The 280599-nt window shown below is 48.1% G+C and overlaps 11 protein-coding genes, 2 long non-coding RNA genes and 2 other non-coding genes across 25 annotated transcripts in view; 6 read left to right on the plus strand and 9 right to left on the minus strand.

The window, feature by feature from the left end:
- Window positions 1-7818: 7818 nt before the first annotated feature.
- Window positions 7819-7891, minus strand: TRNAF-GAA (transfer RNA phenylalanine (anticodon GAA)). The gene has a single exon. It is a non-coding gene; the product is annotated as a tRNA-Phe (tRNA).
- A 315-nt stretch (window positions 7892-8206) lies between these two features.
- On the minus strand, window positions 8207-8280 carry TRNAF-GAA (transfer RNA phenylalanine (anticodon GAA)). The gene has a single exon. It is a non-coding gene; the product is annotated as a tRNA-Phe (tRNA).
- Window positions 8281-10254: 1974 nt separating this feature from the next.
- On the minus strand, window positions 10255-53382 carry ESPNL (espin like). The gene is made up of 9 exons (XM_056808476.1): window positions 53089-53382; window positions 47842-48032; window positions 36001-36187; window positions 31891-32073; window positions 31299-31430; window positions 30939-31017; window positions 30496-30614; window positions 13660-13896; window positions 10255-11760 (listed from the first exon to the last, which is right to left on the minus strand). The coding sequence occupies exons 1-9, from the start codon at window positions 53380-53382 to the stop codon at window positions 10255-10257; spliced, it is 2928 nt and encodes a 975-aa protein (XP_056664454.1).
- A 3818-nt stretch (window positions 53383-57200) lies between these two features.
- Window positions 57201-74612, minus strand: SCLY (selenocysteine lyase). Of its 5 annotated transcripts, none has more exons than XM_007502373.3 (12): window positions 74346-74612; window positions 73543-73651; window positions 68987-69087; window positions 68279-68465; window positions 67670-67797; window positions 66279-66443; window positions 64114-64220; window positions 60540-60576; window positions 60045-60128; window positions 59801-59900; window positions 59196-59271; window positions 57201-58756 (listed from the first exon to the last, which is right to left on the minus strand). In XM_007502373.3, the coding sequence occupies exons 1-12, from the start codon at window positions 74595-74597 to the stop codon at window positions 58597-58599; spliced, it is 1506 nt and encodes a 501-aa protein (XP_007502435.2). In that variant the 5' UTR covers window positions 74598-74612; the 3' UTR covers window positions 57201-58596. The 5 variants fall into 5 exon arrangements, with proteins under 5 accessions (XP_007502435.2, XP_001373605.2, XP_056664000.1 ...); XM_001373568.3 differs by having other exon boundaries at window positions 73543-73655; window positions 74346-74548; XM_056808022.1 differs by lacking the exon at window positions 74346-74612 and adding an exon at window positions 74077-74263 and having other exon boundaries at window positions 73543-73655.
- A 7927-nt stretch (window positions 74613-82539) lies between these two features.
- LOC130455923 (uncharacterized) lies at window positions 82540-98146 on the minus strand. Its single transcript, XR_008914198.1, has 5 exons — window positions 98108-98146; window positions 90353-90531; window positions 87054-87122; window positions 86166-86252; window positions 82540-82819 (listed from the first exon to the last, which is right to left on the minus strand). It is a non-coding gene; the product is annotated as an uncharacterized LOC130455923 (long non-coding RNA).
- On the plus strand, window positions 90873-112530 carry PIGZ (phosphatidylinositol glycan anchor biosynthesis class Z). Of its 4 annotated transcripts, none has more exons than XM_056808259.1 (4): window positions 90873-92213; window positions 105339-105395; window positions 109244-109426; window positions 110290-112530. In XM_056808259.1, the coding sequence occupies exons 3-4, from the start codon at window positions 109306-109308 to the stop codon at window positions 111831-111833; spliced, it is 1665 nt and encodes a 554-aa protein (XP_056664237.1). In that variant the 5' UTR covers window positions 90873-92213; window positions 105339-105395; window positions 109244-109305; the 3' UTR covers window positions 111834-112530. The 4 variants fall into 4 exon arrangements, with proteins under 4 accessions (XP_056664237.1, XP_056664239.1, XP_056664238.1 ...); XM_056808260.1 differs by lacking the exon at window positions 90873-92213 and adding an exon at window positions 97844-98461; XM_016424695.2 differs by lacking the exon at window positions 90873-92213 and adding an exon at window positions 103938-104278.
- Window positions 112531-117101: 4571 nt separating this feature from the next.
- On the minus strand, window positions 117102-119419 carry NCBP2AS2 (NCBP2 antisense 2 (head to head)). The gene has a single exon (XM_056808143.1). The coding sequence runs from the start codon at window positions 119417-119419 to the stop codon at window positions 119147-119149; it is 273 nt and encodes a 90-aa protein (XP_056664121.1). The 3' UTR covers window positions 117102-119146.
- A 52-nt stretch (window positions 119420-119471) lies between these two features.
- On the plus strand, window positions 119472-122949 carry NCBP2 (nuclear cap binding protein subunit 2). Its single transcript, XM_001373408.4, has 4 exons — window positions 119472-119699; window positions 121208-121389; window positions 121945-122083; window positions 122499-122949. Exons 1-4 carry the CDS (start codon window positions 119622-119624, stop codon window positions 122571-122573), a joined length of 474 nt encoding a protein of 157 aa, XP_001373445.1. The 5' UTR covers window positions 119472-119621; the 3' UTR covers window positions 122574-122949.
- Window positions 122950-123643: 694 nt separating this feature from the next.
- Window positions 123644-131815, plus strand: LOC130455877 (uncharacterized). The gene is made up of 2 exons (XM_056807818.1): window positions 123644-127366; window positions 127494-131815. Exon 1 carries the CDS (start codon window positions 124820-124822, stop codon window positions 125801-125803), a length of 984 nt encoding a protein of 327 aa, XP_056663796.1. The 5' UTR covers window positions 123644-124819; the 3' UTR covers window positions 125804-127366; window positions 127494-131815.
- SENP5 (SUMO specific peptidase 5) lies at window positions 125922-143461 on the minus strand. Of its 4 annotated transcripts, none has more exons than XM_056807814.1 (10): window positions 143311-143461; window positions 132974-134525; window positions 130719-130824; window positions 130434-130581; window positions 129879-129926; window positions 129249-129326; window positions 127520-127657; window positions 127016-127099; window positions 126542-126592; window positions 125922-126304 (listed from the first exon to the last, which is right to left on the minus strand). In XM_056807814.1, the coding sequence occupies exons 2-10, from the start codon at window positions 134490-134492 to the stop codon at window positions 126194-126196; spliced, it is 2283 nt and encodes a 760-aa protein (XP_056663792.1). In that variant the 5' UTR covers window positions 134493-134525; window positions 143311-143461; the 3' UTR covers window positions 125922-126193. The 4 variants fall into 4 exon arrangements, with proteins under 4 accessions (XP_056663792.1, XP_056663793.1, XP_056663794.1 ...); XM_056807815.1 differs by lacking the exon at window positions 143311-143461 and adding an exon at window positions 143172-143300; XM_056807816.1 differs by lacking the exon at window positions 143311-143461 and adding an exon at window positions 138671-142516.
- A 3243-nt stretch (window positions 143462-146704) lies between these two features.
- On the minus strand, window positions 146705-216585 carry LOC103093240 (anosmin-1-like). Its single transcript, XM_056808477.1, has 15 exons — window positions 216421-216585; window positions 215731-215866; window positions 211004-211126; window positions 210822-210856; window positions 208415-208531; window positions 183499-183546; window positions 166880-166942; window positions 163527-163734; window positions 162406-162590; window positions 160027-160156; window positions 157482-157684; window positions 156072-156207; window positions 152550-152660; window positions 151294-151388; window positions 146705-147044 (listed from the first exon to the last, which is right to left on the minus strand). The coding sequence occupies exons 1-15, from the start codon at window positions 216583-216585 to the stop codon at window positions 146790-146792; spliced, it is 2010 nt and encodes a 669-aa protein (XP_056664455.1). The 3' UTR covers window positions 146705-146789.
- Window positions 216586-216788: 203 nt separating this feature from the next.
- Window positions 216789-231552, plus strand: AHSG (alpha 2-HS glycoprotein). Its single transcript, XM_001373299.4, has 7 exons — window positions 216789-217072; window positions 218561-218671; window positions 220097-220181; window positions 222618-222781; window positions 225000-225101; window positions 227895-227969; window positions 230742-231552. Exons 1-7 carry the CDS (start codon window positions 216860-216862, stop codon window positions 231084-231086), a joined length of 1095 nt encoding a protein of 364 aa, XP_001373336.1. The 5' UTR covers window positions 216789-216859; the 3' UTR covers window positions 231087-231552.
- Window positions 231553-234455: 2903 nt separating this feature from the next.
- On the minus strand, window positions 234456-241488 carry LOC103092669 (uncharacterized). Its single transcript, XR_472121.2, has 3 exons — window positions 241287-241488; window positions 238039-238275; window positions 234456-235567 (listed from the first exon to the last, which is right to left on the minus strand). It is a non-coding gene; the product is annotated as an uncharacterized LOC103092669 (long non-coding RNA).
- A 189-nt stretch (window positions 241489-241677) lies between these two features.
- On the plus strand, window positions 241678-247808 carry FETUB (fetuin B). The gene is made up of 7 exons (XM_001373280.5): window positions 241678-242028; window positions 242962-243072; window positions 243211-243298; window positions 244117-244289; window positions 245393-245488; window positions 246172-246261; window positions 247404-247808. The coding sequence occupies exons 1-7, from the start codon at window positions 241801-241803 to the stop codon at window positions 247740-247742; spliced, it is 1125 nt and encodes a 374-aa protein (XP_001373317.3). The 5' UTR covers window positions 241678-241800; the 3' UTR covers window positions 247743-247808.
- Window positions 247809-269650: 21842 nt separating this feature from the next.
- Window positions 269651-280599, plus strand: part of HRG (histidine rich glycoprotein) — a 14632-nt gene continuing 3683 nt past the window's right edge. The window contains exons 1-5 of the mRNA XM_007502368.3: window positions 269651-269944; window positions 273370-273486; window positions 275185-275284; window positions 278865-279031; window positions 280179-280271. Coding sequence (XP_007502430.2) covers window positions 269753-269944; window positions 273370-273486; window positions 275185-275284; window positions 278865-279031; window positions 280179-280271 — 669 coding nt within the window. The 5' untranslated portion in view covers window positions 269651-269752. The remainder of the gene's footprint in view (window positions 269945-273369; window positions 273487-275184; window positions 275285-278864; window positions 279032-280178; window positions 280272-280599) is intronic.

Genomic DNA, 280599 nt, shown 5'->3' on the forward strand with positions numbered 1-280599 from the left:
GAAAGGCTCGAACCAGGAAGTCTTAGAGGTTCCTCCTAATGCTAGGATGCACATCCCTAGGAGCCTAAGCCACTTAACAACCCGTGCCTCAGTTTCCTTATTTTTAAAATGGGGGAGGGTGGCTGGGTGGACTGTGAGCTCCCTTGTAGTTCCAGATTTAGGATTCTTGAAGTCCCAACACTTGAACAATAGAAACAGAATGACAGGGAGGATTCTCAAAGGAGCCAATCGTGGGGAGTGGGAACCAGGAAAGAGAGAGACAGACAGAGAGACAGAGAGAGGGAAAGACAGAGAAAGAGACAGAGAGAGGGAGAGACAGAGAGACAGAAAAAGACAGAGAGACAGACAGACAGAGGGAGAGAGAGAGAGAGAGGAAGAGAGAGGGAGACAGAGAGAGGGAGAGACAGAGAAAGAGACAGAGAGAAAGAGAGACAGACAGACAGACAGACAGACAGAGGGAGAGAGACAGAGACAGGGAGAGAGAGACAGAGAGAGAGACAGAAAGAAACAGAAACAGACAGAGAGAGACAGAGGGAGAGAGAGACAGATAGACAGACAGAGGGAGAGAGGGAGACAGAGAGAGAGAGAGAGAGACAGGGAGAGAGAGAAGAGAGAGAGGGAGACAGATAGAGACAGAGACAGAGACAGGGAGAGAGAAGGCTTCCAAAGGAACCTTGGAGAAGAAGATGGATTTTGACAAATTGAGGTGGGGGATCGGCATGTAGGGGGAGAGTATGAACAAAGGCGTGGAGGTGGGAGAAAGACAGAAGGAGGTAGGGAAGGCCAGTGAGTCCAGCCGAGATGGACGTAGAGCTTATGGAATGGCAGATAGGAAGGTTCTAAAGGAATACGAGATTTCTGTGATGTGATGCAATAGAGCAGACTCACACTGACCACACACATACATCCACACCAAATACCAAGCGATGAACTGTCAGAGGCAGATGTAGGCGTCATATTGGGGAATGGTCCCATCTGGTGCTATCCCAGAGGGAAACGGACTGGAAGTCCCCTCCGCCCCGAGGGCCCCTGGCTCGTGTTGGACCTTCACCCAGGCCAGCCCTCCTTTATTCCTCTCCAGTCCAGGTGCTGCTCTGGATTCTCTGGACTCTCCCTCCAGAGCAGCCTCGCCTGCACTCCCTCTTTGCAGTCATTTCCTTTTGGGAACTGAATCGCTTTGGATGGATTTGAAATCAACAGAATGGAATCAAATAGAATCAAATTGCATGAAATCAAAGGGAAACAGAACTGGATTGGGTTGGGCAGGGTTAGGCGAAAGGGGAGAAGCCCCTGAGAGGACCAAAGATGGGAGTCCAGCCCTTTGTTTGGTTGTCTTCCAGCCTGCGCCCCCCCAGCCCCTTCCTCTTTGTTTGACCCAACCTCCAGCAGACTCTCCACCAGGACGAAGCCAGGTTGAAATCTATCTGCCCCTTCTGCCCTGTGGGCTGCAGAGTTAGAAAACATTATATAAATAACCCGCTTATCCCGTGATTCCTCCGCCCCAGCCACCGCCCCAAGCAGGACCCTGCGGATTTCAGGCTTTAAATGGAAACAGAGTCAGCGTCTCCGTAGATGTCCAGCCCATGGGAGGAGCTGCTTCTTCGGATGCCCTGGGCGAATCCTCTGGGAAGAGCTCATCTGTACATGCTGGGAACATCTGGCCATCTTGCTGCTGCTTACAGAAGCTTGGATGGCACCCATCCGAGCAGGAATCCTTCTGGAGCCATTGAGCCTCCAGGTAGTGGCTACACGGCCAGCCCAGAAAGAACACTTTGCGTGTGTTAGAATGTCGCTCCCTCCAGGGGCAGCCCATCCCACTTGGGGCCGGATCTCATCGTGAGAAAGGTCTCCATAGGGCCCCTGGCCTGAGATTGGCCCTTTCACAAGAACGTTGAGGAAAGGCTGCGCACAGCCAGGAAGCTACTCAGGATGACCTGTGCCCTCCCGTCCCAACGCAGCCAGGCCAAAGCCTCTAAGAGGTCCCAAGAGAGCCAGCAGTACCACGAGAGTGTCAGAGCAAAGGAGCCCGAGCAGGGAGTTCCTCTGCTGGTCCCTATGAAAGACAAGCTCCTCTTTTCTTTCCTCTTGCAATTTTCAGCCATGGAGAGAGAGACGGGAGTGGGAGTTCCCTCCGTAGAGATAGATGTGTGACTTACAGTGTTTGAGATGTTATGGAGGGAGCACTGAGGGGTGACCATCCCTAAGAATGGAAGCTGGCTCTTTGTGACCCCAAGGCCAACCAGATCCATCATGCCAGGCTAAACGAACATTATGGGTCATACAGAGATCCCATTGCTAGGCACGTGTGCCCCAAGAAGGCCACCAGGGCATAGACCTAGAAGGGACCTCCAAGACCATCTTGCCCAACCTTCTTATTCTACAGATGGTGGAGCTGTCAAAGAGAGAAGGAAAGGGGGGGGCAGCTGGGTGGCTCAGTAGATTGAGAACCAAGCCCAGAGACAGGAGGTCCTGGGTTCAAATCTGGCCTCAGACACTTCCTAGCTGGGTGACCCTGGTAAGTCACTTCACCCTCATTGCCTAGCCCTTACCACTCTTCTGCCTTAGAACCAATACCCATTATTGATTCTTTTTTTTTTTAATGGTTGTATTACTTTTATTTCAGTCACAAACTCAAGTGGTTTCCCCAAAACAAATACTGGGAGAACGGGAAAACAACTCTAATAATTATTCTCTGAAACAAGTTCCAACCCCTATTTTTAGTTTAAAAAAAAAGACAACAACGACAAAAGAAGAAGCAGCAGCAAGGCTGGAACGTACTAAAGGAAACACATCCCTGACAGTTTCAGGGCTTGTAACTTTGAAGGAAAAAACCTGCCATGTGTCAGGAATGCCCAAATCCTAAAGCAAACATCACAAGACAGACGGCAGTATGATAAAACCCCTCTGGAAATGCCTGAAATATTCTAAAAACAGGAACAAGGCGCACTACATTCAGCTGCACTTAAAAAAAAGTGTTCAGAATCTTTAAGATGAAATAGCGCTGACTTTTCTTAGGAATCAAGTTCCTTGGAACCAAGAATATAAAAAAAATGAATAGTATCGGCACATTTCTAACTCTAGAAGGGCAGCTAAAACATGTGAGGAAAGAATACCCTAACTTTACCTAAAGAAGACAATTTGAAAGAATTACAAAAGATGTGATTGATGGGAATTCCCCCCAACACCTGCCCAGCCCCCCCAACTTTCCTTTTTTAAAAAGATTCATTAACTGAAAATTAGAAACGCAACTCCAAATCACAAGGGCAAGTACAGGGCAGCAGCAAAGGGTCTTCCCATCAGTCTCACTGCTTTCCAGCCTGCCGGCCTGGCTTCTTCTCCCGCTGCCCGGAATGCCTCCTCGGCCAGCTCCACCTGCTCCACGCCCCTTCTGCTGCTTCTGCTGTTGTACCCCACCTCGGCCTCTACTCTTGGACACCACCTCTTCTTTTACCATGTCAATAATCTCATCAGGAATCCGTAAGTATTTAATGGTGCTGCCGCGGATATAACATTCAGAACACCATCCCTGGATGTACAGATGACCTCTCGCAAACTGATGTTCATCCAGTTATCACAGCTCACAAGGTGCCCATTGTAGGTTTCACCATTTTTTAGTTCTACCAACATGGGGTGATTCTGGGCTGTCTTCAATAAGGATAAGGGCAGCATGGTGCCGGCCGAGCCGCCGGGGTGGGACTCATCTGGTCACTTCCGCCGCCGCCCACCGTAGCTCAGGGACTCAGCACCCATTCTTGATTCTAACACGGAAGGTAACAAGACAGAAGGTAAGGGTTTAAAAAAAGAGAGAGAGAAGGAAGGGTCCCAAAGGCAGCCAAATATTCCTGCAGCCACTCTCTTTCTCTGTGTCCTGTCTCTGTCTCCCCCATCTCTCTCTCTCTGTCTCTCTTCTCCCCATCTCTCTGTCTCTCTGTGTGTGTCTCTCTCCCCCATTTCTCTCTGTCTCTCCTCCCCATTTCTCTGTCTCTCTCTCCATTTCTCTGTCTCTCCCCCATCTCTCTCTCTGTCTCTCTCCTCCCCATCTCTCTGTCTCTCTGTGTGTGTCTCTCCCCCATTTCTCTCTGTCTCTCCTCCCCATTTCTCTGTCTCTCTCTCCATTTCTCGCTCTCTCCCCCATCTCTCTCTCTGTCTCTCTTCTCCCCATCTCTCTGTCTCTGTGTGTGTGTCTCTTCCCCATTTCTCTCTCTGTCTCTCCTCCCCATTTCTCTGTCTCTCTCTCCATTTCTCTCTCTCTGTCTCTCCCCTCCCTATTTCTCTGTGTCTCTCTCCCCCATTTCTCTCTGTCTCTCTCTGTCTCTCTCCTCCCCATTTCTCTGTCTCTCTCTCCATTTCTCTGTCTCTCCCCCATTTCTCTGTCTCTCTCTCCATTTCTCTGTCTCTCCCCCATTTCTCTCTCTCTGTCTCTCTCCTCCCCATTTCTCTGTGTCTCTCCCCCATCTCTCTCTCTGTCTCTCTTTTTGTAGCAGCAAACAAGAGGAAACAAAGGTGATGTTTGTTGACTAGGAAACAGCTAAGTGTAGAATGGAATATTGTTGTGCCATAAGAAATGGCATATTTGAGGAAGTTAGAGAAAGAAAAGGCAACCAGGTGGCTCAGTGCCTAAGAGTGCTGGGCCAGGAATCAGGAAGACCTGAGTTCAAATGCATCCTCAGACACTTCCTAGCTGTATGACCTTGAGCAAGTCATTTAACCTCCATCTGGTGGCCTCAATTTCTTCATTTGTAAAATGAGTATAGTAATAGCACTTCCCTCCCAGGATTGTTGTGGGAACTGAATGAAATACTGTGTAAAGTGCTTTGCAAGATGGAAGTGAGAGCTTTTTCAGCATCAATTATTGCTGCTGTTATTGGAGAGAGTTGTAGGTAAAAACACCAGCCTCGTCTTTCTGTGCTTGATGTGGCTTGCTGTTGGGGAAGAGCTGCCAGAGCTAAGTTTTAGCTGCCACGGGAGGGTCGTCTGCATACCCCAGAGATGTCTAGCGGAGGACTTTAGGAGTCGTCCATCCAGGTTAGCATGAACTCCACACTCCAGTTTGGGTGAGGAAATCATTCCAGCCTCTCCTCTCCCAGCAGAATGAAGTGTAACTGTCAGCCACAGCCAATGAACTGGGCTCCCCGCCCCCACTCCCGACTACCTAGACTTCTTGATTACGATCAAGAAGAGAGGGGTAGCTGGGTGGCTCAGTGGATAGAGAGCCAGGCCCAGAGATAGGCTGTCCTGGGTTCAAATTTGACCTCACCTTTCCTAGCTGTGTGACCCTGGGCAAGTCACTTGACCCCAATTGCCTAGCCCTTACTGCTCTACATCTTAGCATCAACACTTAATATCAATTCTAAGACAAAAGGTAGGAGCTGTTTTGTGTTTTTACAGTCTGTGGTCAATGGGAAAGGATAAGAATGCAAAGAAAAATAAGAATCATTAAAATGGGTTCAAGTCACTGAAAAAGGAGGACTGAAGCCAGAGAATCAGCGAGGTGGGGTAGAGGTGGCTGAGCCATGGCTGGATTGGATGGGGGGGGGGGGGCAAAGCTAAATGTCAACAGAGGAGGGCTTTGGCCTGCCACTGTCTCTGCCGCCTCCCTAAGCGCCCAACCAAAAGCCCCCAAAGTGGGGTGGGAGGAGCCATCTCCCAGGGACATAGAATGCCTTTGGTCAAGCCCAGAGAGTCTGAGGGGAGCAGATGCCATCTCCACCCCCAGGGGGGCCCACAAAAGGCAAGCGGGGTCCTAGGAGCAGGAAAGGAAGGGTGTCATGGGGCTCTTCATCCCCCTGGCTGGGGGAGGATCTGAAGGGTCTTTGGGTCCTTGAGGCAGGGTGGTGCACCGGAGAGCATTCTGGGGTTTGAGTTAGATGAATATCCAACAACTCCAAGTATTCTACTTGACAAGATTTATTGGTAATCCCTTGAAGTAGAGGAACCAAAAGGACAAAAGGAAAAACCCGAATAAAGAGGAGAGCGAGAGAGGGCCGCCTTACAGGAACTTTGTCTCCAAAACGTAAGGACGTGACCTGAGGACCAAAGCGGGATTCTGGGAGACGGAGTCCTGGGGTACAGAATTCTAATTATACCTCTGAGGCAGGAAAATCCGAGTTCGAATCCTTCTGTAGACTTCCTAGCTGTGCAGCCCTGGGCAAGTGTCTGTGCCACTCTCCGGGAAAGCCTCCGGCTCCTCATCTTTAACTTGGGGTGACAAGAGGGTCTTTGGGAGGTTGCTGATGACCTCACCAGTGTCGGCCCAAAGAAAAGTCCATGATAGTCATCGGAAGAGAACCCAATGGACTGTAGGGACTCGCCCTCTAGTGGCTCAGAGAAAGTAGCGCAGCTGTCTGGGGGACACTTGAAAACCAAAGGGTTCCCCTCCAAGCAAGCAGCCTGGGAAGTCTTTATTTCCTGTTTCCCCTCTTGTTCAGTTTCCATTTTATTTCTAGGGATCATGATCGGCCATGTTGGGTGTTGGGTGTACCACGGGACAGGGTCCCGGAGTCCCACAGAGTCCAAATTCAGCCTCCTTGTATGACCATGGGCAAATCATTTCCTTCTGTCTGCCTCAGTTTTCTCATCTGTGAAATGGAAGCAATAATCGTGCAAAAGGGAATATTGGCGAAGTGCGTTGCCAACCTTGGAGCCCTTTGTAAATGTGATGGCTTTGGCTGCCTGGTCATTTCCGTGGTGTCCGGCTCTTCTTGGCAAAGGTCCTGGAGTGGTTTGCCATTCCCTTCTCCAGCTAATTTTACGGATGGGGAAACTGAGGCAAACCGGGTTAAGGGACTCACACAGCAACCAGATGTGAACTCAGGAAGATGACTCCTGGCCCAGCACTCTACACGGTTGCAGCCGGCCAGCATTTCCTTAGCCTTAAGGTTTGCAGTGCTTTACAAACATCCCTCCACATCCAAGCCGTCTCTTTTGATGTTGTTAACCTAGAAATTGTTCTCTGGATTCGGCTTGCTCCCAGCCCAAGCCTGGGTTACTTCAGACAGTCTAATGCCCTTATTTTGCGGAGAAGGAAACTGAGGCTCAGTGAGGCTAAGGGATTTGCCCAAGGTCACAGAGCTAGCAACTCTCTGAGGAGTGATTTGAACCCAGGTCCCCTGACTCCAAAAGCCAGGGCTCCTTCCATTGGACCCTGCCACATTGCAAAGGATCTCCCCCCACCCCAGGCCTCCCTCAGCCACGTGAAAGCCTTATTCATTCACATTTTTATTCATTCACTCTTTTATATAGAGCTAGAAGCAGCCTCTGAGGCCATCAAGTCCAAACCTCTCATTTCAGACAGGTCAAATGACTTGCCCAGGGTCACACAGCTATCAAAGGGCAAAAGGGGGTTTGGAACTCAGAACGTGTCCCTCTCTAGTACAGCATGAGCTGCTGGCAAAATGCCAATGAAACAGATGGTCTGCCAGGAGCTGGCGGACCATGAGCCTCCCACTCTCAGGTTGCAGTCAGGTCGGAAAGAACCCAGATTGTCTTCTCACCATTAGGCATCATGTTCCCCCGCCTCCCCTCCTGCAGCTTGGCCCGGGGACCCCTATCAGCTGCACACATCTGAGGTGGGGCTACGGGCACCTCCAGACCGGAGGCTGTGAGGAAAAGCCAGAGAGATGCCCGGCGTGGGGGGTAGAAAGATGAAGCACGGAAGGCGGAGGTGGGAGAGCCATCGCACCACCCATAGAATAAAAGCATTTGGGGAATCTGCTCCTCATGGTCCTCCCCCCTCATCAAGGCCACAAGAGGTCGGATTTGAACCCAGGTCCCAGGATCAACCCACTGCACTCTGACATGCCTAAAATGTTCCCCAGCTGCCAAAACCCGGGATTGAACCAGGGACCTTTAGATCTTCAGTCTAACGCTCTCCCAACAGAGCCATTTTGGCTCCTAGTTGGTGCACCAGATGTTCCTAGAGGCGTCTGGGAAATGAAAGGGCTCACCACCAGTCTTTGGCCCGCCGGTGCCACAGCCTGGCCAGCTGCACCATCCCTTTGCCCTTCTGCTGCATCCTTGGAGCCTTCCCCCTACTCAGGAGCCCAAGCCTCCCACATTCCTTGTGGGTGCTCTGCTGAGGGTCCTAGAGCGCCTCATTCAGAAGGTGCTAGAATGCGCCCTCATCTTACATGCAAGAAAACGGAGGCTGGAAATGATTCCAGGAGCTCCCAGATAGAGTGCCGGCCTGCTTAAAATGTTCCCCACATGCCGAAACCCGGAATCGAACCAGGGACCTTCAAGATCTTCAATCTAACGCTCTTCCAACTGAGCTATTTCGGCTTCTTGGGGCTGCTGGGAGACGAGGCTCACTACTGCCATTTGTGCCTCTCGGACTCAGTCCGAGATGGGAAGCTCCATGGAGGCTGCTTAGTCCAAAGCGTCGAGCCTCTGCCGAGGGGACGTCCAGCTGCTGCTTGGAGGGTTGCCCCATCAGCCCCTCTCGGGCTGCGCCTCTCTCTTGGCCCTGCAGAACGAGGCTCTTCCCTCTTCCACACGACAGGCTCTGCCTCGACCTCCCTCCCATCAGAAGGGAACAGCCCGGCCCCAGGCTGCTCCCCACCGGGCGGTCTGTCCCTGCTGGAATGTACGGCCCCGTCTGGGTCAAGGCTGCCTCCCTCCTAGTGCCGCCCAAGAGTCCATCGATGGGCTCCAATCAATAGACCCCTCCAATAAGAAATCCCCAGAGGCCGAGGGAGGGCCGGGGCTCTGCCCACTCTGCGGCACCGTCTAAAATATTTCCCAGAGCCAAACCCAGCACCGAACCGGGGACCTTCGGGATCTCTGCTCTGCTGCTCTCCCAGCGGAGCTATTTCAGCGGCTGCTGGCAGCCTGGCAGCCTTCTGGCTCAGGGAGCCTCGTTCCACCGCGGTCTGTCCTCTGTCTCCGGATCCTGGGACGTCGCTGCTGTTTCTGCCTCTGGCCAGCCTCACCAACAGCTCCCGCCATCTTGATGTCCTCCGCTCCTTTGGTTTCCTTACCAGAGAGTGTGTGTGTGTGCACGCATGTGCAGTGTGTGGTGTGTGTGTGAGTGTGCATGTGTGGTGTGTGGTGTGTATGTGCCTGTGTGTGTGTGCATTGTGTGTGTGGTGTGTGTGTATGTGTGTGAGCGTGTGTGGTATGTGTGTGTGTGAGTGAGTGTGTTGTGTGTATGGTGTGTGTGCGCTTGTGTGTGTGAGTGTGTGTGTGCATGTGTGGTGTGTGTGTGTGCATGTGCAGTGTGTGGTGTGTATGTGCCTGTGTGTGTGCGTTGTGTGTGTGTGGTGTGTGTGCATGTGTGGTATGTGTGTGTGAGCACGTGTACAGTGTGTGGTATGTGTGTGAATGTGTGTGCACGCTCATGTGTATGTGCACACACGTGTGTGTTGTGTGTGCATGTGTTGTATGTGTGTGCACATGTGTGTGCATTTGTGTGTGGTGTGCGTGCGTGTGTGTGTGTGTGTGGTTAACGCCTTTACCTCTCATCTTAGAATCCATCCTGTGTCTTGGTTTAGTGTCTGAGGCCACATTTGAACCCAGGACCTCCTGTCCCTCACCTTGGCTCTTAGCTACTCCCGTGAGGGTAAGGTGGCCCCTTGCCCCTCCCTTATCCTTAATAAATGCTTGCCTGGCCTCGGTGGGGGTGCTGGGTGAGCCCTGGGGGTGCTCTGTGGCCAGCCCAAAGCCCCTTCCTTACACAGGCTGCACCCAAGTACAAGCTTTCCCATCTTCCTGATGGGGCACTGAGGGAGGAGGAGACTGTCTGTGGTGGGAGGCCACTCGCCTCTGGCCTGACCAGTGGGGGGGCCCTGGAGGCTCTGAGCACCCGGCACTTGGGGAAAAGGGAGAGAGTCTCTGGGGCCCTCTTTAACGCTGAGGACCACAGAGAGGGGGCTGCTTCTGGGTCCGCCTCCTGAGAGGGCGTCTCTCCAGTCACATGACTGGCTCCCTCTGCCCCTTATGACTCAGAGGACAGAGCTTCCACACCGGGACCCCTGGGGACCAGAGGGGCAGAGAGGAGGCCACGCGGGCACTCCTAGCTTCCCAGCTGGGCAAATAGATCTGGGGGCCCAGCAGGCGCCTGTCCAGTCTCGGCTTCCATCCTGAATTGGAAAAACATCCACCTGGACAAGTGGGGCCGCCGGACCCCCTGCTGTGGCTTGTCCCTCCAGTGGTTTTTAAGCCCCCCCCATCTACACCCACACAAGACAGGCACACCCAGGCCCCGCCCCTCGCGCCCCGCCCCCCAGGCCCCGCCCCCACACCGGCCTGCGGGCCTCAGTCTCCGAAATGGAACATCTCGGCCTCCTTCTCCTTCCAGAAGGCAAAGCTCCGGCCGATGTAGCCACAGATGTCTTCACCCTGGAAGCTTCCGAGCTCGGGGCGGCCGCAGGGCCTCCTGGGCTCCGGGGGGCCGGGCCGGCCCGAGGCCCGGGGCAGAGGCGGCTCGATGGAGGTCAGCCCCGACTTGCGGACAGGCTCGGCGTCCAGCGCAGGCTTCTCCCCGCCGCAGCCGCCGAAGAAGCGGGCTTTGATGTCCTCGAAGCCGTCCTTCCAGGCGCGGCGGCCGGCCTCCACCTCGTCGGTGACGGCCTTGTGGAAGCTGCGCACCGTCTCCCAGCCGTGGCCGCCCAGGTGGTCGAAGACCTCGAAGCAGAGCAGGTGGCGCATCTTGCGCTCGTCGGGCGGCAGCTCCAGCTCCAGCAGCTGGAAGTAGCCCAGCATGAAGAGGTCCAGCGTGAGGCTGTGGTAGTCCACGGGCGCCCCGTCCACGTGGGGCAGGAACATCTCGGGGGAGTAGGTGGCGCGCTGGCGGCTCAGGCGCCGGAGCTGCCGGGCGGGCACGTGACCGATGACGTCCTTCCAGTGGCCCAGCAGGTGGGAGATGACGTTTCTCTGCTGGAGCAGGTGACCAAACCTGCCGGGGGCCCCGAGGGGAGGCTGCTCGGTGGCATGGCCGGCCCCGGCCGACTCCAGGTCCTTCCTGGCCGCCGTCTTCAGGGCCGGCGTGTAGGCCGACTTCTTCCAGTGGCTCAGGAAGAGCATAACGATCCGCTCCTTCCTCAGGCTGGAGGAATCCGGCACCGGGCAGGTACCCGCCTCGGAGGACGCCTCCTCGCAGCTGATGCCCGAGTCGCTGGCCTCTTCGGGATCCCCAGAAGCTTGCCTCTCGCTGGCCCCAGTGGCGCTCTGTACCCCGGGGAAGGGGAGGGGGGCGCCGGCTTCCCAGGAGGCCCCCGGGCCCTTCTGGGAGGGCACCCTGCCCCTCTTCTCGAAGCCATCCCGGAGGCTTCTCACCGACACACCACACTCCAGGATCTCCCTCTCCGCCAGGCTCCCCGAGGGGCCCCCGACAGCCCCCCTTACCTGGATGGGGGTCCCCAGCTGGGGGGCCTCCTTGGGCCCTGCTGGGCCATTCATGTCCTTCAGCAGCAGCGACAGGCTCCTCACCATCCCCGAGATGTGGCTGCACCAGTAGGGCAGCGCCTGGCCTTCCTCCACGGCTGCCCGAGGGCAGGAGGCCGCCTTCTCCGGGCCCAGGAAGTGGCTGTTGACCGTGATGTTGACCATGGGAGCGGGCAGCAGGGTCTGCAGCTCCTCTGCCAGCCTCCCCAGCTCACTCTCGTACTCCTGGCAGCGCCTCCTCATCTGCAGGTGCTCAATCTGCTTCTCCAGGTACACCAGGTCGTCCTCCGTCAGCAGCTCTCCGTAGGGGCCCAGGATGGCCTGGTGGCTCTGGGAGTACCTCCAGGCCCCCGGCTCGGCAGAGCTCTGGCCCCCATGCTGCCAGGGAGAGAGGGAGAGACAGTGGTGATGGGTCCCTGCTGCCTGTCCGGGAAGGACCAAAGATAACCACTCCCCACCCCCAAAGAGAATACTCTTGGGGAACAGGCCGCAGTGGCCCTTGGGTTAAATGATTTTTTAGGGCAGGGAAGGGGGAGATGGGGCTTCCTGGAGCCCACGCTGGACAGATCTTCCTCCAGACTACTTCTCAGTGGATCTGCCTCCTCAGAGTTACAGGGACTCCCATAAGGCAGTCTTCCCCTTCCCACTTTCTCCCTCTGCCCCATTTCCCCTCCACATCACAGGAGCCAAGGCTGTCTCCTGGGGGACAAGAGACCAGCAGACTCCTCTCCCGCCCAGGCTTCAGAACAGAATGCCACCTTCCGAGGGCCTCACCACTCCTGTTTTGCAGTGGCCTTGGGTCAACTTCTAGGGTCATTGTTGAAGAGCAACAAGAATTCAGTTGTCTTGGGTTCTTGTTAGCTGCTTTGGTCATCGTCAGCAGTGGCCACCAAACAAGGGATCAGACTATGGTACCCGCATCAGACAGAATCAAGAAGATGATGGCAAAGCATCCGTGCCAGACTCTGCTGACCCCTGGGATGGGGACCACCTAAATCTCAAGCACTCTACCCTCATTGCGGACACCTCCAGTGGGGCCACTGAGTGTTTACCAGCAATCCAGAAAGTCTCTTCAAAGGTGAAATGCCTCCAGTAATGCTCTTGTGAACTGAATAACAATAACAGCAGCAGATATTTTGATAGTGCTTACGATATGCCAGGCACTTCGCCAAGCATTTTACAGTGATAATCTCATTGGGTCCTCATGACAATCCTGGGGAGTAAGGGCTGGTGTTATCTCCTTTTCACAGATGAGGAAATTGAGGCAAACAGGTCACACTGCTGGTAAACTTCTGTCTCTGAATTTCAACTTCAGTCTTCCTGATTCCCGGGCACTCTAATTACGGTGCCACCTGTCACGGCACTCTACTTAGCAAAATACATACTCCGGGGGTGTACCCCTCTGTTTATTAGGGGTATTTCCCTCATCAGTAGCGTTACTTTGCTATTTAACACCACTTTCTGCATTGAAAGTGTGCCCTGTGGTTGGTCTGGTGAAGGAAACGTTGGTGGGGGCTCACAGCTGCGATTGAGGGACGCTGATCTTCCTCTGAACAGGAGCTATCTAACGTAAGGGGCTCTCCGGAATGAGAGCACAGCACACCATCGCCAGGGGTGGGGGGAGGGTAGGAGGGGTCTCCTCTGCCTTTTCAGAACAAGGTGAGAGACTTGCAGAGAGCAGTGTTGGGCTGTTCCCCATGACCAAAGACTTGGTTTGACGATCGGCCAATAAGATTTCTCATCCATCAGGTACTGATGTATTTCCACCCATCCGAGAGTCTGGAACTGGTGCTTGACTCTATTTATCCAGTCCCTAATGCCTTGTCCCTTCTATAGTCCGACCCTACAGGACTTCCCTTCTAGTCTGCAGGTGCCCACTGGAGGATGGAAGAGGCTGCCTGGGTGCTGCTTCAGGGTTAAGGTCCCTTTGTGGCTGGCTTCCTGTGTGCCTCCTCCCCATCTCCCAAGCCCTTCCCTGTGCTCTGACCACAACCCTGTCTCCATTCTGACCACTAGTTTCTGGGCTCTCTTGGGTTCTGCCCTTCTCTCCCTATTCCTGCCATCATGGCCCCCTTCTGCCTTTTCCCGTGGGTCAGTTTGTCCAGGGAGCTCTACTTTGGTGAGGGAGACCAGCCATTCAGCCTTCGTGACCCCCTGGCTGTGCTTCTGGTCACTCCCATGGCCTTTTGACTTCTCCCTTGGGAGTGTAAGGTCCCTGAGGGCAGGGATGATGGGAGCCTGCAAGCTTCTTGCCTCCCCTCTCCCAGAACACCATACCTTCCGTTCCATTATCTCCTCGGACCAGAGGCGGGCCTGTAGCTTGCGCACCATGACCTGCCGCTTCCATTCTGGGATGGGGTGGCCGTTCTCATCCTCCGTGGGCACCAGAGCATCGATATCTGATGGGTTCAGTTCATCCAGTGGAAGTGAGGCAAAGCCGTCCTTGGTGGCATCCTCTGATTCCATCTTGTTCCCCTGCCCGGGGCCTTTATCCTCGGTGTATTTCATGGTAACCTTGAGGGGAAGGAACCAGACTGTCATCAGTAAGGAGCCAGGAAAGGTGGAAGCTCGGGACCCTGGCAATGATCCCACTTTGAGTCAGGCCCGTGTAGATGCCTCCAAGCAGCTCCAGGATCCAGGGGCTGGGGTGGCAGCAGTGATGCTTTTAGGACGGTGCTTTCAGCCTCAGGAAGATGGGGAAACAGCCTCAAAAAAATCGTCTTTTAATGCTACTGATTTCATTCCCTCTTTTGGTCTACACCTAGCCTAGCTGGGTACTGCAAATGAAAGCATAATAGCTCTGGCCCTTCATCTAGACACAGTATTAAGAGCATAGGCTTTGAGCTTGGAAAGGGCATTGATTTCTTAGACCCCCCCCCCCATTTTATGGATGAAGAAAATGAACCTGAGAAATTTGAGGGATTTGCCCAGGATGACACATGTAGGAAGTATCGAAGCAGAATTTGAACCCAGGTCTTCCTGCCTTGCAGTACAGCATCACTAACTTACAAAAGGAGATGGGGGCAGTGGGGAATACTGGAGGGGAGGCAGATAATGGCCCTTGTCCAGGTTCTGGAGGATGCTGGCCTCTTTAGCAGCCTCAGAAGGACTCCAAGGACCCTGGACGAGGGGGGCCATGGCCACATTTCCAGCCTCAGATGCTTTCCAGTTCATCACCAGTGATGATGGTTTCTAGTGATCCTCCCAGGAGAACCTGATGGCACTTAATGAAATAAAAGAGAGTAAATTTAGAAGCCATTTAAAGACTATCTTTTTACATCAGGCACAGTCGGCCTGTGTCCTTCGATGCTCCTGGGAGCTTGTCGTGAAGCCAAGTACTCTGGCTGGACATCCACTACCCTTACAAGAGAAGTCAAGAAGCACCAACTAGGCACCGAATGTCTGCCGGCCACCAGGCAGAGCTCTGGGGACACAGGGACAGAGATGGATGTCCCAGAGCATGCATGGCTTTTGCCAGGGAATCCAGAACTGAATTCAACAAGCATTTATGACGCATCCTCCTTGTGCAGGGCTCTGTGATGCCCTCGGTGTTGTTGATGTCTAGAACCACAGTTTCCGGTGTAGATGCCATATTCGGCCACGACACTTTCCCCTGTGTTCAGCCCTTCAGATGAGCAGAGAGAGAAAGATCCTTGAGAGCAGGCCCATTGCATAAGGTCACCTTAAATGAGGAAACTGAGGAAGCTAATTGGGAAGTTAACTGACTTGTCCTGGATTACCTAACCAGAAAGTAACAGGCAGGAGTTTAACTGAACTAAGTTGAATTGAATTGCAGTGAAGTAAGATATTCTACAAGAAAAACAACACAGATACAGATGAGTAAGTGAAAAGCATTTCATCAGTCTAGAGACATCCTTCTACCAATGCAGATTGATGCCCATCTGATAGTCTTGTAGGCAAGTATGCTAATACATTGTTGGTGGAGCTGTGAATTGGTCCAACCATTTATGCAATTAGTTGGAAATTATGCAAGAAAATGGACTAAAATTGGTCCCACTGCTAGTGGTCCATGTACTCCAAGGAAGTCACTGACAAAAGCAAAAGCTTTCTAGATACCAAAATAATTTTTACACACCAACATAATCTCTACATAATCCAAATATTCTCAGTTACACGCTTCATGGTGCCAAAGAACTGGAAACAAAGTAGATCCTCATTGACTGGGCAGTGGCTAAACCAACTGTGATACTTGAATGTAATGGAATCTTTCTATGCCATAAAGATTGAGGAACGTGAGGCTCACGGACAAGCGCAGACACACTTACAGAACCTGATTCAGAGTAGAGTAAACAGAGCTCGAAATCGGTCTACACAGTGACCACAACATTGTAGAAGGCCAGAAACAACTGTGTGAGATAACACAAGCTCACTGTTCCCAGATCCTAAAGAAGGAATGGGAGGGATGACACCTCCACATCCGTGCACTGCAGAGGTCAGAGTTCACAGGCAGGAAGGGAGGGTAAAAGACTGTCTGTTTTTGTAATGATTGATCTGACCCATTTTTTTCTGTTTTTTTTAAGACCTTTAAATCATGGCCTCTCTGTCTCTCTCTGTCTCTCTCTGTCTCTCTCTGTCTCTGTCTGTCTCTCTGCTCCCCATAAAGCTATAATACCTGAGTCTAAAGAGAGATACAAGAAAAAGCTTATGAGACGTCCAAATGGAAATGATTGATTAGAACAACTGGGAAGTGTCTGAGGTCAGATTTGAACCCAGGACCTCCCCTCTCTAGCCTGACTCTCCACCCACTGCGCTACCCAGCTGCCCCCTGGTTCTTGAAATCTTACCCTTGAATTGAGGTCAGATCCCCCACTAAAGCCTTGAGCAAGAATGATCTCCTGGGCTTCTGCTCCCTTTCTTCCTGGCCACACTGGCCCCTGGGAACTCCTCTGAGCTGCTCTTGCTGCTCTTGGGGGGGTCTCAGCCAGTGACTTGTACCAAGACCCACTAGCTCCCAGACCTCTGGGGGGCCCAGAGTGCCCCGTTTCCCAAGGCTGAAAGGCCCTTCCAGGCCCTTCCTCACCCAGGAGGCTCCTCTGTCCAAGGACTGCTGCCTTCCAGAAGCCACCCAGAGGGCCCCTTCTCTGAGGGCAGACCTGGGGGACCTTCCCAGACTCCTCTGGGGCCACACCAACAGCACAGGACAAGGGGCAGGAATAGGTCCTTAGGGCTGATCCACTTCCCTCCCCCATAAGCAACCCCTCTGGGGAGTCTCCAACCACACTCGGACTCAGCCGATCGCCCCATCCTAGTTCCAGCTTCCTTTGAACCCAGATGCCCGCCTGTCCCAGCACCAGGGACAAACTGGAGAGCAGTGAGCATGCGCAGGACGGGCGTGAAGCCCAGCACCCGGCTGTCTTTGGGGAGCTGGCCACGAGCCCCCCCCCAGACCCCTTCCCCCTTCCCTGGGGGCTCTCCCTGCCTTCTCTGGCTGCAAGTCCTCCCCTGTTCACTCTGCCTTTGCCATCAAATGTGCCCTGAGGAACCCAAAGCAGTGCCAGCCCTGGTCCTCCACCCTCCTCCACCGCCCTCTTCCTCCTCCTCTTCCTTCTCCTCCTCCTCCTCCTCCTCCTCCTTCTCCTCCTCCTCCTCCTCCTCCTCCTCCTTCTCCTCCTTCTCTTCCTCCTCCTCCTCCTCCCCCATGAAGCAGAGGAGGGCAGAGTAAGGGAAGGTCTTTGCCCCCTGCAGCCCTCCCCCAGGTGTTCCTCTGGTTCAGGACCAGGGCTGGGCTCAGAGCTGGAAGGAACCACCGAGGCCCCCTTGTCTGGTGCCATCATGTTACAAAGAAGGAAACTGAACCCCAGAGAAGGAAATGACTCATCCAGAGTCACACAGATAGTCAGTGGCAAAGCCCATGGCTGAGCCCTGGTCCCCTGACCCAACACACGAGCCCCTTCCTAGCAGGCTTTGCTGCTGCCTGTTTTACAGATGAGGAAGTTGAGGAGGAGAGAGGTTAGATGACTTACCCAGGGTCACACAGCTAGGAACTGTCAGAGCCGGGCTTTGCCCCTGTCTGTCCTGCCTGTGGGCCCAGCGGTCCTCCCACGGGACCAGACAGGTTTTCAGTGCCTTCTGTGAATGGAAAAGGGCCACCTCTGGAGATCCACTTCATCCCAGCCTTCCAGGAGGGATAGATTTGCGGGTGAAACCTAACCCTCAGCACTCAGGGCTCAGGAGGGACCCAAGGGAGCCGGATCCTTCCCAAGGCAGAGAAGGCTCTGCGGCCCCTGCCAGACCACTCAGGAGAAGGCTGTGGGGGCCATTGGCAGTGCCAGTTGATGGGCTCGGGGTCCAGGGGAGGAGGGCCCAGCACCCCGGGGCTCCCAGGCAGAGGTCAGACCCCGGCTGCCACCCCCAGGGCACTCACCGGGAGGAGGAGAGGCTGGGACTCCCAGCCCACCAGCCTGGACACGCTTGGACAGCCCATGGGGCCGGACACCGGCCTCCTGCCGAGAGGTCAGGGAGTCGAGGATGGCCGAGCGCCATCAATATTTGAAGGCCTGCGTTCTCCGTATCAGGTGGCCGGCTCACCGAGGCGGGTGCTGGATCTCTTACCTGAAGCTGTCAGGAGGAAGTGGGGGCCTCCCCTGGGACCAGCCCCTTCTTTCTGCCCAGGACAAAACCGTCAATCCTGGAAGCACCCAAAGTCGGACCTTCTGGGACGGCCAAGAGAGCCTCACAGAGAAGCGGGTGGGACCCCAGAAGCCACCCGGGACCCAAGACCTGCGCGGTGCTGCCTGAGAGCTTCACTAGCATTATGAGTGGAGCCTGAGAGCTCAGCGGGACCCTGGACACGAGTCCTTCATTCTCCACATTCTCCAAATGAGAAAGCCGGGGAAGGGGGGCAGGGGGCCGGGAATGGGGGAGGCACACTGTCCCCAAGTGCAGAGAATGAGGGCGCACCGACTGTGAAGAGCCCTTTGCTCCTGGGCCAATGAGATGCGATGACCTGGGAGAAGAGACTGGCCATGGCTGAGCCCTGGAAATTCTGCCAGTCAGAAAGAAGGAAGAAGGGAGGGAGGAAGGGAAGGAAAGAGGGAGGAAGGAAGGAGGGAGGGAGGAAGGAACAAAGGAATGAAGGAATCAAGAAGGGAAGAAAGGAGGGAGGGAGGGAGGAAGGAACGAAGGAAGGAACAAAGGAATGGAGGAAGGAAGGAATGAACAAAGGAATGAATGAAGGAAGGAAGGAGGGAGAGAAGGAGGGAGGGAGGAAGATACGAATGAAGGAATGAACAAAGGAATGAAGAAGGGAGGAAGGGAAGGAGGGAGGGAGGAAGGAACGAAGGAATGAAGGAATCAAAAAGGGAAGAAAGGAGGGAGGGAGGGAGGAAGGAACGAAGGAAGGAACAAAGGAATGGAGGAAGGAAGGAATGAACAAAGGAATGAAGGAAGGAAGGAGGGAGAGAAGGAGGGAGGAAGATACGAATGAAGGAATGAAGAAGGGAGGAAGGGAAGGGAAGGAGGGAGGAAGGAAGGAAGAAAGGAATGAAGGAATGAAGAAGGGAAGGAGGAAGGGAAGAAGCAAAGGAAAGAGGGAGGGAGGGAAGGGGAGGAAGGAGAGGGAAAGTTTACATATTGTCCCCCACCCCACTTGAACATAAGTAATCAGAGAAGGGACCATGGTTTTGCTCTTCCAGTGAATGGCACAGAATAAGAGCCTAATGAATTCTTGTTGACTTGGCTCGAATAAGTATTTGTGGGGTGCTGCCTCCATACTGAGCACTCTGCTAAGCCCTGAGGAGACAAAGAGGGAAAGGGAGGGAAAGGTCCCCTTTCGGGGAGCCCCTCTCACTGGTCTGTCCAATTACTCTTTAATCTGGTTGCTCCCCACAGGAGTGTTGAAGGCTGCATAGTTGCACCAAAGGATCTCCAAGGTCCAACCCTACAGTTCAGGGGTGGTTGGGAATGGAGCCACTGGTGGCTGAGGGCGCATGAATAAGTGTGTATCAGAAGATCTAGACCCGATGTAGTCCTACCCAGTCACTTTACAGAGAAGGAAATGGAGCCTCAGAGAAATGAATTAACAATAGTGCCAGGGTCACATGTGCACACTATAGGCAAGATTCAAACCCAGGTCTTCTTAATTTCACGTTCAGCCCCCTGGGCAGAATGGTCAGGGAATGGGGCTGTTCTAAGGGCACATTCTCCTTGGCAGAGTGTCAGGAATAGCAATCCATGGATCAATCAAATCTGCCTTGTGGGAAAAGTAGCTATTCTGTTGTTACTTGCCCTTGGCTGGAGCAGCAGATATCAGATGAATAAATTCCCAGCAGCGTCCCTCACTGGAGCTGTCCATTTCTTTTTAAAGGTGTTTTTAATGGCCACAGTTTGATAATTCGCTTCCAGGGGAATCCGATGCACTTTCTTTTAAGCATTTAAAGTCATGAGTGTGAGGAGGGAAGCCTTTGGCTTAGGGAGGTGCCCAAAGCAATGGAAGGTCCAGGGTCGCAGAGGATGCATCAGGTGCTCTTGACTCCAAGAAGCACTTTCTCTGTCTCACAGGCATGCTTGTGAGCATTATCTATCACTCTGCAGCTTCCGGGTAGGAAACTAGTTATCTGGGCATTAAGATTGGATTCTGGGTAAATGGCAACTTATGTTGCTGGATGGCCGAGCCATGGGCAATCTGGTGTCCTGTGACCCACCAAAGGTTCTTGGAGAGCCAGCCAAAAGTTTGGCCCTTCCCCCCCCCTTTTTGGTTTTTTTCTCTTCTTTCCAGGGACATTGGCACCTCGACTAGGCCCTGGCATACATTATGCAGGGGCTACCTCTGCTGTAACATAAGCCGATGGCCAAAGAAAATCCTGCCCCACACGACGAGAACCCTGAAATCAAGCCTGGCAGGCTGAGATTCCATTACAAGCCCCGAGTGACCCGACTCTTCTAGCCCTGTCCTGAGCGGGATTCCGAGGGAGGAGAACAGAGAGGCAGAAGACCTGGGGCTGTCACATACCAGTCTGTCTTCCTTCTGAGCTGGGCCACAGCTTCCTCCAGGGTCAAATGAGGGGGCCAGCCTGGAGGAAGGCCAAGTTCTCTTTGAGCTAGAATAATCCCTTGATTCTTTGATGTTAAGTCTCTGCCCCAAGAAAGGGACATAGGACTCCCCGGAAAGACTAAGCCCTTGGTAGCTCTGCCATGCTCACTCAGGAAGTTTTAAAGGGGAGTAATATAAAAGTATGCCCAAAATGTAGGTAGGAGCCAGGCTGAAGGTACTTGATCCTAGAGCCAATGGGAAGCCATCAAAGATTCTCAAGCAAGTGAGTGACATAGTCAGATCTCTGTGTTATTTTTTGTCATTTGGGGGGAGGATAGACTAGAATGGGGTGGGGAGAGAACTATTGGGGGGCTATTGTGATAGCTCAGGCCAGAAATTTGAATTATTATCATTATTATCCTTCTGGAATGATTTCTTTCCTCCTTCTCAGGCACTCTGTTCCTGCCAAGCTGGCCAATTTGTCATAGCCTAATCACAACATTCCATCTCCCCTTTTGAACAGAATTTCCCCCTGCCAGCATCCTGTGGCTTCTCATCCCAGCTTCTGAGAAGTATTAATACCCTTCATAGCTCAGCTTTGAAGAGGCCTTTCTTTCCTTATTCCCTATTACTCTTGCTCTTCTTCTCTTAACAAAAAGAGAGAAGAAATCACTTTATTCCTACTTACTCTGTATTAATTTATCTGTGTATTTGTTGTTTTCTCCTCTCCTCAGTAGTCTCTGATCCTGAAAAACAGGGACTCTCATTTCTGCTTTTGTATTTATAAGGCCAGGCACATAATAAGTGCTCAATTAGAATTGAGTAATTATCGAAGACACATCCATTTATAACAGACTGTTCTGGGAGGCCTTTTCTGAGCTCACTTTTAGAGCACTGAAGGCCCCTCAAACTTACTTCCTTTCATTCCAAAAGTGCCAACACTGGTACCTAAAACTGGAAGCAAAATCTATTTATCATGGCCATGCACTGAGAAGACTGTCCTAGTCACACAAGTCAAAGAGAATACAGGTCACAGAAGCAAACTGAGAAGACACTGGACCCTCTTTGGAAGAGATATAGTAGCATCAAGTTTAGAAAAATATTTCACAAATGTGTTGGGGTTGGGGCTTAGAAGATTGACATGCTGGGCAAAGGATGCCCCCATGGGAGGAGATGCTGCCCTAAGAGGGCTTTTATTTATTTATTTAATTTTATTTAATAAACTCTTACCTTCCATATTGGAGTCACTACTGTGTATTGGTTCCAAGGCAGAAGAGCAGTAAGGGCTAGGCAATGGGGGTTAAGTGACTTGCTCAGGGTCACACAGCTGGGAAGTGTCTGAGGCCAGATTTGAACCTAGGACCTCCCATCTCTGGGCCTGACTCTCAATCCATTGAATCACCCAGCTCCCCCCCCCAAAGGGCTTTTAAAAGAGACTGAGAACAAAAAATGGCACCCTGTTGGGAAACCTGGCATTCATCCTTTCCAACTGCCTGGGCAGAGCATTACATGCCTGAGGGGGAACATCTAAGCAGCACCCCTCCCTGCCTCCTACCTGATGTGAAAGGGACACCTTAATCAGCTGGATGCTGAGCTGTGTCCATTGGGAGGGACTCACACAGCTCTGAGTTCCTGAGTCACCTCAGTAGACTAGACATTGCCTTCTGTGGAGGGTTAGCAGTAGGGAGAAATTTATCTTTGCCAGATTTTCACTGGGGAAATGGGGGAGATAACACATTATCTGAGTAGGGTCATGGGGTTGGGTGCCCCATTGGCCTCCATTTTCTCAGTGGTAAAATGGGGATAATAGCAGAACCTGCCTTTTGGGACTGTGAAAATCAGAGAAGATAATAATTATAATAAAATAATAATAAAGCACATAGCCGTGCACACAATAGGTGCTATATAAATGTTAGCCAAGATGATGATGAGGAGGAGGCAGAGGAGGTAGAAGAGGGGAATGATGACTTGTTTTAAACTATTTCTAAAGTTCTATGACCATTAATGGAAAAGTTTTCCTGATAGGATGGGGGTTGTGAAATGAGATCTTACAGGATATTCCACACCAAATTCCAGAGGAATATAAGAATCTGGGGTACCCGGTAAGAAGGGGTGAAGTCAGGAGGAGAGAAGCAAGAAGTTCCTGGAGAGCTAGTGAGAGAGCGACTCACGGAGCTCAGTGGACACCTAAGAACCCTCTGGTGTTGGAAGGGGTGCAGAAAAGGAGGGCTGAGCTCTTGTTCTGGGATCCATTCTTGAAAATGAATGGGATCAAATTCTGGTCACTACCCCCCCCTCCACTGACCTGTAGAAAAAAGGGGCCTAGTCATCAGGACAAGGACACCAGGAAATCAGGACTGGAAGAGTGCACAACAGAGAACTAGGGGTTAGGAGAGGCAGGTGCCCAAGAGGGAAGGAAGAGACAGCTCAAAAGAAGACAACAAGGGCTTATGAAATTCATTCAACAGCATTCAATGGACATTTATTAAGCACCTGGCATGGTCACAACAGTGCAGTTAAGTGGCACAGTGGATATCTTCCTAGGTTCAAATCTGGCCTCAAACACTTCCTAGCTATGTGACCCTGTGCAAGTCACTTAACCCCATTTGCCTAGCCCTTGCCCTTCTGCCTTAGAGTTGATATTAAGACAGAAAGTAAGGTTCTTAAGAAAATGCTTTTTGGTTGATTGATACAAATCTATCTTGTATCTGATGTCTCCTTCAATGGAATGCAAGCTCCTTGAGGACAAGGTCTGTTCATGTATGTCTTTGTATCGCCAGCAACCTAGCATACAGCAGGCACTCAATAAATGTTTGCTGGTCCTACTAGCAACCACATGAAAGCACTCACAGATAAAAACAATCTAAGGTTTTATCTCACACCCAGGAAATTGGCAAAGATAATGAAAAATGGGAATAGTCCGTTCTGGGAGGGTCATGAAAATAAGGGCACACAAATACATTGTTGGTGGAGCTGTGACTCTGTTCCAGTTCTGGAAAGTTATGTGGAACAATGTGAAGAGGACTACTAACATTTCCTCTGACCCAGAAATACCACCCAAAAAGGCTCACAGCCATCCGGGGCAATAGCAGAAAGTCCCCAGATGTCCTCAGTGATGGCAGTGCTTTAGGGATAGGAAAAAACTGAAGACAAAGTGGATGCCCATCCATTGGAGAACCGCCAGACAATGATGGCGCATGAAAGCAAGGATCTTTAGTCTCCTATGAGAAAGGGACCTGTGAGAAGGCAGATGTAGGGACTGCTTCAACGAGCCTAGAAAACCATCGACCTGGAGGCTGCGGCGATGCCAAAGAGCCTCAACCAAAGCACTGAAACGCCATCCTGTAAAGCATCCATGACTGGCCCAAAGGGGAGGCGGAAGCCCATGCTCCCCGCTTCCGTGCCGAGGTGGGGGGCCACAGCTGCGGAGCAGGGCAGGAAACATCCAGGCTTTTTGGACTAGTCGGTTTGTTTTGTGGAACCTTTCTTCTTCCTCTTTCTTACTTTTCATGATACGGGCTGCCTCTCTGGGAGGAATAGAGGGGGAAATGGAGGCGATGAATAGGAAGGATGTCAGTAATCTGTTTTAAATACTTCTTGTATTTGCAATGGAACGTGTGGAGGGAAGTAAGCTGAGAAGAGACTGAAAGGGCTGGTAGAGGGCTTTGAATGCCAGGCAAAGGGGGGTGAGATTTACTTGGGGGGCACTAGAGAGCTAGAGATGGGCTCTGAAGGAATGGGGCATGAAAGGAGGAATGGGGTATCCATGAGGGACAAAGGAGGGAAGCCCTGGAGGGGGCAGCTGGCTTTGAGGGTCTTTGCCTTGAGGGCTCCAGGGTGGGCTCACGACGGGCAGCCACCTGGGAACAGGGAAAGTGGGGCAGTTGAGGAGACACGAGAAGGGGACAAGACTCAGAGACTGACAAGATGTAAGTGGGGAGCCGTAATCATGGGCAACACCCCTCAGAGTCTGCAATGGGAGGAAGGGAATAAGCATGTAAGGACCCATGGTGTGCCTGGCATTGTGCTCCCGGACCTTAAAATAGGATCTCATCTCATACAATGGGCTTTGTGTACAGGAGGCTTAAAACCATATTAGCCCCATTTTACAGGTGACAAAAGTGAGGTATAGAAAAGGTTCAAAGGTTTGTCCTGGTTCAAACAGCCAGAAGGTATCAGAGGCAGGATTTGGGCAAGATGGTGCCACAGAGCACCTAGTGCTGGAGGATCCTGAGTTCAAATCCAGCCTCAGACACTTCCTAACTGGGTGACCCTGGATGAGTCACTTCCTCCTTGCCTCAGTTTCCCCATGTGTAAGATAAGGATAGCACTTTCCTCTCAGGGTTGTGAGAAGCAAATTACACAAAGTCAATGAAGCACGTTGCAGTCGCACAATACAAATATCAGCTATTATTAATAGAATAGAATATATCCAGAGAGAAGCCTTCACCCCTCTGAGATGCTTGTTGGATGGATGGATGGATGGATGGATGGATGGATGGATGGAATGAATAAATGGACAAACGAGTGAGCCAGTGAGTCCTTGGCCTGGAGCCCCGGCATTTCCTGCCCTAACCCCGATCTGGCCCCTCCAGACCCAGCCAGGTGAGTCTTGGGCCAGCGGGACAGACAGCCGGCCAGGGATCTCCCTCCGGGTCAGCAGTCACAGCCTGGAAGGCGGTGGCCACCTCTGAACCACAATGTGGCAGGCAGGGAGGCGGCTGCACGAGGGATGGAGCGGGCCAGGAAGACCATCTTCGAATTCTGTCTCGGCCCTGGGCATCCCCGGGGACACTAATCACTAGCCCGGCGGGGCGGACCTGCACTGGGAGAGGAAAACGTGGGCCTGAGCCCTCCACAGGAGAGAAAGAAAATCGGCCTTCCAGGGTCCGGCGCCCACCAGACCGCGGCAGACGGACAGAGGCCGAAATGGAGCAGCCGCGCCTGCTGGACAGCGCTGTGGCCGACCGGTCTGGATGCCGCGGCTCCCTCCAGCCCCCTCCCTCGCGGCCTCCGTGGGCCCCTCTGCCAAACGAGGGGAGGCCCAGGGGCTCTCGCTCCGGGAGCCCCTGCGTGGGGCCCCCGCGCCCCTCGGAGCCCAGGCCCGCGGGATGAAATCACAGACACAACTGCGGGTCATCTGTCCCGCGGAAGCGATCGCTTTCAACACCTTCTGCGGAGGCGGATGGAGACATCCAAGCCCCGCCGGAGGAAGCGCCACGCAGACACCCGATCTCCCATCAATATTGCAGCAGGAGGATCAGCCCCGGGGTGGGGGCGCGCATGGGGGAGGGACCGCGGCTGAGGAGGGGGGTTGGGCGGGGGAAGCCCCAGGGGACGCCGGGGGCCCCCTAGCGTTTGATACACCCATAGTCGCCGCCGCTGGCATTTGGTCCAATAGATTAGACCAGAAGTTGAAAAGATGAAGGCGGGAGGGGAGGAAGGAGGAACAGGAAGGGGCGATGCGATCGCGCTAGCAGCCTCTTTTCCTCAGCCTGAGAAGGACTGCGTCACGCCCAGGTTACAGATGAGGAGACAAAAGCCAAGAAAGGGATGAGGTAGGATTTGAACTCAGGGCCTGTGTAGGTAAAGCGGTGAGCTTCCAAGTGGGAAGAAAGAGGAAAGGGAGAGTGCCAGCCCTGGCTGGTCCTCCTGGGCAAGGGCTGCTGAGACAGATGCCAGGATTGGGTGCTGAGACAGATGCTGCTGCTCCTCGGGTGGATGTTGAGGCCTCATCCAAAGAGTCGAGAAAGGGCCTCTGGGAAGGATCTGGGGGCACCAGTGACCCGTGGAGGCAGCCTCAGAAGCCAGGTGTGGGGGCGCCCCACCTGGGCAGGAAGACTCATCCTTGGGGCCCTCAAGGGTCCGGCCTCACATCCTCGCTAGCAAGGCAGCCTGGGCGGGTTACTGAGCCAGTTTGCTTCTGTTTCCTCTTTTGTCCACCGGAAAAGGAAATGGTGAACCACTAGAGTGTCTTTACCAAGAAAGCCCCAAAAGGGCTCAAAAAGAACCAGACAGGCCAGAAGCCCCAAAACGATTTCCCCTCCAGGCCAGAGGCTGTTCCAAGCCTTCTCTCCCTGGACACCCAGCACAGCCTTCCCTGCGAAGGTCTCCTTCCTCTCTGGTGGCCCTTCGCAGCTCTCCTGCCTTCTCTAAAGCTTCCTCAAACAAGCAAACACACAGCTCTTCCCTTCTGCCTTAGACTCCATCACAAGTGTCCGCACTAAGGGCTGGGCAGTGGGCATGAGAGACTCGCCCAGGGTCACCCAGTGAGGAAGTGTCCGAGGCCACCTTTGAACCCAGGACCTCCCGTCTCCAAGCCTGGCTGTATCCGCTGAACCGCCTCAACACCTCTTTAAAGCGTCCTGGTCTCATCCGCTCTCCTTTCTCCATCAGACCCCCTTCCTCATCCTCCCTCCGTCCCATCCAACGGTCCCTTCCACACTGCCCAGAAACTGGCTCTTTCTCCCCTTCTGAGGGCAAACAAGAGGCTCTGACCAGCCCCTGCTCTCCGTCCAGGACATCGCCAGAGATTCTTCCTTCCTTCCTTCCCGGCCAACTCTTAGAAAAAGCTGCCTCCCCTCCCCCTCTTGCCCTCTTCTAAACGCTTTCGGGGCTCCTCACACAACCGAAAGGGCCCTCCCCAAATGCTGAAGGGCCTCTGATGGCCCATCGCTGCGCCTTTTCTGGTCAGGGAGGCAGGAAGTGCCCCAAGTGGGAGCGGAGCCCCTCCTAGTCCTCTCTGTCCCCGATAGCTGTTTGAGTGACGACTCTATTAAGTCTAAATGGGGTTCATTCTAAGTCATGTTTCTGCAGCCCTTGAAGGGTCTTGGGTTCGAGGCTGGGAAGGAGCGGCTTTATGCTTGTCTGGGCACTTCTGAGCCTCCTGGAGCCTGGAACAAGGCCCGGCCCCCAGGAGGCATTTGGCCAATGCTTGCCCATGGACCGACCCTGACTGGAGGCCCACAAATGGATTGTGACCTTTTGTGGCCTGCGATAATCTCTTCAGTTCAGCTCGACACATGTTTTTCAAGCACTTGCTGTATTCTAGGCCCTGCTGGGGGCTGCAAACAGAGAAAAAACGAGCCGTCCTTGCCCTTGAGAAGCTTCCGCTGTGATGGGGACAGACGTCGTGGGGAGACTCTTCTGGACCCAACTGTACAGAGCGACGTGGCTGGGGACGGAAAGACATGGATGACCGAAGGGCTCCCCAAAGCCCTGGCGGGGGGAGGGCAGAGCGAAGCTGCACGTTAAGTCAGGGATTCCACCAGGGAGGGACGAAGAGGGCGACCCAGGAGATGCAAGTAACCAAGATGGCGCCTGGGCTCAGTGGCCCCTTGGCTTCTCCAGGGCTTGCAGCAGAATGGCAGGAAAGACACCCTTAGACCTTGAACCATGCCCAAACATTCATGGATAAGACCAAGAGAGGGCAACTCAGGCCCCCACCAGCCCAGGGAAGGGCCACACACCCACCCAAGGAAGTCTTGTCCCAATCCAAAATGAACTACGAACCAGACAGTGCCAATGGCTCTCGCTCAATGAAACCAAATCAAGTATCAGGGTTTTTTCCTCCCTGACAGATAAACCAAATCAAAGATGGAGAATGGGGTGGGAAGAGAACTACTGTATAAGGGCAATTAAGTGGTACACTGAAGAGAGTGCCAGGCCTAAAATTGGGAGGTCCTGGATTCAAATCTAGATTCAGGTGCTTTCTAGCTGGGTGACCTTGGGCAAGGCATATAACTCTGGTTGCTACTCTTTTGTCTTAGAGCTGTTACTAAGACAGCTAAGAAAAAGGAAAGAAGGAGGAGGAGAAGGAGAAGAAGAAGGAAGAGGAGGAGAAGAAGAAGGAGAAGGAGGAGGAGGAGGAGGAGGAGGAGAATTCGATGATGACCACTATAACAATTCAGACTAGAACCAAATATGCAGCTTTTCTAACATCTTTGAAGCAGGATATAACTGCAAGGGCACCTAGGTGATGCCATCATGGACAGAATGATGGGCCTACAGTCAGAAAGGCTGATTCTTCTTCCTCAGTTCCAATCCAGTGCCAGACAATTATGAGCTCTGTGACCCTGGACAAGTCATTTCACCTTATTTGCCTCCGTTTCCTCCTCTAGGAAATGGGAAACCACTTCCATCATTCTGCCAAGAAAACTCCAAATGGGGTCACAAAGTGCAGGAATACAACTGAACAACAGTAACTAGCACATCCCAATGTCCAACAAACCAAAGCCAGATTTCATTTATTCAGATGCCGAAAGAGTTACTCCAGAAAGCCCTGTGACTTCTTTTGGGCAGCAGGGTTCAGGGCCCTGGCCTTGGAGTCAGGAAGAGCCAGGTTCCGATCTCTCTATAAGCATGGACTAGCTGAGTTTTTGACTTTGCAGCCTCCATTTCCTCATCTTTAAAACAAGAATGTTGGGCCAGATGACCTCTCAGCTCCAAGTCCATGTTCCTGTCCCCTCCCAGTCTCTCTAGCCCCAGAAGTCCGTGCTTCTGGGGATCCCTGCCAAAACTGTATCATGGATGGGGGTGGGTGGAAGGGATGGAGCTTGTGTAGAAACACAGACACCTCCAGAGCTTGTCCCTTGAGGCCACCGTCCCTCCAGCCAGTGTTTCCTGGCATTCTGTAACCCCTGCCAGGACGCTGCTGGCCAGCAGCTCAGCATTGCCACCCTCCAGGTTATCCCAGAAAAAGGTGTCTACAGAACCATGCAGGGTACCAGCCTGGCTCCGAAGCCAGCCTTCCCTTCACCCATCAGCTGCACGGACGGAGCCACCCAGAACCAAACGGAGCTATTTCCACCTCGGTCTTGGGGGAGGCTCTGTCTCTGGGTGGCCCAGGAAGGTGGGATCTGGCAAGGCTTTTCTTGGGTGGGTGCCACTCCCAGCCTCTCCTGAGGCTTCCCCAGGTGGATCGGATCCAGCCCGGACACACCTTGTCTCCCCCAGAGGGCAGGGGCTGTCCTTGGACCCTCTCTGCTCCCCCAGCTCTCAGCACAGGCCATGAGGCAGGCCTTGAGCTCCCTGAATGCTGGGAGCCATCAGGCCACAACACCTTGACAGAGTCACATGTGGTAGCTAAGGAGGCCACAGAGTGGCCCTTGGCAAGATGTGATTGTCCACTCAGTCCCGCTTACATGACCTCTCTCATCAATACCCCTTACCTATGAATTGACATGATTATTATTCCCCCTAGTCTCAAAAGGAATAATGCAAGATCAAAATACCTGTACCCTAATTCTCCAAAACATCACCAAAAGATCAGACCCTCAAACCCAACCCCAAAAGACTACTATGGGTTAACTTTTATTTAGGTACATAATTCCCAGCAAAACTACAGCTACAGGCCAAGCCCAAAACATTCCTACTCACAGAAACTTATTCTCATGAAGCTAACACACAAATCAATCATAAAGGCCCATACAATAAGTACAAGTACATCAAGCTTCAGTATGCCTCAGTGACTCGATTATACAAATCAGTAACTCAGAAACTCCCTAGTAAAAACCCTGAGAAATGACCAGTCTAAACTTGAATTGTGTTCCCAGTACCCCTCAACCTCAATGGTATGATTGTTGAATTATCTTTTAAGAACTGCTGATTAATTATTCCATTTTATTAAAAGCAATAAGTAATTTTCCTTGATTGTTTGTAATCTCAAAACTTCTCATAGGGTAATGAGAAAATTAAGCCACCTGTGATGAAATCATTTATCTTGTACGCTGTCTGTAATCACAATATAAGAATAAAGAATGTTAATCACGTGATTTGTTAAAAGTTAATGTATCACTTTTCCAATTATCTTTCTTTGGACATGTGTGTCAGGTAAAGTATCTGTGTGCCAATAAAATGGGTATAAAAATAAAAGCCAAGCATGGGGATGGTGGAGCAGCTATCAGATGCAAAGCAGTCCCATGGCCGTAAGGATTAAGCTGTCTTCTGTTTGACTGATCGTTTGCCACCTGTCGGGAAACCCTGGAGTCACCAGCAAGGGTGGACTTTGCTCGTGGCACCTGAGGGCACCTAAGGAGGAGCGACGCTTGATAACTGTGTCATCCCTCCTGTGTCCTGCGGAAGGTAAGAAGGTCCGCCTGGGCTACGGAGGGGGATGGTACCTGCCAGACCTTCTCCCCTGTGTAGGGAATGGGGGAGAGCAGGCCTGCGATCTCAGCCATGAGGAACTTCTGGTGTGGAAATGCCCTCCGTGACCACAGACTAGCACCTGCCCTGCAGCCTGAGGTGTAAGAAGTAAGAGGGTGACTTACGGAGGGTCCCCCCGCTGGGGCCCGTTGTTGGAGGCAACATTTGAACCACAGATGTTCTGGCTGGAAGGCCCAAGGTCTGTTCCGCCATGTTGGCTCCCTTCCTTCCCCTTTAGAGAGGTGGTCAGGCCCAGGCCAAGTTCTTGGGGTCACCCCAAGTGACAGCTTCACAGGCCGGTGAGGCTGGACTATGGTGCCCGCTCTGGGCACGGACGCTGGGGGGTGAGGCTTAGCCATAGTACATGCTGAGCCTGGCCTGGACATCAGTCCTCGGCTTAGATCGGCTGACCCCACACCGACGATCTCGGGCTTAAAGGCGGCCCCCTGCCAAAGCCATGGCTGGGTCCTTGCTTCATCTGACTCGGGGCCCCTCTCCTGGGGTGCCGGCCAGCTCTCTGGGGGAGGGCTCCCCGCTCTGTGACCCAGTCCCTCGTGCCCCCTCTGCGGCCTCTGGTCGCTCTGCTGGCCCGTTCCGAAGCATCAGGGCTCCTCTGACTTTTCCTTGTAGAAGCTGCTCGGCTTCCCCCTTCCCCTCCGAGATGTCCCCCCCTTGGGACGCCCCGGGAAGAGGCACATCCCTGGGGAGTCTCCCACAGCCTGGATGCCCCTCCTGGGCCCTTCTCGGCCCCCCTCCCCATCGCCCCCGACGACATTACCAGCTTCTGTGCCTCCAGCAGGTACCGAAAGCAATCGTGGTGCCCGTTGTAGACGGCCAGATCCAGCGCCGTGTAGCCGTCCCCGTCCTGGAGGCTGGGGTCCGCGCGGTGGGAAATCAGGGTCTGGCAGCACTGGAAAGGGGAGCGGGGGAGCGTGAGGGGGGCCGCCCCTATCGGCCAGGAGCCCCCCGTTATCTGGAAGTCAAGCCGGGTCTCCTGATGGCCAGCAGAAGGGCGGTGAGGGCTGGGCCACGGGGGGAGGGCCCGGCCCAGGCTCACCCGGCTGGGGAGGGTCCGAGGCCAGACCCAGGACCTCCTGGCTCCACACCTGCTCTCTATTGGCGGAGACCCCGCCTGCCCCCTGCAGAACGTTGGAGAGGTTGGAAGGGAGCCCAATTGGGAGGTTCCTACAATCGTCCCGAGAGAGCCCCGAGTTAAGATGGTGGCTGTAGGAGGGAACATGCTGGAGAAACAGTGAGAAAACGTCCTGCTCAGCTGGGCCCCTGGGAAGGCGGATGAGGGAAAGGAGGGGCGGAGGGTAACGCTGGGGGATGGGGGAGCTTTGGGGGGTCCCCGGCCCTCTGGCTCTTACCTCCAGCTGTCCATTCTCTGCCGCGTCGTGGAGGGGGGTCCCTCCCCAGTGGTCTCGGATGATCTGAGCCCCCATCAGAAGAAGGCGGTCCAGAATGGGCGTGTGACCCCCTCTGGCTGCAAAGTGGAGCACGGTAGCCCCCTCCTCATCTCGGGCCGTCAGGCCGATGTCCGTGAACGTGACCTAAGGGGAAGGAGGGGGGGCGTGAGCCGACGGGATCCCCCATCTTCTCAGCCCACCTTGAACCCTCGGCGTCCGGGGGCCACCCAGACAATCTGGTCACCGCCGCCAAGCAAAGCCTCTTGCGCGGCCCATCGGACTCCACTCCCAGCTCATCAGTGAGGGAGGCAGTGAGCGGCTGGGCAGCCCCCGTGGGCAGAAGCCCGAGGCCCTGCCGGGCTCCCAGAGCAGAGCCCGGTCTCGCGGGAGCTCCTTCCCACGGGCCCACGTGACGTGACTGCAGGGGGTGCCCGGCCTAATAACAATGCAACGCCGTCCATCCCCTCCGGCCCTGCAGCCCTGGGCAAAGGAGGGGGGCAGCCTCAGGAAGATGGGGGCTCCCTGACACGCCCTGACGCTGCGACTCGGCGGCCCAAGCATCGGCCGAAGGCGGGGGCGGATGATCTGCCCCGGCAGACGGTCCCCTCCCCAGCGAGCACCACCGAATCGTGGTAGCTTCGAAGAAATGCGACATGAGCAAAGGGAGAGACGCCTCCATCCCAGCCGTTCCCGTGGCTACGTGGGCCTGGCCGTGGTGGCTCTTGTGGTGGCTCTTGGTGGATCTTCTGAGCTCTTGCGCTGGGATCGCCCGGCTGAACTCGCCGGACGCTGCTCCTGCCCGTGACGTTGCAAGAGAAGAGGAGACAGATCTGACCCCGGAGAGTCTCTGGGAGACGAACGGAAGAGCGTGGAGGAGGGCGGGACGAAAATCCTGGGCATCCTAAAGAAGAACCAGAAGCTTGAAGACCCAACGGGCAGCTCCAGCTTGGGGAAGGCGGAGGCGACAGGTGGAGACCCTGAAGCGGAGAAGCCCGTTTCCTGGACGATCTTCGATCCCTCCTGAAAGCCCGACCATGTCCATGAAGCCTGTCTCTCCCCGGACGTGTCCTGGACTCATACGCTTAAGGTCTGGCTGGCTGGGAGTCGGGACAGGCAAGCAGTTGGCAAAAGGGGGACATCGAGGCTGAAAGCCTGTGACCGCCAGACTCTGGGGTTATTCTAGTATTAGGGAATCCCCAAACCCTCTTTCCCTCCATCTTCCTATCTTTCCCGTCTCCCAAATAAACCCCTTACTTAACCTAGAGAAGAGAAGAGAGCGACTCATGTGCTACACCGCAATGCTCACTCCGAGTTGATTTAGAGAGGCGGACAGAAGAGTCGACTGAAGGGGAGGAAGGAAGGGAGGAGGGACAGGGAGGGGGGTAGCCGGGGGGCCGAGGGGTGGAGATGGGCACATCTGATCCTGAATGATCATTTCTACTTAACGGGCCAACCCGCTGGCGGGGACAATCTGCAGGGCATCCCTTTTACCCACTTTCCTGCCCGTCCCCTGCCGTCCCCTTCCTGCCTGAACCTCAATAAGTTATTGGACACCAAAGATTTAGGTTGGGGCTTCTCTCTACACGACGTAGTTAAAGGGATTGAAGGCTTGGGAAGGTCGCTGCTCTCCCCAGGAGAGGGTAGGTTCCGGAGCCAGAGATTCAAGGCTGCCTGACCAAAGGAACTGACATTTCCCTTGACAGGTGGTTCCCCCCAAGACCCTGAAGGGGGCTGACAGTTAATGTCCCTGGGGGGAAGCAGAGGCACTAGAAAATCAACGTGCCTCTCCAGGACAGATTTGAATTCAGGAGCTCTGGGCTCCTCTGAGGGAGGCATCCTGCCCATTCACTGAGGCATCCCCACTCCATCTCCCAGAAGCATCTCCACGGAGACACACTCCCTCTTTCAAGGGGACAAGACCTGGCTCATCTCCCCCCATAAGGAAAAGAGGAAGAACCCCCGCCTTCATTTCTCTCTCTCAACCCCTTCCCCTCCTTTTCCTTCCTAACCTCCCCTGTGATGACGCTCTTCCAGGACGCGTGGCCATTCTAGACAAAAAGCAGAATAGAGCCGATCGGCTCCCGCTTGTGCGATTCATTGTTATAGAAGGGAGGCAGGAGGCAGCGAATGGCTTGAAGGATGCGGGAGATTTTTTTAAAGCCTTGGTGCAGGCTTTATCCTGAATGGGGGCTCGAGCTACATGGATTAGAATAGCCATGATTTTTAGCTTATTCATATGTAATGCATTGCTTAGAGCAGAGTGAAACGGCATCTAGTCGTCTTCCCCGTCCTGTCCCCCTTGTCATGAGTGACCATGTGGAAGGGGTGGCCGTGGAAGGCGGCCTCAGTGCCCAGGGAAGGTGACTCCATTGTTCTGTCTGAAAGTTGGTCCCCTCCTGACTGAGGAGGAGGAATGGAGGTTTGGACTAAGGAAAAGTGAACCCTGAGGAAAGACCTGGGAAAGAGTGGCTCTGATCACGTCCAGAGGAAGGCGCTGGGGAACGAGGGAGAAGCCAGTTGGCTTACCAACTGCCTCCAATCCACTAATAATGATAAGGGAGACATAAACAACTAAAGGCTTAGTGATCAATTGGCTGATTTCTTTTCATTCTGGGACTCAGATACCCCGATGTAAGGATCATCCATAGACAGTAAGATATCCAGGAAATCACTCCTGGGTTCTCTCTCCACCAGTGCAAACCACAATTTATCCATCCCGGGTGACTCTGATCCTCATCCTCAGGCATCCTCCAGACTCAACCTAAGGGCTGAGTTCTTCCTCTGGCTTCTCTCATCTGACCCGGGAACCAGCAGGCTGCAGGCTGCCCTCTGGCCACCATCCATCACCTCTCCTTCATCATCCTTGTCGTCTTTGACCAACCACATCTTTAATAAGTACATCCTTGGGCTATGCTGGAGCCACTGGGACCCAATATTCAGAGCTAGACATCCTCAGTCCATGTGACTCAGCTTCCCAGCTGAGGTCAGCATATGGCCTTGCTTGTTTCAAGATTATACCTCGTAAAAGTACTTATAAGGAGATTCTGTCACACACAGTGAAGGAATATATCCTTGTTAGAAAGAATTCCGGACACTATTTCCCACCAATGAGCTGTGATCATCTTCTCAAGACTTGTACAGGACAGAAATCACCGACACCAATTCTTAAAGCTGCAACTTCCAAATATGTACTCTTAGAGCTGCCCTCATGGAAAGGGCTCCCAAAAGAGGTGCCCTCCATCTTTGGGGGCCTTCAAGCAGAGGCTAGGTGACCATGTGCTTAGTATGTCATATGAGGATTCCTTTATATCTGTGTTGGACTAGATGACCAACAAGGTACTTTCCAACTTCGATTTGGAAATTGGTTGTTGGAGGTTCTATTGTCATTGTCATCATTGGCATCATCTTCTTCCTTTCCTTTCCCCATTCCTTTCCCCTTTCCTTTCCTTTCCTTTCCTTTCCTTTCCTTTCCTTTCCTTTCCTTTCCTTTCCTTTCCTTTCCTTTCCTTTCCTTTCCTTTCCTTTCCTTTCCTTTCCTTTCCTTTCCTTTCCTTTCCTTTCCTTTCCTTTCCTTTCCTTTCCTTTCCTTTCCTTTCCTTTCCTTTCCTTTCCTTTTTCCTTCCTCTCTCTGTCTTTCTTTCTCGTCTCTTCTTTCTTTCCTTCCTTCCTTCCTTCCTTCCTTCCTTCCTTCCTTCCTTCCTTCCTTCCTTCCTTCCTTCCTTCCTTCCTTTCTTCTTTCCTTCCTTCCTTCCTTCCTTCCTTCCTTCCTTCCTTCCTTCCTTCCTTCCTTCCTTCCTTCCTTCCTTCCTTCCTTCCTTCCTTCCTTCCTTCCTTCCTTCCTTCCTTCCTTCCTTCCTTCCTTTCTTCTTTCCTTCCTTCCTTCCTTCCTTCCTTCCTTCCTTCCTTCCTTCCTTCCTTCCTTCCTTCCTTCCTTCCTTCCTTCCTTCCTTCCTTCCTTCCTCCCTCCCTTCCTCTCTCTGTCTCTGTCTGTCTGTCTCTCACAGGGATCCAGTGTTTCCCTGCCACCCTCTCCCTCCTTTCCTCATTCTCCCAAGTTGACGATTTCCTTACCAACCAGACCACCAGGGAGTAGTGGCCACTGCGGGCAGCTGCATGCAGCACCGTCATGCCGTCATGAGCCCGTAAGTGTACATCAGCCCCACAGTCCTTCACCAGGAACTGGACGATGTGTAAGTGGCCTTCCTGGCAGGCCAGGTAGAGAGGGGAGGCGCCGCTCTGGGTCTGCCTGTTCACACACCTGCATAGAGAGATGGGAGGGAGAAGGGAGAATCGTCAGAAGCCAGAGGCCCTTCCACGAGGGTTTTAGCACTCGGGGAAAAGAAAAAAATGCCTAATGGAAGCGTCGGCTAAAGCCAGGAATCGGCTCATGGAGGCCAAAGCTTTTCCCCACGATTCGGAAGCCCAGCCAGTCTTCCTATCTGATGGCTTAGAAAGGCTTTGCTGACCTGAACCCAGGCTGGTGTGTGAATGTCCTGGAGCCTGACTGCATTGCAGGAAACAGAAAGAGGAGACCTCGAGGAAGCCTGGGAAGATTTCTATGAACAGATGCAGGCAAAGGAGGCAGAACCAGGGCACAAGCACAAGGCGCGTGGCAGGAACGAGGCACCCAAACTGAAGCTCGCATTGTTATAATGACTCCGCTGAGCCCTGAAGGAGAGAAAAACCTCCATCCTCTGTCTGGGAGCTCTGAGTGCCGGCCGTCCTACTGGCAAACCGAGATGAGGGCTGTGCTGCTTAGTGTTGCTAAACTGTTTGTTTTCCCCTTTTTAAAAAATTCTTGTTGTTTTAAATGTTTACTTTCTATCTTAGAATCAATACTGTCATTGGCTCCAAGGCAGAAGAATGATAAAGGCTGGGCAATGGGGGTTGAGTGACTTACCCAGGGCCACACAGCTAGGACATATCTGAACCAGATTTGAACCCAGGACCTCCTCTCTCCAGGTCTGTCTCTCTATCTCCTAAGCCACCTAGCTATCTCTTTCTTTTGTCCTTTTTTTTTCAACGTATAAACAAACAATTTTAATTTAATTTCTTTCAAGAAACAAGTATTTTTTAAATTGACTATTCCTCCCATTACTTCCCCGTCCCCAAACTGAGCAATTAAAAAAAATCTGTCAATATATATCTACATAGTCCAGCAAAACACATTCCCACATTAGCCATGTCCAAAAACTTAGGTCCTCCTCTGCATTTGCCTCTATGGCACGAGGTGAGAGGCACATATCATGTTCATTCTTCTGGACTAGAGATCATTTGTTCTTTCAAGATAGCATCTTGTTCTAGTTCTGCACATTTGGCATTTCTTTGGAGAGGGATTCTGTTTTGTTCTGAAATTGTCTCTTTTTTAATGGCACAATAATACAACATCCACACGTCACGATGTGTTTAGCCACTCCGCAAACAGAGGCTCCCCAACAATTTCCAATTTGGGGCTTTAAATAACTACCGTGTTTTTGAACATATGGATCTTTTCCCTCTTTATTTCTTTTGATTATAAACCTGGTTGTGGCATGGCTGGTCAATGGGGAAGGAGTCCCACAATTCTCTGGGACCAACCACTGTTTTCCTACAGTATCATCAGCGTCCTCTTTTCTCACTTTGCCAGTCTCAGTAGAATCTCAGAGTTTATTTCATTTGTATTTCTTTAATTTAACTGACAGCCTATTTTTCATGATTATTTTCATTGAAAAAAATATCTGTTCATACCCTTTGACCACTTATCTACTGAGGAATGATTCCAATCTTAGAAATTTGCACCAGTTGCTCATATGTCTTAGAAAGGAGTCTATGATCAAAAATACTTGATGTAAAGATTTTTGTCATGCATTTTCCTCCTAACGTGTTACATTAATGTGTGCAAACTTTCATTTCATTTCATCAAAATTGTCCATTTTATCCTGTTATTTTATCCCTTGTCAAAGACTCGTTTCTTATCCACAGATGCAAAAGTTAATCTGCTGAGGTGACCTTTTCCATTTTTTCATCTAGGTTATGCATTCATTAGGAGCAGAGAACAAAGAACCTACGTTACAGATCTGTCCAGTTTTGTCAAAGACTTTGGTCAACTAGTGAGTCTATCCTAGTATCTGGGGACTCTCAGTTTAACAAATACCAAGAAAAGCATTGTGGGTCTAAGGGATCGCCAATGCGAAGGCACAGAGATGACAGATGGTATATGCATGTTTTAGACTTAAAGCATCACATGTAAAATATTTATGCAAAAAAAGCTTTTTTTTCCCCATAAAGGGTCTTTGGTGCAGGGAGAGAAGGGGGTGGGTGTCGGGGAATGAAATCAGCTTTCAATTTCCTAAAGCAGTGTTCCAGCCAGCTCCATTCAATTCTGGGCTCATTTGTATTGCTGTCCCAGATATAGATGCTGATGGACTAGCTCTTTCAGTTGTCCATTTAACTGCTGAGAATGAAAACGATATTCCAGAAACATTTGATAAACCATTCAATTTTGAAAGCAATTGGCCCTTTTATTTGGCATGTTTAATTTAATTGAAGGCCACATGGCTCAACTAAATACCCAAGGCAACAAGGCAAATACAAAAGGTTCTCCAAGGAGCCCAATGAACCCATCACAACGGGCCAAGAAAATGGACTCTTTTCACCTAGGGTAACCGACCAACTGCCCTCCCACTGGATTTAGGACTAATACCATCTAAGTGAGGCAGGGTACAGGCAGTGGAAGGCTCCCCAAGGAGCTTCAGACATCATGATCTGTAGGCCACAGCAGAAGGAAATCCATGAGTTTCTATGGTATTTTTTTTTTGCAGAGAGGGAATAGTTCCCATGCAGGCAAATCTGCTTGGGTTCTCACCCTGGACAGAGGGACCTATCCATCAAGTAGGAAACAGGAAATTCTCTGCCTGAAATGTTCCAAGCATAGACGTTTCCAGAAAGAAGGGCTTTCAAAGAAAAAGCAGACAAGGATCATAACTAGGAAACGGATAGCTTCCTTGGTTGTTTCCAGTTAACCACACAGTTTTCCCTATATAAACAGATAAAGGAGGCCATAACTCAGCAATAGAGACTCTTCGAAATATGAAAATAATTCCAAGCAAAAATTCACCTCCTTTTCTAATATTTTTTCCACTCAAGAGTTCTTATGGCTTATTAGTACTTTGCATATAAAACCGAAAGTGAAATCATCTAAATTTGTTTGGAAGGATTGTATTTACGAGGATTCCCTCAAATATATTCTCAATCAAGGATTAAATGGCATTTAGGATAGTTTTTATGTTAAGCATCAATTATTACAATTCTCTGAAAATCACTAATGTATAAATGATTAAACCAAGTACCATGTTGCCCCAGCTAGCCAATAAAGCTACCTACATCTGGCGACCAGGACTTCTTCCCACTCTTCTTTCTCTGAACCCCTCATGCACTTGATAGTCAGTGCCAAATCTTACATTAAATCAAGTCAGCAAGCCTGTCCTAAGCATGGACTCTTATGCCAGGAACTGTGCTAAGCACTGAGGATACAAACAGAAGGCAAATAACAGTTCCTGCTCTTAAGGAGCTTACAATCTAATTAAAGTGATGGTGTGCAACCAAGTACGTACAAACAAGACTTACACAGAGGAGACGATGTCAGAGGAAAGGTACTGGCATTATCGGAAGGTTGGGAAGGGGTTTTGATTGATATTTGAATTTAACTGTTCCCCAATTGCTTTATATAGATTGTTTCTTTACGGGCACCAGTGGGTTAATGACTGGATCAATGTAACTAATCGCATCATTCCCCAAACCTTCTAAAGGAGATTTTATTGTGCTTAGGCAGCACGGTTTTAAGGTAAGCTTAGCCCTTGACAATGCTGCCAGTGACACTTTTATGACATGCAAAATTTGGAGGCCACCCAAAGGGCTAGAGAGAGGCTCATGGTACAAATGAATAGACTAAGGTATGCTATCAACAAAGAATTGTGCACCCAGAATTGCATGAAAGATCTGAGATATACAGTTGAAAGAGAAGGCAATAATTAAGGATGGCAGCTCACATGCTCCATTTCATACCCACATAATGGTGGGAGATCTAGAGTTGGGCGCCCAGCATTTTGGGTGGACTCCCTAGAAAGATGCACAGGAAGACACAGACAAATCCCAAGTGAAATGGGCTGTATTTATACCACTGGAAAGGGGAAATGCCCCAAATAAAACCAGAGGTCCATTGTACTGAAGCCACTGTCTCCAATTATAACTGAGGACTTGGAATACTTCACGAGATACAAATGATATGAGGAAAGACATATTTTTAAAACATTCTCAGTGAGCAGAGAAAAAGGGGGGAATGAAAGGGGGTGACTATGTTTAAGGCTGGACACTTGGGAATTTATAGAATATCAAACAGTAAAACGTCTCCAAAACTACCTCTACATTTTCCACTAAGCACTTAGGATGATTTGGCCCCTCATTCTAGTACTTTATTAACTTGTAATGGTGATTATAACCATTAACCGGAAAGTATTTGGCCAAATGGAGTTTTGCACATTGAAACTATTCCCTAACTTCCCAGGAAATACTCTTTATGTAGCCTTTGGGCACTGTCAGAGGCAAGGCTGAGGTTGGGGAGTTGAAAACCAAGCCTGCATCTTCAGCATCTAAGTCCAGGCCACCTCTGACACATAGTGGCTAGGAGGCCCTGGGCAAGTCTTGAAGACTTTGAATCGCAAAGCATTTGTTGACTTGCGTTGCCAGAATTTTCTTGCTAGGAGTTTCTTAAATTAAAGAAGTCCGAGGTCTTATTTTTTAAAAATTTCAGGAGTGCAAAGCGGATAATAAAATACTTTTAATTAGAGATTAGTCACAAACATTTAAAAAACTGTTTCAAATAACTTACAATCAAGCCAGATTTGTTGATTTTAAAAAATATCACATCCACTTGTCTACTGGAAATGCACCGTGAAAGAACACACTCAAAGTTTTGTCAAATGTAGGATTTGACTTCAAGAGAAACTGTTGGGATTTTTGCATCTGATAAATTCTAAGAATGAAATCAGTTTGTCCTTTGATTCACCCCAAATCTAACAGAAATGTCAGAACTGGTTAGTCGTCCACAGTGACAAAGGATCATAAACAAACTTTCGTGGCACCTGATTATGAAGTCCTGACATTTTCGGGTTTTTCTTTTGAAAAGTCTTCTTGCACAAGATCATTAAGCAAAATACACGAGAAAAGAAATGATTCCTCAATGAGGAAAGATGTTCTAGGAGAAAGGTTAATTTTAAAGCAAACATGGCTCAGTTTCATTTTGACAAGGAAAAAATGAAGGTTTGCACAGAAGGAAATACAATGAGCTTTTCTGAGCAGGAGCTTGTAAATAATCAAAGGCATTTTACAATTTCTATTCGTGCTCTTCTTTTAATTTGGGCTCTGCTGCCCTTTTTGGAGGCTGGTCAAGGTAAAACGACCTCCTTTTTCTCGGATAAAAGATAAAAGGACAGACATGAACATGAGCATAAATCATGCTCTATGATATACACGAACTAACATTCTGAGAGCGTTATCGAAAGCTAAATCAAACTGAGGTTCATTAAAATTGATCAAAACCTTTCAGTCCATATCAGGAGCCAAGTACCGTGCCAGCGGCGGACGCTCTGCCTCTGCCTCTGGCCACCTGGAGCCAAGCCGCTTCCATCCCCGCAGCCCAGGCCACCCCAGGGGAGGAGCCAGCTGCCCACCTCTTTGGATCTCCCTTTGTTCTTTGTTACAAGATCTGACTCTGTGGGTAGAGGAAGGGATTTACTTGGAAGTAAAAATGGCCTAAAAAGAAAATCTAGTATTAAACACCCTTAAAAATAAATAAAAAGAGAAATGGATGATCTGCTGCCCCCAGCCCTGCCCATCAGATTGGTAAAATGGGGAAATCCCCTCTTGGAGAGCCTGTGGGAGCCCAGGTGCCCTAACGTACTGCTAGACACCTTGTGAATTGGGATAAACATTCTGGGAAACAATTGGGAATGATCCAGGCCAGGCAAGTCCGTATTGAACGTCCACAATAGATCAAACAAGAGGCAGTGTGGGGTGGTGGATGAAAAGCCAGCCAGCGGTCAGGATGATCTGGGTTCGAGTCCTTGACATCCCATTTAAGGCCCCAGTGACTGGGGTGATTCTCTGCTTGCAGAAGAGAATGGATCGGCACCAAGTAGGGAATCTGCACAAGTGTCCCCTCCCTTCAGGGGCTTACCGCGTCCTGGGGGTGCCACGGAGCTCATGGTTAGTACAAGAAAGTGGCCTGGAGACCCCGTTTCTGGGACTAAACCCCAAGACTGCTGGTGGCAGGAAGCCCTTTACGGACACAAATATGTACAGCAACAACGTGCAGGACCAAAGCAAGAAACTGAGGCCTGAGACGGAGACTCTGAGCCAAGCGCGGCACACAGGTGTTTGGAGGAAGCAATCGCGAGGAAGAGGCGTCACAGGAGGGAGTGTAGAGACCACGAGGGGGTGAGAGGAGGGGGAGACCACGGAGTGCAAAATGCCCCCAAATAAATATTAAACGCTGAATTGTGATCTGGGAAAAAATGGAAGATGAAGACGGGCGGGTGGGGAAGACCTGGAGCTCCAGTCCCTCCCTTCTCTGCACCTCAGCTCCCTCCGCTGTAAAATGGGACGACTCCGTCTACCTCCCTCCAAGACTCTCCAATGATCAGGTAAGAGAGGGGCCACCGAGTGCTTCAGGAGCCTCCAGGAGCCATGGAGACCTTGGCCAAAGGCAGGCCTGGGGCGGCACTCGTTCATTAAAGACAGTGTGGTGTAGGGGGTAGCGAGCCAGACCTCTGACACTTGCCCGCTAGCCGGCCCTGGCAATGCCCGTCTCCCCCAGAGCCCGGCCACCTCTCTAAGCCAGAATTGTCCAGTCTAGGGGAGTTCCCCCACAGTGCAGTCAAGACTCTGATTTCAGGTTCTTAATCGAAGTATTTCTTCCAAAAAAATATAACCTGGGTAGGCTTAGCCGATGGTCTGCCAGAATAGTGGTGGCCAAAACATCCACCTCCTGCAGCCAGCCTGGCGGTACAGCTCAACATGCTTAGCTAGGCTGGTCTTTAAGACACCCAGAGGCAGCCAGCTGGCACAGGGGACAGAAAGCTGGCCCTGCGGCCAAAGAGGTCCAAGTTCAAATCCAGTTTCAGGAACTTCTTAGCCTTCCAAATACTGCCTTTTCCATTGCCCTTTAGTGTGTTTGTGTATTGGCTGGGGCTGAGGCCCTAGGAAGGGGAGAGCTAAGGGTAGAAGGCATGGAAGGGGTCACTTCTAGGGACCATTGTGGTATCAAAGAAACATCACCAGTGCAGGTTTCAGGAGACCAGGGTTCAAATGATCTGTGTGACCTTGAGCAAGTCAGTTCCTGTGCCTCTGTTTCCTCAGCTAGACTCAACAGCCCCTAAGCTCCCTCCAAGGCTTCGACTTCAGATCCTGTGCCCAATGTGCCCCAAAGGCTAGGACTGAGCAGGTAGAAGTTTGCCAATTGGCTAAGAAAAAGATTTTTTAAGAAGTTTATTCTCATGATTTGAACTCAGGAAGATTTTCATTTGGTCCTTGTTGTTGTTTTTGTTTAATCGTATATTACCTTTTTTTTTTTACCCCATTTGGGATTTTTTGGAAAAAGATACTGGGGGTGGTTTGTCCAGTATGAATAAGGGAATGACCAAGAGCAAGAGAAATCTGAAGTTTGAAGGGATGCCTCAGAAAAGGAGCAAATGGAACCTTCGGGACCTGCGGGGATGAAGATTCAAAAAAGCTGTTGGAGGCAGAAAGAATTCTTCTTCTTATTTGGGACTCTGGGGGGAGCTCAGTGGAAGAAAGTACTCATCTCCAAATCCTTTCTGCTTGGACTGAATGAAGACCTCCAGGCCCAACTGAAGCCAACATTTGGAATAGAGACTCTATTTTTTTCCCTTAGGGGAAACTCAGAGCATATTCCCTGGAGAGATTTCTTTGGTCAAACCCTCAAAAGTTGTAGTAGGAAAGAAATAGTAGGGACCTTCCTTTTTCCCTCTGTCCCGTCTTTCATTTCCTTTCCCTTCCTTTCATTTCCTCATTCCTTCTATAATTTCATATCAAAATACATTAGATACTTTTGAGTCACAACAGAAATTGATTCAGAGTCTATGTAGTAGAGAGTTTCAATCTGGGGAGTAGACTCACCCTCTAGCCTGAACTGCCTGACTCCATTGATAACAGCTTAACTCAGGAAGAAAGAGGAAATGCCACACAGAACTCAGTCCTCAAACAGCTGTTCACTGGTCCCTTCCTTTCTTAAGTCCCCCTCACGATTACAATTTGTCACCCCAGGAAAAAGCTAGAATCCATCCCAGGCAATTGAAAGGAGGATTGTCGGTTGGAACCCCAAAACAAGGGTAGCCATATTTTGAAGGGCTAGGACAGAGGGGTTTGGAAGAGAAAGCATGGTGCTGCAATTGATTTTCTGGGCATCTGTGCTCATGGCATTAGTGATTTATTGGGCGTATTATATAATATGTAATACTGTAACTAGTGTCATGATGGACACAGTAGAACTAATAGTTAACACCTCATTATTCATCACCATGATTCTATTCTCCAATGCCATAGTTTGGCAGGTGATGACCCAAGTCTACATGATCCTCATGGTCATACAGACCCTCTCTTACTTAAGATCTGTTCTAAGGATGCTCATACCTAGGAAGGCTGCATAGATACTTGTATTAGACAATAAATTAGATGACTTGGTCCAGAAAATATGCAATGAATATTTGGCAAGAAGGGAAAAGGACAATGCTAGGGAAGGGGCTGAAACACCTAAAGATGTGATTGGTGACACAGTTGCTTCAGGGAAAGATACAAACAAGACAAATGACACCACAGCTAAGGACAAGGTTTCTGACAAGGGAGAGGACAATACCAGACAGGAAAACACATCAAATGAGGCTACAGGGGCTCATAAAATCCTGTCTCTTCATGATGTGACAAAATTACTGATTGAACTGGTGTGTTACATTCTAAAATGCACAAGTCTTTCACAACCCAAGACTTGGATTCCCTGAAAAAATGATTCCCAAAATTCATAAATGAACCCTATAAATGTCTCAAAGCTGAAACATGCCTTCAAAATCTTTGAGCCTGATTTTGATGATATTGATTTGATTATTGGAGAGGTATTTAGCCCTCATGAAGAGTGGCAGTTTGTAGAAAAGACCAGGCAGGATGAGAGCTTGATAGACTGGCTTAAGGCACACAAACGAGAGGACTTCGATTTTGCTAGACTGGCGAACTTCACATACTTAAAAGATGCAGAGAAGACCTCTTGCAAGCCATAAAGTCATTTTGTTCTAAACCAAATGCTTGGAGCAAATTTGACAAGATGGTGCAGGAAAAGAATGAGCACCCTGCCACTTACATTGATAGATTGCCAGAAAACATAGAGTCAATTATTGGAATTCGCCAGGACTCACAGGAATCAGTGGCCCATATCAGAAGGCAATTTTTGAAGGGATGCAACATGCAATTAAGAAAGTTTTTCAGAAATTTCTTTCCTAAATAAGATACCCTATTTCAGAATTAAGGAACACAGCAACTTACCTTTATGAAAATCAGAAAGAGCAGGAGAGGGAGAAAGATGAGCTCGAATAAAAATTGCAGAGTACCAAAGACTCATTGAGACAAAAGGAAATTGAGGGAGTGAAAAGCTTAAACATGATCAAGACATACTCTAGACCATCTTACCAAAAGCAAAGGGGTCAGAGAGAAACAAGAAAATGCTTTTAATGCAACAGGGTCAGTCACTTAGTCAGAGATTGCTATCTAAAGAAAAAATATGAACAGGGAAATAACAGAAGCACAAGAAACCAGGCAAATAACCAGGGCAAGACTTATTATAGGAACACTAACACTTGTTCCTCACACTGCATGCTAAAAAATTCAGAAATGCTGGATTTAAAATCAATGCAGGAAGCTATACAAAAAAGAACAAAACCACGTTACTCGATGTTGTCAAAGGGAGATATACAGTATGAAGCCAGGACCCTAAATTGTTAAAGCAAGAGATTGTATATGGGAGAAAGGACTGGAATAGTGTCAACAAGAAGAAACAAAAGGGATTGAAATTAAAATATAAAAAGGGAGATGATGTTATAAGGGTGGTACCTGTAAATGAATTTATGGGTTCTGTGAGAGTTTCCCTTGAAGGATCAAAACAAAACATTAGTAAAAATCAGAGAGAAGTTATGGAGATGGAAACAAATCAGAAATATAATAGCAGAGATGAAAAAAGATATAGAAAGTTCAGAAACAGGTAGCATAGTAACTGGACAAGAGAAAACCAGAGAACAAATTAAAATATATCTGGAGAATTTCTTTGGGTGCAGATTTGGTTTAGGGATTGATCAGAGAAGAAAATGTTATAAAAACTTGCATCAACAACACCATAGGTTGACATCAGCAGAAAGGAAACAAAATTTCAATTCTCTAAACCAAGTCAGTAATGTGAAAGCAGAAATAACTGTTACTAAGACACCTATAACTGTAAAACCTGAATGCAAAGTAAATACTCTCACAGAAATGAACAAATCCCCTTTGGACTAATTGAAAGGACAAAAAGCTGCTTAGTGCATACTCCTGTAGGAAAAAGAACTAATTTGAACCCTGAAGCTGAGATTTTTCATCCCTTACAGCATAACAAAGAAAATTCAAATTTAAATGATTATACATCTAGAAATTGGGCTGATATTACAAACAAATTCAAAATATTGATAGGTTGACATCATTACCAGAATATGCAACTGTAAAATTTGGAAATATGGATGAAATGCAGGAAACAGCAACTGCCAAGGTGGCTCCGTGTTCAAACAGCCAGCATGAAGCCAAAGTTCTAGATGAAGGGGGACTGTCTGACCTTCAGAGTGAGAAACAGCAGGCAGCTATCCATGGTTTTGATTCTTACTTTACAGAACTGAGTCTTAATGAAGATCAGTCAGGAAATGAATTAAACCAAGAAGCTTTCATTAGTCCAACCACACAGACAACAGCTAATGTAGGGGCAGTACGAATCAACAACATGACAACTGGTTCATTGACAACTAATACACCTGAACCACATGTATGGATTAAAGTGGGGGAAAAACAATACAAGGCTCTCATTGACACTGGTGCTTTCAAGCCTGTCCTAAAGACGTTCCCAGGAGATACCACCATAGGGGGTATGGTTTCAGTGGCAGGAGATACTGGGGAAATACAGCAGGTCCTAGAGCTCAAAAGCCCAATGGTTAAACTAGGTCCTCTCACCATTGACCATACTTTCCTCCTAATTCCTGAGTGTCCAGATAACCTTCTAGGACGTGATTTTTTATGTAAAATCAGGGCAACCCTGCAGTGTGAACAGTCTGGAAACATATATTTACATCTACCCAAACACTCACTCAAACATTATCCATTGTTATACCTGAAGCAATTAGAGGAAAACCCTAAACAACTACATGCCTAGCCTTTAGGGCTCTTCTGTCTTGGAGCCAACACTTGGTACTGATTTTAAGATGGAAGGGAAGGGTTTAAAATAAATAAATTAAAATTAAATTAAATGATCTGAAGAAGAAAATGGCCACGCACTCCAGTTTTCTGCCAAGAAATCGCCAAAAGGGGTCATGAAGAGTTGGACCCAACTGAACCGCAACAAAGTGAGAGGAGGTGCTCAGCCTTAAAGGCCACGAAGGTCCCTTCCAGGTCTATATCTGCAATTTGACAAACCTGGTTTACGTGGTTCTCCCTAAACCCTGGGCCATTTGGCGCCTTCCAGCTCTCTACCAACCCCTTCGATTCTTGTTGATCCTATTATCTAGCAGGCTCTCTCTCTAGCTACATCTTCTAGCGCAGCTGTGGCTCTCCTTCCCATGGTACTTCGGGCTTCCTCACCTGTTGTCTGCTGCCACCAGCAGCTTCAGGCAGGTCAGGTTCCCCTTGACGGCAGCGTAGTGTATGGGAAGTGCTCCCTCCAGGGTCTCCAGGGAGACATCACAGCCCTCCTGGAGCAGCCACTCCACCAGCATGGGGTGCCCAAAGCGAGCGGCCAGGTGCAGAGGGGAAACCCCTGATGTGTCTTGCTCCTGGAGAGAAAGAGAGAGAAGGATGGAGGTGCTGCATCAAAGCCCACTAGCTGGGGTTCTGGCTCTCCCCTTCTTGCCAAGTCTGGCCTTTGTTTTAGCTAGATGGGCACCTACACGACATGGAGATGGGCAGGGTCCTGCACTCCCCAATGAGTTGCTCTCAGTCTGTCTGGCCTGAATTCCCGCCTTTAGAGATTCATTTCTTTTGCTCGATTCCCCTATCAATGTGCAAATATGGGTATTCCTTCTATACTGTGACTTTCCCCATTGGGGTTTGGTGCCTTGTGAGTCAGCATAACGTTAAACAAGAATTTGGGGGGATTTTGTGAAAGTTGCAGGCAACACAGAAAAAGTTTAGAACGTTAGAAATGCGTAAAATCTATGTAAAGTATTGTATAATGGCCACAGAGCTTATCTTTCAATATGGCAAATAGGCACAATCTCTATCAACACTTCCTCAAAGAATCAGACTTCCTCTCTGGTTCAAAGGGAGGGCCAAAAAATGGACGCCTGTTTTCTAGATCATGCCCTGGATGGTGAAGGGATGCCTGTCCTTTGGGAGGAATGAACAATGTTAAGCTTTGACATCAACGAGCTCTCAAGGGGGGATTTCAACTTTGGCTGAGGTTGGAATCCTGTGTGAGTAGGGAAAGGAATTGTATTTGGGAAGAAGCAAGAATATCCAGAGAAGATTAGCAGCCATGCAATGATCCAAAACATTTCTGAGGGATTTCTGAGGAAGATGCTGTCCACACCCAAAGGAAGAACTGTGGGAGCAGAAACAAGAAAAACAACTGCCTGATCACATGGGTCAATGGGGATAGGATTGGGGATGAAGACTCACCCCCAACGATCACCCTAGTGCAAATATCAAGAATAGAGAAATAGGTCTTGATCAACGATGCATGTAAAACCCAGTGCAATTGTTCGTTGGCTACGGGAGGGGATGGGGAAGGGAAAAGACATGAATCATGGAACCATGGAAAAAATTGTCTTAATTAATCAATAAAATTAAATAATAAAAAAAAGACTATCCAGAGAAGGAAAAGGGAGCAGAGAGGGAAGGAAAGGAAGGAAAGAAACCAAACTCCACGTACTTTGCTGTTTTGTGGAGTCTGCCTGCCAGGATTTTAGGTGATTCATGCGTGGTTCTCTTGGGCCGAAGGGATACAGAAGAGGAACTGTATGGAGAACTCAAAAGCACAGAGAAAAAGCCCAGCCTTAGCCCACAAGGGGAATGGAACTCCCTGTGACGCCATCTTGCTTCCTGTCTTCCAGGCTCCTTATTGGAATTTCATGTGTGCAGAGCCAACCGACTGCCAATGGCAGAGTCGTGTGACCTCTGTGTAGGAAGAGAGCTCAAGGTCTTCCTTGGTTTTCCCCAATGGGATCCCCAAAGGTCATTTTCCAACTTTTATTTTGGTGATGGGAAACCCACCCTGCTGTGCATGAGGCATCACCCGCAATTAGTGAGACATCTTTCTGGAAACGAAGCAGAATCTGCCTCTTCCCCCCAATCCTGATGTGGCTCCCACTTCTGTCCTCATGGGCCCAGCAGAAAAAGGCTGATTCTTCTTCCAAGGCTGACCATTCCAGAGCTGGAGGGCAGCCCTCCTCTTCATTATCCTTCGTGCTGAACTCAGTATCACAACTCCTTCAGACTGATTAAAAAACCCAACTCATACCTTCTGTCTTAATACCAGTTTTAAGACAGAAGAGCAGCAAGGGCTAGGCAAAGGGTGAAGTGACTTGTCCAGGGTCACTGAGCTAGGCAATATCTAAGGTCAAATTTGAACCCGGATCTTCCTGACTCCAGACCTGGCGCTCTATCTACTGTGCTAGGTGAACGTAGGCTAAAGAAACTCTCTAGGTCCCTCCTCTGGGGGATTAAATGGGCCCTTCACCACTGAACACGCCACTCTGGACATGCCTGGAGAAAGACCTGGAAAGGCAGGGAAGCAGCAAAGTCCCTCCTGATCCTGCCCGCCTAAGGTGTTTTCTCTCTCCTGAATTGTGTGGTGATCATTTATCTGTTTTGTTGCTCCATCATTTTCCAGGCATGTCTGACTCCTCCTGACCCCATATGGGGATACTGGAGGGGTTGCCACGTCCTTCTCCAGCTCATTTGACAAACTGAGGCACACGGGGACAAGTCTAGGGTGACAAGCCAGGAAGGGACTGAGATGTGACTTGAACTCCAGAGGATGCCTTCATTAGTTCCTTCCCGGGTCTGTCTTTGTCCTCCCAGTATCCCAACAGCAGGCTGCCCATTCTGGGCTGTGAGGGTTGTTTTCATGAGAAGAGGCTGAATTTGCTCTGAAATGCCGATTTTGCTGATCTAATTAACTCGTTAGTATTTAATAATTGCCTACTTTGTGCCAGGAATACCAAGAAATTAAGACACGATCCCTGGCCTCGAGGAGTTGCCATTTCTAACCAGAGACGAGATGAAATCTGAGAGGAGAAAGGATGAGCAGGAGAGAAGGGAAGGGGCACAGGAAAGGCCCCCGAAGAAGGCGAGATGTGCACTGAATCTTGAAGGAGGGCACGGAAGAGGGGAGGGCAGGGACAGGGAGAATCCTCCTTCAGACACGGCCAAGGGATGTCCAGGTCACGACAGTGGCCGAGAAGCGATGGGCGAGGACGCTGGCTACTTCCCAGATGAGGGACTAAAGTTGGCCACGCAGACCAGTAGGGCATCTGCACAGAAATGACCGCTGAGGAGATCACGAAGTTCTGAGATCAGCAAGTCAGGCAACAAGCAAAGTTCATGAAGCACCTACTATGTGCTTGGCATCAAGCCAAGCCCCAGAGACACAAGGATCATCCAAAAGCAGTTCCTGCTCTCAGGAAACTCAGAGTCTAAGGAGGGACATGATGGAGAACAAAAAGACAAGCGGCCCCTGGCCAGGATCTTAGGGGGACACCCAGAGGGCCCCCCATTCTGGTGCTCTGGAAGCCCTTCTCTAGGACATTCTCCCTCCTCCAGAGCTTTAGGGATGTGCCCAGGGCACCGAGGGGTTCACAAGACAGGCAGCCACTGTCCTGGGTGACGGGTGTCCCCCATCCACTGCACAATTGTGGGGTTTGCCAGCGTGTGGCAGGACTAGCGATCTCGTCTGTCCAGTTGTCCTCAGACCCCTCTGACTGCGCCAAGCTCCTTCTCCTTTCTGGGGCTCTGACTGCGATGCCCCCCCCTCCTCTGGAAGCAGCTGCTTCCTCTGTGAAGGAGGGTCAGCGTAGTTCCCCAGCCAAGAACCCTGTCCTTCCCTTTCCGCCATCCGAAGGGCCTCCTCCCACCTTGCACCGTCCAGGGAACCAGATCTGGTCTAGCCAGTATCTTGGCTTTGGTTGCTGGCATGCTCCTCTGCCCGAGGCTGGAGCCCATCCAGAAAAGCAGGGGTGTCCTGCGGCCATCGGTAAGTGCCCCTCTGCAGTCGTGCCAGGACAGGGCAGGGCAGGGCGCTGCGGGCACCCGGGGCATCCACAACAGTGGCTTAATGATGGGACTCGTGGAAGCAAATGCCAAAGTCCCTTCAAGGAACCAAGGAATGTTCCGAATGAGCAACGCCAGCTCGGAGCCCAGGAAAGAAAACCAGAAAGATTTCATTGTAAGGCAGAGTGCGAATCCCTCCCCTCCAAACTGCTTTGGCGAGCGGGTCATGCAGAGGGGCGCAAGCTCAGCTCCCCTAAAAGAAGGACAAAGACTGTCTACGCCCAGCACCAATCACTTCTCTGCGCTTCTCTTCTCCTCTTCTTCCACTCACAACCAACTGTATCTTCATCTATTTCCCCAGGATTCCGTGAAGAATTAAAAATGATTAGAGGGGACTGTTAGGTAGCTCCATGGATAGAGAGTCAGGCCTAAAGGTGGGAGGTCCTGGGTTCAAATCCGACCTCAGACATTCCCTAACTGTGTGATCCTGTCCAAGTCACTTAGCTCTCTTCCCTAGCCCTTACTGCTCTTCTGCCTTAAAATCGACCCGTAATATTGATTCTAAGAAGAAAGGTAAGGGTTAAAAAAAGAAATTAGTGTCTGCCTAGCATTTCTTGTAACCTGCATGACATACTGAGGGAAATGGATGCACCCTAAGGAAACTATTAGAGGCTCGGCCAACCTCGATGCCGAGGAGACCGAAGTCTTCCCAGGTGGTTCTGCACAAACGCTTCCCGTCATCGTCATTTCTTACGCTGAAAGAGAATCCCGCTACATGGCCAGCCCGGCTGGGAGCACCCCCTCCTGTCCAGTCTTTGCCTCTATCAAAAATAAAAAGCCAGCGCTGTGTGGGCTAAAGCCGTGCACTTCTGGATGTGGCCAAAGGGGATTGGCTTTGTTGGGCCCCACGTGTTTGCTACGAGGATTTTGGTTTTTTCTCCCACTAAAACAAATGCTTGTTAAAATGAAATTCGATTTCTGAATGCTCTAGGCCACACAGACACCAAAACACGAGGGATGGAGGACGGTCTAGACTTCCGCCTTTGTCCCCAAATCTGGCGTAGGATCATGAGAATTCGATCCAGAGAGGAGCTTAGAACCTAACCCTCCCATCTTCCAGAGGAGGAGACTGAGGCCACAGACTTGACTCGCCCAAGGTCACACACAGCCTGGGTCCTCTAGATCCCACGGCTACCTCCCACCTACTCCATTCCAGATGGCCAAAGCTTCCCAGAGATGTTTCCTATTTACTCAGATTTGTTTTTAACTGAAATTTCAGGTGATGAATATTGTAAATCCTTCCCTTCTGTCTTAGACTCAATCCTAAGTATTCCAGAGCAGAAGAGAAATAAAGGCTAGGCAATAAGGGTTCAGTGACTTGCTCAGGGTCATCCAGAAAGGAAATGTCTGAGGCCGAATTTGAATCCAGTTCCTCCCATCTCCAGGCCTGGCTCTCTACCCACTGAGCCACCCAGCGGCCCCGGGAATACATTTTTAAGAGGGAAATTTCCAGGTTTACAACAGGCAACATCTGCCCCCTCAACATGTCCCAAAGAGCCCTTCCTGTGCCCTCGCTTGCTCCCTCCCTCTTCCCTCTCATGCCCTTCTCCCCTTGGGTACCTGTGCCCTGTAGCCCCCTTCTCTGACCAGCCAGTGCAGCTCGGCCAGGTTGCCCATGGCAGCCGCATCATGCACCGGGGTGGCCCCGTTCTTAGCCCGCTGATTCCCGGGAAGCTTCACTCGCTCCACCAGAAACTTGAGGCACTCCAGCTGGCCGGCTCTGGAGGCGTGATGCACCAGGCCAGCCCCCAGGGCGTCGGTGACACCCTGGTCCAAGCTGCCATCCTCCAGGAGCTGCCGTAAAGTGGTCACGTCCCCATACTTGGCTGCCAAAAGGGCCCTGTGGTCGCCCATCCTGAGCCGCTTCCCCTCTCTCTGCGCAGACACCACTGCTCCTCCAGGGAACTACTCCTGCTCCCAGGCAGAGGCTCCTGTTTCCGGCGCGGCCAGGAGCTGCCAGCTCTGGTTACCTGATAAGGCTCCGTAGCGGGCAGGCAGATGGGAGGCAGCGGGCACAGATAGGAAGGGTGCTGCTGCAGGGACAGCCGGAGGAGGGCTCATTTGCAGGACAGAGACTCCAAGCAACCCTCAGAAGGGAGAGGGATGCTGGGAAGGGAACTGCCACTGAGGACGTCCCAGAGCCACCAACCATGGTGGCTTCATGGCTTCAATCTCGGGCTGTGGGTAGCCAGTCCTCTAGCAAGCAGGGAAGAGCCAACTGGTCACTCAGCACTTATGAAGCCCCTACTGTGTGCCAGGCACTATGCTAAGTCATGCTCAGGGCTTACCTCAGCATGCCATGTCCCCAATCTGGTGTCCCTCTGCTTGGCCCAGGCAGAAAATCAAGGGAAACAAAGAGATAATAAGGAAAGAGATGTACAAGAATATTCATAGCTGGGCTCTTTGTGGTGGCAAAAAACTGGAAAATGAGGGATGCCCTTCCATTGGGGAATGGCTGAACAAATTGTAGTATGTGTTGGTGATGGAATACTATTGTGCTCAAAGGAATAATGAATGAACTGGAGGGATTCCACATGAACTGGAACAACCTACAGGAACTGATGCAGAGTGAAAGGAGCAGAACCAAGAGAGCATTGTACACAGAGATGGATACATTGTAGCACAACCAAATGTAACTGACTTCTCTACTAGCAGCAATGCAATGACCCAGGACAATTTGGAGGGATCTACAAGAAAGAACACTATCCAGAGGAAGAACTGTGGGAGTAGAAACACAGAAGAAAAACAACTGCTTGATCACATGGGATGAGGGGGATATGGCGGGGGATGTAGACTCTAAATGAACATCCTAACGCAAACACCAACAACATGGAAATAGGTCTTGATCAATGATACATGTAAAACCCAGTGGAATTGCGTGTTGGCTATGGGAAGGAGTGGAGGGAGGGGAGGGAGGGATAGAATATGATTCTTGTAACCAAGGAATAATGTTCTAAATTGACTAAATAAAATTTCCAAAGAAAAAAAGAAAATCAAAGGAAACAGATTATGCCTCACTTGTGGGAAGACACTGTGGTGCTGTCATTGCCCAGAGGACTGGGCTTGAAATTGGGAAAATGTGGACTCCAGCCCTTCTTGCTCTGGATCTGAGATCCCGGGAGGCAGCTCTCTGACTTGGGGCATTTTACCCAGGATGACTCTTGAGCATCTCTTCCCATCCTCTGCCTCCCTCTCTCAACAAGGTGTGGCCATGTAGGGCATCACCGTCGAGGGGTTCCGTGAGAGAAGCACCACAAAGAAGGGTATCATGGAGGGCCTGGGACAGCCAACAGACTTGGTACCCCCTATGGAATGTCAAGAGATCCATCTAGAGGAAAGTTCCAGTGGGGTGCGTGGCAGGACCCAGAGAAGACCAGGGTGAGGAGGAGGCAAAGACGGGCTCAACCTGAGACTCTGAAAGAAAGGGGACCCTCTTCAGGAGATCCCAGTCATTCCCTGAGGTGTGGACATCGGGTCTGCTGGCACCCAAAGGGGAGGGCAAAGCGGCTCAGATGTTCTGGGTTCTTAATCCTTGGCCTGACATGGGGTCACAGGTGTACCTCTGGCCAGCCTGCTTAGCCTCTCTGTGCCTTGGTTTCCTCCTCTGTAAATTAGGAGTAGGGGCTCTTTTCTCAAAGGAAATCCTGTCCGTAACATGCTTTGTAGAGCAGAAGGTGCTGCTAACCCTCCGAGCACAGCCCAGATGTGGCCAACGTTCATCCTTAAGATTTAGGAGCCCGTTAAGGGATCGGGGAGTGCTCATTGGTTCAGGCATTGTCCTGTTCCTACTGATGAGCACCAAGACAGCCTGGCATGTGCGTGCTCTGTCCCCTGTACAATGGTGCTGTAGTGAGACTGCCAGACTTGGAATCAGAACCAATAGGTCTGAGTTCAAATCCTGCCCTTTGGATCTCACCTCTGGCACTTATGGTCTGGCTCACAACTTCATTCATACTCAGTTTCCCTTTCTGAACATTGCGGAATAAACCGTAGCCTCCACCTCTGGGGAAAAGTTCTGTCAAATGTGGCAACGTCCATGGAGTGCTTTGCAAACAACAGGGGTGTAAATAAATGCCACTGCTTGGCGGCCAGGCTGAGGAGCGCTCAGGGCTCTATCACAGGGGAAGACAAGGGGGAATCAGGATGAGCGTGAACCTTTTTAAGGCCCTCACCATGAATTTCCTCCCTTGGGCCTCCTCACAACCTGGAGAGGCCGGTGTTCCAGCCATCATAGCTGCCTCACTGCTGAGTGCTTCGCAGACATCACCTCCTCGGACCCTCACAGGTGCTATTATTATCATCCCCATTTTACAGATGAAACAACAGAGGCAGGGAGCAGTTGTGTGGCTTGGCCAGGGTGACACCACCAGTGTGAGAAGCAGGTTTGAACTCCTGATTTCCGGACTCTAGACCCAGGGTTCTGTACGCTGTGGTGCCCCCAGGGACGTCTAGAAAGGGAGCCCGACTCCAAAGTTCTGCAAGACGACGTCTCCACCTCTGGGCGATCCGCAGCCTGTCGAGGTAGACAGCCTCAGTTTACAGCTGTAGCCCTGACTTTTGGGGGTGTGCAATGGCACCCTCAGGGACAGGCCCATGTGGTCCTTGTACCATTGGTGGCAGCATCCCATGGTGGTCCTTGAACTAGCAGTGACAGGATCACGTGACCATTGGGCTTCTTTGGAGGGGTCAAGTACATTGTGAAAACACCAGCCCGTCACTTTTGCTTCAGAACCTTCCGGTCCAGAACACAAAGGCCTAATTCCTGGCCTCGTAACACTAGCTCTACTGACAAGGGGAACAGCAGCCTGTCCAGAATCTTCACAATTAACCAGTAAGCCTAAATCTTGGGTATTTTTTAGAGCCCTTCCCTTCTGCCTTAGAAGCAATACTGTGTATTGGTTCCAAGGCAGAAGACGGTAAGGGCTGGGCAACAAGGGTCAAGTGACTTGCCCAGGGTCACCCAGCTAGGAAGTGTCTGAGACCACATTTGAACCCAGGACCTCCCATCTCTAGGTTTGGCTCTCAACCACTGAGCCACCCTGCTGCCCCCAATCTTGGGTGTTTTCCCCCAAAACGTATCTCTGTGTATGGGCATTGGCTGTGCCCCATGCTTGGAATTCTCTCCCTCTTCATCTCTGCCTCCTTGTGGCCTAGCCTTCCTCCAAATCTTAGCCCAGAGTCCACCTTCTACAAGGAGTTTTCTCCATCCTTCTTGAGATGAGATGACCTCCAGCAGCCCTGTCCACCTTGGAGGCACCCCAGTGTTTCCACGTTCTCCTTCCCTCTAGGCTGAGCCCCGTAAGGGCAGGGACCCTGCTTTTGCCTTTCTTGTGTCCCCAGGGCTTAGTCCAGAGCCTGGCACATGTGGGGTACTTGGTAAAGGCTGGTTAACTTGGAATCCCGTACACAGATGCCAAATTACCGGCAAACTCTCCCCAACCCAGGTCAGAGCCCGGCAACATTCAATACTTCCTATGGGGGACCTAAAGTGGATCGAGCACTGGAACCCAGAAACCTGGATTCGACTCTCCCAGCGGACCTTAGTGGGAACCCACTTTGCCTTCTGGCTCTCATCTCACGGGGCTGGAGGAGCACAGGCTCGAGAACAGAGACCAGCTCTGGCACGGGTCCTCCCTCAGCCAACGCCAGGGGCAGCCCACTGCTCTAGAACATCAGCATAAAAATAAGTTTATTAATAGAGACATCGCCAAGCAACATTTCCAGCAGTACTGGGCCAAGATGGCACAAGATCTGTTAGAGACGGTTCCTCACCCAGAACAAGTCAAACGGGCATCCCCAGACCTTTAGATCGGCCCTTCCTACGGTGTGCCATCTGAAGGAAGATCCTATGGAAGAGACCAGGCCAAAGGCATTCAAGCATGGGCAAGGATGCCAGGCCCGGCCATGAGGCCCCTGGAAACAGCGAGGAGAGTCTGGCAACTTCCTCGGGCAATCTTCATGGCCCTTGGCTGCCATTAGTGTGCTGGGGAGTGATTCCGTGAGCCATGTGGCAGTAACAGGGCTTACCCAGGACAAGTGGCAAATGAGGGGAAGCTGGCACTCCCGGAGTGCCCGCCAAATGGCTGGTTTTCTTTTTCTGGGCTCAAGAAGAACCTTCCTAGAGTTCACTTGGATCAAGAACTGCCTAGAGACTGGGGACACTGGCTCAGAGCCCAGCGGGGCCCAAAGCTCCCCTTCCCGGGAATCCTTGGGCTCATCGCCTGGGGCCCCTCCCTCCACATCCTCCTACGGATACTGGGGTCAGGGAGGCCCCCACCCCCACCCCCACCGGTTGTGAGGAGCTGCGTGATGCGGGCAGGAGGATCCAGGGCAGGGTTTTCCTATATCGGATGGGATGGAGGCCGCCGAAGAGCCCCTCCAGCGGTAACAAATGGGGACGGGACTTGGGGCAGGTCTGGCAGACGGTTGGTGCTGGGCAGGCACCAGGCCATGGAGCCTGGAGGAGGCGGATGAAGATGCCTCCAGAGCCCAGCGGCCCTTCCTCTGGGTCCCCAGCACCAAGCTTTGCTCACACCCGGGTGGGGTCCACAAGGATCCCCGGAAGAGAACAAATGGAAGGGGGAAGGGCGTTCTTTGGCGCTTCTGCAGACGCTGCTTTTCCTCGTTGAGGCCAAAGGCTTCAACTCTGATTCCTGAGCCCGAAGGCTTCCTATGAAAAATGGCCTTCCTGGCCCCGAAGGCACAGAACTAAGGCGGCTCCCTTTGGGCGAACCAGAGCTGACCGGGGCAAATCTCCTCCCCGGGCATCCTCGAATCCATCGCCCAACAGGAGGCTACAAAAGCTTCTCTGGCTGCGGCCTCGCTGGGGGGAGGGGGGGTGGCTCGGCTCTCTGAAGGGGGAACGCCCTCTTCAGGCGCATCCATCCCGCCCCCTCCTCCCCCCAGGCAGCCACAGACCCCGCAGCTTCACAGCCGGCCGCAGCGATCCTAGTCTTCCTTGGGGTTAAATGGAATATTTCGGAGGCTTCCTTGCTGAGTAGGGCAGGCGCGGCCCTTCCTCCTCCTATGAAAGGGGGGGGGGGGGAGGAGGGGAGGCAGCTCGGAGCTCTAGGAGGCCGAGCCCTTCTCCAGCTGGGTGACCGCCTGCCTCAAGTCCTCCACCGCCAGCTCCACGTCTTCCCGGGTGGTGGTCCGGCCCACGCTCAGCCGGATGGCATTGCGGGCCACATCCAGGGGGATGCCGCAGCTCAGCAGGATGGGCGACGGCCTGGAAGGCAAAGGGGCGATGGACCACTGCCCTCCCCCTCCTCCACCGAGGGCGCCCGGCCCCGCTGCCCGCCCATCTCGAGGCTGGATCCGGGCTTCCTTTAGAGGATCAGCACCCCCCCTCCTCCCATGAGGCCCCGCGCTTCCCTCTCTGAGCCCCAAAGGGCTGGACTCTGGTCCCACCAAGCTTCCCAGCCCTCGGGCCTCGCCAGGCTCCGGGCAGGGGACGGAGAGGAGCGGGGGAAGCACCGATGGCGAGTTCTCAGGACTATCCGGGCCTTAGTAGAGACCCCGAGGTCGGGAAGGCCTGGATTCGAGTGAGGCCACTGCCTTCCCTGCTGCGGGCCCCCAAGTCCTCTTCCAGGTGGGAAGGAGCTGTCCTGTCCCCCCTTCCTCTCCCGCCCCCAGGGAGAAAACGCCTCCCCCCAAAGAATACTCACAGGTCGCCCTGGTCTGAGTGACAAGCAGCGCCCACGCTGGCCAGGAGCGTCCCACAGCGAGCCAGCACCAGCCGGCCTGCATGAGACGGCCCACGCAGACACACGGACACACAGACAGACACACAGTCACACGCTGAGGCAAGGTGCTGATTGAAAGGACAAGTGCCCCCCATCCCCGCCCCGCCCCCAAGGCCGGGAAGCCCCGCCCTATTTCCCGGTGGGGGGCCAGGTGGACCCCTCCCCCTCCAGCCCTAGCCCAGGCGCCCCACTAGGAAGTCTGGAGGGCTCTGACTGCAGCCAGAAACAGGCTTCTTGCGGAGCCCTCTAAGACCTGCGTGGGCAGCTAGGGAGGTGGGAGAAGCAGGGGAGAAGGGAGGAAAAGGGAAGGGGGGGCAGCTTTCTTTCTCCGAGCCCGGGAGGGGTCCGTTTCAACTGCCGGGGCCGGTGGCTGGTAAAAGGAGGGCAAACCCGGGAGAAATGTGGATCTCTCCAGCGTAACTAATGGGCGACGGACCCTGGGGCCGTCGGGGCCACTCTAGGGCCTTTCCCAGCATCCCCAGCGGCCAGGGCTGAGCGCTAGGAGGCGGGGCGGGGCTGGCAGGCACCTTGCAGGTGTGGACCGGCGATGGAGAAGTTACACGTGTTGGAGAGCCGGTCGGAGCCCGCGAAGTGACTGTTCAGGTGGATTCTCTTCTCAAACACGGCCTGGACAGACAGATCGGCTCAGGAAGAGCGCCGGAGAAGCGGCCTCCCGCCGCGCTGCCCGGAGCCCCTGAAGTCAGACGGGAAGGGAGTCCGCCGCCCCTCCGCCCGCCCCGGCAGGAGCCCTCCAAAACCGTCCGCGCTCACCTCGAGCCTCTCCTCCAGGTAGTCTCTCATCTTCTTCATGTGGGCCTCATACACGGCCCAGTTCTGATTCACCAGCTCGGCTGCCTGCACACCCCCCAAACAAGGCGGACACCGTGTCACTGCCGCCCCTCCCCCCCCCCCCGGGGGCAAAGTGGAGACCCCGCGGCAAAGGGCCGACCTAGAGAGGGAGGAGGGAGGGGAAGGGCCGGCTGGCCTCTTCCATTTCCCCTGGATGGCTGGCTGGGCTCCAGGGAAGCCTAAGCCCCTTCTTTTCACTAAAGGCCCGGAGCGCCCTGCACAGGTTTCCCAGAAGCTGGAAGACGGGCGGGAGCGGGAAATGGGAGAATCACGTGCTCAGGGGTCGGGGCCAGGAAGTCAGCAATTCAAGCGGGCCCTACAGCATTTCCGGATCGCCGGGGCTGCGGCTGAATCCACCGGCCATCCCCTGGACCCCCCTCGCTGCTGGGGCACCCCCGCCCGGCCTGCCCTTCTCACCTTTCCAAGGCCCGCAATCATGGCAGTATTCTCCGTCCTGCAAGAAACGGGCACCGTATTAACCCTCCCATCCCTGCCGCAGAAGCAAAGAGCCCGAACTGGCCTTCACTGGGCTCCCTTCGCACACATGCCTGGCATCCGGCCAAGTGCCATTTGTTGGGCTTCCAGGATTCTTGAAATGAGAAGAGCGGCCCTCACACCCGGCTGGAGGCCCAGACCTCGGATTTCCCTGCCCGGCCCAGCCCAGGCCCCGTCTGGCCTCCTCGGAAGACCGCAAATGGAGGCTCCAGAAAGCGGCCGATTTTAATATCCCCCCCTCCCCGCCCCCCCAAGTAGTTTCTCTGGTTAAAGGAAATCTGGTGGGAAAAGATGAAAACACTACTGGGAGGGGGGGGGGTCCAGGAGGTTGGAAACCCTCCCCAGCCTTGAAGCAACATCTGCTGGAGAGGGTGTGTATGAATGAGCTGGGCCCACAGCTGAGTAGGGAAAAGAGGTGGGGAGGGATCAAATCTGGGAAGCTGAACAGGCCTTTTAATTAAAATGTTTTAAACCCTTCCCTTCTGTCTTAGAATCACTAGTGTATACTGGTTCTAAGGCAGAAGAGCAGTGAGGGCTGGGTAATGGGCGGGAAGTGACTTGTCCAGGGTCACCCAGTTAGAGTCTGAGGTCAAATTTGAACCCAGAACCTCCAGTCACTTCACCCCCATTGCCTAGCCATCAGGGCTCTTCTGCCTTGGAGTCAATATATAGTATTGAGTCTAAGACAGAAAGGAAGGGTTTAAAAATGAACAGGCAAAAACATGCCTCTCTTCCTCTCCCCTTCCCCTACCCTCACTGAAAAAAAGAGAAACAAGACCCTTTAAAACCAGTTCATACTGTCAAGAAAAACCTATTCCCTCCTTCCCCTCCTCCCCCACTGTGTCCAAACAAGCATCCTCCTCCTGAGCCCTCTGGGTCGGGTCAGGAGGTGGGAACAGCCCGGCCTGTTCTGGCCAGTCTCTGCTGCTGGGCACGATCCCAGTGTGGAGGAGAGGTCTTTGGTCTATGCAAGTTTCCCGTTTTGACGTGCTCACTGATTGAGAGCTTCCCATGAGCCCCAACATGCTTTTCCTCAGAAGATTCTACATCAGAACTACCTGGGGTGACGTGACAGGGGATCTCAGAACCCAACAACCCTGAACAAAGTTAAATCTCTAGCCCTAGCCACAGTCTGTATGAGAGGAGATGTCAAGAATGTGTATGGGCAGGGTGGCTTAATGAATTTAGAGCCAGAGATCCTGGATTCGAATTTGACCTCAGATACTTCCCAGCTGTGTGACCCTGGACAAGTCACTTAACCCCCATTGCCTAGCCCTTACCACTCTTCTGCTTTGGAATAATACTTAGTATTGATTCCAAGATGGAGTTTTTATTTTAAAATTAATTCATTTTTAAGATGTATATGGGCAGAAAGTTCAATGTTCCAGTTGTGGACAAAGGGGGGAAAGCCCCAAGGCCCTGAGGAGACCTTCCAGGAGAAAGGCCAGCAGCCCTGGGAAAGCTGAGGGCACAAACCAAACCAGAAACCCAGCCTCAGAGGTGTGGTGGTGCAGGGATTGTCCTGGCCAGAGGGTGGAAGGAGACCCACCCAGGGCCAGAGCACAGCAACCAGGGAGGCGTGACAGCCACCCCTCCTCTGCCCAGGGCCCTGGCAAAGTCTCTCTGAGAGAAGTAGCACAGAGAAGGGAGAGTCAGTGCCAAGCCCCAGTCTTCCTCCCCCAAAGTTGGGAAATGAAATTCCACCAGGACTTCACCACGGACTTGTCAAACTGAACTGGCATCCGTGCAATGTGGGGCTCAATTAGGGTCTGGCCCAACTGGATGGGGCCTGTGACAACTCAACGTCAGGAGGAATATTAGTCAGACAAGGGATGGGGTGAGAGGCATCACCTTCTGGGCCCCTGTACATTTATATGGGGACCAGGTTTAGCAATGAAAGCACTTGTAGGCTGGCTCTTTTCATTCTCTGGTATAGTTCCCTGTGGAAACCAAGATGGCGGGCTTTGGGCAAGCCTTGAAGGGAGCCAAGCAGTGGAGGTGCGGATGGAGAGCATCATGGGTGTGGGGGTCAGATGGCCAGAGAAAAGTGAACAGAGTGTGTGTGAGGGAGTTCTAGTTGGGGGAGCAGCAAGGAGGCCAGAGTCACTGGACAGAAGAGTGCATGGGAGGAGGGGCTGAGTTAGGAAGGATGTCAGCTTTTCTGGGTGATCCTGGAGGAGACGGGGGCCACGGGAGAGGACTGAGCCCAGCTATACAGAGATTGGAATATGGCAGGAAAAAGGAGGAGCAAGAACAAGCAGGAAAATTCTTGTCCTCTGGACAAGCAAAACTGGGGTGTGGGAACAGAGACTGCAAGGCTACATGGGAATCAGCGGCAAAGCTACGAAGGGCCAGCAAGACAAGCCTAGGTTAAAGCCAGCCTGGGCAGCGCAGAGCTGCCGTGGGCCCCAGGCCTAGCCCAAGGCTTGTCCTGTCCGAGGAGTGCCCTTTGGGTCAATCAGTTCCTGGCACAACCTCCAGGCTCTTGTCTAGCCCTAACCTTCAGTCTGAGACCCAACCTCAAGAGCTGCTGCAACAGAAAAGGCTTGGGTTCTTGGACTTGCTGGCCTGCCAGCAGGTCCCTCCTAGCCTGAGCACCTAAGGCCACTTCTGGCCCCCTTCCCCTCCAGGCACCCGTTCTCAGGACATGAACGTCTCCGGCACCGTCCCCTCTCGCTATCCTGAGGCCTCCTCTGGGGTTGGCTCTCGGCCAACAGTGGGCCTTGGTGCCAATGTCCCCAGGCCCCCACTACCTACCCAGGCTGTTCTCGGCTTCCTGGTTATAAGACACACGCCAGGGAGCAACCAATGGGAAATCCATTCCGTCATTGCAAGAGAGCCAGGGCAGGGAGAGCTTGAGGATGACTGGCTGGCCCCGAGGCTCGCCACCTCGGCCCTCTGCAGCCAGTGGCCATCCTGTCAGTGGGTCAAGGATTATTCAGGTCAAACGGCTAGGAACAAACCGCTGACCGCTGGGAGGGACCCATGTCCATCCTGATGTGGCGGCCACAGCGGAGTGGAAGAAGGAGCAGGGAAGCCTCTGGAGCTGCACTAAGGCTATGGGCAACCTCTCCTCCGAGGCGGCACTGCAGGACGCAGCCCAGGCTGCGAGTTGCTTTGATGCTAACTTGTGACAGGGCAGGGTCTTCCCTGCAGGGAGCACGGAAGGAGAGCATTGATAGTTCTGAAATATAACAGGGAGCCTCTCAAGGCCTCAGACATTAACCCGGGAGAGCCAGGGAGCCCTGAGCCCCGCAGTCAATTTTCCATCTCAGCCATGCTGGGCAGACTCATTCAGGGCTCCCCATGGAGGCCGAGTTCAGGAGGATAAAAAGGGCTCCCACCCATTTACTCTGGCACTTCCCACAGACGACGCCTTCCCCAAACAGAAACCATCGTCCCCCTGGGAAGCAGAGACAGCAAGGTAAGGCTATCAGGGCCCCGGCACTTGGGGGGGGGACCCAGAAGGACAGCCCACCCTGCCTTCCCACCTCACCCTGGTCTGAAGCTCCACTCCTGCCCGCCTCCAAACAGCATGGGGCGCAGAGGGGTGACGACTCCCAGGCCTCGCACATAAAGCGCTCCAATCCGGGGACCGTAGAACTAGGAGGAAACCATTCCATAGGGTTACTGTGGTGCCTGCTCTTGGCACATCTCTGACACGACCCACACTGGCTGGGGAAACTGATACGTGTATGGGACACCCCATAGATCCTCATGTGGGACAGCCCTAAAGGACAGCCTGGCCCTGTCTCCTACTCCCTCTGTGGTCCTGGCCTCAGTTTCCCCATCTGTTAAATGAGGTTGGACTATCATCAGGTGAGTTAGAGCCCACCTAGGCAGAAGGAGGGAAGGGAAGGAGCTGGGGAAACAGATGCTAAGCCTGACAAGCTTGATGTCACAGGGAGGGAGGGAGGGCTTCAATGTGGGTGATCTTTGTTGAGTGCTCTCTCTCTTCCTCTTTCCCTCTTTCTCTCCTCTCTGTCTCTCTTATCTTTCTCTCTCTCCCCCTGCCACCCCTGTCTCTCCTTCCTTCTCTCTGGGCCAAAAGCAGATTATCAACAACTTCCTGGCTCGCCTTGACGACATTTCATCCTTGCAAAGGTGGACGTATCCACAGTGTGGAGTTCTCTTGTGGATCTGAGTCTCCCTACTTGGGGTGGGCCATTGGGACCCAGGGCAGGTGGGAGAGGATGAACACTCCCTCTTAAGTTTTTGAGAGAGGACAGAGAGCTGGAGTTATTCCTGCCTGCAGGGAGCAGATGCCAAGGGCCTCAGAATGGCTCCAGGGAGAATCCCATGGACTAGAGTCACACGGGGAAAGTCATCCCAAGAGGGTGCAGGGAGCAAAATTCTGCCCATCCAAGGGGAAACCATTCCCATTTCCACTGGGCAAAGAGGACGGCGATTCTGTCTCAGTTTTCTCTGCCAAAGAGAACGATCTTTGGCCTGTAAAGGAGAGAGTCAGCATGGCCAGTGAGGAATCCATGCCCGAGATCAATCCAGTCAACAAACCAGCCCGGCTTCCCCGGATGAATTCCGGCCAAGAGAGCTCAGGGGCTCAGAGCTGGTGATTGGGCAAGCTCCTGCAGAATGGGAGGGGGCCCACGGGGCTGGAGAAAGGCAAGGGGGCTCCCAATTAAAAACAGCCAGTTATGGGGTGCTTAGTGAGCATCTGGGAAGAAGGGGGGGTTCTACCTCAAGGATGAGGTGCCGTCCAGGCACCCCCTTCTAGGAAAGACATAGAGAAGCTGGAATTTCTCCAGAGGAGGGTGTCTTTTGGTCTCTCCAATGGGTACTATAGGGCACTGGGAATATTCCTCTCACCTCCAGATTCAGTGAGTAACATGGAATAGCTTAAAATGATTTTATAAATTGTGCCCAAACAGAGGGAATCGTTTCTGAGAGCTCACCTTGGATTCAGTAAGAACTGGGTTCGAATTCTTCCTGATCCCAGTAGTTATGTGGCCAATGACAAAACACTTGGCCTCTTGGTCTCAGTTTCCTCCTCTGTAAAATGGGGAGAGTCCTAACTGTTGTACCCACCACCAAGGGCTACTGTGAGACTCAGATGAGAAAACAGACAAACTGTTTCACAAATCTTTGTTTTGTTTGTTAAGCGGCGGGTGCTATTTTCATTCCTATATTCATGTCCTGCCTTGTCTGTAAATGCAGGGGGAGGGGAGGCTGAACAAGTCCCTTCCAGCCCTAAGGATTCTCTCTCCTTTTTGGTATGACCTTGGGGTAATGCCATGAAACCTGCTGAGGAAGCATTCCAGGTCGGATCAGCTAATAAACCAATCAGCCGGAGGTGATCAAAGAAGCAGAAGCAGGGGCAGCTTAGTGGAGAGGGAGCCAGGCCTGGGAACAGGAGGTTCTGGGTTCAAATCTGGCCTCGACACTTCCCCACGGTGTGACCCCAATGGTGAAGCCTTTAACCCTCTTCTGCCTTGGAAACAATACTCGGTACTGAGTCTAGACAGAAGAGAAGGCTATAAAAAAAAGACCGTGAAAGCTGGACAAACAGATGGACAGGGTTGGCTTTCCTGGCCTAATCAGCCCATTAAAAAGGCATTAGGAGATCGGAGTGTTCCCTGGGCGGTAATTATCCTTAAATAGGGGGCAGACTCAGAGGCGACGGAGCATGAGCCAGAGCTTCACCTTGTGGCCCACGATGGTGAGGTAATCCACCCCCAGCTCCTGCACGTCCACCCGCCTCTTGCCCAAAGCCTGGGCCGCGTCGGTGTGCACACGGATGACCGGCAGCCCCGAGGCCGCCCGACTCTGGTTCAGGGTTTTGATTCGCCGGCAGATGTCCGAGACAGGCTAGAAAGGAGACAGAAGAGGCCTGAACCTCCCGGGGCTGCGGGCTCCAAGCCAAAAGCAGCTGGAAGGGGCGGCTCGAGGAAGGGCCATCCCGGGGCCCAGAGTGCCAAGAAACAAGGAGGGGTCAGGCCAGCCTCGCCCACCGCCGAGGAGACATGAGCATCAGGAAGCATCGTGGGGAAGAGAGAGGTGGAGAGCCTGCAAGCTGGGGTTACAGATGAAGGACAATCGTGGGAAATGTGGCAGCGCCAGTGGCAAACCAACATGGCGGAAATGAGAAGAGACGGAGGATGCGCTTGCAGCAAATTTCTGACAGAGGAACCCTTTCTGAGATGGGGCAGAGGGCTGGGGAGACCTGAATTCGGTTCACCTCAGTTCCCTTATCTGTAAATGGGGGTAACCTGGCGCCCCCTCGGTAGGGTTGTCCGGAGGGGAGATAATGATTGTACAGCACTTAGCACAGCACTCGGACCAGTGTAAGCACTCCTGAGCCCTCCATTACCTAATCAATAGCAGGTCAAAGGGCAGGACCTGCACAGATCCCTCATGATGGGAGAAATGCCCATGAAAGCACCCTAAGGCAGGGTCCCCAAACTGCCGCCCCGAGGCCACTTCTCCGGCCCCCACCGCACTTCCGCAAGGGGCACCTTTCATTGGTGGTCAGTGGGGCCGTTGCTCCCATACAGTACTACTTCCGGTGACATAATCCTTTGTGTGGCCCGAGAGTAGCTGAACGAGAAGGAGGCAGGCACAAAGGATTATGGGGCTGCACGATGGCAGACGTGGTCATCTGGGGCAGGGGATTCCACACGGCGGATACGGCTGCCCTGCATAGTGGTGGCAGTGATGGGCTGTGCAAGGTGGGGTAGGCCCATCCCAGCCAGCGCTGCAGCCTCCTATCCCAGACAGCGCCATACAGGCTTGTTCATGGCTTTTGTAGTCTGGTCTGAGGGACGGTGAACTGGCCCCTGTGTAAAAAGTCTGGGGACCCCCGCCCCAAGGTTCCCCTCACACTGGCCAAGCTGGCCCAAAAAAGGGAAATGGCCCTCGTTGGGGAAGCCGCCAACCCATCTGGTCGGTCAATCAGTCAGTCAGCAAACGTGCACTGCGTGACCACCAGGCGCCAGACATTCCCCAAGAGACACAGGCAAGAAGGGGAGGCCCTGACGAGGGGAGGCCTGGCCGACCAGGCCGAATGAGCCCTGCGCTCTCCGGCCCTGTCTTACCATGATGACGCCCGTCTCGTTATTGGCCAGCATGATGGTCACGAGGCAGGTGGAGGGCCGGATGGCGGCCAGGACGTCATCCGCTTCCGCTTGACCGTTCAGCTTCGAGACAGGCACAAAGGTGACTTCTGCGGGGAGCGGCCGAAGATGCCCCTGTCAGGCGGCCCCTCTCCAGGCTCACTGCAGGTCCCCGGGCTCTGTGGGTGCCGTCCTCCATGGCTCCCTCCCTTCCGGACCCCATTTCCCACATCTTTCCAAGCCCCGCCTGGGGGAGCCTCCCTGCCCTCCGCTCTTGGGAAGGGCCTAGCCTCTGGGTGGGTAATTCTTCTCTACAGACGGTACCGCCCTGCTCAGGGCTTCCTCAGTTTCCCCACTTGTAAGGGAGGGGGCGGGAGCCAGGGACCTTCGCCCCCTCTGGAGAATGAGCCCAGGAAGCACCGAGGAGCGGCCAGGCTCCCACTAGAGGAAGGGCTGGGGGGGGGACACACTTCCCCAGGACTGTCCTGCGCTCTGCGCATGCTCGGTGAAAGGCTCCCAGAAGGAATGGGCGCCTGCCCGTGCCCCAGGGCGCTTCTCCGCCCCTGTCCGGGCCTTGTCCCGGGCACTCACCTGCCACGTGCTCCCTCGCCAGGTGCTCCAGGGGCAGGCGAATGGAGTCGTGCTCCACCGAGCACGTGACGATGTGGGGCTTGGCCCCGTGGCCCAGGCCCGGTGGCTGCTCGGCCGGCCCGTCCTGGCGGCCCTGCTGGCTCTCCTGGAACAGCTTCACCGAGGAGTGGATCACCAGGTTGTTCGCCTGGGGTGGGAGCGGAGGAGAGACCCCGATAGCCAGGGGCTTTGGGCTGGGGCGGGCTCTCACGTCCAGAGGGGAAACCCGGGCCCGGGACACAGCGGGGCTGCCGGGAGCAGAATCCCAGCCCGAGACCCCCAAGGCCGTCCCATCCACCCCCTTGGACAGAATGGGAGGGCTGTGGCGGCCCCGACCTCCTCTCCGGGGCCTCAGTTTACTCAATGCCCCCTCCCCGCCCCCCACTCAGGTCTCCAACTCTGTCTCGGCCATCCTGGGAGGCCGCAGCTTTCCCATAATGCCTCGGGGGACACTTCCTTTCTGGACCCTGAACCCCTTCTCAGGTGTGAAGCCGGGGGTCGGGACTTTCCAACCTGATCCGTAGCTGCTGCAGCACCTAGCCCACTGCGGAGTATACACTCGGGGCTTACTAAATGCCAGGGGGCTGGGGGGGCGAGCTATGCCCTGGGACTCTTCCCATTCCCCCTAGGATTTCTCAGCGAAAGCGAGGCTGTGCTGGAAGCCCTCACCTCTGTGCCCCCCGAAGTGAAGATCAGATCCTGGGGCTTTCCGCCTACCATCTTGGCCAAGTTCTCTCGGGCCGCGTTGATGATCTCTTTGGCCTTTCTACCTTCAAAAGAAACCATTTTAAAAGTCAGTTGCAAAGGGAAAGATTTAAAAACAAGCAAGACTTAGAAAGAGTTACAAAATGTAAAATAAATAATTTCAACTACATCAAATTAAAAAGGTTTTGTACAAACAAACAAAAGCAATGTAACCAAAATTAGAAGGGAAGCAACAAATTGGGAAACAATCTTCATTACAAAAACCTCTGACAAAGGTTTAATTACTCAAATTTACAAAGAGCTACATCAATTGTACAAAAAAATCAAGCCATTCTCCAACTGATAAATGGGCAAGGGACATGAACAGGCAGTTCTCAGCCAAAGAAATCAAAACTATTAATAAGCACATGAAAAAGTGTTCTACATCTCTTATAATCAGAGAGATGCAAATTAAAACAACTCTGAGGTATCACCTCACACCTAGCAGATGGGCTAACATGACAGCTATGGAAAGTAGTGAATGCTGGAGGGGATGTGGCAAAGTAGGGACATTAATTCATTGCTGGTGGAGTTGTGAATTGATCCAACCATTCTGGAGGGCAATTTGGAACTATGCCCAAAGGGTGCTAAAAGACTGTCTGTCCTTTGATCCAGCCATAGCACTGCTGGGTCTGTACCCCAAAGAGATAATAAGGAAAAAGACTTGTACAAGAATATTCATAGCTGCACTCTTTGTGGTGGCCAAAAATTGGAAAACGAGGGGATGCCCTTCAATTGTGGAATGGCTGAACAAATTGTGGTATATGTTGGTGATGGAATACTATTGTGCTAAAAGGAATAATAAAGTGGAGGAATTCCATGGAGACTGGAACAACCTCCAGGAAGTGATGCAGAGCGAGAGGAGCAGAACCAGGAGGACATTGTACACAGAGACTCATACACTGTGGTACAATCGAAGGTGATGGACTTCTCCATTAGGGTCAATGCAATGTCCCTGAACAATCTGCAGGGATCTAAAAAACACTATCCACAAGCAGAGGATAAACTGTAGGAGTAAAAACACCGAGGAAAAGCAACTGCTTGACTACAGCGGTTGAGGGGACATGACTGAGGAGAGACTCTAAAGGAAACTCTGATGCAAATACCAACAACACGGAAATGGGTTCGAATCAAGAACACGTGAAACCCAGTGTAATCGTGCCTCGGCTATGGGAGAGGTGGTGGGAGGGAGGGGAGGGAAGAAAAGAAAATGATCTTTGTTTCCAATGAATAATGTTTGGAAATGACCAAATAAAAATTTAAAGAGAAAAAAATTAAATAAAAATAAAAATCAGTCACGATAGTCCTTGGGAGCCAGTGGAGTGCCCGGACTCTGGGGATGGGCTCCCCGGGGTGCATGCCCAGAGGGGGCCAGAGATGGGCCCAGAGACCATCAAGCCTCCCTCCCATCTCCCCACCCAGTGAGATTCATGAGCCACTTCGGGCTGGGAGAGCCTCTCCAGATAAGATCAGGGCCAGCCCCGCCTCCCAGGCTGGGCACCAAAAGGATCCAGGAAATGACACGGAACATGGCATCCAGGAAGGAGTAAAGAAAGTGGATGGACCCAAGTTCAGGCCCGGGTCCACCAAGGGGTCACCATGCCCCTATGCTCAAGGGGAATGTCGGCTTGGTCCGGGTGAATCGTTAAAGAGGCCATTTCATTTAGTCATGAGTGAGCCATCATCCCAGGAGAAGAGGCTGTGGCCCCTCTCACACCCTGGCTGGGTCAGCCAGTCACTCTCTCCTTCCCCTCCTGCTGCTCTCTCTGCCCCCCCCCCCCTTCTCTCTCTCTCCGCTCCCTCTTTCTCTCCCTCTTTCACTCTGTCTCTCCCTCTCTCTCCCTCTTTCTCTCTCCCTCCCTCTCTCCCTCTCTCTCCCTCTTTCTCTCTCCCTCCCTCTCTCCCTCTCTCTCCCTCTCCCTCTCTCCCTCTCCCTCTCTCTCTCTCTCTCTGTCTCTGTCTCTCTCTGTCTCTCTCTCTCTCTCCCTCTCTTTCTCTCTCTCTCTCTCTCTCTGTCTCTCTCTCTCTCTCCCTCTCTTTCTCTCTCTCTCTCTGTCTCTCTCCCTTTTTCTCTCTGTGTCTCTCCCTCTCTCTCTGTCTTTCTTTCTGCCTCAGGCTCTCTCCCTTCTTCCTTCTCTGCCTCTCCCCCTCTTTCCTCCCTGTTTCCCTCTCTCTTTCCCTCTCTTCTCTGTCTCTGTCTCTATTTCTGCCTGTCTATCTGTTTCACTGTCTCTCTCTCTCATACTCATGTCCATTCATTGTCTACATGGTTCCCACTTTATCTCTTGGGGAGACATTAGATTCTAAGGGCTCCTCCGGCCTCCTGAAGGCCTAGGAATGGGACCCCCAGCCAAGATCAGGGCCGGCCTTTGGGGCACTTCCAGGGCTGCCAGCAGAGGCCACAAGGACACTTTCCAAAGGGCACCAGGGGCCACACCCTTCCTGGTGACGCCCACTTAATGGCTTTCTAAGAGCAGGGTGAAATAACCAGTAATTAATATAGGAATCAGAATGCATTAAGTGGTAAAAAATACATCTTCTCTACTGATGTAGGTGACAACTTGGCAGTACAGTGGGTAGACCCTGCCTCCTTCAAATCCTACCTCCGACACTTGCTAGCAGTGTGTCCCTGGATTTAACCTCTAGGCCTCAGTTTCTTTTACTCCCCACCCCTAAGGAACAAAGGGGAAAACCTGTGCGTCACTTTGAGTGCTTCCTCTTATTATTTTCAGAGTGAATCTGGAGTTGCATAAAACATAAGAGCCAGCTAAGGCTGAATTCCAAAGGGAAGATCACCAGACTGAGAAGTCGCTGGACTCCAGAACCAGCACCATCGGTTACCATTAGCCATTCCCTTGACCTCCCTGAGCACCCTTTGCACTGCCTCCCCCCTGAGGCTGCTCTGGGGACCACCCTGGCACTCATCGGGGACCCCAGAAATGGCAGCTCTGGCCATAGTCCTCCCACAGATGAGTCAGTCCTGCCTTCCCAATTTCACAGTGAAAATCCCTTTCAGCAGGATTTGATTCCTCAGCTATTAATCTGAATACACTGGGTTGAATCCTGAGCATCTCTTTTCACAGACTGAACTAATTCCCATTGATTAGGGAGAATTTCTGTGCATTCCTGTGCCGGCTGTGCCTTTGTTCTTGGTCCCTTTGTTCTTGGTCCGGAGGAATCTGGAGGAATAATGGATGAAGGGAGGTGGGAAGGGGTTTCCCTTTGTCTTAGGATGGCCCAGAGAATCATTTGACTACAGTTGGGATGTCTGACTGGCCAATTAAATCATTTTCAAATTATTTCAAATTTCAAATTGAAATAAAATTTCAAATCATTTTAATCGCTACAGAACAGAATGGCCGGCTATGCCTGGTAGCACTGAGACAGACCTCAGAAGCAAGATTCTGGGCAAGGTCTGCGCTAGACCCACTAAGAAGGCCATAATGAATGAAGGGACACTTGAAAGGCCTTTGGCACTGAAAGCCAGGGAGCCTCAGTGTCCCTGAAATACTTTCGATGTTCCAGGAATAGCTGACTTTGGAAAACTTATCTTAGGGGGCAGCTGGGTGGCTCAGTGGATAGAGCGTCAAGACTGGAAATGGGGGGTCCTGGGTTTAAATCTGGCCTCAGACACTTGCTAGCTGTGTGACCCTGGGCAAGTCACTTCACTCCCATGGCCTAGCCCTTATCATTCTTCTGCCTTGGAACCAATACACAGTATTGACTCCAAGACGGATGGTGAGGGTTATTAAGAAAAAGAAAACTTTAGCAAACATTTAAATAAAGGAGATCAATCTCCCCAAATGGCATCCAAAGGCCCTTGGAGCCTGATTTATGTCACAACTCCCAAGCCTGTTCCATTTTACTTGTTTCCATAACAACCAGATGTCTTACAGCTAAGGTAAAAATTCAACATACAACCACTGAGGTGATGCGGTGGATAAACTGTTCCCAAATGCGTCTCAATAATGTTTCTCCTAGCTGTAATGATCACCTGTGCCTGGGAAGTGCAAAGCAGCCTCCTGCCGGACCTATGGGGGCTCAGCTGGGTCAGCTGACCCCTACGTGGCCTACGTGGGCCTCCTGTTCCTTAGCTGTAACCTGAAGGCACTGAACTGGATGCCTCTGAGGTCCAGGATCCTAGGCTTTCCAGGCTACAGAAACTTAAAAAAGGAGTTGGCCAGCAATGAAAGAGAAACCAAAGGATGATGGGGTGAGACCAGCATCTGCAGGGGGAGTGGGGCCATCAGGGACCCCCCTAGATGGTCATCCCACCAAAGCAGCCCCGCAGTTCGAGGCTGCAGGACAGGGGCTCAAAGGGGCCGTGCCTAGGACTTGGGAGACCCCTGGCTGCCCTCAGAGGCAGAGAGAGAGGCTGCAGACCCCGGAACGAGCCATTCTAAAGCACAAGGTGACAGGGGAGGAGCAATGAGGCAGGACCGCCTAGAGAACAGAGATTCCCCCCTGCTTTTGTCTCTCACCTGGCAGGTAAGGGCTACTGGGATTCCCCCAGGCTTCCCGCAAGGCCTCTGTTATGGCCTGGATGACGTCTGGCTCCAGAGGCGTCGTGGCGTTATAATCCATGTAAACCTTTCTGGAAAACAAGAGCGCGGTTTAGATGGCATGAAGAACTCAGCGTCCGCCCGCGGGGCATCAGCGATGCCGGGAGTCTGGGGGCAGAGGAGACGGGATTTCCCCTGCGAGCGCTGCGGAAAGGGATTAGGGGTGCTCACAGACGCCATCGAGGCGCACTGTAACCCGGGAGGAGCCCAGGGCTTGGCTTTGTTTGCACCAAACAATTTCTACCTAAATGACTGGCAGCCGGGTAGTGGGTGGACAGACCCCACGTACTGTCCGTGGCCTTGGCCTAGGGAGTGGCCAAAGTGAGAGGCGCCAGACGGGCACCAGCAGGGCACAGCGAGTGCCCCACGGACCTCCAGCAGCCCCGGGGATCACCTGATCTCTCCACAGGAACGTTCTCTGTTCTCTCCGGTCCGTGATCATCGGGTCAATACCTGCTTGAAGCCCTCCGCTCAAGGGGAAAGAAGCCCCCCAAGCTTCTGCGCCCCCGGGGCCCGGAGGGGGCCCATCGCCGGGGGGGGGGGACCCAATCCCGGCCTTTGCTTCCCGGCGTTCAGGCTCCTGCTCTAAGTCTGGGAACGCCTCTTCCCGGGCCTCTCCGGCTCAGCCCCAACTCGGAAGGGCGCCGCGGGGGGCCAGGATCTGACCGGCTCCGGGGTGATCCCTCCTCTCCCCTCCCTCTTTCCCCCCCCCCCCCCCGTACCTTTCTTGGGGCCGGGTCTTGTCGCCACCGCTCTCCCCGGGGACAGGAGGGCTCCCCGCGCTCTTTCTTACAGCCGTGGCCGCCGCTGCCTCCTCCATGCCTGGTAGGAACACGCGCCCCTGGGGAAGAAGCCCCTCCACGCGCTCCCACCCGCTCTATCCAGAGCCTGGACTGACAGTTGCAGAAGAGGGTGCGCTGATTGGCGGAGGGCCACTGCTCCAGCCAATCACCGTTCGGTTCTCCTCCCTCCATTCTCCTCTTTGGAACCCCGCCCCTGGCAGGCCCCTCAGGAAAGGAGGTGGGGCCGGGCGAACTCGGTACGAGAGATGATTGGCTGGGTATGGCCCATCTTAGTTTTAGCTCCGCTATTGACTTTTCTTCCCGGCTCCTGTACGGGCCTTACCTAGTCAGATGTGCAAGCCACGGTCGGAGCTTGGATTGGCTGGGGATCGCCAGGCTAACCAATCACCGTTATGCTCCTCTTGCATCAAAACAGTTAGACTGAAACTAACACGGGAAGAGGAAGAGCCGGGAAAATCCTCGATCCGAGAATTGATTGGCTAGCCTCACCACCACACTAGCTAATCGTCACGACACTTTCTAGTTCTCCTCCCTCCCCGCTCCACCATTTCGCGGAGAGAGCAGCACGACGATTGGATGGATTGCTGAGTTTAGCCAATCAAAGCTCGCACCGAGATTCTCAAGCCCCACCCTTCTACGCTCGCTCTAGAGCCCTGGACATTCCTCCAGAGGTACCAAGAAGCATCTCGGGCTGCTCCCAGTCGCTTTAGGAGCATGTTCTGGGTAGCACTAAGAAGTGCGCAGAACTCCCAAGTCACATCTCATTAAGTCCTCGCAGCTCCCGAGGGCCTTCGTTTTACAGATGGGGGAACTAAGGCAGAAAGCAATGACTGACCCAGGATCACACAGCTAACCAATACTGAACTTGAACCCAAGTTTGCACCCAGGACCACAGACCTCGATCTGGAAGGGGTTTCAGAGAACACCGAATCGGATCGCCTCCTAAACCTAGTCCCCTCCAACTGTCCAAATGGCCTCATTCCCTTCCCCATCTCCTCCACTAGATTGCCCCACCCATCTCTTGACTCATCTCTCGCTCTCTACTGGCCGCTTCCTTTCTGCCCTCAAAAATGCCCGTGTCTCCCTCTTCACTTGATTCATCCATCTCTTCCTTCTATCATCTCTTCTCTCCCCTGCCCCTGGCAGCTAAGATCCTTAAGAGTCCAGTGACAATAGATGCCTCTGCTGAAACTGCTCTCTCCGAAGTGGCTATTGATCCATTTGTGGTCAGATCCATTGGCTTTCCCTCAATCCTTATTCTCCTGGACCTCTCCACAGCCTCTAACCCTGTTGGTCACCCTCTTTTCCTGGACACTCTCTTCTCTCAAGGTTGTCCAGACAGCGTTCTCGGTTGATTCTTCTACCTCTCAGAGGGCTCCTCGTCCAGGGTTGTCCCATAGGGTTCTGGCCAGGATCCTCTTCTCCTGGCGATCTTATCAGCTCCTGTGGATTTAACGATGATCTCTGGGCTAATGATCCTTCACCCATCTCTTCCCGGCTCTCCATCTCACATCTCAAACTGCCTTTCAGACACCCCAAACTGGATGTCCAGTGGATAGCTTCGACATGATTGAAACTGAACTCATTCTTTCCATCTCTGTCCTCCCTCCATTCTCCAAAATCCTTATTGGACTGGTTCGCTTGTTGTCTGTTTTACTCGGAGAGGACCCAAATGACACTGAGTTATTAAGGTCAGTGGATGGTGTGTCTGACTGTGACTGATCAAAGCACTATGTGCTTGGAGGGACCAGAGGCCAGGCACAAGCAGCCCATATGAACTTTGAGGATGAGAACGTCTCTAAATTGTGCACCTCACATTTCTCTTGCACGACTGCAACTCTACTTGGCTCACAGAGCACAGCAACTTCTTTGATTCAGGTGTGTGTGCCGTACCATAGAGTCCTGGGTCAGGATCCCACAATCAATGCAGAGTTCTTCAGAGGGTGTCTTCCAATCACTTCTGATCTCCCTGGAAGCTCTGAGCCCAACAGGAGTGACCCACAAAATAGTCTTTTAAGCAAACATACCCTTAGCATTCGGACAATGTGACCAGCACCTCCAAGTTGTGTTCTGTTCAGTACAGTCGGAATACTTGGCAGTCAGGCTCAAGGAAGGGCCTCAGGGTCCACCATGTTATCTTGCTCGGTGATCATCAGAATCTTCCTAAGACAATTCAAATGGAAGTGATTCCATTTCCTGGCATGGCTCTGGCAGACTGTCCAGGTTTTACAATGAGATCAGCACAACAGCTCTATAGACCTTCAGTTTGGCAGCTAGTCTAATGCTTGTCAACTCCAGAAGGGGGCAGAGAAGAGGGGAAGGAGACAACATGAATCGAGGAACCATGGAAAAATATAAAAAAAATATTTTTAAAAATGGGTACATGATTTAGATATAAAGGGTGATACCATAAGTCATGTAGGGGAATGTACAATAGTTTACCTGGCAGATCTATGGAGAAGGAAGAAATTTATGACCAAACAAGAGATAATAATTGTATAATTCATTCTCTTGCATTGAAAAATGTAAAATGAATAATTTTGATTGTATTAAATGAAAAAGCTTTTGTACAAACAAAATCAATGTAACCAAGATTAGAAAGGAAACAACAAACTTTGGGGGGGAAATTATAACAATTTTCTCTGATATAGGTCTCCTTTCTCAAATTTGTAGGGAATTAAGTCAAATTTATAAGAATACAAGTCATTCCTCAGTTGATGAATGGTCATGAACAAGCAATTTTCAGATTAAGAAATCACAGCCAACAACAATCATTGAAAAAATGTTCTAAATCCCTCTTGATTAAAGAAATTCAAATTAAAACAACTCTGAGGTACCATTTCATACCTATGAGATTGACTAATATGACAGTATAGGGAAGTGAGGAATGTTGGAGGGGATGTGGCAAAATTGGGACTCTAATGCATTGTTGGTGGAGTTGTGGGAACTGATCCAACCATTCTGGAAGGCAATTTGGAACTATGCCCAAAGGGTTATGAAACTGCATACCCTTTGATCCTATAATACCACTGCTAGGTCTGTATCCCAAAGAGTTCATAAAAAAGAGGGAGAGGGGGGCAGTTGGGTAGCTCAGTGGATTGAGTGTCAGGCCTAGAGACAAGAGGTCCTAGGTTCAAATCTGGCCTCAGACACGTCCCAGTTGGGTGACCCTGGGCAAGTCACTTAACTCCCATTGCCTAGCCCTTACCACTGTTCTGCCTTGGAACCAATACATAGTATTGGGGAGGAACAATTGTACAAAATTATGTATAGCTTCTCTTTTTTGTGGTGGTAAAGAATTCGAAATTGAGAGGATGTCCGTCAATTGGGGAATGGTTGAACAAACTGTGGTACCTGTTGTGATGGAATTCTATTGTGCTATAAGAACTGATGAGCAGCTCTTTGTGGTGGCAAAAAATTGGAAAATGAGAAGATGTCCCTCACTGGGGAATGGTTGAACAAATTGTGGTATCTGATGGTGATTGAATACTATTGTGCTGTAAGGAAAGACAAACAGGAGGAATTCCACATGAACTGAAAAGAACTCCATGAACTGATGTGGAGTGAAATGAGCAGAACCAGGAGAACATTGTACAGGAGAACACTAAGTGATAATCCATATGTAACCCAGTGGAACTGCTTGTTGGCTGTGGAGGGGGTAAGGAAAAGGGAGGGGGGAAATCCATGAATCATGTAACCATGGAAAAATATTTTTAAATAAATTAAAAAAAAAAAGAAATGATGAGCAGGATGATTTCAGAAAAAGCTCAAATAACCTCCATGAACTGATGCAGAGCAAAATAAGCATAACCAGGAGAACATTGTACACAGTAACAACAATATTATATGATGATCAACTGTGAAAGACTTGTCTACTCTCAGCAATGCAATGATTTGTGACAATTCTGAAGGACTTATGAAAAAGAGTGCTATCCACCTCCAAAGAAAGAACTGGTGGAGTTGGAATACAGATCAAAGCATGTGATTTTTCACTTTAGTTTATTTGGGTTTTTATTTTGTTGTTTTGGTTCTATGTGAGTATTCTTTTTCAGCAATGACCAATATGAAAGTATGTTTTGCATGATAATGCATGTATAATTGAGATCAAATTGCTTACCACCTCTGATACCAGGGAGGGAAAAGGGAGAGGGAGACAATTTAGATCTTAAAATTTTGGAAAGCATATGTTAAAAGTCGTTATTACATGTAATTGAAAAAATAAAACATCTTTTAAAAAATAGTAAGTGATCACTGCTGTTGCTGGTGCTGTTTTCAACTTCATTCCTCCCAAGGACTCTCTGCCACATCTGGCAGTCTGTGCCTACTCTGGCATTAAAGTCATTCAGAATTGCAAGCTTGTCCCCTTTTGGCACCCTGTGGATGAGGGTCTCCAGATCTTCATAAGGTTTTTCTTTAACCTCATCAGGGTTTGTCATGGTGGGAGCATATGCACTGAGGATGGCAGCACAGCACCTTCCTGCAAGTGGCAATCCCAGTGTCATGGAATATGTTGCAAAAGTTTTTGTCTTTTTTTTGCGTGTGTTTCAACTGTAAAGTAGGATTCCCAGCTGCCAAGGCAAGCAGGCTGGGGTTGGGGGAAGCAGACAGTTTTTAGGCTACCTTTTGCCAGCTCCTTCCTCGCACCAGGAAGTGGACGGTGTGATCCTTTAAAAGGCAGCCATGGAGCTGCGGAATTCCGCCATAGCTTCCAGTGAGAAGATGACCCAGTGCCCTGAGCCACCCATGTGCAGGGTTGTGACTGCAGCTCCCCAGTGTGGCTTTGGCATTTGCCCATCATCTCAGGACTTCGAGGTTGGTAAAGATAGTAATCAGAGAAAGACAATAATAAGATACAGAATAATAAAAGAGTGGGATAGCAAAAGAATGAAATTGTACGATGCATTTAAGGGAGGCAGAGCTGGGGGAAGTCACTGGCTTCACTTTTTCTTCCAGTCATCGGAGACCAGTGGCTCGGCAAGATGACGGGGCGATGGCCTGGGATGAGGTGGATGGCCCTGGCTTTTTCCATGTCTGACTGTCATGGTGAGAGCTGTTCTGATTGGTGAGGGTTTCCCACCTAAGGAATCACAAGGGCACCCGAGAAGGTTAACTAGGTTTATTAGGGAGTTCGATGGCCAGGAGTCAGCTTCCCCATGGGAGGTTTTATTGTTTTCTGGGGTGAGCTGAACACTGACAAACAAGGGGGCAGGGAGATGTGTGGCTCTAAGGAGAGGACAGGAGACAGCAACTTCAGTGGGATGGGAAAGGCTTGAGATGGACAGATGTCCTCAAGGATGGGGAACGTTGGGGAGGCAGAGGGTGGGGGGTGACTAGAGGGAAGGCCTGGGGTTGAAGAAGTTGTTTATCAGATCTCAGAAGGTGGGACATGCCTGCCACCATCTTTCCCTGTTTATTGGTGGTTGTCTATTTGTTTATTGATGGTCTTCTCTGGCCAGATGGGTTTAGAGGAAACTTCTGGGTTTTCTGTGTCCTGCTCCATTTGGTGCTTTCTTTATTTCTGGGTTCCACTACAAGATCAAGGTCTAAGTGCTCCACAGGAACTGCTGTAGCCACTTTCATGGCACATGAACAAATTGCTCAAATCCACTTATTCTGCAAAGGAAGGCTTCAATGCTTGGTGTAGACATTTCCCTAACTCACCAACAGGCCTCTCAGTTACCCTCCCACTGGTTTAGTCCATCTGTCAAGGAGAGTTTTGCTTGAGTGTGACCACTGTGCATGCTACAAGCTTCTTGGAGCCACAGGTGAGAGCTGGGTGGCAGGCAGTCACTAAAGATGGCTGATAAACCCTGAAAAGGACTCAGCAAGCTCTCGTACCAAAGCTTCCAGTCCTGGAACACCCCCTGAGCCCCAAACCCTCCCTCCACTCCGCAAAATCCCAATTCCTATGGAGTTGCCACCAGACTTCCAATCTCTCCAGCTCAAAACCGAGGTGTCATCTTTGACTGGATTCCAGATCCTCTGCCTGCAAAGCGCTTGCTATTTCCATCGTTCTACACTGCCTTCCTAACTCTTGTTTAAAAAAGAATATTTTTTCCAGACTAAAACCTTTCGGTCAGACTTTTTTCTTCAGGAACATGGGCAGAATCAAAGCTGAGGACTTAGAGAAATAAATGGATTCATGGTGCTCTCTCTAGTTTAGATCGTTGCTTTTCCACTCTCTCACCTTCTGAAAAAGCAATTGGCTTATTGACCTATCTAAGGACAGACTCCGCTTCTTTATTCTTAAAGAATGAGGTTTGGCCTACCCTCTCCACTGAGGAAGGATCACTGTATCAGAGATCCCTTTGTTTAATCTCTCACACACTTGACCAGGATGGACAGAGGCAGAACCTGGCAGTGATTGTTGTTTTGGAAGGCTAACTCCCACCTAGCTTTGAACATTTTGCCATCTTTCCGTGGCTCAAAGTTTGTTCCCTCAAATTTTCGTGGACTAGACAGTCGTAACCAGAGTAACTGGGGAATTATGTCAGTTTGGACTTCTCTGTCTCCAGAACATAAATATTGGCTTGGATTAATGTTAGTGGCTTCCAGAAGGTTTGTTCTTTGAGAAAGAGCAGGCTAATTTTTCCTGAAAAAGAACCCAGCTATAAGATGTAATTAGTTCAGGGTACTAAAGGTCCTGGCTGTTGACAGAGCTTCCTGGTTGCCCTTAATACAAACACCAAGATCTGGTTCCTCCTTCAGATTGCTGATCAGCATCACCAGAATCCAGGCTGAGGAGCTACTGAAACTGGGTGAGAGCAGCCCCGACCAGGGTGAAGACCTTAAATGCCCAACGCTGTGGGACTTTCCCCGTGGTGGGCCCCAGGCAGAAGTGACAAGGGTGGGAAGGCAGAAGGGAGAATAAATGGCCCAGTGGGCCTGGGAGGCCCCTCCAAGACCCCTTGATAAGTGGCAGAATCGTTCACAAGATTCCAGGGACAGGAAAATGTCAGTTCTACCTCACACTGGGTGAATGTTACTCTCCATGGAGCAGGTAATCATTAACCTCCTAATCGCTTATCTTCTGCCCCCGAGATCCAAAGTCCCAAGGTACCAAGTCCAACAAGAATACTTCAGGGCGCACACAGGATAGACATGCAGGTACTCTGCCAAAACAGAGAACCAGCTGGCCACCTGAAATTGGGCTCCAGCTCTTAGGAGGGGTAAGGAGTCTTTTCGGTTTGCCCAGAGCTATCCGAGGTGCTGCTCTTGAGGGATGTGTAGTCTAGTGGAGGGAGGTGATGTAGACACACCCAAAACCTTGACAATGAGATGAAGAGCCATTAAAGTAGATGGATTGTTGATGGACTTGATCTCGAGACACTGAAATGTTGAAGAACTTGACCATGAGACCTAGAACCAGTGAAATGTTGAAGAACTTGACCATGAGACCTAGAACCAGTGAAATGTTGAAGAACTTGACCATGAGACCTAGAACCATTGAAGTGTATGTAATGTTGGTTTTAAAAGCCACGGGGATTCAGAGAAAGGTCAGCTGGGACCAGAGGGCTGGGGTCCTAAAGGAAGAGGGGATGGTAAGTGATGGGAGATATTAGAGAGGAAGGGAGAAGTCACTCTCTGGCTAAGAGGTGCTCATCATCTTCAGAAAGCAGACAGCCACCAACTCTGCATCAGAAAGGTTGTACACTGGAAAAAGCCAAACAGTAATCACACTCAGAGTCGTTGCCGTCAAATAATAAGCCGACATTTTTAAAAGATTTCACAGTTCAATGCATTTTACTATATTCTCTTATTTTATGCTTGTTGCCCTCCCTGAAGAGGGAAATGCTTTAAGTTCAAGGAGTCCCAAAGATATAGGTTGCAGTTTAAATAAAAACAACCAACCAACCCTTACCTTCCATCTTAGAATTGATACTAAATAATCACTTCCAAGGCTGAAGAGCAGTAAGGGCTAGACAATTGAGGTTAAGTGACTTAATCAGAGTCACACAGATAGGAAGTATTTGAGGCTAGATTTGAACCCAGGACCTCTCTTCGGGTGTGGCCCTCTATCCACTGAGCCCCACCTAGCTGCCCCAAGACCACAGTTTCAGACATGTAACTTCTACAAACTTACCAAAACAACATGTGAAAACTTAAATGTTGAAATTGTTCATATTTATTAACTCCTGTAGATTTAAAATGATGTACTTCTCATTTTAACAGGAGAGGGCACCCTGTCTTCATGAATCACATATACTATTACTTCTGGACACTTTCTCCAACTGTAGATGGCTGGAGGAGGTCTTCTTTCTTGGTCATCTTTACCGTCTGATCTACCTTTCTTTGGCTTCTTGTGTGGTCATGTCCAATTTGTTCTGAATGCATCCAGATCTCCATCTTCCAAGTTTCTCAGGCCAGGATTACCAAAACAATCCCCTCAGTATCTGAGCAGCACCCCAGAAAAACATTTACAAAAGTCAGATTCTACTAGAATGATATACAATGCAAGACAGTGATTATAAGAAACATGAATACTTTAAAACTTAAATAACTAACATTCCAAATGTTGAATTTTCAGAGATTGTAGTTTTAAACTTCTGAAGTTACTAAAACGTAAAACTGCACTAAGACTTTGGGAGCACCCTGTATTTTTGTTCCCATTTTTTTGACAAGTAAGTTGAGGTTCAGAGAATTTAGGTTAATCAACCAATAAACTTTTAATTAAGCATCTTGTATATGCCAGGCATTGTGTTAAATACTGAGGATAAAAAAACACAAAGTTTACAGTCTAATGGAGGAGGCAATAAATAAAACAAATATATACAAACAGGTAATATACAGGAAAAATAGGAAGAAATTAACAGAGGAAAGGACTTGGAATTAAGAGGGATTGGGGATGGCTTCCTGCAGAAGGTGGAATTTTAGATGGAACTTAAAGGAAGCCAGGGGGGTCAATGGTGGGAACAGAGGAGGGATAATGCTTCAGGCATGGGAGGAAAGCCAGAGAAAATGCTGGAGCTAAAAATAGAGTGTCTGGTTCACAGAACAGCTGGGATGCCAGTAAGACATAAGAAGACTGAAAAGGTGGAAGAGTGTTGCGATATGAAGGGCTTTGAATGCCAAGGTGAGGATTTTGCATTTGCTACTAGAGACCACAGGAAACCACTAGAGTTTATGGGACAGATGATGAAACCTGTACTGAAGACCTGGCAGGATGGTGATGGAAATTGGGAAGGGATAGAGGGAAGGGAATGGTTTAAGGGGAAAGATAATGAGTCCCATTTTGACATGTTGAATTTAAGATGTCTACTGAACATAGTTAGAGATAGCTCAAAGGGAATTGGAGATGTAGGATTGGAAATCAACAGAGCGTTTGGGGCATGATGGTTAGATTTGAGAAGTCAGCATAGAGATGGTAATAAAATCCATGAAAGGTAATGAAGCCACTAAGATAAGTAGTGTAGATGGAGAAGAGAAGGGGACAGAATTTGAGACAGCTCTGAGGGATGCCTATAGTAAGGAGGATCCAGCAAAGAAAAGAGATGAGGAGAGGTCAGATAGGTAGAAGGAAAACCAGGAGACAAGAGCACCCTAAAAACCTAGAGGGAAGAGAGGGTCAAGGAGGAGTGATCCATCCACAATGTAAAGGCTAAAGACAAGCTGAAAAAAAAAAGAGAATTGAGGAAAGACCATTGGATTTGGCAAATGAGAGGTCAGTGGTCCAGATTAGATGTGTGTTGAAACTGTATTTTATTATGGCCCCTACCAATTAGTGTAGTAAGTAGTTATGGTAAAGTAACAATAAAAAGGATACAGGAATGAAAGTGAAAGAGGAAACAGACACCACTTGCCAAAACGGGCTTTTTGTCAACCTAGTAATTATTGGTTTTGTTCTCTTTTCCTTTTATCCACAAATTATTGCAATTTTAAAGTTGATTATGTTTCCATGATCCTTTTGGGGAAACTGATTTCCCAATAAGATCACAGGGGGGCATTGTATAAATGGAGATTTTGAACTTTTGGACTTCATCCCCAGAATTCCCTGAGTATTTCCCAAAATTCCATTGTCCTGTGTCCCCATGTTTTGCGAGATTGTATTTAAGTGGCTATAACTCCTCCCTCTCACTCTCTTGGACCTGCGACCTAGCTGAATTCAGTAAGGCAGTTCTTTTGTTTTAGTTATTATTATTAAAATATAATATTTAGTTATTGATTATTAATTTAAAAACCCACAATCCAAAATTAATTAAAGCCCCATCTGGAGACTATTGCTAAATTAAGAAGCCAGCTAAACCCCATTCAGTTTGCAAACTGCCGATAAACACCAGCAATAAGTAGGAAAACTAGAGAAGCATTAGGCTAATGAGACATCCTTATAATGAGATTGATGGGGCAACGAGGTGGCTCAGTAGATTGAGAGATGGACCCAGAGATGGGATGTCCTGGGTTCAAATCTGACCTCAGACACTTTATAACCATGTGTTATAAAGTCACAACCCCCATTGCCCAGCCCATATGGCTCTTCTGTACACCGTATTGATTCTAAGAAGGAAGGTAAGGGTTTAAAAAGAAGATGGGATTGATCACTTTGAGATGACATTGGTATGCTAATAAGTGAGCTCTAAAGTAGTATGGACAAGCCTTAGATTATCCTCCCCTACTAGAACCCTAGAATAATGGAATTCCCAAATCCTGCTCTTTGAATACTCTTCCAACTGTTTTTAGTTTATGTTGCCTTCAAATGCTCTCAACTTCAATCCAAATGACATGAGTGACTCTGTGTGCCCTTCTCTTTCTCCCAGATCTTTCCTAAGGTGTCTACCTCCCTTCTCCACCCCAATCTCCAAGCTGGACCATCTGCCTTTGTATACTCTATACCTTATTAAAAAAATGACTGATGCATCATTCCCCACTTGCTGCCAGGGAGATCTTTCCAAGAGCATCCAAAGAACCAGGCTAGTTTGTCCTGATCCTGCTGAGACTCCCTTGTGATCCTTTCCCTTAAGGTATAAACCAAATAGCTGGACTAGACCTTCATTTGTTGGTGGCTATGCCTGAACCCAGAGAGGAAGGGAGGATAGGGAGATTAACGCTCTGGGAGAAAGTAAGGGCTGACTAAAGAATCACCGATTCTCCAGATAGGGACCTCTCCTTGGGGTTGCGTTTAATAGAACAAAAGGGATTAAGAGGTAAGTAGAGGATAGTGTAGACAACCTTAGTCACAAACACTAGAGGAAAAACAGGACGATCATTAGCCAGGATGGCAGGATCAACTAAGGGCATTTTTGAGGGTCAGAGAGACAGGGGTGTGTTTGCAGGCAGAAGAGAAGGAATCAGTAAAGAGGGAGAGTTGGAAGATAAATGAAAGGGTGGGAAAATAGAGGGAGTAATCTGTTGAATGATATGTACTGTAATAGACTATCTAGGACAAGTAGCCTTGGTAAGTAGGAAGGTCTTTTCATCATGTGAGACAGAGGGGAAGAAGGAGAAGGGGAGGGGGTGGTGGTGAAGACCCCTCAGTGATAGGACACGAAGAAGAGGGAGAAGAGGGGATCCATAGTGGACAGCCTCAATTTTTTTCTGTAAAATATGAGATAAGCTTCTCAGCTGAGAGGATGGAGGGAGGGAGAGCCAAGAGAGGTATGAGGAAAGATGAAAAGATGTGGGAGAGCTTTGGCAGAGTGGGTTAGTGAGTTGATAAGGGAGGTCTGGTAGGATTGCCTAACAGCAGTGAGGGCCCATTTGAGATTATATAACATGAATTTGTAGCAGTCACATGATTTTCTCTACCTTTATTTAGCAGAATGTATGTGAGCAGAGGTGGTGAATGGTGGTAGTAATCCAGGCTGAAACTTCATCAGTTATGTGATAAGGAGGCTAGAGACTCAAGAGAGGAGAACAATGTGGAATTAAATTGCTTGACCAAGCAGTGAAAATGGGGAAAAGAGGAGAGAGTGGCCTGGGAGAGAACTGAGGGGTTAAGGGATTAGAGGTCATGAAGTCCAAAGACCTGGGTTAAAATTCTGCCTTTGTGGGAGTAGAAACATAGAAGAAAAACAACTGCTTGATCACATGATTTGATGGGGATATGTTTGGGGACTTAGACTCTAAACAATCACCCCAGTGCAAATACTAATAATATGGGAAGAGGTCTTGATCAACGACACATGTAAAACCCTGTAGAATTGCTCATTGGCTACAGGAGGGGAGGGAAAGAATATAATTCATGTAATCATGGGAAAATATTCTAAATTAATAAACTTAAAATTCTGCCTTTGATAATTACTATGAGTGACCTTGGACAAGCCCCCCTCTGGACCTGGAGGGTTTTGTTTTTAATCTCTAAAATGAAGAGGCTCAACACATACAATTTTATCCAATGAAATAAAACTAAGGATAGATTCCCAGGTGCTTTGCCCTACCCTAGGGACCTCCATGGTCCTTCAGCTGACTTTCAGCACATTATGTGTGTTATCTGCCCCTTTACAATATAAGTATCTTAAGGACAGGTTCTCTTTACTTTTCTATTTATATCCCTAGCACTTGGCACTTAATAAAATCTTAATAAAATGTCTTTCTATCCATTCCTTCTTTCCTTCATTTTATCATTCACCCATTCATTTAAAGGACCAGCGACTTTGGCTATGCCTTTGGACATTTGTGACAATAATTTAGTACCTGAGACAGTGTTTCCTTTTCCTTAGGGTTCCAGGAAAACTGCATCCACTTCAAAATACTGTTCTGAATCTGCTTAAAATAATAATAATAATTTTTAGGGGACAACTGGGTGACTCAGTGGATTGAGAGCTAGGCTCACATCTGGCCTCAGACACTTCCTAGCTGTGTGACCCTGGGCAAGTCACTTCACCCCCATTGACTAGCCCTTACCAGTCTTCTGCCTTAGAACCAATACACAGTATGGATTCTATGATGGAAGGTGAAGGTTTGAAATGAACAAACAAATAAATAAATAATTTTTAAAGTTCAGGATCTCCCACCAATGTGTCTACAGCTGTTAGTGACCATCTGTTTAAAGCAGAGGCAGAATAGTAAGAAAGAGGGCAAAAGAATATTTCCTCTCTAAACCTGGCACCATCTCCCCCAATTATACACCCCCTTCCTAGATAAACTAAGCTCCCCTCAAGAATATGTAGACAGCACAAATGTCAGGATGATGAGCTGTCGAGACACAGTCATGGAGAAACAATTCATGTCTCTGATGCCGTAAGCCGTTGATTATCTCCAGGAGTGTCGCTCTCCCACTAGGACTGGGTGATGTACAGCCTGTGGTCACCGACAGGCACACACCTGCAGGCTTCAGTTTGTGGCCAGGCTCTGGCTTGGCTGGAGGTGGGACAGAAAGAAAACTGTTCATTTTAGAAGAGGGATAAGACTTCAGATCTTGGCTCTGCACCTTCTACCTGTGTGGTCTTGGACATGTCACTTAACATTCCTGGGCCTCAGTTTCCTCATCCATAAAAAGAGATTAGAATTGATAACTTTTCCAGTTGTAGCTTTCTATGACTGTAACTCCAAGAGCACAGTGGGGTGTGAGTACAGGCAAGCACAGAGCATGGAGCAGTTGTATGCAGGTGTGCTGACACAGCCAAGAAGGATCATTCCCTTTGTGTGCACCCAGTCCAAGCGAGGTGCATGTCAGTGGATGTGAGTTAATGGCTATAGGGGAGCTGGGTCAGTTTTGTTTTGTTTTTTACCCAGGAAAGGAATCTCCAAAGCTCTGCTTAAGTATTTCCTCCTTTAAGATTCCCTTAGTTCTTAGAGTCACTCCTCAAGCCAAAATCAATTATATTTAATTCTGTGTATATTCTGTATTTGCCCATCTGGAAAGATTTCCCCTACCCCATCCCCATCTGCAGTAGAATGGGGAGCAGGGCCATTTGTATCTTCCTTTCCTAGGTGGCTATAAAAAAATTCAAGTGCCTGCCTATGTGGAGGAGAGTGAGACTGGAAGTTTCTTAAGGGGGCAATTGGCTGTTTTCAGACTTGGCATATACACACTTTCTGGGACTTGAAAATTCCCTGGTGACACTAATGCATGGTTGGTGGAGTGATGAACCGATTCAACCATTCAGGAGGGCAATTTGGAACTATGCCCCAAAGGCATAAACCTGTGCGTACTCTTTGATCTGGTAATGTCACCGATGGGCCTGTATCCCAAAGAGATCATAAGAAAAGCGAGAGGACCTACTTGTACAAAAATATTCATAGCTGCTCTTTTTGTGATGGCAAAAAATTGGACATTGAAGGGATGCCCATCCATTGGGGAATGGTTGAACAAACTGTGGTTCATGTTGGTGATGGAATACTATTGAGCTATAAGAAGTGATAAGCAGGATGATTTCAGAAAAAGCTGGAAAGATCTGCAGGAACTGATGCAGAATGAAATAAGCAGAACTGGAAGAACATTGTACAGAATAACAGCAATATTGCACGATGATCATCTGTGAAAACTTGGCTGCTCTCAGCAGTGCACTGATCTGGGACAATCCTGAGGGATTCTTGCCAGGTCATGCTACCCACCTCCAGAGAAAGAACTGGGGGAGCCAGCTGTCGTGTATCTTTGGTTTTATTTTGGGTTGGTCATGGATGACTTTGCTCTTACAACAGTGACCAATATGGAAGTGGGTTTTGCTTGACCACATAATAAAATTTAAAAAAAGAAAAGAAAAAAGAAAATTCCCTGGTGGGAAAGGGATCAAAAGAAAGACTTTTCCCTATGCCAAGGGACCAGTGTGATGGGAAAAGAATGAGAAAAGGTCCTGTGTGCGAGGTGCTGCTGCCACCTACAGGAAGCACACCTGAACAAACTCTTGCCATGGTCCAAAGACCTGGCCATTCATTCCCGATGAGGCAGGGATAGACGGCACAGAAATTGATGCAACAGATGCTAGGGCTCCCTCTGCTTTCACATGATTTGTTTAACGTTAAATCTGCCTCCTGGAATTCCTACTGTCATAAGAATCAAAGGATCAATGGCTCTCTTTGCTTTCTGCCTCCAGATTTTTAGCTGCCATAGTTCCATTTTGGTTCTTATGCAGAGAGTCTATTTACAAATGCACTCCAGAGGGCAGTTCTAATTGGATCCAGACCTGGAGTTCCCTACCCCAGGGTCTGTGAACTCACTGTTCCTTATTTCAGTATTTTAGTCACTGAATTTCAATATAACTGGCTTCTCTAATCCTCCAAATGTCATAGTATGCACTTAAAAATGCGATTCTGATGAGTCCCAGCTATCTTGTTGGGGCTGTCATTATTTCACATTTGACTAAATCTTTCTGCAAGCATTAGAGGTCACCTGCATTTCTGTAAACATGGAACTTCTATCCCTGCAAACTTGTGGGATTTACTTTTGAAGAAGTTTAGGCTTCCCCTTAGAAATCTTTTCCCTTAAGTATAGCCCGGGATACTCCAAATGTGCCTGAATTCTGACTTCTCTTTTCCCCTAGACTGCTTTGTCAGTCCCAGAGAAGGGACTGACCCTGGGGCCAAGGTTTCTCCCCATACAGAGAACATCCAGCAGGCCCATCAGATGAGACCCTTTCTCCCTTCCTACAGAAATATTAGTCTTTGCTTTGCATAAAGCTAAGGGAAGTCACGGCTGGTCTCAGCTGGATTCTTGGTCTCAAGGACTGGAAGGAACCCCAAGGGTTCACAAGCACTGGGAAAGTTCTGGGGGGGCAAAGTCCAACCTGTGACTCCCTTAAGGCTTCCTACATTTTGGATTCACGTTCTCGGATCTTCTGTGTGATTTCTTTCACAAGTCAGGGGACCTCATTGGAGATACAGACACAAGCAAAAAGAGCTGCCCGTGAAAGCTCTAAGGGGAGAGACAACATGGAAAAGGGTGGAGAAATAAAGGCATTCTTGAAGGGGGCCTGTAGAAAAGCAGTGCTGGGAAGGGAACCTTGGAAACGGATGCCCTGAAGTTTGAAGAGTCTTACACATGCTTTGCTTACAGGGATCTCCTTTCTCCACTTGTCCTTGGATCCTGAACCATCCTGGTCCTGTGTTAGCTCCCTAGCTCTTCCCAGAATCCTCTTTCTACCTCCTGCAGGCTGCCAGGTTCAAAGATTCTCTAGGCTGGGGAAGCAGGGATGAAGCCTTAGGGATGCTGAGTGGTCATACTTGGAGATCTCTAACAAGTGAAAAGACAATGTCAGGGTGTCCCAAAAGTCTCCGTGCAGATTTAAGATATTAAGAAAAGGAAATAAGCATTTATTCATTGTCTACTACCTGCGTAAAAAACTTTACAAATACCATTTCATTGACTCTTCCGAAAACTCTGGGGAGTCAGTTCTATCATTGTCCCCATTTTACAGCTGAGGAAACTGGGGCAGCTGGAGGTTAACTGACTTGCCCCGAGCCTGTGTCAAAGGGCCCTGAGCTCCTCTGCAAGCACTCAGGCTAAGGAAAGCATTAAACACAGAATGAGTTTCCTGAGAGCACTGAAAGAACACTCCGGAGCCTTTGGGAAACAACAACAAGTTGTATTTTTTTTCCTGTAGACGTTTCCTCATAAACTCCCAATAACCACGGCAAGAAGTCCGTGGGTCCGTGGGCACATCGGCCCACAGTCCTCTCTGGCCTTCTGTCCTTCTACACATACCACAGGGGCACCCGTGGGGCATCCACCCGTGGCTTCTTCCTCCGTCGGGGACATTCTCTCATGACAGTCCTCCTCTGCTGCTTGGATGGCCTTCCTTCCCACCCGGCGGCCCGCTGACCTCTCCTGGCATGGCCATTGACCTGGAGCCTCTCCTGACCCTAGTTCCTGTGGATGGAGGCCACGCCACTCCGACGTTCCAAGAGGCGGATGGGGAAAAGTGCACCAGGAGGACAAATAGAGGCTGGCCCGGCCACGGCAACCAGGGGGAGGCCCTTCTGAAGGGAGGAGGGGAAGGGGCGAAATCGGGCGAACTGGAGAAGAGAGCCATTTGGAAGCGCCCAGATGGACCGCCAGGAGCTGCTAGAGGAGAACTTCGGCGGGCAGCGAGTGTTTGAAGCCCATGGATCTAAAGGACAGAGAAGGAGAGGCGGGCGCCGCGGGCCGGTTTCCCCGGCTGGAGAAAGGGGAGCCCATGATCCGGATCCCCTGGGGCCTCCGGGAGCCCAAGACGTGCTTCCCAGAAATGCTCGCTTCGGACCCGGCCTCGTTACAGGTTTCGGGGAAGAGGACAGCACCGGGTCCCTCCCTCCCCTCCTCTGTGATAAGATGGAGGCGACGGCTTCTCCTCTCCCCTGGCACGGCGTCTGTCAGGAGGCGCTCCTCTCCGGCAGCCAGCCACGCTTCCCGGGCTCGCCGTGGGCTGCACTGTGCCATCGAGGCCCCTTCCCCCCTCATTGGGCTCTGGCTGGTGTTTCTTTAAATAGCCCCCTCCTCCCCTGCCTGGCGGCGGGGCTCTGCCAGGTTCCCTCCGCGCTAGGTAACATCCATCAGGACTCCGCATTGCGCGTTGGCTGCCCTGCCCTCTCCCGCGGCTCGGCCAGCCCGCTGCAGAGGCACCTCCGAGCCTGGGGCTGAGCCCCAGCATCTCGCCATCCCTCCCATCGCTTTCTCTGGTCCGAGGGCTCGCATTCTCGCGTTCTCGCGTACCGGGCTGGGGGAAGGGCCGAAGGGAGGGAGGCGCTGAGGGCAAACTAGTTTTTCCCATTCGATTTTGTCGGCGGGGATCCTCCCGGGGAGCCAATGGGGTGACGCGGCTCTCGCTGCAGATTCCGGCTGCGGGGCTTCAGCCTGACGGTCCAGGGCCAAACTGCGGGTGCTGAGGACAGCTCCGGTTTGCCCAGAGACAAAGAGCCGGCTTGGCGCTGAAGGAGGTAAGTTGTGCCATTTTCACTGAGGGAATCTGTTAGGGATGAAAACAGGCGACCGGCCTTTCCGAGAAGGCTTTCGGAACTGGCTTTCTCAGGAACTGTGAATAAGTTTACCAGTTCTCATCGACCACCCGTGTGACCTTGGCCAAGTCACTGAAGCCCTTTGGGCCTCAGTTTCCACATCTGTAAAATAAGGGACCAAGGTCTCTCCTGACTCAAAATTCTGTGGTCCTGGGAGGGTTGTGATGATCTTAGCTGTTCTTCAATCCAGAAATGCAAAAGAATTTTAGAAGTTATTAAAAGGGGTGGGGGAAGAGGCTCAGGAGATTGAGAGCCAGGTCCAGAGAGGAGGTCCCAGGTTCAAATCTGGGGATGGCAAGGGCCAGTGTACCCCCAAATTACAGAAGTGTTTCAGGTCAACTGTAAGCAGGGACATTCGTTTGCTCCCTTACATCCTTGTGACTCCTCACGCCAAACATCTGATAACTCCTACAAGACCCAGAGAGGATTCTCCTCCTTGGATCCTCCTTTAGATTTGAGATGGACAGAGAGATGCATCTCCAGGCAGTGCCTTGATACCATCAGCTTGTATCCAAGACATCTGCCTGTCCTGTCCCCTAATCTATGTCTTCAGGAAGACCCCGGTCAGATGACCAGCCTCCCCCCTGCTCCCCACCCCCTCACTCTAGAGTCCCATCTTCACTGTTGTAAAGAATAGAAAGACCCCAGAGCTGATGTCCTCTGGGAACAGCTTTCCACCGATGCTGTCCTCCTGGCCATTCTCAACATTCCCTTCTAAATTCAGGCAGTTCTCTTTTTTGGTTGTTAAGCTAAGTTTCAGTCTTGCATTCTTGCAAAAGGTACCCTTCCCGAACACTGGGGGCTCACTTAAACCCCCCACCACAAATTCAGACACTTCTTAGCTGGGTGACCCTGGACAAGTCACTTGACCCCCATGGCCTAGCCCTGACCACTCTTCTGCCTTGGATCCAATGCACAGTTATTAAGTCTTCCTTTTTTAAAAAAACCCTCATTCTGTCTTAGAATCGATACTCAGTATTGGTTCTAGTGTAGGAGACAATAACCGGCTTCTCCCATCATGGCAGCCTTCTAGGGTTTCTCTGAATTTGACCGTGAAAGGGAGGACTTTGGGAAGGGGCTCCGAAGCCCAGAGACAGGTCCCTTCGCCTCCCCTTGAGGAAATGTGCCTCCATGTACCCAATTGTCCAGAACGTCTCTTCATTCCCTCGCTTTCAAAATCCAACTCGAATGAAGTCTTTTCCAGGTCCAGGTTCTGTGCTGATGCTCCTTCGCTCTGGGCAATAAATGGGTCAGTGCTCTGGGAAGACAGACCGAGCATTCCCGGAGCTTGGGAGGCCTCGAATGCCCCGATCAATGCCGCACGCGAAGCCACGGAGGCAACGGAATTGACACGGAGGATGCGAACTTCTCCCCTCCCTGCAGATCGGGAGACGTCCTCAGGGGCTCATGGAGCGCCTTGTTTTCATCGCTATCATCAGCTGACTCGGACGGCACGTTTGGGCCAAACCGACACGGGAATGAAGGGCAGTCCGGGCTGCCTCCCTGAGACAGGAGAACAGGCTTTGCTTTCCCTTTGAATGGCAACAGCACAGTCTGTCGACGGATACTTGGAGCACTGCATGTACGACAACATCCTGCGATTGCCCCATAGAATCCATCACTAGGGTGTACACACTCCTTCAAATAGAAAGAATTCTGCAGATGACGTCATCCATCCGGCACTAAAAGCACATTAAAGAGCAAAGAAAGGAAGGCACAAGAAGCCCTCCTAATAAAAGGCATTCGCAGAGACTAAAGAATAGCAAGTCTGCTTCAAAGGAAGCTTCTCCGTCCATGAGCTCCTGTGCTTCTTGCCTCCTGGAAGCAGGACTTCAGAAGGCCCCTCCTGGACAGGGAAGCTGGCCAGGCGCCATGTTTTCTCTGGGTGAACCGATGGGAGGCTTGGTGGCCCTCGAGGCTGGTCTACGGCTGAGAAGAGGAAGGGACGGAGCCATGCCCGGGCTGGCCCCCACCAAGGCAGCCAAGGAGGCAGCCAAGGGGAGCTTCCTTTCTCCTTCCTCTTGCCACAGTCCAACGGCGCAGCCAGGGGATGGCGCCCCTCCCTTGGGCCGCTCTTCCTGGACTGTGGCACAGAGGCAGCAGGTTCTAGATGATGAGAACTCACCCTGCCGGCACGCTTCCTCGCAACCACCCTCCGAGGCAGACGGCCGGCCGAAGAATTCTTCCCATTTAGAGAAGAGGAAGATCCGCCCCGTTGGTGGGGAGAGACTTCTTGAGGATCCCAGCTAGAAGGACGCGCCAAAGAATCCGCCAACAAGGATTCGGTGGGTACCTGCCATGGGCTAGGACGCCCGGAGGATGGAAGTCCCTGCGCTCAGAGGATGTCACTGGAATGGGGAGCCAATGGGGGCAAGTCTACAAGGATAAAGTAAAGAAATACAAATCCTTACAGAGAAGTGAAAAACTATCACTTGGAGAGGGGGCTCCACCATTGGAGGGGCATCTCCCAAATGGTGGAGCCTGAGCTGCACCCTGAAGGAAGAGGGGGCTCCACCACTGGAGGGGCGTCTCCCAAATGGTGGAGCCTGAGCTGCACCCTGAAGGAAGAGGGGGCTCCACCATTGGAGGGGCATCTCCCAAATGGTGGAGCCTGAGCTGCACCCTGAAGGAAGAGGGGGCTCCACCATTGGAGGGGCGTCTCCCAAATGGTGGAGCCTGAGCTGCACCCAGAACGAAGAGGGGGCTCCACCATTGGAGGGGCGTCTCCCAAATGGTGGAGCCTGAGCTGCACCCTGAAGGAAGAGGGGGCTCCACCATTGGAGGGGCGTCTCCCAAATGGTGGAGCCTGAGCTGCACCCAGAACGAAGAGGGGGCTCCACCATTGGAGGGGCGTCTCCCAAATGGTGGAGCCTGAGCTGCACCCAGAACGAAGAGGGGGCTCCACCATTGGAGGGGCGTCTCCCAAATGGTGGAGCCTGAGCTGCACCCTGAAGGAAGAGGGGGCTCCACCATTGGAGGGGCGTCTCCCAAATGGTGGAGCCTGAGCTGCACCCAGAACGAAGAGGGGGCTCCACCATTGGAGGGGCGTCTCCCAAATGGTGGAGCCTGAGCTGCACCCAGAACGAAGAGGGGGCTCCACCATTGGAGGGGCGTCTCCCAAATGGTGGAGCCTGAGCTGCACCCTGAAGGAAGAGGGGGCTCCACCATTGGAGGGGCGTCTCCCAAATGGTGGAGCCTGAGCTGCACCCAGAACGAAGAGGGGGCTTGTTTCTGGCAGAGTTAAGGAGGGAGGAACATTTCGGCTGTGGGGAATGGTTGGGGCAAAGGCCAGGAGCTGGGAGACGGTCTGGGAAGAACAGAGAGGAGGTCAGCTTGGCTGAACAAGAGGATGCAGAAGGGAGAACAATGTCTATGAAGGCTTGAAAGATAGGTTGGACCAGGGAGGTGAAAGACTTTTAAAAGCCCAATGGAGGGGGCAGACATGTGGCTCAGTGGATTGAGAGCCTGGCCTGGAGATGGGAGGTCCTGGGTTCAAATCTGATCTCTTAGCGGTGTGACCCTGGGCAAGTCACTTTACCCCCATGGCCCAGTCCTTACCCTCTTCTGCCTTGGAACCAATACACAGTATTTGTTTTATTTTATTTTTAAACCCTCACCTTCTGTCTTAGAATCAACACTGTGTATGGGCTCCAAGTCAGAAGAGTGGTCAGGGCTAGGCCATGGGGGTTAAGTGACTTGCCCAGGGTCACACAGCTGGGAAGTGTCTGAGGCCAGATTGGAACACAGTATTGATTTTAAGATAGAAGGTAAAGGTTTAAAAAAAAGTTCAGGGGGTGAAGTTTCTCCTGGATCTTAGAGGTAATACTCGGGTGAGTGGGGGGCTACGTGACCATTTTGTGCTTGAGGGACATTATTTTTAGGAATGAGTAAAGAGTGGGGACAGGAAGACCAACGAGAAGGTTGTTGCAGTGATGGGAGCAAGAGGTGAGGACGGCCCGAAGGAAGGCGTTAGTTGGGTGAGTGGAGAAAAGGCTGGTGGTGTCTGCAGTAAAGACAGGAATAATAGGATTTGGTGGGGTGAGGACGGAGCAGGAATCTGGAACGCTGCCCAGCTTACGGGCCTCACAGTGCTGCCGGGTGCAGACGGACCTTTGGAAGAGGGAAGCCGAGTTTGGTTTAAGAAGTGACTTTAGATGTCCAGCAGGCTGCTGGGGTTCGGGGGAGAGCCGAGGCGGGGGCTTTGGATGTGCACAGAGACGTCCCGAAACCCCTGCAAGCCGATGAGGTCAGCAAAGTGTGCAGGAGAGAAGAGGGTCTGGGAGAGGACCTTTGGGGGAAGCCCAATTAGGAGCTGTGATGAGGCTGATAAACCAGCAAAGGAGAGTGGGAAGAAACGGTCAGACAGGGCAGGAGGGACCAGAGGGCCGTGCAAAGCCAGCGAGAAGAGAAACTCCTGGTGGGGCGGTCAGTGGGGTCCGGCTCGGCCCTCCCGGTGGGGCGGTCAGTGGGGTCCGGCTCGGCCCTCCTGGTGGGGCGGTCAGTGGGGCCCGGCTCGGCCCTCCTGGTGGGGCGGTCAGTGGGGTCCGGCTCGGCCCTCCCGGTGGGGCGGTCAGTGGGGTCCGTCTCGGCCCTCCCGGTGGGGCGGTCAGTGGGGTCCGGCTCGGCCCTCCCGGTGGGGCGGTCAGTGGGGTCCGGCTCGGCCCTCCCGGTGGGGCGGTCAGTGGGGTCCGGCTCGGCCCTCCCGGTGGGGCGGTCAGTGGGGTCCGGCTCGGCCCTCCTGGTGGGGCGGTCAGTGGGGGAGACACCAGGTCTAGTGGCCGTTTTCTAAGGCCAGAGATGTAGCCGTGCAGGCAGGAGGGGACCAATAGGCTGGGTGAAGGCTGAGGAAGTGGGGCCTGGAGCCAGGCTAGTCTGCCGGGGGCCCTGGAAGGCGCAGCCTCATTCGGGTCTGTCTGGGAGACACACGGACGGGGCTGCCTCTGCCAGACGGGAGGGGGAAGGAGGAAGGAGTAGGAGATGGGGGGTGACAAGAAGGGGGGATCCCATGGGCTGGCCTCCCTTTTCTAAGTAGAGGCCACGTCCTCGGGGAGCTTCTAGCCTCCAGGTTCATTTTACAGAGGAGGATCCTGCACGATTTGTCCACCATCACGTCCAGCGGGCCTGCCGCGGGGGCTGCCTGACTCCAAAATGCATTGCAGCACTCAGGGTGCCCCGATGGTGTCGTGTCCAAGCTTTGCTGGTGACCCCAAGTCCACCCATAGCCCTGCCTCCTGCTGCCTCCAAATGTGTCCAAGGACCCAGAACTTGGGGCAGCAAAGCGGGGCTCCCCTCTCCTGAGCATCTATTAGTGTCCCAGATTTCAGCCAGAAAATGGGGGGTGGGGATCATCTAGCTCCCCATTTTATGAGGAAAGCTTGAAGGGGGGCTTCGTCAGTCCTTTCTGGATAGCCCCCCCCCCCAGCCCGCTGCAGCCTGAGCATCACCAGGGAAACTAGTTCGGTGACATCGACCCACGCTGGGACCCAGCATTTGGCACCCAAAGCCCCCCACTGAGGAAGACACCCCCAGGTTACAGAGCAGGAAACTGAGGCTTAGAGGCACTGAGTGGAAGGCAGAGCCTGGATCCCTGGACTCCGAAGTCCTTAAGCTTTCTAGTGGACCACGATGCCTGCCCAAGTGTTTCCACCTGTAAAACGAGAGGGTCTGGCCCAGCGGACCCCTAAAGCCCATTTCAGCTCTAAGCAGATACTCCTCAGTAGGGGAGGGGGTGTCGGGGTTCTGCCGTTACAAAGCTCTGGGAAAAATGAGCCCCGGATGCTCGAGCTCCACCGCTGGGAGAATGTTTGGGAACTTACTGCGGATTCCAGACTCTCCCTTTGGCTCCCCAGCCCACCCTCACGCATGCGTACTCCCCTCGGTTTCTATGGTTACTTGCCTTCTCTCTTCCATGCTCCACGCTCCATCTTGGGCGGTCCAGGAGAACTGACACATTTTCTTCCGAGTCTCTCCCGGGGAGGAGGAGGCTGGGCCTTGGGCGCTCAGCTTCAGATGCTCATTTGCAAGAGAGGGGCGGGGCATCACCACAGAAGAGAGCTGATTGGAGAATGAGCTTGGTGGGAGGGACACCAAGCAAGGACCTTCTTGTCCATCCACTCTCCCTTCCTTTTGCAAACGGGGAAACTGAGTCCCAGAGAGGGGGCAAGCTATCAGTAAGTGCCTCAAGTCCTATGCTCCTTTTCCTGGGTAGGCTCCCTGCCCCCGCGACATCTGGGACTGAACACAGACTCCTTTGTTGGGCATTTCAAAGCTTCTCCACTCAGCCCCAACCTGCTGTTGGGGGACATCCCCTCTAGAACTGGAGGCTCCAGGAGGCAGGGGCAGATCCCCAGGACGGGGTAGGGGTGGGGGTGCCTGACCTGACCCTGAATAAGCTTTTGCTGTTTAATTAATACAGTGGAAATGGCAAGGCTGAGTAATACAGAGAGAGGTCAAGTACCATCCTTGGTTATCAAGACTCCTTAATCCATACCAACATGATTCTCATTGGGGGGTTCATCCAGCTGGCTCTAGATTTTGAACTGGAAAGGACCTCAGAGACCAACTCCCCCATTTCACAGAGGAGGAAACTGAGGTCCAGAGGGGGAAGTGATTTGCCCAGATTCCCAGAGCCAATTAGTAACAGGAGTAGGATTTTAATCCAGTGCCTTTGCTTCGAAATCTCAGAATTAGGTTTAACCTGCTGAATGCTTTAAGGTCACCCACTGTAAATCATTAGCTGGGGCAGGATTTGAACCAAGCTCTACCCACTACCCTCCCCCATGCCCCACTTTGGCTCCCGCTTTGCCTCAGTTCTGAACAGTTACTATCCTTTTATTTTTTTCTGGAATGCTCCAGGCGGGGTGCAGGATGAGGGGGGGCTGCTGAGCTCTTTTCAGGGCTGATGTTCGGCAGCCACCACGCTCTGACCTGTGGCTCCAGGAAGCTGGAGCACACACAGCACCACACTCCAGGCACCCTCTTCAAACCCATCGATGGGGCACACAGGGAGAGGACGGCTTCCGGAGGCTGGCGGCCCGTCACCATGGACGCATCTGGACCGGATGGACCAGAGGACCATCTCCTCCCAGACACGCCTCAACTGTTGGCATGAAATGATGGAGGAATTCAGACGCTACTAAATGAACAACGAGAACGCTGCCCAGTTGGCCAGCAGGAAGTCATCCTGTGCGAACCATCCATCAGAAGTAAAGGACAAGAGGCAGCTGGGAAGCTCAGGGGATGGAGAGCCGGGCCTAGAGCTGGGAGGGAAGTTCTGGGTTCCAATCTGGCCTCAGACACGTCCCAGCCGGGGGACCCTGGGCAAGTCACGTCTCCCCCATGGCCTAGCCCTGACCGCTCTTCTGCCTTGGCACCAACACAGTACTGATTCCGAGGTGGAAGGGGTAAAAGTGAAGTACACGAGACGCGTAGAGAGATGGAGGTGCCTTGGCTCAGCGCGGAGGCCGATGAGATTCCGTTTCATGCCGAGCACCAAGCCCAGGAGCTTCTAGGAGGCCCTGAAGGCTCTGGTCAGTGCTAAGAACGGGATCCTGGACGGAGCTCTGAGCCAATAAGGAGCCAGCCAGCCTCCTTCCGTAATAGCATCACAGGCCTTCCTGGTCTGAGGACCCGCCTCCCTCCTCCTTCCAAGGCTGTGAAGGACCCACTCTGTCTGTTTGCTCTCGGCAATCGGGCTCCCCCGTAACGTGCACCTCCTCCTTCTGCTTCCTGCTGCCCTCCAAGAGGAAACATGACGCCAGATGCGTCTGTTCTGGACTTTGGGTGGAGGAAGGAGGTGCTGAGAGAACCGTCCAGCCACGAGCAGGCCCGAGAAGAGGAAGGACGGCTGACCTCCCGGCGTGGCCGCCGGCCCATCGGGTCGCTGTGCTGGGCCATCCCAGCGTCTCCTTTGGCTCCTGATCTCATTAGCGGGCCGGAGTCCCTAGTCCAGAACCCTAAGGAAAGGCCAGAGTAAATGACCACCTACCACGTCGCCTCAAAATTCCATTTGTCACTCCCGGCTCTAGGGGGAGTTTCCCTTATCCCAAGCTCTGCTCAAGCCAGTGCTAGAACTACATGGCAACAACCTGCGAACAGAGGACCGTCTTACAACGCTATAGAACAAGCTCAGCAAACAGTAAGAAGTCAAGTAGAAGAGCCGGTCAAAAAAGAAATTCCCCAGTTACCCAAATAAGGTCTATGCTCCCCCCACCTCTCTCTCTCTGTCTCTCCCCCCTCCCTCTGTCTCTCTCTCTGTCTCTGTCTCTGTCTCTCTCCCCCTCTCTCCTATCTATCCACCCATCTTTCTTTCTTTCTTTCTTTCTTTCTTTCTTTCTTTCTTTCTTTCTTTCTTTCTTTCTTTCTTTCTTCCTTCCTTCCTTCCTTCCTTCCTTCCTTCCTTCCTTTCTTTCTTTCTTTCTTTCTTTCTTTCTTTCTTTCTTTCTTTCTTTCTTTCTTTCTTTCTTTCTTTCTTTCTTTCTTTCTTTCTTTCTTTCTTTCTTTCTTTCTTTCTTTCTTTCTTTCTTTCTTTCTTTCCTTTCTTTCCTTTCTTTCTTTCTTTCTTCTCTATCTATCCTTCCATCCATCCACTATCTCTCTCTATCTTTCCTTATATCCATCCATTTACCATCTTACTATCCTTCCATCCATCATCTATCTATCTACCTATCTTCTTCTATCTCTATTTCAAAAACACCCTTATCTTCCATCTTAGTGTCAATACTAAGTATCAGTTCCAAGGCAGAAGAGCAGTAAGGGCTAGGCAATTGGGGTTAAGTGAGTTGCCCAAGGTCACACAGATAGGAAATATGTGAGGCCAGATTTGAACCCAGAACCTCCTGTTCCAAGGCTTGGCTCTCCAGCCGTCCCTAAGTCTCTCTCCTCTTGAGGAGGGTTTCTCATTCATTCTTGTTTTAACTGGGGTCTGTCCTAGGGCCCGACTGGTGGGGATTATGAGCTCAGGCCTTGTTCTCCCTTGGGCATCCCCTACCCGGGAATGGAGCTCTCAGAGGCACCCCTTCTTTAAGGCAGGGTTTCTTACCTGGGCTCCAGGGTCCTTCATGGACACTTTCCTTTGCTATGGCTGCATCTAATGAGGATTTCTGTTGGAGGTTGTCCGTGCAGGATCTCAGCCTTTTATTCTATTCTATTCTATTTACTTATTTGTTTTTAAAAAGTCCTTCCATCTTAGAATCCACACTGTGGATTGGTGCCAGAGAAGGAGCGTGGTAAGGGCTAGGCAAGGGGGTCAAGTGACTTGGCCAGGGTCTCGTGGCCAGCTTTAAATCCAGGACTTCCCTAGGCCTGGCTCTCAGTCCACCGAGGCACCTCGCTGCCCCCAAGTCCTAACCTTTGAAGCCAAATCCACCTCCATGAAGAGACCAAACTTTTCTAATGGACAAAAAGAGGGAGTAAGAGCCGGCCGGAGGCTTTTCTGCCCTGGCCAGAGTGAAGGTGAAAAGGAAGAAAAGTGACTTTTACAAGGAAGCGTTTAAACCATCACCCTGGATAACTTGCGTGAAATTCGAACACGTGTTCTGGGGTCTGGAAAGTGCCAGCCCCGATCACGGGCCACCCCCAGGGGAGCCACACTGTGGAGCAAGGACTCCCCCCGAGGGCGTTTCCAGTGCCATTCGGCTCCTTCCATTCCTCAGAGACTGCCAGGGCCGGGGCTCGTCCGCACTGAACCCCTGGGGCCTGGCGAGGCTGATCCTCGGGAGGTTAAGGAGGAGGCCAGGCCTGCCTCTGGGAGGAGGGGACCGGGCCGTCCTGGGAGCCGGGCTTGGCTCGCCGGCGCTGCTGATGGCTCTCCGGGCCGGCGTCCGAAGGGCCCGAGGAGCGGTCAAGAAGGAGTCTGCAGCGCTTGCTCCCAGGCTGCTGAGCGTGATGTGTGCGGATGCTTTCCGCGAGGATGAAAACCACAGCAAGGCCAGCTACCACCGCCATGGGAAATGATCTCACTGGAGATGGCTACGCGGCTGGGCGCTCTGTGCAGCCTCAGAGCAGGGCTGGAGTCTCTGCCTCCTGGGCTGTTCAAGCCAAGCCTGACAAGAAACCCCGAGAAAACCGAGAGTCCACCAGGCAGCACCCCGAGAAAACCGAGACTCCGCCAGGCAGCACCCTGAGAAAACCGAGACTCCGCCAGGCAGCACCCCGAGAAAACCAAGACTCCGCCAGGCAGCACCCCGAGAAAACCGAGACTCTCCGCCAGGCAGCACCCCGAGAAAACCGAGACTCTCCGCCAGGCAGCACCCCGAGAAAACCGAGACTCCTCCAGGCAGCACCCCGAGAAAACCGAGACTCCGCCAGGCAGCACCCCGAGAAAACCGAGACTCCGCCAGGCAGCACCCCGAGAAAGCCGAGACTCCGCCAGGCAGCACCCCGAGAAAGCCGAGACTCCGCCAGGCAGCACCCCGAGAAAACCGAGACTCTCCGCCAGGCAGCACCGTACCATTCATCCGTTCAGCTCCCAGTAAGGCAAATGGAGGACTTCTGTGCGCCGTGGATCAGTTCTCTTAGCGGTGCTGGAGCGCCGCCTGCCACCCTGCCGCACAAACACTTTTCCTTATGATCTCTTTGGGGGACGAACCCGGCTGGGTCAAAGGGCAGCCGTCTCTTAGCGCCCCTGGTGAGACGCCCTTGTGTCGGGGCCCCTCCGACCCAAAGGTCCATTTGGGCTCCTTGTCGGTGCCCAGCCCAAGATGGAGCCTTGGGCGCTCGTCCTGGCGTGATGAGCCCGTCGGGCTCACTGGGGACGTGTGGAAGGCGCCGGAGGCCTCCCCGGGCTGGCCACGCGGTGCGTGGCGAGGGTTTCACGGGGATCCGTGCCAGTTGCATGGCGTTAGGACTGAGAAACACAAAGAGTGTTGCTGTGGCTCAGTCACGGCTGACTCTTCAGGGTTTTCTTGGCCAAAATGCTGGCGTGGATTCGCCTCCTGTGAATCAGCGCCAATATTTGTGTATGGGTAGGTACGGCGCCGGCGGCTGGTCACGAGAGAGAATCACACCGTTGTGTGGGTTGGGTCTGTCATGGAGAATCCGAGAGCCTCGGCGGCACACCAGTGCCTTCACGCTGGGAATCCTCGCCATTTTGAAGGACTTTTGGCCCTTCCAAGCCCCACTTCCAAAGGGTCCCATCACGGTTCTCTTGAATCCCAGAATGTTATGGAGCAAGCTAAGGCAGAGAGGGATGAAGACCTGGCAGAAGGCCCAAGACCTTGCCAACAGCGTCGCGGCTCTGCTGAGGTGGCCGGTGGAATGACCCTACTGCGGTCATCTGCGGGCAAACAGCCTACTGACAGAATGGTCAGGATGGATGTGCGCGCCCCTCAGCCGATCATCGGGTCTTCCCCACTTCTGGAGATGACTCATCCTAGAACTGACGCAGCCTGTTCTATTTTCGGTAACATCTGGGACCCTGAGGAGTCCTTGGCCCTGAGGAAAGTCTTGGAGCCAGATGACTAGGGACCACCGGGATCCCTAATAAACTGACTGATTGTGCTCAGAGTTTTGTCTCGGTGACTTTTCTTACAGATTGGATATTTCCAGCCCAACCCACAATGATGTCATTTTTTTCTAACAAGCACCCTTGGAATGATGTCTCCACCCTTTCCACTGTCCTTCCTCCCTCCCCTCCCCCTTCCAGACAAGCAGGATTAACTGGGGAGAAGCAGATGATTTCCCAATCCTAGGAGAGAGGAACAGGAAGCAACTAGGACCAGGAAGCACTAGAACTCGGCTCAGAAACAAACCAGGCTCATCTTGTCAAGGGAAATGGGGAGCCTAGCATAGGGCAGAGAGCAGTGAAGGGCCTTGATGCTGTGTAACTTTAGATAAGTCTCTTAACCTCTCTGAGTATTAGGCACTTCAGCAATAGATAGATTTTAAGCCCCAGTGGCGGTTTTGGTGGTGAGACGGTTCAAGTCCTGGTTCTGGTGACCTTGGCCAGTTACTTCCTTCCTCTGGGCCTCAGCTTCCTCAGCTCCAAAGTAAGTGACAGGCTCTTCTAGCCCTAAGTCCCTGTTCCTAAATCCCACATCCTAGACTGCTTTTCAGAGCCTCCATGTTGCCAGTCCTTAGAGCAGGGCCTTCTTGGAACCCTAAGAACCCACAGGATCTAATCATCCCATCCCCCAAAGGGACTTCTTACTAGCATTTAAGGACCTCTAGAACCAGCTCCAGCTTCCTCTCATAATTTTGGCAGCGTTTCACCTCTCTCCACCATATCATCCCCCATAACTGACATGGCATCTCCTCCTCCCCTCCTTACCATAGAAGCTTTGTTTTCCTTCAAGGTTCAGCTCGATCACCACCTTCTTCATAAAAACCCTCCTTCCCCTTTTTAGGAATGCTCTCCTTTGGTCTGGCCTCTCTTTCCCATCTGGTCTCCTTCCCTCCTTCCCTAAGATCCTCTGGAGCCCCATCACCCAGTTCTGGGTCTCACAGGCCTCTTCCTGATCATTGTTGGTGGAATTGAATTCAGTTGGACTGTATCTAGATTGCTGTCATACATGGGACACATTGAATCACTCAGAGCCTTCAGGTTTAAACAAATCGATCCATTTTATAGATGAGAAACTGAGGTTCAGAGGAATCCAGAGTCTTATGTGGAGTAGGGGCCAGAGGAGAACATGAGCCTGGCCCTCTCCAAACTTCGAATCTAGACCATTGTGAAGCCTTTCTTGAGCATTAGAAGTACTTTGTATCTGCTTTTAAGAAGGGAGACTACATTACAGTTTTAGAGATGAGAAGAATTCGTCTTTGCTTTGACAAAATAAAAATGGTTTTCATAAATATTCTTTATTTGAAGGGATGACTCTCTGGGAGAGGAGGGGTAGGATACAGGGGAGGTCTCGGTGATGATGCAGAACCAGAAATATTGGTCCCAGACAAGAGAGTACAAGGTTAAAATCTCAGCAGAGGCCTCTCCTGCAGACATTCTGTGTGGGTCTGTCTATTCATAGATCTGAACAGAGGCTGAGACCTACCTGCAGGAATTCCTGAGCAGAAAGGGATCCCAGAGTCTAACCCAACTCCTCTTTTTTGCAGGAGAGAAATTGAGCCCAGAGAAATGAAATGACCTTTCCCAGACTCCCAAGGAGTTGGGTAAGTAGGGATGGAGGTGTGGGCACACTCCTGTCCGCGGCCCTCTCCATCTTTCCCCTTGGGTGTCCCTTCAAGATGGAGGGATGGCCAAAGGGTCCTTGGGAAGAAGGGAGATCAGTCTGCTTTCATCTGGCCTTGCTACAATGCAGTCATTCTCTTGGGTTGAGAAAACTGGCCATCCCGTATGATGACTGGCCCAGCCAAGCCTCCCCAGACCAGCCTCCTCAGATGGTCCTCCATCCCATCCTCAAGTCCTTCCACTGCCTTTCATGGCTGCTTCCAACCTCTGCTTGCTCCAAATGTAGTCAATGATCCTGAACCTTTTAAGGGAAAACATTAATCCAGTTTCCTGTTGTGTTTTGTTTCTTGGCACTTCTATTTCTCACCATAAAATCCTCTCAAATAACAGGAAAAGCCAAGAAGATGGCATCCCCAGGGGAGAGTTTATGCCACATTCTGTAGTTGTAGCTCCCACCTCCTTGGCAAGAGGGACTCATCCTCTGCCCATCACGACTGGCTCCTGTATGTACCTTGAATTCTAGACACTGTTCTTACCATACCCATTTTTTATATTCACCTGTCTTGGCTTCCTTTTGAATGGAGGGAAAGATGAATGAATGCTTGGAAAGATGGATGAATGGATGGATGAAAAATCATGATTCAGCATTTGCTCTGAACAAAGCACTTGGCTGAGTTTCCACCAGGATCCCACATTCTAATAGAGGAGGAGACAGCTGATGAGGGGGAGGTTTCATGTGTTCATCAGATGGAAAGTGCAGATAGCCCTCAGGACAACACCCCGGTGGGTGCTCAGGCTTCTTCTTTGGTGTTGTTTCCACTGATAAAAACCATTTCACTATCCATGGCTTAAAAAATAAATCCAACTTGGTCCATATTCCCTGTGCATCCTCCTATCAGTGGGTCAATAGCTTCTTCATTTTCACTGGCATTGCAATTGGCTTTTATCTCTAAAATTCTCAAGAAGTTCTCAGCCCTCTTGTACTGTCTTTCCCTTGAGAATTTTTCCTATAGAATTTATCTTCTGCTGATAGATGTCTATTTGTAATAGAGAGGTCACTCACTTGGATGCTCATCTTAGTACAGGAGGTGATCTGTGGATTCTTTCAATCTCCACTTTTCCTTCTTGTTCTAGAATGTTGGGGAAGTTTTCTTGGATAATTTCCTGTAGGATGATGTCCAGGCTTTTTCTTTTGTCATGGTCTTCCGGTAGACCAATTATTCTTAAGTTGTCTCTCCTGGACCTGTTTTCTGGATCTTCCATTTTATGCATGAGGTGTTTCATATTTTCCTCAAATTTTAAAATTCTTTTTATTTTGTTTTATATGCTGTCTTGTGAAGTCGCTTGGTTCTAATTGTTGTATTCTAGTTTTTAAAGACTGAATTTCATCCCTGACTTTTTGATCATCTTTCTCCTTCTGGTCTGATTTTCTTTGGAGGTCATCTTTCATTTTCTTTGCCTCATCTTTCATCTCCTTTGTCTCATTTTTAAGCTGGTTAATTTTGGTGTTCAAGACACTATTTTCCCGTTTTAGTTCAAGTGCCTCTATTTCCAGATGACTTATCTTGCTTTTTAAGTTCTTTTGCCAGTTGTCTTCAGCCTCTCTTAATTGTGTTTTGAATTGTATTTTGAGTTCTTCCTCCAAAGCCTGTGTCCAATTCGTGGAATTTCTGTGTTTTTTCTTGGTGTTCCTTGATCCTCCTCTGTTTCATTTGCTCTTTGTTCATTGCCTGGATAGAAGCTGTTGATTGTATTTTTTTTTTCTTTTTCTGTTGTTTGCTCATATTTGCCCCTTCTTCCCCCCCTGGGGTTGCCTATAGTCTTGCTCCTCTCATTATGTGCTGGATCTGTGGGTTTGGGCTTTTCTCTCAGCCTTTTACCCTTGGAGTTTAGTCAGCAAAGCTCTCAGAGCAGTCTGTGGGGGAGGGGCATTGGAACTTGAGCTTCCCTGCCCTTTAAAGATTGACAAGATTAAGCCCAGGGGAGTTGATCATGCAGAGCAGGATGTGCTCTGAGGCCAAAATGGAGTGTCTCAGCCGCGACTAGGCTGCCTGCTCTGAGCTTCTTCTCCAACTGCTTCCCCACCACCTGTGTTCAAAGCCCTGAGCCTGGAACAGCTTTGCCCACAAGGTACTCCCTCCAGACTAGTGCCCTTGCTCGCCAAGAGATTCCAGCCACTGCTGGAGGCTCAGTTCTGTAAGGTGGGGGAGGGGTCCTGGGACCTTCCTTCTTCCTTCCTCTTAAGCCCGAGTGTTCTTGAATTCTAGCTTTTGGGGGTTGTCCCTGTTAAGTTGAGTCCAGCAGGAGGGTTCCTTGACTCTATCCTGTTGATAGATTTGGTTTTCAGTCCCCTGGGAGCATTTGGTTGTTAATTGGTGAGGAAGGATTTTCAGAGGTCTGAACTTTCACTGCCATCTTGACTCCGCCTCCCTTGGATGCTCATCTTAGAAAACTGAACTGTCTGACTTTTCTCTTTGCATCCCTAGCACATAGTTGGTGCTTTCTAAATGCTTCTGTCATCCATCTGCCCATCTATCCATCTATCCATCCATCCATCCATCCATCCATCCATCCATCCATCTGCCCATCTATCCATCCATCCTCCCATCTATCCATCCATCTGCCCATCCATCCATCCATCCATCCATCCATCCATCCATCCATCCGCCCATCCATCCATCCATCCGTCCATCCATCCATCCATCCGTCCATCCATCCATCCATCCATCCATCCATCCATCCATCCATCCATCCATTCATCTCTTACAGGTCCTTAGCAATAACTCCAGCTTTAGTTGATTAGGAAGTGGTGACAAAGATCTCTTCCTTTGTGGGGGAGCCATTTTAGTCATACCCACCACAGCTACCTGTTTAAAGCCAGGGTGTGTGCACCTGGGTCTTTCCTTCTTTTTTTTTTTAGCCCTTACTTCCTGTCCTAGGAACAGCTCTAAGACAGAGGGGAAAGAGCTAGGCAAATGGGGTGAAGTGACTTGCCCAGGATCACAGAGTTAGCAAGTGTCTGAGGCCAGATTTGACCTCAGGTCCTCCCAACTCCAGGCTTGCCCCTCTATGCGCTGTGCCTAAGTTATTCCTTTTCATCCTTAATTCCCACAGGCAATCAAAAGCCTTTGTTATAGATAAGGGGTGGGGCAGTGGATAGTGTTGGGAACTGGAGTCAGGTGGATCAGAGTTCAAATTCAGCCCCAATTTCCTCATGTAGGAAATTGGGATCCTGGAAGCACTGACCTCCCAAGGGAGATAATGTGGAAAATGCCGTTTCCATAATTGGGGGGGCACCCTCTCCCTTTCCTCCTCTTGGGGGGCAGCTGTGAGGGCCTTGAAGAGGAGAGTCAGGCCCATGGCGCGAGTGGGTACAATCTGAGGGTCCCAGAGGGAGAGTCTCTGCCATGAGGCAGTCTCAGTGGAGAGAGCCCAAGGAACAGCCCTGAAAGGGGCCCAGGAAAGCCTGGCTGGCCCTCCTGCAGCCAGGGGAGCCTTCTCCCCCATGACACCCGGTGGGGGCAGAGCCTGAGGGACAAGGGACGGCAGGGCTAGGGGACCACAGACCTGAGTTTACCTTCATCCAGTCATTCAAAACAAAACAACAAAACAGCTTCACCTTCTTTCTTCAAATCAGTCCTGTGTATGGTTCCAAGGCAGAAGAGTTGTCAGGGCTGGCCAATGTGGGCTGTGACTTACCCAAAGTCACCAGGCTAAATTTGAACCCAGGACCTCCCCTCTCAGTCCCTGGAGCCGCCCAGCAGCCCCCTTATCCACTCCCTTCTAATGTCATGAATACAGATGGGATTCCTCTTCTTCCTCATTTCAGATTCTCTAGGCCAGGAAGAGGTTCCGGCTCTGCTGGTTCTTCCTGCTCCCGAGGGGCCGGCCATGTGGGCCTCCCGGGTGCTTTGGGGAAGCCTGGGCTTCCTGCGCATCGCCTGGTGTCTCCTCCCGCAGACGGGCTACCTGCATCCCGATGAATTCTTCCAGTCGCCCGAGGTCATGGCAGGTAGAGTCCTTTGGGCTGGCGGCTGGCCCACGGCTTTTCTCTGGCTTCTTCTAAAACACTTCAAGCCCCCACAGGCCAGGAGCATGGAGGGGCTGCCGAACCCCGGCCTGTGGAGGCTGGGGGGAGTCTAGAGCGGGGCTGGCCCTCCCCACGCGGCCCCTTTCCTGGCCAGCCCCAAGGGCGGCGCCAGAGAGCCGCTTGGGGTCCTGCCTTCATCTCAGGCTCCCAAACCTCCCTCAGAGCCTGCATGGGGGAGGGGGGGGGCAGCCAGGGGGCCCGGCGCCCCCCCAGTCCTGGGACCCGGCCAGGTTAGAACTGGGGGGGCAGGAAGCCTCCTCCATGGTTTGGGCCTTCACTTGAACACGGTCGGTGAAGTCGGTGCTGCGGCCTCCGTCTTTCTGGACTCCACAGCCTGGAGTCGGCGTCCGTCGTCCTTTGTGTTGGCCCTGAATCGGGTGTTCAGGAAACACCCCAAGAATGCTTTGTGGGGTTCGGCCCCTCCTGCCCAGGCTGCTGACCCTTTCACGGCAGCTCAGCGGTGGAGGCCGCCGTCCTCCCCTGGAGGACCCCGTGATGATGGCGGGTCGGGGCCCTGGTCTGTGGGCCCAAGGGGAACAAGGCTTTGGTCCCCCGTGAGCAGGCAGCTGGGGGCTACAGGCAGGCCCCCCTGGGCTGGGGAGGAGACCCCCCAAAGGTCCAGGAGCAGAGAGGAAGAGGGGCCTCGGGGAGGGGGCTTGGGACGGGCTGCGTCCCCCTCGGGTCTCCTCCCTGTAGAGAGCTGGGCGTCATCCTGCAGAGGCGGGTCGCCCCGGGGCCTCCTGATGCTCCCTCCGGGCTCACTTGGCCTCTCTTTCCTTTGCCAGAAGACGTCCTGGGCCTCGAGGTCTATCGTCCCTGGGAATTCCTCCCCAGCTCACCCTGCCGGACGGTCGTGTTCCCTCTGCTGACCAGCGGCTCCGTGTTCTGGCTGCTGGAGCTGCTGGACCAGCTGGACCTCTGGCCAGGCTCAGTCAGCAGCTACACCCTGCTGGTCGGCCCCCGCCTGGTCTTCACAGCCCTCTCCTTTGCTCTGGACTGGGCCGTGTACCGGGCGGCGCCGCTCTGGGGGGCCGACCCTTGGCACGCCTTGGTCCTGCTGGCCGGCTCCTACGTCACCCTGGTCTTCTACACGAGGACCTTGGCCAACGCCATGGAGGGCCTGCTGTTCATGTGGCTGCTGGTGCTGGTCTCCCCGGGCCTGGGTAGTGACGGGGCCGATGGGAAACCGAGTCCCAGGGGTGGGAGGCACAGCTGGCTCCTGGGTGCCTTGGTGGCTGCAGGGTTCTTCAACAGGCCCACGTTCTTGGGCTTTGCCCTTCTGCCCCTGCTCTTCTGGTCCAATGGCTGCACCACAGTGCTGGCTCTTAGTATGAAGCCCCTGGTCCAGAGCATGCTGGAGCTGCTCCCCGGGGCCATGCTGGTGGCCACCATGTTTGTGGCTGTAGATACGTGGTACTACTGCTCCCGGCTAGGGCTGGGCCCCCACCTTGTCCTGACTCCCGCCCACTTCCTCAGCTATAACCTGGACCCCCAGAACCTGGCCCAACATGGCACCCACCTCCGCCTCACTCACCTGGCCGTCAATGGCGTCCTGCTCTTTGGGATTCTGCACCTCGAGGCAGTGATGGCTGCATGGAGAGCCCTGAAGGAAAGCTTCAGCCTCTTGGCTCAGCGTCAGACTCCTTGGGCCCATGCCTGGACCATCCTGAACAGGCAGAACGTCCTCCTCCTCTTCTACTTTGTCCCCCTGGCCCTGCTCTCCCTCTTCAGCCACCAAGAGCCCCGGTTCTTGGTCCCCCTCCTGGGGCCCTTGACTCTATTCAGCAGTCAGAAGGGCCGTGGGGCTGCCTGGTGGAGAGCCCCAGCAGTCACTGTCTTCAACGTTCTTGGGGCCTTGTTCTTTGGCTGCCTTCACCAGGGTGGCCTAGTTCCTTGCCTATCCCATTTGGAGCACAGTATTCACTCTGCAGCTCCCAAAGGCCAGCTCTCCCACTTCACCCTCCTCTTCACTCACACCTACATGCCACCCCGTTACCTCCTCTATCTGCGAGGGCAGGAGCCCCCCGTGGAGGTCATTGACCTCGGAGGGGCAGACAGTGGGGCCCTTTGCCAGACCCTTGACCAGCTCACCAGCCAGTCAATCTGCAACATTGCTGGGGGAGATCGGCTCTGCCGAATCTTTGTGGTGACCCCTGGGACAGTCAGGGAAGCCGTGGCCACCTGTCCCTTCCACCTGAGGAATGAGACCCGGGTGTTTCCCCACCTGACTCTGGAGGACCCGCCTGTGCTCTCTGACCTGCTGGGCAGTGACTGGAGGAACTCTCTTGAGCTCTACATCCTTGAAGTGGGAGAACGGAGGGAGCAATGACCTTTGGAGAAGAGGGTGAAGCCCTCTTCTCATCTTGGTGACCCTGGAAGCTCCTTTGTCTAGTAAGACTTGTTCAGTCCCTGCTCCCTCTGCGGTGTCCCCAGCAGGACCCCCAGGCAGATCGACTTGGCACCAAAGCGTGTTTCCATCCCAGTCATAGGTCACAACTCTCTAGAACCCAAGCCAAAGACAACTCTTTGTTGGCCAAACTCTGACCCCTGGCTACTGGCTGCACTCCTAAATGCTGTCAGTATGGTGTTCCATTCTGGGCATCACATGTCCAGAGATAAAGACAACCCGAAGCTTGCCTAAAGAGATGGTGAAGGAACTTGGAAGATGAATTGAAGAAACTTAGAATATTGAGTCTGAACAAAGGTCTTGGGGGGAGGTAGAGTATAGGGGGGAGACTGACTAAGAGGACATGATCACCTTCTGGGTATATGTGAAGGGCTTTCTCCATTTGGGAAGGGGAGGGCCAGCAGGAAGAACAATGACAGAAGAAGGCAAATTTCAAGAAGGTAGATTTTCATCCTAACAGAATCTCTGCTTGGGAGAGGAGAAGGGTGGAAGAAAGGAAGAAAAGAAGGGAGGGAGGAAGGAAGGAAAGAAGGAAGGAAGGAAGGAAGGAAGGAAGGAAGGAAGGAAGGAAGAAAGGAAGAAAAGAAGGGAGGGAGGAAGGAAGGAAGGAAGGAAGGAAGGAAGGAAGGAAGGAAGGAAGGAAGGAAAGGAAGGAAGGAAGGAAAGAAGGAAGGAAGGAAGGAAGGAAGGAAGGAAGGAAGGAAGGAAGGAAGGAAGGAAGGAAGGAAGGAAGGAAGAAAGGAAGAAAAGAAGGGAGGGAGGAAGGAAGGAAGGAAGGAAGGAAGGAAAGAAGGGAGGGAGGAAGGAAGGAAGGAAAGAAAGAAGGAAGGAAGGAAGGAAAGAAAGAAGGAAGGAAGGAAGGAAGGAAAGAAGGAAGGAAAGAAGGAAGGAAGGAAGGAAGGAAGGAAGGAAGGAAGGAAGGAAGGAAGGAAGAAAGGAAGAAAAGAAGGGAGGGAGGAAGGAAGGAAGGAAGGAAGGAAGGAAGGAAAGAAAGAAGGAAGGAAGGAAAGAAAGAAGGAAGGAAGGAAGAAAGGAAGGAAGGAAGGAAAGAAGGAAGGAAGGAAGGAAAGAAGGAAGGAAGGAAGGAAGGAAAGAAGGAAGGAAAGAAGGAAGGAAGGAAGGAAGGAAGGAAGGAAGGAAGGAAGAAAGGAAGAAAAGAAGGGAGGGAGGAAGGAAGGAAGGAAGGAAGGAAGGAAAGAAAGAAGGAAGGAAGGAAGGAAAGAAGGGAGGGAGGAAGGAAGGAAGGAAAGAAAGAAGGAAGGAAGGAAGGAAGGAAGGAAGGAAAGAAAGAAGGAAGGAAGGAAGGAAAGAAGGAAAGAATGTCCTCAGTCCAACTGGTCCTTGCAGATGAGAAATCAGGTGCTCAAAGGGATTTAGTGGATTAGCCAGTAAGACCTTTCCCCTAATTAAAGGGTAGTGCCTAGTACACAGTAAGTGTTTAATAAATGCTCTTCCTGCTTGCTTGTTCTCTGTCTCTTCTCTCTCTCTGTCTATCTCTACCTAATGCCAATCTATTCATCTGTATCTGTCTATGTATGTTTTCCTGCTTCTTTATCTCTCTACCTACCCATCTGCTCGTCTGTCTATATGTGCAAAAAAGGAATGTCTTGGAATCCAAATATTTTAAGAATGATGGATCTCTCCTATCAATCTTCCATTCTTCAGGCCAGTTATGTCCAGTTCCTTCAAACCCTCCTCATACAACATGGCTTCTAGAATCCTCCCCCTCTGTGGGATGTTCTGTGGTGTTTAAATTTTCTTCTGAGAGAAATAGGGAACCCCAAATAGCTTCCACATGAGACCCAACCAGAGCAGAGTATGGAGAAAGGCGTCACCTACCAGGCAGAGGCTGAGTATCCTCTTGTGGGTGATGTTGTAGGGGGGAGTCATGCTAAATGATCCCTAAAGTCCTGTCCTGTTTGCAGAGTGAGTGCAATGTTGCTTAGATGATGCCTTCATTGTTCTTGCTAGGCCTGTCCTTGGTGTTCCCTGGTTGGGTTGGGTTTGGCCTCTCAAAGTCCATGGTCTCTTATCTAAGATCAGTGGCTTTTCCATGCCTCAGCTCCACTTCCTTCTAAGAGTCCCATGGCCAGCTCTCTCTGGTCCATATTCTAATGCCTCTGCAAAGGCTGCCTAACTCACAGAGGCTGATGATGTGCCATTAGAGCCATTCAAATGCCAAACTCATTCGTAGACCAAAGATACAGCAAGTTATTGTTGGCAATGATCTCAGAGAAGAAAAGAATGAATTGTCTTCCTCCATTTCCCTGCTGCAAACTGGCTTTTGGAGGCACTGCTTGTGCCTCCCCAGAACTGTTTTGAGGATGTCCCTCAAAGGGGCCACGCTGGGCTTTCCATTTCCTAAGCATCTCCAAACCACGTGGCTGCAGTCTGTGCATGAGCTGGCCTGAGTTGGTGGCCAGTCTGAGCAGGGTGACCAGGTTCTTCCTGCTTATCTGTTTGAAAGAACTCTTCCCTTGTGACCATGGGCATCCATGGCCGTTTATGTCATGCATGCATGCTTGAATAAGTTTAACTGTCTGGTGTGAGAACATGTGGAGGTCCTGCTGTTCTATGTACTGTCCTTAATGGGCCAGAAAGGACCTTCTTTGTCTCTGCTCTTTTGGTCTTGCCCCTGAGGATAGAGGCAGTCAACTCTCCTCTTAACTTTCCAGAAACTGTCTATTTATGCCAAATTATCAATTTGTATTTATCTGCCTGCCTATCTATCATCCATCCATCCATTATCTATCTATCCATCTATCTATCTATCTATCTATCCATCTATCTACTTATCTACACATTTCCCTCCTTCAGGATCCTTCTCTTTCTTCTCTAGGGCCACCTCTGGTGCCCTTCTCTTCCACTATGTGTTCCCTGCTCCACCCTTCCTCCCAGGCAAAAGTGGTGTTCTCTCCTTCCTTGAATTCTCCTCCAGTTTTGTTCCACATGTAATCTCATTATCCTCCCACCCTTTCCTCTGAATTCCTCTCAGCTTTCCAGAAAAGAAATTTTACTTCCTCCTTACAGACATTGAGAGTCAACACTCAGCTCAGATTCCTCCCGTCTGCTATGAGCCATCAGATATTACTCTGCCCTACAGGAAATCAAAAGTGGTCAGTTATCCCATGTTCTTGATGGTCCACCACTTCCTCCAAATTTAGGTGGCACCATTGATGTTAGCTTTGGGTCTCCTACTTTTACCTCCTTCAGTTAATCTAGGACCAATGTTTGTCGTTTGTTCCCAAGAGTCCTAGAGTTAAGATGCTGGCAATGGTACCCTACACAGATCCAGCCAGACCAATCGTGGCCACTTTACATGTAGCAAGTGACAGCCTATATCTGTGGCTATAGGAAATGTACACGTGGGAGTAATCCTTGTCACACAGCACAGGTGGGTCGTTCAGTCTGTCACAAAGATGCCACAATTGCTCTTACCATAGCCCTTCTCTGCTCAAACAACTCCCATGGCTCCCTATTGTCCCTAGGATCAAATGCAAATTCCTGAGACTGACTCCCAGGGATTCACTGCTCCAGCCTACCTTTGGAGATGTCATTTGGCTCTCCTTCATGCTCTTCCCATTGCCTAGTCCCCCAGTCTTGACAAGCCACCTCCTGCCTCTCTGAATATGTGCAAGTGGTCATGCCCTCCCTCCCTCCACATCTCCTTCTTTCAGGACCCTACCCTTTCTTCTCTGGGGCCCCTCTGGTGCTCTCCTCTTCTTTTAAGCCTTCTCTGCTCCACCCCCCCTTCCAGGCAAAAATGGGGTTCTCTCCTGCCTTGAATTATCCTCCTGATTTGTTTCCTGGCACAAGTCTCCTTATTGTCACCCCCTTCCCGTTTGGTGCTTCCCAGTATACCCGTTTTCCCTCCCCGTCCTCACTCCCTCGGTAAGACTGGAAGCTCTTTGAGGGCCGTTCCTTCCATGTACCCGCACATGGTTTGCATTCATTAAAGGGAATTAAACTGCACCGGATTCTAATGAAGTTGCGTCACTGAGGCCGTAGAAGTCTTCTGGGATTTCTCTCTAATCCAATCGAGCAGCCGGAAAACCAGATCAAAACCCCCAGGTTCAGCTCCGCCCGGCTGGGCTGGAAGCTTTCACTGAAGCCAGCGAGTCAAGGTGGCCAGAGCCAGCAGGCAGTGAATGAGCCCTTGTGTTTGGCTCGGGAGGAACACGGCACCCTTGGGTGCCGCCGCCAAGCTGGGGCCACTCTTTCCTGGAGAGGACCTAGAGATGACCCAGTGGGCTGGGAGGAGGCAATTGCTCTCGCCCATCTGATCTCCCCCATCCCACCCTCTGCCCTGGGACCTCTCCCACATTTCTTCAGGCTTTCTCAAACTTCTGACTCAAGCAGATCCCTTGGGTAGCCTTGCTAAGGCAAAGATCGTCACCATCCAAAGCACAGAGCTGGAAGGGGCTTAGCGTTCCCCTTCCTCGTCGATCTTCCAGATGAGGAAACTGAGGCCTAAAGAATGCCATTCTTACCCAAGGCCATTAGATCAGCGATGAGCCTGAATTAGTCTGGCGGCCCAGAATCCCCCAACGTGCCAAGAGTGGAGGCACGTGGGCTGGCGACCAGCGGTATCGCCCCTGAGCTGAGCTGCGTGGAGTGGCCAGATGGGTGATCCCATTGGAGAGGGCAGGAGTCAGTCCCCCCTCCCCCCCATTCAGAGCCAGGCCGGACAGCGCGTTGGGCAGGCGCTGCCCCCCCCCCCCCCCCCCCGAAGCCTGTGACTTCAGTCAGAGGCCCGAGCTTCCTCCTGGGCCCCCCCCCCCCCGTCCTGCCTCCAGCAGCATCATGGGAAAGTCCCAGCCCAGGCCTACTGCCGCAGAGGGAAGAGCTGCCTCCCGGCGCCCGAGGTGAAGCCCTGGTGGCCGGCCACTCCTCCTGCGGCGTCCCTGCTCCCCTCCCAAACTGCAGCACTAGCTCTGGTGGTGAGCCGAGAGGAGTCCACAGGCAGGCGCAGGCCTCCCCCCGGCGCGGCAGCAAGGAGGGGGGTCAGTGCGGGGGGCAGCGGGGCCGTGCAGGGAACGCTGGGCTTGGGAGTCAGCAAGGAAGCCTCGAGTTCAGGTCCCGGCTGGGCCTGAGCTTCCCGCTTGTGAAGGGAGACGGGAGAAGCCGCCTCCCAGAGTTGTGCTGAGGGTCATCCGATTGGCCGCCCCACAAGTTCTGGACAGCTATTGATTCACTCTATTAACATTTATTGGGGGTTCAGGGGAAGCAGACGCCGAGGCGTCCCGAGAATGGGTGCACGGGCGGATCGGGTGCACACGTGTACTTTCCCGTGTGTGGGATCTAATGCGTGGGGACGGCCAGTTCCCTGCTCAAACGGTGAAAGGCAAAGTCCACTGTTTGGCCTTGAAGGCCTTCCCCATCCCCCTTCCTCAACACCCTGCATTTGAGCCACCCTCCCGCCTCCAAGCCTTTGCCCATGCTTGCCGGTTCCCGTGTCTGCCTCCTGGGATCCCGAGCTCCCTTCTTGTGCCACAGTCCGGATTCTCCTCCGCCCCCTCCACTCTGCGGGGAGGGACAGACACCCACCGTGGTGGCGAGGAGAGGCCGGGTGGCGGAGGCTGGGCAGGAGGCCAGCGCCCAAAGGGCACACAGGGCTGTTGTGGCAGCGGTTCAGCCTGGGCTTGTGGACATCAAAGCAGACGTTAGAAGATGGTGCCCGCACGGGCCCCGGAAATGCCACGGAGGGGGAACAAGGTGGCCCTGCTCTTGCCGAGGCCCACCAGCCAGTCCGGCCGAGCTAGAACAGGGAAAGCACGGTGGAGACCGTCTCCAAGGCCCGTTGGGAGATCCTGTAGCAAGGCTGTGAAGCGCTTCCAATGCCAACGGCCTCGGGTTTTCCACCCTAAAGGCCAGGGAAGCCCCAGAAGACTCGGGAGCGACCTGAGGTCTGGGTAGCTGCCGAGGACGGACGAGAGGGGACAAGCACGTGGCTCAGTGGATGGAGAGTCAAGCGGAGACCCGGGGGTCCCGGGTTCAAATCTGGCCTAGATGCGTCCCAGCGGTGCTCAGAGAGACTCCTTTTCTTCTTTTTTAAAGACGAGGAAACTGAGGCCCAGAGCTAGACGGACGCCCAAACTTGTGCTTTCTACAATCAGTCTGTTGGCTGCCAGGAGGCGTGACAGAGGCTTCGGAGCTCTGGGAGTCTGGAGGTCTTACCAGGCCTTTTCCCGGCAGGCCCCTTAGTACCCCCCCCCCCCCACACATAGTAGGGCAGCAGGAGGCTGCTGCCCAACACAGGGCCCGCCTCCCCAGAGAACCAGGTGGATGCTAAAGGCGGTTCAGCCTGGTTAGCCATTGGAAGCCCAGGCAAGGGAGAGGGAGGGATCCGCCGGTTCCTGGGTGCCTCTGGGGCTGTTCATGTGATGCTCTAGCAGCGCCCTGAGGAGAGCTTCCCAGCAGCCCGCAGCCTGGGCTGAGAAAGCAGGCCAAGGAAGGGCTTTGGGTCAATCAGAGCATGATCCCAGCCAGTCCCCTACCCCCGCCCTGGGAGCCAAGGGCGCCTCCAACCTTCCCAGAAGGCCCTGGAGAGGGCCAGGTTCAGCGGCCTTTCAGGCCGCTCTGAGCTCCTTCTTCCAGCCCCTGGTTCCTCCACCCTGAGCCCAGGGGCTCCTTTATTGGAAGCTGGGCGGCTGCGGAAGGATCCTCTGGCCGGCACAGGCACAGGGTGCGAGGACGGCTTCCGGCTCTTACAGATAAGGAGGTAGAGCCTCGCCCGGGTCTCCCCCTGGCTAGGAACCCTGGGCGCAAGACTGAGAGCTCTGCTGCCTCCTTTATTGGCTCACAATGCAGAAGTCCTGTTGGCAGGGCGAGGACCCGGGGCCAGACTCGGGGAACTCCCGCGATGCCCGCTAGGGACCATCCAGCTGGCAGGCGGAGAAAAGAGGCTCTTGTTCCAAGGGGAGCGCCGCCACGGCTGCAGGTTCCCAGAAAGACTCCCGTTCCGGAAGGTCCTCCAGGTCTTCGGGCCCCCGAGGGCACTTTGTCCAGCTGAAGAAACAGTCTTCTCAAGGGCGACAGGGGAGGACGCCAGCCTGGCGTCCGTCCCAGTCCCTCCCTTCAGACCAGGCGGCGGGGCTGAAGGTCACAGGCGTCCCAGAGAAGCCCGGACGCAAGACCCGAGGGGAAGGAGAAGCCCTCCTGGCTCAGTCAGGGGGCAAAGAACCCCCTCCTCGGCGGAAGATGAACCCGGAGGGGGGCGCCCCTTCCCGCAGGCCTCAGTCTCCCAGTCCCCGGCCTGGGCCGTCCTTGCCCCCGGAAGGCCGGTCCTGGAGGCCGCGGCGGAGCTCCCGGAAGAAGGTGGCCCCGAAGCGCGCGGCGCGTCTCACGGGCCCCCGCAGGTCCCGCGTCGCGTCTCGGATCCCGAGCTGTGCCCGCAGCACGGCAAAAGCCGTGAGCTGCGCCGCCCGGCGGATGGGCCTCGACTCGGCCAGGCGCTCCACGAGCTGCTGCGAGTTGATGAGAGCCAGGAGGAACCGCCGCAGCACCATGGTCCTGGTCCTAGCCCCGCGGCGCGAGAGCTAGAGCGTGAGTGCGCGTGCGCAGGCCGTGATGATGCCGGCTAGGTGGCGCGCCCAGGTGACGTAGGGGGCCGCGCGCCCCTGGATTGGCTCCCGGTCGTCTCCGGAAGACCCGCCCCCGCTCACCTCCCGGAGATCCCGGCAGCCACAGGCCCGCGCCCCCACCCCCGCCATGTCTGGAGGGCTTCTGTGCGCTCTGGACAGCGACTCCTATGTACAACTCGGCCAGTACCGCGACCAGCACTTCCGGGTAGGCCGAGGCTGGGGGAGGGCCGGAACGCCAAGGGAAACTGAGGCACCAGCATCTCTAGGCCGCAGGAGGGATAGGAGTTCAGGGCCTCGGTCCTCCTCCTAGGGGATGTGGGGGAGGGAGAGTTTGCCTGGGGTTGGGCACAGCTTCTGCAAAGTCTGGGAGTTGGGAGCTGGCAGATGGCGCTGGCCCCTTGCTCGAGCCACATTGTGTTTAAAGAGATGAAAAAGGCTGTTAGGAGGTCCCTCCACCCCCAGCCATTGGACTCCGAGGTCAGCTAAGAGTCGAGGGTCTTGGGGTTTAGCCCTGACTGCCTCCAACTAGTGGTAAGATGGTCAAAGAACGACCACTTTCTCCACCTCCTGGACACTTTCTCTTCTGGTTCTCCTTCTGTCCCTTCAGATTATGCTATGTAATTCTGGGAGTCCCTCAGGGCCCTCTTCTGGTCTGCCTCTGCTACTTTTCTCGGTGGCCTCATCATCTGCTGTAGATTTCATTACCGTCTTTATGGGGAAGATTCTCAATTCTCCCTATCCTGCCCCAGTTTTTGTGGTCAACCTCTCGTCTCACACCTCCAGCTGCCTTTCAGACATCACCGGGGGGATATCCAGTGGCCAGTTTACACCTACAGTCCAGAATCGAACTCATGATCTTTCCCCCTAAACCTTTCCTTCCTTTCTCCCATATAACTGTAAGGGGCAGCACTGATCTCTCTGTCCCCAGGCCCAAAACTCTGCTCAAACCCTCACTCTCTTCCATCTCCCAAATCCAAACTGTTTCCAAGGCTTGTCAGTTCCACCCCTGCAGCACCTCCTGTCCATTTCAGTTCTATAGCATCTTCTGTCAATTCCACCTCTGCAAGATTTCACTTCTTCAACATCCAGAATCAGTTTCAGCTCTAACATCTGTTGATTTCACCTCTGCAACAATCTCATGCCAATTCCACCCTTGCAATACCTCTCATCCATTGGAGACAGCTTTGGGTCCTCCTCTTCTCCTCGGAGCCCTTGCCCATTCCCTCATCACCTCAGTCCTAGATGATGATGCAGTAGCTACGGGTGGGTCTGACCTCTAACCCTCCAGTCCATCCTCCATTCAGCCACCAGAGCGATTCCTAAATGGTCCCCTCCCCCCAAGCTCTAGTGGCTCCCCAGTGCCTCAGGAGCAAACACAAAAGGCTCTGTTTGCATTCAAGGCCTTGATCATGCAGCTCCTCCCCTTTCCATTTTCTGTTCTCTTCAGTCTAGTGACCCCAGCCTGGAACAAACCTCCATCTCAGGCCTCTGGGCCTTCTCTCTGGCTGATCCCGCTTTTCCTCCTGGCTCCCTTCCAGGCTCCTCTTCAATCCCCTCTTAGGTGAGAAGCCTTCCTCAGCTCTTTCCTCCTGGCACTGGGGCTGGGCTGTGTGCAGCCTCCTTTGCTCTCCCGGGGCCCAGCTCGGACACTGGCTCCTGTGGGTGCCGTGGCTGTGGCTGGAGAAGAGGGGCCCCATTTCTGTGGCTTCGCAGGGTGACAAGAAGGACCAGGAGAAGCTGCTGCAGAAGAGCTGCACCCTGTACGTGGGGAACCTGTCCTTCTACACCACCGAGGAGCAGATCTACGAGCTCTTTGGCAAGAGCGGGGACATCAAGAAGATCGTCATGGGGCTGGACAAGGTGAAGAAGACGGCCTGTGGCTTCTGCTTCGTCGAGTATCCTTTGGGAAGGGCCCTGATGGGGGCAGCCCTCGTGGAAGCCCAGTGTGGGGGCCCCAGAGCGTGGCCACCCAGGGCCAAGGCTCAGGCTCTCCTCGGGACACCCTGGTGGTGCGAGACGGGGGCTGCTGGGCTCGGAGCCAGAAGGGTCTGGGGAAGGGGGAAAGGGGCCTTGAGAGGCAGGCTCGGCCCATGGGCAGCAGGGAGGGAGGGGGGACATGACCGGATGGCTGCCAGAGGAAGATTCCGGCCCAGGCCTGCCCGGCAATGAATGCTGGGGTGGGTTCTCGAGGCCCGGGCAGGACTGACCCAGAGAAGGCTTTCTCTGGGGCTGGGGGGTTCCGCCTTCCTTCTAGAATACTGGACGTTCCTCGTCCCTGGGGGGCCATCTGTGGGGACCTCTTGAAGCCTCTGCGGGGGCCTGGTGCGAGCAGAGGGGAGGATCTGGCCGCCGGCCCTTCCTGGGGCCCCGTGGGCGTCTGGCTTCCGCCTGGCTTCCCTCCTACCTCCCGGGTGTCTTTCTGGCCTCGCGGTCCTTAACGCTTGTCACAGGTACTACTGCCGAGCGGACGCCGAAAACGCCATGCGCTACATCAACGGCACGCGCCTGGACGACCGCATCATCCGCACGGACTGGGACGCCGGCTTCAAGGAGGGCCGGCAGTACGGCCGGGGAAGGTCGGGGGGCCAGGTGAGACCCCCCAGCCTCGGCTTCCATCGGGGCTTCAGAGGATGAGGGGCAGCGGGGTGGCCCTGGGCAGGGCACGTAACCCCCGGCCTCGCCCGCTCCCTGTCCTGGAGCCGATACTTTGTGGCGATTCTGAGCCAGAGGAGGCTTCTGAAATGAACACCAAGCAGGAGATACAGTTTCCTTCGGTATCTGGGGGGCCGCCGGGAGGTCTTCGAGGAGGCCTTTGGGGGCGCTGGGCGGGGGCGGGGAAGACCTCCAAACAAAAGGGCCACTTTTCAGACACCAGAGACGAGCACGTGCGCCAGGGTCCCGCCGCAGCCCCTTCAGCAGGGTTGGGACCGGCCGGCGGGGGATGGGCCCGTCCTCGGCCCCGCCGGCCCCTCACCACCGCTCTCCCCCTTCTTTCCCCCCCGAGGTGCGAGACGAGTACCGCAAGGACTACGACGCCGGCAGAGGCGGCTACGGGAAGATGTGCAAAGTCGGCGAGTGACGCCGCCTGCCCGGCTCTCCTCGGCTTCTCCGTGACCGGCCCGTCCCGCGCCCCTCTGTGCATGGCTCCAGGGCTCCGGGCGCCCCTCCCGGAGGGCGGCCGTCCCGGCTCCGGCCGTGGCGCTCCACCAGAGTCCGCCTTCCGGGGGCCTTCTCAGTCCTGGAGACGGAGGCGGCCTCGGCCCTCCCACGCTCGGGCCGAGGCTCTGGAAGGGGCCCGCGAGGCGCCTGCTCGCCTCTCCCGGAGGCCGGAGCCTGGGCTTGGGTGGGCGGGCAGGAGAGCATCAGCGGGAGGGCGGCGCTGCGGGGCGCCCCGGGGGACTCTCTGTTCCTGACCGGCGCTCGGGGCTCCCCGCCAATAAATCATGCTAACCGTCCGGCTGCGGCCGCTCCCTCCCGTCTACATCTCGGCGGAGGGGCCGGGGAGGGGCCGAGGAGGGGCCGAGGCGGCTGAGCAGCCTGCCGGGAAGACGGAGCCGGGCCGGGCGCCAACGGCTCTTCCGGCGCGTCCTCGGGAACTGGGGCCGGGAGGGGGCTCTGCAGGCAGCCCGGCGGACCCCGGGAGAGGCGGCAGGAAAGCTGGGCGGGATTCTGGGCTGGAGGAGGTCAGGAGCCGGCGGGGCCCGGCGCTAGGACGGAGGCTGGCAGGAAAGGCAGGCAAGCCGGGCCGGCCGAGAAGCGACAGGCGCAGCCTTTGGGGGGGCCTCCACGGCACCCCCCGCTGCCTCGTCCCCCCTCCCTGTCCCTTCCACCAGGGCCGCCTCTGGGGACTTCCTAAGCAGCAGATGCTGGCTGAAGCGCGCAGAGCCCCGGGGACAGCGAGCCTCCCCAGGCCCACTCCTGGTGGCAGCTTCGACCGCCACCTCTCCGGGCTCTCCCGATGAAGTGATGAAGCCACTGCGGGGGTTGTGACCGGCAGGAGGGCTGGGAGAGGGGCTGGGAGGAGGGGGAGGAGGGAGGCTGGGGGGAAGCTGGGAGGAGGGTGAGGAGGGAGGCTGGGGGGGGGAGGGAGGCTGGGGGGAAGCTGGGAGGAGGGGGAGGAGGGAGGCTGGGGGGGAGCCGCCTTTCTCAGCTGCTTTTTCCACGGGGCGGCACAGTCTCTACCTCATTCTCCTTCCTAAGCCCTCGCTGCCTATCAGCTCCGAGGCAAGGAGGCACAATGGCTGCCGGGGCCCCGGGAAGTGTCGAGGCCAGACTGGCACCCCGGAGCTCCCTGCTCTAGGCCGGCTCTCTCGTCTGCAGCCTTCCTAGCGCGGGCAGGAACGGGCCGTCCCTCTGGGCAGCGCATGGCTGGTTTTCTGAACTGGACTCGGGTTCTCCCCATCGGTCATGACTGGCCCGGCTGAGCCGGTTTTCTCGACTTCTCCCGGCAGGGCCCAGCACGCGCTGGGGGCGGTGGGGAGGCCCTCCTGGGTCCTGCGTCCAGCCCGAAGTGCCAAGAGGCCCCCCAGGCTTTGGGGGAAGCCGGGGAGGCCCCAAGGCGGTGGCCCGAGTTCCCTCATTTCAGGATCCTCCCAAGGGGTCCAAACAAAAGGCAGGGCTCAAGCGCGGGGGGCAGCGGTGTGAGCGCAGAGGGGGGGCCGGACGCAGGCCGGGGTTTGCCTCCACCTGGGCCTCGGGGCACGCATCCACTGAACGGGTGGCACGCAAGGCCCCGCTTAGTCTGCGCGGCCTTGGCAAAGGTCTAACCCGGGCAGCCTTGGGGGCGGCGCAGAGGGAGGGTCCAGGCGACGCTTTGACCCTTTTGGGCACCACCTCGAGGCTGTCATGAGCCAAACTGCCGGGAAAAGCAGTCGGACCCCCGAGTCGGCGCTGCTCAACACCAGACAGTGTTTATAAAGTCTGAGTTTATTTCTCAAAAATATCTCACCAAGTTCCCCCCCACGTGTCCCTTTTCCTGCCTCGTCTGCAGCCCGGCCGGCAGAAGCTCCTCCCTTTGAGGGCCTTTTATGGCCGTCCCTCTCCTCCGGCCCCCACCAGCTGCCCAGCAAGATCTTTGCTCCCCTCCCCGGAGGCACCCTGAAGGCCTTTCTGCAAACACGTGCCGGCCCAGAGGGAGTGTCGGGCAGGCCCCGCTCTCTTCCCTGGAGTTCTGTTAGCGGGCAAACTGGGGGAAATCCTGGGGCCGGAGGGCAGCCTCCTGGGCCCCAGGGAAGCCGGCAGGAGCCAGAGAAGACGCCCCCGGACAGCTTTGGGGAGGGGCCCGCGGGTGGCTTCCCCAGACACGCACCTTGTGAACGGCGACGAATGGGGAGAAGGCAGACCGCCGTGAACGAGACACAGCCTGCTACGCACCGGCCCGCCCCGTGCCAGCGGCCGAGCCTGGCTCCCTCCCGGAGGCTCCAGCCCCCTCGGGCCTGTCCATCCAAAGCCAACACGCCTGCGTATGAATTCAAGTGCAATCTGGGGTCGACTTCGCTCTTCCCTCTGAGATCTACGGGCAGACGGCCGACTCGGCAGGCCCCACCATCCCCCTTTCTGTGGAAAGGCCCGCGAAGGAGGCCAGAGGAAGGAGCGAGGCCCGTGTTCTTCCGGCCCCAAAGGCGGGCCGTGACTTTCCTGGGCCACCGAGGGAGGGGGACGAGGGGCTCCCTAACCCACGGGGGGAGGCATGAGCTGGAGGAAGCCCACCGCCAAGCTCCACACGCTCCCCTCGGGGGCAGATCCTGGCCGGCCATCGGAGCGTCCGTCCGTAGGAAACCCTCCAATCCCGTCCTTCCGTCTTCCGAAACGCCCACGAATGGGCTGCTGTTTAGCAGAAGCCACCATCGCGGGGCTCCTCGGCGGCGCTCCATCTTCGCGCATGCCGGGCAACATAAGGCAAAAGGCAAAAGAGGCCTTGAATCGGCACAGAATTCCCCACGGACCGAAGGGGCCGACGGTCCTGGTGTCCAAGTGTCAAAGCAGCGCCCGGGAAGCTCCTGCCCAGCACACGCCGCCACGGAAGCCCCAAGGAGTCTCCGGCGCAGTCTTCTCGCCCCCGTGTCCTGGGGCAGCGGCTGGCCGCGACGCCCCCCGTCAGAGCAGCATTGGACACCCAGAGCTTTTCGGCAGCCTCTCTGGCCATCGGGGTGTCGCGCCGTCTCATGTGTCCATGGGGATGGGCACGTCCCCCCCGGAACACACTGTCCAGCCACGGACGCTCCCCCGTTGGGCTCTCCAGCCCGGAGAGGAAGGCTCTGGGCGGAGGCGTTCCCAGCTCTCCGCCCTCTCTGCCCTCTCGGGGTCTGAGGACAGGCCCCGCCCCGGAAGGCTCAAACGGGTCTCCTCGAGGACCCCCGGCTGCCTGGCTCGCTCGGTCCAGTTCGTTCTAGCTACGGTGAAAAGGTCGGTGCACCCAGTCTACGAGTTTGTTGCTTTTTCATTTTTAATATTCGCTCTGCATGCTTGGTCTATGTGCATGCGCTCATATAATAAATATTAAATACAGGAAAGAAATCCACAAAATTAGAAAGGAACAAAACCGGACATTAAGAAATATTACATGGCAGGTAGCTGAAGAAACAAGTCAGGGGAGAAAAACCAAGCTGAGGTAACGCCAGCGGCTGGCGGCCGCCGGTCTGAGCCATCTGGGGGTCCGGAGCACAGCGACGCCCTCCGGCGGCCCGGCGGCCGCGGGGCTCAGTCCAGGAGCCGGCGCTCGCACAGCTCCTTGTAAATCCTTCTTCGAACGCGAGGCATGTCCTCTTGGGAGAACTGGAAGGGTCGCTCAAAGGCCAGGCACTTGCAGTACTGAAAAAGCCCCCGAAGGCCGAGTGAGGCTCCCGCGGCAGCCAGCGGAGCCCCGGCACGGCCCCGGCGCTGGCCATCCCCCAGCCGTGTCCCCCGGGGACGGGCGCATCGCCCATTGGGAGCGGCACCAGGGGGCAGGCGAGGATGGGCTCCTCATCGAGGGTGAAAGTGGGGAGACTCCCAGACGGACCCCCCCAACCCGAGGCCAACCCTGGTCCCCGAGAGGCCTCTGCTCACCTGGAGCACAAAGACTCCACAGTCGCTGTCGTTTTTCTGTTGTGGAATGCACTGAGGGGGAGAAGAGAGGCATGAAGGTCCCCGGCCAGGCTCCCCCCTGGCTCCCCCCCTTCCCTCTGAGCACCGTTGGCATCCGCCACCTTAGCAGGCGCTTCCTGTCCCGGGGACTTTTGTCAAGGCCCAGAACGAAGCAGAGGCAAGAAGCAGGGCCGGGGAGCCTCCTAACGCCCCCCAGACCGAGGAGGAGACCAGGGCGTCGGCGCCTACTCCAACTCCTGTCAACTGACCGCAATCCCCCACTGGCCGCCCCCAGACTAAAGGCTTCTTTTGGGGAGATAAAGCTGGTTACCAGCAGCAAAAATGGAAGATGAACCCCCTCCCCCGTTGTGCTCGGGGGTCCGGCATCCGCTACCTGTGGGGGGAGGGGGCTGCTCCCGAGGCTCTCTAGAGTGCCCTCCCCTGCCCGACACTCACCTTCGTAACAACCGTCTGCCAACCCTGAAGGAACTCGGGGCGATTTTTTTCTCTTGCTTCGGTCAACAAATACTTTCTTATATTCTGGTGAAGAAGAAACCACAATGCACCGTGCGGTAGCCAGAGGGCGGGGGCGCAAGGCCCCCCCATGGCTGGCCCGGACTAAGAAGTGTTCAGAGGTGGAGCTCAGGCTATGGCTGGGGAGGGAGAATGGCAGAGAGAAGCCGAAAAGGCTCCATCCAACACTCGGGGTCCCCGCCTCGCTGCTGACACCCCACGGCGATGTCTGGATCCAAGGGCCCCCCTCGGGGCTCCTTTCTGTGGCCCATCGGAGAGTCGGGGCGGGGGCAGGTTTGTGTCCGAGGCTCCAAACGTCCCAGAGTGGGGGGGGGGGGCATCGCAAGCACAGCCCAAGAGGCTCGGGGTGACACCTTTACTAAGTGGGGACAGACCCCCCCCCCCCATATTCTCCCAGCAGAGATCAGAGACGCGGCCCCGACTCACCTCTACACAAAACTTGAAATGAATGCCTTGGGAGTCGTAGAAGGAGATAATTCGATTGGAAAGAGTCACAGTAATGAGAGACCAGTGGACCTCCAGGTGGATGGGGATCAAGAGAAGGCTCTTCTTGAACAGATCCACCTGGCCGGAGAGAGCACGCGGTCTGTCTCTCCCATCTCCCCTCCCCCTTGTCTGTCTGTCTGTCTGTCTGTCCTGTCCCCCCCCCCCCCCCCCCCCAAGGCTGTGGCCTCTCACCTCCATGCAGTGTTCCAGAGGACAGAACAAATACAATGCCGCAGTCACCAACAGTCCCCCACTGTGGCAGAGGGGGGACCCCAGCCTGACAGTGGCTGAGCTCCAGGCTCAGAGCCTCCTCCCCAGGAGCGGACCGTTGGAAGAGGAGTCTTCAGACAACAGCACCCCAGGCAGCCTGGCCGCGGCCGTCTCCTCGGAGGGAGTGGGGGGGTCTGTCTGCTTGTGGAGGGGCCCCAGGGATGACATCCTGGGTCTTAGGAAGTCCCCTGGCCCCGTGGAGCCCCTCAGGGGTTAAGGAAGCTTTGTGGGGGACGGGGACAGGGAATGGAGAGGCGCTCTAATGCAGACCCAACAGGCCAGTAAAAAGATGCCCCCTCTGAGGGCCGGATGGAGAGGATGCCGTTATGTCTGGCCACCACAGCCTCCCGAGTCACCCAAGAAGTCCCTCCGGGCTGTCTTCCCCCCTACGGGACCCCTGCTCAGTCTCCTTGGCCGGGGGCTCCCCCAGGCAGTAGCCGCCAGGAGTGGGCGCCGTCCTGGATCCTCGTCTTCCTGCCGCTAGACCTCACCGTCTCTACGCTCACCCAGCCCCGACTCCTGAAGAGAGCGCGTCCCTGCCCATCTGGCCGTCCCGATCCCCTCCGGCAGGGGCCTCCCGCTCTAGCTGCTGGGCTCTGGCCGCCTCCAGCCCTTCCCCCATTGGGCCGGGGTGATCGTCTCCCGAAAGCCCAGGAGGGGCCGTCCCCCCTACTTAATAAACCGGGGGCCTTCTCTGTGGCCTCTGCAGGCAGGCTAGCACACTTGATTCCCTTCCGCCGTCCCCAGGATCCGGCGACCCTGGCTTCTTGGCTGTGGCTCAAAGGAGAGCCCCCTCTGCTCTGGGCCTTTCCCCCGGCCGCCCCCCAGGCCCGGGATGCTCTCCGTCCCCACCTCTGCCTCCTGGCTGCCTTCAAGGCTCAGCTAAAATACTGCCTTTTACAAGAAGCCGTTCCTGGCTCCGCTTACTGCGGTCACCAGTCTATCCACAGCGATCTTGTCTGCCCACGGATACCAGCACGTGGGCTCCCATCAGAAGGGGGCGCCCTCACAGCAGAGACGCCTCCTGGCTTTTCCCCATGTCCAGCCCTCAGCATAGAACGCGGCACACAGTAGGTGATTAATCAATGCCTGACTGAGTTCTCCCATCCTCTTCCCCTTCCTGCAACCTGCCCTGAAAATGATCTCAAAGCCCTTGAAGCCCCCATTCAGACAGCATCTTCCTCCATACAGCGTTGGCGTAGGAACCGTTCTGACACGTCGGTCAAACACCATCAAGGAAAGAGTTGAGGTGGATGTTCTTTAGGGGGTCTCCAGCCTGGTCGCCCCCCTGGGGGGCTGCGTCCCCACTTGTCCCCCCCCCCCCCCATGACCTGAGAAGTCAGAGGCTGCCCATGAGCTGAACTGAGGCACTGGGAGCAAACAGGAAGCCAAAGCCTACCTTTTTGGTCCATCTTTTTACTCCATTATATCCTTTGGTTACCAGCTGTCTATGAAAAAAGCTGTTGAAGAAGTGAACCTAGGAAAGACCAAATGCACACCAACAAGTTAAACCGAGAAATGGCAAGAGCCAAGCTTTCGGGACGAGGCTTCTGCTCCCGGGAGGAGACAAGGACAAACGTTCCCAGGCTTCCTCCCCGACCTGACGCTCTCCAGAAGCATTCCTGGCCGTCCCGAGCACACCAAGGCTCGGTAACTTCATTCCTGGCCAGTGCCTCGGCTGCCGCCTCGGCCAGAGGCCCCTGTAATCTGTGGTCCGCCTCAGACCCCCTTTCTGAATGGTTTCCCAGACCACCTCTCGGCACTCGTCCCTTCCCTCACCAATTCTGCCCTCCCTATATGCTGCCGACCGCAGCACCTCCAGGCGCCCGTGCTGTCTCTTCCCAAGCCTTGGGGTCCTGCCTCCACCTCTCTTCCTCCCGCCATTTGGGCCCTGCTTGGACTGTTCGTGGAGCCCGTCGGAAACGGGCCTGCAAGCAGCTCCGGCTCACCCCCACCAACCTCTCCTTCGTTCACACGTGTGCCAGACCGAGGCACGTACCCTCCTCCTCTCCAGAGAGGCTCCACTTACCTTGTCTGGAACAGCATCCATTATCAGCTCACCATACATATTGATTACCTGAAAAAACCCAACACGTTTTAAAGGGCACCAAACCCCGTAAATCCAGGACTGCAGGTCCCCATTTAACTCGGACCAGAACTGAAAACAGTGTCACTAGGGCAGCGAGGACCTCTACAGAGCCCTCTCCTCGGGCACCACACGAAGGCTACCCATTTTACAAAGGAAACACAGGCAGAGAAATGAGGCAACGGGCCCAGGGTCACGGGGCCGCCAGTGTCAGGGCCAGGGAAAGAGTGCCCAGGCCGTTTGGAGCCCAAGCCCAGGGGCGCAGGCCCTTACAGGCCTAGGAAGCACCTTCGGCCCACTGGGTGCACATAAAAGGGTCTTAGAGTTAAAGAACAGGCTGGAATAAAGAGTGGACCGCAGGGCCTCCACCTGTGGTAGACGCTTAATAAAGGGTTCTGGACTGACTGGCTGGGCTACGGCAAAGAACAAACTGACTTCTAGAAGGAAGGGGCTGGACTAGCCAGTGTCCGAGGTCCCTTCCAGCCACCCTCTTCTCACCTGGTCATTCAGCCAGTTCTGACCGTCCAGCGTTGCCAGGTCGTCCATGTCCAGCATGTGCCTGTTGTAGAACACCCGGAAGTTGCAGGTGGAGGATTTTGGATGCCTGGCCCGGTAGTTAGTAATTTCCCGATTGATAAACGGCTTTCTGAAACAGGTCGATTTAGGAGGAGTGAGTGAGCCTGGAGAGCCAGTTACTCCTTTTCTTACTCAATGTGATGAGGGCTTTATAGAGCCAGGAGTCGGGCAGGGCACACAAACAGGGCCTCCAACGGATCTACCAACCTATTGGAAAAGTCTTCATTAAAAACCTCTTTCAGTCTTCCGAGAACATCTTTTTCACAGAGGGGGACCAAGCTGCCATATTTCTTCATCACCTCATCCAGGAATCCTAGAAACACATGAAAAAGACTTAAAACCAAGAGAAAGGGACACATTCATTTAAGCTGACCAATCCTGGACAGGGATCTCTGAAAAGGTTTTTAAAGAGTTAAAAAGATAGGATCGTATGCTTGCTAGAAAAGAAAATCCAGCAGCAAGCGCCCAAGCCCAATGGGAGGGGGCCCTTCCTCAGGGGACATCTCTGCTTTTGGCTTTTTAAGCTACAGACCCATCAGTGGATGGGAAAGGAAGGCTGCATTCCCCACGGTCAAGATCTGAACTTCTCCACAGCTTTCACACCAGAGAGGATTCTTGCACCGAAGTCAAGTCACAGGTGACCAGTGCCATCTAAATGGTCACTGAAGACCTAAACCAAAGCAAAGCACTAGTGAGCTGGATGCCACACTGCCCATGAAGGTGGAAGACAAAGGATACCGGATACTAGAATCTCCTGTGCAAATGCTATAGGACCGGAGGCCCGAGACGAAAGGGAGACAGACAGTAGCCATCTGCTCATCCAACCCTTTCCCTCTTCAGAAGAGACAAAGGCCCGCACTGACTGGGCTTGCTACTGGCCCAAGATCAAATGGGGAGCAATCACCCAAGCCAGGGTTCACGCTAAGGTTTCCTGAGGCCTCTTGTTGTTTATTTCATGGCAAAGACTGAGCTGCAGAGGCAGAAGCCCTGCATCCAAGCCCTTCCTTGGAGGTTTCCTCCTTGGTGATCTTGGACAAAACAGTCCGCTTCCCTGGCCCTCCACTTCCTCCTCTTAAGGACCAAAGGCCTGCATCTCAGAGCCCTGATCTTATGTCTCTAAACACTTTGTTCGTCTGGCTACACTATGTTGCCTCAATTGTACAAATAGCTGAGCATTATAATGTTAAAGACAAAAACAAACCCAAAACCCAGCCCATCTGGTTTCATTTTCAAACTACGGGGATGGTTTGCCCATTTTGAAAAAGATAGTCCTGTTTCTTAAAAAATAAAGACAAAAACAAAAAGCCCTGCCCAGGCACCGGCCGCCCATGTCGAACTATGAATTTATGTTAAGGTTCTGGGGACAGGATATACAAATCTGAAAAGCAACTGGCCAAAGGAAGATGTTTCAGGTGTGATCTTTGAGATGGAAGCCGCCTAACCAGAAACACTCAACAAGAGAACACAGGCACGCCTAGAGCACACCCTCATTTTTCTGATCTCTGCCTGCTTTGCTGTAGGACACGGCTAGCAACTGTGCCGTTGAGTATGTCCAAGGGCTCCAGCAACATCAACTCAATCCAAAGAAAGACTGGCCCTTTAAAGAATGAAATGCCCTGGTCCTTCCTTTCACCATCTGGGCACACCATCTTCCCAACTAGGGAGCCCAGGGCTCTTGGGAATGACCACACTGGCCTCATCAACCATCAGGGGAATCATGTTGTAAGACACCCTCCACCCATCAAGGCATGGGAGTCAGAAGGAAACAAGAGAGGCTGCAAACAAACAGAAGAGGAGGCGGCTGTGAAGGGAAGGGATTCGAATACTCTGGCAGTAAACAGGCTGGTCAAGTTTGGGGACAGGATGTGGAGGCTGAGAGACCCTTGGGTGGGATGACCATTGGGGGGGAGGTCAAGCGAGCTCTTAGGCTCCCATCCCAGGCCCCCCCTGAGCCTCAGCTCGGCTGTTTCCTTCTGGGTGGCCTACTTGCCCCTGTATGATGGGGGCAATTCTAGCAGTCAGTCTCTACCACACTGAGCTGCTGTGAGGAAAGCACTTGGCAAATATTCAAGGACTCCAAAGGCTCCCTAGTAACTGCACAGTGTGCTCACCCAGCAACCTGTCAGCAAGTCATTCCTTATATTAACCCCCAACCTCCCCACTCTGGCTTCTACCCATTTCTCCCAGGCTGGAACTTACTACGCACGTGTGATTTCAGGACTGAGGCCTGCTGGGTACAGAGAAAAAACTAGGATGTCCAAGTCCGAAAATTCTACAACTAAATCTGGCAAAGTCAGGAAAGCCAGTCATAAAAAGGAACTGGCCAGGCCTGCACTGGAGACAAGCACAGAGTGGGAGAGGCGAGCTGTGGACAGTCCCTTCAGGAACTGGTTGATGGATTACCCTGAGGGCCCCAGGACCCCGGTGTGGAGGGTGGACAAGAGGGCGGGCAGGGTACATACCACAGAGACAGGAGGAAAGATCTTCATCCTTCACCGTAGACTTTTTCTGACCACTCTTTCCGCCTCCCACTTGACGTCCCCCTTTGAGTCCAGTTTGTTGGGAGGGAGCGTCCAGGGGACTTTTACAGTAGGGATGATCCAGTAACTTGGCACTATGGATGTTCCGGTGTCGGGGAGCCACGGCCTCCATCTGGCATGGGCTCCCCAGGACCTGCACGGTCTTGGTGGACACAGTCACCGGCCCCTGGCCCTCGCTACCACTGACTGCCTTCTCCGCTGGGCCAGGCAGGGGCAGCTTGACCTTGTCTTCCCCAGTGTCTCTCACCTGGTCCTCCTGCCCCACAGTGACAGTCTCTGGTTCAGTTTCTGAGATGAAAAGGTCCCTGGAGTGTTGCTCCGAGGAGAGGCTCTCACTGGTCAGTGCTGTGAAGGCTGATGGGTCCCAACCATGTGCCCCATTGCTGTTCTGCTGGCTGGGGAGCGTCTCCCCTCCACAAGACTCTGGGCCGGACCCAGGGTTTCCTTTCGGTGGGCCAGCAGATGGGTTCAAGTTCTTCCCCTTTGCTGTGGGTCCTGAGGCAGGGCAGTCCATATCTGGGAAGGGAGGCTGCTGGAGGCGAGAGGGGCTGCCAGGTCCTGAGTAAGGGAATGAGCTCCAGGGGGGCCCCTGGCAGCCTTCCTGCCGGTTCTCTCGCTGGTCCCAGGTGCCTCCCTGGCAGCCTTCCTGCTGGTTCTCTTGCTGGTCCCTGATGACCTTCTGTACCCAGCTCCGCTGCTGGGCTTTTCGGAGCTTACAGGCCTTGCTCCTCGTTTTCAGCTTCGGGGATCGCAGTATCCTATACCGAAACCTAATCATAGACAGTTTCTTGTACAGCCGAAGCAGCGATATCCTCTTCCCCCGGGGCTGACCGAGCTGGGGCCTTCTCACAATTAGGGACGGCTGCTCGGGCTCCATTCTGCTTGGCTCCAGCCCTGGATACCGGCTGCAGAAACGACCATTTCCCTGACGGCTGCTCAAGGTGACTAAGGTGGGGCTGCTCTCAAGCTGGCCCTCTCCACTGGCTATCCTACGCACACCCAGATTCTGGTGTTCAGGCCTCTGCCTGCAACCATTGGCCTGACCTAACACACTGCCCACTGGCAAGCCAGCTGCTGCCTTGTGGAGCTCTTCCTCTGGTTGGCATTCCCGAGCAGAGTTCTCCACAGCTGCTGGCAGGCTTCCGGCGAGGTGCCCCCGGATGTGGGGACTCACAGTGCCAGGGCCCGGGTGACTATGGGGAGAAGCCAGGGTGGCCCAGCCCTTACTCGCCAGGGCTGTTTTCTGGGCCCGCTTCCTCTGGAGCCGAAGAGCCTTCCTCCGACGCTGAAGGGACCGGTAGAGCCTGTGCCAGGTGCTCCGGGTCTCCTGCTTGGAGTGGAAAAGGCAGAACTTCTTAAAGCCCTCAAACCCAGATGCCCATTTCTCCGAGACAGCTGGCAGGGGGCTTCTGCTGAGCAGAGCTCTTCGCTGGCCTTTCATTGTTCTGTGGCATTATGGAGCCTGGACACAAAGCTGGAAGAGAAAGTTACATTTTAGAACAGTCACGAGGCCAAGGTTTTAAGGAAAAGGCAGACGAGAACCAATGAGCACTGCCCAGGGCCCCCTCCTTATTCCTCTCTTCAAGGAGTGAAATAGTGTCCGGTTTTGGAGTCTTTCCCAAGGAGAAGAAAGGCAACAATACTAACTAACGTGTGCCCTGACGCATATTCTGGGGGATTAGACAGCAAACAGCGACGTTGATGCCTCCTATCCTGGTTACAGAAATAATTAAAAGAGCTGCTGACAAGGATTCAACTCCAAAGTTGGCTCGGTGGAGCTCCCAGGGCTTAGCTTTAGGGCCTGTTCATCACAGTACCCAGGATGTAGAGGGTCTGGGAGTGGGGCTTTAAACATATGTAGTTCAGCATGACCGGTTTCCTTTGAAATCCTATGGATTCTCCCTTATGCACTTAAAAATATGATTCCGGGAAGGGGTCTAGGCCAGGAAGAAGTTAGATAAGACTCCAGTTTAGACAGAACTGATTCAAGTCAACAGTGCCCAAGAGCTAATTCTGCTCCAGGCATTGTGCTAAGCTAGGAATCCAAGAGGCAAAGGGAGTCCTTGCCCCAAGGAGTTTCCAGTCTAACGCAGGAGCCAGCAAGCTCTAGACAGGAAAGATAGAAGACTTACAGAAGGAAAGGACTACAATCTGGAGGGTTTGGGGAAGGCCCATCTCCCTAGAGAAGGTGGGATTTTAGTTGGGACTTAAAGGAAGCCAGAGAGGTTAGTAGTAGTCAAGAGTGGAGGAGGGAGAGTATTCTAGGCATGGGGGAGGTGGGGGGGCAGCCAAGGAGAGATGGAGAGTCTTTTTTGGAACTGCTGGGGCCAGTATCACTGGATCAGAGTATGTGCTGGAGAGTCAGGTGTACGAGGGTAAGGTAGGAGAGGCGGGTGATGAAGGACTCTCAATGCCAAATGGATCATTTTGTATTTGTTCCTGGAGGCGATAGAGAGCCACTGGAGTTTGGTGAATGGGGGGTGGGTAGCAGGCCTGCAGGAAAATCCCCTTGGTGGCTGAATAGAGGATGGATCAGAGTGGGGAGACTTGAGGCAGGAGACCCAAGGCAGGCTATAGCAATAGTACAGGCATGGGGTGAGGGCAGTGTCAGAGGAAACAAGGGGGCCTACTGGAGAGATGCTACAAAGGTGAAATCGACTGGCCATGGCACCAACTTGAATTTGGGAGGGAGAGAGAGTGGAGAGTCCAGAATGACTCCTTATTTTATGAGCCTACGGCCCTGGGAAGACAGTGTAGCCTTCTATAGTAATAGGGAAGATGGAGAGTTACAAGGGGACGGATAATGAGTTCTCTTTGGGACACACTGAGATCAGGATATCTCCTGGGCATATAATTTGAGATGCCTGAAAGGCAGCAGAAGATCTGAGGGTAGAAGTCAGCAGAGAGACTGGGGTAAGATAGGTGGACTTAAGAAATCCATGGGAGCAGATGAGATCCCCAAGTAAAATAAAACAGGAGATAAGGAGAGTCCAGGACAGAGCTTGAGGGACAAATCTGGATGCAGATCTAGCAAAGGAGACAGAAAAGGAGGAAAGCCAGGAGAAAGGAGTCTTAAAAACCTAGAGAAGACAGTGCTCCACTGAAAAGAGGCCACTGGATTTGGCAATCAGGAGCACAATGGCACGAATGATGAGAAGCTTATTAAAATACCAAAAGACACAAAGCTAGAAGCTTGATAACTCACTAATTGACAGAGCTGGAGTCCATAAAAGCTGACATACTGTGTTAGATCAGTCTGGTGGGCTCCTATTTAACAGTTGGATGAAAAGTTGTTTATGAGGCTTAAAAAAAAAATTCCCCTTCCAGGTTTGGAAGGAGTCAGCCAGTGAGAAAGATCTGAGGGTTCTGATAGGCAGTGAGCCCCAGCATGCCCAGAAGACAACCTGACCTCAAGTAGTGTTCAGTAGATGGGACCCAAAATGAGGGAGGATGGGGATCAGTCTGCTGCTGCCTGTACCATGGGTGAAACATAACACTTCGTTTCAGGAGCCGTGTTTTAAGAAGGGAACTGACTACCAGGAAAGCACTCAAAGGAAGGTGATGAAGGAACTAGTGATATCTAGCTTGAAGAAAAGGATTCTTCTTGGGACTATGCAAGTTGTGCTCCAGGTCTGAAGGTTGACTGTCCTCAAAAGAGGGATCGGACCTGTTCTGCTTGTGTGATGGGGAGCAGCAATGGGTAAAGGTGGTTGAGGTAGCTTCTGGCTAGATAAGGAAGAAAGTACCTTACCAATTATGGCTGTCCTTAGGCAGAATGGGCTGTCTCTCTGAGGAAATTCTCTATGAGATGATTTGAGATTCCTTCTAATTCTGAAATTGGTTTTAGGAAGTGGATTCTAGCCTTGACTTTGCCCATGTGTCACCAATCCAAGTCACTTAATCCCCAGCTTCCTCATTTGTAAGATCAGGGGCTTGGACGCATCTCAAGGTCTCTTTCAGCTCTAATGATTATTCTCTGTCATTTTCTTTGTCCACCTTAAGGAGAATGCTTTACATAGAGAATTTTGAGTTGCACTATACTGAGAGCCTGCCATTGATACATGGGTCAGAAAAGTGGATTTATTTAGGTCAAAAGCTAGGAACCTTGTTTGGGCCATGGATCATTTGGGCAGTCTAGACTAGAGGCATCCAATGTAAGTCTGAACCAATTTAAAATGCAAATAGGCAAAAATGCAACAGAATGTGGAGAATGTGGGGATATGGTTTCTAAGCCAATAGCTAATGGCTGCCTCCCTCAAGCATTCTTATATATGGATCAGTGGTCTTTGTCACTACTTGAATTTGACAGCACTGGTCTAGATTCCTTCTCCAAATCGTGTGCTCTTACACACACACACACACACACACACACACACACACACACACACACACACACACACACACACACACACACACACACTGGATTATAGGTTCCTTCCCTCTCATGAGTCAACAGTGCCTCAAAGCAGTAGGCATGGCGTTGGGTGGTAAGGGCCGTGACCTCAAGGGGAGACAAGATGGGACAGTCTCCAGCAGAAACAGAAGTGGATTCATAAGTACAGCAACTGCAGCCATATGTTGAGGGAGAAAGCTACTGCCTAGGTGAACAAAGCTCATTCCCCTGAGCCTTCCATGAAGTCTAACAACAGCAGCAGTTGCTCATGGACAGTCAGAGTTTTAGAGCTGTAAGAGATCTTGGCATTCTGTAGCAGTCCAGCCCATGGGTATTGTGGAGAGACAAGGATTGTGAATGGGCACATGGCCATTCTGCGCATGGCAATGAACTCTATTCCCAGCGTGGCTGAAGTTAGGGCTCGAAACCTTGCTTCCCTTTGTCTCACTCACCTGAGGATAAAGACTCCACCTTCACCTTGTCGTAATTTGCAATTATCCAAAGGCAATACACATTGTAACTCATCCATATGTATTGGGGCATCATGTAACTCATCTATATGTATTGAGTTCATTTACATATCAAAGAGAATAAAAGGAAGGAACACAGCCAGCTCCGCCCACTTCGAGGACCTGGACAGGTTTGCCCTACAGACCAACTTCTCCCCTTTCTCTCTCCTCCTTTTCTTTCCTGAGGCCTGGCCCTTCGGTCAGGTCTCTCTCTTTTCCTATGCTAATACCTAGCATTGTCTAACTTTCAGTCTCTAATCTGTCTCCCTACTGAGCTAGTATTACCCTCTGACCAGTGCAGTGTAGAATTGGGATCACTGGATGGGAATAGCTTTAAAAGTAATGCCCAGTGGTCTGAGCATGGCTGTGGCTCCCGAATATTCATAATAATTGATTACTGACTCATTACTCATATCTCAAAGGTCGGCTCTTTCACGCCAGTGGCGGGATTCACAAACTTCTATCCTGTTTCTATTTTCCTACCATAAAGCTTCTCGCTGGCCGGGAGGCTTTACATTTTGCATCCCCTATCATGAAATTGAGGCCTTCAGGTTACACATAGGCAGGGAGATTGGATAAAATAAACTTCTATACTCCCACTCTAAAGCTATTAGAATATGAGCTCCTTGAGGGCAAGGCCTACCTTTTAACCTCTTTTGAACCCCCCAGGGCTTAGCACAGTGTTTAGCACATCATACACATTTAAGAAATGCTTACTGAGTGACTCTCTCTTCTTGCCAGCATCTTGGTTCAGGCAATTCCATGCTTCAAAGGTGGGTCCATCACAGGTCTAATTCCATAGCAACACATTTGGCCCACAAAATAAATTCTCAGGGCTGAGAGCCTCAGTTTTGCCCCATCATCTCTTAGCTACCCAGAAGTGAACTACAATTTTGATGTTTTCTAGTTTCTCATATTTCACCAACAACCGAAAAGGGAGAGAGGAAGTGGGAGCTGCATATTTAAGGTTGTTAAGGGAGTTAGGATAACCAAAGAACTTTTTGAAAAACCTTTGCTAATTGGAAAGTTCGGCAAGGCACAGGTTCTACTTTTTTAAAAAACCCATACTTTCTGTCCTAGTCATAATTCTAAGACAAAAGGGCATGGGTTAGACAATGGGGATCAAGTGACTTGCCCAGGGTCATACAGCTAGGAAGTATATGAAGTCGTATTTGAACCCAGGACCTCCAGTCTCAGACCAGCTGTTCTATACACAATGTGACCCTGCTACCTCAGAGCTGTGTTCTAATTCCTATTCTGCCACTGACTGTGTGACTTCAGACAAGTCACTGATTCCTCAAGACTTGGGGGAAAAAAGGGAGTTTTGCTTAGATGTTCTTTCAATTCTCTTTCAAGACCTAAAATTCAATGCAATGCTCAATTTGTTCAGAAAAAGTGAAGTCAAACATTTCAATATTTAAAGAAACCCTAAAGCAAAGGGACCCATGAAGGCTTATCATGATGGGACACACTCTCTAGGAGTCACAGATGTGCATCAGTAAAGGGAGTGTCCACACCCACTGATGGCATTTCTGGGGGACAACAAACTGCCAGCCTCCCTGGGATGTGAATTGGGGAGCCAAGAAGAATACTTTTACTGATCAGAGAAAAGTGCAGGTCCTAGTAGGATCTTGCCTGGGGGAGGAGGCAAACTCCAGCCATTGCTGGCTGATGGCCATCACCTCCTCCTCTGAGAAGGGCACATTGCCTCCAGGGCCTCATCCAAGGCCAACTGAAGTGGGAGCTTCCTTCTGACTGAGCTGACCTTGCATTGTTCTATTCTGTAGCAAAGTGGAACTTGGCTCCAAGAGGCAATAGAAACTTTGATATCAATTTAACAGCTTCATGTTTAGAATCCTGGGTTTCCACTCCTCCTGATACCCCCTTTCCAAATCTGGAAATCTTACAGCAATCTAAATGAGTTCAGGTTCTAGATATACACAGAGGCATATTTTTGCAAGGGAGCTAGGAAATCCAATGGGACATCAATGAGACTGCTTCTATTTCTGGTTCAACCACTAAATACATAGTAAGGGTTGCTCAAGGTCTTTGGGTTCCGTTACCTCCTTCCTCAAAAGAGAATCCTATCATACCAGGGTGTTGAAAAAGCCTCCCCTAATTTAAAAAAAAAAACATTTGAGACCAAAAAAAAATTGCTAGTTCACTGCAACAGAAAAAGGCAGGGAGGAAAATAAATGTGAGATACTGAAATCTTCAAGCAAAAATCTTCAACTGACAGCCCCAAAGTATTAATTAGGTGCTCACTGTGTGGAGATACCATTAGAATTCTAAGAAAAAGAACATGAAGTTCTTTCCCTCAAACCAGTGGTAGTAAACGCTGCCCAAAACATGCACCAAATGTGGGGGCCTGTTTAAAAGTGGCCTTAGATGATAAAGACATCCAGGGGAAGACAGAAGAAGAGGGCCTAAGCATTTAACCAACTGGGCTCCAACCAAATCTGGCTGCAGGTCCTGCCTGGGAGGGGGCCTTCTAGGGGAGCAAGGGGATAAAGCAAAGAGAGCAGTGGATTCTTATCACTCTAGGACAGTTGAAATGATCCTTTTCGGTGTATTTTTTTTTGCCAGGCTTGTGCTAGGATGTTAGAAACAAAACAAACCCAGTTTGAACTTTTCTTTTTTGAGGCTGGGTCTCCCTCTCTTACTTGGACTGAAAGTGTAGTGGTACATCCACAAACCCAATCTCAGTGCTGATTCTAATAGAAGTTTGAACAATCTGATCCATTTTCTTGATTTGGGCCAGGTCACTTCTTCTTAAGCAGCCTGATGGTTCCCTACTCCCATGGGTTCACTATCAGCATTGGCCTTAGTCTGGACCCTGAGCTGAAGCCTGAAATTCCAGGGATCCATCCAACTCCTATTCCCCTGGGCGCAAGGATTTCAAGTGCACACCACCACAAATGGCCTAGTCAATGTGAACTACTTCATGGCCTTCTGAAGCTTGTCATAACATCATACCAAAAAATTTGTCAAAGATCAAGAAATGTTGCTAAAGATACACTTGAGATTCAGCTATTTTTTCTTTCATTAAAAGTCCTTAACTAAATGTAGCTACATTAGAATACAAATCAGGCCTAGACTTGTGAGTTCAATTGACATAAGGAACTCAAAAGTGAGGACACTCTCTCTGCCAAGGCATGCCAGCAGCATCTCTCTGCAATTAAATCTTGGAAACTCTCTAACTTGAAACTAGTTCTAAACCCAGAGCACTGAGAGGTGAAGAGAGCTGCCCAAGCTCACACAGCCATACATGCGTCTAAGACTAGACTCAGGTCTTCTGACTATTTATGTGGCATCCACACATAGAGATCAGAAATTGTCTCAAATTATAAGGCATATTACTGCCAAAGAATGCAAGCACTGTAAAACTGTAAAAAAAAAAAAAAGTCTTTCTTTAATTCAAACTACCCAAGATAGCACAGACAACTGGAGAGACCAGAGGAGAGAGGATAGGGCCCAGGGTCTATAACTGGTCCAGAAGGGGAGGAGGCAGGGAAGGTATGGAATCACTGTCAAGTTAGAGCTAGAAGGTAATTTAATGGGTCATCTGTATCCTGACTTCCTCAATTCAGCTGATCAGGATCAGGAGGTGTGGGATGATGGGGATACAAAGAAAAGAAAGTGGTTCTTGATGACAAGGAGCTCACGATGCACAGGTGAAGAAACTGAGGCTCACAGAGATCAAATGACAGCTCTTCTGGCTCCAAACTCTCAAGTCTCTACTTGGCCTTAGAGAAGAAACTGGCATTAAACAAGGAATCAAGGGATTTAATCCTTTCAAGACTCAGTTTTCTCACACTAAAGGACATTCAATATTAACATCTTTAACAACATCTTGAAAATGGAAAATCAAAGGAAGCAAAAGCAATTTTCTAAGAACCTGCCAGACCAGCTGTGCCTCAGGGGCTGAGAGAGGGAATCTTGCTGATAAGGCTCACTGAGAGGGATGCAGTTTTAGCCAGGAGGCTTTTCTCCAGCGAAGAACTCGGAGAGACCCAAAGCCCCTCTCCTGCTACAGTCCCTAAATTAGCAAGCAACCCAACTTCAAAGCTCTCAGTGCTTTCCTAGTGAGGGAGATGTCTCATTGTGACAAAAGCCTGACAGGAGAAATGGTTTTTACCCTTTCCAGCCACAAACTGAGGTGGACTTAGGATCTATCCATCCATCCACCCATCCTTATAGCTTTATCCACCTAGCCATCTACATCATCTGCCTATCCATCCACTTATCTATCTGGGTATCCATCTGTGCCTGTTTACCCACCCATCTATATGTTTATCTGTCTATCCATCCACCCAATTCATGTCTCCCCATCCATCATTTATCCATCTGTCCAACTACCCAGCCATCTATATCAACCCATTTGTCTGTCTGTCTATCCATCCATCCATCCATCCCACTGACTATCCAAATACTTCTGTTCTGGTGTCTGTAGCGGTTCCCAAGGGAAGCCTGCCTTCAGAAAGCTGAACCCTGTGGGTTGAAGTCCCTCAATTTCCAGACCCCTAAGTGCCTGCCACTGAGCCCACCCCAAGTTCTCAGGCTAGAGAGTCCCCCTCTCCCCAGGGTCCTTCCGGGTCTGCGCTATTCTTGAGTGGGTCTGGAGTTCATTCATTGCCCCCCCCCCCCATTTCCTGGCGGTACCAAGACAGCCCCTTCCTCATGAGCAGTCCCAGAGCTGGTACTCAAAGTAACCAGGGCGCCCCTCCCCCCTCCCTCCTCGGCGGAGAGGGATGGAGGACACATTTGCAGATGGCCAATAACTAGGAAGTCACTTCAGTTCGGACCGCTTCAATTTCCTCTTCTGTACAATGGGGTACTACCGACACCCCTTTCCCAAGGAGACCGGACCAGCACCCAGGGGGCGCCACAGAAATGACGGCGTCCCCCCGCCCCCGCAGTCCTTAACTGCTGACGTCACGGGGGGCCCACGCCCTCCCCAGGGAAGTTCTCCGAGCGTGGGGTCCTCCAAGGAGACCTTGGAAGCCCCAGGCAAGGTGCCGCGGGGACCTCTTGCCCGCACAGGGGGAAAACCAAGGCGGACGGCGTGAATACGTGCGGGGGCGCCCAGTAGACAAGACCCGGCAGGCCCACGTGAGGGGCAGGGTATTGAGCGGAGGAGGGGTGGAGCCCCGGCTGCCTCAGTTTCCCCCCAGGGTGGGGGAGGCCCGAGCTGCGTCCCTGGAGGGATTATGCCCACCGGGAGTACCCCCGCCAGTCGGGGCCGGGAGGGCCGCGTGAGGGCCCGATCCTCCTCCTCCTCCTCCTCCTCCGCCGCCGCCGCTGCCGCCGCCGCCGCCGCGCGCTGCCCCTCGCGGGCCGCCCCACTTCAGCCTCACCAGCGGGTCCCGCTCGAGACGCCTCCGACGCTGGTCCCGGGGCCCGCGGCGGCCCCACACCATCCCGGCGCCGGGGTCACGTGGGCCTGCCCCGCCCCGCCCCCGCCCCAGGCCCCGGCCGGCCAGGAGCGCACTCCCCAGGCGCCGCAGCCGCCGCCGCCGCCACCGGCGCGCTCTGACTGCGTAAATCCCGCGCGACACCGCCCCGCCCAGCGCGGCAGGCGATGCTCCGGCATCCCCAACTCCAGAGGCGCGCTTTGATTGCATCACCGGCGTGTGACACCGCCCCTCCTCTCCGGGCAAGTTGGCTCCTTCGTCTTTGTCGCGGGCGCAAGCTGAGTGCATCATAGCTCCGCACCCCGTGCCGTCCCCGCCTCCTCCCTCCCACCCTCCCCACTTTCCCTTTCCTCGCCCCCGCCTTTCGGCCTCTGCTGGCTACGGAAAATGAAGCTCCGCCCTCTTCGGCTGGTCTCTTCCATCCTGTCCTCCTTCCTCCTGCTGGGGACCGAGGAAACCTGACCACAGTGAGATTAGGAGGACATAGTTCAAATCTCGCCTTTTTACCATTCGGAAACCCTGGGAGCACGGGGGTGGAAGAAGGTCTCTATAAAATGAGGGGATTGGATCAGAGGGGTTGGCCAGGGGGCCGCTGGGGACTTTTCAGTTGTGTCTCTGTGGTCCGATGACTTCCCTTCCCGGGCCTCAGTTTCCTCGTCTGTAAACCGGCAGGGTGCGACTAATCAGCCTTGGAGAACCTGGCAGGGTCTAAATTCTTCCCTTGGTGAATCCTGGGAAGGATGGCAGCCTGCATATACGCCCGCTACTTGGCATCCTAGAAACCCTTCTCCAGATTCCCCCGCCCCACCTCCCATCTTGGAAACCCCTCCCAGACCCCCTCCTCAAGCCTTAGGCATTCTTGGAACTCCCTCTCTAGCCCCTCCCTTCTGAGTCTGGGTACTGTCTTTGCTTTTGAACTTATATCCCCAGAGTTTAGCACTGCGCCTGACTCACAATGAACACTTAAGTGCTATCTCATTCATTTATTCATTCTCCCTTGCTGGATAATCCGCAGTCTTCTAGCATGCCCCAAAGTGGCTGTGGTCAAGTGTCTCTCCTGAACCCTCTTAGATTTTTCTGTCCACAATGTTACAGAATTTTCTGTTTAGCCAGGCGAGGGGAAACCATAAGTCACTTAGAGGAAGGAAGGAAGGAGATTTATTATGCATGCAGGCCCAGAGGGGGTCATTCCTCTAAGGTCTGGGCCCCCATGGGTTAAATGACTATCTCTGGGGATAGTTCCTGGGTCTCTCCTGGAGTCCCTGCCTCCCTAGTGGTCAGCTGTCTAGTGGGCTTTTTTTTTTTTCCTTCTAAAACTCTTATGTCTGTCTTAAAATCAGTTGACGTCAAGGCAAAAGAGTGGTAAGGGCTAAGCAATTGGGGTCAAGTGACTTGCCCAGGGTCATATAGCTAGGAAATGTCTGAATCCAGGATTTCCCATCTCCAGGCTTGGCTCTGGATCCAGCTGCCCCATCTAGTGGACTTTTTAAACTGGATGTACCCTGGGCATCTCAAATGCATCTTGTCCAAACCAGGAATTATAATCACTGCCCTACACCCACTTCTCTACTGAACACTGCTATTTCTGATCAGGATAACTGTATTCTCCCATTCACCTAGGCTCAAAACATGGTATTGTAGAGCAAATTTAGGCCTGATTTCAGGGAAAACTTTGTAACAATTACATTTTTATGGTCCATACCCTAGGTCCTAGGTTCCAGGACTAGGCACATACTCCCAGAAGGTAAAAGACAGAATGACCCCATATAAACAAAAATATTTATAGTAGAATTTTTTAAATTAATAAAATGCTGGAAGACAACTAGTCAGTCATCTCTTGGAGAATGGCTAAACAAGTTGTGGTACATGAATGTCATGGAATGTTAATGTGAATTTTTTAGGTTTACTCCACCCTGCTTAGTCTTTAGAATTCTAGCAAACAGAAATTAATTACAACCCCCCCCCCCCATTTAGGGATTAAGTGTGGGGGAGGATGATCTATGACCCGAGTGTGCTAGCAAGTGACAAATTAGAACAACTAACTGACCCTCTGGGATGTTCAAAGCCAAGTTTAAGCCAACATTGGTACATGTGAGACATAGGAAGTGATGTAAAGAATTGCCTTTATATTTCACATCACTTCCTGTGAGAGGGACTTTTGCAGACTTTGTTGGTGGAACTTGACTTGGTGGAATGTGGAACCTCAGATAGCTTCCCTAAGATGACTATGTGGTGAGTGATAAGGCTGACTCCCCTTTCCCTTGACCTTTCTGAAGGCACCAAGGAGGCCCCTCATCTTGGAGGAAGCCTCTTGGCTGGAAGCCAATCTAGATTTACTCTTCATGGAAAGCCCTTTGGCTGAGGCCTCTGAACTCCCCCTGGCTCAGACTAAGCTGGAGCATATCTTCCCCTTTCTCTCTCTCCCTCGTTCTTAATTTCTTCCTTCTATTGTAAATAGATTGTAAAAATATTGTAAACAAACCACCATAAAATTCCATCCTGACTTGAGTATTTCACTGGGATTTAGAATTTAAATCCCTGGTGACCACTAAAAATATATATTCAGTCTCAATCCTAAAATTTACCCTTAACATTACTGAGTTACAGATACCTAGGAATAATTTAGAAAACTATCAGAAGATTATAGGAAGGGATTCAGATTGAAGTTAGTGGAGCGAGGATAACATACAGAGTTATTCCAGTGATGCCAATGGGAAGAACAACAAAATAAGTTGAATCCTGTATAAATATAAGAATGAAGCTTGGTCCCAAAGAAAATGGACTTCCTTTTTTTACATAAAGAGGTAAGCAAAGACTATGGGCATGCAACATTGCATATACTGTCTGACTCAGTTAATAGATTATTGAACTTTGTTCTATAGAGTTTTTGGGTCTCATTCATTTTTTGTTGTTGTTGGAGAAGGCTTTCTGGGGAAAAGGAGAGAAAAGATAGATCTATAAATGAAGGTGAAGTAAAAAACAAAGGTATTGGTCAAAATAAAACCAAACCCAGAAGCCTAGAGCTATCCCAAAGTGGTGCAGACTGCCTCTGTAGCTAGTAGGATTTCCTTCACTGGTGTGTAATTAGAATCTGTTACCCTGAAAATTAGGATCCCCAACAAAACTATGATTCATAGCACCCTACTCTCTTCCTGTTGTTACATGCTGATGTAGACAGGACATAAATTTGGAGGAGTTCTGTCTCTTGGCCTCTTTCTTTCCTTCCTGTGGCAGCTTTGGTGGGGCAGACATTTTGAGCAGGCAGAAAAACTTAGTTGCATGGTTCTATTTTGTCAGATAATAAACTTTATAAAAATAATACTTGAAGCATTGGACATTAATTTAAATCCTACATTTATTGGTGACCAGAAGTGGGGTTCAGAACCCTTAATTCTCTCTAAGGAGATTAGTTTGAAAAGAAATCACATTTCTTCTGCAATGGCTTTTTGCCCCATCTCCCCACCCCCAATTCTCTTTGTTCCCGGTGTTGCTGCTGTCACCTCTTGCTGCCAATCCAGTTTCCTGCTGTTAACTCCCTGGGTGGTCCCAGTCAACTGCTTCTGCCTCCTTGCCTGGATGATCCTTGCAGAACCATTGCTGGAGTCATTGCTTGAGCCATTGCTTCTGCCACTGCTGCCACTGCTGCTGCTGCTGTTGATTGGAGCTGTCTCTGGAGGCTTGGAAAGTATAAATCCCTCTTTTCCATACATTGCCAACAGCTGAGTGCTTACTTTCTGTTTGCTTTGGAAGCCCCAGGTGTGTTTCAATTAATCAATAATTAGCTTCATAAAAGGCTTTTACCTGAGGAGAACTTCTACCCTCTTAACTGCCTGTCCACCTGGCAGGGGAAGCAAGCTGCTCCCTGGCATTTTACTCTGAAGGGAAAGGGGAAGGAAGGTTACTCTTCCAAACAGGAAGTAGAATTGCAAGGATGGCTCACTCTATGAAAGAGCAGTACATTACCTATCTCAAACAGCTCCCAGTTGTAGGGTATCTTTTTTTTCCCTACTGTTCCTTGGTGCACTGGTCCTTGCAATTAGCTTGAAAAATCCTGAGATTCAGGGGAGAAATTCATCTCCATACACCCCCTTGCCATTCTGGCCTGCCCAGTCTCTACAATACATCCAATATGGGATTCCTCCACACTATGTTCAGCAAGGAATTCTACCTCACTATGGGGGATCCCAGAGTTGTGACCAAAGAACCTAGATGGATGATGATACTGGGGAGGGGAATGATTACTCAGGGACTCCCCACTCAGACAGGAGTATGAACAGAGATCTCATCATCCATCACACACACAGGAACATGAAAGGTTGGATAAATGAGGAAGCCTGGTGGCTCCTCAAGATTGAGCAATGCCTGAGCAGATCAACAACCTCCATTGATTTGTACAGCATTTTTTTTATCTGAAGATCTACAGGCTTGAAGCTCTAATGAGATATTAGCTCATTGCAGGGAACATAAACCATAAGGCATTCTCTGCCCAAAAGGGCTCCCAAGTTATAGAGTAGAAGGCAAATGTATCCTGAGGCAGCCATCCTTCCTCTGGAAATAGAAAATATTTCCTATAGGAATATAGGCTATAGGAAAGCTGAGACTCTGGGAGGGGTTTGTCCCAGGTCTCAACAGAAGATATCCTAGAAACATGAAACAAGATGCAGATCCCCAAGCTGTTGGTCTAGCAAACAGAACAGGGTCTCAGAAGGAAGGGAAAGCTGAGTTTGCTCCTAGTCAGCCAATGGCCATCTTGCATTTGCCAGCCCCTGTGAGGTTGAGGGGGCCTGTAGAGCTTGATATTCTGGGCTTTTCACCCCTGGTGGTTCTGCAGTAAAGGTCACAGTTCCTGAAATCTGTTCCTTCTTTCCTTTTAGTTGAACAATAACCTCATAGGTACAAGTAAATAAAAGCCTGGTGATGGTGAAGTGGGTACCCTGAAAAAACAAACAAGCCAGGTATCCCCAGACACACGATAATAGCAGGTGTTTACATATTCTTCAAATAAACCATCTCACATGATACTCATACAGTCCCTTCAAGATAGACCCTGCAGATACTATCATTATCATTTTATAGATGTGGCAGCTTTACTTCCTCCCTCCCTCCCTCCCTCCCTTCCTTCCTTCCTTCCTTCCTTCCTTCCTTCCTTCCTTCCTTCCTTCCTTCCTTCCTTCCTTCCTTCCTTCCTTGCTTCCTTCCTTCCTTCCTTCCTTCCCTCCTTCCTTCCCTCCTTCCCTCCTTCCCTCCTTCCCTCCTTCCCTCCTTCCTTCCCTCCCTCCTTCCCTCCTCCCTTCCCTCCTCCCTTCCCTCCCTCCCTCCTTCCTTCCCTCCTTCCCTCCTTCCTTCCCTCCTTCCCTCCTTCCTCCCTCCCTCCCTCCTTCCTTCCCTCCTTCCCTCCTTCCTTCCCTCCTTTCCTCCTTCCTCCCTCCCTCCCTCCTTCCCTCCTCCCTCCCTCCCTCCTCCCTTCCTCCCTTCCTTCCTTCCTCCCTCCCTTCCTTCCTTCCTTCCTTCCTTCCTTCCTTCCTTCCTTCCTTCCTTCCTTCCTTCCTTCCTTCCTTCCTTCCTTCCTTCCTTCCTTCCTTCCTTCCCTCTTTCCTTCCTTCCTTCCTTCCTTCCTTCCTTCCTTCCTTCCTTCCTTCCTTCCTTCCTTCCTTCCTTCCTTCCTTCCTTCCTTCCTTCCTTCCTTCCTTCCTTCCTTCCTTCCTTCCTTCCTTCCTTCCTTCCTTCCCTCTTTCCTTCCTTCCCTCTTTCCTTCCTTCCTTCCTTCCTTCCTTCCTTCCTTCCTTCCTTCCTTCCTTCCTTCCTTCCTTCCTTCCTTCCTTCCTTCCTTCCTTCCCTCTTTCCTTCCTTCCTTCCTTCCTTCCTTCCTTCCTTCCTTCCTTCCTTCCTTCCTTCCTTCCTTCCTTCCTTCCTTCCTTCCTTCCTTCCTTCCTTCCTTCCTTCCTTCCTTCCTTCCCTCTTTCCTTCCTTCCTTCCTTCCTTCCTTCCTTCCTTCCTTCCTTCCTTCCTTCCTTCCTTCCTTCCTTCCTTCCTTCCTTCCTTCCTTCCTTCCTTCCTTCCTTCCTTCCTTCCTTCCTTCCTTCCTTCCTTCCTTCCCTCCTTCCCTCCTTCCCTCCTTCCCTCCCTCCCTCCTTCCCTCCCTCCCTCCTTCCCTCCTTCCCTCCCTCCTTCCCTCCCTCCCTACTTCCCTCCCTCCCTCCCTCCCTCCCTCCCTCCTTCCCTCCTTCCTTCCTTCCTTCCTTCCTTCCTTCCTTCCTTCCTTCCTTCCTTCCTTCCTTCCTTCCTTCCTTCCTTCCTTCCTTCCTTCCTTCCTTCCTTCTTTCCTTCCTTCGGCATCTCTTCCTCTCAAGGTAATTTTAGATGACATTCATAAGAATATTGAAGTTGGAAAGTCATATTATGTTAAAATATAAATTTCTAAAACAATAGTCACTTAATTTTCTACTTGAAGTTCTGAGAGCCCTCCAGGAACAGGCCTGAGAAGACTTCTTCTATAGGATCTAGGTCAATCCACTTTGAGACCATAGCTTTTCTATTGAACCATGCATGTATTTTCCTCAAGAGAAAAATAGGGGGAAAGTTTTAGGCTGAAGACAGTATTATTTTTTTATATTTCCAATTGAGCTCAAAAGGTGGTTTTTGTGATACCATTCAGGAAATTGCTTCCTTTCCATCTCTGCCATAAAACTTGAAGGGGGAAGAGTCTTATTTTCTTCCCTTTGGCCCAAACACAGACATGTGGATGAGAGAGGGAGTAGTGAATAAAGGGGGCTGGTAGCCACAACACTTGAAGGTCGAGATGGGAAAGGCAGTCACTTTTAAGTAGGGTTGATCTTCATAATGTGATTATATCTCTCAAGAGAGATGCATTCAACAAGCATTTATTAATCACCTAATATGAACTAGGCACTGTGCTAGGACTGGGAATAGAAACACAGACACACATAATTCCTTGCCCTCGTGGAGCTTAGCTTCTAACTTATTTGAAACCTGATATTTTGTGACATAAATGGAGTGGGAAGAAGAAATTATCTAGATTCTTTTCAGAACTGGTTTTTAGGTGAAGATTGGAAAAGAAGGGATCATTGAAGCTTAAAGAGAAAAGAGAGAGTAACCTCCAGGGGGAAAAAAGGGCTAATCTGGGAAAACTAAAGTCAAACTTCATGATTCTGCAGATGAATGACAAATGTGAGATAGTAGAAGGTAGCTCTGGTTTGGGAATCAGAATACTATAGGTCTAAGCTTACCATTGCCATCCACTTCCTGTGGGACCCTGAATAAAGTATTTCTCTTGTCTGGCCTTTAGCTTTCTCATGTACAAAATGTGCTAGGTGATCCCGGTGAATTAAAAATTTTGCCTAGTTTGTCCTGTGCATTCTTAAATGGATAAACTGGAAAATATCCAGAGGAGAGCCACCAGGATAGTAAAAGACTGTATGGCTCAGCCATACTCGGATCAGCTAGAGGAGCTAGGCATGGTTGGCCTGGGAAGAGAAGACTCAGGTAGAGAAGAACATGACCGCATGAAGGAGGCAGGATGGTTCAGTGGAAAGATTGTTGAAAGTCCTGGCTCTAGCACTTTGGGGGCTTCTTTTTCCTCAAGTGTAATATATAGAGGTTGGTCTGGATGGGTTCTGGGGCTTGACCTTCTGAGTCTAAATACTTTGTGGGGTGTCCCTTGGAAGAGGGATTAGCCCTGTTCTGCTCGACCCCTTAGGGGAAGGCAGATTCAGGCTGGAAATGACAGCTGCCCACAAACAGGGAGGGCTGCCTGTGGAGGCACTCATTGAGGGTCCTCTAGTAGAGGCTGGATATCCACTTGCCAATTATCTAGTAAGGAGCCCCCACAGGTATAGAACTTATAAGGCAGTCACAGAGGGTCCTTCCAACTCCCAAACTGGTGATTTGGTGAAATCAAGCACTGACCTGCACCAAGGCTTGTGTGGCTGATGCCGTGTGGTTGGTAGCACATGAGATCGGTCTCCAGGTTAACAGGTAGATACCAGGTCTTCTTGAGCTGGCTAAAAAGAGAAAATGCAAATTGTGTGTGTGTGTGTGTGTGTGTGTGTGTGTGTGTGTGTGTGTACACATGTGTGCACTGCCTGTATTGTAGCCCTAATTCAGCATGCCCTAGCACCTCATCAGGGCTCAAAACATCTGTTGAATAACTGAATAAAATGACGGATGGATGAAATGTGATATTCTTCACTTTAAGAAATTAGTCAATAAACACTTATTAATAACCACGTGCTAAGAGAAGATCACATACAAATTAAAACAAAGATAAAAACCCAATAAATGATCATTCGATCTCCATACTGCACCCCCCCAAAAGAGATCAATTAGGAGGCTAGGAATTTCTATCAAAAATTCCCCATATGATTCTTTAAAATAGATAAAGTATTTATTAGACACTTACCATGTGTTGGGCCCTGTATATTTTATAAGAGCTGACATTTTAAATAGGACTTTAGATGGTACAAGATGTTTTTTCCCAACAAGGTCTCACTGAAACCTTCCCACCATTCTGGAAGGTGGGAACATTAACAACTTGCCTATGAGTAGACAGGAGGGAGGCAATGTGGTGCAGTGAATAGAGCCCAGACTCTGTAGTCAGAGGGCCTGGGTGCAAATCTTGCTTCTCCTTTACTTCCTGTGTATCTCTGAGCAAATTACTTAATCTTTAGGGCCTTTGTTTTTTCACCTGCTAAATGATCTTTAAACTCTCTTGGCTTCCACTTGAAATCCCACCTTTTTTTTTTTCCCCTAAAACCCTTACCTTCCGTCTTAGAGTCAATACTGGGTATTGGCTCCAAGGCAGAAGAGTGGTAAGGGCTAGGCAATGGGGGTCAAGTGACTTGCCCAGGGTCACCCAGCTGGGAAGTGTCTGAGGCCAGATTTGAACCTAGGACCTCCCGTCTCTAGGGCTGGCTCTCAATCCACTGAGCTACCCAGCTGCCCCCAAAATCCCACCTTCTACAAGAAACCTTTCCCTATCCCCCAGTGCTTTCTATCTGCTATTATCTCCAATTTACTCTGTCTAAAGCTTGTTTGCACACAGGAATTTGCACGCTGCCTCCCCTATTAAATTGCAGAATTGTCTTGCATGCTTTCACTGGCTGAGAATGGGATTGGGGCTACTTACTCCCCCAGGCTCCAGTTTGATTTTGCTGCAATCTTACCTCCCCTCCACTGGACATTTACTTGTAGGTCATTCTGTAGATAGTAGGGACTCTCCACCTGTACTCTCAGGGCAGGTACTCGCTGGGCTGCTGGTAACTCATTTAATAGCTCTGTAAAAGGAAGAGAAGGGAATGGATGTAAAGTCTGTGCCAGGAACTGAGTGCCAGAAGATTCATCTCCCCTCTGCCTTGTCAGCTTCCCCTCAGAGAATGAGTGAGATTGGAGGAGAAAACATGGAGGAGCCTTGCAAGAATTGGGTGTGTAGAGGGCAGCTGGGTGGCTCAGTGGATTGAGAGCCTGGAATCAGGAGATCCTAGGCTCCAATCTAGCCTCAGACATTTCCTAGCAGTGTGACCCTGGGCAAGTCACTGAACCCCCATTGCCTAGCCCTGACCACTCTTCTGCTCTGGCAACAATACACGGTATTGATTCTAAGGTGGAAGGGGAGGGTTTTACAAAAATCATCTGTCTGGGGAGACATGAGGGCCCCAGAGAACAACTGGAAGTGGTGCAGAGTGTTGTGTCCAGTGTCTTTATTCTCTGTCCATCTTCATGATGTGCCATCTTGCCTGAGACCAGACTCTCTAGCTTCTGCTGTGAAGGCCTACATTCCTCACTGGTGAGAGTTCTCCACAACTAGCCAGATAGACCCACCATAATGCCATCTTTGATGGCATTGCCTTTGAAATCCATGCCTTCAGTAGCATGAAGGGCAATGCCAGGCTTATCTCCTCTCCTCCCTCTTTGGCAGAAATACCACCATCTTTGGAAACAGTCATGAATCAACACCATCAGGCTTGCACAGGATGAATTCATCGATTGGCCTGTGTTTTAGTGCGGGGAGCCAACAAATCTCCACTGGCTGACAAAGTCACAGTTTGGGAGATGGGGGATGCAAGGAAACCCCCTTAAAATGAGTCCCCCACTGATCCCCCTCTGTGACTTCTCTCTCTCTCCAACTTCCCCTACTAATGGACTTGTTATGATTATTATTCTCACCCCAATACAGGAGAAATAATATGAGAGCAAATACTTATAGGTTCAATACATATATATCCCACTTTAATCCCCCTAGATAATTACCCCCAAAGATTGCAATTACAGAACTAAAGGCCAAAGATTATTGCCCATAACCCTTTCTTTCTCAAGCACAGATATGCTCCAAGGCACTACAATAAACACTGGTCAAATGCTTGAGCACCATAATAAATCTTTCCTTACAGTTATCACACTCCAATGAATTTGTTGATGAACAGAAATCAGGCAGCATTGCTAGGCACTTCAAAGTAACACAAGAAAAACAGAACTTGGAAATTGAGGAAAACACCAAATCTGGTCTGCTTTAAGTCACCTTTTAACTTTGCACCTAGATACGAAAATGTTTTGCTATTTATCTCCTAAACAATTGTGATTGATAGTGAAAGGTGATCAAAAGCACAATGATCCTCTCAGCAGGTCAAGGGGTATTAAACCTACAAACGACTTTATTCATGTTATTCATATATATCACAGAGTGTTATAGAAATGTAGTAAATGATCACAGAATTCTTTGTTGTAGTAACATCACAAGAGTGTTGTTTAGGTGATTTGATAATATCCAATCAGAATGTAGAATGTCACATATGTAGAAAATTGATTGTGTGTCAAAGAAGTATGTACCTGAAAACCACAAACCACAGTACTATGGCAGAGCACTATGTGTGATGCCTGCATACATGGGTCTGAAGGCAGAGTGTTTCTCATCTCCATTATTTGACCAGATTGCCACACCTAAATGGAGAAAACCTTGGACCCTCAGAGAGACCACTGGACTGATCTCAATACTTTAGGATTGAAATTATCTTGAGAGACTGATCTTTGGGTATTGATGATATCATGTTAGGGCAGCATCTTAAGCTAGAAAGTGATAGAGGTATCCATGGTGCTCCCTTGACCAGGGATGACCTGAGCTGGGTCAGGAAGCCTGATAAATAGGTTTCAGGAGCTCATTATTCAGCTTCTCCCTTGACCATCCCAAGACCTCTTTAACTGGTGAAGCTAACTAAGAGGTGGTCCATCAACTTCTCCATCCCCACAGGTGGACAGATCCCAAATGCAGGAGAAGAACCCTCCCCCCTTTCATTGATTAACCAACTTCTGTTGAAAAGAAAACTGTTCCTTGGGATCCCTAAAGATAAAGAAAATGCAAAAAGCAGGAGACCACGTGGTATCTTTGACCCAGATCCCATTTACAGGAATACATGATAATTCTCCTTAATATATGTGACAATCCAATATATGAAAAAGGAAGCCTTCTTCCCTGGGCACCACTCCCCATGTGTGTTATCTTTTCCCATTAGAATTTTAAGTATTGAGGACAAAGCTTGGTAAAGTTGGCCTCATATTGAGTGCCAAAAAGGGTTTTCATTCACTTGTTCATGCTTCAGAAAAGGATTGTAGAGTGGTAACATCTGGTGAATACATTAAAACTGGAAACCTTTCCTGCCTCTCCTAAATTCGAGTGCTGATGTTGCTGCTGCCCGGTGTTTCAGTCATCCTCACTCACATCCAGTCATGACCCCATTTGGAGTTTTCTTGGCAAAGATACTGGACTGGTTTGCCATTCCCTCGTCCAGCTGATTTTGCAGATGAGGAAAGTGAGGCAAACAGGGTTAAAAGACTTGCCCAGGGTCACATGGCTGACAACTGTTTGAAGCTGGATTTGAATTAAGTTCTTCCTGACACCAGGTCCAGCACTCTCGCCCCTGAGTCACCATGTTGCCCCCTTAATTCTCATGCCTTTCCTCTATTGGCTATTTCAAATGTGCTCTGTATATAGTTTGATTTTACATCATCATTTGCATGTTATCTCCCCCACTAGACTGTGCATTCCTTGAGAGCAGGGACTATGTTGTCTTTCTTTATAATTCCAGCTCTTAGCACAGTGCCTGGCACATAGGAGATGCTTAAGAAATGTTTATTGACTGATTAACTGACTCAAACCTCATCATCTGTGACCATCTCCTGGGACCATATTCATTGCTCTGGGAGGAGGATCTCATCAGGACCCATAACCCAGCCCAAATTTGCCTCTACCACACACACACACACACACACACACACAGAGTCCCCTAAATTCTTGCTTATCTCAGCTTTAACTCACTTTGAATCCCTTCCTCTGACTAGCCATAATGGGCCAAGAGCAGAACCTCAAAGGCGTAGCTTCGAGACCTGCCTTTGACCCATACAGGTTATCGACTCTCTCTCCTCCTCTCTCTTTTCTCTCCTTCCCAGCCTCGCTATTCCTATCCCAGACCACTGGATCACCAAGCTCCAGACATCCCCTCATGTACTGAGTCTCCTAAAAGCTGCTCATCTCCTTCCTCTCCATCTCCTGCCAATGACTGAGTTATTCTGACCTCAGAACTGGCTCTGGCCACCCTTGGGGCACTCTGGACCCTCCTCCACAGGCCTGTCCAGGACAACTGGCAGCAGAGATCCCAGCTGGACCCCCCAGCTGGCAAACTCAGACTCAGGCCTACCTCCTGCTGGCATGACAATAAGCATCTGAGACTTGGGGCTCTTGAGACGTTTCTGGCTCCAGAAGGCAACAGTCCGCACTTGCACCTGGTAGGCTGTGCCAGCTTCCAGTCCATCGAGTCGTACTTCAGGTTTTGCCTATAATGGACAAATCAAGACATCTTCAAAATAGTCTTCCTGATCTATAGGCCTGATGGACAGCGACGCTCCCCACCCAGGCTTTCCTCCATTGAACTTCAATCAACAATGACTCCTCATAACTCCAGCTAGGGGCAAGGCGAGGCAGTAATGGCTGGTGGCCTATCCCTGAAGACTTTGCTGCCAGACCTGCCTCTGACAGGGAGAGATGATGTGGGAAAGCCATGGAATCTCTTGGGAGTTCCCAAGCAGGTGCTTGTCTGTATAATCCAGAGATCAGATAAGGAGCAAAAGAATCTCCAAGCAAACGTAACACAGTGCCTGGTGCCTAGTGGGCATTTAGGAATGTTTATGTGCTGATTAATACTACTGTTTCTCTGAGCCTCAGTTTCTTCATCTGCAAATTATTGAAGGAAGTCTGGATTTTTGCAAACCTTTAAATGACCTGCCAACCATTTTTCTATTTATGAATAGGATCTATTTACCAGTATCTTGGCCCCTCTCTCCCCTCCCCACATCATAGAATGCATTCTCTGGCAAAGATATTTTTATATATGTATATAAATGATGCATTTTAGGTTTCTGTTTCTCAGTTCATTCTCTGGAGGTGACATTCACAAGTTATTCTTCAAATATCGAATCTAGAGTCGTAAATAATGTTCTCTCGCTTCTACTCGTTTGGCCGTTCATTATCCCATGGAATGCTCTCCAAGGTTTTTAACAAATCAGCCTGCTCACTGTTTCTTACCACGTGGCAGTATTCCAGCACCATCCAAGGCCACCCCTTGTCCAGCCATTCCCTGACTGATGGGCATCGCTTCAGGGCCCAAGTCTTTGCCACCACAAAGACAGCTGCTAGAAAGATTTTGGAACATGGAAGTTCTTCTCCTTTCCCCAGTCATCTTGGGAAACAGACCCAGCCCTGGTATTGCTGGATCTAAAGGGATGCGCAGTTTTACAGCTCTCCGGGCCAAATTCCAATTTGCTGTCCAGAGTGGTTGGACCAGTGCCCAGTTCCACCAAAAGGGTGTTCATGTCCCTGTTGTGCCACATCCCCTCCAACAACCACCATTTTGCCCTTTTGTCATCATGGCCATTCTCATGAGGGGGAGAAGATATCTCAGAATTCTTTTGGTTTGCATTTGTCTCATTTTGTCAAATCCCCATCATTTTGGCTTTTCTTCCGTCCCATTGACTTGTCCAGCTCCACCCCTCAGCCTCCAGCACAGACACAGACACACACTCCCTCCCCAGCCAGGCACTTGAGCCTTTACCCTGGTGACTCTCAGGCTCCTCATCTTAGGAGAAGGCCCATCTGCTTCTGGTGCCCAGCAGCCCCAGGAGACCCTGTAGTGATGGACAGCCAGAGCCCCCTCAGAAGGGGGATCCCAGGAAATGATGATGCTGTGAGCCCCGTCAGGGCTTGCAGTGATGTTGCCTTTTCTGAGATTCTGGGGGGACCCTGGAGGCAGAGGAGCTGGGAGAGACGGAGCAGAAGACAAGAGAAGACAGAAGAGAAGGAATCAACATGTGAACCCCTTTCAGTCACTCAGTCAAGAGCAGCTTTATTAAGTGCCTACTGTGCGCCAGCCACTGTGCTAAATCCTTGGATCCCAAGTGTGGAATGAAGCAAGGGAATGAACAACTCTGGCCCTGACCCCGAAAGCCCCAAGGAAGGAGGACGTCACAGGGCCAGGGTTTGGGGTGATGTGAGACAGGGGATCCGGACAGAAGGCCCTGGACTGGCTTCTAGGAGGGGAAGGTTGTCCGCTTTAATGCTGACTCTCTGGATTCCCCCTCAGTCCTTCAGGGCCTCTCCTCCGGCTTCCCACACTGGTCCTCCCCAACATTATCTCAGGGAAGGACAAAAGGGTAACAATTCCTAGGGAACTAGGGCAATGCTTCTCCAAGGGAGGGCCGCGGGTGGACGGGCCACTGTGTCCTCCGCCTGTCTCCAAATCGTCACAAAGTATACATCCCCGACCTTGGCCTCCATTGCAAATTGAGCTCCTTCTGAGCTTACAGTAAATGTCAGGAACCTCCGGAGCTCAAACAAAACAAAATGTACTTGTGGACTCCAGGAGACGAGACCTTTTTATCTCTCTGGAATTGTCACTTTTTCCTTAACTCTTTTTTTAAGTCTTTAATTTCTATCTTAGTAACAAGTAAGTCAGAAGGGCAAAACGTGCGCCAAAGAGGTTGAAGGGAGATGCTCAGGGTCGCCCAGCTGGGAAGTGTCTGCCGTTAGACTGACGCCTACAGGCCTGGAGCTGTAGCCACTGCACTACCTGGCTACTCCTGTTCTTTGGCTTTTAAAGGCCTTCACAAACCTACCCGAGCCCAACTGGCCATTCTTCTTAACCTTCTCCCCTCCACTTATTCTTAAATCCAGCGATTTCTCTTGCCTCCAGACATTTTTGCTCGCTGTTCCCCTGCCTAGAATTCTTTCCCTCCTCGCTTCCACCTCCTGGCTTCCTTCCAGTCTTCGCTAAAATCCCACCTTTTGGGAGAAGCCTTTCCTCCTTTGCCCTAATAATTGTCCTCCCTCGATTACTTTCAATTTATCCTACATAGACTTCGTTATCGAACGGAGTTGTTTTCATGTTGTCTCCCCCAGTAGACTGTGAGCTCTTCTAGGGCAGGGCTGTCTTTTTGGCTTTCTGTGTATCATTAGTGCTTAGTCTGGTGCCTGACACACAGTAGGTGCTTAATAAATGCTTAGCCCTTTTCCCAATTTTTCTTGATCCAAGTTTCTTCATCTGTAAAACGAGGGCCTTGGACTAGATAACCTCTGTCATCTGTATTCATTCATTCACTCTTTCAGACAAATGGTGACACTCCTGAAGGGTATACAAAGCCACTCAGATACACCAGGGTAAATAAGATTGGTTTCAGCTCTTTCGGGGCTTACAATCTAACGGGGTGACTGGCGGATACAGAATAACTATAACACCAATTAAAATACACTTTGTGTCAAAGCAGACTGTAAAGTCCTTGGAGATGAAATGAGATCACCTGGAGGAGTTTAGAAATTATTGATGTAAAAACATGAAATAAATGAGTTCCTCCTTCTCTGGGGAATCCAGGCTGTCATCCTTTTAAACTCTCCAACACTTTGAGTATTTGCCACCCTCAGCCACTCTGTTGGCTGCACCTAGCTCACCTGTTTGCCCCCATTACACTGAAAACAGGATAAAGTGTCCCAGGGGTGTCTGCTTTGAAATAAGGATAAAATCTTCAACTGGAGGTGTTCACTTGTAAAAGTGATGTGGGGGTACAGGTTTCCTCCCAGACACCCCAAACTTCAGAAGTATTCCAGGTCTAAAAGTTCCTTTCTGCTCCCTGAGAGGAACATCCCCACCTAGGAATTTCCCCATGATCTTCAATGAACATAGAAATGCACCTCCCATTTGTACCCTGTTAAGCATTGGGTGGTACCTAATCCAACCATCCTTTGAATTTCATAGATCATCCCTTATACCCCCAACCCAATGAATGACCTCATTTTGGATTCACCCCATCCCCACTTTCTTATCCTGCAACCCCTGTTGTCAAAGAGGTATAAAAACCCCAAAGCCATCTCCTTGGGGAGGCAGGGTTCCACCTGCACACAGTCTCCAGCCGTTCAACATTACCCCAAATTAACACATCTCTCTTTTTATTTTTAAGCTATGTTTTGGAGTCTTGCATTCTTACAATGGGCAACCTATCCCAAACCTGGGGTTTCACCCCGAAGCTCTCCCACACCAAAAGGAATTTCAGGGACCACTTAGCAGGGTCAGGAAATGTTGAGCATCTCAAGGCGCCATCTTTGCTCACCTCTGGAAGACTGGAAGTGTTTGCTGGGAGGAGTGAAGCCCCGAGTGCCATGAGCATTCACTGCGGCCACTCTGAACTGGTACCATCTGTTGGGCCCAATGCTGTCCAGGTGGGCGCTCTCCTCCATTGTCTGTGGTTGTCCATGCAAAAAGCAAAGTGAGGGAAGTGGCAACTTTTCCAATCTCTACTAAGTCAGGTCAACTGATGGTATTTTTGACCAGCTTGGAACCTGAGGCTCTGTTTGCTTGGCAGGAGGTGACAGATTAGTGAGGATTCCAGTCTGGGAACTGGTTAAAGAAATTATAAGATTGGGAGCTGGAAGGGACTTTGGGCACCATCCAGGTCAAACATTTTATGTTATGGATGAGGAAAAAAGAGATGCTGTGGGGTACTGGAAAGGACACTGCATTTGGAGTCAAAGAAACATGTCTGCAATCTGGAGCTGGCACTTCTTGCCTGTGTTATACTGAGCAAATCATTTAATTTCTCTGGATCTCAGTTTTCTCATCTGTAAAACGGGGCATGGACTACTTGACTACTGAATCCTTTTCAGCCCTAATTCCTTGATTTAACACAGTGCTTGGCACATAAGAAGAAAGTAATAATTCCCCCCTTCCTTCTCTTTCTTCTGTCAAATGTATTTCTGGAATCCTCAAGTTTGCCCCTGACCCTTAGAAATCTGCTTTAGAGGAAGTCCCAAACTGACCTTGTCTTAGACTGAACAATAGATCACTGAGCATCCATTAAGTGTCCTGAATAGGAGTAATAGAAAGGTTCAAATCCTCAATCACCCTTTTGGTCTTAAAAGTTTTCCCCATTGGATCAGAAATCCATTCCCAAGAAGACCAGCACCTGGTTGGCACCATCTTTTTGTATCCATTCTAGGTTAGGTCACTTCCTAATACCCCAGCCTTTTCCCAGGTTGCTCGAAGCCATTCAGTATGTGTTTTCTGTCCTTAATTCTCCAAAAGGTATATAAGACCCCTGTGTTCTCTTATTCTTTGGAAAATCCCCTTTGGTGGCGTGTTTTCCCAGAGACACTACAACCAGAGTGCCAGAGCTTTGGCTCTGTGTGGTGGCTGAATATTGAGCACCGTCTCTTGTCCTGGTTAAAGATTTGGTCTTTCTGATACTAGTTTTGTGTTTTTTTCCAAGTTGCCACTTCCTTCCTTCCTTCCTTCCTTCCTTCCTTCCTTCCTTCCTTCCTTCCTTCCTTCCTTCCTTCCTTCCTTCCTTCCTTCCTTCCTTCATTTCCTTCCTTCCTTCCTTCCTTCCTTCCTTCCTTCCTTCCTTCCTTCCTTCCTTCCTTCCTTCCTTCCTTCCTTCCTTCCTTCCTTCCTTCCTTCCTTCCTTCCTTCCTTCCTTCCTTCCTTCTCTCCCTCTTCTCCCTCCTTCCCTTCCTTCATTTCTTTTCCCTCTCCCTCCTTTCCTCACTTCCTCTCTACCTCTGCCCAGCAACCCAATGGGAGTACTTCCTCCTTCCCTTATCTGTGATAAGGTGGGGTGGGGGTAGGGGACTCACAAGAGGAGTGAAGGTTGCAGTTTCGGCACTTGGTTTCTTAAAAAGTTTGCCATCACTGCCTTCGACTATTGAAATTAAAGTTTTCTTATTTGCAAAGTCCCGTCCCAACCACCAAAGCTTCTCTGGGAGAAACCATTCTCTGCCCCCTTTCTAGTCAATCTGGTAAGGAATATATGGGGAAGGACTCATCTGTCGCCCACTGCTGAGGGGAATATTGTACCTAGAGACCCCAAGTTCCAAGGGATACATGATAAATAGTCTGGCCCCAGACCTCAGGAATGCGGTTTGGCTGGAGAGCCAAACCAACCCTGATGCAATGTAAACACTTAAGTCTACAGAAGAACAAAAGACAACTTGCATATCCCATGCATGTGAACCCCAACAGGGATGTGTTCCTTTTGCTCACCCCCCCCCAGTCACGGGACTCCTCACAGGGATATGTGATAACTTACCCCGTCATGGATAGGTACCTTTTGCGTCCACCCCAGACGTTAAGGCTCCTCTCACAGATATGTTATTGACAGACCATTCCTCGAACCCCTCCGACTCTCCCTTCCCACTTTTCTGGCTAGGCCTTGCTTGTCACTTAGTCCCCTTGGTCTGTGAACTCTCTAAGCTCTTCTCTCTTCCCCTTCCAGGAGGTAATCTTCATCTAGCCTCCCAGCCCTATCGTTGTCTCTCCTAATACATTTCCCTCTTTTATAAGATTTTGCCTTGAGCCTGTAATTCCTGAGGAGAATCAGCCCACCTGAACCAGGTTGGACTTCCTCCTCCAACTCTATGCTGACCTTGCTTTGGATATTGGCAGGTCAAAGTAAGAAATATATACGTCAGTGCAGAGCCAATGGGAGACGTACCAAAGCCATTGCTTTCCATTCAGTGGCATCGTCCTCACTGGGGTGAAGACCCCAGTGCCATCTGCTCTGAAGGACATAGAATACAGGTTCTATGGAAATGCTGGACTTGGACTTCCAAGAAACTTGAACTGTTCCCCCAGATCTCTCCAGAATGGTGAGGCTTTTTCTAGGCCTTAGTGGGACACCTGAAAATGAGCTGAGGTGAGTTAAAAAAGAAATACATATGGAAAGAGAAGAAAGGGAGGAAAAGAAGAAGGATGAAAAGAGAGAAAAAGGAAAGAGTGGAGGGAGAGAGTGAAGAAGGAAGAAAGAAATGGAGGGAGGAAGGAAGGAAGGAAGGAAGGAAGGAAGGAAGAAAAGGAGGAAAAGTAGAAAAGGAAGAAGGGAGAGAGGAAGGGCAAAGCAGGAGAAGGAAGATGGAAGAAAACAAAGTGGTTCTGGACTTGATGTTTTCTGTGACTGGGTCCCTGGCTATCCCTGTGCAGAGATCAATATGGAGGCTTCAGCAAGTTCATGGTGCTTCATTTCCAAGCAGATATTTGAAGGAGAAAAAGAAAGTCCAGATTTTTATCAGAACATGTTCACAGTCTCCATGTTGATAACTCTCTCCAGCAATGGAACCCTTAGAAGACAAAGAAAGCAGCTGCTGGAAATGAATTTCAGGTCATGAATTAGGGAGAATCCCAGAGACAAAGTGGTGAGGGAGGAAATGGGGCAGAAAGAATGGTGGTGGGCAGTCTGGCCTCCATCCTTGGGGGTGCGGGGTGGCACCCTGCCCCAGAGTGAAGCCTCTGCCATTAGGGTGAATTCCTAGGGTATTGAATTTATTTTGTTAATGGAATCATTTGTTGAAAGTCACAATGACCATTATTTGCATTCACTGAAAGAAAAAAAACAAAGATGTAATTAATACCCAATTGCTTTTGGAGATACGCAGGTTTCCCCCCTAGACACACCTGGCAGAGCCTGTAGGGAAGCAGAAGTCCCTGGCACCCTCTGCCTTTTGCCTCTTCCTTCATGCTCCTTGGCTCACCAGTTCTGCCTCTGGCTTGGCCTCCTTGGCTGCTACCCCTGGCATCAATGGATAGGGTGTGACAGGCTCTAGGGCGCCATATTTTTACCTCTGTTTATGTTGTCTGGAATCTGGCAGGTGTGCCCACAAGCATTGAAGCAGCACTTCCTATTCCCAGGGCATTCGCGGTCCCCCTCGCAGCTCTGCACGCAGGCAGCAGCAAAGCCAGATGCCCTTGCTGCGGGTGGGCAGTCTCCTTGCTTGACTGTCTGCAGGGTCTTCAAGAACTCACAGCTGGTCAGGCACTCGTGTTGAGTCTGGGGAAGAACACAGAAGCTTAAAGGAGGGGGAGAGGATGAAATCCATTCACTGACATGGAGATTTCTTAAGGGCTTAGTGGGCAAAAGACCCTCTGCTAGATGCTAGCTGCCCAAGAAGCCTCCCTTCAACTGTAGAAAAAAAGGAGATTCTCTGCAAAGGAGACCCTGGGAGTTGGGCAGGCTAGGAGACAGAAGGACAATCTTGTACTGATGAGAGACCCAGGGTGAGGAGCCCAGGGCATTCACAAAATTAAAAGTTGGAAGAGTCCAATCCCTACACAAAAGGAATCCCCACCATGGCCCTCTAGCTTCAACTTAAAGACCTTCAAGGAGGAGGGATGTGCACCAAGTCATCTTCCTGGGTTCAAATCTAGCCTTAGTCACATACCAGCTGTGTGACCCGGGACAAGTCACTTAACCCTGTTTGCCTCAGTTTCATCATCTGTAAAATGACCTGGGGAAGGAAATGGCAAACCACTCTAGTATCTTTGCCAAGAAAACCCCAAATGAGGTCAGGAAGAGTCAGATACAACTGAAAGAGCAAAAACATGGGAAGGACCCTTCATTGATGTGAAAGATGTCCCAGAAAAATAAATGTCTGGGACAAAAGATGGAGCAGTCATATAGTGAGAGAAAGAGTTAAATGATGACAGTTTTTGTGTTCTATTGGTGGCCACCCAAAGTCAAAGTCTGTCCTTGGGGGCAGATGTATAGGAAGTCATAGGCTGGAGTCCCACAGGCCTGGATGGATATCTAGTCATCAATCTAGAAGCAATGAGATCTAGAGTCTAGAGAGCTCAGAGTCAGAAAGGGCTGAATTCAAGTCCTCCCTCTGACACCAACTGCTCCATGACCCTCACTTAATATTTCATTGAACTGGGCAGCTCTCTAAGACCACACACTGCAGAGAAGGCACCAACCTCACTAACCTTAGACTGTGTAATCATTGTCCCAACCCCCCCTAATAATAATAGGCTGCCATTCCTGTGTGGTGTGGGAAACAATCCACCCACATTCTCCTCTTTGAGAATCACAACCACCTTGGGCAATGGTAGATGTTACTACTGTTCCCCCCATTTTATAGATATTAGAAGGATTCCGGAATTGGATGAAATACATGGAAGGCCATGTGCTTGGTAAGGGTAGAGACAGAAGGCCAAATATGGCAGGCCCAGTCCTCCAGGAACTTGTCATCTAGTTAGGGAAAAGACTTGCTCACAAATAAGTGTAAGATGTCAGGAGGGAATGTGGGCATCCAAGAAATGAAAAACAAAAACAAAAATAGGTTACTCTTGGAAGAAGAGGTGATTTGACTGTGTATAATAGGGTGCCATGGACAGCTAAGGTGGCACCATAGTACATAGTGTACCAGACTGGAATCAGGAAGACTCATCTTCTTGAGATGAAATCTGTTCTCAGAGACTTGCTGTGTGACCTTGGGCAAGACACTTTACCTTGTTGGCCTCAGTTTCCTTATCTATAAAATGAGCCAGAGGAGGAAATGACAAACTACTCTAGTTTCCTTGACAAGAAACCCCAAATAGGGTCATGGAGAATTGAACACAACTGAAACGTTTATAATTGAAAATGTTACCCTAAAAAAAGAACTACATTTCCCAGGAGCCCACAGACTTCCTGTCATTACCTACTTCCTATAGATAGGGAATATTAGGTGGGGATGTGAAGGTCCCACCTCTTTACTTCCTGTCCCAAGCTTGGTGGTGGTAAGTGTGGAAAAGAGAGAAATTATAAGGCATGAAGCAAGACAAGAAGCTAGAGATTGATCAGCTGTCAATCAAAGGAAGATTCCATTTGGAATGTGACCAGGAAACAGTGGAAGGCAAGAGCCAACTGCTGATTGATTTCTGGGCTTTTTGGCTGATGGTGGTGACTTTGAAGGAAGAAGCTGGGTTTATCTCTGGGACTTGGGATAATCAAGCTGGAGGTGGCCTGGCTGATTTGAAGGCAGAAGAAGAAGGACAATAGTCCATATCTCTCTCTGACTTGCTCTGTTTCATGGTAGTGACTGAATTGCCATTTCTCTCAATATCCTCCAACCTAATGTTCATTGTAGATAATAGGGAAACCTCCAACCCTCTTACCTCCATCCTCCATCTTTCCTGTTTTTCCCCAATAAACCTTTACTTAAGATAAAAGAAGATAGAAAGTAATTTCATTTGAGACAGCACAAACTCCTCCTGAGTAATTTAGTAAGTAGAAGAAGAAGAAGACAAAGGGGAAGGAAGCTGAACACGCTGAAGGGAGGTTGGGAGAGAAGAGGGAGTAACGGGAGAAGGGTAGGCCAAAGGAAGATAACTACTTGATCTGTTAGTTATCATTTATCCATCAAATATACCCTCTCCAATATTATCTATTACATAAGGTGGATGTTTGAACTGGCTGATCAGCCATGGACACATGGTCTTTATTTTGTATCTTCTTTATTCCTTGATTTCTAATGATCATTAATAAATCTCTTAAAATATAATATTTTATTAGAGATTTAATTTTTAATTTTTAAAAAAGTGATTGAAAAAGCCCAGGGCCTGTTACATATTTGGTACTTAATAAATGCGAGTTGACTTAATTGGTAGAATTCTTTAACTTATCAACCCAAATGGCAGGTCTGGAAGAAGAAGCCATAAATCTAGAGCTAGGTTTAGTTTTTCTAAGTCTGTGATTCCATGTGATACCCCATTCCAGTACAAAGTCCCCTTATTAGTGTCCAGAAGGATTTAAATGATTTTCACTTCAGTAGTTGAATCCTTACACATATTTGGCATGTTCAACCATGGTCGGAAAATGGACACAGGAGATGTGAAAAAAATTTCCCCCCAAATCTCCCTTAAGCTTATGTTCTTGTCCTACCTGGGGCCAGTTTTGACTGGGTCTGGAGTGCATTTTTCCATTATCATTATAAGGTTCCCTCCTCCCCCCTCTCAATTAATCACAAAAAATCAATATATTTTCATTGAATCAATTCATCAACCCAGAGTATAACTGTAGGGGTAAGTAAATCCTCTCTCAATTTGAGAAGACCAAAATAAAAAGCTGGTGCTGGTCCTACCCAGCAGCTGTAGCTTCCAAGTTCAGGGAACCTCTTGGTCCAGAGATAGGTGTAAAGAAGAATAGACAGAATTACCGCACATATCTCCCAACAATGATTCTTCGGAGCATCCCATAGGGCTCTGCACGGCTTCAAACACTGCAAAGGTCAAATGGAAGGATTATCACTAACAGCCCATTCCTTCCCTCCTCTTCCTTTCTCTCACCTTTGACCCTGGACTTCAGGCTGAGGGATTTGACTGTCCCATTGTTCAATCCAACAAAGATATGGGGAAACTGGCAGGATGTTGTCTGGGCAGTATCACAAGCTCAGAGGTAGAATCATCCTTCAGGGCCAACCCCAAGGGCTGTGTGTGTGTGTGTGTGTATGCGTGTGTGTGTGTGCGTGTGTGCGTGTGCACATGCACACAATTTTTTGACTTACAGAAAAAAGGAGCAGTGGTTCAGTAGCTCTGCTGTTTATCCTGCTTGGAGGGTATATGTAGATGGGAAGTATTCCAGCCAGGGGATGAAAGTGGACAAATTACTTCCCAAAGAATTGAATAGTTGCACACATGCCCCCCACCTTGTCTCTTTCTAGTGCTTTCTTCCCCTCATGCATTCAGACATAGCAATAATGGCTGACATGTATACAAGTCCTAAAAAGGGCTTTTCTATACTTCTTTCCATGTGAACGTCATAAAAAACCCCATGAAGGATGTGCCTTGGGCATGTCAACATGGAATCTAGAAATCCCAGACTTGTTCATCAGCTCTTACTAGGCTACAAGTCTGGGGTTTCTAGATTCCATGTTGACAGTTATTATCACCTCCACTTTATAGGTGAGAAAACAAAGATGGAGGGAAATGAGATGACTTATCCATCTAGTGTCTTGATATTTGAACCCAGATCATCCTGACTCCATTTCTAACATACTAACCACCATCCCAGGCTACCTTATCCCATATGTACCATATAGTACACATATATGGCATCCCCTCTGGATCATTTCCCTAACTTAGAATGGGTGCCTAAGAAGGGTGATTCTTGCTTTGTGTTTTAGGGGTAAACATGGGAGTATGTACTAACGTCAGAGCTCATGCTTTCCATGAACAATTAGCTAATAGACACAGTCCTTAACGAAGGCATTTACTAAAATGGAATAGCAAAAGGAGTAGCTAGAAAACATCTCCCCATGAGTCTAGGGAGCACTTTCGCACAAATGCATATGGCATCCAAAGGCTCACACTTAGAATGGAATAGCATGCCTGTATGGCAAAAGCAAACCCACAATTCCTGGTATTAAAGGGGCTAGAAGTCCCCTCTCACTTTGTAGGGTTCTGATGCAGATCCCCTTGGGTGAGGCTTCTCTGCTGTGATTTTCTTAGTTGGGTTCCCAGAGTCTGTTCCTCTTCACAATTCAACTCTTGCCTGCCAGGGAAAGCTCTCTCTCTTGTCCACAGCTGGCTCCCTTCTCTACTGCCAGAGGTCCCATTTCTGGAAGTATTTCCTCCCTCGAGTGACTGCTTTTCTGTGTCTAGGACTGGTTAGAAATTGTGTCTCTGCTCCATGTTGGATATATTCTCCTGGTGGTCCAGTAGTTTTGCTTTACAGTGACATGGTTGGTGTGAGGAGGGAGGAGAAAAAAATCCTCTACTTCCTCTAAGCTTGATTCCCTTTTAGGGTCTGGATTCTTCCTCCCCTTCTGACTCAATCTGATAAATTCTCCAATGGCTAGATAGTTAACTTTTTTTTCATATGGGCCCAAGATGTTTCTTGTGTGGTCTTAGTGGCTTCAATTCAAGTTCACTAAATAACTGCTTCACTCATTGTAGTGGGGGTATAGGAAAACCCATAATACCTTTCTACATACACATCCTCACTTTCATATATTCCTTCCTATATCCCTGTACATGTGAATGCTCACAGATCTCATCTCACACGCACCATTCATTGTTTGAGATAGAAATATCTAACAGAAACACTCCCATTGATGATTGGAGCCCAGAAGAGCAGGGATGGAAGGAAGCTGGAGTAGAGTGAGAATTTCCTCTATAACCTTCCAATTAAATGGTCATTCAGCCTCTGCCTCTGGAACTTCTGATAAAGGAGAAGCCACCACCTCCCAGTCAGCCTTCTCTTCTTTGCAATAGTTTTGGTGGTTAGAAAGTAATTTCATGATATTATTATAGTTAATTAAGAGTTAATTAATTACTTGGACTAATTAGCGATTCTTGGTAAGTAGGACTAGGTTGGTTGGCTAGAGAAAGAAGATTGAAGGGTTACCTTAAGAAGTCAGTTAGAATCTTCATGGAGGTTCCTTAAGGAGAATTTCCATGAGCCCTAGGTGATCTGTGGGAAATAATAGACACTCTTGGAAACTGGATTCTCTTAAGAGTGGTTGGTTGGATCTTTCCTCTGGAAAACCCTGAAAGAGTTGGTGACAGTTGGTTTTGGAAGCCACTTGGATATTTGGGGAAAGTTTGTGGAGGAGACCAACTGTGAGGAGAGACTGGCTGAGTCTTCTCTATGTCACTCCAGAGGGAAGTAGGCCCAAAGCAGGGCCTGGAGAGAGCTAGCAGCTGGGAACCTGATAGTGGCTGGATTGATCTCTAGCTGGAGAAAGTAAAAGGAAACAGCAGATTTTTAATATTTATAAGAAGATAATGAATAAGTGTAGTTTAGAAAGATTAGACATTAAGTATTTAGTCAGTTGAGGAGTTTAAGTCAGACTGGAGAAGTCAAGTAAGAAGAAGTCTCTCGCGAGACAGCGGGGACTGGGATAGAGTTTAGCTTTCTTAGATGAGGGAAATTATCTCAATCCTCTATGAATCCTTTCCTTCCTTTCCCTGCTCCTTTCAATAACATATTAAATTCGGTTTTGTTATAAGCTGTCTCCAGGCAGTTTCCATTTACCAACCCTTCAACTGGGCCCCAACTGCTATAATGGAATCTCAACCAATACCAGCTGACAGGCACCTGTACCCAAGATCAATAATAACTGGCCCAATCGGCACAGTATCAATTTACATCATTACAATGTCAAACTCGAAATCCATTTCTCTGCAATGGGGACCACACCAGAGCAGAGCAAGCAAGAGGATATTTTGGTTGGAGTAAAGAGAAGGAGGGCAGGTCGAGAATCTCCATCTCCCACACTTTGAAGGGCTGGTGTTTGAATTGGGGATTAGACTAAACCTGTGCAGGTCCTGAAGAAAGAGCTAGACGCAAAGGGAAGAGCTACCAAAAAGCAGATTTCAGCTAAGCAGATGTGAAGAGTCTTCTTAACCATCCCACTATCTCCAAAAAAGGACAGAAGCCTTCTGGAGACTGGGACCTCTGATTGCATCAGTAGCCATTTATTCCAGCATCCTCGGGCCAGAGGAATGGACGTCAGTCCCATTCTCTTACTCAGGCATACAGCATCTGGCAAGGACAAAATTCATCAGAATAGATGAAAGGCCTTCATTAGAACAGGGAACTCCTGGGTGAACACACTCCTTCCATGAATGCAGATTGCTGCCTTCTCTGCAATGTAGTTCCTTAGGAAGTTGCCTAAAGTTTTGAGAGCTTAGGTGACTTGCCCAGTGCAGGACTTGATCTACCTAGCTTCAAGGCTTGCTCACTAGCTACCATGCCATGTTGCCTCTTGCATTAATATTTCCCTAAATCCTACTCAAAAAAATATTTTTAAAATAAAGGGACAACAACCAAAACCATGATAGGATTGTTGTTGTTCAGTTGTGTCTGACTCTTCCTGAAGCTATTTGGAGTTTTCTTGGCAGACAATGAAGTGGTTTTCCATTTCCTTCTCTAGCTCATTTTACAGATGAAACCAAGGCAAACAAGGTGAGGTGACTTGCCCAGGGTCACACAGCAAGTTAATGTCCAAGACTAGATTTGCACTCAGGAAGATAAGTCTTCTTGACTCCAGGCCCAGCACTCTATCCACTGTGCCACCTATCTGAAAAAGAATGATACAGCAACTCACTGGTTTTCTTCCTATATTTCTGCCCAAATCTGAGAATTCAAGACAAAAAAAGCCTCATGGTATTAAATCCACCTCTACACTAATATTTAAACTTCCAACGTTTAAGGTCTCCTAAGAGTTGTATAAATGTGAACTTCAGATCAGCACACACAAGGGCACAGTGACCTGTTGTAGTAGCAGGAAATTAGGGCAGTGGTTGCCAGTTCCATGCCTTTTCTGCTGTGTTACTAACAGCTTCCTGGGGACTTGGAAGCTTTAAGGCAATTTGTATGACCCAAATACTAGCATTTAGAGGCATGATTGAAACTGAAGTTAATGATGTGATCTTATCTCAGCCAGGAGTCAGAGAATAGGCCCTATTTTATGTGTCTTTGTACCCCTGGTGCCTAGAAGAGTGCCCAGCACTTTGGAAGTGCTCAATAAATGCTCTCTGAATGAATGGATGGATGGGTGGATGGATGAATGAATGAATGGATGAATGGATGGATGGATGGATGGATGAGGGTTCTGGGACTCTTATTGAAGGGAACAAATAAAAGAAAGGAAAGGTTGCCTGAGGAATGTTGATGTCCCAGCCAAGTATGATGAGTCTTTTCTAACTGAAGCCAAACCATGAAAATGTGTTCAATAGACCTTGAGGTATGTTGGTCCAGGGCAGGTTCCCAAAGGATGCCGATGAAGCAGGCTCAGCGGCAGATGACAGAGCCATCAGACAACAGCAGCAGTTCTCTGAGAAGCAGCAAATGGAGACTGGGGCTTGGTGTGGAGTAACTGCAGAGGTGAGGTGGACAGGACACAATGAGGGGAGCTCTGGGACCATGCCAGGAGTGCTGGGAGAACACACATTGGGAAGCAAAGGAAGGGGGTGGGAGATGATAAAGCTGAGAGGGAGGATAGCAATATGCAGCCCTGCCTCTGGAGTTGTCCTCATCTTCTCTTCCCAAGTGCAAGGAGGAGCTGGGAATGAATCCATCACTTGCCTTTCCCTGGTATTTTCCTTGCCATGCTGCCCTTAGTTAAATGTTTTGCTCTGGTTTCTGCTTGATCTGTTAAAGAATGCACTGGATGGGGGCTTGGGCTGTATTTCCATAATGCTGATGACCTCCCAACACTCCACATTGAAGTGAGATATTTGCTACACACTTAGAAAGAAAAGAGAGAAAGGAAGGGAGAGGGAGGGAGGAAAGGAAAGAGGAAGAAATAAGGGAAAGGAAGAAGAGACATATAAAGTGAGCTTTTATTATACTTGTTGTTGTGGATCACAATATTTCTGTTGGAGAATAATAGACATTTCTATATTACATGTAAGACATGATAAACTTCCTATTGGACATTTGGTGCCAGCTGCAAGGACTTAGAATTCTAGGAGGATGTAGCAAACTCTGAGTGGTTTCTTGGTCCTCCCTGACTCCATAAGGGGGTGAAGTGCGCCCTCCATTGAAGGAAGAGAGAACTTTTGGCTGGCTCTTTCTTTAGCCCTCTAAGGTCTTGCCCGGCAGAGATTTTTACTGAGGGGTTGGTTGGTGAAGGACTCTACCCTAGCATCCTGGTGATCTCTAGGCTTGGGGGATTCAACGAAGCAAGCTTGTGCCTGGGTCCTAGTTACCTTTCTGCTTGTTCTTTCCAGATTTTACTGACTCTCAAGTTTCAAGACATAGTTTTGTGTCTATCCCGAGATGGATATATCCAAGCTTGGAGGTTAACTTGTGAATTCAAGGGGTCCAGAGGGCCTAAGTCAGTGATGGCAACCCTTTTAGAGAGTGAGTGCCCAAACTGCAACCCTCATGCCACATGTGTGCCCCATTGCCTTACCCCAGACAGGGGAGGGAAGAAGGGTTCCCATTGGGCTGCTGAGCAGAGGGGTGGGAGAGGTGAAAAATGTCCTCAGGTGTGTGTGAAGAGGGGGGAGCAGCCCCCTCAGGCACACATGCCATAGGTTTGCCAACACAGGATTTCCTGGTAAGTGCTCCAGTACTCATGGAGAAGATGACCACTAAGAAGAGGACTGGTTCAAACTTGGACCATTTGACCAAAGGACATGTACTGGGTCTTGTTTGGATAATGCAGAGCCAAGGTAGAATGTAAGATGTCTAATAAGGAATCTTGGAAATTACTTAATGTTTAATTGGTTTTTAGTATTAATCTCCCGGCTGAGTATATAAGTTGTTAGCATTGTTAGTCTGACTATCAAGGCACCTTTGTGAATATCTTCTGTGTTTTGTGTTGACATCCTGGGCATGTAGGAAATAAATAGTTTCCCCTTACTGGGTTGCTGTCATTCCATGGATATCTTCCTTTCTGCTACCAACTTTGAGTCCAAGCCCAAGCTATAAGCAATCATCCCAGAGTTGGAAGAGTTAGAGAAAAAGAGAACCAATTTCCTTCTGTGAAAGATCAGGTTCTCCAAGGATTGAACCCAGTTGGACAGCATGTGTGGTTCCAGAACAGAGAGGTCTCTTCAAGACAGTATATAGGGGGCAGCTGGATCGCTTAGTAGATTGAGATCTAAAGATGGGAGGTCCTGGGTTCAAATTTGACCTCAGGTACTTCCCAGCTGGGTGACCCTGGGCAAGTCACTTGACCCCCATTGCCTTGCCCTTATTGCTCTTCTGCCAGGGAACCAATACACAGTATTGATTCTAAGACAGAAGGTGAATGTTTAAGAGAGAGAGAGAGAGAAAGAGAGAGAGAGAGAGAGAGTGTGTATAAGACCAAAGTCCCTGTGGGTCCTGAAAGGGTTTCATTAATGTTTTACATAGATTTCTAGGTGCCTTGTTCTTCATGTTAAAAGCAGATGAGAGGAATGTTTCCTATTATTCCCCTTTCCTAGCAAAAAGCAAGCCATAACTATACAGTTGCCATTTTACAGATTTTATGTGTTTTCACCCACTTATTTATTTTCTTTTCTCTGTGGATTTTGTCCTTGTGGAATCTAGAGACCCCCAAACCCATAGCCTGGTGAGATCTGATGACCTCCCAGTCTAGTCAGCTTGAAAGTGAAAACCTCAAGTATAGCCTGGTCACAAGGGAGTTTCTCCTGGAGGGAAAGTCCAACTTCAAGAGTCTCAGACTAACAATAAACCTTAAAGTAGTTTAAGTGGGAGAGCTAATCCCATCAGGTGTTAAGTATCTCTTTTGTCCCAGGGGTTCCTCCCCTTAGGCCAAAGTCCTTTACTCGGGTGGCCCAGTCCTGGACTGGGTTCTTCCCTTTTGTGTCCATTGTAAAGCATCATCTTCTCACCGTTATTCCTGTCTGGGACTCCTCATTTCCTTTGTTTCCATTGTAGTAGTAGTGGTAGTCTCTCGGTGATGGAGAATGTCTATACCATTGTAAAGCCAATCAACTATCCTCTCTCCTCCTTAGTCCCCAGATCCCCTAAAAAGGTATTTAAACTTCCCAATTTTAATGGCTCTGAACTATTGCAAGGTCAGCCCCTTTGGCAGTTGGCTTTAGGAAGTTGATTGCATTTTTGAGTTTCTCTTAAGCTCTCCCTTATTTTCAGAAAGCATAAGTAGTTGGTATAGCTTAATTCTGACTCCTCAAATTTCCCTAGGAAAACAAAACAATAAGAACCCCCCAAGCCATCTAGAATGGCCCAAACTACAACTCAGGGTCTGAGATTGGGGTGGTGGTGATGTGGTCCTCCTTGCTGAAGATTACTGCAAGGCAAATTTCATTCCTATGAAATGCTGCCACCCAGGGCTTCCTTGACACATTCCATCCCTCTGGCATGACAAAAACCCATTTATTCCCATTTCTCAAGGATAGAAATAGATATTATGTTCTTATTTGAGAGAAAAAGGGGAAAGGAGAGGCAGGGAAGTTTGTTAATTTCCCAGAACATGTGGGCACAAGATGCCCAGTTGTGATGAGTGAGACCTCCCTGTTTGCTCCATCCCCACTTTTAGATCTGCTCCAATATAAGACTGGTTCTCAAGCAGACATTCTGGGAAGGGTGGGCATCTCTCTACACCCATTCATTCTCAATGATTCCTGCAGTGATCTAGTCCATGGATTATTCTGGCCCCCTCTGCCTCTCTTCCTCTGTTTCCTGACTGTCTTATTACTAAGGTGTTGATCATCATCTTTTACAATATAGGACAGCTTAAGGGAATGGTCCTCCCATTCTCTCTCTCTCTCTCTCTCTCTCTCTCTCTCTCTCTCTCTCTCTCTCTCTCTCTCTCTCTCTCTCTCTTAACTCTTACTTTCTGTGTTAGAATGCAAGTATTAGTTCCAAAGTAGAAGAGGTGTAAGGACTTAGTAATTAGGGTTAAGTGACTTGCCCAGGGTTGCCCAGCTAGGAAGTATCTGAGGTCAAATTTGAACCCAGGACCTCCTGTCTCTAGGCCTGGATCTTAATCCACTAAAGCCACCTACCTGCCTCCTCACACTTTATTGGTCTTGCATCCCTAGCAGTGAGCTCACTCACTGGCAATATGTATATGCTAACTTATTTATCTATAATGTCCCTTTAGTATTATACTAAAAATTATATACAGATTGAAAGCACCTGGCAAACTTTCAAGTATTATATCCATGCTAGCTATTATTATATCATAAAACTTAATGCAAAAATAGAAATTAAAAGAGGAAAAGTTCAGAATGTCACCAACACAGCTAAGGTCAAGGGGGAAAAAGAGGGGCTGATCTGAGGGTCCCCCCAATGTAGGTACCAGGAGGAACTCACCATTGAGAGAAGAGGACCAGCAGGGCGGAAAGATATTTCAAGGTAAGAAGACTGTAGGGAATGATGGATGTTCTCGAGTGAGGAGACACCCCCCCCTCCCCCCGTGTTGAGCAAATTTTCAGGGTAAAGCAATAACTCAGGTCCCTGGGGTCAGAGTCCAGAAACTCAGTCCAAAGGGCTTTCTTTTTGCTTCTGTTTGTATTTCCAGCACCGAGGACAGCACTGGACACATAGCAAGTGCTTATTTCTGTATCTATCATTCATTATCTATCTATCTATCTATCTATCTATCTATCTATCTATCTATCTATCTATCTCTAATCAGTCTATCTATCAATGTATCCATGTATCTATGTATTTTGTCGTTTATCTGATACCCATGTAACTGTCATCTATATATCCCTTATTGTGGATGTATGCCTCTATCATCTATCAACCATGTATCTGCCACCTAGGTATCATTTCCCTGTATTGATCCATGTATTTCTCATCTCTCTATCTAGCTCTCTAGCACTGCTCTTTGTCTCTCTCTGTCTCTCTCTCTCTGTCTCTGTTTCTCTAACAGGGGAGGGATGTGGCCAGACCTGAACTTTCAGAAAGTCATTTTGGTAGCTGTGAAGGAGAGGTTGAGGCAGGGAGGCCAATTTGAAGGCTATCGTATTAGTCCAGGCAAGAGATGCTGAGGGCCTGACCAAAATGGTGGCTGGGTGAGTCATTGCCAGTGGCTAAGTACAAGAGATGTGGTGGAGATGACAAAGATTAGACTTGGAGTGAGGGAGAATAAAGAATCCAAGAGGACACTGAGTGGTTGAACTTGACTGACTGGAAGGATCGTGGTGCCTTTGAGAAGCAAATTTGGGAGAGGGCGCATCCTGGGAGCAAGGCAATGTGAGGAGATCTGGGGTGCAAATGGCAAGCCATCCATGCTGCCTGGTCCTGGGGGTATATCGTCTGTCTTACCTAAAATGATGATTCCCACCGATGGTGGGAAAAAAAGGCAGAAGAAATCCAGCGCTTTGCTGACACGAAAAACTACAAACAATTTTTCAGTGCCCTCAAGACTGACTATGGGCCATCAAAACCCACCACCACTCCCTTGCTAGCCTCTGACGGTGACACTCTCATAAAAGATAAAAAAGGCATCAGCAACAGATGGAAAGAACACTTCAGTCAGCTTCTCAACCGACCCTCTTCAGTCGAACAAAGAGCCCTTGACCAGATCCCCCCAAAAGCGCTCCATTGAACAACTTGACGTCCCTCCTTCAATAGAGGAAGTCCAAAAAGCCATTAAACAAATGAGTGCAGGCAAGGTACCCAGTAAAGATGGGATCCCAACCGAGGTGTACTTAAATGGAAAGGTGCTCCAGGCATTCCACATAGTGCTGACCAGCATATGGGAAGAGGAAGACATGCCCCCAGAACTCAGAGATGCCTCCATCGTAGCCCTATACAAGAACAAAGGCTTACGAGCAGCCTGTGACAACTACAGAGGCATCTCACTACTCTCCACTGCTGGAAAGATCCTCGCCCGTGTTATACTCAACAGACTCCTGTCATCTGTTTCAGAGCAGAACCTGCCTGAATCACAATGTGGCTTCCGACCAGATCGCAGCACCATCGACATGGTCTTCATGGTGAGGTAAATGCAGGAAAAATGCTTTGAGCAGAACCTGAGTCTCTACATTGTCTTCATAGACCTGACAAAGTCGTTTGACACAGTGAACAGGGACGCATTGTGGGTGATCCTCAGCAAGCTCGGTTGCCCAGCAAAATTCATCAAACTGATCCAGCTCTTTTATGTCGACATGACAGGGGAAGTCCTATCTGGTGGAGAGACATCCTGTCACTTCAACATCTCCAATGGCGTGAAACAAGGCTGTGTCCTCGCTCCGGTACTATTCAACCTATCCTTCACCCAAGTATTACGACATGCTGTGATGGATCTAAATCTGGGCGTCTACATCAAATACCGACTGGATGGCTCACTATTTGACTTTCGCTGCCTGACTGCAAAAACAAAGACAACAGAGGGACTCATCCTGGAAGCTCTCTTTGCAGATGACTGTGCTCTCATGGCCCACCAAGAAAATCATCTCCAAACCATTGTGGACAGGTTCTCCACTGCAACAAAACTGTTTGGCCTGACTATCAGCCTCAGCAAAACAGAGGTGCTGTTCCAACCTGCACCAGGGAGGCCAACGAACCAGCCGTGCATTACAATCGATGGCACACAGCTTTCTGACGTCAACACTTTCGAGTACCTGGGCAGCACCATTGCCAATGACAGGTCCCTAGACCACGAGATCAATGCCAGGATCCAAAAGGCCAGCCAGGCACTTGGGTGGCTGTGCTCCAAAGTAGAAGCTCAAAGTGTACAATGCAGTGGTCCTGAGCCTGTGGACACTGTACCGGAAGCACATGAAGCAGCTGGAGCAATTCCACCAGCGCTCCCTCCGGTCAATCATGAGGATCCGATGGCAGGACCGAATCTCCCACCAGGAAGTCCTCGACAGAGCCAACTCCACCAGCATCGAAGTCCTGGTCCTCAAAACCCAGCTATGATGGTCTGGACACGTCATCCGCATGGACCCACAGCGAATACCAAGACAGGTATTCTACGGTGAACTGTCAGCTGGACTCAGGAAACAAGGCCGACCAAAGAAAAGATTCAAGGATCAGCTAAAGTCCAACTTGAAGTGGGCTGGCATGACACCAAAGCAACTAGAACTCGCTGCCTCTGACAGAAGCAGCTGGCGAACCCACATTCACCAGGCCGCCGCCACCTTTGAAGATGAGCGACGTCGACGTCTTGCCGCTGCGTGTGAACGCCGACACCAGGCCACACCCGCACCTCCCGTAACAACGGGCGTCCCATGCCCCATGTGCCACACACTGTGCGCCTCAGCCTTTGGACTCCAAAGCCACAGGAGGGTACACCGTAGATGAAACTGCACAAAGACAATCGTCATTCTCGGTCACCGAGAGACCACCACTAATACCTAAAATGAAGAGGAGGAGGTGGGCTGTTACCCCCACTCTCCTCCCCTGAGCCACAGCCTGACTCTGGAGGAAGCTGACAGGAGCCACAAGGGCGTGGCTCCATTCCACACAAGATCCTGGTCTTCCCTCGGGAATGTGCCTGTGTGTAGTGTGGCTGGCTGGCTCCAGAGAGCGCCAATGGCTAACTGGCTTTGCACAACTTAATCGCTTGGGAACCGCCCTTTCTAGCTTGGAGCTGGAGGCCTCCAAGCTAATGAGTTTAGGTCCAGCTGGACATCCCCTCCCAGGCAGCCCAGCCGGGCCTTTTCTGGGCCTTTGAGGGGAACCTTCCCATTTCTAAAATGACAGGCCAACGGAGGGAGCCCCGTCTGATGGGGACACCCCCCCCCCCTTCAGCTTCTCTCCTTTTCTCTTTCCCTCCTCTTCATTCTCGCTTCCCAGCATCCTTAGGAGGGAATGGAGGAAATCTCTGCCTGGCCGCCCCAGACAACAAGGCAGCTTCCAGTGGCCTCCTCGGGGCTCTTTGTCAGAAGAAACTGTGTATAAAATGATGGGGTCTCTCGGCCTGCTGCTGGCCGACTGCCCGACACAGAGCTGGCCTCTGCTGGCCGCTCGGCTCCTCCTGGCCTTGAGAGGAGCGAAAATGGCGGCAGAAGCTTGTCTCTGCGTGGGATGATGCAAGGGGCAAGAGCAAGAGGGGCCTTGGGCAACCCTTCTGCCCCTGGCCCGAAGGGGACTCGGGAAGGGAGGTTCGGTCCTGGAGGGGGAGTCTTCCCTCTGCCCTGCTGTGAAGGAGGCAGCTCCGTGGCCTGCGATGTTTCGGCTCCAACCTTTTCAAGGAAGGAAGCCTCTATTGAACACCGGCTTTGTGCTGGGCAATGTGCAAATGGCTGCACCTATGAACTCGCTGAATCCTCCTAACAACTGTGGGGTAGGACTTATTCTTGTCGCCATTTTCCGAGTGGGGAAGCTGAGGCAGACCACTGCCCAGGGTCACGTGACTGAGGCTGAATTTGAATCCAGGCCTTCCTAGCTCCGGGTCCTCTGCTCTGTGTGTGGTGGCACCCTCTAGCCGCCTTAAAAGAATACACTGAACGTAAGTAACATCCTCTCTTGGAGTGGAAAGCCCTTTGGAAAGGTTAAAGCACTATAAATGGACTAATGACTATTGCTATTAATTATTGTTCCACTGTGGGAATTTTCCCTGTGGCCACTGAGGCTGGCAGCCCTGTGGGGTTCTGCTCCGGCCGTCTTTCTCCGGCAAACTTCCCTGGGATGGCGGAGGGCGCCGGGACAAGGTCAGTTTCTGGGATGCTACTTGGCACGTGTCCTTTCCAGACCCTCCCAATGGCTGTGTTGGACAGAATGTTCGTGATTCGGCCGCTTGTGCCTCCTCTACATCCGGCACAAGACCTCTCGCCCTCCAGAGAGGAGAGACCAGAAAAGATGGAACTGCCGAAGGGTATCCTGGGGCAGAGAAGGCTCCCAGAGTCGCGGCTGCTTTGCCTCAACACATGTCTAAAGCGGCTGGAAGAAGGCTTTGAAAGGAAACACCACACTGTGGTGGTCTCCGGTTTGGAAAGAGGTTGCCCAACCACCAGCAATTTTCATCTCAGCACTGGGGACGGGCAGCCTTCCAGCTTCTCGGAATCGGAGCCTGGATGTGCATTTGGCTTCTTTTCTGAAATACAGAACCTACATTCCAAGATTCCAATGCACAAGAAGTCAGCCTTGAGGAGTGAGGCCAGTGGAGCGTCCCCCCTCAGGCCAGTGGAGCATCCCCCCCCCCAGGCCAGTGGAGCATCCCCCCCCCAGGCCAGTGGAGCATCCTCCCCTCAGGCCAGTGGAGCATCCCCCCCCCTCAGGCCAGTGGAACATCCCCCCTCAGGCCAGTGGAGCATCCCCCCCTGGAGGCCAGTGGAGTCTCTCCCCCCTCAGGCCAGTGGAGTCTCCCCCCCCTCAGGCCAGTGGAGCATCCCCCCCTCAGGCCAGTGGAGCATCCTCCCCTCAGGCCAGTGGAGCATTCCCCCCCCCCCCAGGCCAGTGGAGCATCCCCCCCTCAGGCCAGTGGAGCATCCCCCCCTCAGGCCAGTGGAGCATCCCCCCCTCAGGCCAGTGGAGCATCCCCCCCCAGGCCAGTGGAACATCCACACCCCTCAGGCCAGTGGAGCATCCCCCCCTCAGGCCAGTGGAGCATCCCCCCCCCCCAGGCCAGTGGAGCATCCTCCCCTCAGGCCAGTGGAGCATCTCCCCCTCAGGCCAGTGGAGCATCCCCCCCCCTCAGGCCAGTGGAGCATCCACACCCCTCAGGCCAGTGGAGCATCCCCCCCCCCCCAGGCCAGTGGAGCATCTCCCCCTCAGGCCAGTGAAGCATCTCCCCCTCAGGCCAGTGGAGCATCCCCCCCCTCAGGCCAGTGGAGCATCCCCCCCCCCTCAGGCCAGTGGAGCATCCACACCCCTCAGGCCAGTGGAGCATCTCCCCCTCAGGCCAGTGGAGCATCCCCCCCCTCAGGCCAGTGGAACATCCCCCCCTCAGGCCAGTGGAGCATCCCCCCCCCCTCAGGCCAGTGGAGCATCTCCCCCTCAGGCCAGTGAAGCATTCCCCCCCCCCCACCTGGAGGCCAGTGGAGTCTCCCCCCTCGGTCTTGTCTCTTGTTCTCTGGCAAAGATGCTCTTCCTCAAAGGAGAAGGACAGGACGTGGAGGGGCAGTGATGGGAAGGTCTCACAGGCTCATCCAGCCTGTCTAATCCATTGGACAGAGGAGGATTGTACTGGGTTTGCATGTGTTCTGCTCCATTAGCCTGTGAGCTCCTGGAGAGCAGGGGCAGGGTGGCGTTTTTTTGCCTTTTCTTTGCTTAGCCCATAGTGGATGCTTAAACAATGCTAGTCTGACTGGGGGAAGGAACTGAGGCTCAGAGAGGCTGTATCACTTCCCCCTGCAAGGATTGGTCCACCTTGGAGCCAGCTCTCAGGCCAGAGAATCCCCGAAAGCCAGGATGGGCATTTAGCTTCTTTGGGGATAAACGTTGTGATCCCTGGCAGGAGGGCCGAGGAGGAGTGACTTCTCCAAGCAAGGTGGCTTCCCTAAAGGCCTTCCAGGAACTTCTGAGTCTGCCTTAAGTCAAAATCAGATCTCATCACACTTGATTAAATAAGAATGCCGGGTCTCTGGAAACTCTAGCTTTGAAATGTCAACAACATATTTGAGGGTCTTTCCTCCCCTTGATGTGTGTGCCCGCCTCTTAGAAACGTTCCAGCAAGGCACATGGACGCCAAGAAGAGTCTTCCCACGCCATTAAAATGGCGACAAGAACAGAGAATCTTCATTATTAAGAACATGCCTTCTTGTAAGAAAAAGAGGTGATTCAGCATTCCGAAGAAACCAATGTGGTCCCAAGAGCCGTGAGTCACATTTACAAGGATCAGACGCCTCCAGGATGCAGAGCAGCACCCAAAGAAGAAACAGAAGCTCTTGGCACATCCTTGAGACAAATGGCATCAGAGATCCATTGGCTGGCTGCCTGAATTCCAGGGGTCCTTTGATTCTCCTTTGTTTCTTTGGACTGTTTGATCTAAAGGGAACTTATCTGAGAATCAGAACCCTGGGGACCAAATCTACCTGGGTGACTGGGGTCGTCCTCTATACTCCTCTGGGCCTCAGTTACTTCATCTGTAAAATCAAGGAGTTGGACCAGATGACCTTAGAGAGGCCCCTTCTGTCACTCAATCTCTGATCATGTCTATCATATTTATGACTTTGCAGTTTGGGCTAAGTTATTTAACTTTCTTGGCCTCAGTTTCCTCATCTGTAAAAGGAAAGGGTTGAATTGCAGGACTTAATTCTAAAATCCCTTCCAACTCTAAAATCCGTGCTCCATTTTATTGTCTCTTCACCATTTTGCCAACATTTTGTAATCGCCTTTGGGGAAGGAGGGGGAAGCTGTTGTCTAAAATTAAGGTTAGGAATTGTGGTGGTGGGGAAGGGCACATGTGGGGTTCAGGAGACCTCATGGCTGCTTTAAAAAGCCACTTCGCAGAGTAATATTTTTAGATGCATCAAATAAAATACATAATATTACAAAGGGCACCAGTTCCTTTGAAGTCCCCTTTCCAAGACATTGAAAAGCCAAATTCATAGACCCCAAGTTAAGAACACGTGGCCTAACTGGTCTTTTGGGTCCCTTCCAGTTCTAGATATAGGGGTCTATGATTGACCAGGACTCATTAAATATACTGGACTGTGCTCGGCGTGTTCTTGACTTCTTTTCATGTTATGGTTACCTTGGACAGTCTGGTGGCGGCTGAGGATCCCTTTTCAGAATCATGTTTTTAAAATAATGTCCAGAAGGTTATAAAAGGAAACCTATTATATAGTCATCGAAATATTGCAGAATAAGTCCACGGAGCTCAGATTAAGATCTCCTCCAGTAGGTGCTTCTTGGTTGACTGACTGGTTGATTTCTAGTACCCCAGCGTGGGCCATTTTCTAACTTAATAGAAGGTGTTGAGGATTATGTCCACTGAAGGCAAAACAGACATTTGGACTTCTGGATCCTGCCCATCCCAAGCTCTTCTTGACTTATGGACAAGGGACAAAAGACGACATCCCAAGGGGTCAGTCTTGTCCCCCTGATCTCAGACCTCAAGGAATGAAGTTGGAGCTAGAAATAATTTAGGGTCATGAGGATGGAAGGTGATGGTGCAAAGGACGACAGGGGGAAGTCTAGTCCTCATCTTCTAGTTGGGGGGAGGCAGACCTGGGAGAAGGATGCCTTCCAGGGACCCCGTGAATTATAGGCTAATGGGAGCCCAGGAAGTCAGGCTCAGGGATAGGAGTCACCTCCTTTCTAAGGAGGAAACTTGTCCTTGTACCCTAGGGAAACATCCCATCTGCTCCATGCTAGTTACACTTCTGCTAAGGAATCCCTTCCAGGCCAGTGGGGAAAATAGATGGAAGGCACAAAACCCAACTCCAGTGGATTGGAGAAGAAATAAGCTGATTCACAGAGAAGGTAGAAATAGGAAGAGCTTCTCACCTGAGAACACCTTCGGTTGTTGCTGCACCAGGTCAGAATGTCGTCATTCTAGATGGAAAAGAGAATCAGAGAGGAGCCAGCATGAGTTCCAATGTGCTGCTGGAATGAGAGCATCAGCTCCTGGGAGACTTCAGGATAGAGCCATGATGTATGTTCTTGGACTGGCCCATTGCCATCCTTCATATTGAAAATGACTGGCCAGGTGCCCAAATAAGACGAGGATGGGACCCAGAAACTAGCTACCACTTGGAGGAAGGCAGAGGTGTGTGAGAGAGATAGATCTAGGGGCTGGAAGCCTGGGTTCAAGTGATGGCTCTGATGATGCTCACCATCTGGATGACTTGGAATAATCACATCACTCTGGGCTAGAGTTTCCTCATCTGCAGAAAGAGGGAAATGGCCTAGAGGGCATCTGAGGTGCCTCTTAGCTTTCTTTCTGTGGTTCCCAGGATTCACTTTCCTTCTCTGAGGCTGGGTTTCCTCATCCACAAAATGGAGATAATAGCACCCACCTCACAATGCTCTTATAAAGTGAAAAACTTGCATTGATAAAACTCTCTAAGGTATACAAAGCAAATGTCTCATTTAATCCCCATACAGTCCCTATTTATTTATATGTGACCTTAGATGGCACTGTGGTTAGAGCACTAGACAGAGAATTCAGAAGACCTGAGTTCAAATCAAGCCTCATACACTTCCTAGCTGTATGACCCTGGACAAGTCACTTAATCTCTGTTGACTCCAGTTCCCTCAACTGTAAAATGAAGATCACAATAACACCTTCCTCTCAAAGTTGATGTGAGAATCAAATAAATAATCTTTGTAAAGTGCTTGGCTCAGTGTTTATTATTCTTATTATCTTCCCAGGGTTGTTGAGATCAAATGAGGTAATATTTGTAGAGGGGATTAGCTCAGAGCCTGGCACATAGTAGGTGCTATATAAGTGCTAGTCATTATTATCCTCATTTTATAGTTAAAGAAATGGAAGCTGACAGGTGAATTTACTTGCCCAGGGTCATACAGCTGGAAAGTATCAGGTTGGATTCTAACTCAGATCTTCTTAATTTCAGGTCCAATGCTCTATCCACTATGCTCTTGAGCTGCTAAGCATAGTACAGGAAAGCACCTTAAAGCCTTCAGATGTTATAGGAATATGGTCTTGTTTTCCTCATTATGCTATCATTCATGATTGTCAGTATCATTGTGGTTATCAATCCCCCCTCCTCTTCCTCTTCATCAAATGTTACAGTAGTCTTAGCCAACATTTCTGTAGCATTTTAAGGTTGGAAAGCACTTTACAATTATTTCTCATTTAATCCTCAACAACTTTGGGAGGTAGGTGCTATTATTATCAAGCATGTTTTACAGAGGAGGAATCGGAGGCAGATAGAAGGGGGCTGGTTTGCCCAAGATCACACAATTAGTAAATATCTTAGACAATTCTGGAACTCAGAGCCTTTTGACAACAAGTCTGGCTCTCTATCTCGACATCAACTAGCTACCTCATTATATATATTACATATAATTGTATATAATCATAATTCTTTTTGTGTATCAATCATTGGTATCATAATCCTCATAACCCACATTTTACAGGGAGAGGAACTGTGATTTGTCTATTGACACAGAGTTTGTAGGTATTGTAGCTGTGATTTGATTTCAGGTGTTTTTCTGACTCCAAATCATTTTACTATGAAAGTTGCTTTTTAAAACATCTATTTAAAAGATATTTTTAGATTTAAAAAAATAAAACATATTTATTTAATAAAACATTTTCTCACGTCATAATTTTCAACAAGCATCTTCTGATAGTATAAGATCCAAATAGTTTCCCTCCTTCCCTTTTCTCTCCCCTCCCAGAGATGGTAAGCAATTTGATTTGGGTTACACACGTAGGATCGCGCAAAACATATTATTATGAGAGAATGTTCATACAAAACCAAAACCTCCCAATAAAGAGACAAATAAGCTAAAGAGGAAAACAGCATGCTTCCATTTGCCTTCTGACTCCACCAGTTCTTTCTCTGGGGGATGGATAAGACTCGTTGTCCGAAGTCCTTCAGAATTGTCCTAGATCACGATATTGCTGAGAGTAGCAAAGTCTATTATAGTTGATCATTCCACACTATTGCTGTTACTGTGTACCATGGGCCCATTCCCTCTCGGAGTCTCAGGTTCCTCCCCTGCCAAAGAAGAGGGTCTCTCGCCTAACCTCTGTGGTTCCTTCCAGCTCTCTTCTCAGCTTGCAGAGCTCATCTTCCTGAGCCCTAGCCTTGGCTTGGACTCACTCCCTACAGAGAGTATCTGGCTTTGTATGGGGGCCCAGCGTTGTCCACTTCTAGTGAGGGTCCGAGGCAAGATTTGAACTTGAGTCTTCCTGACTGCCAAGGCCTGTCCATTCTGCCTTTCATAGGCTCCCTCTCCTCTATGGCAGTAGCTGCTGGAGGGTCCGCCTGCTTCCAGGCTCTCCCCGTTCCAATCCATCCTCCATTGAGTCACTCAAGTGATCTTCCTAAAGGGCAGAGCTGACCGAAGCATCCCCCCTCCTCTATTCAAAAAGCTCCAGCGGCTTCCTGTGACTTCCAGGATCCGGTGACGTCCTCCTCTTCAGCCCGAAGTCCTTCCTTCCCCACACGAAGGAGGTCCCCACCCCCTGGGGAAGGTCAGACAAGTCAGGGCGCTTGAGTGTAATGGAAACCAGCTGGGCACCAAGAGGTGACAAAAGGGAATGTGCGGGGGCGGGATGGGAGCACCAACGTGTGCTTGTAAGAACATCGTAAAGAGCTGGAAAAGATGGAGAGATGGATCCGTGCCCCAAGTGGCCGGGACTCGAGGAGGCTGATGAGGAGGGTCTGACAGCTCCCGGCACAGAGATGAAGGATTCGGGATGCACAAGAGGCCAATGGGAGAATTTGCTCTGCGTGCCTGCGACTATTTACACCAAGGGTTTTCCTTCTTTCTTCTTGGTAGGAAGGAGGCAGGAGGCACAGAAGACATGGTTACTTGAAATAAAGCAAAAGTTTAAAAACAACGGAACTGAGAACTGTCCCCCTTTCATTGGACTCTCAGCCTTCCTTCCTGTCTTTGACCCTGCTGGGTCTTCTCTTGTGTTCCAGCTTTCCAGAACGTTCTCACAGCCCTCTGCCTTTTCATGGCGTCTTTCTTTGTGCCTAGATCCCTGTTTTCTTCTGGCCTCCCTAATGCTCTTTTTCCTGCTTAGCTCCAGTTCTGTGACGTTCCTCAGCCAGAGAAAGAAAGAGGAGGCGGATTTCATTCTATGCACGCGATATGTTCCAAGACCCTTTGCCCAAGGTGGCAGTGGCTCGCCATGGCGAACCTCCTTACTTGGTGAGGATTTCTCATACAATGGACTTTATGACTGACGTTTCTTAGGCTTGTCAGAGCCATCAGCATCACTCCTCGTACTTTGGGGCCATCATTACCGACAAACCCATTCGCATTCATGGACTAAAGAGAAGCCCTGCTCTGCCCAGGATGCCCCCTGTTAAAGCAAGAGCTCCAGGCAAAGGCTGATGGGGGAGATCCTTTGGAGCAAAGGGCTGTCTGTCGTGCCTCTCAGAGCTGAATGAGTGACTGGGTGAACTGCTGTGGAGACCTTACGCTGCGGAAAATGGGCGAGTTCAGTGTGTAATGAATTTATTTTACCCAGTTTTCTGTCTTTATTTATTTATTTTTTTGATTGCCAGTGGCATAGGTCTGGACTCTCAAGCATGTAAAACAAGGTCCTACTCTATTAAAAGGCTGTTATTGCTCTAGAGAGGCAGGAGGGACAACCACAACATTTCAAATAAAATAAGAGATAAATGGAAGTGGTGGGGATGGGGATGGGGAAAATGATACTTTCTTTACCTCTGGGGAAAGTTTAGGGAAGAGGCTACCATTTGCGGGTGGGGGGGGTAGATAGCAGGAGACTCACCCTCAAATGATTTAGATTTTGTCTAGAACAACCTGATGCCCCCACTTCAGGAGGGACCAGACCAGGGCCAGCAGTCGGCCCCCTCAGAGCTGGGGTCCAGTGAAATGAGGCTTTGGTTTGTTTTAGGCGAGCCAGATTGCCATGGGATGAATTCCCACATCTGGGTAGTGGGATCTCCCAAACCACTGCCCCTTCCACACTTCCTTTTTCTGGGGAAGGCACCACCGTTGTTGGGGCCACCCAGGTCTGCAGTTCCCACTCCCCTTCTAGCCAGTTTACAGCACTTGTCCTGTCTGGCTTCTGTCTCTGCTTTCTACTGCTCTAAGTTCAGGGCTTTGACACGGCTTCTCTTGACAGTCCCAGGAAGCTCTTCCCTGAACCCCCTTCAGCCACACTCTCCTCCCTTCAATGCATTCTCCCACCAGATTACAAAGGGATTTCCCCAAGATCAGGGCTGGTCGCATCTCTCCCTGTTCAATAATCTCTGAGGATTCCCTAAATAGGGAATCACGTAGATTCACATACTGTAGAATCACACAGGATTACATCTTTGTATCATCTCCAAAAAGCGCTGTTTGGGGGGCAGTTTTATAAGGTACATAATTATTAGGAGAGCAATATGTGTGTGTACATGCTCTATATTGACACAGGTCGAGGCATACATTTACATATAGCACATTTATGTAAATATAATATACACAGTACATATGCTATATGTAATTTTATTATTCTATTATACACACAATTTATAATTTAATATTATTAAACAATAATTAATTATATATTTTATTTATATATTATATATAATACATTAAATAATAATTAATTATTAATAATAATTATAAATAATAATTAAATAAAAATAATATAATATTATAATATACACATATTATACACACAAAAGATTTTCTATATCCACAGTCACATATCCATCTATATATCTATGTATCTCTAGGTAGCCATGTATCTATCTTTTTGTCTATGTTAATTTATCCATCTTATTCTATCCATTCATCCTTCCATCCATCCACCCATCTACCCATCTATCTATCTATCTATCTATCTATCTATCTATCTATCTATCTATCTATCTATCTACCTCTCACTCTGTCTCTGTCTCTCTCTCACACACACACACTTTCTCCCTCTGTCTCTTTCTCTTTCTGTCTGTCTGTCTGTCTGTCTGTCTCTGTCTCTCTTTATCCAGATGGGATGTGGGATCAAAGATTGGATCTGTGTCCCTGAGGAGTGGTAGGAAGATTAGAGGCTGTTTGTGGAAAGAGTGAGGAGAGAAGAACTGAGATGGAAGACCAAGAGAAAGGTGGGATACAGAAGTCAGAGGAGTGAGCAGTTGCCCTAAGAGGTGGGGGTCAGGGGAGATGCAAGAATCTGAAGAGAAGGGGGCTACGAGGTCAGGGATGGCTGTAGGGCTGGGCAGAAGGGAAGGTAAAGAAGTCTCTGGGGAAAGACCCCTAAAGACCTGAGGTGGCCTTACCTGTAGACTTTGGAAGGTCATTCTTAGCTGGGTGATGTACAGGGAGAGACACCTGGAGGAACACCTGGCCGTGAACAGCTCCTGCTCTGTGCTGCTCTGGGAAGTAGCTGGGCTGGCAGCTCCCATCTCTGCTGGCCCTGCCATCAGCACCCCCAAGGCCAGCACCCCCAGGATATGGGGCTCTTTCTGGTCTAGCATTGCACCCTAGACCCTTCCTGTTCTTCCCTGTCCCTGACTGCAGAAGTACCTCAACTATGACTTTTTCAGAGGCAAGGGGAGTAGGGGAGAGAAGAAGAGGCAGAGGGAAGTGGGGAAAGCACTTGAGAAGGAGGAGCAGAAGAGGAAAAAGAGGAGGAGGAGGAAGAGAGGAAAAGAGAAGAGGGGGAGGGATGGGGAAGAGAAAGAGGGCGGGAGGAGATGGATGAGGGGGCGGGGGAAGAGGGAGGGAGGAGAGAAGGGACTGGGAGAGAGGTGATGAGAAGGAACATAGGACATGAGCAGAGAGGAAGGGTGGAGAAGAGAGGAGGGGAGGAGGGAGAGGGAGGGGTGAAGCTGAGGACCAGCAACAGGAGAAGAAGGTCCCCCCCTCCCAACCCACCCCCACCAAGGTCTCTAAGTACAGGCACTAGAAGAGCCCCTAGTATCTGATTGAGTGGAGATAACTTGGACCAGGCAGTGCTGGGGGCTCCTTGTAAGCAGCCCCAAATCTTTGGAGGTTTGGCAGGAAGAAGAGAAGAAAGGAGAGAAGATCAAGAAGAGGCCTGGGGAGAGGAGAAAGGAATCAGAAGAGCAGGAGCAATGCCTTTGGCCACTTGCTTCAGGGTGGGTTTGGAGGCTTGGAAAGCCCTTTGGGAAACTCAAAGTGATTTATTGGTATCAGATGAGGATGAGGGCAGGCAGTATGGTGTAGTGAACAGACCATGGCTCTGCTTGACTGTGGTACTTTGGGCAAGTCACTTCCCTCCCCTAAGCCCAAGTTTCATCCTGAGTAAAAGGACAGGGTTGGAGCAGAGGATCTCCAAGGGTCACTCTAGCTCCAATTTTTATGATCCAAGAATTGATAATATAACAAGGGGTATGTCTCTGTCATTCACTTTAATGTTCATAAAGCACTTTCCATACAGCCTCTCTTTGGGCCTTAGAACACACGTGGGGGCAGGAGAGGCAGGATAACCACCTCCCTCCTCTTTTTTCCAGTGCCAGGATGCCTGCCATAGACAAGAGTTTGAGACAAGGTGCCCTGTGCCAACACGGGAAGGGAATGAGATCTCCAACTGGGAGAAAGACTTCATGGAAGAGGTAACATTTGGGTGACATCTTAAAAGAGGGCAGGACTGTCAAAAGGTAGGGAAGACCCTCCCCTTAGGGGAGCTGCGTGAGCCAAAGGACAGAAGTGAGAAAGCCTGCTGTGTGTGCCAAGAGTAGAGGCACAGCTTCATCTGAGCAGGGCACTGGGAGAGGCCATCTGATCCAACTCCTCACTTACAGGGGAGGAAACAGTACCCAGAGAGGGGCAAGAACTTGTTGAGGCTGCTCCGAGGGAAGCTGGACCCTCCCCGCCAGAGCTCCTGACTTCCCAGGTCAGTGGCCTTCCCTCTGCACAGATCTGGAGAAGAGGTAGCTGCATCACTCTAAGGTCTTCCAAAAGCACTCTTTGGTCCAGAATAAATACGACTGCAGCACTTGGAGCATAATTGTTTCCTGAGTAGTTTCAAGTATTCCTCCAGGCTGGTGTGCCAGTGGAGCCAATGAAATTCAAATGTGGCCTGCTTTTACTTAGCCTTTTAGAGCGTTTGCTGCTGCTGAGGCCACCGAGGAAGAAAGTCAGATCATCCCTAGCCCTTGAAAAGTGTTCCAAGTAGATACACAAAGACATGCGGAAGCCTATGAATTAGGTGCGGAATGCTGGAGCCAGCTCGAACCAGCTCAGGAAAGCCAAACGGTCCATTTTCAGGGTCCGTATTTATGCCTCAGAAATTGGAAACCACGAACGTCTTTGTTGTTTTGTTGGTTATCTACACATCAAGTGGGGGAGAAATGACTAATACAGAGGAGGCTTAAAAGTGTTTGGAAAATCCAGCCAATCCTCAACATTTGCATGTTTAACTTCAAGCATTCCAGTGATTTTATTGACAGTCTCTTTGCTGCTGGTAAATGGCCATGTAAGGTTCTGTGTGGGAGAGAAAATAATGAGAGGAGTAATGCCCACAGCTTTGTGGAGAGGCTGCTGTCCTACTAGGTGCGTCACTGGGCTTGTTCATCCTACCTTTACAGAGTTGTCAGCTCTTCATGTATTCTTTGTATATTTTTGCTGTGTGGCAATTAGGCCTCCAAATCCCAGGGCGGATCTTTTATGCTCCAAGCCCAAGCGTGCAAGTCAGTGATGGGACTTAGGGAGAAAATAATGGTGTTATGTGAACTTCGTGTGGGAATGTCCAGCTGGCTAGAAACATGGAGGCTGCCAATCCCGTCATAGATCATAGCCTTAAGATGACATGTCAACTCACCTTTGCTATGCATCCATAGTCTAAGACTCTTGGGGATCTCAAAAGGATACCCAAAGAAACTGATTATTTCAAGATGGTGCATCCTTCACAATCTCCAATGCCACCAACCAGCTGTGGAAGTCAGCATGTGAGAGGTGATGTTGAGACCTGTTAATTTTTATATGGTTGGTTGGACTGAATATGTCAAATTGGTGGTTGCCAGGGATTTAATGACTAAATCCCAAAATGAATTACTGAAGTAGAATGGAATGTATAGTAGTTTATTTACTATATGGAGAAGATATTAAGGAATGAGAGAGAGAAAACTCTGGCTTCCTCTGAGTCAGGTAGAAATTCTAAGGCCCTAGTCAGGGAAAAGAGTCTCAAGATGATGGGCCTTTCTCAAAGATTTACACCTCCAGAAAGGCAGGGTCACTAAGTCAGACTTTCACTCACCAACAATGACCATCTAAAGGGAAAGCAGTTTGAGGTCTCCTGCATGAGCTCCTCCAGGGATCCAGTTCCACAGCTAAGTCCGAGTGTTCATCTTCCAGTCTCTCCTCCGAGTGACTCTTCTTCCCTCTATCACAAATCTCAAATGCTCTAATATATCGAATGAATACTCTTCGAATGACCTCTGTGGTCCTCTTTTTAAAGATCTTTTTCTCTTGTGTCACCTCCTCTAAATTTCATGTCTACCGATCACAGCAGACGCTTCTCTCCAGGACTTCCCACTCTTTAGTTCATACCTTCTTTGGTTAGATTATATCTTTTTTTGGTTAAATCACACCTTTTTGTAGATTAAAATGGGTAGATCTACTTCAAATACTGAGTTACCAACTTTTGGGGATTAAAATCTAAAAATAGATTGGGGATTACAATTCAATCTTCCCAATAAAGGAAGAGCTAAGTACCTTCATTGTTACACCAGGAGATACCTAAATCCAATTTTCACAGACCTCACTAGTCCTGGAGTCTTCCAACAGCATCATCTAAAGGCCCAGCAACATCTTCCTTGGTTTTCAGAGAGTGACCAAAGTAGAAAGGTTTATAGCAATAGAGTATACAGTACAATGTCTTCATGCCATCATCTGACACAGTGGAAGGCAAAATTCAGCTCATAAAAGTCTTCATTTTAAGAATTTTATTTGCTACACAATATATATTAGGAAAAGTGAATTTTGTCTGAATAATTTTTTTTAAAATTGGAATGGTAGCATAAAAGGAGACAATTCTAGGGAATTAACTAGTGAGAAAAAATGTTTTGCATGTTACCAATTTTATTTTGTGTACTGCATTTTATGAGTTTTCTTTTGGTTGCTATGTCAGGAAAAGTACATATTATCAGGCTTAAGAGAGCTGAGCCACCATGTTAGAGTAAAAACAGCTGTGATGGCCCAAAGTCCCGTTGACCACCTTGAGGAATTTGAAGGTCAGCTGGCTTGTTTTGTTATAAAGAATTTTCTGCAGAAAAGTGTATTTTCAGCAATGTCTAATGAAAGAAGGTTGTTTTTTGTGGTCATGGGAAACTTACATCCTATTTCCCATAGGTACAATGTGTCATTCATTTTTGGCTTTCATGCTGCTTTCTAGGAACATTATCACCAGAGTTGAAGCTTGACTGGCTGTCCATTTTTTTTTTCCTGGAGAGTCAGCTATTAACAATTTAGCCACACACCACTATAATGTATTTACTTAGATGATTCTATGGTTGATGCATGGGGTCGCTCCTACTGATACAGTTAGTAATCTGACATAGGGTCAAAGATGTAGACCTGGAATGGATCTCAGAAGCCATTGAGTTCAACCCTCTTATTTTCCAGTGAGGAAATCAAGACCTAAGATGATTGAGTGACTTGTCAAAAACACAGCATGAACAATACAGTCACCTTCTTAACCTGCTAAATGAAGATGCTTAACACTCCTCACAAGAGAACTGAATCATCACATTAGATAAGAGAAGCCATGACAGCCTAAAGCCCCTTTGACTACCTCAAAGAATTTGAAGGTCAGCTAGCCAACAATTTCCCCTACCTTCCTCCCAATGTAAATGGCATCGGTCTCCAGACTCAGTTTTCTGTTTTGTTTCACTTAATGCTTGGTCCTGCTGCACACAGTACCCTACAACTCCCCCCCTAAACTTTAATGGTTTAAAAGAAAGTGCCCCATTCCCCCCCGAGACTCCAGAAGGGTTGGCCCAGTGGATCTGTTTCCATTATTTTTTCTGACTGACCTTTGTTTTGTGATTGTTTCCTCACAGCAACATTTCCTTGTATTGGGATTTTGGTACTCTGAGCCTCCCTGAATCTATATTAAGACACATTCAGATAATTAACATCAGAGGTGGGATTTGAATTCACATCCTCCCATTGCAGGCACAGTACTCTTTCCACTCAGCCATGCTGACATACTTCCTCATCTTATACAATTCTTGCCCAAGGAAGTTGTCTGACTGGGACCCAGTCTTTGTGAAAGTAAGAACATCTATACCTCAGAAATCAACAATCAGGGCTTGGTTTACTGTTTGTTGATTGTCTTGACTTAAAAAAATGTTAGTCAGATTAAACTTAAAAATTCCTTCCTTCCTTCCTTTTTCTTCTTTCCTTCCTTCCTTCCTTCCTTCCTTCCTTCCTTCCTTCCTTCCTTCCTTCCTTCCTTCCTTCCTTCCTTCCTTCCTTCCTTCCTTCCTTCCTTCCTTCCTTCCTTTTTCTTCTTTCCTTCCTTCCTTCCTTCCTTCCTTCCTTCCTTCCTTCCTTCCTTCCTTCCTTCCTTCCTTCCTTCCTTCCTTCCTTCCTTCCTTCCTTCCTTCCTTCCTTCCTTCCTTCCTTCCTTTCTTCCTTCCTTCCTTCCTTCCTTCCTTCCTTCCTTCCTTCCTTCCTTCCTTCCTTCCTTCCTTCCTTCCTTCCTTCCTTCCTTCCTTCCTTCCTTCCTTCCTTCCTTCCTTCCTTCCTTCCTTCCTTCCTTGCTTTATATACATTATCTCCTTTAAATCTCAAAACATTCCTGAGGTAAAGGATTACTTCTCTCTAGAAGTCTTTAGGCAAAGGTTGAAAGACCATTTCCCAAAGATGTTGCTGAGGTGATTCCTGTTCACAGGTGGTTTGGACGAAGTGTTTTCTGAGATCTCTAACAATTCTATGATTCTATAAAATGCATTTATTCATTTCTGACCTCCTCTCAAATCATAGTCTCTCTTTTCTGATTCCCTCTTGGAAATCTCTACCTGTATGTTCTGCATACCAAATGATTCCTAATGGAGAGGTAGCTGGGCACTGTGGATCAAATGCTGTTCTTGGAGTCAGGAAGAACTGGGCTCAAATTTCACTCCTTTAAACATGCTGAGCAAGTCTATTAATATCTCAGTGCCTCAAGGCAGATTTCTATGATTATAAGTTACAAACTAGGTGGTGACTTGTATCAGGAGGAGTTTCCTCCCTAGAAGTTACCAATCATATTAGCAGTCTGTATCAAAGGAAACATGGCCAGCTCATAAAAAAAATAATTCTCTCTTCTTTCAGGAGCATAGTAGGCACTATATAAATGCATTTCTCTTTTCCCTTCCCTTTTCCAGCCAGGCATCATGGGATCATTTGATTTTGGAGCTAGAAGGACCCCAGAGTAATACTCAGACCCAAAGCTTTTTTGCAAACTTTAATGTAATGTTCTGGAAGATTGTGTGTCCCCAAGGACTCTTGGGCTTGCTTTGAAGGTTGCTGTTAAATTCCCTTAGCATTTTTTTTTTTGGTTTAGAGATGAGAATGCAGTTCATATGCAGAGTAAGCAGCAGAACCACCTTTATACCTTAGCTGACCAATAGAGCTCTTCTTGTCAAAGAAGGGAATCCAAACGTGGTATAACGGGCAGACCTTGGATATAAGAAGACCTGTGTTTAAATCCGGTCTCCTCCAACACTTATTCGTTTGGTGACCTTAGCCTTAATCCTTCTATAACTGCTCTGGGGCTTAGTTCCAACTACAAAATGAGGAGATGGGATTCAGTAACTTCTGAGCATCCTCCAAACTCTGACTCTACTGACTCATCAGGTTTGTTGAAGAATTATAAGGGCAATGTAAACTATTACAGAGGTTATTGCTTTTGGTAGCATTCATGGCTTTTGTCACATCTCTTCCCAGAGTGGGCTCCATGGAGCCCTCAGAAAGTCATGCTGCTCCCATTTCCCCCTATGTAAACCAGAGTCAACTGTTAACCTATAATTTGCCTTCTCATTATGGGGCATCCATCATGTTTACTGGTCTTCATTCTTACACAAAACAACGTGTGGTTAGATGGTTTCCTGTTCACAGAACATCCAACAGGATCTTTCCAGAGAGGGTAAAATGGAGGAATAATGAAATGCTTAGGGTTCGTGCAAATAATCATCTGAACCTGAACAGAGATGCTGATTGAGTTCAGGTAGAATCAAAGCCAACCTTGACTGTTACTGTTGGGCAGGGGTGATCTGATTGAGGCTCATCAACCTGAGGGGACATTGCTAGGCAAAAGCCTTGGTTGGTGGAATTCAAGAGAGGAAGCAGATCATATCATTGCCCAGGTAGGGTTTTCCTAGACCTGTCCTGGGTATAAGAATAGAGATTTTGAGATATTTTGTGCATGGTTGCAGCCATGAAAAACATACCAGACACTTTTGTGATTTTATAAGAAGAGTCAGAGAAGAACCTCTACTTAGGTCCTTCTCTAATCTTTCATCCTGGTCCAGGGCTGACTCTGGGGGCTCCGAGGCCATGTAGCAGCCAGATGGCTCCTATCACTGTTGGGAAGATTCAAAAGATGTGCTCCATTATGGACTGGATACACAAAATTGTCTTTGCTCTACCTCCTCCCCTCTCTGGACTGAGTACCTGGGAGGGGGAGCCTCCATTCCACTAATTAGATAAGCTCTATAGCTGTTTTCACCTAAATAAATTAATTTGATTGTATCATAATGGATAGAGAACTGGCCTTGAAGCTAGAAGGACCTGGGTTTCACTCTCACCTTTGAACCTAGGTGAGCCCCTCAGCTTCTTGGTGCTACAGAAAACTCCAAACCCAAAGCAAGCAGCAAAGGTGCTGACCTACATTGGGAGAGGGAGCGTCTCTGCCTGTGAGTCCTCCCCAATGAAGGAATTGGGGTCAGGTCCTACCATCTGATTTTAGTTTATAAAGAAAGCTCATAGCAACTTGTGCCTCCCTCTAGGTTCCACTCAGGGTTCTGCTTCTATTGACCCTCCTTCCCTTTTCCTCTTTAACAGCTGGAATCTATTACAACCACCACCACCATCATCACCACCACTACTAGTACTATATTACTGACAGTACTCCTACTAGTACCATTACCACCACCTTCACTACTACTACTACCACCACCACCACCACCACCACTACCACTATTACCACTGCCACCACCACTACCACCACCACCAATACCACCACTACCAACATTACTAGTAATACTAATACAACCTTGGAAAGTATTGGAGCACTCTATTTAGCACACCAGGGACTCAGGGAAGCCTCAGAAGCATTATACATTACCACTGATCAGAGGATTTAGAGTTGAAGGAGGACAGATGACTCCTTGATCAATCCTTCATTTTAAAGACAAAGAAACTGAGACCCTTAGAGAGGAACCATCCCTACACCAAGTGTCCCTTCCACTGAGTCCTACTATTGAGTTGAGTTGAAAATGGAATTGAATTAAGGGGAAATTCCCCTGGGGTCCTGTTTGTTGGATTCTCACACAGGGATGTCTAGACAAGATCCTTAATTAGCCTCTTTGAAGCCTTGCACTGTTTCTTTCTCCTGATTCTAATTGTCTATCCCACCCCATTCCAGATGTTATACAGATATGTAAAACCCCTTGTGAAGTTTGGGGTTAGGGTTTTAACTCGCTGACTTAGTCTATGAAATCGAATTGATTGAATAAACAACAATCCAGCATGAAAAACTACTACTACCACTACTACTAATATCATTGTTGTTCTGCTGCTGGTTCTGGCACTGTTACTATTATCAGTACTACTACTATTACCACTACCACTACCACCACCACTACTATCACACTATGACTACTAATCAATTGATAATGACTACAACTATTACTACTACTTCTACTATCATCACCACTCTTTGTATGAGTACTCCTATTAGTGGTACTGGTACTATTACTTTCATTAGCACCATCACCACTATCACTACACCTACCAGTAAGCTGAAGATGACGTCTAGTACTCATATTTCTACTGATACTACTATTGCTAGAAATTAGCTGACTAGTTATATTAATATGATTACTGCTAATTCTTCTGGGTAAACATGGTGGCAGTGTAGACATAGGACTCTTCCTCTTCTCATTGCCTACTGATATATACTACTTCAAAAGGCCAAAAAACCAAAACTCATATGAATGAATGGACTACACAATAGGGTGCAACATTGAAGGTTCATGGGATTTGAGCATTTCCACACTATAAGGGGGTGAAATAGCTTCTACCAAAACGTGAGCTGATCAACTCTCCCCCACACCCATACATGGAGTAATGTGTGAAGGAGCTAGTGTGCTAGAGTCAGAGCCAGTGTGCTAGAATCAGTGAGTGAGAGAGGGGCACCTCTAGGTCCTTGGCAGGTGACTAAGACCACCAAAGACCTACCCCTAAGAGCAGCTATACATGAGACCCCAGCAGGCTGAAGAGCACAGACCTTGGGAACAGAGATAATGCAGACAAGAGCGGCAAACAGTAGAAGCTCTGGAGACTTTAGAGGTGGCCTCAGGCAAAAACCATGCTCCTTAGCTCCATACACAGAGAGCCTGCCCTCATCACTCAGACTTCTGACTGGAAAGAGAAGGAAAAACCAGCATAGTGATAGCAAACAATGCCCAGGAAAAACAACTTCTCAACAGCAAGAAGAACAAGAAGAAGGCATTGTCCCTGGATAATTTTTATGGAGGAAAAATCCAGACTACAGAGGAAATAGCAGAAGAGGACAAGCAAATAAATGCATCCAAACCTTCCAAAAAATGGAAATTGGTCATGAACTCTTGAAGAATTTAAATCAGAGCTTATGAGAAAGATGAATGAATTTTGGCAAGAAAAGTGGGAAATGGTTAAAAAAGAAAATGACAGTTTGAAAGACAAGAACTCCCGATTGGAGACCAAAATTAAACAGTTGGAAGTCATGAAAAGCAGGATAGACCAAACTGAAAAGGAAAATCATAAGATCATAGTGGAAAATCAAAAGATTATAGCAGAAAACCAGTCCTTAAAGACCAGAATTGGGCAATTGGAAGTCAATGATCTCACAAAACAGCAAGAATTAATAAAGCAAAGGCAAAAGACTGACAAAATAGAAGGAAACATAAAATATCTCATCAACAAGATGATAGACCATGAGAAATGGTTTCAAAGAGTCAATTTGAGAATTATTGGTCTACTTGAAAACCCTGAAATAAACAGAAGTCTTGACATCTTACTGTAAGAAATTATCCAAGAAAACTGCCCTGATGTTCTTAAACAAGAGGGCAAAATTGACATTGAAAGAGTTCATAGAATACCCTCTACACCAAATCCTCCAAAGACAGCCCCCAGGAATGTAATAGCCAAATTCAAGAGCTTCCAAGCTAAGGAGAAAATTTTACAAGAAGCCAAAAAGAGACAATTCAGTTATCAAGGAGCACCAATCAGGATTACACAAGATTTGGCAGCTTCCACACCAAAGGACCACAAGGCTTGGAATATATTTGGAAAGGTAAGAGAATTGGGTCTTCAATCAAGGATCACCCACCCCTTAAAACTGACTATATACTTCCAGGGAAAAGTTTAGGCATTCAACAAAATAGAAGATTTCCAAGTATTTGTAAAGAAAAGACCCAAACTAAGCAGAAAGTTTGATATCCAAACACAAAAATTAAGAGAAACATGAAAAGGTAAATAAGAAAGAGAGAGGAAAGGGGAAATTTTTTTAAATTTAAATTTTCTTCTTTAAGGACTTTGATAAGATCAAATTGTTTATGTAATCTCAAACATTATATTCACTACTAGAGTAATAAGAAGAATCATTCATAAATAGAGATTGGGGTAATAAGTGGTCTAAGATGATAAGCAAAACAACAAAAAAAGAAAAATGAAGGGGGGAATAGAAGATGGCACCAAGAGAAACTTGAAGGAATAAGATAAATAGGATAATCTACATCACACAAAGAGGTGCATGGGAAGGGGAGGGGAAGAATACTATTATAAGTAGTAGAAGAAGAGAGTGCTAATAGGTAATACTTAAACCTTAGTCTGAGAGAAATCAATTCTGAGAGGGAAGAGCATCTAGATTCATTGGGGCATTGGATTCTATCTTACCCTACATGGAAAGTGAAAAGGGAAAAACAAAGGGGGTGGGGAGATGGGGCATGGAGTACAAAAAGGGAGGGAAACAGAGGGGGAGGGAACTTAATAGACCCTAAAAAAAGAAGGGAACAAAAAGGGAGGGGACAGAAAGGGAATTATAGTAATGGTGGGAATTAGGGGGGACTGATTAAAAGCAAACCACTAGTTTAAAAGGATATAGTAAAAGAAGAAAAAGCAGAACTAGGAGACAATATATTAATGTTGGGGAATACACAAGTGGCAATCATAACTCTGAACATGAATGGAATGAACTCATTTATAAAACAAAAGCAAATAGGAGAGTGTATTAGAAACCAAAATCCTACCATATGCTGTCTACAAGAAACACACATGATGCAGGTAGACACCCACAGGGTAAGGATCAAAGACTGGAGCAAAATATATTGGGCCTTAACTGAGAAAAAGAAGGCAGGAATCTCAATCATGATATCTGACAAAGCCAAAGTAAAAATAGGTCTGATTAAAAGAGATAGGGAGGGCAATTACATCCTGATAAAAGGCAGTATAGGCAATGAGGAAATATCAGTAATCAATATGTATGTATCAAATGGTATAGCATCCAAATTTCTAAAGGAGAAACTAGTGGAGTTGAAGGAGGAAATAGATAGTAAAACTATACTAGTGGGAGACCTGACCCTTCCTCAATCAAATCTAGATAAATCAAACCAAAAAATAAGAAAGAGGTAAGTGACATGAATGAAATCTTGGAAAAACTAGAGTTAATAGATATGTGGAGAAAAATATATAGGGACAAAAAGGAATACACCTTTTTAGCAGTGCATGGTACATTCATAAAGATTGACCATGTACTAGGGCATAAAAGCATAGCAAATAAGTGCAAAAAAGCAGAAATAATGAATGCAACCTTTTCAGATCATAATGCAATAAAAATAATAATTAGTATGGGTACATGGAGAGCCAAAACAAAAATTAATTGGAAATTAAATAATATGGTTCTCCAAAAGTGTTTAGTTAAAGAACAAATCATAGAAACAATAATTTCATTGAAGAAAATGACAATGATGAGACATCCTTTCAAAATCTATGGGATGAAGCCAAAGTAGTACTCGGGAAATTTATATCCTTGAGTTCATATATTAACAAATTAAAGAGGGCAGAGGTCAAGAAATTGGGCATGCAAATTAAAAAAAAAACTTGAAAGGGAACAAATTAAAAATCCCCAGATAGAAACTAAATTAGAGATCCTAAAAATTAAAGGAGAAATTAATAAAATCAAAAGTGAAAGAATTATTGAATAGATAAATAAGACTAGAAGCTGGCATCTTGGAAAAAAAAACAAATAAAATAAACAAAGTATTGGTCAATCTAATCAAAAAAAGGAAAGAAGAAAACCAAATTAACAGTATTGTAGATGAAAAGGGAGACCTCACCTCTAATGAAGAGGAAATTAAGGCAATCATTAAAAACTAGTTTGCCCAATTATATGGCAACAAATATGGCAATCTAGGTGATATGGATGAATATTTACAAAAATATAAATTGCTTTGATTAATAGAAGAAGAAATAACTTAAATAACCCCATATCAGAAAAAGAAATTGAACAAGTCATCAAAGAACTCCCTAAGAAAAAATCCCCAGGGCCTGTTGGATTCACAAGTGAATTCTATCAAACGTTCAAAGAACAACTATTCCCAATATTATATAAAGTATTTGACATAATAAGCAAAGAAGGAGTTCTACCAAATTCCTTTTATGACAAAAATATGGAACTGATTCCAAAGCCAGGCAGGTCAAAAACAGAGAAACAAAACTATAGACCAATTTCCTTAATGAACATAGATGCAAAAATCTTAAAAAGAATACTAGCAAAAAGACTCCAGCAAGTGATCATGAGGGTTATTCATTATGATCAGGTGGGATTTATACCAGGAATGCAAGGATGGTTCAATATTAGGAAAACCATCCACATAATTGACCATATCAATAAGTAAACCAACAACAATCACATGACTATCTCAAAAGATGCAGAAAAAAAACCTTTGACAAAATATAACATTCATTCCTATTGAAAACACTAGAAAGTAAAGGAATAGAAGGGCCTTTCCTAGGAATAATAAACAATATATATATCTAAAACCATCAGCAAGTATAATCTTCAATGGGGATAAATTAGAAGCATTCCCAATAAGATTAGGAGTGAAACAAGGATGCCCATTATCACCTCTAATATTTAATATTGAATTAGAAATACTAGCAGTAGCAATTAGAGAAGAAAAAGAAATCGAAGGTATTAAAATAGGTAACGAGGAGACCAAGTTATCACTCTTTGCAGATGTTGTGATCGTCTATGTAAAGAATCCTAGAGAACCAACTAAAAAGTTAGTGGAAATAATCAACAACTTTAGCAAAATTGAAGGTTACAAAATAAATATACATAAATCATCAGTATTTCTATATATTTCCAAACACATCTCAGCAGCAAGAGTTAGAAGGTGAAATTCCATTTAAAATCACTCCAGACAATATAAAATACTTAGGAATCTATCTGCCAAGACAAACTATTTGAACACCATTGCAAAACACTTTCCACACAATTAAAACTAGATTTAAATAATTGGAAAAACACTAATTGCTCATGTGTAGAATGAGCTAACATAATAAAAATGACAATCCTACCTGAATTAATTTACTTATTTAGTGTCATACCCATTGAACTACCAAAAAACTTTTTTACAGAATTAGAAAAAATCTACAACAAAGTTCATTTGGAAGAACAAAAAATCAAGAATATCCAGGGAAATAATGAAAAAAAATGTGAGGGAAGGTGGCCTAGAAGTACCAGATCTCAAACTATACTATAAAGCAGTGTTCATCAAAACAATATGGTACTGACTAAGAGACAGAAAGGAGGATCAGTGGAATAGACTTGGGATAAGTTACCTTAGCAAGATAGTCTGTGATCAACCCAAAGATTCCAGCTTTTGGGACAAAAATCCACTATTTGACAAAAACTTCTGGGAAAATTGGAAAACAGTATGGGAGAGATTATGTTTAGATCAACCTCTCACACCCTACACCAAGATAAACTCAGAATGGGTGAATGACTTGAATATAAAGAAGGAAAGTATAAGTAAATTAAGTGAACACAGAATAGTATACTTGTTAGATCTTTGGGAAAGGAAAGATTTTAAGACCAAGAAAAGTTAAAAAAAATTATAAAATGTAAAATGAATAATTTTTGGAAAGCATGTTGAGAATGAAACTGTGTGCCAAGTAGATGTGTGACCATGAGGGTATAAAATAAAGCCAAGCCTCAGACCAGGCAGAGCAGTTTTTCTTGTGAAACCTGTGCTGCAGGTTGAATATGAAAGCTGTGTCCCATTCATCATTTTGCCTAAGCTGCTACACCTAGTCAGAAGCAACCATCAGCTTCACAGTCTGCTGGTCAGCTTGCAAAAGAGACTGGCTAAACAAATTGTGGCACAAGGATATAATAGACTATTACTTTTCTGTAAGAATTTGTGGAAAGATCTACTTGAAATAATGTAGTCAAGCCAGCAGAGCCCAGAAAGCAATGTATACACTGATTACAACTATGGAAATGGAAATAACAATCAACAATAACAAAAAAAATCAAAGTTCATGCTGCAAAATTATCAAGAACATTCTAGTGACTTTGGACACTTCTTAGCTGTGTGACCTTGGGCAAGTCACTTAAACCCAATTGCTTAGTCCTTATCACTCTTCTGCTTTACAAGGGATTGTTTTTAAGACTGAAGGTAAAGATTTAAAAAACAAAACAAAACAAAACAAAAAAACAAAAAAACAAACAAACACAGCTCAGGAAAAAGATAGATGGGAAAACCCAGAAATGGGAGATTCTCAAGTGTTGTATGTACACTGCACCTATCCTCAGACTTTCTCTTATACTGATCAGTTATGCCAATTTTTCTTCTTTTTCCCTTCTTCTTTCTTAAAAAAATAATCTGAGGAATAGAAAGGGATACTGGGAGAATCTTTGGCTATGTGAAAAAAAAACACAACAAATTAGTAAAAATCTTAAAAAAAAAAGACAGTGAAGCCTTTGGAAATACATAAACTTGAAAAGCAAAGAAGGGGCCCCCTTGGGAAGTTGCTGCTCCTGTCTTCTGCAGACAAAATAGCTTTAGTACTGGATTAGAGTTTTGGAGCTAGAAGGAACCTTAGAGCTAGATGAGTCCAACCCACTCATTTGACAGATGGGGAAATAGGTTAAGAAATTTGCTCAGGGTCATCCAGCTAGTCCATTTCAGAGGCAAGATTTGAACTCAGGTCTTCTTGACCGCCTTTGTCCAGTACTCTCTCCAAAATGCCACCTACTTTCCTTCTTTATTTGTATGATTAGCTATTCTTTTAATGATAAAATAAAACCCAGGCATTGACCTTGCTTAGTCTGAAAGAGGAAAGACATTGGGATTGAGGGGAGGGGGAGTGGACAAGGTTTCCAATAAAAGATGCAATTTTAGTTGGGACTTAAAAGAAGCCAGGGAGGTCACTAAGTAGAGTGGAGGATCAAAAGCATTCCAGGCATGGGGAAGAGGTAGAAAAAATACTAATAAGGGTAGCTAGGTAGCACAGTGGATAGAACTCCAGGTTGGAGTCAGGAAGACCCGGGTTCAACAATCTGGCCTCAGACATTTCCTAGCTGGGTGAGCCTGGTCAAACCACTTAACTCTGTTTGCCTAATCTTTGCCCTTCTGTCTTAGAGTTGCTATTAAGACAGAAAGTAAGGTGTTTTTTTAATGCTAATAATTGCTGGCATTTATAGAGCAGTTTTTGGGGAGCCAGGTGGTATAGTGACTGGTGTCAGAAAGACTCATCTTTGAGTTCAAATCTGGCCTCAGTCACTTAGTAGCTATGTGACCCTGGGCAGTTCCCTCCACCCTGTTTGCCTCAGTTTCCTCATCTGTCCAATGAGCTAGAGAAGGAAATGGCAAACTGGTCCAGTCTTTTTGCCAAGAAAATCCCAAATGGTAGGGCATGAATAACATTTCTGAATGGCAATAACCACAAAATTTAGCATTTTAAGGTTTGCAAAAAGCTTTATAAATTTCTAATCCTCACAAGCACCCAAAGGGTGAAACCTAGGCAGAGAATGACTATGTGACTTAGCCAGGGTCACCTAGCTCATAAGCATCTGAGACAGGATATGAACTCAGCTTTTCCTGTCTCCAGGTCCGGTGAGCTCTCCATTGGGCCACCTCACTTGCCTAGCACACACAAGGGCATGCAAGTCTTGGGCTGAAGGGATCTCAGAGGTTGGCTGAACCCCTGCTTTGAAAGGTGAGAATGCCAGACCACCAACATGAGCCAGCTTGGCTGTTCCCAGATAATAAGAAAGGAAGGGTTTGGAAGGAGGTTCAAGTGCTTTCTTCTCTATTCATATTCATGCCTGCTTCCTTCTGGGTATTCACAGCAACAGGAGAATCTGGGAGCATCCAAGCCCACCCTAAAGGGCACCCCAAGACCCTGGAGAAGCTAGAACAGAATTCCTCTAGCAATTCCCACCTCTTTCCTCCTTCTAAAGGTTGGTCTTGGTAATGGTTGAGTCTCCAGTGTCTAAGGAGAAAGAGGATCGCCATCCTTCACTGGTCCAACCATGGCAGCCCCTGGCTCCTCTGTGCCGGGCAGGGGCAGTGGTTTGCTCCAGGATGGCTGGGCTTAGGGATCCATTAACCGTATCAGGGCCAGACCATCCCCTGGACCACCTTCCCTCGTTCCCCCATCGGAGATCACCAGCCCACAGGACAGGCTCCCACCTGATTCTACAATATGCTGACCATGGACTTATCCTTCATTACATCAGAAAGTAAATGAAGCCTGCCTTGTTGGTTTTGGACTTTTCACAAAGAGGCGACTTCTCTCTGTTGCTGATTGCAAACAGTCCCTGTGGGTTTAGACTTTGCTCCTTCACTTTTCCCCTCCTGGTCAGTAAATGATACTTTCACGTTTACCCGGGCTGTAAGCCTTGCTCTCCCCCAGGTCCCCTTCCCCACTGCCTCCAAGAACTCCACATGTTCTCAATTCATGGCAAATAAAGTTTCTGTGCAAAGTGGATAAAACATGGGTTTGTACAACAAGCACAACAAGCTGTTGGTCCTGTCCATGGTTGGGCTTTGCCAACACTAACCTTGACAAATCTGCAAACCCACACTTGTTTCTACAGAGCATTGGAGTTTCACACTTTTTGAGGCTGACTCTCGATGGACAAGTTTTTAAAAAATCATGGAATTCTGATTAAGTTTTAATGATTTAATGAAAAATTAGGACCAGGTCATAGCTGATCATCGATATTGGATACAAAAAGGACTTGACAAGTTGGAGTATTTCTGGAGGAGAATAACTGGGATGAGGAAGGTCAGGGAAAAGGAACTGGAGAAATTTAGTCTGGAGAAAAGCAGGCTCAAGGGGCCATAGGATCACCAGTCTAGAGCTAGTGGGTCCTGCCTAATTCTTTTCTCTTCCAGAGGAAGAAACTCAGGATGAGGGAGACTGTGACTTGCTCCAAGTCACACAGTTGGCCCTGGGTAGAGAGCTTTGGACTAGAAGACCAATGTTCAAATCCTAGCTCAGATACTCACTAGTTGGGAAACTTGAAGCAAGTGACTTTACTTCTGTCTATCTCAGTTTTCTCATCTATTAAATGGGGATGATAATAGCACCTGCCTTCCAACCTTGTTTGAGGATAAAATGAGATGATAATTGAAAAGTGTTTAAAGCATTATATAAATGCTAGCTATTATTATTTTTAGACAGGATTGGAATACACTCTTCTGACTCCAGAGTCAATACCTGTTTGACTGTATCAAGCTATGATGGCTATCTTCAAGTATTCCAGGACTCTCATGTGGAAAGAGGGATAAGACTCATTCTGCTTGACCAAAGAAGGCAAAACTAGGAAGACCATTCAGGCTTGGTGTATGATGAAAATTTCATAACAATTGGAGCTGTTGAAAAATGGAACAAACTACTTTGGGAAAGTGGATTTTCCCTGAAAGCTGGATGATTTACATCAAATTTTTGCTCAGGGGTAGATAAGACTAGAGGGCCTCTAGGATTCCTTCCAATTCTAAAATTCTGTGTTTTAGTCTCCCTGGGCCATTTCCTTATCTGTAAAATGTAGGAGTTGGACTAGAGGAGTTCTCAATCAGGAACTCCTACATTTAGAATTTATAGGGATCTTCAAATGATTGAGAAATTGAGGTACTCACTAAGAATGACTGTCAATGATCAATCTAAGAGATCTAGATGGTGGAGATGGAGCAATCAACTTGCCTGGAGCCTGAATACTTAAAGAAATTTTCTAATCTGTCCCATGGCAATTAGGCAATTCCTTTCCTTTTTTAAATCTCAGTTTTCTATTCTGTAAAATGAGGAATCAGAACGGAATGCTAAATTCTGCAGTCTATAGAAATACAAAAATATGGAAAGCATAAGGCATTTTGCAAAATCACACAAAGTGAGCAAGTTCTCATGTCAAGTCTAGGAGAAAGATTTATGTCATATACCAAGAGAAAACAAAATCCATGACTGTCCAGGGGCCAAGCTCTCCAATTTTTTGATGGATAGGACTTTAAGGGGCAGGGGGGACAAGAGCTGGTGGGGGAGAATCAGGGACAGCTCTTCAAGTGAAGGAGTTACCAGCTCAGTGTAGGTAGAGTGGGTAAGCCTCTCCCCAGATGGTGAGATCTGAGGGACTTCAAGAGAAGGCCACCTGTCCCAAAGTACTGGCAATGTAGGATAGAGGAGCTAGGAATGACCTAGGTTTTAATTGACACTCCAAGGTTTCTCAGGTTTCTGATGTTGGGCAATCCATGCCCCTTTTTTGACCTTATTTTCCTTTTCTGTAAAATGGAATAATAATCCTTACATCTCTTATGTCCTAGTCAGGTGTGAGGATGAAAAGAAATCAGCATGTTAGGGCATTGGGATAAGGATTGGTGTTGGCACCATAGGACTTGGACTGAGTCTTGTCATCATCATTTGTTACCTATGTTGCCTTGGGCAAGAGATTCAACTCCTCTGGTCCTCAAGTTCCTCAAATTCAAAATGGTAGGATTTGACTAGATGATTTCTGACTTGCCATTGCAAGGAACAGGAGGTCGTTTAGAAGTCTCTATAAGCTTAACTACTTTTGCAAACCTTAAATATGCTATAAAATGTATAAATTCCTTCCTTCCTTCCTTCCTTCCTTCCTTCCTTCCTTCCTTCCTTCCTTCCTTCCTTCCTTCCTTCCTTCCTTCCTTCCTTCCTTCCTTCCTTCCTTCCTTCCTTCCTTCCTTCCTTCCTTCCTTCCTTCCTTCCTTCCTTCCTTCCTTTCTTCCTTCCTTCCTTCCTTCCTTCCTTCCTTCCTTCCTTCCTTCCTTCCTTCCTTCCTTCCTTCCTTCCTTCCTTCCTTCCTTCCTTCCTTCCTTCCTTCCTTCCTTCCAAGGGATCAGTTTAGTTGCCCCAAATGCCAATATTCTTCTCTATTTAAAGAGTTAAAGACCAGAAGGCGCAGGTTAAAATGTAACTGGCATTTGGATGGGGAAGCTCATTAAGCCCTTGTCATCCAAGACTATCTTGGCTCAATTTAAATTGTACTCATTATCTAGCCAGAAGATACCTGAGTGGATGAGGCAGGTTCATTTTCCAGTTGGGGAGAAGCCTGGAGGATGCTGATCCAGAGGATGGAAGCTTGGGCCCCAGGACACCTTCCACCACAGGGCAGCAAATATGGGATCTGGAGTCACAGGACCTACATTCTCATCCTGGATTGGCTGCTTACTCTCTGTATGATTTTGCTCAAGTCACTCAACTTTTTTTGGCCTCAGTTTCCCATCTGAGTAGGACTAGATGACCCTCACAGTTCTGTGACTCTCTGGGTCAAGAATTTTCTGACCCATTTACTTGTCTTTCTCCCTCTCTCCTTTCCCTTACACCTGAACCCGCCTTGGCCAGAGCATGTTGATCTTTTTGCCAGCTGATATCTGCCCTTCAGATGCCCAATGGGACCTGAGCCCTGGGAGGTCAATGGATTGCTTTTTTCCAGTGATTGATTGATTTGTTTGTTGTGGAATATTGGAACAACATGAAAAAAGACCCTGCTTTTCCATGATCTCATCCCTGCTTTCAGGAGGACCGAGAATCCCTGTATAGGGACTAACCAATAAGTTGGTCTAAATGGGACATTGAGTGAGTAGCTGGGAATTCTGCATAATCACCATGGAAAAGCTATCCGAGATCGGGTTGATCAATGACTTTCCACCTGAAGAATGGTGGAGCCCTTTATAAAAATCGGACATTTAGGAGAATGGCTGGGCGGCTGGGAGAGGAGTTTAGTTTTAAACATGGTGAGTTTGAGATTCTTAGAGGATGTTCAGGTAGAGAGGTCCCTCCAGGTCTTGGGCTTAGGAGGAGGGGAATGAGTGAAGGCTTTGTATATATAATATATGTGTAATGGATAAAGATATATTATATGACTATATCATATATAAACATATATTTATAGGAATATATTATATAAACACATATTTACATGAATATGTATTATATAAACATATTTATAGAAATATATTTTAGATATAATTATACAAACATAAATATCGTGTATACATTTCACTGATTATCTGCATAGTTATTTCTAAACAAACCGTTGGGGGCTGACAACAGTATCAAGAGATAGAGTTTTGAGAGGAAAGAGGTCCCAGGAAAGAGCAATGGGAGGCACCACACAAGGTGGGCAGGAAGATGAACAATAAAGAAGACTGAGGAGCCTCCAGAGATGCTGGAAGGGAACCTGGAAGGGGCAGTGTCAGGAAAACCCTAGAAGGTGAGACCGCCCCAGAGTAGGGTGGACACCAGTGCCAGAAGTGTTAGAGAAGTCAATAAGAAGGAGCCAATAAGAAGGAAAAGGATTCCGCGATTACAAGCAAGGTTGGCGCTGGCCATGGAGAGGACAGTTCTTCCAGAGCAGTGTGGCTGGAAGCCAGATCTCAGAGAGGAGAGTTGAACAGCGGGTTCGATGCGAGGAAGGGAAGACAGTGAGGCATATGAGACTTCAATATTTCAGAAGTTTGAGGAAGATAATTCAAGAAACAAGTTGAGGCAAAGGATGGGTTTTCATTTTGTTCTAACAGTGGGGAATTTCCGATCATATTGGCAGGCAGTAGAGAAGGAATCATTGAGGGAGAGAGGAAGAGAGAGAGAGAGAGATGGAGAATGACTGATGGAGACAGAGAGAGAAACAGAGCGAGGGACAGTGCTTGAAAAGGCAAAGTCTCTGAGGAAACGAAATGGGTTGGGATCCTAGGCAGCAGGGCTAGCTTTGGCCAGAGGATGGGATCCTTTCAGAACTACAGTACAAGAGGAAAGAATGGCAAATGGCACTGAGAGGGTTTGAGGTATAGACTTAGGGAACAGAGGGAGCTTACTACAGATGGCCTCCATTTTCTTGGTAAAGGAGGTGGTGAGGTCCTTTAGAGGGAGAGAAAGGACAGAGGATAATTGCTTCCCTTCGCTTGGTTGGTCTCCCTAGACCCATCTTCTGGAGCTGTAAAGATCATGGGGTAACTCTGGCTCTGAAGTCAAAGTTCTTGCTCTCAAGTGGCTTCCATTCTATCAGGAGAGGCAGGAAGTCACCTGGGAGGCATCCAGGAAACATCCTGAAAAGCAGTTGTGTGTGTGTGTGTGTGTGTGTGTGTGTGTGTGTGTGTGTGTGTGTGTGTGTGTTTATGGTTTATGAACCCATTTGGCAGTTAATCTGGTGAGGCATGTGAACCGTCTCAGAATAGTGTTTTTAGAGACATCCAATAAAATAGGCAGGATAACAAAGGAAGCCAATTGTTTTGAACTGCAGTGATCAGGGCAGCGAGGTGGCTCAGTGGATGGAGAACCAAGCAGTGTTATCCCCTTGCCTCAATGATTCTCGAAGACATAATGCAGGAAAGAGAATTGAGTCAGGGAGAAGATGATGGCCTTCGCAGGGCTCAGGCTTTCTCTGGAAATATGCTAATCATTCACTCCTTATTTACCTGCATGGGCAGTCCAGAGATAACATCAGCGTTGGCTAAGCAGGGATGAAAGTCAACAGGGGAGAGGTGGCAAGCACCCTTGATTTCCAGGTATTTTCTAGGCCATGGCCTTGTTTGAAGATGTGTGGGTGGGGGTCAGGTTCACTTGTAGTTTTGCAGATTTTCCAGCCAATGAAGCCCACGCCTTAAGAGGGAGCAGTTGGAGGAAGTGGGCATGTTGAGCTCAGAGAAGCGAAGACAGAGAGTCTTGGAGGGTCTGGAGGAGAAGACATTAGACTTCTTCTGCTTGGCCCCAGAAGGCAAAACTAGGATCAATGGATGACGGGTGTAGGGGGCAAATCTGGGCTTTTCACACACTTTTAATAATCAGAGCAGTCCTAAAGGAGAACGGACTGACTCTGAAAAGAAATGCATTTCCTCCCACTGGAGGCTTCAGACAGACTTTGGGTTGCTACTGGTCCACTGCCAAGGGCAGGCTTCTGCAGGGATGAGTTGGATGAGATGGACTCTGAGGTCCCTTTCAGCTCTGTGATTATGGGAGATTGTGCAAAGAACTTATCAAGCAAAAAGCATGCATTAAGCACTTGTTGTATGCCAGGGACTATACTGAGCTCTAGATATACAAAGAAAAGCAAAAACTGTTCCTGGTCTCAAGGAGATCACAGTCAAATGGGGGAGAACTTGCAAACTATGTAGACACAGAGATATGTGTGTATACACATATGGATTGAGAGAGAGAGAGACAGAGAGACAGAGAGAAGGGAGACAGACAGACAGAAGCAGAGACAGAGAAGAGAGACAGAGAGAAGAGAGACAGAAATGGAGAGAGGAGAGAGACAGAAAGAAGGGAGACAGACAGACAGAAGCAGAGACAGAGAGAAGAGAGACAGACAGACAGAGAGACATAGAAATGGAGAGAGAGGAGAGAGACAGACAGAGACAGACAGAGAGAGAAAGGAGGGAGAGGTAGCTAGATGGGGCAGCGCTAGAGCACTGGGCTTAGAGTTAGGAAGACACATCTTGAGTTCAAATCTGGCCTCAGACAATTATTAGCTGTGGGACTCTGGGTGAATCACTTTCATCTCAGTTTCTTCATCTGTCAAATGATCTGGAGAAGGAAATGGCAGACCACTCCAGAATTTTTGCCAAGAAAACCCCAAATGGAGTCACAAAGGGTTAGACACAACTGTAATAACTAAACAACAATACATACATACATACATATATGCATATAAGAGAGAGAGCAGATAAGAGATATCTGAGATATCTGAGAAGAGAAGCTGTCATTAGACAGGGGAACCAGGAAAGGTGCCTGGCAAGGGTGGCCTTTGAGCTGAATTGTAAAGGAAACCAAGAGAGCTAGAAAGCAGAGACAAGGAGGGAGAACATTTGAGTCACAAGATGGGGGATGAAGTGGTATGTTCGGGGAACATCAAGGAGGCAACATAATAGCTGGATTTCGGAGTGTGTGGAGGGAGTAAGTGTGAGGATACTGGAAAAGAAGAAAGGTTTGTGATGAGTCTAAATGCCACCCAGGTAGCCCTTCGGCACTGTGGGGTTCAGGAGTACAGTGCCCCCATGATGCCTAAGCAGCATAGAGCCCCCTCAATCTGGAAAAGGCACATAAAATGTTTTGGCCTCCCCTTTGTACCAGAGAAGAAGTCTGACTTGTTTTTTCCTTTTTTGGGACGTTTCCATTACATTATTGTAAAATTTGGGTTAATAGTTGGCCATATGGTGTCTGCAGGTCAATGTTAAGACATCTCGACAGTTCTAGTCTTTGCCCGTCATTTGCTGGATTTCACATTCTTTTTATAATCTTTAATATTTTACTTATTTTAACTTTTAAAAAGAAATTGTCTATGTTTATGTTACTAAAAGATAAAATATAATGCTATTATACAATACTATATCTATCACACACATACATACAGTACTACATATATTTTAAGCATTTCTGAGTTTCTAAACTTTTTCTTTTTTTGTGTGTTGTCTGCTAGCTTTCACGTGTCATTTGTAGCTCCAACAAAACTCCCCCTCCCCCAGATTCTCATTCAATTTTTTATGCTGACCTGAGACATATTGAAACTATAATGGGAAAAATTGTAGTGTGGAAGGGCTCCCTATATGTCGGATACTGGGGGAAGCAGAGAGTTAGTCAAGTAGGAGAGGGGCATGTCTGCACTTTGGAAAGAGGAGTTTGATTGATGGAAAACAGGTTAAAGTGTAGAGAAATTTGAGGCAGAGACCCACCAGAAGGTGAGTGCCATAGTCCAGGTGAGAGATGGCGAAGGTCTGCCCCAGGGTGGTTAGGGAAAAGGGAATGTCTACAAAAGATGCTGTGGAACTTGGGGTGAGTGACCTCAGCAAGACAGTCTATGACAAACCCAAAGATCCCAGCTTTTGGGACAAAAATCCACTATTTCATAAAAACTGCTGGGAAAATTGGAGGACAGTGTGGGAAAGATTAGGTTTGTATCAACACCTCACACCCTACAGCAAGATAAACTCAAAATGGGTGAATGACTTGAACATAAAGAAGGAAACTATAAGAAAATTAGGCGAACACAGAATAGTATGCATGTCAGACCTTTGGGAAGGGAAAGATTTTAAAACCAAGCAAGACTTAGAAAGAGTCACAAAATGTAAAATCAATAATTTTGACTACTTCAAATTAAAAAGTTTTTGTACAAACAAACAAAACCAATGTAACTAAAATTAGAAGGAAAGCAACAAATTGGGAAACAATCTTCATAACAAAAACCTCTGACAAAGGTCTAATTACTCAAATTTACAAAGAGCTAAATCAACTGTACAAAAAATCAAGCCATTCTCCAATTGATAAACGGGCAAGGATAATGAATAGGCAATTTTCAATCAAAGAAATCAAAACTATTAATAAGCACATGAAAAAGTGCTCTACATCTCTTATAATCAGAGAGATGCAAATCAAAACAACTTTGAGGTATCACCTCACACCTAGCAGATTGGCTAACATGACAGCAAAGCAAAGTAGTGAATGCTGGAGGGGATGTGGCAAAGTAGGGACATTAATGCGTTGCTGGTAGAATTGTGAATTGGTCCAACCATTCTGGAGGGCAATTTGGAACTATGCCCAAAGGGTGATAAAAGACAGTCTGCTCTTTGATCCAGCCATAGCACTGCCTGGTTTGTACCCCAAAGTGATCATAAGGAAAAAGACTCGTACAAGAATATTCATAGCTGCGCTCTTTGTGGTGGGCAAAATATTGGAAATTGAGGGGATGCCCTTCAATTGGGGAATGGCTGAACAAATTGTGGCATATGTTGGTGATGGAATATTATTGTGCTGAAAGGAATAATAAAGTGGAGAAATTCCATGGGGACTGGAACAACCTCCAGGAAGTGATGCAGAGTGAGTGGAGCAGAACCAGGGGAACATTGTGCACAGAGACTGATACACTGTGGTACAATAGAAAGTAATGGACTTCTCCATTAATGGCAATGTAGCGATCCTGAACAACTTGGAGGGATCTATGAGAAAGAACACTATCCACACCCAGAGGGAAAACCGTGGGAGTCGAAACACAGGAGAAAAACAACTACTTGATTACATGGGTGGAGGGGATATGGCTGGGGATGTAGACCCTAAATGAACATCCTAGTGCAAACACCAACAACATGGAAATGAATTCTGATCAAGGACACATGTAATACCCAGGGGAATTGCGTGTGGGGTACAAGAGGGGTGGGAGGAATAGAATATGATTTTTATAATCAAGGAATAATATTTGAAATTGACCAAATAAAATTAAAAAAACGTATTTATTAGACATCTTCTGAGTAAGAAGGACTGTGTTAGGTACCAAGGTTATGCAGACAAATGTAAGACAGTCCTTGCTTTCAAGATCTTGTAAAATATAACATATTCACTGAGAGTCAATAAACTTTTATTAAGAATCTAAAAAAAAAAAGATGCTGTGGAGATAAAAATGCCCAAGATTTGGCAAAGGATTGAGTGTAAAGATGGAGGGAAAGTGAGAAGTCTAGGATGAGGATGTGATTGAGAACTCAGGTGCCTGGCAGCATGGGGGCACCCTTAATAATAGGGAAATGACAAACAGGACAAGTTCAGAAAAGCCTGGAAAGACATATGAACTGATGCAAAGTGAAATGAGCAAAACTGGGAAAACACTGTATACGGTAACAGAAATATGTATAATGATCCTGTGAAGGACTAAACCATTATAATCAAAGCAAGTTCTCAAGATATCCACAAAGGACCATGATGAAAAATGTTCTCTGCAGCCTAAGAAGAAGCTGTTGGCATCTGAGTGCAGGTCAAAGCATGCCACCTTCACGAGTTTTTTTTCTTATTGTATATGTGATTTCTGTCACAGAATATGGAAGTATGTATTGCACGAAAGCCCTGGTATAACCTGTATCAGACCACCTCAGGGAGGAAGGGAAGAGAGGGAGGGAGAAAATCTGAATCCTAAGAAGTCCAAAAACAATTGTGAAAAGTTGTTTCTACGTGAAACTAAAATATATATTAATTAATTAAAAAGCCATTAAGAGGAGAGGGTTTAAGGGGAAGGTACTGAGTTTAGTTTTGGCCATATGGTTGGAGATGCCTAGAGGATATCTAAGGAGTGGCTGGTTATACAAGGGGAGAAGGTTCAAGGCTGATCTGCTGAAGCTAGAGTGAAGCCCTTCCGGTGACCATTGGGAAGAAAGAGGTTCAGGAGAAAGACCAAGTCTGTCTGTAGAGGCTTTGGAAACTCTTGCCTAGGGATAATTGTTGATACCCTCAGTTACTCCTCAGTGTGAGGCATCCATTCCTTTGATCAGTGCTGATTGGGCTGACCCTCTGTTTTCATACAGTAATTACAGTGTCTTTAGTGTGTTCATATTTGCAGAATTACCTAACCATTAGAATTGGACACGGATAAGGAGGATGTAGGAGTTTCTTCCTCCATGGTGGTCTTCAAGCTGGGGAACAGCTTGTCAGGGGGGACCTTATACTGGAACCTCCTTTTGGGTATAGAGTCCCTGATCCCACGCTCCTAGGTCAGAGCCAGACGGTGTCCCGGTATTGCTGTCATATAATCCATTTATTTGCAGATGAGGAAAATGTAAGTTAAATGACACGTTCAAGGTCATACCTATCAGACAAGGTTCCGATCCAGGTCCTCTGATTTCAGAGTCAGGCCTCTTTCCATCATCCCTGCTACGTTGCCTAGTGATGCCTGCCAAGGTCCTTTCTGGTCCTGTGAAGCTGTGATTCCTGAAAGCCCTGCAGCAGAGGTGCCCAACTCTCATCCAACACTCCTCAGGGCTGCCCAAGCCAGAATGAACTGGAAGAGAAATGTTGAGCAGAATAAATAAAATACAACCCACAGAAGTCACGTTAGAACGTCACTTCGAAGTCCGTACGTTGTTTCTAGCTGAGCTTGATGCGGCTGGTCTGCAGCTATCATCACCCTCATTTTAGCCTAGAGGAAACCGAGAGCCAAAGGGCTGAGTGCCTTGTGCTGTGGTTGGACAGCTGCCCAGTGCTGGGGATGAGGTCTTGATTCTCAGCCCTGCCATGCTGCTTCTTAAGGACCGACCCTCTTACTGGGGACCACCAGGAAACCTCAGAGTCTTGACCATGCCTTCCTAGGAGCAGGAAGACCACCGGTGGTCCCTCCTCTGCTGCCGGACACAGCGGTGGGGGCTCGGGCTTGCTGGCCCGTTTGTTTAGCTCCCCAACACTCGAATTTGCCCCTTGTGCCGAGGTCATCTTGGCCGGAGTAGACTTTGGATCATTTCTTCGCCCACTCGCGCCCCCAAGGACATGGATTTCGGCAGAGTCCACAGGACAGCGAGTGATAACCCGACTGTTTGCTTTTCCGTTTTTGCTATTTGCCGGGCTTTCTCAGAACTGGTTCAGCCGGCTCTTGTGCAATGGCCTCAGGCCCCTCCAACACATAAATATTCGGGGCGCTGAGCTCGTCCACCTTTCCAGTGAGTTGGTCCTTAGCGCGGAGGAGGCAGCATCCGTCCTGGACCAAGCCATGAGGTCCCTGGTAGCCTTCCTCTGTCTAGCTCAGCTCCTAAGCCATGCCGCTGCTCGGAGTCACCCTCTTCTCCCACTGAGGGACCCCGACTGCGACGATCCAGATGTAGAGCTTGCGGCAATGGAAATCACGCAACACGTCAACAGCCAACTGCAGTCCGGATACAAGTACAGGCTGAATCAGATCGACAAAGTCAGGGTGTACCCGCGGGTAAGTGGCCCGTGCCGGGGGCCGGGGGCTTCCTGGTGCCCAGATCTGCCCTGGCCTCCTCATCCTCCTCCAGACTTGCCCACGTCCCCCTCTCTGGCCCGGGTCCCACGTAGGCAGTTGTGACTGGGTCAGAAGGCAGAACCCTGGTTCAGACTCCGGATTGAACGATGCTTGTTATCCTGCCTCCACAAGAGGGACGTGCCATCGCCGTGAGACTTAGGGAGGGAGGGGATGTTGCAAACAAACACGCACGACACGGGAGGAAACTGAGGCTCCCCTGAGAAACTGAGTGACTTTCCCAAGGTAACACACACAATAACTGGACAATTAAAGCATTTTAAATTTTGCAAAATGCTTTCCAAATAGGATCTCATTTGATCCTTGTAACAACTCTGAGAGAGAGGCACTATTATTATCCCCATTTTACAGTTGAGGAAACTGAGGCAGATGGCAGTTAGATGATTTTCCACAGTCACACAGCTAGCAAGTGACCTAAGGTGAATTTGAATTCAGTTCTTCACATCTGCCAGCCTAGTGCTCTAGTAAACCGGAAGGGACCTTGGAAGGCCATTTAGTCCAACTTCCTTATTTTACAGAGGAGGAAACTGAGGCAGACAGAGGTTCAGGGCCCGTTCCTGTGTCACCCCACAAATATGCTTTGAGGCAAGATACAAAGGCTCTCCTGACTCTGAACTCTGCCCCTGTCTCTGCTATGAGACCCACATGAGAACCAGGCTTCCTGCCCACCACGCAGCCACCATGGCTTTGGGCAATCCGTCTACTTGTGGTCTACAAGCTCTTTCTTGGAGAGGAAATTCAGAAAGGCAGGAAGTAGGAGGACACATGGGAAGTCCATGAAATGTCTAGGAAGAAAGAGGAGGGAGGGAGAGAGGGAAGGAGGCGGAGTGGAGAGAAGAGGAGGAGGGAAGAGAGAGGGAGAGGGAGCTCTCCTCCCCCCCCTCAGGCCACCCTTTATTGGGAACTTACTGGTTCAAATCCCCCGGACATCCAGGGCATGGTGGAGCCGGCTGCTGGCGGGCACCCAGGATGCCAAGACCAAAGAGGAAACGGTGGCTTGAGGGACATTCCAGAGGGAAGACACATGGGGGTCCTCAGGGGAGGCGAGCTTCGGAGGAAGGGAGGGATGCTGAGCTGTGAGGGAGCAGGAAGGGAATGCCAGGCAGGCAGGGGCACCGCGGTGCCAAGACCAAAGATGTCACGTGGGAGCCACCACAAGACCTGCGAGGGCCGTGCTAATGAGGCTGGAAAGAGAGACTGAGGCCAGCCTCCAAGGCTTTGGCAGCTTAGAAAAATCAGTTTGATTCTCAGGAGGAGCCCGCAGAAGGGGACATGGAAATGTTCTCCTTTGGAAGCTCCATGTCTCTTTCGCCCTGTTTAGTCTCTGCCTCGCGAGGGGCAGGCAGGCGTTGGGGCGGCGCTGAGCAAGCGTGTCCGTCACACGTGTGTGTCTGCTGGTTCCCCTTGCAGAGGCCCGCGGGAGAGGTGTACGTGATGGAGGTTGACATGCTGGAGACCACCTGCCACGTGATGGACAAAACCCCCCTGGAAAACTGCACCGTGAGGCAGCTGGCAGAGCACGTGAGTGTCCACCTTCTGTGCCCTCGGAACCTGTTGGGGGGGCTCAATCTCTGCTCTTATTTGGCTGAGCGCCCATTGGGAGACACTCACTCCTGGGGGTCCCCCTCGCCGAAGGGCTTGGGCAGCCTGGCCAGCCCCGGTTTCAGGGGGAGGCAGCTTTCCCAGCTTCACAATTTTCACAGGCTTTGCCAGGTTTTGTTACACAGGCACTGTTTCCCTGGGTTCTCTCTCTTTTTTTTTAAACATTATTTTATTTGGTCATTTCTAAACATTATTCATTGGAGACAAAGATCATTTTCTTTTCCTCCCCCCCCCCCACTTCTCCCATAGCCAACGCATGATTCCACTGGGTATCACATGTGTTCTTGATTCGACCTGGGTTCTCTTTTTGATAATGGTGGAACCAGTTCACTAGAAGTAAATACTGGAGCTCCATCCTCTCTTCACATCTCTCTTCTTCCTCCTCCTTCTTGTTTTCTTCCCTTTTCTCCTTTTCTTCCTCTTCCTCATTCTCTGCTTCTCTTTCTTCTCTCTTCTCTCATTTCCTCCTTCCCTTCTTTTTTCTCTTTCTTCCCTCTCCTCTTCCTCTTTCCCCTTTCCTCCTCCTCCTCTCCCTCTCCCTCTTACTCCTTCTCTCTCTTTCTTCCTCCTCTACTCTTCCTCCTTCTTTCCTTCCTCTTCTGTCTCTTCTCTTCCCTTCTTACTCTCGCTCTTCTCCAAATTGCATGTTAAATCTGACATTCCCCAAAGTATTGTTGGCATGGAATCTAGACACCCCAAACGTTGTCATTTACCTGAGGGGCCATTATTTAGTCTGAAGCTGCTAGCCTGAAATTCCCTTCGGGGTAGATCCTCACAGGAATGGGGACCCAGTACAAGCTTTGGGATCTCTAGCTTACAACTTAGTCCTAAAACTTGGGGTTCATCAGCTCTTGCTAGGCTACAAGTTTGGGGCTTCTAGATTCCATGTGGACAGTATTCAGCTCACATTCTTTTATTTTCTTTTTTAAACCCACACCTTCACTATGTATTGGTTCCAAGGCAAAAGAGCAGTAAGGGCTAGGCAGTGGGGGTTAGGTGACTTGCCCAGGGTCACCCAGTTAGGAAATGTCTGAGACTGGATTTGAACCCAGGACCTCCTCTCTCTAGGGCTGCCTCTCAATCCACTGACCTCAGCTCATATTCTTTAGCATCTCCCACCTCAATCCATCCTAATCCACCTCATCCTCTTTGGGACCACAGATCCTTTCTAATGAATAACATTCTTGTCCTCTTGGCTGTCTGCCCTTTGAATGTCCCCCAGCACCAGTGCTTTGGGTTGGGGAGGCGTGAGATCCTTGGCCTCATCTCTATCTCCTCTGCTTTTCCCCTTGAGAGAGGTGGTGAGTTCCACACCATGCTGTGATGTGGCTTATTTTTCTCCAGGCTGTGGAAGGAGACTGTGAGGCCAGCGTGCTGAAAATGGACGGCCAGTATAAAGTATTGAACGTCAAGTGTGAGTCCAACCCAGGTATGGCTCTGGAGACCAGTGATGGAGAATGAGGCCAAAAAAGAGTTTCTGGCAAAATTGCTTTGGTATTAACGAATACACGCCCACCCCACTTTCTAAAACCCCAAAGGGAGAGTCCAGGGAGGAGCGTCTCTCCAAACTGAAATTCCCTGGAGTTGGGGATTCTCAGACTTTGCCCAGAAGTTTGGCAAGGATCTAGAGCCTGAACAACATTCATAAGAAGCAGGAGAAAGAGAGAATACCAAAATCTAACAACAATTTTTAGTTTTACAACATTTTATCTGTTCAAAGGCTTTAAAACCTCTTTATATTGAGTGGCTAGAACAAAACCACCAATTCTGACAACAATGGAGCTAGAATTTGTGAATGAAAAGCTGAGATTATATATTTTCAAGTCAGAGAGCTGGAATGGGCTTGTGGAATCCTTTTCATCTTAGAATCACAGATTAATCACAGATTGATTAATTAAAGAGATCTTAGAAGCCATCAAGTCCATTCCTTGTATTTACAAATAAGCAAAACGAGACTTAGAAGGTTAGATGACTAGTCCAGAGTCATACACTTAATAAGAGAAGAACTGGAATTCAGATCTTCTTGACTCTATGCCCAGCTCTCTTTATTTGCCGCCTCCTAGCTGCTTCACCTTCCAAAATTTAAAGCAAAGCAATATTGTTACTTTGGCAGTACAGGGGAAAGCACCCTAATTTAGGCACGAGAAGGACTTGGATTCAAATTCCATCCCTCCTACCTTCCTCTGGTGCCCCAGGTTGGTCATCTTCCCTCTCTAGGTCTCAGTTTCTGAGATTCTTGGTGCCTGGTCAATGCTGAATAACAATTTTTTTCATTCATTTTATCACATTATTTTTTTTTAAGAAAGGGCTCATTAGGAAAAGGGAATCTCTGACCAGCACCTGTCCAAAATCAGAATCCAAATTAAAGGGATTTTCTAGAATCTCTGAGCAAGAGGGGCTTCAGGCTCCACATCTTCCAATCTCTGCCTCACCCAACCCTTTCTTGAAGCTCTCTTATAAGGGGGAAACCAGCACTGTCTACTTTTCGATGCCTCAAATTTATAGGAAGCTTTTCCTGATATCAATCCAAAAATTCTGGAACTTTTATCCACTCCCCTCAGTTCTGCCCTATAGGGTCAAGCAGAACAAGTCTATACTTTCTTCCAAGGAGAGTCAGCCTTTCACATTGAGGAAATTAACTCTCATGTCATTTCTCTTCTTCTTCCGCTCTTCACCCCAATCTTCTCCCCGTCTCCTTCAAGGGATCCCTGTAAGAGAAGAAATTAAGATCTCTCACCCATCGTGTTGCTCTCCTTGGACACTCTCGAGCTGAGCTGAGCCTTCTCCTAAATGATTGCTTCCATTTCCCAAATGAGTGAATTCAATTGCATTGAAGAGATTTTACTTGCCAAAGTCACCAGTCTTGGGGCAGAGCTGGAATATGTTAACTTGTAAAAACACAGAATTGCTAAAGTAGCCAGAAAAAACAAGTCTTTAATGAGGAAAGAGATAGGTCTAGCAATTGGCTGCTGCCAGAGTCAACACCCTGGGGCTCCGGAGACTATCTCTGGGAAAAATCACCTCCATAGATAATTCTCCCCAAAAGAATACAACTTGGGGAACTTAGATACCATTTGGGGAAGTGAGGACAGGGAAGTATGATTGATTGGCATTACTATGGCTACAAGGAAATGAGAAGTCCAAGACAGGATCATCAGGGAGACGCTGATGCTTTACAATAGATACAAAAGGGAAGGGTCCAGCCAACCATTGGGCTACCTGAGAGAGGACTTTGATACAAGGGGAGAAACTACAAGGACTAAAAGGTACTTAACATCTGATTAGGTCTACTTTAAGGTCTGTTCAGGTCTGAAATGGGCAGCCTGGGACTTCCCTCGGGGTGAATTCTCAGGGGATGGGGCAGACTTGGGGTCTCCAGATTTCATGTTGACAAATAAAAAGCTCTAAGAAGACAGCTTTTCCAGGAAGCTGTGCACCATGTGCCTTTGTTTTCTGGCTCTCAATAAGCTGATCTGAAATGACAGCAGAACACCATCAAGCAGGCAGTCCAATGATGAACATTTATTAAGTGTCAATTGTGTGCCAGGCTGTATGCTCAGAGCTGGAGAGATCAAGACAACAAAACAGTCTTTGCCTTCAAGAGGCTTATGTCTGTCAGTTAAAATGAAATGTGCACATATATGGATGCAAATACAGAAAAGAGCTTGCTGAGTCTTAAAGGGAGAGGGCAACTCTAGGAAGTGGACCTAAGGGAGAAGCCTGAACCTCTCTAAGCTACAATAAGGAGCACACAAATGCCTGAGGCCCTCTGAGGAATTTCTTCCCCATTTCAGAGCTGACCCATGTCAGAGAGGACCAAAGGAATGACTGGCCATGAAACCCAGTTTCTTCTCCTTTCTGATAGATTCAGCAGAAGATGTGCGCAAAGTTTGCCCGCAATGTTCCCTCCTGGCACCCTTGAATGATACCAGGGTGGTCCACGCTGTTGAAGCTTCTTTGGCTGCCTTCATTAGCCAGAACCAATCCACCTTTTACAAGCTTCTGGAGGTCTCCAGGGCTCAGATTTCGGTAAGACTGGCTGGGATCCAATGTAAATTTTAGATAGGGAAACCAGATATTTGCCAAACCTTGTTGAACAGTGACACCTTCTGGTTATAGTAATATAGACATGTGGCCATGTGTCTATAGTAATATAGTATACATACTATCATGTAAATATATGACAATTAATATAAAATATATTTATATGTTGCATAGGCAATAAACAAACAACATATATAATTATAGCAATATTAATATACTACAATTAAATTAAGTATTATTGTGCATTATAGTAATATATTATTGTTGTCATACATTAAATAGTATTAAGAACTATCACCTATCACTATAATATAAGAGAGTATATATAACATATATAGGATGTCAATGTGTGCATGTGTGTTTCACAGGTCTGGGAGTGGGAGCTAGGGGAGTGAAGGAGTGATGGGGAGGTGATTCAAGTAGGAGATGGCACAGAGGTAGGGGTCTTCAGTGAGAGAGAAAGATTCCTCATAGAAAAGAAACCCACAAAGATCCAGGGTCTCCAATGCAACCCAATCCCATTTGTTGAGCACCTCCTCTGCCTTGTGCTGTTCTTGGCACAGTGCCAAACTGGGTACTGGAAGATGACAAAAGGAGTTGATCCTTATCCTCAGGGAGTACATTCTGTGGGGAAGGGAGAAGTCATGTACCCCATTATTGGAGGAGGAATGAGAATGTACCCCATCTATGGGGATCCTTATGTTTAGAAAAATGCCTGCTTCCTTAGTCTGGGAGTCAATTCAGCCAAAGATTCTAGAGCTAGAGAGACCTCAAAGAGCATCTGGTTCAATCCCCTCATTCTACAGAGGTGGACACTGAGGCCCAGAGAGGTAAAAGTGTCTCAAGGGAGAGTTGGATCCAGGCCCTCTGACTCCAGTACCAAGGTTCTAGCTATTAGACATCACTGCCTTCCTGGTCTGCTTTCTTAAAGCCAGTTAGTGATATCTTTCAAGTGTTGCTGTTATTTATTAATAGAATTATTATACCATTGTATTAAATGATTTATTATTATAGGTATTTCCTTTTAACAGATAGGCTTGGGACAGGAATTATGATTTCACTGGGCTAGGGGAACTCCTGGTGAGGAAACTACTTCCCTAGTGCAGATGGGCACTCATCCTCAACTTCCCAGTCTTAGAGAAATGATGAGAAATTAAGGGACTTGCCCAAGATCACAGGACCTTCTTCCTCTTCTTCCCCTTCCTCTCCTGTCCTCTTCTCTCCTCTCCTCCCCTCTTCTTTCTTCTCTTCTCTCCTTTCTTCTCTCCTCTCTTCTCTTCTCTCCTTTCTTCTCCTCTCCTCTCTTTTCCTCTCATCTCTTCTTTTCATTTCTCCTCTCTTCTCTTCTCCTCTCTTCTCTCTCTCCCTCTCCCCTTTTCTCTGTCTCTTTCCTTTTTTCTCTTCTTCCCCCAACCCTGTCTCTCTATCTATAATCTATCTCATGTACCTCATCATTTATGTGCCATCTTTCTCATTAGATGATGAGCTCCTCAGAGGCAGTGGCTGTCCTCTTCTTCTCTCTGATTCCCCAGAGTTTAATTCAGTGCCTGGCACATAGTAGGTTCTTAATCAATGCTTTCTGATTGCTTGTGGTATCAGAGGTAAGAACTGAATCTGTATTTCTGTTTCTCTGACTGACTCTCTTTCCACAAGGCCTGTTATTGATTATTTAGTATTAGTAAGGCATTATTAATATGAATGATCACCATTGCCATTACTAATACCATCAGTTCTTTAATTCTGTGTGAAGCAGCAGTGGTCTTTTCTCTGTCATTGTTTCATAACCTGGCACAGGTGAACAAACACTGACCTTAGGAAACCTGGGTCTGTGCAAAGTAGCTGGCCTTGGGCAAGACACAGCTGCCTTCATTCTACGAGAGGCAGGGAGACTCAGTCTTCCTTCAGGTACCTATGAGTCTGTGAAATCAGGCAATGGGATGGCTAGTCAACAGATGCAGGCCATACAAGAGGAACAGGATCGTTTTGGACTCTTTTTGGATTTGCCACCCTTCCAGATTCTGTGCCCCAAGATCACTGAACTTGGCATTACTCTTCTGATGTAGGCTTCTATTTACTTACCTGTGGAATGGGAAGGATCATATTTGCACTGCCTAACTCTCTAGATCATGATGGAAGGGTGCTACGATTATGGAAGTTGTGATGACTTCATGAGTGTTTTCATTTCTCTCTTTGCCATCTTCAGCCAATCCAGCCTTCCGTCTATGTCGAATTTGTGATCGCACCCACTGACTGTGGGCCAAAAGGGGCAGATGATCCATCTTCCTGCCACCCATTGACAGACCAGGTAAAGAAAGCCTAGAGGGTCTGGCGCAGAGTCATGGCTGTCCCTAGGTCTAGGCTGAGGTGTGACAACTCAAGTGAAGTGTGGGTATGTCCACGAGGCTTTGGCACTTTGAGGAGTCAGAATTTTGTATTGGTTCCTATTGTTTCCCATCTCCCTCTCCAAAATCATCAGCCTGTAGCCAACTCTCTGATGAATCCCTTCTACTTTGTTCTTAGAAAACAGTCACCACCCCCCTGGAGCTGGGAGTCCCAGGGTTGGAAGGGGCCTCACAGGCCATCTAGTCCAAGACTCTGAGTACCTCCATGGAGGAGAGGGTCACTGTCCACCCAGATTAGCCCAATCCTTTTTGGGATAGCTATAATTGTAAGGGAGTGGTCTCTTACATCAAGCCTCATTTGGCCATTACTCCTGGAGCCAAAACAGAACAAGGCTAATCCCTCTTCCCTGAAGCAATCCTTTAAATATTTAAGACAACTTTCTTGAGGTCATATACCAAGTCCTTCCAGTGGGGTAAGATTTACCTTAGCTTATAGTCTATTGGGATAACAGAGCCACATCCACATGAAGGGAAAGCTATAAGAGGACCCACTTATCGTAGATGACCATCTAGACTAGAACTCTTTGTTATTATGTGACCTAATTCCATGGTAGATTTTTGAAAGGATTATTGTTTGTGCACAGGCTGGACTAGGTAATCCTTGGGGTTCATTTCTAATCATGGTAGAGTGGTGGAAAGATCCCCCACTGTCTTTGAAGTCAGAAGATTTGGACCTCTGGCACTTACTACCTATGAGATCTTGGAAAAGTCACTGATCCACGTTGGGCCTCAGATTTCTCAGCTCTAAAATGAGAGACTTGGTCTGGATGACTTCTGAGATTTCTTCCAGCCCTAGGTCGATGACCTCCTCCCTTTGTGATTGGTGGCTTTGATGTGGAAGAAACACATCCAAATTTGTAGCATGGTCTTGCCCCAAGAATGGGAGACTCAAACTCCAGAAGTAAGACAAAAATTTTATTTGAAGAAGAAGAGGTTTAAGGTGGTATAATAGCCTAATAACTGGTGGAATAGTCTGGGGGCTAACCAGGTAGTCTTAGGGCTGATAGACGAGTCCAAGGGCTTGTAGAGTAGTCTCTTTGGAGTTGATAGTATGGAGTAGCAGCTCCTCTGTAGATTGGCAGCTTCCACTGAAGTGTGGAGCTTCCATATCTTGGGGATCAGGATTGGCATATTTATTTGGGTCTGGTAGCTTAGTATCTCCCTTTCCAAACTCAGGTGGAGGTCCATAGGGGAGTAAGGAGCATGTCCAAGATTAGGGGATTCCTCTGGAATGCCAGAGTCCCTAGTGCACAGGGTCCATGTTCCTCTATTGTTCACCCTGTCATCATTTGTCCATGTGGGAGAGGTCTCAATGCCCTTCTAGAATGAGAATGGGGAAGAGGTATGTGGTACATTGGAGGACCACTAGAAGTAATTAATTATTTCTGGGAACAACATAAGTAATTAATAAAAACAGATCACCTTTACTAATTAATAATTAGTAACCATTAATAAAATAGGTACAAGGCTAATGCCCAGTATAGAATGCTATTTATCCAGCACCCAGAATGGGTAATAACAATCTATAATTCATGTTTAACTAATGCTGGAACTACAGATTTGGCAATTGATGTTTAACCACTACTAGTTAGTGAGAAATGCAAGATTTCAGATTATGAGGGTCCCATTCCTATTACTGCACCTTATTACCCATTGTCAGCCCACATTATCCCCCCTCTTTTTTTTTCTTAAAACCCTTACCTTCCATCTTGGAATCAGTACTATGTATTGGTTCCAAGGAAGAAGAGTGATAAGGGCTAGGCAAAGGGGGTCAAGTGACTTGCCCAGGGTCACACAGCTGGAAAGTATCTGAGGTCAAATTTGAACCCAGGACCTCCCATCTCTATATCTGGCTCTCAATCCACTGAGCTACCCAGTTTCCCCCCTACCCCTCTTAGAAGCTCAGAAATCAAGAAATCGGGGCAAATGGACTGAGGTCTCAACTTCTGTAACTTCTTTAGGCTGAGCTGGGACATTGCACTGGACCTAGTTGAGTCTTTGGAAAGGATCAATGGGCTTGATCAAGGAAGTGCAAAGTGGTTGTAGGTGGGTTGGCAAAGGATGATACCATCTGAAATCCAATTGAGTGTAACTGAGAAGATACAAAATTAGTGAGAATATTTGGAAGGCAGGGACCAAAAATATCAGGAGGAACAATATTATCAATGGAATAATCAGGAGGGGGCCCAGGATGGAAAATAAGCAGGAGCTCCATGGGGACCCCGAGTTTACAAGTATCTGTTCCTTTGGCACTGTCCTGACTTGTAATGGGTGCTCACAAGATGATGTGGATCCTGGTGAGAGCCTGCAGTGATAGGCTGACAATATGGATTAGATTTGTCCCAGTATTCCTGATGAAAAGACAGATTCTGAGCCTCCGATCCTCCTTTTTGAGGAGAGAGGTAGAAGCAAAATATCAGGCCATTTGAACCTTGAGCCCTAGTTGACTACTTTGTTGTTAAATTCATCCAGCTCTGAGTTAGAATTGGGCTTCTCCATCCAAAGGACCCAAGGTCCATGGAGAAAGGAAAGTGTAAGACAGAAAACAATAAAACCGTTGTTTATGTTGGTAAACTAGAAGAGAAGACTTTGTGTCTCCACCTGGGCTTGAAACTGGGGAGGGATTCCTGAGGAATTTGATGGAGGAACCAGCTTTCCTTCACAGCTAACATTCTTTCCCTTGTTTTGGACAACAGTATGGCTTCTGCAAGGGGACGGTGACCAAGAAAGATGGTGGGGAAGATGTTGCTGTCTCCTGCACGATCTCTGTGGTATGGATTTTATATTTATCCTCTTCTGAAGCACGTTGATAGTCACCTTCAGACTCTTCCCATGTGTCTTTGGGATTGGCAAGAGGGCAGATTTTGTTTCCTTTTCTCTAGGAGGATGTGGGGAGTGAGCTTGGGCTGCCATGCCTACCCATGTGCTCTTCTTCAGTCTCACATGGAGCTCTGAACTCATTGAAGCTACTAGTTGTATTCTCAGTATCCCTGTTGGCCCAGACTCAGACACCTTTCCTATGGCTTAGCTTTGGATGGCTGGCTTCTCTTTCTGTAGCCACAGAGTCACAGATGTTAGCATTTGGGAGTTAGTGTTGGGTCTATTGTTTTTAGAAAAAAACAAGGAGCGATGAGATTCAAATCTGGAGATGTTTATTGAATGGTGTATTGGGCTTTAGGTCAGGAAAACTTGGGTTCAAATCCTAGATCTGATGCCTGCTCACTTTGTGACCTTGGACAAGTCACTTGCTTTCTCTATGCCTTGGTTTTCTCATTTATAAAATAGAGGTAATACCTATATTATTGGCCAATCAAGAGCTCACATCATAATTATTTTTTACAAGATTATGATTTCATTGGCATAGGAAACTCCCCTCTAACAAAGTTCTCTTTAATTTATAATAATAGATCTTATTTAAAGAATGCATCAAGATTTGCAAAGCAAGGTGTACCTCATTCCATCCTTTGCTGTTGTTAATTTGTATTTAGTCATGTCTGTCTCTTCCTGATGCCATTTGGGATTTTCTTAGCAAAGACTTCTTGGCCAGAGATATTGGAGTGGTTTGCCGTTTCCTTCTCATGTTAGAGACAAGGAAACTGAGGCAAACTGGGCTAAGTAATTGTCTGAGACCATATTTGAACACAGGAAGATGAGTCTTCTTGACCCTGGGTCTAGCACCCTATCCACTGTACCACCTAGCTGCCCTGTTGATCTTTACAACTGTCATTTGCTATTATATTATTCCCATTTTACATATGTGGTAAATGAAGCAAGTTGACTTGTCCACAGTCACACAACAATTAAGTGCCTGAGGCCATGATTCAACTGTTGATTTTCCTGACTATACACAGGTTGGAACTGCAGATCTTGGTGTGTTTGTATTGAGTTTTTGGTGTCTAGAGCCCTGAGCAGCTTAAAGGAATTGCCTAGGACCACTATATATCAGAGTCAGACTCTATCCATTACGCCCCACTGCCTTTCTCATGAGGTTATCATGAAACTGAAACAATGTAGTGGATATGAAGTCATTTGCACACCTCAAGCCAACTTTTGCTTGATCTGTTGCTGCTGACCCATGATGAATCCCTAGGTCTGGTGATCCCTGACTCCAGGAAGCCAGGCATGCTTTGGGTATCCATTTCCCAGAGATGTGCCTGGTGATGGAGGCCTTCATGGTCTCCCCATTGGATTAGGTCCTAGCTCATAGACTGATAGGACCAGAAGGGTCCTCCTTGGACACCAGCTTAGAGATATCTCTAAACAGGATGTTGCTGGGGAGGGGGGGCATCCAGAGACCAGAAGTTACTTGGCAGCTAGGGACAATGGGCACATTTCTAGGCTGTTGGGTAAAACCTAGGCAGCACAAGAGGGCCAGCTTATTCAGGAAGAGCATGTGTCTCTCAGTGACCCAACACTGAGCTTGCAGTCAGAGGACTTTGGTTCAAATCTCCTCTGTGCCATTTGGTGGCCACGAACACAGTAGTTTCCTCCTTTATGAAATGAAGCCAGCACCCACACCTCAGGGAGATATTGTGAGAATCCAATATTGTGTGTGTGGTGTGTAAAGCTCCTTGCCAAGACTGAAGCCCAAACAAGCACCCACCATAATTCTTATGGACCTGGGTTAGTGGAGGGCAGAGCCCCAGCCTGAGTTAGGACACAGTGCTACAGGAGAGCACTGGCTCCACATTGGGGCTCTCAGAACCAACTGGGAGCTGCCATGATTCAGGATGCTGCGGGTTGAAAGAGTAGAACGATGTCACCTTAAACTACTGTTGCCTTCAAGGAAGTCACATTCTATAGTCATTCTCCCATCTTCTTCAGATTCTGAGTGGATCTGGGGATTGCTGCCTGGCAATTCATTTTCTTTCTTTTTAAAAATCCTTACTTTATATCTTAGGATTGATACTAAGTTGTAGATTTTAAAATGAATATCTAATACTCCAAGTATTATATTTATATGGTTTGTTAAGAATAAAACTTTAAGCAAAAAGGCTAGAGAAACAGAGAGTTCACCCAGCCTCAAACATGGGAGGAAAAAGAGAGAGAAGGAGGAGTCACCAAAACTTATATACAAACATGAACACTCAATGTGGTGGAGAAGGGAAAGGGATGCTGGGAGATAAAAAAGAATTCTGGGAGATGGAGTCTATGGTACAAGCTTTTTTTCTAATTATACAAAGTATTTGTTCCAAGGCAAATGAACTGTGAATAAGTAAGGGCTAGGAAATGGGGGTTAAGTGACTTGCCCAGGGTCACATACCCAGGAAATGTCTGAAGCCAAATTTGAACCCAAGACCTCTGATCTTCAGTCCTGTCTCTCTAACCACTGAGTGACTTAGCTGCCCTGGCAATTCATTTTCTATATGCTTATGATCCTGATTCCAGTGGTCTGGGCTATCGTCCATGTTGATTTTACCTGGCATCAAAGTGGGATGCATGGGGGAAAGAAGAGTCATCCTGGTCCTGCCCCATATTTCTAATGTCCTTGACAAAAAGGAAAACCTAGACCAGCGAGAGGATTGGATGCTTTTGTTTTCTAGCCTCTGGTTCCCGCACCTCAACCTGATGAAGCAGTTCCCACTCCTGCCGCTGCTGAACCTGATGTTGCTATCGCTGCTGGACCTGATGTTGCTGTCGCTGCTAAACCTGCTATTGCTGCTGTTGCTAGACCCGCTCCTGTTGGACCTGTTGTACGCCCTGTAAGACCCTTTATAAGCCACTTGCCCCATCATGACCTCAGGCATTCCATTGTTGGGGTGGCTTCCTTGGAATCTGCCTCTGGGGAACATGGCCCTGTGGTGGGACTAGCTGCTCCTGCTGTCCCAGGTGCTGCTGCACCAGGAGTCCCTCTCTGTCCAGGAAGGATAAGGCATTTCAAGGTCTAACCTTCTTCCCATCTCTGTGACTAAATCCTTTCTGACAAGTGTTCCTAGCTTTCTAACTGTAGCAGAGGGCTCTTTAAACAGTGTCTCCATTTTGTCAAAGTTGGGGAATGGGGTGGGAGTTTGGGGACGAAATACCTTTGGAGTTTTTCTAGCTCATGCTGTGGATTAAAGAAAAAAAGGGTTCCTACTTCCCTTCCCCCCATGATTCTCCCCACATCTTACAAGACAGAAGGGGAGGGAGGAATGATCATATTGGACGAACAAGGCAAGTGACTTCCACATTCTGATCAATAATCCTCACGCCCTGATCAAACACTCAATTGACACTAGATGGTCATCACTGTATGTTCTGCCTTCTGGGTTGATATTGTCACAGTGAGAGCAAATGTGATTTGAGAGGTGCTATTGCTAATCCTGTGACTTCCTGTTAAGAGAACTTCCTTAATAAACAAAGCTTCTGAAGGAGGATTATTGTTCTTATTCTGCATCCTGGATCTACGTACCTTCCACTGGGGCAAAAAGAGCAATGGAGGGGGAATTGTGTTGACAGCAAAGAGGGACTGTGGTGGAGTGGAGGACAATATAGAGGGGGGGGCTGTCCCCCACAAATGCCAGGGAGGGTGGACCAGAAGAGGAACTCCACAGTGATCAGAAATTAAGGAGAGGGTAGAGCTGTCCATGGTACAGAACAGACTGAAGGAAGACTGACAAGGTATCTTTTGGGAAGGAGGCATGGAGCCCCCTGTAATGTTGGAGGCTTGGGCTAACTCCTGGTCACTCCCCCTTAGTTATAGCTCTTTTTCAATCCATGCCCTTTCTCTTTTCAGTTATAATATCTATGAGCTAGAGAAACACATACACACATACAATTCTACACGTGTGTGGCTACATCAGGTGGTAGAAACTAGCAGCTTCTCTCTTTAATTTTAATGGTTGACATCCTGGTAGCTCTCTATGCATTCACAGACCCTCGATCTTGAGCTATAAAGGGCCTCAGTGGTTGCTGAATCCCTCCCTCTAATATGCAGAGGAGCCCTGAAGCCCAGGAAAGCAAATTCATCTCCCCCAGATCTCACAGGGTAACTGTGAGTAAAATTGGAATTCAGGCTCTCTGATGGCAAATGCAGCTGCTATATGCACTCAGCTCTGCAGAAGCTCAGAAGAAACCTTGCTGGCAAGACTTTGCCTTTCCAGAGAGAGGATAGAAAAAGAAGGTTCAATAGTCACTGGAGAATCTGATATTCAAATGTGTGCTCGAGGAATGGTCCTTATGTCTTTCTCTCCATCAAGCAACAAAATTTATTAAGTGCCTACTATGTGCCAGGGACTTTGCTAAGTGCGGTAGGACTTGTTAACCAATTGTTCTACCAGCAAGAGCTAGAGGACACTCTTGGGGGACACCTGGTCTACCTCTTTCATTTAACAGAGAGGAAAGTAAGGTTCAGGGGAGGTAAGGGACTTTCCCAGTGCCACAGTGGTAATAAGTGTGAGAGGTGGGATTTGAACTTAGTTGCCATAAATTCTCTTCAGCCTTCTTTCCTTTATGACTCTTGGGATTCTATTTCACCATTCCTTCTTGTGGGGGGGGGGGTAGAAGACTTAACTCTGGGTTCCAGGGCAGATGGGGCCATATTGTGAAGGGTTTTACAAGTCCAACAGAAGAGTTTATATTTGACCTTAGAAGTAATAGGGAGGGATGCGGTTAGTTTGAGAGACAGATCTGGAGAGGGGATTCATGGATTCAGATTTGACCTCAGATCCTTTCTAGGTTGGGTAACCTTGAGCAAGTCACTTAACCTTTATTGCCTAGCTCTTAACTGCTCCTCTGCCTTGGAACCAAAACATTGTATTGATTCTTACATAGAGGCAAAGGGATTTTAAGAAATAATAAAAAAGAATGAATAGGAAGCCACCAGCTTTTAACGAGGAATGTAGTCAGATCAAAGCTATAGAAGTATTAATATAGCAGCTAAATGGAGGCTAGATTATAGAGAGAAAAACCAGGTGGTGGGAAGACCAATTAGGAGGCCACTTCAGAAATTTAGGTGAGAGGTAATAGCAGATGAAAGTGTGAGAATGTGGCCATGTGAGTGAAGAGGAGTTATTATGGGACTTTATGGCCCATGATGGAGATCTTGGTGGGAGGCAGTAATGGTAGGCAGCAGAGCCAGCCACTGGTCACCATGCCATGCGGAAATCTGGAGACTTGTAGGATTATTTATTTATTATCTGACAAGACAGAACCATGTGACTAAGTTTTTCTACCTGCTCAAAAATCCCCACTCTACCAAAGTTGTGACAGGAAGGAAAGAGAGAGAGAGATGGGCTTCTATCCAATTTATATCCTGTCTACACCAGCATGTAATGTCAGGAAATGAGTGGAATCTTGGGAATCTTAGTTTTTCTGGGGATTTTAGTTTTTAGGGCAACAGATTCTAATTACACAATCTCTCCTGAGATCCTTTGGAAGACTAGTTTCCCCAAGGGGTCTTGTAAATATGACCAACTTATGAATTACAATAATTTGGGGATAAAAGGAAAAGAACAAAACCAATGTGCTAGGCACATGGACAAAAAGCCAATTGGAGGGTAGTCCCCTTTGGCATGAGAATATACATACAAAATAAATGTGTTCAACCTCTCACAGTTCAATTTCACTACATTCCAAAGATCATTCTGGATTTTTTGGTGCAGTGTGAGGTTTCTGCAGGCATCTCCATTATACCTTCTCCAAGCAGTTCACTTCCCTGGATTCTGGGAGGTAGCAAGTTTCTTAACTTTTATAAAACTAGAATTTTATAACAATTATACAATCCCCCCTGAGGATGGTGTTGACAAACACACAGATCAACTTAGTATACATTAATTTTCATTAAGAAATCAGGTTTATAAAAATAGTAGTATAGCAGCTAATTCAAGAAAACCTTTTGGTTCTAAAACATCACTAAGAATTTAGATAATTCTGGTGGAGGTAGATCAAGTTGAAGAGTTAAAAACCATCCAGAAGCTACTAGGCTTCATGGGAAATGCTCCCTTTTGGGAAAACCTTCCCAGATACTCTGGTATGAGACTGTAACAACCATAAAAGGCTTATCTTTATTTGTATCATCCATTACATTTTTATAAATGTGGAGATGGGGAATAGTGCTATAGCACTTCACTTCAGCTACTAAATGGATCCTTACCTCTTGTTACAAACAACTCAAAGGTACTTTTACAATGGTATCTTCTCCAGTCCAGTCATATGGGGAGGTACAAATAAAGACAATATAACAGCACATATAGCTCATTGCCAAAACATAATAACTTAAAGTGACATAGTATAACATATTAGATTATATTAGAATTAGAATATATTAGAATATATTAGATTAGAATATATTAGATTAGAACCAATATGTGAACTTAATAAAAAAATAAAATCTTAAAACAAGCAATCAGAAAATATGATATATGTGATAGGATACAGGCACTGAATTCAAGAATCCTTTTTTTCCCAATTCCAATACAGAGACTTCCAAAAAACAATGAAGTGTGAAAACGCTTAAAATCCACCTCCAGACTCTTTAAGGTTCCTTCCTGTACCCAGAATCATTATCCAGTTAGGTTCCTTTTGTCACACCTCTGGAATCTCCCATAGTGAGGGAGAATTCCATGCTGAATATAGTGTGGAGGAATACATATTGGATGTATTGTAGAGACTGGGCAGGTCAGAATGTTAAGGGGGAGTGGGGTGTAAGGAGATGAATCTCTCCTGGCAATCGCAATGACCAGTGCACCCAGGAATAGTAGGAAGAAAAGACATTATAAGACTGGGAACTGTTTGAGATAGGTAATGCATTGCTCTTTCACAGAGTGAGCCATGTTTGCAATTGTACTTCCTGTTTGGAAGTAGAATTCTTCCTTCTCCTTTCCCCTCGGGGTAAAATGCCAGGGAGCAGCTTGCTTCCTCTGCCAGGTGGACAGGGAGTTAAGAGGGTAGAAGCTCTCCTCAGGTAAAAGGCCTTTATGAGGCTAATTATTGATTAAGGGAAACACACCCAGGCTTCCAAGGCAAGCAGCTAGTAAGCACTCAGCTGTTGGCAATATAAGGGAAAGAGGGATTGATATTTTCCAAGCCTCCAGAGAGTGGCTCCAATCAGTAGCAATAGCAACAGCAGTAGTAACAGCAACATTAATGGTAATAGTCAGCACTTATTTAACATTTGATGGTTTATGAAACACTTTACATACATTGATCCACACAATAACCCTAGAAGATAGATTTATTTATTATCCCCATTTTACAGATAAAGAAACTGAATCACAGAATCATAGATTCTCAGTAATGTCTGATTCAGCTTGCTCCAGGACAAGAATCCTTTCTACAACAGGTTCTATAAGTGGTCATCCAACCTTTCACAGATGCTATCCCATGAGGAGGAAACCACTGCCACCACAGGCAAACAGTCATGGCATTTCCAATCATTAAGAGTTTTTTCCTATGAAGAGTGAAATAAGCAGAATAGGAGTCAGCTGGAGTCAGAATAGAAGACATGAGGTCCTGGGTTCAAATTTGGCCTCAGATACTTCCTAGCTGTGTGACCCTGGGCAAGTCACTTAAACCCTATTGCCTAACCCTTTCCACTCTTCTGCCTTGGAACCAATATACAGTATTGATTCTAAGATGGAAGGGAAGGATAAAAAAAGAAAAAAACTAAGAGAATAATGTATATAGCCATATTAATATTATCTGAAGAATAACTGTGAATGTCTACCTCCAGAGGAAGAACTAGGAAATTCAAGCATTCATGACATGGTTTTACTTTTTTTCCTCACTTAGCATTTAAATCTGATCCTTTGCAGTTTCCATTCCTTGGTCCTAGTTCTTGTTGATCAGTCTGGGAACATTTGACAGAGGTTAAATGACTTTCCACAGCTCACATAGACAAGAAGCAGAGGCAAAATGCAGACTCTGGTCCTCTGACTCCAAATTAATTCATCACTCATCTCTATAGCATGTTGCTTCCTGCAGTTCATACCTAGGGCTAAGTTTAAAAAGATCCTGGAGCCATTAGAATCATGACCTTTTTGTTTAATAAGGAAAAAGAATGAGAAATTGACTTTTCATTAATTTCTCCATTCATTGCAAATTTATTAAGGGCCTACTATGTGCCAAGCATTGTACTAAGTGTTGAGGATACAAGAAAAAGATGAAGTTCCAAATGACTTTAGTTCTGTGACAGAGAAGGATGGGAGTAGGGAGGAGACAACATGCCTATAGAGAAGTTTGGTGAATCTTTGGTGCATGGCCAGATACCTTTAAATGGAGACTCCACATGGGAGATTGTAAGCCTCCTGTCTCATAGAAGTAGGTCCCTAGCATGTATCATGTGGATGCATCCATCTTTAGTGGTCTGGACATAGGCCAAAGCCCTGTTACTCTAATAAATCAAAAAATGTACAAAGTAAAAATGAATGGAGAGAAACACACACAGAGAGGCAATGAGAGAGAGACAAAGAAAGAGAGGAAAAGAGAGGAAGAGAGACAGAGGCAGACATAGAAAAAGACCAATAGTTAATAACAAGGGGAACAAGGCAATACCTTTGGAGGGGTAGACACCTTATGTGATTTTTGCTGGATAGAATTATAAGAAGGAGAGATGATGAGAGAGTGGATTCCAAGCACGTGGGACAAGCCCATGCATAAATTTGGGGTTAGAGTCTGAGTCAGGGACAGAATTAGAGCAAACATTTGGGTTAGGGTTAAAGTTGGATTTGGGTTAGGGGCAAAAGCAAATGTAAGAAGGAAATTTAATTAAGCAGCCCCTCATTTGTATTAATTTAAGAATCCCTTTAGTTTGTAACCGTGTGAGTTGTAGTAAGAATATAATCCCATATAAGAGTCTGTGTATGCAATCAGATTGAAAATGTAGTCCCAGGATAATACCTGAGTTCCAATTTCGAGGGTGTAGATGGTTCCAGTAATTTTTTTTAAACCCTCACCTTCTGTCTTAGAGTCAATACTGTGTATTGTTTCCAAGGCAGAAGAGTGGTAAGGGTTAGGCAATGGGGGTTAAGTGACTTGCCCAGGGTCACACAGCTGGGAAGTGTCTGAGGCCAGATTTGAGGACTTCCTATCTCTAGGCCTGGCTCTCCATCCACTGAGCTACCTGGATGCCTCCCGTTCTAGTAATTTGCAGAGAGTATGTTATCATACTCATTATAAGTAAGTTACTATGTTAGTCTGAATGGTGTGAATCAATTTTATAATGTACTTTATACTAAACAAATTCTTGTTAAAAAGGTACAGAGACCAGACGGCCATTCAAAGGTTGTGAAGACCAGGAGGATCAGAAATGGTCTTGAAAACCTTTTGTGGGAGGGTTGGGGTCAGACATGAAACTATGAAAGGGTGTATGTGTTGCAATTCAGGGTCACAGATTCAGCTGGGGAATCTGCAGACCTCTGGCCCTGTGACTTCTCCATAAAGCCAGGTCTTTACTAAGTAGGATATCGCAAGCATCTTATTTTTATAGTCAGAGGCAAGCTGGAATATGTGGGAGGAATGTCAGGAATGGTTGGCTGGAATAAAGCCCCAAAAGGGGACTGATGTGTATGAAGTATGAAAAGGTTGTTTTGAGTCAGGCTGTGAAGGGCTTTAAAGTCTGTATTTTGTCTGAGAATTCTCATTTGAGTCAGTGTCGTGGTCTGACTTGGGCTATAAGAATTTCACTCTGTCATCTAGTCAGGTAGATAGAAGATGGGATTGAGGTGAATTTGGAGAACAATGAGAAAGCTGCCATAATTGTCCAGGTGAGAGATAAGGGGGGACTGGACCAGTGGGTTGTCTGTATGAGTGGGGATAGAGTCATACATTTTTATGGCTCAGGTATTGATAACATAGGGAAGAAGGTAGTAGGGAAAGGGAGAGAGAAGAGTTGAGGATGCTCCCAAGAGACCCAGACCTTACCTGAAAGCACTGACCCACTTGTAGGTGTTGAAAGCCCAGGTGATTCTTTCCTTCCCGGGTCTTTTCAGTATTCATGGTGGAGTCAGTGGTGTGGATATGCCAAACAGTCAAGTTGTCCAGTTGTGCACACCTGGATACACAGTTGGCCAAAAATGACTGGGGCAAATCTATTGATCCGTGGGGAATGGACCAGCTTTCTATGAATGGACCATGGATTTGCTGAAGGTCTGACCATCTCTGAAATGAATTATGGGAAACTTATATCAGCCTCCAAGTTCATGGACCTTTGAGGCCAGAAAGCCTTGTTGGGGCAGGAGGACAGGATCAAAGCTGAGTGGGCGTCTATTGGTTTTTCTCAAGGAGTTAATGAATAATATTTATCTGATGACTTAGCTTGAGAACATCAAACAAGTTTAATGCCAAAAAGTCTTCACAAAAGGACTAAGTCCAGTCATTGTGTGAAGGGGAACCTAGTTGGATAGAGGGAATCTTAACCATAATGACATAGGTGACCCTGGGAAAGTCATTACCCATCTAAACAACAGGCTTCAATTTCTTCACCTCACAAATGAGAAGGTTTGATTAGAATACCTATGAGATCCCTTCTGAGACTAGATCTAGAATCTAATGTCAAGGAAATGTTTAGGGCAGAGTTTTATCTTATGGGTTGCTTCCATAGCAGAATAGGCTTTTCAAATCACAACCAATGATCTCCCTTAAATCTGTCATGAACTCTTCCCTCAGCTACTCTATTAGCCTCCTACTTGGTCATCCGGTCTTCTGTCCCACACATTTCCAATCCCTCTTCCACAGAGAGGCCAAATGACTATTCCTAAAATAAAGGTGTTGATCATGTCCAGTTTCTGCTCCAGAAAGTCTGGGGCTCCCTATTGCCTCTAAGATAAAATACACACTCTTCCTTTAGGATGGAAACGTCTTCATAATCTGAACCCAACCCATTTCCAAGATGAATAGACCTTAGTTGCCTTTGTATGCCTTATTTTTGAATGGAACTGGTATGCTAGGCAATGGGTATACAAATACAAAAAAGATGACCCTTGTCCTTCAGTTTATACTGTCACAGGGGAGGACAAAATATATAGGGAATCAAGAGCCAGGAAGAGTATTTTGGATTTTGGGAGGTGGGCAAATGATGGGCATACTTTGATTTTGGCAAAAATTTCTGCTGTCTAGAATGAATTTTCTTGTGACCTTTGAACCTTTCCCGCTTCCTCTCTTTCCTTTCCTCCTCTCTCCCTCCATCTCTCCATCCTCTCCTTTTTACCTATCCCAACTCTTCTCTTCTCTCTCTCTCTCTCTCTCTCTCTCTCTCTCTCTCTCTCTCTCTCTCTCTCTCTCTCAGGCTAGAGGAGGATAGAGTAGGGTAAAAAGTTAGAATATATCACTATTCAATAATAATAAACTAATAAAATAAGAGGACTAGTCAGTAAATCAATTAACACTAGCTGAACAACTTACTGTGCGCTAGGAACTATACTAATAAATAATCATTTTACCCTCAAATAATAAGGCACTAATAATTATCCTTACTAGAAAAGATCACCCTCTGGTCATAATAGGACATAAATAAAAACATTGAGGGATGGCATGCCTAGTAGATAAAGAACAGACTACAGGTAGAAAGACCTGAATTCAAATCTCACCTATGACTCTGACTAGGTAACCTTAGACAAGTCATATACCTTCTCAAGATCCAAGACAGCTCTCTTAGTAACCAAGAAGGAGCAGATCTGTATGGGGAGAAGGAATTTCTCCAACAGAAATTCCCAATTCAAATGGAATTACAGGCTCTATGAAAATATTTTAATATGAATGGAAGATGCTAACTGGAGAATCAAGATTTTAGGCATTAAGCACCTACTCTATGCTAGGTATCATGGTAGGTATTGGCAACACAAAACCTAAAATGAAACCTTTTTACTCCTCAGGGAATTTGCATTCAGTGAGCCCACCATTGCTGAATACGTATCATTCAATTCTATTTAGCAAGCATAGTTAAGGACCCACCATGTCCCCCGCACTTTGCTAGATGCTTGAGATAGGAACAATTTCTGCTCTCAGATCCACTATTTGAAAGTTTGTCCACACATTTCCCTTTAGTCAAGGGAGCTTCCTGAACCTCAAATCTTCTGAATCCCTGTGTGGGATGGAGGGCCCCATTTCCTTCACCTAAGAAGGATTCCCCAGCTCAGGAAGCACATTGATAAGCTAGTGAGTATTCAGAGGAGGACACTCAGCACGGTGAAAGACCTCAAGGCTATATCACATGAGGATCAATGGAAAGTCCTGGGCAAGCTGAGCCTGAATTTCACTCCAAAGGCACACTATCTAAGCCACACATGGGGATGGTGACTCACCAGATCTTACCACTAGCCCCAAGTATTAAGCAGACACTTGGACATTCCCCTATGAGAAGCAAACCTCCTCTTATTCTTCCATCTCTCACTGCACCTCAGACCTATTTTCCAAATCTCTGATTCTCTACCCACCAGTTTCTTGTCACACCATCAGCTCTGACTTCTTTCCAATGTTGGCCCCTTTCTGTTGACTCTTTCAATTCTTCACCATCCTCTGCTCTCTGGTTCCTTTCCCCTTTGGTTTATCACTGCTCATCTCTCTCTGTCTCTCTGTCTCTGTCTCTGTCTCTTTGGAATTATTTTTTAATTGAAAAATTTAATTTAATTTATTCAATACTGCTCATCTCTTGCCAAACTTTATCCATAGTTTACCCCCACCATATTCCTCCTATTTTTCTCCTACCACCCAAACCATCTGAGCCTCATTGAACCTTCTTCCTCTTCTCTTTCACTCTGAGATTGAGTCAAATTGACTTCCTCTCTGTCTCCTCACATAAGGCACCATTTCTTCTCCTTTTATGACTGAGTATTGACTGTTGCCCATGCCTGGAAAGTACTCCCTCAACTCTCTTTCCTGGAATTCTTCTACTCCTTCAAGATGAAGTTCAAGCCCCAGATCCTTCATGATTCCTTTTCTGATTCCTCCAATTGCCAGTGACCTTTTCTCCAAATTCTTCTCTGCTTCTTCTCTTTGTTTATTCCACATAAAAGCATAAATCTACATTTATATGTGTATCTATCCGCTTGTTGGCTCTCCTATTCCAATGTAAGCATCTTGCCAATAGGAATCATTTCATTTTTAGTTCCTGTATCCCCAGTGACTAGTTCAGCAGCTGGTGTATGGTAGAGATAACAAATTTTGGTTGTTACCTTGGAGGGGTTGGGATCTGTCTTGCTGGAAGTCTTCCAGCAAAGGCAGAATGACTACTTAATGGGGATATCCTAGAGGAGATGCTTGCTTCGGGCAAGGTGGGGTCAGATGGTCTCTGAGGACCCTTCTACCTCTGGCTTTCTGGGAAAACCTGGCCAAAGGGCCAGGCTCCAGTGAGTTCACTGCCAGGAAACTTGATTGAATGGCTTGTTTTGACTTGAGTAATCACTTTGGCAATGGTTGGGAAAACAAAGCTTATTAATTAATGATCTGCAGAAACGATTGATCAGAAAGATGAGGTGGAAACACACTCCACTCACACTTGGTTTGATAAGGTGGGGTTAATCATTGATTTCATTATCACTTGCAGGTTTCAAGGTAATGCTATTGTAACTTCCGAGCAATCCAGGTCAGCCTCAAATTCAGGGGGATAAAAATTCAAAGGCTCAGAGGAGAAGTTGCTGTCTGCCTTTGCCACCCTTTGTTTTCAGACCAAGGAAGTCATCTGGCAGAATGACCCTCCTTCTCTTCCTCAGCTTCTTGGGCTTGTTGTCCAGTTGCTGGGGTGGAATCCTTCCTGCTCAAGTCCCCCAAGTTTCTCCTCTCTTTTCTCCCCATGCCTGTAATCAATCTCTAGTGTTGACCATGGTGGATATTACTTTGCAAGACATCAATAAGGACCAAAAGGAAGGCTACATCTTGCGCCTTAATCGAGTGGTTGATGCCCAAGAGAATCGTCAGGTAAGTGAGACTGTTCATTATAGCAGAGATGTTATTTATTCTCATACATTCTGTGTTACAGCCAAGCTGACTTGCTTGTATTCCCTGAAAGGGTCATCCATCTCCCACCTCCATGATTTTGCATAGTCTGTTTACCATGCCTGGCATGCATTTCCTCCCTAGCTTTGCCTTTTAGAGTGCCTGGGCTTCCTTCAAGACTCAGTTCAACTGCCATTGTTTATGGTACGCCTTTGATAGTCTCTTCACTGGTTAATCCTTGAGTAGGTAGAAGAATGAATATCAGATCTAGAGGTAGCCTGGTTTCATTTTTGTCATTATATCCCAATGACAAAGTGTGGATTCCAAGTGGATTCCAGGCCAAGGGAAGGGCCTCTATGAAGGCAGGAGATGTTCTGTCCAATTTGGGAAACAGCTTGGAGTCTGGTTTGAAAGGAACATCCTCCTCCTCCTCTTCCACATCACTACTGACTTTAGAATTCACAAACTTTATTTAAATGATGACATTTACATATCTTATAGTAATGAAGGTGATAGCTAGTATTAAATGACATTTAAGCTTTAAAAAGTGCTTTCCATATGGCAATCTCATGTGACAGCCATAGAACACACGTGAAAAAATAGAGTGAGATCAGGCTGGAAGGTAGGTTATATCTCCAATATTCCTCCTCGGCTTGCTCTAGTGAGATCCACTTGGCTAGGAAGCCATTGTTCTTGGGAAATCTTGGTCAGCGCCATTGTTACCTCTCTAATGAATGTGGCTGGAGTTTCCCTTTCAGATGTAGTCCATTTCTTTGCTGTTACATTGAAGGAACCCTTTAGAGCCTTCCTCTTTCTCCATTCCCAGTTATCATCACTTCTGGTCCTGGCACCACATTTCCTACCATAGTGGGCCATGCATAAAGCATATCTCATTGCTCTGTTTCCTCTGTACAGGGAGGTCCAGACTCCATCTTCTACCTCACCTTTGATGTATTAGAGACCTCCTGCCATGTACTCAGCAAGAAAAATTGGAAGAATTGTGAGACCAGGAACCTTCACGAATTGGTAAGTCTTTATTCTCAATGGATTCAGAAAGAGGAAGGGAGTGAGGTGGGGGGAGGGAAACGCCCTCCAAGGGGAAAGCCATGTGTTCTAGAAGAAAGAACAATGCAACTATAACAAGAATATGTTTGACTCTACCAGGTATATGGCCGGTGCAAAGCCCTATTTTATGTTAACCCGACCAGAAGGATTCTATACCCATCTGCCTATAATTGCACCATTCGTCCAAGTAAGATGCTTTTTCTGGGGTTGGTCTGTTGTATTAGTTTTTCGAGTTTTATTGAATGTTTCAATACTATAAACCGTTTCCTGAAAAACAAAAACACATTCTTCTTTCCACTGCATGCCATGGTACATCTTCCCCTCACCTACCAAACTGACTTTCCTGAAGCCTAGATCTGGCCATGTTCTCTCCACTCTGGAATCTAAGTCCCCATTCATGAAGCCAGAATGTCTTCTCCTTTTCTGCTCTGCTGCCTCACAATCAGATTGAGTTCCCAGACCATGAAATCCCTTAGATTTCTTTTTTTAGGACTGCTAACTATGTCTTCCTGGCCCCTTTGTACTTGTGAAATTTATTTTTTTAACCCAAATGATAAACTTTCTATTACTCCCCACTGAATTTCATCTTAATCAGTTTGCCCTAGTTCTCAGTTCCTTTGGGATCCTGACTGTCATCTACTGAATTTATCCATCCCTTTTAGCTTTGTATCATCTGAAAAATGGGACAAGCACGTATGTACCTCTTTGAAGGAAACATTTTCTGTATCTGCCATAGACTAAGCTCCATGAGGGCAAGTGCCTCTTTACATCCATGAGATCGTGGGAGTGGGAGCTCAGATCTTCAATGGCAAGCATTAGTTTGACAGATTCTGAATCTCATGACCTGTTTTGCACACAGTTAAGAGTGTAACCTATTTTTGGATAGAAAAAAGATATTACTGTGTTGAAAATTATCTTGATACCTGGTATACAATTGCATGAAGTGTGACTCCATGATTTTGAAATCAAGAAACCTATTTTTTTTCCTATTTGTTAAAAAATCAGTTTCTAAAAGGAACGTTCACATGATGTGCCCTGATTGCCCATTCCCCGTTCAGGCCAACTACTCTGATCCTTCGGTTTTTCAAGCCGTTAGTGAATCTCTGGCAAAATACAACAAGGAAGTTGCAGTAGGAAAGAAATTATGTTTCTTCCAAGTCACCCGAGCTTCTACCCAGGTAAGGGGGGTGGTGGTGGAGATGTTTCACTCACTTGTCCAGCAGCTATGTTTACTTCTCTAAGGTTAAAGACTCTTAAGAGAGAAGTCCCTGTCTCTGGGATCTTGTGTGATTTTGCCTGTTTAGTTTGTCTATACAGTGATGGCAAACTTATGGCATGCATGCCAAAGATAGCACACAGAGTGCTCTTTGTGGGCATGCCTGCCACCTCCCAACACTCCCCAAAGTTTGTTACTAGAAAAGTGGAGGGACTGGGATGAGCTGCACCCTTCTCCCTCTCCACTGTACCTGACAACATTTTTTTACATCACCCACAGCCCCACAGTGGGACCACACAGGGGGTAAGGTCAGTGGTTCACAGATGGCAGAGCTGTAGGGGAATGGAGTGCTTGGACCACTCCCTTCCCCTTTTCTACACTCTCTGAGGACATTCCTCACTTCACCTACCCTTCCACCCAGCAGCTCAATGGGAGAGCTTCCTCCCTCCCCTCTGTGAGGTAAAGGGGGATGGGTCAAGCCCAGCACTCTTTTGGGGGCATGGCATGGCACAGGGTCTCTGGGGAGCAAGGCACAGCACACACTCACCACCCCTGGTATATACCATCTTCCTTTATGGATTAGATTTGATTCCATGATGAACAGAAAGAGTTATACAACATCCAGTGGTGAAGCCACCCCAATAGACTCAAGAAGGTCATCTAGGCCTCAGCTCCAGAGAGAGGAAGTCCAACTAGACTACTTTTAAGGGTCCTTGTAGTTCTTAATTCCATGAAGACTTCCATCAGCTTTTGCCTCTTAAAGGATGGATTGAATACCCCCTCAGAGGTGTTCCATTGTAATGGGGATCTTGTAGGAATTTAGAACTATGGGGTCCCTGCCATGGGACCAGATGGTGATTTCTACCTTGGATGATCATATATTAGACACAGAATTAGTAGATGGTAAAGCCAAGGTTGGAACCCAGGTCTCCCGAGGCTCTCCTCTGAGCTACAATACCTTTAGGCTCCACTGATATTCTTTCTCCTTCCCTTTCACCACCTCCCCAACTTAAACCCTCCCTTCATTTCCCCTTTTGCTTGCCCCCTCCCTCTCTACCTTCCCAGTGGGTAGTAGGCCCTGCTTACTTTGTGGAATACTTGGTCACAGAAGGGCCCTGCACTGAAGGACAGCAACATTTGAAGCCAGTTGTTGATGCCGAGGTAAGTTCTTTCCCCAGATCTCTGGACTCTCTCTCCCATGGAGTTTAACCCACAATTGTCTTAGTCAACCAAGAAAAGAAATCATCTTAAAAGTTGGGGCCCTTCAGAATTTGTATTCTGCCTGTTGGCCTGAACCACACAACCAAAGGAGGTAATTAAGTTTAGGCAACAAACTTTTACAAAACATTTACTAGGTGTGGGGTGTGGGGCTCAGTGCTAAAAATGCAAAAACAAATAGAAGGAAAGATTTCCTGTCCTCAAGGATCTTGCATTCTAATTGAGGAAGATAACCCCTAAAAGGGTGGGGGGTGGGGGGAATAGAGAATGAAGGTACCAGAATCAGGGCATGGTAGATAAACTCAGAGTCATGGAGTCATGGCTGGCCTGGGCACCATCCTTGGGAAGAACCAGTCAATGGAAGGGAGAGGCCAAAGAGCCTGGAGGGACTTCCAATGTGGGAGGTTCAAAGAGGAAGGGAGCTTCCAGGGTGAAGAGGTTTCTGGGACATTGTGGAGAAAATCCAGAAGGAGATTTAGAAGGGCAGCTTTTAGAAAAATGAAACTCATCAATCTAGGGGTGGTTGGAAGCCTCTGGGGATGTACTAACTGGCCAGAGGAGCTCCATCCCTGCCTTCCCTCCTTCCCTCTACAATGTTGGCCTCTTTTTCTTTTTCTTTTTTTCAGCCTGTAGGGCTTTGCAAGGGTTCTCTGACAGATTCTAGAGCCCTCTTAGAGAAATTCATCTCTGTGTCCTGTGAATTCTTTGAAACTCAGGTATGTTTCTGTCCATTTGTTTGTTGATATTCCCCACACAGTGGGATGAGATCATTCACCCTCACCTGTTCCTTTGACCTTCTTTTCTCAAGCCCTTACTAAGTTGAAGGGGAGAAGCTCTGACTTGGGGTCCCCCTGTGCTCTGAAGCAGGTCCACCAGACTATGTATTTATGCTAAGCCTGCCTGTGTCAGCTCATAACTGGGCATCCTTTTAATCTCCCAGAACCTCAGTTTCCTCCAGGGTGAGATAAAAATACAAATCCCTGTTCATCCTCTCTCCTTATCTGGCAGGATATAGTCTGAGCCAGGGCTGTGAGTCTGCACTGGACAACAGCTCACCTTGGTGAAGGGATCAGGGACCTGTGGGTTTGGGTGGTTCTGGGCCCAGCATTTCCCCCACATAAGCAGTTCTGAGTGAGGAAACTCCCTCTACCAAGACAGATCAGTGACTGATCTGCAGCTAATTGTCCTCGCCTAGCCTGGCTATTAAGAGGCTTAGAGATTTGCCTGGGGATTTAGAGTTAGAATGTGTGCAAGATAGGACTCCTCCAGGGCATTCTAATGATGTTGTCAGCTCTCTATCCACAATACCAAGAATACCTTTAGAATTGTTGTTCCCATTTTAAAGATAAGGAAACTGAGATTAAGCAAGTGACTTGGCCAAGGTCATATGGCCAGTAAGTGTTGGAGGCAGAATGAGCCCAGGGCTTTCCTGACTCCATGTTCAGCCTTCTAGGCTATAGCTATAGTACTCAGTACACTAACAGGTCACATATTTTTTTCAGGACATTACGGTCAGTTGGGTTCTTTACATGGACTATCTCCTTTGGGAGGGAGGTAGAAGCTTTGAGAGCTCCCTTTTTTATTGCACTTTCTGTGCAGGAGAAATGTTTCTCAGGCAGTCTTGTCTTGTTTTGCCAGGGAGCCATCCCCATACAATTGGGACAGGAAGCCATTGGTTCCTGGAGAAATGTGTCCTAGAAATGGCCAAACTCTTTTCTCTTTCAGTGTTTAAAAGCCCCTTTAATCTAGAAGATGGGAGAGGCATCCTCTTTAAGGCTTCCATTAATGGAGTGCTAAGTAGCTTAGTGGAGGGCAGTGGGGCCAGGGTTCATGTGTCTGAGGTTGTTATTCTTTTCAGCCCACCGTGGCCCCTGAGAGCCAGCCCACAGAATCCCAGAATGGACAGCAGCCAGCCTGCCCCACCACGGCTTCCCTACAGGAAACTAAAGGAACTGTCCAGTTCTTAAATGACGTGGATGATAGGAAAGACAAAGACCACCAGGAAAAGCAATCCCTTCCGCCCATCCCTGTGCAGATGGACTCTACTTCGGGGAAACCCATATACCTCCCACCTCACATTCGAACCTTCGTTCTATCAAAAGACTTGCCAATGGTGTTTCCTTTCCCAGAAGGTTCAAGATCACCTGAGTGTCCAGGACCTGCTGAGAACGCTAATCCTCTGATTCTTCCACCGTGAAAGTCACATCACCATAAAAGCCAAGGAGAGGGAGAGGGAGAAAATAAAGGCTTAAACTTTTAAAAAGGCTGTAAAAACATAAAATACGAAGTCAGGAAACTAAGTATTGTGTGAGAAGGAGGAGTAGACCAGTATGGCTGATTGGAGAGTGTGTGGAGGGAATTCAAAGTTAAGAAGGTTGGAAAGGAGGCAAAGGGCCAGGTTGGGAAGGGCTTTACAAGACAAACAGGCCATTTTCTATTTGATCCTGGAAGGAACAGTTGATTGAGGTAATGAGATGGACAAATATGAAAAATTCATTACTTATATTAGAAATAAAGAGCCTGGAGTTCAGCACAGGATTCAGGAGGTACCTCAAAGCAGTAGCTGACTTGCAGAATGGCATGATCAGTGATGGTGTCAGAAGAGAAGATGGAGGGGGGAGCTGAAGGCCTTGGGACAGAGGAGGGATTTCTGCTGGAACTTGGAGGGGAAATCATTTCTCAAGTTGGGATCAAATGCACTCACAGTTAGGAAGCACGAAGGTATGAATTGAAATTCTTATCAAACTCCAAATGAACCCTGAAAATAGTGGAAGAGACCAAGAGTCTACTGGCCATGGGTTTCCCTGTTAATAACACAGGGTCAAGATGTAAATGATTGCCCCAGAGAGTATTATTTCATAATAGTTTGGTTAATATGGTTAGAGCTACCCTCACACTCCAGGAATTATGCAAACAGTTTCTCCCTCCCCCCCCACCCCCAGCTTTGGTCTATTATCAATTTTCCAAACTGGATGTCCCAAGGACACTCAAAGTCAACATGTCTTAAATGGAGCTCATGATCTTCCTCCTTAAGCCTTCCTCTCCTTTCAAATTTTCCTATTTCTGTCAAAAGCACCACAATCATTGCAGTGTCCCAAGCCTGCACCCTCAGCATTATTTTGGACTCCTCACTCTTCCTCCAAAGCAGTTGCCGAACCTTGGCTATCTCTGCCTTTCTCTCTACTCCCACAGCTACTTCTTAGTTCAGTCCTCATCCAATTTTATCTTGATTATTGCATCAGTTTTCTATAGTCTCTCTATATTATCTCTCCTCACTCCAGTCCATCTTCTTCCTGTTGCCAGTCATTTTACTTAAATTTAGGATTGACTATGCTCAAGCAACTCCAGTGGCTTCCTATGACCTCTAGGATCAGACAGAAATTCCTTTGTTTAGCTTTTAGAGCCCCTATAAGTGTGGTTTCACTTTATCTTTCCAAACTTCCAGTATCCCAAAAATCCAGTTAAACTGTCCTTTCTGTTCCTCATATGTAAGGAACTATCTTCCATCTCCAAGTTTTTGTACTGGCAGCCCTCACACCTAGAATGCTTCCCCTTCTTCCTGTTGCCTTCCCAAATCCTTCTCTTGGGATCCAGCTCAAGCACCATCTTCTTCAAGCAGCCTTTCCTGATCTAAGCTTCCAGGACACTCTTTCCCAAACTACCTTGTCTTTAATGCTATCACACAGCTGTATTTACTAACTTTATATTTATGCTTCATACATTTTTATAATTGCTTATTGGTTCCTTTACTTGAATCTAAATTTCTGGGTAATAGGGATTATTTCATTCTTGGTATTTGGATCTCTAGTGTCATGGCACCTAGAAAACCCTTCATTAACACTTGTTAATTGGCTAATTAGAATCATTTGGGATAATCACAATTATGTAAATGTGACTTGAGACTCTATTCTATACTAAGAGATCTGTCAGGAACCATAAATCAAATACTAAAGTATTTTATTAGGCCAGAATAGCAGGAAAAAAAAGATTTGTGTAATCAATAAGCAAATGTTTCTTTAGTGTCAAACATTCTACTAGACTCTGGAGATACAACAGCCAAACTGAGGTAGTTCTTGCCCTCAAGAAACCTACTTTCTATTGAGGGAAGGGATCAAAAGGTACCCAGATGATAAAATATAAAATATAAAATAAAAACAACTGAGCTGGCTATTCTGCAGAAGCCCAGGCAGTCATTCTCATCAAAGGCAGAAGAAGAGAGACCTCGTGGTACTTTCTGGCTCAGGTTTTATATACCCCTCAGCTCCTCCCTTTGTAGCAGCATGGTATGCTGATATTCCATGGCTGATGCCAGGGATGTCAGGCTGTTATTGAGGCTCAGGCTGATTCCAGGCCATTAGATACATCTTGATGGGGGGGGAGCTATTTTTCCTCATATACTAGTAATATCACCATTATCATCTTCATCATGATCACTATCATCTTCATCATGATCATCACCATCATCTTCATCATCATCACTACCATCATTATCACTCTCATTATTAAGTATCGTCACTATTACCCTCATTATAATCTTCATCATCATCATTACCACCTGTGATAGAGGTTTAAACTCAAGAACTGAGTGATAGTCTGGGAAGCTGTGGAAGTTTCGCATCCACAACGGGGTGGGGGCCTCAGGAGGCTTGGAACCCTGAGAAGAGGAGAGATTCTGAGAGAGGGACTGTTGGTCTCAGCCTTGAGACAGCAAAGGAGTAGGTCTGATTTAAGACTGGACCCTGAGCCAGAGACTCAAATCTCTCTCCCGATACTGGAACACCACTCCCCACAGATCCCAACTAGAAGAGTGGGAGAACCAGAAAAAAGACAAGAAGCAGCTCAACAAAAATCCCTCACAGCTCCTGGTGCCCTCGGTCTGGACTTTGCTCTGTTGTGGCCAAAGATCAGGGTCTCTCATATCTGAACCTCTTGGGGCTGACTATATGGTCCCTATGGTGCCTTTGAGCTCTAGAATAATGATCCCCTGGAACAAGCATGTCAGGTGAATCCCCTGAGGAGAAAGGGCATGGACAAAGATCCCACAGGATGAGAAGACATCAATGGGATTGATAAACATATTCTTCCCTGCTGAGCTCTGACCCATAATCTCAGCCATTTGTTTCTTGTCTTTGAGCTCCACATAGGCTGATGGCCATTCCTGAGTGGTGTGCCCTTTTGGTGCACTTTCTTGTAAATACAGACATAATCAATGCAGAGAATGAAAAAATAGTCATCATTCAGGAGACCCTGGCATTTAAAGGAGCCTGGCTGGGCACCTCATTACTCCAATGTCCTTTTGTGATGTCTCCTGCATCAGAGGAGGCGTCCTCTCTCAGTATGCTGTTTGCCTGGGCTCACTGGAATTGTTATCTGAACTTAATAACTGTTCATCGACATCACTGAAACTCTTTGAGCCCCTGTTTCTGGGAGAATGTAGGCTCCTTGAGGGCAAGAACCAAGTCATTAAAATGTTTTCTATCTCTAGTGTCCCACCAACATGTCTATCACACACTGGATGCTTAATTAACATTTGTTGAATGGAACCAGAGGTTGATCTCTTTAAAATGATGCTAATAACCTTAGTGGTAGCTATCACCCAGGGCAGCAAGCAGTTCCATAAGCCTCAAAGGGCTACAGACACAGATGTGATCCACATGGTCCTTTTCATTGAACTAAAATGCCAGCTCAAGGAGAACCACACAGGGGCATTATTGATAACCCAAATTCTCTCCAGAATAATTTTTTTAAATGGAATTTTAAAAACTTTTGATCAGACCATTGCAACCTTCTGTTATTGATGTGGGTGAGATCTTGCTATAGCCCTTGCTTACTATGTACTAGGTATTTGCTAACCTTAAATCCAGAAGACCTGGCTCAAATCTTTAGAATGGGGGCAAAAATACCTATAGTATGGGATTTTGTAAGGCTCAGAGGAGATAATATCCATAAAGGGCAGTGTTTCATTGATGCGAGAAAGGTCTGTTATTAATTAAGATCCATTCTAGTGGCACTGAATGAATGGATCAATTGTCCAGCTTTGACAGAAAGAAAGGTCACAGAGCTGAGCCATTCATTCATGCCTTCCCCTGCTCTGAATTCATATCCTTTGTCTCAGAATCCTTGGTTAGCCTTAGAATAGGCTTTTCATTTTTAACTTCTCTGTGTGACTCTGAGCCGAAGCCAGATATAAAGGGAGTAAGTTGGGGAGTCCTCCCCTCAACTGCTAGACTTGGGGACCACCTACAGAAGTGAGCATGTTCTCTGGCCCCTTCTAGGGTGCCACATGACCCAGCTCCCTGGGAAGTGCCCCAGAGTAGAGGATATCTTGATTATCCCCACTACCTAGGAATGATTTAATTGCTTCCTGTTCTGTAAACAAAGTCCCCAGGCCCATAGGTCAATCCCAAAGAACAAAGATTTCTGGAGCTTCAAGAGCTATGACCATGGAGGAGAATTTCTCCTCTCTTTCTTGCACCCATCCTTGGGGAGATTAGGAACTAGATCTGTGATTTTATCAATATAGAACCTCCCACTTCTGTGCAACCTATTGTCTTAAAGAGCATCCTAGAGTCCTGAGAGTCACACATCCAGTGTGTGACAGAAGACTTAACTTAGGTCTTGCTTTTGAGGCAAACTGTCTACTTCACCAAGCTGCCTCCCATAAAAAAAAAAGAGAGAGAGACCTCTGGGACAAGGGAGGATCCAGAGACCCACAGTGAATGACCTAAGGGCTCAGAATTTGGGAAGACCAGTGTGCGTGGATCCTGGGAGTCTCAGAATCCTCCTAGGGAAAGAGAGTCTGGAGCTGATCTAGGATAGGTAGGTAGGATTGGCCTCGATGGTGGGGTGGAGAGGGTGCATGACTCTGGGCTAGGGCTAGATGAAGGGAAACAGATGTTCAAAAGGCCTTTTAGGGGCAGAACTATAAAGGAATGCTTTTGGTCAGCCATTCAAGAATCACTTACTAAAACACTTACTAAAACCTGGCCAGCTAGGAGGGACAATGGATAGACTCATCTTCTTGAGTTCAAATATCGCCTCAGATACTCACTAGCATTGTGACCTTGGGCAAGTCATTTCACCTTGTTTGTCTCAGTTTCCTCATATGTAAAAGGAGCTGGAGAAGGAAATGGCAAAACACTCCAGTATCTCCAAGAATTCCAAGTCTGTCAAGGCTAAAATGTCTGAAGAACAAATATCTCCTAGATACCAAGCACCGACTCAGATTGTAAGACTTGGCATGATCCTTAGAGATCACAGAGATTGATTCCCTCTATACTGAGGTCCAGGAAAGCTATGTGACTTGTCCAAGGTGATCTGGTCATTTGGTTCTCCATCCAAGACTCTTTACAGCCTCATGTATAAAGTATATAATCTGGTTTGAACAGTGATATTTCTCTCTATTGAAAAGGAAAAAATAAATAAATGAGATACAGGGAGCAACTAGGTGGCTCTGTGGATTGAGAATCAGGTCCAGAGATAGGAGGAGGCTCTAAGTTCACATATGACCCCAGACATGTCCTAGTTATGTGACTCTGAGCAAGTCACTTAATCCCCCATTGCCTAGCCTTTACCCTTCTGCCTTGGAACCAATACACAGCATTGATTCTAAGATGGAAGGGAAGGGTTAAAAAAAAAGAAATGAGAGACAGAGAAATAAAGATACAGACAGATACAAAGAATATACTTGGCAAAAATCATCATATTTCTGCTTCCCTTTTGGAAACTGAGGGAGGCAGACCTCCTGTCAGTTGTCCAATAGTAGGTGCAGTTGTCTGCATTCCTCTCAGTTCTTTGCAAAGTCTCCAAATCCTCCATCAGAGCAGGGAAGCCTGTAGCCCTGGGTCCTGTGCTGGGAATTCCCAGGGAATTGGGGGAGGGAGAGGGGAAGATGAGAACCACCCCCATCCCTTCAGGCATCAGGATTCACTGTAGCACAGAAGGAGGGAGGAGAAGAACCAGGAGAGCTTCCTCTTCAGGAATGGGTCCACCATAGGTTTTTGGTTGCTGAGGTAAGAGAGAAGATGCATGGATCAAACAAACCCCCGAGTCCAGACTGATGTTAGAGTCAGAGCATCTAACTGGAGCTAGCTGGGAACTTGAGGTCTGCCCCAGGATGCCAAAATTTAGAAGCAACGGTAACAATGGCTGCCCAACAGGTAGAAACAACTGAACTTTGTGAAGTAAGAAACTATCAGATAGCTTCCATCGTCCCCAGGGCATCTCCCTGGGAGTGGCTTCCCTGGCTGTCTCTTCCAGCCTCACCTGCTGTCTCACCATCCAAAGCCTTCTCTCCCCACTCCCCAGTTGGATTTGACCTTGCTCTGGGTCCAGGGCTTGCTCTAGGAGGAGAATGACTAATTAGAGGTGAAGACCCATTACCTGACTCAAAGTTCATCTCAGGTTCCTTTCCCCTCTCTTGCTTCCCTTCTGATTTTCCCACCTGGGAAGGGTTGGGAGGACCCAATGTGTATGGCTTCCACTGTGAGATCTCCTGAGTACAGGGAAGACTTTATACATCTTCCAATATCTGAGATGCCACCATGAAACTTTATCTGTTTAGCTTGGGGTTTTTATTCCAATTAAACTGCAAATGAACACATTGAATTATAACAGCAATGAGTGAACTGCAAGGTGAAAACATGAAAGACTTAATTCGTATGAACATGGTGGGATGTGGGGAGGGTGGGGTGGGCTTGGGACACTTGTGGATGGCATTTATTATGTAGATAAGAAGTAAGTTAAACATATGAGAGATCTGTGTTTTCATTTATGTACAAGCTTCTTTTTCTCTTTTGTATATGAAAATGTTTGTTTTATTTGGTTTTGTTAAATTCGGAATACAAACTTTGAAAAAGAGTGATAATAGCAGTGACATTTATAAAGTATTTTTTGGAGGGCACCCAGATTTCATTAGCGTAGAGACTGCCCAGGCAAGACAGGAGCTACTCTGTACCCTTTAAATCAGAGGGAATTGCCTCGGACCCTTCGAGGTTAAGTAACTTGCCCAGGACCACATGGCCCATATGGGTTGGAGGCAGGATTTGAATAGAGGTCTTCATAATGTTGGCAGTGAGGCTTTCTCCACTGATCCATGTTCTTTCTCTAACGTTCTTAAGGCTGCTTCCCACATATTATCTTATCGGAGCTTCCAATGAAGCAGGGGCTACAGGTATTATTATCTTTATTTTACAGATAAAGAAACTGAGCCGAAGTGATGAAAAAACAGGTTAGTGAAAGGGGACCAAGGTGTTATTTAGCCTGGGGAACTGTCTAAATACCCGGCTGTAATTTTATGGGTATCTCTTACTAGTGAAAGGGAAGCAGGTGCCCACTTTCACTCACTGAGCCAGAAATGTGTAAGGCCTGAAACCAACAAGATATTTAGATATATACAAATTAGCTCTTTAATTAAAAATAAATTAGGAGGCGAGGCTTAGGGATAGAGGGGTCCCGACTTCTACATTTCTTCTCTCGCTCCCACCTTGGCTACGTTTTGTCGCTAGACAAAACTTTTCCATTTCTTGAAGCTAGCTGACACAATCCCTGATCGAACCAAATCACCCCAAAATCTGTCTAAGGTCTACCTGGCTAAAAATCCTCCTTTTAGTCCCAAAAGTGGGTTTCAAGGGTTTGCTAACAGGGCTCAGAAGGTCAGAGCTCACTGCAGGGTTTGACCCTGGGTTGGATCCCAAAGCCCAGCTTTAATTAAAATAAAGCCCAGACAAGTGGGCACACACTCAAAGACAGCAGGGATAATCAGATCTGCTCCAAACTGCTCTTTGGCTCATCAGGAACCACAGGGAAGGACTGGAGGGTTGTCCTTTGATCTCCAAAGACTTGAGAGAGGAAAAGCTCCTAGAAGCAGCTCTTCCTCCCTCTGCTTGGGTAGGACCACAATCCCAAAGGCAGTCCAAGCCCAAGCCCAAGGATCAAGTGACTGTTGTCCATCAGCTAACCCTTCTTTCTCTCCCTCTGGCTTCTAGAACACTTTCTCCAAAGTTCTTTGACAATGTCAGCCAACTTCCCATCTTATGCTTCTCTCTCTAATGTCCCTCTTACAGCGATTGGCTCTCAGTCACACAGCATGGAATCCCACTGAGGTGGGAGTCAGACTGGGTCATCTGCCATGTTTTATATATCCCTTGTATCTCTCCCTTCATATTTCCCTTAGCACGGGAGAATTGCATTTACTTTCCTAAGGAGTAGGATGGCTTTTGGTGCTTAGAGGGAACAAGGAAGAGAAAGGAGGTAGTTCAGAGGGAAGAGAAGGTTATGGGGTGGGTGGGTGCAAAATGCAAGTTCACTGACTTCATGGATGTCCAGGTCAAGTTACCCAATCAGGAGTGGGGAGCAGGAGAGCAGGAAGGGGCTCTCCCAAAAGCTAGAAGCCCTTTCCTGGGGTGATCTGGGAAGCCTTCCATTTCTGCCTGACAGAAGGAGGAGGGAAGAGAACTGATCAGAAGGAGGGAAGGGGGATCATAAGAAAGGACACAAGCCCTCTGGAAATATTGCCTGGGAGACCAGCAGGCCTGCATGATCTGGAGAGGGTAAAGGAAGCTGGCCAAGGAAGGGAGCTGAGGGCTCATCTTTTAGCTGTTTTAAAGGGAAAACAAAGGAGGCAGATTTGTTTTTATGATACCCTGGGCTACCTTTCTGATCAGAAGCATCTCAGATCTTGTTGATTCAGTGTTCAAAGGCCTTTTATCTCACAGCTCAAATGAGGAAACTGAGGCTCAGAAGGGAAATGACTTGTCCAGGAATACATGACCAGAAAGTGTCATAGGCTGAATTTGAATCTCCATTTTCCTGAGTCCACGGTCAGCCTTTTAGATATTATATTATGCCTTTTCTCTGTCCCTCCCTAAGTCCTATTGATTCCTTCTTCCTATTATCTTTTCCACTAATTAATTTAAAATTTAATTTAATTTTAATAGGTATAATTTGACAAATGAGGAACAAACACACTAATCACTTTTACATGCCAGAATTCTAACAAAAAGCATGTCACCCCTAAATGGTATAACCCTATAACCAAATTCTTTCAAATGGTTATATTCAAGAGAACAATAGATTTGGAAAACATGATAAACATTAGTCTCTTGGAGGTATAGTTTTAGCCAAGAATCAGCTCCTAGGACTTTCTCTCTTCCCAGTCTTTTTAAAAAAAATGTGTGTTGAATTTGAATCTCTCTCTGTGTCTCTGTCTCTCTCTGGCCCTTTATTGGGCCTATTCTCATTACTGGGGGCTACAGATAATAAATCTGCTGAGAATGTGCCTTTTTTGGGAGAGCTAAATTAAACTTGTTTCCTGCCTCTTGAATTTAGCATTTAAACCCCAAATCATTTCTTTTATTGAAGGTTTCAGTACTTACCAATCCTATGCATTTCTAATATAGCACAACAAGAAAATTCCCTTTGTAATTATATCCTGCTTTCACTGTCCCTTGACCACTGACACCAGGATCAGCTGTGACCATTCTGATCTCTTCACTGTCTACGTGTCCTATCATCTTCCTATCATTTCTCTTTGCATATCATAAAGTGTTATCTTTTTAGCTAACATAAATCTCTCTTCTCTCATTCACATCTTGCATTCCATGGCAGGAGGGATGAGGGTGGGGAGAAAGAGAAAAATGCATTCCTGGTAATAAACATGCATAATCAAGTAAAACGAACTTCTTCATTGGCTCTGCTAAATAAGTTCTCCAGCTCGTTTTATTTCTTGAATCCATCACATCTCATAGAAGGGGCAGTGAGCATGTTTCTGGAATCATGTACAGTCATAGTTTTTCCAGCTTTCAGAGTTGTTTTTCTTTATAGAACTATTCTTATTGTATAATTTGTTCTCTTGGTTCAATGGATTTCATTCTCCATAATTTTATAAAAGTCTTCACAATTATTTATTTTATAATACTGATGTAATAGCATAAGTTGTTCTGGTTCCATTGCCTTCTCTTTGCATAAATTCCTATAAGACTTTCAGGGTCTTCCCAAAATCATCTACAGTTACAGTACAATAGTATTCTTTGACATTCTGATAATACAATTTAGCCAGCTGTTCCTTTATCGATACTCTTAGTTTCTAGGGTTTTGCCACCACAAACAAAACTGTCATATTTTTGCTCATATGGGACCTTTTCCCTCTTTCTTTGATCTCTTTTGGGTGTGGGCCTACTAGTTGGTTCAAAAGTTTACACTAGTTTTTAATTCTTTGCGTGTAATTTCAAATTGTTTCCTGGAATGGTTGAACTCATTCACAGATTCACTAACAGTGCATCACACAGTTTCTCCTACTCCCAACAATTCCTAACATGCACCATTTCCCTTTTTGTTATTTTTGCCAATCTTATGGATGTGAATTCCATTTCCCCATTCTAAGTCATTTGGAGACTTTTTTTTTTTGGTCATATGACTGTAGATAGCTTGTGTTTCTTCTCTTGAAAACTGACTGCTCATACCCTTAGACCAGTTCTCAATTGAGGCATAGCTCTTACTTATTTGAGTCATTTCCTTAGATAGCTTAGAATTATGACCTTGGTGGAGAAACTTTGTAGCAGAGAATTTCCCCCTAGTTAATTGCTTCCCTTTTAATTTTAGCTTTATTTGATTGGTTTGTATAAAGATTATAATATGTAATAAAAATGATTCATATTATCTCCTGGGATCCCTTCTTTCTCTTGTTTGGTCATGGACTTTTTCTAACTAAAGCTGACCAGCAACTACAATATATTCTTTCATAGGTGGTCCACCTGAAAGGGAAGTTGGGATTGAGGGAATTTGAGTTGAAGGGTTTGAAGATTAAGAAAGGGAGGCCATAGAGAGGGAAATGAAGCACAGGAACTCGGGAATCTTCAGCATAATGTCAAACCTGTGCTGTCTAGTTCGGATAGTGTTAGAGCTTTTTGACAGACAGACAGACAGACAGACAGACTGGATTTTATTGAGGTTACAAGGAATGGGGGCTGTGGTATAGTTAATCAATTAGGTGACAGCAGAAAAATTAGCATCATATCAGTAATCAAGGACAAGATCAAAGAACTGAATCCTAAGACAATGGAGTGGCCAATGCCCACACCAGAAGTTCATTTCACCTTTAGCAGACTGGCCCTATCTGATTCAAATGCTAATTGAATGCCTTTGACATTACAAAGAGACTATAGAGACAGCTAGCCAGCTTTCTGGACTTCAGGCATGGGAAGGGGTTAGAATACCACAAGATTTGAGTCCCAATACAATTCAAGGGTCTGGAAATCAATCATGAGCAATATAAGAAATATATCTATAAGTCTGGTACATGAGCACTTTGCTCATTAGAGTCAGCTTTTAACAGTTTCATAATTTGTTCATTCCTAGAACCTACACTAACTAAAGATCTAATAATTTCTTTCTTGTTTCTCTAATCTCTTTAATCTGTGCTATCTAAGTCAGATGCCCCTTTGGAGTTTATCTGGGTAATGCCATGGTCCGCCATGTTGGTCTAAATCCATTTACTCCAAACTATTGTCCAGTTTCCCCAGCAGTTTTAATCAAACAGTGAGCACTTATCTGAGTAACTGGAATCTTTGTGTCTTTTAAATACTAGGCAACTAGATTGGTTTCTTTTTCTATATCATTTACCTAATCTGTTCCATTGATTGATCTATTTTTTTTTTTGGCCAGTACCAAATTATTTTGAGAATTACTACTTTGAAATATAGTTTGAATCTGGCTCTCTTAACCCCTTTTCTCACTTTTTAAAAATGGTTTCCTTTGAGATTCTTGACCATTTTGGCCTCTGTATGAATTGTTACTTTTTCCCCCTAGATCTATAAAGTTGGTATGGTATTGAGTAAGATAATTTCTGTAATATTGACATTTTTATTATAATGGCTCATTCTCTCATGATTGATGAATATTTCTCCAATTATTTAGCCCTGTATTTCTATAAACAGTGGTTTGTGGTTGTATCTATTGTAAAAATCAAAACTGATATCAATAATAAAAATATTGCATTTTTAAAGATTTATTAATGATCATTAGAAGTAAAGGAATAAAAAGGTAACAAAATACAACTTACCACATGCCCATGGCTAATCAACCTCTTTAGAATCCCCTCTTACCACCATCACCATGCTGACAGGAAGCCAAAAAGAGACCCAAGGAGGAACACCCACTGAATTTATCCCCTGTCTACGGAAGCAAGCAATGACAGGAAGTAAGTAGGCTCCCAGGAAATGTAGTTTAGGGTAACAGATTTAAAATTATACATTATATAGTTCCCAAGGTCAGGTCCACCTGCCTTTCCTCAGATTATGCAGTATTTATTCCAACGAGCAGGTGATAATTGTATTAAAATATGACTACTTGGCAGGCAAGGACTGCTCATCATTTTGTCTCTGTGTGCCTATTCCTAGCACATTGTAAGACCTTTATAATTGATGCCTGTATTAGAAATGATGATCTGTGTTAAGCTATTTCTTGTTACAATAACTGGATACTCTGACTTGTGACAAGGGGCTGCTAAGTGTGGGGACACTTGAGATAGACGCTGAGAAATAGAGATACTGAAGATGGAGAGAGATGCCGCCACAGGGGAATGTTCTGGGGTTAGCCTATTGATCCCTATTTAATGGCTAGTGGTTCAATCTATTTCCTACCCTCTTCCTCCCTCACTCCCCCCCCCTTAACCACCCACTTCTTGAAGCCTTTTGGCTTCCCCCCTCCCCCCTGAGTGGACTATAAAATACTCTTGTTTTCTTTCTCAGGTAAGGTGTTTATTGGGAAACAACAGGATGGGAAACTGAGGTAAGAGGGATGAGGGTTTCCCTAATCTATAAGGAGGGATAGGAGGAATTTGGGAAATCAGTCCAGTCACAGCTGTGACTCCAAGACAGCCAGAGAGATGGAGGACAACTGTTTAAAATCTTCTTTTCTTCTTTCAGTTCACAAAACCATCAAGATCTCTCAGCTTAACTCCAGAAGCCCCCCTCAAGGGTCCTTCAGCCTGGGACAAAAGCTAATAATATTAGTTCTCAGCTTCTCCCCCCTTCAGCCAGGCTTGCCTCTCTTGGTCAGTAAAAACTCAGAGAGCCAAAGTCTCCTTTCTTGGTCAGTCACCCCCAGAGAGAGAGACAGAATCAGCTCCTCCCCCTCGCCAGCTCCAACTGCCTCCTCCTCCTGCGAACATTCCGTTTGGAATCTTCACCTTGATTTTGCAGATCAGGTCCTTCACCTTGGTCTGCATGCCTGGATTGTCCTGCATCCCCTCTCTCTTCATTTCTCTTCCACAATCCCCCCTTTTATTCGACAAAAAATGCAACCTGCATTTTTCAATGATACTTACCTTCATAATAATTCTATCTATCTATTCTTCACCCTGTGCTCTCTTAAATATCCTCTTACCCCCCAAAGTAACAAAATCCTAACTCATCCTAGCTATTCTATCTACCCAGATGCTAAGCTAAGAATGGGAAAATGGTTTAGGTAAGGGAATTCACATGAACATAGTTGTTTTTTTTTTTTACATCACAACAAGTCAATTAACAATGTTCAAATCATTTCAACAATTCCCCTAACATTAAGAATATGCAAATGTCCCATTTCCTAATGTCTATAAAGTCAGTAAGAAAAATTTCCTATCACTAACAAATGCTAACTTACAATTATGATACAATCTAACTTCTATACTTCAGAACTTCTATGTCTCTACCAAGTCTTTTTTTTTTTTTAACATTATTCTATTTGGTCATTTCCAAACATTATTCATTGGAAACAAAGATCATTTTCTTTTCCTCCCTCCGCCCCCCCTCTCCCACAGCCGATGCACAATTCCACTGGGTATCACCTGTGTTCCTGATTCGAACCCATTTCTACCAAGTCTTAAACAAATTCACTTGGCTACTACTATTGTTAGTGGTTAGACTATTAATAAATTACTCTAATATAGTTAGCAAGTTAGTCCCTTAGTAAGTACATGTGTCCATAGAATATACTTAGTACAGATTTACATATGTACATCATTCTAAATTTCTGTGCAAATTTATACAGAAAGAAATATCTTTATGTATTTGGATTTTCCACAGAAATTTTCATCAGTGTGTCTGTTTGTTATGCAACTATGAACGATGTCTACTTACCCATTCCATGAGCTATCTTCCTATGCTATGTAGGGTGTGCATGCATATATATGTGATGTTCACATGTACGACGCACTCTCACATATCCTCATGGTCAAAAGTTCCAAGATTTCAACGTTCCAAAGTCCTTCCATGTCCATTCATGTTTCTTGTAGAAACTCTTTCTTCCTCTCTGGTCCTTCATCTGGTCCACATGCCAGTCGCCATCGTCCAGTCTTGATTGAAGGCGTGTTTTTCCAATCAGGATCCATTGGTAAAATCAGTCAGGAACCCGGAACACACAAACAATGCATGCGTATGCAATTTTTACATGTGTGCAAGTAAGAGTGAAAATTTATTTTTGCATGGAAGTAAGACAGAATCTTCATGAATGCCAGAATTTATCAATCTTTCTTCATGACTACAAGTAAGGATTGCATGTGATTTCTTCATGCATGGGGGTAAGCTTTTGCATTTGTACATCTTCATGCTTGCAAGTAAGGTGTACAAGTGTTTTACATGGATAGGTGTGAGCATCATGCATAAGAATAATGATTCCAAGTTTGCTAAATCTTCACTAGAAGATTTATTGAATGCTTATGGTAATCATGTCTTGGAGATAGAATATAGAAAAATTATATATTCATTTATAAAAACATTATTCCTTTCTGTTTTGTTACTGTGTGATAGGCAGAGACTGTGTATAAAAATTATATAGAGGCTTTTTTCTTTGTGGCTGCTACTCTTTCAAATGCATTCTTCCTTTGTTTTACTGGCTGTATTTCTTACTGGAACTGTACTATTTGATTCAGGGGTGCTATCCTTTCATTATTACAACATGTGCAGGGCTCCCTTTTCAGTAGTCTGGTGGCAAGGATTCTCCAGTTCTTTTCAATAGTTTCACTAGGCTTTCATTCACAAGACTGTTATTGATTTCTCCTTGGGCTATTCATGCTGCTTTTCATGACTAGAACTTTTTTTTCCCCCAGATGTCATCTGTATATGTATCTTCATTGATGACATGATCACATTGTTGTATCTAGTGAGATCTCTGAAATTATGAAGTAATACCTTCATGGTATGCCCTCTCTCTCTTCCTTCCCCAGTATGGACTGTTTTAGGATGAAGGTTGAGAAATATGGATAACCTTTTTTTTTTCATCTACAACTTGCTGTTAAAGTCTTTGATAACCAATTCAACCAATGCAAATCCATGCTCCTCTAGCATTCTAGATGTTTGTGTCTGTCCTAGTTATATAGTTGAAACTTTATGCTACAAGTTTAGGAGTGTTGTTGTTGATGAATTACTTGTTCTTCTTTTGCAGGAGTAATATATTTTCTATGCTACCCCAAGACTAGTCTTCATTCACATAATGTTTTGTATAGTATGTTACCCTATGGAACTCCAACAAACCTTGGTGTCACTGTTACAGCATGAATGGTACTTGTCATGTGTTTTTGAAGTCAGAGAATAGAAGTGATATTGGGTATCTATATCTCCTCCTCCAGTTCTCAATATGTTTCTTATTCCATTCAAAATCTGTATCTGCATAAACCATGTAATTCAATTTATCTATAAAGTCATCTTCATTTTTTTGTTTGTACAAAACCTTTTTAATTTGATGTAGTCAAAATTATTGATTTTACATTTTGTGATTCTTCCTATGTCTTGCTTGGTTTTAAAGTCTTTCCTTTCCCAAAGATCTGACATGTATACTATTCTGTGTTCACCTAATTTGCTTATAGTTTCCTTCTTTATATTTAGGTCATTCACCCATTCTGAGTTTATCTTGGTGTAGGGTGTGAGGTGTTGATCCAAACCTAATCTCTCCCATACTATCTTCCAATTTTCCCAGCAGTTTTTTATCAAAAAGTGGGTTTTGGTCCCCCAAACTGGGATCTTTGGATTTATCATAGACTGTCTTGCTGAGGTAATTTACCCCAAGTCTATTCCACTGATCCTCCTTTCTGTCTCTTAGCCAGTACCAAATTGTTTTGATGACCACTGCATTATAGTATAGTTTGAGATCTGGGACTGCAAGGCCTCCTTCCTTTGCATTTTTTTTCATGATTTCCCTGGATATCCTTGATCTTTTGTTCTTCCAAATGAACTTTGTTATTTTTTTCCAATTCTGTAAAGAAGTTTTTTGTTTGTCCAATGGGTATGGCACTAAATAAGTAAATTAATTTGGGTCAGATTGTCATTTTTATTATATTAGCCTATCCAACCCATGAGCAATCAATGTTTTTCCAATTGTTTAGATTTAGTTTTAATTGTGTGGAGAGTGTTTTGTAGTTGTGTTCATATAGTTCTTATGTTTGTCTTGGCAGATAGATTCCTAAGTATTTTATATTGTCTAGGGTGATTTGAAATGGAATTTCTCTTTCTAATTCTTGCTGCTGAGAAGGATTGGAGATATATAGGAATGCTGATGACTTATGTGGGTTTATTTTGTATCCTCCAACTTTGCTAAAGTTGTTGATTATTTCAACTAGCTTTTTGGTTGATTCTCTAGGATTCTTTAAATAAACCATTATATCATCCACAAAGAGTGATAGCTTGGTCTCCTCATTGCCAATTTTAATACCTTCAATTTCTTTTTCTTCTCTAATTGCTAGTGTTTTTAGTACAATGTTAAATAATAGGGGTGATAATGTGCATCCTTGTTTCACTCCTGATCTTATTGGGAAGGCTTCTAGTTTATCCCCATTGCAGATGATGTTTGCTGATAGTTTTAGATATATACTGTTTATTATTTTTAGGAAAGGCCCTTCTATTCCTACACTTTCTAGTGTTTTTAGTAGGAATGGGTGTTGTATTTTATCAAAGGCTTTTTCTGCATCTATTGAGATAATCATGTGATTTTTGTCAGTTTGCTTGTTAATATGGTCAATTATGTGCATAAGTCATCTTCATTATCAACCCCTAAGCTTGCATAAATTTCTTCCAATGGTATGCAACTTGTTCTGTGCCCAAAGAATAATTCCTCATCATAGTCTTGGTAAGATTTTGTTTGCATTGGTTCCAGGTATTCTATCTTTTCACTTGTGTCCCACACATCCCCTTCTTCATCTACTACTTTATAAAGCTTTTAAAACTGATAAGGCATTTGTTCTAAATTGTCTTCATCCATTATTATCATGCCTTCTGGTATTCCTTCAGATTAAGTACTGTAAAGGTTAAAATTATGGTTGAGACTGAAAATCTAAATTTAAGTGATTGCCAGGGGAAATCCCAAATAATAAAATACCCAAGTCAGCTGGAATTTTTTATGGTCATTTAATTGATAGTGGATGAGATTAAGGAGAAGGAAGAAGGAGAAGGAGTAGGTTTTTTCTCTCCTTCTCCCTCTGCCTGGCTAGTATCGGGCAGGGAGATCAGGAGATAAGGAAGTAAGGTTTTGGAGTATGAAGGAGGAAGGAGTCAGCCAGAACTCCAGAAAAAGAAGGGCTAAACCCAGATGCCCGAACCTGAATCAGCTCAAGGCAAACTCTCCACCACCAATCCAAGATGTCGAAATGCCTAGCACACTTCCAGTCAGAGTCACCTCTCCAGGGAAAGAGGAAGAGACAGGAAGCGATGTGCCTAACATAGATGATTTTACATCACTTTTCTGTGTCTCATTTTTACCAATGATTGCTTAGCTTGACTTAGGACAGCCCAGGGGTCTGTCCGCTTTTTCTGCACATGTCTGTTGCCTTTTTCTCAGATACTTAATCTTTGATTTTGGTGCAGACCTTCCTAATCTTGTTAGACTAAGGAGGGTGGGGAAAATGTGGACATCCCAAGACCTGAGTCTGTTATTCCAAGTATCTCTATTGTTATTGATCAGGAAATAGCTAAATCAGATCTTGTAAAGAACAGTCTGATTAGGGTGGAATAGTTTTAAAATTCACAGTATCTGAATCTGAATCACTGAATCCACTCACTATGTTATTATGTTTTATGTATGTTATTATATATTATTATGTTATTTGGATTTTGCTCAATGCCATGCAAACTTTTGTCAGATGTTGGTAACTCTGGCTTTGTGTTTTGATCTAAGCCTATGTCATCAGCTTCTGTGTGTCTCAAACCAGTTTCAGTTTGTTTTACACTACTAAGCTTCATATTTACATTTTGAATTGGTAAACTTGATGGTATGGGGTTAGCTTCTTCTTCTAGATCTTCTACAATGTCAATAACCATAGATCCTCCTCTACCACTAGTCTGAGGTTTATATTTATCTTCATTCTCATTAGACAATGTAGAGATAGGAATCTTTCCCTCTATTTCATTATTTTGTTCTGGGAATAAGGTTTGTACTTCTACATTTCCCTCTGTACCATCAGGATGTGTGTCTTCATGTTGTCCCCCCACTACAATATATATCTGTTTCTGGCTTTGTGGCTAAGGTGTTCATACCCACTGACTCAGTGTCCATTTCTTTGCTACTCTCTGCCAGGTGCACATGCAATTCAGTTAATTCTTCTTGATTTGATCCATTCCCAATGAAGTCTACATTAGAGGTTGTATTTTCAACTACAATGGAATATGAAACTAAATCACAGCAGTTGCTTTGGCCAGATCCCCCTTTGCCCATTAGAATGTTGGATTCAAGTCTGTCTTTTGAATCCATAGTGGTTTTTCCAGTTGGTGAGAATTCCATTCCATCCTGCTTTTCAAATTTAACTGAAATGTCACCTCCAATACTTTGAATATGATAATTATTGTGTTCAAAAGTAATTTCAGCTTCATTTTCTAAATCACTCAATGCTGGATCGAAAGTTTCAGCTTTTGGATTCAAATTAGATGTATTTAAAAAGGGTACCTCTGCCATAAAGCTATTTACAGAATTAACTAAGTTTGGTGGAACTTCATCTGTGAGTGTTTTTAAAGCATTGTCATCTTTAGCAACAGTAACCTTTAGGGAATTGAAATTGTGTGTCTTTGTATCTGTCATAAACTTTTGCTTGAGTTCTTGTGACTTATTCATTCTTTTTATTTTGTATAATTTAATCCCATTATCTACTCTACACTGGAAAAAGTTCTCCAGGAATGATCTGATTTCCTCTACAGACTTTTCCTGTTTAGTTTCTATACAACTCATTTCAAAGTCTTTCATCTCATTTACTATTTGAGATGTTATTTCCTTAATTTCTGCCTTAGTTTCCTTAATCTGTCTCAGTCTTTCTCTTGCTTTATTGCAATGGCTATCATTCACAGATTCACTTTCTTGCACTGAATTTTCACAATTTCCCAACTTTTTTTTACTATTTCTAACTTCAGGCTCTTTCTCACTATGTCTTCTATCTCTAAGTGTCACACTACATATCTTATGGACCTGGCTTCATAACTTTTTTCTAACCATATCAGAATATTTAGGCTTAGCTCCAGTTTTTATGGCCAGTTGCATTTCATTCAAGTCCAGTGCTTGCTGTGAGAACTTTAACTTGTAATGTGAACAACAATTGGACTTCTTATACCTAGTTCGTGCATTTTGTTTGTCTTTGTTATTACTCTCATGTTTCCTCTTCAAAAAGCAATTTCTAATCAAGTGACCTTTCCTGTGACAAAAGAAACATTACCTAATCTCTCTCTGCATTGGATTTCCCATGTAACTAGGCTTCTTGTAGGTAGATGTTGTGAAAGTCCTAACCATGTTCAGATTCTTTATTTCATCAATTTCCTTTTGTTTCAAATCATTCTCTGTCTTTTCCAATTTTTCCTTAAGATCCTGGACTTGTTTACTTTGTTCTGAATTATTTTCAAACAAGTAACCTGCTGTGTCTCTCAATTCAATCAAAGAAACTGAGTCATACTTAGGGAAATAGTTTTTGAAAAATGTTCTCAAATTGGGTGTGCCTCCCCTTAGAAATTGCCTATGGATGTAGCTTGCAGATTCTTCACTTTTGGCTTCTAGACCTAAGATTGACTCTGCCATCTCTGACAGATGGTCTATGTATGTGGCAGGATGTTCCCCTTTATCCTGCAAGATCTTGTCAAACGTGGCTCATACATTCGGTTTTGAACAGCATTGCTTCATGGCCTGCAGCAAATCCTCCCTGCACCTTTTCAGGTAGGACATGCAGGTGGGATTTGCAAAGTCCATGTCTACCTTTTGCTCTACAGTTGGCCACCTAGTTAAATTTATGTCAGATCTAGTCTTCTTCAAAAAGTGCCTCTGTTCATGGGGGCTGAACAGTTCTGACAATAGGAACTCTACATCCTTGAAATCTAGTTCAAAGATCCTGAAAGCCCATTTAAGCTCTTTCTGTGATTTGAAGGGATTATCTACAAATTTAGGGAAATGGTGCTTTATGGATTCAAGTTCCTGAGGAGAGAATTGTCTATGGGCTTTGGAGTGTATCACACCAGCATTAGTAGTTAGCTTAGTGACCTCTTTCAAAGGACAGATTTTCTCAGGGTCACTAGCAGGTTTGTTCTCATTTTCATTGTCACCTACAGTTTCCTGAGGTACATTTTCTTTTTGCCCATTGTCCTTGCCCATAACCAGATCTAGTCCTTTTTCCTTAATCAATTTTTCAAACATAGCCTTAATCATGCCTTCTAGGTTGTTATCAACATCCATTATGTTCTCTGCTTTAAGGGGAACCACAAATCTAAATACTTTCTTCACTTGGGTTAGAGTCTGCAACACAGACATAAAGAATACATACACTTGTGCCAGGACTTGCCAGAGTACCAGTTCATTTTGGACTGGCAACTACAAAACAGTCATTGTAATGTTGCCAACATAATCCAGAATTTCCACTACCATATGGGTAAATTTGCTATATAGTAAGTGGTATACCCCAAAACAGCAATCATGGCAATGACCACCACTCCAAAAACCACTTGTTTGAACATTTTGTCTTTGTTCCTTAACTACACTGCCTGAAGGATTGTGGGGTTCAGTCAACTTTGAGGTGCCAATTGTAATAAAAGAGGTAATCTGTGTTAAACTATTTCTGGTTTTTGTAACTAAGTACTCTGGCTTGTGATTGGAGAGCTGCTACTAGAGGGACACACCTGATGGCTGCCTAGTTACAAAGTACTTTGAGAGACACTGAGATGCTGCTATAGGGGAATGCACTGACCCAGTTACAACAACAAGAAATAGTGTCACACAGATTACCATTTCTATTACATGCCTGAATTGGATTGGGTGCCTCTGTGAGCTCTTGTCTACTTCTCTCTCCTATTTCAGAACCTTCTTCCCAAACCTCACACTCCTCCCTATCCCAGGCACTAGAAAGGGCATGATTGTCCTAGCAAGTTCACCTTTTTTGGATTAAAAATCTCATTGAGAGGGCTGAGGATATCTCTTAGGTCTGAACCCTAAACTTATTCAAATCCCAATTGCTGAAACTTGCCTTTGGACTCTCATCAGGTTTTCGAGTCCTCTGGCCAACCCTTTATGCTGGTGATTCTCATAGGGTACTCACAGATCACTAGTGTGTGCCATGAAATTGGGGATGCTAAATAAAATTCATATAAAAGAAAATGCCTATCTAATTTCACTTAATATCAATTTGACTTCCCCAGAACATTCTGTGAGGTAAAGAGAGGAATTTGTAAAATAAATACAACTTGCTCATTTCACGTAGGCACAAACATCCACCCACATCAGGTCTAAAAGTCACAAGGACTTCAACAAAAACAACCATTTATGTGGGAGGCTCATGGTGCAGGTGTGAATCTCCAATCTCTCCATAGTGTGGCCAACTTGAGAAGCCCAGCTGGACTATCTAAACTCACACTTATCCTGTAGGGAATCCCTTTAGCACGAAGATCCAGCTGCTGGTTATGGGGTTATCTTTTTTCAGATTACTTCCCTAATGCTGTCTACTAGAAAGATGTCATTTCAAGCCAAGGTATAATTTCACCCAACACTGAGGACAAGTCTTCACTTTTCTTCAAAAGCAACTAATCATTTACTGGCTCTCCCCTATCTTAACTGGGGATCAAGGTCACTTCCCAGATTACATAACTGAAATGTACAAAAGTGCCCCTTTTGTAGGAATCCACTGATTTTTTTTTAATCCTAAGAGATTGTCTCATAAATTCTGCCTAACCTCCTCTTCTCTTGTGGCTCATAGCGAGAGGAGGGTTTCCATGCTTTAACATAATGCGGGTGTTGGCGATCCTGCTGCTTGGCCTGGCCTTGGCAGAGCCTTCAAGTTCCTTGAGTCCTGCAGATTGCAAGGCAGCTGAGCCCAAAGCTGGGGAAATCCTGAATCTGATCAATGTCCATCGAAAGGATGGCTACGTCTTTGATCTTCTGCGGGTTGCCGATGCCCACACTCATGTTCGCGAAGAGGTGAGGAATGGTCCTACAGACTAAATGAGTCTCAGTTATACATCCAAGAGGGTGGGAGATATAGGGGTGTGTGTGTGTGTGTGTGTGTGTTGGAAGGATGGCTTTCACTATTGAGGAACACTGCTTCTTCCAATTCAGTTACTTTAGGAATGGCGATTCCATTTAATTTAGTTGATAGGCACAAGGACTGGACCTGTGGCCTCGTGGATACAGGACATTTCTGGGTGACAAAAATCCTTCTACTGATATGGGTCAGCACCCACAACTTAGAGTCTTCTAGTCACTCAGAGAGGTTGGGCAAGAAATAAGACAGGAAGGAATGGTGCTTTTGAACACCTTGGTAGCAATGCTGCCCACGATGTCTGGCCCTCAAGATAGAAGGAACCTTAGAAGTCCTCCAGCTCAACTCCTTCATTTTATAGGCAGCAAAACTGAGACCTAGAGATCTCTATCCACATTTCCCTTAATACTTCTGATGTGTTTTTTCCTAATAGTACAGAAATATTCAATCTATTATAGTCATTGGCCATTCCCTAAAGGGGAATTCGTCCCTACTTGATTCTTGTTCTTTGTTCCCACAAAAAGTACTGCTCAGACCATTTGGATAAACATGAGGTCTTTTTTCCCTGTCCTTGACCTTTTGATATATGCTCTGACAGGATGGCTAGATCAAAGGGTATGTATGAGCGATTTAGTAATCTTTCTGTTCTCAAATCGCTGTTTGTTATCCATGTTTGTTCAAATACTAGTTAATCAATATTTACTGCAGACCAACATTCCTGCTAATAAGATGGTTAATATTTATGTAATATGTTAAAGTTTGCTTTGTAGCCATGATTTCATTTGAGCCTCATAATAATTATCCCTAAAGCATAGTTGCTAATGGTATTATGATCCCCATTTTATGGATGAGGAAATGGAGGCCAAGACAGTCTAATTTGCTCAGAGTTCAATAGATAATAAGTGTCAAAGATGTGATTAAATCCAAGGTCTTTCTCCCCTAAATCAGGTTCTTTATTTTTATTATCATGCAAAACACACTTCCATATTGGTCATTGTTGTGAGGGTAAACTCATACCAAACCCAAACCCTCAAATAAAACCACAAATACACTGTGGTGAAGGATAGTGCTTTAAGCTGCATGCATCTGACTCTAACATTTCTTCTTCTGGAGGTGGGTAGCAGTCCCTGTCATAAGTTTTTCAGGATTGCCCCAGATTGCTGCATTGTTGAGAGTAGCTATGACTTTCAAAGTTGATCGTCATTCAATTTTGCTGTTACTGTGTTCAATACTGTGTTACTGTGTTCTCCTGGTTTTGCTTATTTTGCCTGCATCAGTTCATGCAGGTCTTTTGAGTTTTTTTCTGGAATCATCTTGATTACCATCTCTTATAGCACAATAGTATTTCATCACCAACATGTAACACAATTTGCTCAGCCATTCCCCAATTGGAATTGTTTTTTTTTTTAAATCCTCATTTTTAATGCCTCTAAGACAGAAGGGTAAGGCAAATGGGGTTAAGTGACTTGGGTGAAACACTGACTTTATGACTTCATAGACCAATGATTTGAGCATTCTAGGTTCTCCCTCTATCATTCATGACCCAAGAATCTCCTCACTCCAGTTTATTTTCCATTCAGTCACCAAAGTGACTTTCCTAAAGTAATGCTCACTATTCATTAAGTTCTGATGGTTCCCTATTGCCTCAAAGAGTAAATAGAAAATGCTCTATTTGGCATTCAAAACTCTTCAAAACCTAGCTTCCTCCTATCTTTCCATTCTTTTTACCACTTATTCCCTTCAATTACCCTTCCTTCTTCTGTCCTCTTCCATTCCCTTCTCTATGTCTGTCTGTCTGTCCGTCTATCTATCTATCTATCTATCTATCTATCTATCTATCTATCTATCTATCTATCTATCTACCCATCCATCCATCTATCCATATGCCTATATGGTTATCAACACCATCTATCCATTTATCATTCCATCTTTCTATATATCTATCCACCCACCCATCTAGCATATATTTAAGTATCTACACAAAGTAAATACAAGATCTTAGGAACATAGATTCAGAGCTGGTAGGGAAGGAGTTTAGAGATCATAGAAACCAATCCATCTCATTCTTGTCTTGCTAGCCAATGTCTGTGTCAGTGATCCTAAATGCAGTTTTTTTAAACCCTCATCTTCTGTCTGAGAATTGATACTAATTAAGAGCTATAAGGGCTAGCCAATTGGGGCTAAGAGACTTGTCCAGGGTCACAGAGCTAGGAAGTGTCTAAGACCAGCTTTAGATCCAAGACCTCACATTTTCAGGCCTGGTTCTCTTTCCACTGAGCCACCTAGCTCCTTCAAACCCAATTTTTGACTAATTCTAGTGCCATACCCACGATCACATTCTGTCTCTTAATTTCGGGGAGGAGGCTCTTGGGAAAGCCTCTTATGGGAGGTGGTATTAGAACTCTGTTTTGATGGAAAGACCTTAACATCTGGGGGTTTGGGTAGATGCCTGAGAGTATCCCGAGTTCAGGACCAGGCAGACTCTGCTTCAGCCTGGGTAAGTGGGACCCATCTTAAGCTGCTGACTCCCTCAGTTTCCCCTTGACTTAGAGGAGGAATTCTTAATTGGGGTTAAGTTTCCAGAGATTTCAGGGTGGTCTATGAACTTAGGAGGGAAGAATGGCATCTTTATTTTCCCTGTCTTCTAACTGAAATATGGCCTTTTCTTTAATACTGGCTGTGGTCAACAAGCATCAGGCTGAGAAGTCCTCCAAAGCATGGTCCATGAGTCAAACATAGTTAAGAACCCTTGGTGTAGAATCTTTACTAAGACCTTTACCCAAAGGACCACAAAGCAGTGAATTTCAGAAGTAAGACACGGGGTACCAGAAAGGAGTTTTGCTCTTGTCCTCCAAAAGCAAGGCTCGGCTAGAATCATATTTCTACCATCTATCTCCCAAGGTTGTTTGTGGGGAAAGTCTCCACAATTTTTAAAAGCTTTACATAAATATCAGTTATTTTCCTGGAGAATGTAAGATCCTTGAGGGCAGGGACTATTTATTTTTCTGTAGATCCCCAGTCTCTTGAATAATGCCTGGGACACAGTAAGTGCTTAATAAATGTTTATTGATGACTGTCTTTCCAAATAGAATGCAAGCTTCTTGAGAATAGGGACTATTTGATTTTTGCCTTTGTTTCTCCGGTACCTAGCACCCTGTTTGGTATACAGCATATAGTGGGTGCTTAACAAATGCTTATTGCTTAATTAATTGTCTTCTATGATAGAATGTGAGCACCTTGAGGGCAAACATTATTTCAGCCTCCTCTTTTTATCCCCAGCGCCTTGTGAAGTATCTGGCACAGAGTAGGCATATAGCAAATGCTTATGAGATTGGACAGGGTTTGTTTTCTTGTCTCTGCTCAGGAATCTGCAGTTATCCATTATTTGGTTCTGGATGTGATGGAAACAGACTGCTCTGTCTTGTCTAGGATACACTGGGAGGAATGCCAGCCAGAACTGGGCAGGCGACCATCTGGAGTTGTAAGTAGACTGGCTCTGAGCCTTTTCTCTTAGGATGCTTAGGAAGAGGCAATCCTCACCTTTTTAGGGCACTCAGCTATTCCTGGGGTTCTCTTCTGCCTAATAATGTGTGAGAACAACAGAGAACAATAGTCCAGATTATTTAAATGGTCCTTCTTGGACTCGCCATGGTTTGGATGGAAAATCCTCCATTTGACATGGGACAATCAGCCTCTGGACCTGCATTTGTCATCTTCAGAGCCCCAGACCCGCATGAGGCTCTTGGGGGGAAGAAAGAGAAGTGCTGGCACCAGGTCCCTCCATGCCAGCCACAACCTGGAACTCCAGGTTGGTCTAAGAGTCCCAGAGGATCCTTACCTTGCCTCAAATGTCCCTTGGTATGGCAGTCTTTGGGCCAAGACTGCCTCTTGTCACTTGTAGTGATCTCAACCCCAGATGCTGCTCTGGTCATTCATTCATGAGACTCATGGTCCCCTTCTCCAAGATGCATCCAAGGGTATATCAGAGGCAGCTCCCAGCTTGGGAGAGGCAATCGCTAAATGTCTAGTGGGAGTATTTATCCTTAAATGATACAAACCAGGTTTTGGTTGACTCTCTTCTTGATTGTCTAGACGTTTAAAAAGTGATGGAGAAAATGCTAATGATACAAATTAAACTTAGACATGTGTTGTGGGTACAATTTTTTTGGTGGGAACTGATCGTTAATCATTGACCCACATACCCTTCCATCAAGACAAGATCATTCCTCTAAATTTGACATTTTATTTTCAGAAAGAAAAACAGTGGTGTTCAGACTGGAAGTTGAACATCCTTTTTAAAATGTTTGGGACAGAGGGTAGCCTTTATCTTCTGAGTATTTTCTTATAGTCAATGATGTCCTGGTAAATGTTTAACAACCAGCTCCCAAAATGTACACAGAACAAACTTTTAGGTTTAAGCTGAATTATTAACATTTTCAGCACCATTTTAAAAGTCTAGATCATCAATAAAATAACAAATTAACACATTTAAATTAAAATATTAAAAATAATAAATAATAAACAAATCCCTGATTTGTGGGGATTTCTGGGGTGAAAATGTTCACACTGAAAAATTTAACAAGTTTTACTATTCAGTTCAAGCTGACTCCAGCACCCGGCTTGCCTAGAAGCAGCTGGATAGCTCAGTTAGGAAGACAGCCAGACCCAGAGACAGGAAAACCTGAATTCAAATCCAGTCCCAGACTCTTACTGAGTGACCCTCTGCAAGACACTAAATCTCTTCCTGCTTCAATTTGGAGTGATAATAATAGTAGCACTGACCTCTCAGAATTGGGAAGATCAAATGGGATTACATTTGTAAAATGCACATAGTAGGTGCTTAAAAAATAAATCCCTCCCTCTCTAACAGCCCTCAAGAAACCTTTCAGGATTATAATAACCCTGGGAGATGTGTGCTGACCTTGCCAGAGGTTTAGTTGTAATCATAGTTATTGTTTACATTCAGCTTTGAGATTTGCAGTGTGTTTTATATATTTTATCTTGTTTGATCCTTACAATAATCTGGGAGGTAGGGATATTATTTTCCCCATTTTACAGATGAAGGAACTGAGGCTGAGTCTAGAATCACATAGCTAAGGAAGGTATGTAAGAAGGGCTTGATGAAAATTTGAGCAAAAATCTAAGCAGTGAAGTGAGCTCCACCTCCTCCTTCTTCCAGGTCATTGGGAAATGCAAAGTGGTGGCCGTCACCCACACAAACACCTCTGGGGAGCCTGAGTGGGATAAGATGATTGGATTCAATTGCACAATAAGCTCTGGTAGGTTCTGTGGGCTGCCTGGTAGACCAGGGGAAGATGGGATTCTGTGATAGCAGGCTTATCTTCAGGTTCCAGATGGAGGGAAGGAGAATGACCCTTTCCCACCAAGAAAAACTTGATAGAGGAAAAGCTGAATTAATGCAAAGATCACACACACACACACACACACACACACACACACACACACACAAGCACCTTCACTCAAAAACAAAAAACAACCCTAAACTTGGGTGCTGGATTCCTTTAAATCAGAAACTCTTCCCTAGTATTTAAATTGGGATTCAGTTAATAAAAGTTGATGATATAGCTAAACGTTTGCAAGAAAACACATAAATTTAGGGCTAGAAAAGAGTTACATTCAGTCTTTTCACTTCACAGGTGAGGAAATGAGGTCTTCAGAGATTTGATGACTTGTTTAAAAACAGAAAGCCAGAGCCAAGACTCAATCCCAGGTCTTCCTGTGTCCAAGCCCTGCTCTATTCACTGCACCACACTGTCTCTCTGTCAAGAGATTTTCCCCTTCATTTCTGCTCTGGTCAGGCACTCTTGAAGAGTGAGACATGATTGAAATGACTGATCAACAATCATCCCTGCTATGGTCATTCTCTGAGCCCCTTATCCACTCTGCCCCTTGAGAAAGCTGTCTTCACTCATTGCCTTCCCTTCTCCTCTCCCTCTGTCCTAAACCCTCTATAATTTGCTCTGGACCTCATGATTCAACTGAACTTTATCTCTCCAAAGTTTCCCATGCTCCCTTAATTGACAAAGTGACAGTTTTCTTAATCCACATTCTTCTTTGACATCTCTGCAGCCGTTGGCACTCACCTCCTGGATGCTCTCTCCCCTCTGGGTTTTCATGGTGTTGGTCCCTCCTGGTTCTCCTCCCATCTCTCTGATCATTCCTGTTTGGTGTCCTTTGCTGAATCTTCTTCCAGGTGTCAACATAGAATCTAGAGGTCCCCAGACTTATAGCTTGGAGGGATTTGGTGATCCCCAGTTGATTTAGTTTGGAGGTAGAAACCCCAGGTTTGACCTTGTCACATGAGAATTCCTCCCTGAGGGAAAGTCTTACTTCACTGATCTCAGTCTAACTGATCTCGGACTAACAATAGACTTTAGGATTTGGCGCAGTAGGTAGCAAATCAGTCTCGAAAGCTGAAGGTCTGGAGTTCAATCCTCTGAAGGAGGGTGTGATATACTGGGAGAGCCTTCTGGAGGCAAGGGGAGTCAAATCCCGCCAAGCTACAAGTCCAGTGACCTCTAGACACCACATTGACACAGGTCATGTCTGAAAACTTTGGGCATCCCCAAGACTTTGTTCTACGTACTCTTTTTTTTCTCCTTTTATACTATCTCAGTTGATAATATCTTTAGCTCTCACAAGTTTAATGATCATCTTTGCATATGATTCCCCATCAGCTCTCCTGAGCTGCTCATTTACCAACTGCCCCTTGGACATCTCCAATTGGATGTCCATAGAAAACTCAAATGCAATATGTCCAAAGCAGAACTCCTGGTTCCTCCCAGCCCCAAACCTTTCCCTCTTCCAAATTTTCTTACTATTGTTGAGGGCACTGCTCTTGCCATTGCCCAAGCCTCTCATTCACCACACATCCAATCTGTTCTCTAATTTTGTTAGGTCTACTTTCATCTCCCTCTGACACACCCCCTTCTCTCCCCTCACACAGCTGCTAGCCAAGTTCAGTGCCACAATACCTTCCAGCTGGAAAGATAGCTTTCCCACTGGTCTCCCTGACTCAGGGTACTTCCTCCTCCAATCCCCTGTCCATGTAATGTTCTTGAAGCACCTCTCACTCACCTGCTCACTGAGCTCTAATGACTCCCTAGGACCCTTTAGGTCCAAACACAAAAAATCTTGTGTGGCTTTTGAAGCCTTTTACAACTTGACTCTTTCCTATTTTCCACTCTTCTTGTCGTTGTTTAATTGCATCGGACTCTTGGTGATTGCATTTGGGGTTTTCTTGGCCAAGATCCAGGAGTGGTTTGCCATTTCCTTTTCTGATTCATTTGACAGATAAGGAAATTGAGGCAAACAAGGTTAAGTGACTTATCCAAGGTCACATAGCTAGGAAGTGTCTGAGGCTAGGTTTGAACTCAGGAATATGAGTCTTCCTGATTCCCAGTCCTGGGTTCTATCCACTGTGGTGTCACCCTAGCTGCCCTGGTCTTTTTATACCTTACACCTTTCCATATCCTATACATTCCAGCTATATTGACCTCTTTGCTATTTCTCATGCACCACATTCCATTGGTTGACCGCCATGCCTGAATGCCCTCCCTCTTCTCCTTAGCTTCATTCAAGACTTAGCTCCAATCCCTCCTTCTCCAGGAGGCCTTTCCTGGTTATGCCCAACCCTAGGACCTTCCCTCTACCATCACCCTGCATTTACACTGAATATACCTTGTACTATTTATTTGTTCCCCCATTAGAACATAAGTTCCCTGAGGGCAGGGATGAATGCATGTTTCTCTTGTGTCACTAGAGCTTGGCCCAGGGCATAGGCATGATAAACATTTAATAGATACTTATTGTCCAACTCAGTTACAATTATTTAGGCAAAGCTCTGAATTCTGGGGATCCAAAGAAAAATGAAATAATCCCTGCCCTCGAGGAGCTTACATTTTCCTTCAGGAAAACAAAATGAGCCGAGATAAACAAACCAAAGCATGGACACATTAACTGTGAATTGCCTTGTCTTTTGGGTATTGTGGGAAAGGCATGCATAGTTCACTGCAGCTATCCAACCTAGTGGAGAATCTGAAAATGATGTTGACTAACCCAAGTTGGGGCAAGTGACAAGAACTTGAGGACTATGGACTAGAGTCAATCAGCCTGGAGAATGGAGTAGAAAGAGGGAAGGAGAAAAGCCTGGTTTATCTGGTCTGTGATCAGACCTTCCTTGCTATCTGCTGCCCATGGATAGGACCTCTCCAACCCAGCTCTGAGAGGCAGTGAAAGGAAGTTGTTGCTTCTCCCTGCTTTTGTCCCCTACCTGGACTTTGGTCACACTGGGCTCTCTGGGGAGAGACTCAGTGCTGGTGACTTGTCTCCACTTGTATGGCTTAGTAACTGCAGGGTTCTAAGTGCCAGCAGGGATTCCTGGTCTTTCCATCTCTGAGGGCCAAGGGAAGGTGGTCAGGGCTGCAGCCTGGCTTGGTGTGAAATGAAAGAATGCTGGGAGTGAGGATGCAGCTCTGGAAAGCAAAGGGCTGTGAAATTTTGTATAATAAAGTGAATAAAAAAACCCAGCTTTTACAGCAAATCCAGATTACCAATATTTTCTTACATATCCATCCCTATCCTCTACCTAGGAGCAATTCCTAATAACAAAAAATAAACATCATGAATGAGAAAAAAAGAGAAAGCAAATAAGTGAAATGAATAAACCCTCAGTTTGCTTCATAATCCCCCACCTCTGCAAGGAAGAGAGAGAGGTGCTTCTTACACTTTTTTTCCCCCTATCAGGACCAAGCTTGGCCATTCCAAAATCTCGTTTTCATTTTGGAGGTTATTCTTTCCATTTACATTGTTGGGTTCCATCTTTTTTTTTTCCCACAGTTTCTTCTGCACTAACCAACCGCAGTCCTCCTCCTGTCATTATTGACTACTTAGACAATAAAGAACAGTATAGAAGTCAGGCAGAGGAAGCACTCAAGCAGTACAAGGAGAATGATGCCAGTGCCTCCTCTTTCCAGGTGGTCAAAGTTGAGAGAGTTGTGCAAGTGGTAAGTCTGTAATATGCCTCCAAATAGAGTTCCAGTGTTGAGAGGGACCAAGGGGCAGGGTGCAAAATTGACAGATATGCCCTCTTTGTGGATATGCCCTTCCAGGATCTACAGATGACCCAGAGCTGGGAGAAAAATAAACACTGCTAAATAACAGACTCAGAAACCCAAAGCATTATTGCAGCATAGAATGACAGCGGCAGATCTAATAAGATGAATTGTAATTGGCTTGCATGCAAGAGACTTGGACTAGAAAAAAATTAATTTCAAAAGAACAAGATGGTGATGAGAGACAGAGAAAAGTCAAGGCTAAAATTTTTATGGAAAAGATAAGTTTTGATGTGGGTTAATAGTGTTATATGGGAGCCACCCTTTTCCTCAAATGATGTAACTTTGGGTTGCATTCAGAGTTCTAATGCCCAAGAAGTACTCTTGGTCCATTTGTCCTCTGTCCTGGTCAGAGCATACCTAGAACAGCGGGGTATGCCTAAATAAGGAAAGTGGGGATAGACATTGGCTGAAGGAACTGGGGATACTTAGTTTGGAGAAGAGAAATCTCAGGGGGTATGTGATGACTGAGAGAGAATTTGAAGAACTGTCACATCCAACAGCAATGAGGCTCAATGTCAGGAAAGTCTTCTTAATCATTTAAGTGTCTGAAAATGGAAAGGGCTGCCTGGGCAGATAGTTGGCTCTCTCTCATCCACAGGCTTCAAGTAGAAGCCAATAGCAACCTGTTCAGGATATCAGAGAAGGGATTTTTGGTCCTGTATGGGATGGCCAGAGGTCCCAAAGTGGCTCTGAGATCCTACGATTCCATAATCTCTGAGGAATATGTCTCTAAGTCAGGGTCATCTACAGCATTTATCTGTAGAGGGATGAGTGGCTCAGAGCACATGGACAGTTCACACAAAGGAATCACCTTATTGACAGATATTTTAATGCACATTAAATATCTTTTTTAAGATAAGGAAGAGAGGAGGGACTTGGAAAGGGAAGAAGATGAAGCCAGGAGACTGTGGCCCTGGGCTCTGAAGGAGATATGGGTGTGCTTGTAACTTCTGGGCCCTGGGGATGGAGCTGAAGAATGGGGCAGCCAGTGACTTGGGTTTGTTTTCCTGGAGCTCATGGGGTTTCTCTGTTTCAGAGAGGAGGAGAAAGATCTGGATTGTACGTGGATTTTAGCATAAGGAACCACTCCACAGAAGCCCCACTGCCCCCCTTCTCCAGGTCCTGCCCGGTAAGTGTAGGAGAAGCCTTCACCCTCTATGAGGAAGAGCAGCCATGGGACTGCCTGCTCTGGCTCTGCCTCTTCCTCCCAACTTTCTGGTGATGAACAAATAGCTGGCATTTCCAACTTGGGTCCTGTGGTCTGCATGGTGGAGGGAAGTCTCCTTTCTTGGCTTTTTCCCCAATGGAGAGCCAAGGATCCTGCTCACAGGGTTAGGGACTGAACCTGGGATCTCACCCTCCCATCCACTCGCACTTACACACACCTTCACACTCACACAAATACTTGCACACACTCTCCCATACACTCGCGCACACACACTCCTACAATATACTCA

The sequence above is a fragment of the Monodelphis domestica genome, chromosome 8 (genome assembly GCF_027887165.1).
Source record: "Monodelphis domestica isolate mMonDom1 chromosome 8, mMonDom1.pri, whole genome shotgun sequence".
Lineage (NCBI taxonomy): Eukaryota > Metazoa > Chordata > Mammalia > Didelphimorphia > Didelphidae > Monodelphis > Monodelphis domestica.

What these genes read in the sequence shown, in the direction of transcription:
- PIGZ (XM_056808259.1), top strand. Translation starts at nt 109,306, where the DNA reads ATGTGGGCCTCCCGGGTGCTTTGGGGAAGCCTGGGCTTCCTGCGCATC. An exon ending in GTCGCCCGAGGTCATGGCAG is followed by an intron (nt 109,427 to 110,289) that starts GTAGAGTCCTTT and finishes TTCCTTTGCCAG; the next exon opens with AAGACGTCCTGGGCCTCGAG.
- SCLY (XM_007502373.3), bottom strand. Translation starts at nt 74,597, where the DNA reads ATGGAGGGAGGAGAACCGAACGGTGATTGGCTGGAGCAGTGGCCCTCC. An exon ending in AAGACCCGGCCCCAAGAAAG is followed by an intron (nt 73,652 to 74,345) that starts GTACGGGGGGGG and finishes TTTTCCAGAAAG; the next exon opens with GTTTACATGGATTATAACGC. An exon ending in GAGTGGAGCTTCAGACCAGG is followed by an intron (nt 60,577 to 64,113) that starts GTGAGGTGGGAA and finishes CGTTTCTTGCAG; the next exon opens with GACGGAGAATACTGCCATGA.
- LOC103093240 (XM_056808477.1), bottom strand. Translation starts at nt 216,585, where the DNA reads ATGACCTCGGCACAAGGGGCAAATTCGAGTGTTGGGGAGCTAAACAAA. An exon ending in ACAACCGAAGGTGTTCTCAG is followed by an intron (nt 166,943 to 183,498) that starts GTGAGAAGCTCT and finishes TGACCTTTGCAG; the next exon opens with TGTTTGAAGCCGTGCAGAGC. An exon ending in TATTGTCATGCCAGCAGGAG is followed by an intron (nt 152,661 to 156,071) that starts GTAGGCCTGAGT and finishes TTCCTTTTACAG; the next exon opens with AGCTATTAAATGAGTTACCA.
- SENP5 (XM_056807814.1), bottom strand. Translation starts at nt 134,492, where the DNA reads ATGAAAGGCCAGCGAAGAGCTCTGCTCAGCAGAAGCCCCCTGCCAGCT. An exon ending in ATTTCAAGTTTTGTGTAGAG is followed by an intron (nt 127,100 to 127,519) that starts GTGAGTCGGGGC and finishes CTTCTTCACCAG; the next exon opens with AATATAAGAAAGTATTTGTT. An exon ending in GTGGAGTCTTTGTGCTCCAG is followed by an intron (nt 126,305 to 126,541) that starts GTGAGCAGAGGC and finishes GGGCTTTTTCAG; the next exon opens with TACTGCAAGTGCCTGGCCTT.
- ESPNL (XM_056808476.1), bottom strand. Translation starts at nt 53,382, where the DNA reads ATGGGCGACCACAGGGCCCTTTTGGCAGCCAAGTATGGGGACGTGACC. An exon ending in TGCTGGAGGCACAGAAGCTG is followed by an intron (nt 31,018 to 31,298) that starts GTAATGTCGTCG and finishes CCGGCACCCCAG; the next exon opens with GAGAGGGGCCCCGAGTCAGA. An exon ending in CTTTAAGCCCGAGATCGTCG is followed by an intron (nt 30,615 to 30,938) that starts GTGTGGGGTCAG and finishes CTTACACCTCAG; the next exon opens with GCTGCAGGGCAGGTGCTAGT.
- NCBP2AS2 (XM_056808143.1), bottom strand. Translation starts at nt 119,419, where the DNA reads ATGGTGCTGCGGCGGTTCCTCCTGGCTCTCATCAACTCGCAGCAGCTC.
- NCBP2 (XM_001373408.4), top strand. Translation starts at nt 119,622, where the DNA reads ATGTCTGGAGGGCTTCTGTGCGCTCTGGACAGCGACTCCTATGTACAA. An exon ending in TGTGGCTTCTGCTTCGTCGA is followed by an intron (nt 121,390 to 121,944) that starts GTATCCTTTGGG and finishes CGCTTGTCACAG; the next exon opens with GTACTACTGCCGAGCGGACG. An exon ending in GGGGAAGGTCGGGGGGCCAG is followed by an intron (nt 122,084 to 122,498) that starts GTGAGACCCCCC and finishes TTCCCCCCCGAG; the next exon opens with GTGCGAGACGAGTACCGCAA.
- AHSG (XM_001373299.4), top strand. Translation starts at nt 216,860, where the DNA reads ATGAGGTCCCTGGTAGCCTTCCTCTGTCTAGCTCAGCTCCTAAGCCAT. An exon ending in AAGTCAGGGTGTACCCGCGG is followed by an intron (nt 217,073 to 218,560) that starts GTAAGTGGCCCG and finishes TTCCCCTTGCAG; the next exon opens with AGGCCCGCGGGAGAGGTGTA. An exon ending in CAAGTGTGAGTCCAACCCAG is followed by an intron (nt 220,182 to 222,617) that starts GTATGGCTCTGG and finishes CCTTTCTGATAG; the next exon opens with ATTCAGCAGAAGATGTGCGC.
- FETUB (XM_001373280.5), top strand. Translation starts at nt 241,801, where the DNA reads ATGACCCTCCTTCTCTTCCTCAGCTTCTTGGGCTTGTTGTCCAGTTGC. An exon ending in ATGCCCAAGAGAATCGTCAG is followed by an intron (nt 242,029 to 242,961) that starts GTAAGTGAGACT and finishes TCCTCTGTACAG; the next exon opens with GGAGGTCCAGACTCCATCTT. An exon ending in TCACCCGAGCTTCTACCCAG is followed by an intron (nt 244,290 to 245,392) that starts GTAAGGGGGGTG and finishes CTACCTTCCCAG; the next exon opens with TGGGTAGTAGGCCCTGCTTA.
- LOC130455877 (XM_056807818.1), top strand. Translation starts at nt 124,820, where the DNA reads ATGGGGAGAAGGCAGACCGCCGTGAACGAGACACAGCCTGCTACGCAC.